Here is a 288,358-nt window from a genome sequence, read left to right as displayed (position 1 = left end):
GAGCCACACCAGGCAAACACTGGGAGAGTAGATGAGAGGTCTCATGTTAAAATACTGGCTGGTGACTCAGACTTGAGCCATCTCCTCTGTTTCATTGTAAACTTTTTGGGTGTGATCTGGGCAAATTTAATCAATATTTCTCTATGTTTTTACTGGGGGGTGGGGTTAACAACAATGGCTTATGAAGCTGACCGTAGCACAGTAAGAATAAATTCACAGATAGTTGTGAGGCATTTAGACACTGCAGTGAAAGAGGTCCTGGAAGTGCCTGGCCAAAACTGTCAGTTATTTGTTTTATGTTAATATATTAACCTTTCCTCAGCAGGATAGAGGCCTAAAGGGCATCCTTTATTCTCAAATTCCTTCTCTCCTCTCAAAATAGCCTAGATGTAGCTGAAGCAACTGAGGAACAAAAGGCTAAAGACTGCTGGAAAGATGAGAGCTGCTTAAGCTAAAAAGGAAATGGTTATGAAGGATTAGAAGAAACGTAGTAGCTCTCCTGGGCTTTCAGCTTAGCAGAGCAAACCATGACCAGCTCTTGTGGTGACCCTGAAAGAGAGGTTAGGAGGAGAGCAAGAGCTCTAGGATTTTCCTTCTTACATCCAGCAAGATAAAGAACATTACATTAACTCATGGCAATGTGGGAAAACAGAAGAACAAATATGGATTGACTGCTTTTTTAAAGTGAGATATGAAATGAAACACGTATCACCAGAACAATCTCTGATCAGAGATAAGATGAGGTTCCCCAGCTATACAGTATCCATGGGAGTTAACTATCTGTGGATAATCCACATTACTCTTTTCACAGAGCTATGATCTGATATTTAATTTTTCCACCACATTGTGTTTTTGGCAGTATTTTTTTATTATGTTGCATAAGAACCAAATTGGTTTGTAGCTTTAGGATGACAAACTCAAACCCTTCTTCAGGGTAATACTAAAAAATGAAGACATAGAAAGAGACTTCAGTGATGCACAGCCCTTATGTGTTGTTTTGTTACAAGACATGTATCATCATCTTCCCACGCATTTTTTATGCAAGAGATCTACGGGATGCTCAGCTTGGCACTCCACAGTATGCCACCACCATCAAACAAATGACAGGAAATTGGCAGCATGCTGTGGATTTGCTTTCTGCAGCTGAATGGAAAACACTGTTCGGTATGGACCGCCTGCCCTTCCCTCTCCACCCACTCCTGCCATGACTTCAGGTTTCCGAAGCAGCTCTCAAATTGAATAAAACCTCAGTCCTTTATAGGTCCAGTATAAAGTTTGCCAATGTACAACAAGAACTAACCACTCCTGAGGTGTCACCTGGGAGTCGTACAGCTCCTCCTTCTCTGCCCAACAACACTCCACAGAATATATTTTTTTATATAAAAGGGAAAGCTGGAAGAGAAAATACTTCATTAGAAATTTCAAGAAGATTTAGGGTGGGTGGGATGTGATCACTCCATCTGTGTTTTTGTTACAATTTCAACTGGAAACTAAGCAGTCAATTGCACATGCCACTATTAATGACAGTCTGTGCCCCAGGATGTTCACCCCATAGAAAATTAATAATTACAGTTAACAGTGCCAGTGCTCTCAAGCGGCCAACTCTGAGGCACACCTAATACTTCTTCTCTAGGCAAAACAGTCCCAGCTCTCTCAGCCTTGCCTCATATGTGAGATGCTCCAGTTCTTTAACCATCTTCACATCCCTTTGTTGGACTCTCTCCAGCATGTCCATGTCTCTCTTGTACTTAGGAGCCCACCACTGGACACAGTACTCCAGGTGTGGCCTCACTGGCTCTGAGCAGAGGGGAAGGATCACTTTCCTCAGCCTGCTGGCAACACTCCTCCTAATGCAGCCCAGGATACCATTTGCCTTCTACGCCACAAGAGCACATTGCTGGCTCGTGTTCAACTTGGTGTCTATGAGGACCCCCAGGTCCTTTTCTACAAAGCTGCTTTCCAGACAGTCAGCCCCCAGCATATGTCAGTGCATGGAGTTGTTCCTCCCCAGGAGGTACAGGACTTTGCACTTCCCCCTGTTCCACTTCATAAGGTTCCTGTCAGCCCATTTCTCCAACCTGTTGAGGTCCCTCTGGATCAGAGCATGACCTTCTGGTGTATTAGCCAATCCTCACAGTTTTGTGTCATCAGCAGACTTGCTGAAGGTACACACTGTCACAACATCCAGATCATTAATGAAGATGTTAAACAGGGTTGGACCCAGTACTGACCCTTGGGGTACACAGATAGTTACTGGCTTCCATCTAGACTTCATGTCACTGATCACCACACTCTCTGGGCCTGGCTGTTCAGCCAGCTTTCAGTCCTTACTGTCTATTCACCTAGCCCACACTCCATCAATTATCTTCTTTATAAGGATGTTATTGGAGACAGTGTCAAAAGCTTTACTAATATCAAGGTAGACAGAATCACTGCTCTCCCCTCATCTACCAAGTCACTCATTTCATCACAGAAGGTTACCAGGTTGGTCAAGAATGACTTCCGCTTTGCCCACGCTGGCTACTCCTGATGACTTTCCTGTCCTTCATGAGCCAGCAAATGGTTTCCAGGATTAGCTGCTCCATCACCTTCCCAGGGATCAAGGTGAAGCTGACCAGTCTGTAGTTCCTTGAGTCCCCCTTCTTGCTGTTTTTGAAGACAGGAGTGGTGTTTGCTTTCTTCCAGTCCTCAGGCACCTCTCGCAGTCTCCATGATTATTCAGAGATTCATCTTCTTCAGCAGTCAGTGCATCTCATCAGGGCCCATGGACTTAAGTATGGCCAGTTTGCTTAAGTATTCTCTAACCTGATCCCCTTCCACCAAGGGTAAGTCTTCCTCTCTCCAGATTTTCCCCCTGGTCTCCAAATTCTTAGATTTCTGAAGGCTGCTCTTCCTAGTAAAGACTGAGGTGAAGAAAGCATTCAGTACCTCATCCTGTTTCCCAGTCCTGGGTCATAAGGGCCCCTGACTCATTCAGCAGCAGAACCACAGTTTCCTCAGTCTTCCTTTTGCCACTTATGTATTTATATATATTCTTCTTTTTGCCTTTGACATCCTTCAGCAGATTCAACTCCAGTACCCAGGATGTACTGGGGATCCCATACTTAGGATGTCCAATACTCGGAGTGCCAAAGCTGGAAATAAAAGGCAGCATAGACTACACAGAGCCCTGTTGAGGGGTACAGCCTGGGTATGGGCTTTGCAGATTCTCCTCGAAATGCATTGCAGAAGCATAGATAAGTGTATACTTCACACACATTGGACTTCAATTTGGATAAAAGCTCCCTAAACAAAATGAGGTGTTTTTCAAATAAAGTCTTGTAGGAGAAATGCCATTTCAAATCTGAGCCCAATTCAGCAATGTCTTCCTGGGGCTTATCCAATCTGGGACCAAATTTAGACCCAAGCATTTGCGTACGTGCATTGCTTTCCCTCACAAGAAGTTCTTGGCGGGAAGGCATGTAATTTCCAGCAGAGCTAACTGGGAAAGGAAGTACAATTAAGCCTGCAAAAGCCAGGCAAAATCTAACCCTTATAGCAAAGAGCTGCTCAAAACAATCATAGTTATTACAGTGGATAAAACTCACCAACATGTGCAAGGAGAAGCTTGAGGAAGGACAGATGCGAGGCCTGGATTTTAAGGCAAGTGCAGGGGGGCAAATTTTATCCCTACCAGATGGCCCTATGATTACACAACAGTTCAGCACAGTGCTGGAGTTCAAGATTTTCTGTCTATGGCCTTGCAAGAAGTAGCTTCAGATGAGTTTCAACAGAGTAAATATGCACCATTGACTTTTATTCAGTTTTATTTAATAAACTCTTGCAATACGCTTTTAAAAATGCACTTCTACATTATGACTGCTACTTCTCATACTCTCCCCCTTAATCTCTTTCCTCCTAGATCTTTAATTGTGTAGAAGAACCACTGTGATGTATTTAACTTTCATATAATTTCCCTGTTTGGCAATAATACCCCCAATTAACTACTGTTCTCATTAACTAATTTACTCATTTATAATCAAGGGCAATGGCTGCAACAGTTCTAATAATACGCCTTGTTAATAATGTCTTAATGAGGATTATCCTTATACTGCTCTCAGAAGGTTCTCTTTTTCCCTAAAATGAGAAAAAGCATATTAATGCAAAATAACCTTCTACCTCCTGGCTAAGTGTTTTGTTGGAATGAAAAGAAAATATGGAAAAGTACTGTAGATTTTTAACCTCCATAGACTACCATTTAGAAATTCAGTGACTTACAGTAGGCGGAGTACATGATGCACTAGTCCATAAATCAGATCTAGCTCCAGCGCTCTTTCTTCCTTGCTATAATTAGACGCCAGGAGGCTCCTTTATATCCTCAGTTGCATTGGGGTGCAGGCATGCTCATCAGTCTCACTGGGTGTAGTAAAAATAATACTGTTAATTAACTTAGGAAAATAAGTAAAAGCAAAATTAAAATATCTAGTCAAGCTTTTACCAAATTAAACTAAAAGACCAATTCTAAGAGAATCTTCTCCTCTAAAATTATCTAAGGAAACACAATAAAACTGGAATGACTGAACATATGTTCTGCTAGCAGTAGCACTGAAAATTTAACATCTAGAATAGGCAGCTAATGAGACAGGTTTACTAATGATCAACAAAAGGATCTGGCATGGTCATGTTAAAAATAGAAGCTCACACATATACAGGTAAAATAGAGAAGCTGCAAAAGAAAGCTTGCATTTAAAATAAAAGGGAACAGAAGCACGAATCAATGCATGGTCAGGCAACCTCCAGAAGTTTAAATGTTAGAGGAAGAAGCACTTGGTGAAAGATAGCTCTATAATGCATCTGAACTGATAGAGAACTGAATGCATCTCTCATTGTACAGTTTTGCCAAAACAGAGATCACCCACAGACTGGTCTGACAGTCTCTGGGGAATAGAAACCTATTCACTGTCACCTGTCCAATGCACATTTTGCTGCGCTGCGTTCTGTACACATAAAGACCCACTGACCTCTGATGATCACTATATTTTAAAACAAAATTATAAACCCTTTAAGCCTTCCATCTTCCAGCATGTTATTCAGATGTCCCTGCATTCCCTGTTTCAGCACTGTTAAGGTTTGAATCTTGCCTTCAGTGATCAATTAAGATTTTAAGGTATACTTAGGTGAGGAAAATAGTTGAATCGCATTAGTTCTGAACATATGATAAGCACCTGTGATGAGATGGGGAAAAATTTATCTTCAGAAGTCAATATTATTTACCATCTGGAAATGTTGGTTTGCCATAATCAGTTCTTTTCTGTCCTATATTTTCTTTTTAATGAGTGAAAATTAGGAAGATAAAAAGAACAATGTCCAAGCAATGTTTCTGTTTCCGATAATCCATTGCAGCTACAGCTACAAAGTGTCCAAATACATTCAGTTCGGCATTTAGTATACTGTAAAAATGGTCAATGTCACACTGTTTTTCAATATTTTGCAGAGATGTCAGATCAAGGCCCGTTCAACCTACACATCTGACCACACCCCTAATGTATGTTTTTGGTCAAGCACAAAAGTTCGAAGTAGCCTTAGCATTAATTTGTATAAGAGAATTCACTAACACAAAAATAAATTTCATTAGTTTTTATTATTCCCTGGAAGGTTCCCTTGATATCAACAAATACACATGCATGAAAACTTGGCTGTACTAAATTGATCAGGCATTTTCCTATTGACTTCATTGGAGGCACTATTTAACCTGGTGTCTTATGAGGAGTAGATTTTCCTCTCCCTTGAGGAGTCACTGTCTTTATTGTGGGGCAGATGGCATACTTTATATAGCAATTCTGAGGCAGCTCATGCAAGTGATAAGAACTTTCTGAACAAATTTTGATGGACTCTGAGGCCATATGAGAAGGTAGTTAAATAAATTCATAGAATAGAGTTTCCAAAAAAAAAAAAAAAAAGAGATGCTTTTGCTCTCTTCCTTGGGCTTTGAAACAATGTAAATCATCTTATTTGGTACTGAATTTAACAATGAGGGCCTTGCCCCTTGACTGGGTACAAACTACTTCTAAATCACTGGTGTGCCAGTTCAATTCCATCACTTATTTATTTTTTTTTGGCTGGAAGAATTTAAAGTCAAACTTAATTAAGCTACTGACATTGTCAGAGAGTATACAGGAAACTCTTTAAAATATGAGTCTTGTGTGACTTGGCTCTTGATATCAACCCTGTTTTGAATTCCTAAGTTATCATTGTTTAAAAACTTGTTGTAAAGGCTGTAGTTTTTCCTGTGGCTGGTGTTTGTCATATTTTGCACAGGTCTATGCCTTCCTTTACACTGAAACATGTGCATTTTTCTATAGAATATGCTATATGTACTCAGCTAGCTCTTAATTACAATTTGTTTCTCCCCAGTTGAAAGTACTTGGAATGTATATCCTTCAGAGACAGGCAACTTCACTTTTTCTTCCTATTGTGAAAAGCAAGCTGAAGATAGAGGGGAAGAATTGAGGATGGAGCTGAGCAGCACCTGGTCTGACATTTTTTAGTGCTTACCTCACTGTTAATGGACATTGATATTTTTCTTCCTGTGTTTGCAGGACTGGCTTGACTAGGACATAAATAGAGATAAGAGAGGCTATAGAGAAAGACAAATGGAAAGAAGCACAGCTGCAGGATGGGGATTAATATATCAGGCTCATGAAATGTTGGTAAAAATGTGCACAAAACATGACAGTCATAAAACAGGACACTGGCCAAGTAAAAACCATGACCTTCTCAGTCCAAAATCTTCCTATAAACCAATACACAGCTTTAGGTCACCAGTAGACTTTGCCAGCTTTGGAAAATGGAACTGGTAGTACATTTTTTCATATCTTCTAGCCAAAATCTTGGTCCTGTTAGACTTCAGGGAGTTACACATCACTGGGATTTCAGTGCTAATGAACTCTTTCCACTCCAATAATTTCACTTCTTTGAAAGCCTATGATTCAGCCAAAACCGGAATTGGTTTTCTCATTGATATAGTGATACCAGCTCATTCACTTAGAGGTGCAGAGTAGATTTGCCATTTGATTATCTCCTGGACACTAGAACACCTTGAACTAATAAATAAAAATGAATACAACTGGCAGAGGAGGCCAAAAGTTTCAAAACCAGTCATACTGCCACATTAAATCCTTAGTTGGAAAATTAAAAATAACCATGTTCTGTTCAAAGCATATGAACAGCATATGAATGAGGAAAATGTTCATTTACACAATTCAGACTGGTTCAATTCAAGAAACAGCCAACCAGCTGGCCAACTTGCAAGATGGATTACTTCTTCACACATCACAATCGAAGTATAGACAGATTGCCATTTCATTGTACGTGATTATTTCAGACTTCAGTTTATAATCATTAGCTTTTTAGACATAGTTACTATAACCCATTTAGCAACAGCCTGGACCTACTACCTGAATACCTTCATCTACTTGTTCTGAAGGACAATGGCAGAGACAGAAACTTATTCCACCTCTCTTCATTGCTATTAAAGACTCCTTAGCCCAGGTCTGTGCTAAACATTGACACTCAGACTTGAGATCCATCTCCATCTGTTGAGGTAGTATCTCTGTTCTGGTCTCCTGGGCCAGTTATTACTTTTTCCAGCTTGTGATGGAAAACTGGTAAACAACAGCAGAAGCTAAAAGGCCACTATTCAGAGTCCTCTAGAAAAAAGGAAAAAACCTGAGGAACAGATCTAGGAAATGCTACACAAATTAAAGATTAAAGGAAAGGGCTGGCCTGGTGACATGCCATGGATGCTCAATATCTGTTAGGATCTGGCTCTGTGCTTTTGCTTACGAAAGATAAGCCCAGGACCCCCCTTCCTTGAGTCAGCAATAATGTAAAAGTAATTGAACATCCTGCAAGGAGAGGTCTGTCATGTTTTTGTATTTCACTGTTTCAATAACCTGACGTTATTAAAATTTCTTCCAACCTTCTTGCTATTAGGCAGTGCCTTATCTGATCAGTTATGATAGATGGAGTGGGCTGTTAGCTTATAGAGTTTCCTTCTGATACAGAATTACATGGTAGGCTGATTCTACCTGCATGGGAAAGTAAAAATAAGATTTTCTTTGGCTCCTTTCTCATTTTTCTATTTTGATTTCCTCATATTCTTTACCTAAGAATGTCAGAGACTAGTAACATCCCATGACTCCATTTCACACTTACTTAGCAATGGCATTTATGACTTACCTCTGGTAGCAATCTGCCTATGTGAAGGTATGCAATACATCATGGGCTCAAGCAAAACCTCCTTTTCTTCCTTCTACAGGATATCCTTGTACAGTTTTGGCTAACTGCGTTACCAATTTTTTCCACTACTCTTCTTCTGTAGCTTTTTCCACCTTCAATTCTAGAGATAGGAAACAAATATCAAGATGAATGTCTGCTTTTACAATTAATTCCTTGGGAAAAAAAAGCATAAGAATTTGCTTTGACATGCACATATTTATAATTGTCTTGAGTATTCTCAAGACACATCAGTGTATTATCTTTGCTAATTTCCTTTTAATTCTCCACAACAATAACCTCCCTCTTTACACAGGCCTCTAAAGAGCTGGTGCTGAATGTCTCCCTAGTATCCCCGGATGTTAGGATGCTCAACGCATATTCCCCAGCAGAAACAAAATCATGCCCATACTCAGCCCTAGAATGTAGCATTTTTAGACCAATACGTGGACACATTTGAATGATAAGAATCTCATATGTCTGTTTTTAATGATGGTTGTGATGTCTCCCCGAGCTGATGGCATGGAAATGTGCTGGCACTACAAGAAGAAAAAGAAAGCCCACCACCCTGTTACAATCTAGATTTACAACACACCAGACATTTTCATTACATTTTATACTATGCCATAAACATAGAACTATGTGTTTCTTTCTTTTCTCCATAAAATCCTGTGAGAACCCAGTGTGGGGCAGAGAACGATCTCAATGAACAAGTTTCCATAGCAAAAACCAGCCAACTCATTTGCAGAAAAAGAGGCTTCAGGTGGCATAGCTATGTGACAGAGATGACATGCCTTATTGCTCTTCGCCATATTTTCCTTAGCTTTCTTAAGTGGAGTCCCTTTTTACCTGTCTTTGGCCCTGTTGATGCAGAATTTTCTTACTATGGCAAACAAATCAATTCTGATAACAACCAGAATCAAGCAACCAATTTAGAGGCTTATTTACCAGGAAGATTTCGCCCTCTCAGTAAAAACAATTAGAGCTGTTGCCATAAATCCATTGCTGGCAGGTAGTACTGCTTTGATGACATCCATCAGCCATTTCAGTCCCATTCATTCTTTGCTGGACAAGGTCCTCAGCACACACTCTGTCACACATGAACGAACTCTCTTTCTGCTGTGCCAGAAAGCAGGATTGATTGGCAGTGCAAGAGCTTGGATGCACTAGCTGCATCGTGAGCCTGCCATTGGGTCTGGTACATCCTCCTTCCTGGTGCTTGCTCAGTGCTTCACACTCTATTTCACATCTTTGGTGGATAGCATTCATCTTGTCTAAAGTAAATGTAGCTGCCTAAAATTTAGATTTAGGCTAAACTAATCAACTATGTTGACTCTGTAGGCTGTGGAGAGAAATAGGTCTCTACCAAACACTGATGCTCTCCACCTGTCTCAGGTTGGAAAGACTGCTTTCTTCACAGGCTTCACTCTCTCTTCAGTTGAACAGAGAAGTGTCGTGAATGGACGGGGCAAGAATTTTAAAATACTGATGTAGCCTGTGACAGGCCATATTATACCACTATATTTATGGCTTTTTAGTTTTCTATGTAAGCAAACAGGAATTAGAAATACCATATGTGTAACAGTGATGTCCAGTATATATTAGAATATAGTGCTATATCATTACGTGACATGGTGACAGAGTGTTATAGCTACTATACAGAAGCTAATATGTACGGCTGAGGTACCATGAATATACATCCACGACCATCCATATGACATGGCCATAGCTGATTTTGCTTATCTTATGATCTAGCTGATTATCTAGAGACAACTCTGATGGCCTTTACCAGGCACTTCCTTCCCCTGTTCCAAATATGGGTGCTTAAACTGTGATTAGAAAATTGTCAAAGGCTCCCTGTACCAGAGAATACATTGAAATTATGAGCCTCGGAACTACTTTTTCCTGTTCTTTATGTTCTTGCACTAATTTATCCTTTTACCAGATCTCTTCTGCACTGGTTTTCCAAGTCTTTATGTTCTTTCCTTCCCCTTATTCCCTTTAGATTACCTGTTAATGTAAAATTGTAACAGCACAGTAGCCATTTCTCACGCTTTTAATGACTGCTCATAATTGCTGGTAAGAAAGGGAAGTAAATCATGTGAAAATGTGTATGCATAAAATTGTATTAGTGTTGTACACAATGCTGAGATCAGTAATGAGGAGCTTGGGCCTCAGTTAAGATATCCAGACAGCAAATATATACCAGGAAGAAGAGGCAGAATAGAAAGATGAAATAAAGTAGTCTGTAGAAACCTAAACGAATATAATAAAGAAAGCTATGTTAGGATCAGATGGATAAACCCTCTTCCCTTTGGGTGACATAGATAACACTGAAATAACTTTGGGAACTACTCGCAATAAATGACATCTGTGGCACCTAACTGGTGCCATTCCACTATCGCTCTGCAGGAGAAGTGGGGACTCCCAGAAAGACACTGCCTTCCTCACTGTAATCACTGCCTCCTGAAAACAGCAAACGCTGGGCTGCTTCTATGAAAACAGCCACAAAACCCCTTCATAAACTAGGTTCCTGGGACCAGGCTTTGGATGTCAGGGATCACACAAGCTCATGAACTTGTTCTTCACCAATGATAATTCCTTAATTTATTTTTGCACTTCTGTTTCTCAGCCCATGCTATTTAACTGAGGTAATAGGCCAAACATTTCAGAGGCCTCTCCTTACCTGGTGGAGGAAAAGATGCCAAATTCTGCCAAGGATCCTGGGGAATGCAGCAAGAGAGGGCTTTCAGGAGAGAGAGAGTTTGAGTTGTTTCATGGTTTGTTTATTTCTGGAGCAATGTCTACAGCTCCTGCCTCCATGGGTATCTTCTAGCAACACAGCAGTGTTCACTCTTCAGACAGTAACATCATGAAATCAGAGGTGTAATACAGTTCAATACTGGCTTTGTGAATGAATAGGTGGAATTACAGTCCATCTCAGCTATAAAACATGGCTTCAAAAAAGGCAAGCTTCGCTAAGGACTTGGCAGTCAATTCAGTAACACAGTACTCTTCCTTGTCCACCTCTCCCAGTAAGGGGCTTTTAGATTGAAGAAGGAAAAAGCTGAAGCAATGAAGTTGAAAAGAATGCACATTTTTATATTCCTGTGAGAAAAAAACTTGGTTGCACTAATAGTATATTTCAGTTTAAGCTGTAACTTGTCAAACTCATAAAAGGCCCAGTGTGCAATACTGAGTATCCAGTACTTACCTCAAATCATCTGCTGTTGAAAACCTGGTCATGTCTCCTGAGGTTTGCAGCTAAGTGGTTCCAATAATTGGAGCTGCACTTGACCAGCTGCTGTTTAAGTCTGGCTCCCCCAATTACAGAGACCTGCCTGGTTTCCCCAAGGCAATTGTCTCATTAGGACATCCATGTTCATTTCTGCAGACCACATCAGGATTTGCACATTCAAGGTTACCTAGCGCATGTGCTCCTCAGAAACGCCAAGTGCTTCCTATGTCAACACAGATATTAGTTAGAATGTATTAACTTTGATTAGGATAACCCGGGAGGGTAGGCAAGAGTGGATGACAAGAAACTGATAATCTTCTTGTGATCTATTCTACAAACATCAAAGAAGGTGAGGTTTCGGGGCTTTTTGTGTTAGATCTCTCCTTTTTTTCCTCTTTAAGGAAGGGTGAGCATTGTGAGAAGGGAGAGAGGTGAACTGCCCAGGTGCATTTTGGAGTTCAGAGGAGACAAGGAGGTGCCAGATCTGAAATCTAATGCACCTCTTGCTGTCATGCAAATCTACTTCAGTGGCCTGTTTGTGGGCATGTGCAGGACAGATCCCAGATTTCCATAGTACCTTTCAGTCTATCTTTTAAAACAGCTTGCAAACAGCAGCGAGGCTTCATACACAAACGACCTCCTTTCGCAGGCAGATGTGTGTCCTGGCTGATTTGCTTTTATAGTAGTTCTGTAATGTGAAACATATAAAATAGCAATCTTAAACACAATTTGCATTTCCCTTCTTTCTGACCTGATTCTGATCTCAGTAAATCAAGTTAGTGGCTGATGAGTCCTGGGCTTCACTTCTGGAACACAAACCAGTTCTTACCATGCAATATTTCCCTTATTATATTATCCTTTGAGGTACGGGGGTAGAAGAAAGCCATTTTCTTTCTGGGATCTGAATGAGATGGCCACAGCTGTAAGGTTGCATTAATGTACAGATAGGTTGATGGGACAGCTGAGTCAAGAACATCTTTGTTGCATAAGCTAAGGAATAAGAGTTCCCTGTTCTGGGAATGGAAGCTAATAGTAAGTGTACAGGATGAGGAAATGACTGAGTTTCATAACTCCCTCTGCAGAATTGTGTATCTCACCAGCTTCCCATTACAGAATGCTGTGGCTGGTGCCTCAGGTACTTAGATGACTTTTGAACATGCATTTCTTTGCTCCAGTGTTTTCCATACTTAATGCCTATTCTCAGAAATATCCCATTAACATTCTCTTTGCTGTAAGTGCCCCTAGTGACTTGACATTTGGGAATAAGCAGCTTATGTGCCCTAAGATGTCAGTTAATTTTAGCAGTGGCAAGGCTAGTGATGGCAGCCCTCCCCACACAAAAATATGGGTAGCATGCTCATAAATCCAAATGTTAGTGGTTTGAAAAGGCTGACAGCTTCTCCCCCTGTTTCACGGAAAGGAAAAAGAGGTAATTTCAATATGAAAAAAGGCATCTGCATACATTTGCTATGTGAGGTCACTAGCGCGTATCCCTGCCAACACTGCCAGCTTTATTAGTATCTTGGTCAAATACTCAAATCTGGCATATTTCACTGCTTCATGCCCTTTGTCTTCAAATACTGTTGCTATGTCTGCAGTGCACTGCCAGGGTAAAAATAATATATTGCAGATTTCGGAGCACTGCCTTCAGTGTAGCCTGGATTGTGTCAAGCAGAATTTCACCTGGGGGAGAAAAGGAGGAAAAAAATAACCCCTTGTATTCCTGAGTTTCTAGCTCACTGCCGCTGGATTGATCTTGGGACAAACTACTTATGGGCATCATCCCCACACAGAGCTGGGGGTCCAGAGGAAGTACCCACAGTGAGCCTCTGCTGTTAGGAAGAGCCATCACAGAATCAAACAGGTTGGAAGAGACCTCTGGGATCATCAAGTCCAACCTTTGGGCTAACACCACTGTGTCAACTAGACCATGGCACTAAATGCCACACCCAGTCTTTTCTTAAACACCTCCAGGAATGGTGACTCCACCACCTCCCTGGGTAGCCCATTCCAATGCCTAATAACCCTTTCTGTGAAGAAATTTTTCCTAATGTCTGACCTGAACCTCCCTTGACATAGCTTGAGGCTATGTCCTCTAGTCCTGTCACTAGTTGCCTGGGAGAAGAGGCCGACCCCCACCCGACTACAACCTCTTTTCATGTAGTTGTAGAGAGCAATAAGGTCTCCCCTCAGCCTCCTTTTCTCCAGGCTAAACAACCCCAGCTCCCTCCACCACTCCTCATAGGACATGCCGTCTAGATCCTTCACCAGCTTTGTTGCCCTCCTCTGGACTCGCTTCAGCATCTCAATGTCTTTCTTGAAGTGAGGGGCCCAGAACTGAACACAGTACTCGAGGTGTGGCCTCACCAGTGATGAGTACAGGGGGACAATTACTTCCGTAGTCCTGCTGGCCACACTATTCCTGATACAAGCCAGGATACTGTTGGCCTTCTTGGCCACCTGGGCACACTGCTGGCTCATGTTCAGCCAGCTGTCCACCAATATCCCAGGTCCTTTTCCACCAGGCCACTTTCCAACCACTCTTCCCCCAGCCCGTAGCGCTGTATGGGGTTGTTATGGCCAAAGTGTAGGACTCGGCAATTGGCCTTGTTGAACTTCATACCATTGGTCTTGACCCATCTATTTAACCTGTCCAGATCACTCTGCAGAGCCTTCCTACCCTCAGGCAGATCAACACTCCCACCCAACTTAGTGTCGTCTGTGAATTTACTGAGGGTGCACTCATACCTACATACACCTCTCACACCAGAATCAGAACTGTAGAGAGTAAATCGTAAGTAGTCATGATTATGGTCTTTGGGGCCTGCAGCATGCACAGCTTCCCTCCCACCCCCATGACAGGATAGGCACGATACACCTTGCTGGAGGGTGCTACTGCAAAGAAGAAAGAGAAGAGAAAACCCTTTACCTCCCTTGAGTTACCCTGTGCTTGAATATCTGCAGAAAAGATATAGTTTACTGAATCCTGGGACTGAAGAAGCCTGCTTTATGCAGGTTGATGTCTTGAGGCTGGCTGATATTGCTTTAAGAAAGGTGCAAGTTTTGGCTGAAATTCTGCCTGGAGCTGGGACAAGTTCAAGGCCAGGAGGCTCTGCTCTGTGGGGTTCCCACTACACTCACTATCAGGGTATTTGCAACAAGGTTCCTGGTCTTCCTCCCTTATTGACTTCCAGACCCTTGTCTCTCTCTCTCAAGTTTGGATGATATCACACACCTGGTTCAAAAATTACTGTGGGGAGAGACAAGTGCATATGCCCATAAGCACAATTTTTATAGGACACTATGTGCCTGCATCAGCTGGATAACTATTCCAATAAAAAAATCTGTAAACTTCAGATAGAGAAGTCTCAACAAAATAAAAAAATTCCTGCCTGGAAGTGACATTTTGTTACTCCGAGTCTCTGTGGCAAATACGGCAGCAGGTCACAGTTGCATCATTGCTCAGTGCAGCCCTGTCCTCCTTGTACCTGCACCAGACAAGTATTCCCAGAGCTGGTTGAACTATTCAGTCCTCCTTAGCAGACTCCAAATTGTGAGCAGTACTTGTTTCCACTCTTATTAACATGCTCTTATTAACATAAAACTTGTTTCAGCTCTCCAAGTGCCACACAGTAGAGGTCAGGCCTGGAAAGAAAAATCATCTAGACCCACCTTGCTGCTGTTGTTATTTATGATGCTTTGAGTTCAAAGACCGTTTGAGGGGATGCTGAAGACACTTCAGAGTGTTTTACTTTATCCCGTGACAGAGTGTGCAAAGCTAGGCATGTGGGGAGAAGATAGGATAAACTTATCTTTGCAAAGTCTGTCACAGCTGATTTGCTAGTCTATTACTGCATTCTCAGAGTGGGATGCTCCCACTGACTTCACTGGTGCATTGGCTGAAACAGGTTAGCTTTTGGCAATGTTTCAGGGTTCAGTGGAAAACAGTGATTCTCAGTGAGCCTAGGTATTTCAGAGCTAGAAAAAAAGAAAGGCTGACAGTATGTTTTACTCTGTTGGAGGAAGAGAGAAGGAGCGAGACACTGGTTTCATAAGTAGTTCAGAAGATAGGAAGTGCCAATATTAAAATATAAATTTTTGTTGGTCTGCTTTAAGATCACCCATTGTTGAGCAAAGCTCTCAATAAAGCAAGGCACAAAAGTGCAAGCTCTGGATGGAGTGATAGCTTTAAAAGTGGATTTTGCAGCTTTTGTTAAATTTCATTCCATTCTTAAGCTGTCTGTACTGCTGATAACCAGGGCCTGCTTTGCACTGGGGTTGGGACGGGGGTAGCTAAGGTGTACTTTTTTGTATACTTCTCTATATTTCAAACATTGGTCGACAAAGGCTTGTTTTCCTGAAGAATTTCAATCTCAGAGAAGTATAGGAGATTTTTATCCCCCACCCCAATGACTCTCTCTTTTTTGAGATCCCAGAGGTTATTTCTGGTGACTGGAAGAACCTAGGATACTGCCAGTTCTGAGATACTGCCAATCAAGATTTGACACATTACAGCCATGTCTTCCAAGTACTGGGGCACAGACTGAAAGGATCAGGATTTGGAGGAAAAGCAGTCCTATAATCCTAGGTACTGGGTGCCCACGTTTGGCTCTGCTTTACAGTTCTGTTGTAAAATCATAAACCTCAAAGTATTCAGGAGACAGGAAAATAGATCTCTTAGAGCACTAAGGATCAGTGATGCAACGAAATACCTTAATAAATTCATGTGACCTCTCCCTTATTTACCATTGTGCCTTCCAGGGCTCTGTCAAGTTGAGGTGCAGGCCATGCCAAAACATCTGATGCATAATGAAATGAAGACCAAAAAGATTAGGCAGGGGCCTCACTCTCCATTGGGAGAGACTGGCCAAAGGGAATCTTACAGATTCGTTTCTTCGGGTTTTGCTGCATCTTAGGTGGGTTTTGCTGTGTGTCCCTTGCATCCTGCTGCTAGTTCTGACTTCCTTCTCCCTCTTCTAGTGAGGACTGGTTTGTTCTGATGGAATCCTTAAATTTCTTTTCCCCCATAAAATCACAGGGACTTCTTTAAAATCAATTTTCCCAGTTACTATTAACTTACTAATCTATCTGGTCTCCAATATGTTTCCTAGAATAATTCCTTCTAATTGTAGACAATATCATGATCATAGTTGAAAACACATAAGCCTTGACTTGAAGGGAATTTTGGGGAACCACAACTGACCTCCCCCCCTTTTCACTTATATAGCCAGAGTTCTGATAGTTACTCCGAAACTCCCAAATATTAAATCACATTTGGAAGTGATGAGCCAAAAATATGGAGATCAGCTCTCCTTATGGTTTCTGGGTTTAGCTTAATCTCAAGGTGATAGAATAGAGTTGCAGATGACACAGTTTCCCTTTATTCCAGGTATGGCCCAGCCTGTACACCAGACTTCCCTGTGCACACTGAATAAAGGGGAAGTCACATGATTATTTGACCACTGAGACTTGATATAAAGTTACCAGAGCAGGATACCAGGTTTCGGAGGGATTGCCATTATGGTACGCTACTGCCAACTGCAGTAGAATGGAGGCACATGGACAGACTCGAAAGCCTGGCAGGCTTTACTGGTAGATTTTAGTTTGAAAATTTCTCAAAGTCTCTCCTTATAAATAAGAGACATACTGTATGATTTGAAATAAAATGTCTCAGTCAGGAAAACAACCCAATGACATCCATCCCAAGTACTCTTCTCTTACCTGTTCACCCTACTAGACTAGTAGCCTCTTCTTGTGGAACTAGGAATCATTTCACTGACACTGCTGTTGTTCCTGGGCACGACTCCTACAGTGACATCTGTGAATTTGCAAAACCAAGGGATGGAACAACTAATCCAACAAGAGTCATGAATAGCTGAACATAAGCTACTTCTCATATGCTACATTTGAATGTTCTTTCAGTTCCACTGCAATGTGAAAATAATAATGAAAAAAATCTTCATTTCGTAAATGATTTGCCTACCCAATTCCACTGGTTTACTTACACCTTTAACTGTGTACTTGAAAATTCATTGGCATGTTGCTTTCTTTTTCTAAGATTTATACAGGCAAGACAATTCATATTGCACAGGGAAAGAAACACCCATCACAATCAGCTTTAAATTGTTGCTGCTCAGTGCTGAATTTGGGTTCCTTCTCATTATAACCTATTGGAAGGAAAAGGGAAGCAAGAGAATAAATATCAAGGGCCAGTTTTTCCAACGGAACTCGCAAAAAGTCACAAATAGTATGTGCTAGTGTGTACATTTACATGACAGTAGGCATAAATTTACATATACAAAATATGTTGTTAGCTACACAGTCCTCTGTGAACATGAAGTGTCCTATTGCCTGCACAAACACAAACACTCGCAGATACCCTGAAAATATTTTTGCAGAATGATTCACAGTTGCCTTGAAAAGGTAAATGGAATTGGCAAGATTGTGCTGATATTTCTAACCAATGAAACTTTTCCAAAGACAGAACAATCACCTGTGCTCCTTTGGTATGAAACCCAGCAAGTCTGAAGCTGTAATTGTTAGTCATTTCTTAATGATCAAAGAACCACATTTTGTAACAAAGTAGTTTCTTTTCTCTTCCTTTTTTTAAAAAAATGTATTTCTCTCACCACCACCACCACAGAACATTGTAATACTTTTAAAAAACAAATTACTTCTGGGAGGAGAACAAGCATAAGTAATTTCAGCCCAAAGGGTAACTTTGCTGGAAAGTTTTATGCAGCTGAAGGTTTTAGCATGAGACTGTTTTTCAGTCATAACTATAATGTCATCTTATAATGAATGTTAGAAGTCAATTCTTCATTACCTAGCAAACCAGTAGGTGATTTGGATTTAAGAGACAGTGACAATAAATTTCCATCAGTCCAATTTAGTTTTCTTTCACTATCAGGTCATTACCTTCCGAATGCAAATCTGGAGAGTGTCTCCACAGCCACTCTTCGGAAATATTTGGAAGTGCATTAGCAGACATCTAGCTGTTTCTGCCTGTTATAGTAAGGACCATTAATCACTAATCCTTATATGAAAGTATCTGATGATGGTGTACTTAGTCTTCTTCCTAAGAGACAAAAGGAGGAAAATGACTGTTGTGTTCTTAGGAATATGCAGAGAGCCACAAAGGTCTTTTTATAATTCATAACTACATAATGGAAGGTAGCAAATAAAGAAAAACAAAGTATTTTATTTATCATGTAGAAAGAGCATTACTTTCCAGAAAAGCATTTTAATTTTCTTCATTACCACAGAGAAGTTTGTGTTCCTCTGCTTTTTATTTCCTGTAGGCTAGTCTGTGCTGTTTAGTCCATTTTTGTGGACCACTTTATATACACAAAGGACACAACCAAATACTGCTTTTCAGACTTGATCTCACGAGGAGAAACACTCTCCTTTAGAAGTGATGTGGGAAGGGGAATAAGGTAGCCATTACATCCTCATTAACATCGTCCCATGTCACACATACTGCCAGGGCAATGGCCAGGGCAATGAGAAGCCCCTCATTGCCATCACAATTACACTGAGCTCTGGGCTCCCACTGGCCTCCTGGGAATGGAAAGCGTCCAGAAACCACAGGAGAACTGCCCTGGCAGGTCTCAGGTCCAAAGACTGTCCTTACAAAAGACTGCCTGGGTGCTTGCTAATTGCTATTCCCTTATACACCTCAAGATCTAAGCCTGGAACAAATCACCAAATTTCAACACCATTGAGAAAGACTCGTTTTGTGATACAGAGATTGAAAATAGAGATAAACTATAAAATACTCAAAGACAATACATTCTTTCCAAAATGCCTAACTAATTTTGTAATATAGCCATGTTTAAATAACAGCATGCTTGTGAGAAATTAATACATATACTGTTAAACTCTGCTTTTCATGACAAAGATGATCAGGGTAACGATCAGGGCAGATCAGTTTTTCAAGCAGAAGTGCAGGCTTCTTTTGCTAAAATATACAAACAACTGTATGTCTTTAAGGACTGACTTAGTAAAAGAGATGAGCAAATCTGAAAGACAAACAGGAATTTTTACACAATAGTGTGTGTAATATTAGCTAAGCAATCGGATGTGACTGTAAGCATATATCTCTCTAGCCTGAATAGTTAAAACTATTCTCTGATCTGCTGAGTGAGACTTTTCAGTTACTAAATAACCTTTTTTTCAAAACCATTTTCCAACTGAGTCACTTTAGAAATTCAGATCAATGTTCTGTAGTAAAGAGTGGGCTCTGGGTTGAAATAAGGCAATTCTTAAGAGTTTGAAGTGCACTTGATAGTAATCCAAAACATGATCCAATACTAAAACTGCATTTAATGGACAGTGTTGAAATATGACAAAGACACTTAAGGTAAAACCAGTTTTTGATTAAATGTTTACAGATTGTCCTCTAAATTGACCTTTACTTAGCTAAACTGTAGCTTGAAACACAGACTTTAACAGCTTTTAAGTATAATTTACAAGCACAGACAAGTCAGCTACCTTTCAACAGAGACTGGCCAACATACAGTTTATAGCAAAAACTGTTCTTCAGTCCATGGTCTCACATGTTTTCAATGGGTTTACAACACAGCATTCAGGTTTACAACACAGCATTCAGAGTAAGCCTTGAAGTGAGGTGGTGCCAACCTATGGTGGGACCTAAGCACTATTTGTATCTGATCTGGGTGTTCACCAAATCATCTCAAAATTAGCTATTTGGAAAGGTGGGATGGGAACCAATAAAGTCTGAAATCCACTGACTTTGGAGCCAAAACCCAATATTTTTCTGTGAATTCAACCACAAAGTTTTGCATACCTCCAGTTGACAATCTCAGTTTTCTGTTACTGAAATAACTGCTGGGAGATTATGCTAATGAAAGATTCTCCAGAAACTGTTGTTGTGAGGAATAAAAGGAAATATGAGTAAATGGGGCAAAAATATGGCTGTAAGCGAAAAAAAATCACCTTCACCACTTTTATTGCATCTACAAATGTTCTTTTTCCTATTCTGCAGTTTCCCTGCACCATTTTCTTCAAACACCTGTTGCTTTGGCCCTTTTTCTCCTGTACAAGCTTAGGAGGTGTTTTAGCTAAGAGGCAATGGGAAGGGATCTCAGAATTTTTAGGCACAGAAGGTGAGGAAAGGATAAGAAAAGGAGAGGGGGAGAGACCTCTATTTCTACCTCTTTTCACTGCAGGCCCATGACAGACTCCACATCTGGCCTTTGGGCATCAGGGAGGTTTTGCTGTTTAAAAAAAGGGGGCTGAACTTGGAGCATGTTGAGTACCAAATTTAGTCTAGTGAGGGAGCAAGGAAGGACTTAAAAACTGCTGGTCCATCTGTGAGCAGCAGTTGGGAATAGGAAGATCTGGGAAGTACTTACTATAGATCATTACATCCACTCCCAGCACACTCTCCTAAGACAAGTCAGAGTGTGTGCTAAACTGATGCTGTTATAGTTTGGCAAGAGATCAAGACAAAGAAAAGAGCAAAATAAAGAAATCTTTGATATCCAAATCAAAGGAGATGTATTATGGGATTGCAAATTACACTGCAAGATTACTTTATTTAGTTGGTTTAATTAATGTGGTAATCAGATCTTTAAAAATCAAAACAACATAGAAAATGACTGAACGCTTTTCTAAGGCATTTCTACATTTTCTACGGCATTTTCCAAACTTTAATTCATTAATCCTTGCAACACACCTACAACTCATGTGTCATTGTGTTTTATATAACAGAGAAAAGTAGGACTCTGAAAGGAAAGCAAACGAGACAGTTTTCAGAGTCACAAAAGCATCCAACTCACCAGGTGGAATTCAGGTAGCTGCATGCACAATTGCTGACTTTTTAGCAAGTGTCCCCCCAGCCATCCCAAGACATCAAACCTGGAATCAGAGTAAGATCCAAAGTCAACAACAGAGCTTTGCAAAATCTTCACAGAGAATAACTTTAAGGACTTGCCCTAATTACAAGAGGAAAAATGCACCTTCAAATCAGTGACATGTCCCACACATACTGCCACATCTGGAATGGCATAGCTGCTGCTTTGAAAACTGAACCCTAAAGCCTTGCTCAAGACTAGACTAGGTCTGGAGTTCATCTCTTGTAACTTTAGCTACCCAAGCTAGTGGCCTAGCCTTCCATCACCATCCACATGGAACATAAACACCTCTAAAAGAGCAGTTCGTTCCATCTTGAGATGGGAGTTGAAGACGCATTTTTCTGATGGACCAGAGTGCCAGAGCATTTTAGACTGCACATCTACCTCTCAGGTGGCTGAAAGCAGGGAGATGGGTCTAACCCTTAGACAAACTTACTGTCATCTCTCATTGTGATTTTCCCAATTCTCTAGACACACTTCATCTCTCTCTCTGCCTTTTAGCCTTTAAGTCTAGCATGAATCTTCTTGCTATTTTTCACCACTCCTTCCGCTATTAACTACTTAGAGCAGGAGAGGGGTTCTTTTTTTTTAGAAGATACAGCTACATCCAAAACAGATTTTTATTTTAAATTCTGTGGGGTTGACGCAGCACAGACAGACTTCTGTACAGTCCAGACCACAGCCCACTGTTAAGCAATTCTCATTAAGACATGAAACTAGCTGTGCGTTGATAGGACTCATGGACCATCATGAGATCAGTTCAGTGTAATGTGCTGTTAAGGAAAAAACCCACCTGTTATTTAGCCTTATCTTAACTGTTATGTTTTAGCTCGATGATGAAAACTCGCTTAAGCAAGTTGTCTACCAGTAGCCACTCTTATTGCTTGACCAGAAAAGTCTTAGGTCATACATCTCTGATCTTGGTTGGAGAGAGAAGATGCTGTCTCAGGGCTCAACTTGATAAATTATAGAATTACTGTCATGCAAATGGCCTAAGAGATGTCTGCACGTATATTCCAGGGATTTGTTTTCATGCTTTTAGTGCCTTCCGCCTATGCAACTCACATAGTCAGAAGCAGTGCAGAGCTGAAAGCTGACAGAAGAAGATCTATAATCTTTTCACTGTAGAGACAGTAAAATAAAGAAGCTTGAAGGAACAGTATCAACTGATCCAAGTGTTCTCATTTATTAAAAGCAAAGAGGAGGAAAATCCTTTGTGAGGCCTGGTAGTCATGAAGATTGTCTCTGCTGACCCAGGGAGAAATTTGCTGGCAAGCGGAGCCACTTTGCAGACTTTCCCTCAGGTCAATGCCAACCTCCAGAGAAGTGCAGCTGGCCCTCACTGCTCCCCGAATCCTCACACTCCACAGCCTTTCCCTGTCACCTCCCCAGGCCTGAGGCAAAAGAAGCTGTGGGGGCTCCCGCAGACATGGAGCCAAACTGATGCCAGCACACAAATTCAACTCCCTGTGTAGCCCAAATACAACACCTCCTGCTTCAATGCAAGGACTCAGCCTAAGTTGACACCAGCATAAGGCAAGATAATGTCATCCCTACCTTAAAAGATTGTTGGTTTCCACATACTTCTAAGTGTAAGAAAAGCCATTTATAATTGCTTTTATGAAGAACCATATATAACGCACTGCCATTGGGGCCAGCCCTGTTCCTGTGCGCTCTGCTTTTAGCTGTGAGCTCTCCAGAGGCTGTAGTTAGGCTATGACAATGAAAGGTTTTGCCCAAGCTGCACTCCTTGGGCCCCACCACCACCCAGCATGTAGCTCCTGCTTCATAACCTGGTTCTTGCAATGCTCACTAACATCAATACTTCCAGAGAATAACTGCAGTTTTGTGGCAAGACACCAGATGCTTGTAGGGGGAATGGGGTGAGCTACATTGGTGCTGGTACTCCTGACTTTACGGCACTTTGTCCCTCGAACAATGGAGCCAGAGTTCAAAGCACAGCCACCCCTGACAACTAAAGATAACAAATGACCATCTCTGTACTACACCATTACTTTCCATCATACAGTACCTTTACACATTCAATTACTGATAGCAGAGGCGATATAACCAAACCATAGCCCTGCCCAAAACAAATGTCATCAGCAAGATCTGTGCTTTCAGAAAAGCATTAGTCACTCACCTGCTTTAAGCCCTAGCCTAGTCAGGAGTAAAGAGAAATTCTTGGGTTAGTTCAGGTTATAAAAGATACGGAAGTGACTATAGAAGGAGTTTGGGAACAAGTGATATAAAGAACAGTAACGCATTGCCAAGACCAGATGGTAATCACTCAAGAGTTTTGAAGCAATTCAAGGATGAAATAGCTGAATTGCTGAGAGACTTGTGTAACCTTTCATTTAAAACAGTCCGATTACTTGGACTAGAGGATAACATATGTGATACAGAGGTCCCAGGGGAGAATTACACAAACATCAGACTGATGTCCGCATTGGATAAACTAATAGAAAGTATAAAGAGTTAGCAGGCAACTGAATAAGCATTGTGCCATAAATAATCCATACGGATAGAGTCAGAGGAGCTTTATATAAAAGGCCATAATCTTGCTTTTTTTGTGAAGGTGTCAACAAGCTTGTGAGGCAGGATTATCTGCCCAATACATTCTATTTGTAATTCCAGAAGACTTTGACAAAGGCCCTCACCAAAAGCAGCTCTTAGAGGGAAGGTCCGGCATGATTATAAGATAAGAAACAGAACAAACGATCAGTTCTTTCAATGGAGGGAGGAATCAAGAGAAATTTTTCAGGGGTCTGCTCTGGGACCTCTACTGTTCAATATATTAATAAGAACACCTGGAAATGGTTGAACAGTGGAATGAGAAAGCTTGTTGGCAACACCATATTTATCAGTCTAGGAAGAGCGCAGGCTGACTGTATGAAGTCTTAGAGCAAGACTGAGAAACAGAATAAAATAAGTAATAAAATGAGAGATGATGTTTGGTACAGCTAAATGCAAACTGGTGGGCATGGGAAAAAAATAATCCTAACTTCACACACAAAATGATGGGCTTTAAAATTGATCTTCACCACTCAGGAGGTCCTGGGTCTCTTGTAGGTGGCTCCACTGAAACAACAGTTCAATATCTAGTATCAGTCAACAGAGCAACTCAAATGTTTGGCATTATTAGAAAATGAATACAGAACAAAATGGAACATTATTCTGCAACTGAATAAATCCACAGTTTGTCTACCATTTGAATTCAATGTTTATTTCTGGTCCCCTCACCTCAGAAGATACTTCAGACTTTGAGAAGGTTGAGAGAAAGCCAACAAGGATAATAAAGGGCATGAAAGGCTTGACATACTAAGGATAACTGAACAGGCTAAGCACTGCAGTCTGGAAAAGGGATGACTGTGTGTGCTGTGGATGGATAGGGATTGATTGTTCGGTGCCTTTTAGTACAAGAACTGGAGCGCATCAACTAAAGATAACATGATCCAGGTCCAATACAAACAAAACATTTTGGTTATTCATACAGTAGACTGTGGAACTTATTGCTAAATTACTTCAGGGTGCTAAAAATCGACATAGGTTCAAAGTGATACTACACAAGCGCATGTAACAGAAATACAGTGAGAATTGCTACATACACTGAAAAACCAGATGCAAGTCAGAAAGTCCCCGAACTGGAAAGAATTGGGGCCTGAGAGATAGATTTAGGAGAACACGTCACATACGTTTGATATTTCTTATTCTTCCTTAGATGTCTGTTCATAGATGCCTTTGGTAGCAGGGTACTTGGGTTAGATGGACAGTTGTTCTGACCCAACACAGTCATTCAACTGGTCTTAATATATTCACATCCCCTTCTGACCCATAGAATCAGCAGATGTGTTCTAAGCTTTCAGTGAATGAAGCCCCTTTGAAATGCACTGTCCCAAATGGGCACTTGCTGTTCAGTTTGGCTCTTCGAAGAATAAGTCACCCATCACATCAATAGCTTTCCTTTAATCTAAGTACAGTTGAGAGATATTTGAAACTTATTTGAACATGAACCTTCAGTGCTGGAGTATCAGGCTTTCTTGTGGAAATCAATTGTATTTCTCTGCATGTTGTGTCAGGCTATAGGTATCTTATTCGCTTCTGCCTCAATAAAATTCATTTCTGGTAGCCACAATAGAGATCTGGGCACCTCAAATACAGAATTATAGTAAACGGCTCAGCTAGAGATGAGGGTTTTTTTGAGATATTCCAGACTGATTCAGCTCTCCCTGAATGTCTTGAGACTAGATAAACAGAGTATCTTCAGCATCTCATCATTGCCTTGGAAAGGAAAAGGAGGGGGGACAAGGAGGCAAAGACAGAGAATGTTAAATTTGCAGGGTAGAGCAGCAGGAGAAACATGGAGAACAACAGAGAGATGCAGCACAGTGGCTAGCAGAAAATGATCAGTGATAACACAGAAGAGGATTGTGGAAGCCTAATCCATTTTCAAGGGCTTTCAATCAAGATTCTCACCTTGGTACACACCCAGATTCCAATACTCTTACTCATGTTTAATAGTATCTGTTCTGTCAGACGCTGTTTGGAAGATATCTCCCTGAAATCACTGAAACCACCTGAGCTATCATTAGCATGAGTTGGAGATACGGCTCTCACTGAATGAACACAGGCCAGAAACAATCTCTGTGTTGAAGACAGTCTCTAAGAGAACCAAAAACTATTTATAGGCACTCATTCTTCTGAAATAAAATTGGGCTTTCAAGTAAACTCCTTGTTTAAATGTCTCATTTCTTCAGAGATCTTACAGTCTTCCAAATTCAGAATAAGGAAGATCTTTAATTTTCAAGGGTAATTTCAATTAAGGGCAATGGGGTGTGTGTGCACCTGTGTGTGCATGTGCATTAGGATGATAGGTCAGAGAAAATGAATCTGATGAAAGGAATCCTGCTCCTATTCTATAGTCAGTATATAGTCACCTTGTTATGTCAGTGTTTCGAGCATACCAGCAGTGGTGTGCTGAGGCTTCTGAGCACAGATCTCTCAGCTACTGAACTTTGATCTCTTTCTCCTACAGACATCTGGAATGTTTTTCTTAGGAAAATGTTCTAATAACATTATGGCAAATTCAATGGTGATGGGACTGAGATGCAATGCATTTCCAAGATCTCTGATACACATACAGTAGTACATTAAAATTCAGTATCTAAAAGTGTTCCTACTTTCAGTTTTCTGCCCTTGCCCTCCAATGGAGGTTGCCAACTTTACAATAGCAGCCTTGTCCATGAAAAAGCTCCTGAACCGCCATAGTTTTCAGCCCATCTAACATAAAACTGGGGGAATTTTACCTACTATCTCCCTTTTCCAGTCATTCATATTTTCTTCAACTGTTAGCTTCCTTTGCACTGAAAGAGTCCTCTGTTAATCACTTCTGGTGAATTTACATCTGTTCTGCGCTGAAAGAAATCAGAATTCTAAATACAATACCTTCTGTCTGCAAGATTACACTATCTTGAAGTCTGCCAAAGAGTTGCACTAACTTACATGCCTAAAAGACCTGGTCTACCACATCAAACATACCTCAGGACATACAACTGTCTAGAGTTACAACTGTAATTGCATACCATAACCATGCCTTGAAGCAATTTTACGTAGACCCATGTTCTTGGATTTGCTCTGTGAATCTGGGATGTTGAAGTATCCAGGAAAGGAAGAAAGGAGCTTAATAGTAACTTCATAAACTACATTACCTCTGTGAATCCCAAGTGAATCTGATGCAGTTCTTCCAATTAACCTATAAACTTCAGTGTCTAGTATCCTTTAATATACTGAAGCGACTGTTGTATAATCACTGGCATTTCTATTTTTTATTAGCAGGTCCAGTGATAGGGCACAAAACGTGCTCAGCATATCCTGTTTGCAGAGTCAACCTAAGTACATTTCCTCTTTAGCACTAAATATAATTGAAGATGCAGTGGGCCACTGAGGCATCCAGACTCTGCTTGGGCTTAAGCCATCTGTGCAAGAACAATACTAATTTTTAATGATAAAGACAACCACAAAAAGAAAAGCCTGCCCGTATGCTGTTTAATATGGATGTATCACACATGGTAATCTCTGCCCCAGGTGTATCTGAGCTGTTAGAGCAAATAGTGTGTTTCTGATTAACAGCTCATTTTTCTCTCTTAATTACAACCATGTACTTTATGGAAAAAAATCACTTCAGAGACCATTTTAGGAAAGACAGGCAAGACTGAGAAAGTCAACGCTGGTTTCTCATTCACATAGTGTTTCTTCTATGTCCCCGCTTTTGGAGATGTGGATATTTGAGGTGTTGTTTGCAAAAATAATGCTACAGCAACATAGCTGACTTGTTTGGATAAAGCTCTGAAAGTACATACACTTGTGCTACCTGCAGAAGGCAGCACTTCTAGGCAGGAAATATGCTGCACCAGCTTCTGAAAAGGAAGAAGGGCTGAGCCTCTTTGATAATCTATCACAATTTTCTTCTTAGCCAAAATATAGACAAAAAAAGGCAGTCAGCATGGACAGAAGGACAGTCAGAAAGTTCAGTCAATTAATCCACAAGAGAGTCTTTAAAACCTCCCCAGAGATCACTGGCTCTTTCTGTTACAATCCCATGTCTTTATCAGGCGCTTTGTGCTCAGCCTGTGCTGGGATGAGGGAGCGTGGGCTGTGCACGCCCTTCATACACTCAGTAAGAGCTTCTGAAGAAGGCATGCACAAGCCCTCCTTAGGAGAGGGCGAGAAGATGCCAATCACCAGCACGCAACTATAACAGAGGGTCTGATCCTGTCACATCTTAGCATAAAAGGACCCTCCCTCACTTCAGACAAGGAAATACTCCAGGAAATCTGGAAGAAGAGAGAAGTTTCCCATGAGAAAAAGCTTTGACATTCAAACAGAATTAATGCTAACACCTCTCTCTTCGCAAAGAGTTTGCAGAAAATGTGAGTTATGATATTTTAGAGAAAGGGAGGAAAGATCTCAAGGATTTCTTTTAAAGGAATATCCATACTTACATGTACACATCTGTGTGTGCATTATACAGTCAGACACTAATGTTAATCTCTCTACACCCTCCTACACACAAAGCCTGTGGTATCCTTATCACCATATCATTGCTTGAACTTACCATTTCACACATGTTGTTACAAGTAAAAGTGAGATGACCAACGGGGAATTACACAGTTAAACATAACAGAGCCTATCTCAGGCCAAACACACACAGGATGTCTTTTCTCTCAATTTTTGGGTTGGATAGTCTTCTGAATAATGACAGAGGGAAAGAAGGACAAAGGCAAGAAGAAGAAAGATATCATGGTAGCTCCTACGTGCTTGCTGGGTTTTCTTTATAGCTGTACATAAATTAGAAATATCTCCAAGATGGACGGTTACTGGGGCTCATGCAGGGTTTAAAGAGAGAACTACATAGATGGTGCATAGACCCTAGAGAGAGTTTCTTTCCCCAGGACCTGTAAAGGCTGACATTGCCAACAAGAAGGAGGTGTGAAGCCTTGTCAGCACAGCCCTTTCAGTGTAAGGCAGGCAGCGCTGCACCCCACTCACACACCTAGCACTAAGCCACTAAGACTGGGCTAGGATGAGCAGCTGAGTCACCCAGCCAAGCCAAATGACAGAAGGAGAAACAGCATAGAGGCAAGGGCAGACCAGGGGCTACATACCAGCAGCACAAGAGCATCAGCAGGTTATCAGCCTCACAGAAGCTGCAGGGAAATCCACCCAGGTGACTCCTCTCACCTCTATCTGTGAGGACTGTGACAGAAAAGTAAGAGCATTATAGGCTTCATAACCCTGAACAAACTGAGCTGAAGACTACGGCCAAGAATATCTTCCTGGTGGTAATTCAGCTTCTTCATCATATATTATTGATAGTCTCTGTATTTGTCATGATCTATATTCAGTTCTCTTCTCCTTTCTTTCATATGGTCTTATTGCACACACAGATTTAGTGCTTCCAAGGTTTCTGGGCCTGTGGTGGCATTTGTGAGGGGAACACTTCTGCCTGTACAACAGAAGCAGTCCACGTTAAGAAATGCACATGGGGAGAAATGTTTTGTGAACCACTCCTTCAACAACTCACACAGATATTCTAACATCCTGTCCAAATATCTGTGTCTCTGGCCATCCCTTAGCTTATCTCCATGGCTTCATTTGAGATCTGTCACCTCCTGTGAGAGCTTTTCCTCCCCCTTATTGCCTGTTATCACCTCTGAGGCTGCCAAAGGGGCAGTTGTGCTAGTGTAGCTTTTTTTTTTTTTTCCTAGAGATACTGATCCTCCTTTCTACAACTGAGTGAACCCGGACAGAGTTTCACCCTAATCCCATCTCTCTTATAAATGAATGGCTGAAATTTAAGACAAGTTTGGCAGCCTGCCACCCCATCAACTGGTTTTGGGTAAAGTGGAGGGGAACCATTGTTGGGACACCGTTTAATCCCCTGAAGGGATCGCATCCTGCCTGAGCCATAGGGATGCTATTGTGTGAGGCATGGGCTTTCAGTAGAAAGCATGGACAAAGTGTCCATTTCTTGTGCTGGTGCTGAGTAATTTGCTTTTAGAGATTCTGTGTGCCCAGCACAGGAGAGCATTAGACTGCAAGGTCAAGAGTTAGGCCATACATAAAGTTGTATATATGCAGCATAACTGTTTGTGTTTATGAGTATTTTGGGTGCTCTTTGATTTCTTTGAAATGGTTTTCACAACCTTCCTCTTTAATACCTCAAAGGATAAAAGCCAATACAATGCATATGAAGAAGAAATGCAATAAAACGCACATAGTGTTTTCACCTTTCGTCTGTTTCTCCTCCCTTGCAAGAAGAAAAACACATTTTAAAACAAAATGGTACATGTCCGTTTTTATAGTAATTACATCTTGTTGCGTACTTGCAAGAAACCTATCACGCTTTAAAACCACTCCACAAACAACTCCCCTTCCCTTCCTTATAGAAAGGGAATGCTGGTGCCAGCACTAATGTGCTGGTCTGCAGTAAAAGGGAATGCATGTTCAGACCAGTCCAGGAGTGTAAAATTACATTGGGTTTTGGCTCAAGCTCCACGAGGTAGCTCCAACAGAGCTGGAAAAGATCAACATTTTCCCTAGAAGCTTTGGCATTCCCTTACAGTATTTCTTTAAGCCTGCCCTGATATTTCTCAGAACCAGGAGCACATACGAGAGTACAGATGCATTCAGCAAAATCTTGCCTCAGACCAGCCCAAGGCTTTCTCTTCTCTAGATAAGTGGTCACTCTCTCAGATCAAAAAAGATGAAAAAATTGACTTATAAAGTCATACAGATGGAATAATCCTTCAAAATATTCACCTAATTCTGCTTCCCTGGCTCTGACCTCTCCAGAATTGAAGAACTGACTTGAGCTCTGTTGCCCTGAGATGAAGCACTTCAAATCAAGACAAAGATTTTTATCAATTTCTCCAGACTTAAAAACCTACTTCCCCACTTTTATGCAATACTTTGGCTAAACAGCACCAGGGTGACAAGCAGAACACTTGTTTAAGTCCCAGAGGCCCCAGAGATATTAAATGCCACAGATATTTTGGATGCATTGTCTGGTATAACAGAACTAAAGGTGAGAAGTACAGTGTGCCACAGCTTACCATTGTCCTGGAGTCATGAAAAGGTGTATGTAGTACGCCCTAGAAGCATCTTTATCCCCAAGTAATTTTGTGTTTTCCATTGTAATTTCTTCACAGAGATGTAGATGTTAAAGGCTGCTATATACTCCAGAACCCACAGACTTCTCACTGCTACTTTGTGCATCCTCCTTACCTGTTGGCAGCATCCTTCAGCATTCTCTGGGCCTACATGCAAACCACAAGCTCGTTGAGGCAGAAGCCATCTTATAAAGCATCTTTTTTATGAAACAGACGAAAAGGTTGGTTTTGGTCTAGATCCAAGTCACATCTATGCAAAAGGCTAAAGTCTGAACACCTGTAAGATACAAATGAGGCCTTATAGGAAAGAACTCAAAGTTGTCATTTCAGCAAAATGAGGTCTGACAGTGTGACCTAAAAATAGAGAATAAATGCAATTGTTGTACTGCATGCCCCAGAAGGATACTTTGAATGCCAGCTGCACTGTGGACATACACAAGCAGTTCCTGTAATTCCATGTTTGCATTTAAAGAGGCAGTTAGACATACAGTAGGGCCTTGGTACTATAGCAGATTCAGTACTCATAATAGATTCAATTTTCGTAGTTTATCATCAGATCACTTAGGCTCACTGACTTCGCATTAAGTGATTGCAGGCATGGTTAAGGAAAAAAAACATTTTAGTCATAAAGAATGAGCAGTTAACCTTGTAAAATGATATTTAAAGCAGCTGACTCAGCTTTAGCTGTTGCAACATTACAAACAAAACATCATCCTGTCTTTTATTGTGAATGCTAAGACATCAAAGGCACATAAACTTGTAAAGTGGAAGCAAATGTAAACCACAGTAATTGATCCTAGATTTAAAGACATAGAAATAACCACAGACCTGGACAGGTCTGACTTAAACAGAAGCCAATGCTCAGGAGCAAATTGGATCAGCAAATTCTAACACATCTGGTAGTTTAGTTACACAGGTCTCTGCTGTGTTCGATTGGCTGTGTCGATTCTTTGCCATTTCTTTTCTCACTAGGATTTTCAGAGCCTTCAGATCCCCACTTTCTGCATATCACTTATTTTTTTTTCAAAGCATTCCTGCTCTTTTTCATGTTCCATTTTAAATCAAGTCCCACCTACAGCACATTTTGATATTTCTGAGCTGTCATTTCTACCTATGATTCATTTTTGCATGTTTTGTCATTCCTAATTTTGCAGTTTCTAGAAGTGGCTGAGGAAGATGGCAGGTGATAGATCTACAGGAGAGAAGGAAGAAAACATCTTGTATTTCTCAGTTAGCTAAATTACAGGCTGTGACATTTTCAACAGTCCATATGGAGGTGATCAAACTGCCTCCAAAGGACAGCAAACGCTTCCCCACAGAGACTGCAATATGCATGTATAAGACACTTCAATCACTTATCTTCTGTCACCTGGCATTTCTCCTTAGGTTGTGTTTCCTATGACTTGGGGATTTTTCAGTCCTTTAAGGCAGAGCAGGGATGTTGAATCACTGGGCTCTCGGAGGTGGTATATTCTCCATGCTGAAATGGCCAGTTACTATGAAACACTGAATAATATTTTTTATTGTTGTAAAGCTTTAAAGAAAGATCAGTTCATAGAAACAGATAGATCTTTTGGATTAATGTCTCCTTAGCTAGAACAATTAACCAAGTAATTTCCAAAAATAATTCCTGAGCTGAAATCAGATAAGAAAACTCAAACCTCTAAGATTCACAGAACTAGAACATGAAAACATGATACTTCAGACACTGTGAATCATCTTGCAATAGCTCTGCCTTACTGGGATAGCACTGAGGAGATGTATACATTTGGGTCCATCTTCTTTTGTTTTGTTTTGTTGTTTTTTTTTTTAAACTGAGTAGTCTCTAATCAGTATCTCACCTGTTTGCATTGCCATACTGAAATGTAAACTATTTCGCTTCTTTCATCTCCAGAATGAGAGGGCACTGTGAGGATCCAGTCAAGCCAGATAATAGTTCAAATTCACGAGTCTCAACTCATTAGCTAGTCTTACAGTAATCTCATTTTGCTTTTTAGATGCAAGCTCTAATGACAACTGCTTAAGTTTCACATTGCTTTCTTCACTGTCAGATACTATATACCTCCTCTTTTTGACACATCTTGGAACTGTTTCAATATGAAGTGTAGACAGGGTTGTCATTAGCAATTTGACGTATATACACATGCTACTTTTATCACTTTCTGGTCTGTACTATCCTAGCATAATTAATCAAACTTGGCATATCTCTGCAGTAAGGAACATATAGGGACTGCTAGCATCTAGAAGGCACTAGTCAACACCAGCTTCTTTTCAGGACTATTCCCACTGAAGTTAATGGGAAGAATTTGTTGTCAGTATTTCTGAAAGTCAATCTGCTCATATCCTTTCTTTTTAACATGAAGCCTTAGAAGCAGAAGCAGCTAGGAGATACAAACCAGTGAACACTGTGACAGACATCTGCACGTAGGTTCCCACTTACCTCACAACACCAGAGAAGAAGCCCTACCTCCAGTGTTGTGACACATGGGGCAGTTCCACCCATCTGAACAAAATGCTGCGTGGAGATCCTTGAGAGAGATCCACCTCCAGGATTAGAAAAGGAAGCAGAAGATCAAAGCTGTGCTGCTCCTATACGGCAGAGACCTGCTGAGAGATGTGGTTTATTAGCCCAAGTGTTGTGACGTACTGACATGACTATATACAGTTTCCAACACCTGACCTGGATTTTCTGCACAGTGCTCTTCTGTGTGAATGTGGTATTTCCAGGGTCTTGCATGCACTTACACATATGTTTGTGTGTGTGTGTTTTGTCAGAAACTTCCCCTGGAAAGCAGTTCTTCACAGACAGATGTAGAAGCAGAAGATAATAACTAAATTAGTAATGCTGCCAAGCTATTCACGAGTTAGAAACCAGACTCCCTGCTATGGTCAAATGTTAGTGTGTTTCATGCAGACGAGGCTGCTACTCAGAACTGGAATGAATAAAACAGAAATAAATAAATGTCTCACACAGTCATGAAATGTTTGAAAGTTGAGTCTTTGAAAACCAATCTGAGTGCTATTTTTGAGGTGAATTATTCATCTTGAGACCTGCTACAAAACCCGAAGCAGGTGAACTATTTTTTCTGCATGTCAGCACACTGTAATATAACAAACTTTTTATTTCCCAAGTATTACACAAAAGAATTCCAAACCCATTAAGGTAAAGGTCTACCTCCTACAATGGCAGACAGCTGTCAAACACATTTGTGTCCCAAGCACTGAAATGGATTGAGGTGAATAAGCTTTTCAAATGCAGAGAATATGTCTAGGAAAGTCGTGCAAGACAAGAATTTTAGAAAAAGTTCAGACCGTTTCTAGAGAAATAACACAGTCATTAAAGGATCATAGCTTTCTCTATAGAAATAAGGACCTTGAAACTTTCAGAAAGTTGAGTTGAATCAAAGCCCTTTGCTGCTTGCATACAAAAGCTGTATCCATACAGTAATCCAAGGATGCCGATTTTAGCTGTAAGGTTAAAGGCAAAAGACTTCTTTATTTTAGTGAATGCCACAGTGCCTACTTATTACATTAAAGGTTGCTTCATTTTCAAGCTACAGCAACTTCATAATGGGATCTTTTAACCATAATGTTCTTTTTTTTTTCCTCTGGAAATGCCACTCAGCAAGTAAAACTAGATCAACCATGTCCACTTCTGTCCTTGTGATTGGTTTTCATGGCTGGGCTTTTGTATTATGCTTAATGCCTTGGCCAGGAATAATCAAACCTGCCTAACCCATCAAATTTAGTGCTTACACCAAAAAGCCCAGTAATGCAACACATAGGGAATGAAGATGGGCTATGGGTTCAGGACCAAATATGCATTGGCTTGGTTCAGAAACCTGTCCTTTATCAGCACAACTCTCATGAGATTCAGAAACCCACCCTTTGTCAGCAGAACTCTCATGAGATTAGTGACACAGTTCTAATGGAGAACTAGAGCAACGGAAGGACAATACAGAGCAGAACAGGCACTCTTTTTCCACTGTTTATATACATCGTATAAGCTCAGTTCATTTTGTTGCAGAATGCCAGTTACTGCGGATAATTCTCCTTTCCAAGATAATATGCAGATTACTTTACAGGAAAACCTCATTCACTGCTTTTGAAGGACTGCAGAAATTATTTCTGGGGAAAAAAAATCCTGGTTCATCTCATCTTGCAGAGACCGTATCAACAGACATGCACATGATTCAGAAACACTGTTTGAAAAGAAACAAAGCAAAATCCAACCCCATTTTCCCAAGAATTTGATGTGGAGGTATGCTGACAACAGGATACCTAGAATCTCAAATACCTTTCTGCCTTTTCTGTGTCAGTGAAATGCTAACTTCGGGCATGAAGCACCTGCCAGAAACCTCTGGAGAGTTACCTATGTAAAGATGATATTTGAAACAGTTTCTCTAGCAGTCAGTCTATCTTTGTCAGAAACACAGCCTTTTCTGTTTATTTCCACTTTTTAATGCATCTGCCAGCCTCACAGGTGCCTTTGCATTTCCACTCCTTTCTTCCCATGTGCCCCACACTGGCAGCTCTTTAAATAACCACGGCTGTTATTTGGTGACTTTTAGCAGAGAGAGATGAGCATAACTGGCAATATATTTCCCAGTAAATTCATTAGGCAAGAGGAATACATTTTTTTCTATTACATCAGCCCTCACACACAGGACCATCATTTCATTTTCTATTTTAAATTTAAATCTACTTCAAAACTTTCCATATCATATTACATTAGACCTGCCGTTCTGTGCTACTTACAAATGGCAGAAGGAAATTGTGAGTAACAAGCTAATGGCCTAATTTGTAGATATGGCAGAGCAGCTGGAAATCAGGTTTCTGCCATGATCATCATCTGAGAGTATTTTCTATTATTAGATCAAATCCTGAGGCAACTTTCTGGAACTTCAGCTACAGAAGGACTCTTCCAGCCACTGCAGTGGCAAAGACTACCAACTCCTCTAAAACTCACTTCCTGGGATGCTGTTTTTACCACTTTGTAAAGTTCTCTTCTAGCACTTGGAAATACTCTTGGTTTCTTCTCAGCGCCCTCTCAGCAAGTCCTCAATCTTATTTCTTACTCAGTCATCTACCCATAATATTCCCACTAAGACATCTGCCCCCACCTTCAAGACACTGGGGACCAGAAAAACTGCAAACTGCTATTATGTGCCAGCAATAATGGCTTCCTCTTAAAATGGCTCAGTGCACAAAAGCGAGAAACAATCTAATTCTCTTCATACTTTATCAGACACTGAAGTCATTAAGGCAGCAAGGGAAGGCATTAGGGAAGGCAGAACTAAGCGCTCTTGCCTGTTCTAGGAGGCTGAAATTGACTGCTCTGACTCATCTCAGCTGCTAGCTCTGCTCTGTTATATAGCATTACCTCCACTTTCACTCACATTGACTAGAGAGAAGTTTCCTGGCATTGCTCTGCACTGGCACACCACTGCTAGAGCAGTGGGATGGGTGCCTGTGATGTGGCAATACAACACACTTTCACATTACTCAGAGAAGTGACCTGAGTCTCAGGGACTCAGATGCATGCTCTGCTGACTTGCTGCACGCTGGGGAGCCTTCTTAACTATAAGACCATCCTGGATGACACTTCTCCCAGCCCTGACGTTTTCAATGCCAGCCTTTCGACAGTCTCACACAATTCTGTGTTGATCTACCCTAGTTGCTAGCAGGTACCTGACCCTGGCATGATGTTTAAGGGAGCTGGGTGTTTCTTCAGGCATCCCAGAACTTTGCCTTTAAGATTCACCACATTTGTGGATAAGAAACATCTTGTGTTAATCAGCTGTCTTAAAAATCACCTTCAGATCAAAGCAAGTTAAAGTGAAATGCATGGAGAAGTATTTATTTCCAATCTACAAAATAAACAACCTAGTTTCAAATGCCTACAAAAGACACAGGTGAAGAAATGAAAGAAAAGCCTGTACAAAGCCTCTACTATTCAGATCACATCTGTAAGGTCTGTCTTCCCCTACTCAGTTGACTGTTTGCACTCCCGACTCATTTGAAATCGTCTTCCTGTTGAAGCATTCTAACCTTAACAATTTTTTCAGCCAAACTCTCTTTTGAAGTTCTCCAGCTCCATCAACATCTCACCCTCCTTCTGCTTGCCCATCAAATTTATTTACTTCTGTCTCACTCAACAGATAAGAGGAGGATTAAAACTAAGGAAGGAAAAGGAAATGTTACTTTAAGGGACTAGTCACTATTTTCTGTGCTTGACTGGCCTATTAGCAACTTCTTGACTGAATGAGAGGTAACACTCATCTCTGTCCTCACAATCTCATGTCACTTTATGCATATATTTTAGTGTGACACATCTTCATTCATTGAACACTGTCCCATTTTGGAAATTAATGAACACAGTTGCTACAAACATCCACACGCATGTTGCTCTTACTCAGGCCAGGCACTGAAGTAGTCAACCATTCTGGGGAAATAGTAAATGTGGGCTGACTGAATCCCGTATCTGGCTTTGAAGGGAAACACAAAATCAATTGACAGTGTAGGTCTTCCATGTTCCACACTTCCAAATGCTCCATTTCTTACCATGCTTATGGATACTCTGCGTGCACAGCCCAAACTCCCAGTGTCATTTTCCTCTGCCCAAAGACCTTCGATGTCTCATAGTGTTTTGTTTACTGACAACTGCTCTCCTTTCCACATTACTATTTATTAAGGGTCAGGCCAACCTATATCTTCAGTAGCACTGTTGGCTGAACAGCCCTTCCCCACTGTGGCTGCCCTGTTGCATCCCTGCACTGCTGACACCACTGTTGGCAAGGCCTGTGAGAGAACTAGGTTAGGAAAAGGATGCAGCCTACAACTGTTTTTCAGCCAGCTACGCAGTCAGTTGTGCTGACGCAACAAGGGGAGCAGCACAAGATTGTAAGTAAACGTCAGCGAGCAAGGCTCTTTAAGCAGCCCCGCTACCAGATTCCTATGTGGTAGTCGAGTTGTCACCACATCAGTCAGCAAGTACTGTGCCAGGGAGGGCCTCTCCACCAGAAAGCAGCAATGTCACCTATTTACCACAGGAATCCAGAGATGACTGGGTCAGGGAAGCTTTGAGTTCCTGCCCTGCCGAAGGAATGACAAAGGGCAGTAACTGTGGAGCAAGATGGGTCCAAAGAGTTGGAGCAGAACCCAAAAGTTTTGAGGTATATAGAATACTTTTGCCTTTAGTTTTAAGAAAAGCATTTTTTAAATTGTGAAGAGCAAGGTGAGGGCAAGGCTATCCACTTCAGAAAGGTGGAGATGGTCTTCACGTCCATTTCGGTGTCATCCCTGCTCTGGCTAATGGGTATCCCTCGTCCTACACAAACACAACATCGAGACTGGCCGACACAGAGCAGCAAAGGAAGCTGTCCCTGGGACTGATCATGAACCAGTACTCAAGAAGTACAGCACATTTTGGGAAATCAATATTTAAAAATCTATCTACTCTTCACACAAAGGGAATAGAACCACTTTGCTTAATTTCCAATGAGGAAAATACCTGCAACAGCTTGCTGAAGAACAGCAAAGACTAAGGCTGAGTTATTTGGAGATAAACAGGAGCCTGTGTGATCTTCAAAAACTCACCTTACTCAGAAATTCCTTTTCACCTCTGTCTGCCATAACCTGAGGCTCTTTCCCAGTTTTTACTGCAAGCCGCCTGTCCTCTCTGATCATGCAATAACCCCCTGCTCTTTGCTTTTTACGGCTCTTCCAACATCCTCTAAGCACAACAAAGTTTGTGTTGAATCTTTCTGCTGAATCTCCTTCTTCTTCCTTCCTGATCTACAGCCTCTCTCCGCCTTGGAAAATGAAACCCAGCAGCACAGGCAATTTTTCTTCCTGCTTCCATCTGCTGCTAATACATGTGCTGCAAGTTAAGGAGCTATGAATGACAGAGTGCATGTAATTTTAACTTAACGACAGCTGGTTAAAGAGTGATGGGTTAGAAAGGAGAGCACAAAGGCTTTTGGGTGGAGTATGTAAATGAAGTCAGAGTTTGTATGTGAAGGACTATGTATTAGGAGAGAAAGAACTTGAGGAACTAGTGGAGGTTTTAAAGGGTGGAAGTAGGATCAAGAGACTTTTGGAGGTCTATAAGGAGGCAAAATAATTTCTCTGGTGAATCAAAGCAAACAGAGACTCTTAACCCCACTGAGCTGTATATCCTAAAGTTTATGGTGAGACCCCTAAGAGCACAACAGCCATGAGCAGGTTCATTGCTTCTCTAACTGGGATGCTGTCTCAGATCATGGCTATATCATGCTCTGACATGAGACAGTTTCCTCAGAAAATACTAAAAGCACGTTTTTCTGATTAGATACTCATCACTATTTGGATTCAGAATACTGTATGTGAATTCATTAAGTTGTCTGTTCCAGTGGAAAAGATCACTAAGAATGCCATTACTAGTCATGACCCATAAACACCTTTGTTCACAGAGTAGACAAATTACCTTCAGACAGATTGGCATACCTCCAGTTATGATCTTTCTTCTTGATTTATTCGTGGCTCCCAACTTAGAAATCTTAATCAGAAACCAATGAAATGGACTCTAAAAGATGCAGAAAAAAATCAACAAAACCAATACAGTTCGACTTTCTGACTACTCATTATTTATAGTGAAATGGAGACTAGCAAGTATCTTGGAGTTTTTTCCACATTATTTCCTATAATCAGTGGGTTTTCAATGTCTAATCATACAATGACATCATCACCACAAGAAAAGATGAGAGACACTGTTCAAGACAAATAATGCTGCAGGCAAAAATACAGAAAGCATGCCTAATGTTTTTGTTATAATGAAGGACTCCAAACTTTACCTTCACAGTTTCTTACAATAACTATAACATAAACGCATCAGTATTTGGCACGTGACACTAATAATTGAGATGTCAGTATTTAGGGACGCCAGGAATGACAGCGGGAGAAAGATGTCACACATCACCACTATCACAACCTGTTTCCTGCTGCTGGCACTTTCTTTAGCTCCCATGTCCTGGCAATGGATTTTACAACCTTAATACAATTCTAATCACATTAAGAGGTTTTAAAATATCCCCTCATGAACAAGTGCTGATTCTGTGTTTGAATTCAATGGAAATTTGTGCTCATTACTTGCCAAAAATGCATAATTAAGAACAAGATTTAGCTATCTTCTGGGAAATACAGCCCATAAGAGGACAGGTCTGCTATACCATCCTGCCTGAGGACACAAAGACAGCCTAACAAGGTAAGTCAAAGGATAATCCAGCCCAGCACCCTCCTTCAACCAATAGACTGGACTGCTTAGAGGTGAACTTTCCATGGAGCACCTCCTAACATCTGTGCTGGAGAGCTTCTCTACCACAGGTATCATCCAGACAATCAAGACTGAAAGCCAGCTGTTCTTCCTGCCCTGTGTCTCAGCTCTGTTAGAGCCTGCTTACTTCTCACCACTGTTACATTCCCTGTGGCAATAACAGCCACAACTTCACTAGAGGAATAAATACATACCCCCTGCTTTCTTCCTTTCTTGGGAGGTGAGGGGGAGGTAGGAATTCAGCATATGTCCTTAGCGCTTCCCTGTATGAGCAGCGTAAGTAATTGCTTCCATTCCACCACGTCCACACACAGAAATTATTTTATTAACCTTTACATTCCCCTTTCCACCATTACTTTTCCAGGCTAGCGAGTCCTAGCCCATTCAGTCCCACTTTGCAGGAGAGCTATTCAGCAGTCAGACAATTGCTCTCAACTAAATTTTAACCTTTTTTGTCCAACAGTGGCTGGAAACATGTGGGACCAGTACAGACACTGATATATATCTCTCTGCTCAGCTACTGGAAGAAGAGAAGGGGGAAGATGTTGCTGTGTCAGCTCACTATGCTTAGAAGGCTTTTGGTTGTCTTCTTGACAATGACCTGCAGTAGAAATACAGGGAGCTAAAAAGAAATAGAGGAAGGTGTTAGTGTCCCCTTTTTTCCTTTTCAAGTTCTCCAACTCCAGTTCTATGTGCTACCACCCTTTCTGAACAGACTCATCAGACACAATGTATTTAGTGCAGTTGATATGGCCATCTAGGGAAGCTTCTATGCTATTCTATATACTCTTCATAGGAACCCAGGACCATGAAATTGAGATTTTCAGACAACTGTCAACAACTGACACCAAGATCCATTTCTAACAGAGTAATAGCCCATTTATAGCCCCATTTTGCATGGGTACAGTGAGGGCTATTTTTTTCTTTAGGTATATTCACCAGGGTCTGAAGATACTAGGAATTCAGGCATTTAGTGGGGCTCCCAGTTGAAAGTTATCATGTGTACAGACATTCTCAGCAGCTAAGGAATCAGTATCCAGCCTAAACAGTTGGTAAGGCTGTGTCTTTATTTATCCTTGAAAAGAAGAAGAAACCATTTCTGAATTTCCAGGCTTCATCATTAAAAAACACATCTATACTTAGTTTTTAGTGACAACCCCAAAGGTTAAAAAAAATGAGGCACTCTCACACAAAAATATCACTGATGTTGAAATATCAAGATGCTTTTATAGGGATTATCAAGATTTTTTTTTTTGACAATTAGCACAGCTGACTCCACCTATTGACTGGTAGGATCACAAAATGGTTGAGTTTGAAAGGGACCACCTGCAGATATCATCTAATCCAATCCTGTGCTCAAAACACAGTCAACTAGAACAGGTTGCACAGGATGTTGTCTGGCTGTGTTTTGAATATCTCCAAGGATGGAGACTACATAGCCTCTCTGGGCAACCTGTTCCAGTCTTCAGTTAACTGTAAAGTTATTTTTTTCCCTTAGGTTTAAGTGAAATTTCCTGCATTTTAATTTGTGCCCATTGTCTCTTGTGTCTTTTTCCTGCCACCACAGAGAAAAGTCTGGGCTTATCTTTCTTACTCCCCTGCTCTTCCCCCTCCCACCATCCTGCCCATTTTTTCTGCACATGGAAAAAATCCTCTGAGCCTTCTCTTCTCCAGGCTGAACAGTCCCAGCTCTCTCAGCCTTTCGTTATAATAGAGATGCTCCGGTCACTTAATCATCTTTGTAGCCCTTTGCTGGACTTGCCCCAGTATGTCCATGTCTTTCTTGTACTGGGGAGCACAGAACTGGACCCATTACTGCAGATGCATCTCACTAGTGTTGAGTATAGGGGAAGAATCACCTTCCTCAACATGCTGGTAAAACTCTTCCTAATGCAGCTCAGGCTACTGTTGACCTTCTTTGCTGTAAGGGCACATTGCTGGCTCATGTTCATCTTGGTGTCCACGAGGACCCCCAGGTCCTTTTTTGCAAAGCTGCTTTTCAGCTGGTTGGCCCCCAACATTACTGGTGTATGGGCTATCCATCCCCAGATGCAGGTCTTTGCTTTTTCCTTTTGTTGAACTTCATGAGGTTCCTGTCAGTCCATTTCTCCAGCCTGTTGAAATTCTTCTGAATGGCAACACATCCATCTGGTCTATCATCTGCAAGTTTACTGAGGGTGTACTTTGTCATATCCTTCAGGTCATTAATGAAGTTTTAAACAGTACTGGACCCAGTATTGACCCCTAGGATACTCCACTAGTGACCAGCCTCCAGATGGACTTTGTGCTGCAAACCACAACCCTCTGAGCCCGTTTGTTCAGCCAGTTTAAAATCCACCTCACTGTCCATTTATATAGTCCATACTTCATCAGTTTGTCCTAGGGACGTTATGGGAGACAGTGTCAAAAGCCTTGCTAAATCAAGATAAACAACATCAATGCTACCCTCTCATCCACCAAGCCAGGCATCTCATCGACTATCAGGCAGGTCAGGCACAATTCCTCCTTCATAAATCCACGCTTACTTCTCCCAAAACACCTTCTTGTCTTTCACATGTCTGGAAATGGTTTCCAGGTTTACTCATTCCATCACATTCCCAGGGATCAAGGTGACGCTGACCAGCCTGTAGTTCTCCAGATTTTGTTTCTTGAAGATAGGAGTTATATTTGCTTACTTCCAGCCTTCTTTAGAGAGCCTTATTCCCATTCAAAACAATTTACAGGCAAAAAGAGCCTGCACACCAATTTTATTCCTCCCTTTCACATTTTCAGTTCCTGCCTTGTGTTCCTTACTCTGTTCCTGGTGGAGCTGTGGCTTCCTCCCTTTCAAGACTTAGCATTGTAAAAAGGGACAGAACAGCCATCCTGTTGCAGAATGACATGAGGCAGGAGAGGCATAAGAGTAGAGCTGCTGGGATTTTTCTGCACTTTCTTGCCTTTCCTTCTAGGGAAGAGAGTAAGGACTTTGCTCACTTTGCCTGCCTGCTCTTCTCCAGGAGGTGGACAAGCAGAGCAGAAAATCTGAACAAAACATCAAAGATGGGGCTGATAAGTCACTGGAGACTGAAGTTTCTCAGCTCCCTGGAAGCATACAGTAAACTGTGAAATCAGGCAATTCTATATACATTCTACATCAGTGGGTGACTTATTTGGGACAGTGACTAAACTCTGGCCTTGGTAGCTGAGCCTATCAGGCTGCTGGGGATCAGATCATACAAAATCCATTCTCTCATACTTTCTAAAGAGCCCAAAAGAGAGGTGAGATAAATACCCATTTCTTAGCTTTAGAGTCTATGTGCAGAAGAGAACAAACATTGGGAAACTACCCAACATCTTTTCAAAGGTGCTAGCTGTGCAAATTCGCCCACATGCCTGTACCTGCAGTATGTTTTTGCTGGCAGAGGAAAGAAAATAAATGTTGTTTCATGTCTTAAATAGAATTCTGATTTATTTGAAAGAAGATTTTAGGAAAGAAGAAATAAAAGCAGAGTTTGGATTGTGCCCTTCTGATCCATGCCTGGCAGTCTTCTACAACTGGAGTTTGCAACAGGAGAATTGGAGATAGCTGGGTTTGGGATTCCTGTTACACTGGTCACTCTTTCATTTTCTGTTTTGCTGTATGAAATTCAACATACAGAAGACTACATACAGATAGAGAAGACTAGTAGGTCTTCTAGGGAACTGCAGGATTTCAGAGATTCTCCCCATCACAAGACAAGCAGTTGACACATTCCTCTTTCCAGCTTGCCATTTCCCACCCCTTGCAGACTTTTTTTCCTAGTTTTGCCTTCTGTTGTGCAACAGACACACAAACATACACATACTGAAAACCCAAAGAATGAGTCATTCTTTGTTTTTCCATTCATATCCTAAACAGACATCCATGAAGGAAGTTACGTATCCATGTACATAACTACTTCCACTTCTTTAGGAAGAAAATATTAAATTATCCTCAAAAAAAAATGTGTTGATAAGAACAATTAGCTTTAAGAAATGTCAAAACCATGGGTACTGGCTAGTGTTTTCCTCTCTTGGAAGCTGCGCTAAAGGATTAACAAGCTACACTGCCATACTTAGAGAACACCTCTTTTCACTGGTTTAGGTACAAGATTAATGCAAAGCTGTATTCCTTCCATAGTCTTCAATTCACATCTCAGAAGCAAAGCATAATTTTTCCATCTTTCCTTCAACAAATATCCAGCCTGTAGCCTCAGTCAGGATACGGGCCATGCAGATAATTAGACATTTGCTCCTGAGCTTTGTTCCATATATGAATTTTTCCATTGCATTTGATTACTACCTTAAACTGCATCTCCTTCCCAAAGCCTGAGGAAACTCTTCATCATTGCCTCCAAAAAGATATGATATAAAAAATATATAAAAATATATTAACCTATAATATATATTGCTACAGAGATATATAGTATTTTATATCTATACATATATATAAAAAATTATATAAAAGCAAAACAAAAAAAAATTAGTTACGCTTTTTACACAAACTGCATTTCCATTTTTTCCTTCCAGAAATATATACTCAGTTCTCAGAATGAAGAGTATGAAAGAAGGAAAAAGCCTCTCCTAACTGAGACTATTCACACATATTAACATATTGCTGGAAGTTATTTAGATACTGTGGTGACAGCTGAAGTAACAATACCTGTAGAATTCAAAATATTAAAAAGAACATATTTGCTGACAAGAACCTTATTTTTCACTACTTTTTCTATCTTTGTACATACTATTCTTGGTTATTTCTCAAACTGATGGAATGTCTACAGAAGCTGTTAAGCTGGTACCCAAGGGAACATCCTTTCACCCACAGAAGAAGTGCAAAAATTACTGAGAAGTTTCCCATCTCCCCAGGGCTCTACAAACTTAGATCAGCAATGAAGATGGACATGTCTTTGCAACCATTCTAGACCTCTTGAGACTACCCTCTGGGCAGCTAATTCAGAGGTGGCATGTCTACAACCACATGCTAACCTATGGATCCTGCAAGTGCTTCTAAGTTCTGAGGTTCAGCATTCCAGTTTGTACCATACACAGCTGGGTGCACCATCCCATCTTATGTCCCGATTTCCATGCAAGGTTTTCATGCCAGTCTCTGAATATGAATAATGAAGACTTTGTGGAGTGAACTGCAAAATGTACCCACTCCAGATATTGCAGAGACACTGCAATGATATTGCCAGATTCAATTCACAGAAACCACCTCATCGGTCTGTAAGCAACACTTGACTTTCAGATGGAGGCTCGAGGATTCTGTATCCTGTGTAACAATGACTCAATCCCTGCTCTTGCTTATTAAATCACATCAAATTGAAAATGGCTATGCCCGTGATTAATTTCACTAGTAGTTCTTCAGATTTTCTAAAATGAAAAAAAAAAATGGAAGTTGCCTATAAAAGCTTCCTTGTGGGTCTTGGCAGGTTGATGCCATGTGCACACATGAAACATTAAGCGTATTAATGATATTGCTTTATGATAATAGCAATAATGAAAGAGCAGAGAAAGAAACAAAACTCAAGTGTATTGAGTCCTAAGGCAGTACAAAGAGTGCTTCTTACTTTCAGGGTTTTGCTTGTGCAGGAGAAAAAATTCTTTACATACTGCAGAGCTCCTCAACCTGCCAGCCAGACCACAGAGCCACAGCCATTACACTGCATGGTTGTCACAGCTCATTCAAGCACTCTGATGACTCATGGCCTGCTAGGCTCAACGTTTCCCTAATGCACAGGTGACAGACATCTGTCTATGTCACCAGTTTCACAAGAACAGATCTCTTGGCAGTGGCAGGAGAAGTTCAATAACCAGTTCACAGCAAAACATTCAGAAGCAAACCATCAGAGGCATTGACAAAGATCAGCGACGTTCTGACAGCAGTCAACAATGTCACACATGCAAGTGAAGTTTTGTTGTGAGCAACTGCAAAAGCCTGTTATGGTCAGGGGGTCTCAAAAGAAAAGCCAGGCAGATGAACCATTGACCCTTATTTGTCCTGAAGAAACATAAATCTTTTCAACTCATGTGAGGGTCAATGCATGTAAAATAGAGATAGGTTCAAGCTTCCAGATTGAGATGCAGATCTGGATTACAATTTAGAATAATCCCTTTTCCTGATGAAAAAAATGCCTTTCAGGCTTGTCAGGAGTGTGGAGCAGGGCTTATCTCTATTGCACAGGCCTCTCAATGCAAGAAAATGCTTGTCTGAAGCACACTGGAAAAACCACAAACAATGTGTCAGAGAGATCTGACCATGCATTGATTGCCTCCTGGCAAAAAAACTTGCAGGTTCAGAGGTTATGTTTTCAGGGGAGCAATCCTAAACTGATTATGAGTGTTTTACTGTACAGAGGCCTTCTGAGGCAGCACCGCAAGTAAAATTCAATACAAGCAACAAGGCACTGACATCCTGAATGCTTTTCCTGGGTGTGCAAAGTATGAGAGACTTCTCGCTTCTTCTCATACATACAGGTGAAAACATGCACTCCTTCCTCAAGCACTGACTCAGTTGTTGCATAAGGATTATTTGTACCAATGCATTTAAATCTCTTCAACACAGACTTACTTTGGGCTGTTGCAAGGCTTTAATGGAAGCTTAACTAAAGCAGCCATTAAAAAAAAAATCATTTAATTTGTACTAAGATGTACCCTGAACCTGAGCTTGCCTGCCTGGCTTGACTCTCTGTACCGCCAGCTGACTCTTGGGTGTCAGACCTTGTTACAATCTTCTAGTGCTTTCCCACACTCACCCAAAGATTTTCTGATCTATCTATTCACTTTCTGTTTCCATCTTCCTAGTGAACTACATTCACCTGGTTGACCTAGAAAAGAACAAACATGTAATCAAGGAATTATTATGGGAGCAATAAATGCCATGAAGTCAGGGGATGATATCTCCATTGTTGGCTCCCATCCCCAGTTGGGCAGCCAGCAAAATATCCCTGCTACATGAAAGGGATATGCCCTACTACAAGCTTGTCTCCGCTTGTATATTATGCTAAGAGTATACAGGCACAGGCTGAAAGTAAGTAAGCCAATGTGGGAAATTTTGATGCAACAGGAACTCAGGTCAGGGGAGAGGACAATAAAATTCTAATTCCTTGGGCCGGGGGAAGGAACCATAGTGCAGTGAGAAGGAAGGGGATGGGAAAAAGTTGCTCAAGACAGAAATAGAGCTACTAAGAGGCAGCTCAAGACTTAGATCTCTGTGATAGCATTTTTCTGAAGTGCTTCTTGTGCCTTGACTAGGACCAGACAAAGAGGAGAGGTCGTGCTGAGTTAGTTCAAGGCATAAGTTCAGAAAACAGTAATGGACAGAGTCATTTTAATTTATTATGACTTGGGAAAGCTTGGGATAGATGGAGACTATAAAGAAAGAAATGTCTCTGTATAAAACAAGAGAAATCATCTATTCACATTTGAAATTAAAAACAATACAGAAGAGTTTTTAAAGTTAAGACTTAAAAAAGCAAACAGGTGTGAAGGAGAACAACATGATGTACAATATTTGAGGGATCAAGTCATTAACTAGAGATTATATTTTCAAATAAAGTTTAACATAAAATTGATAAAATTCTAACAGGAAATAGTGAATTACCAGTGTCAACAATAACATTTCTGTTATGGTAGGTCTACAAAAATAGGGGATCAGCTCAAGATCACCATTTCAAATTACTTGCAAGAACCTAAAAACAAGGTGGTGACTGAAATGCTTGGCTGTATGTGATGATATTTCAAAAATTCAGTGAAAAGTATAATCTGTGGTGCACGATAACACTGAAGGTGAACTAATTACATAGGAATGACATAGTAGTGACATCTGTGAAGGTGTATTTACATGTTAAAGAAAGCTGAGATTCAAATAGGACACAAATATTAACACCACCAATAAGAAGCACTGAATCCGTACAGACTGAATTTTCCATGCTCAAATTGAAAAGGAATATTATTATTACCTTCTTAACCATCCAGAGGAGTGGCTGAGAAAAAGACTGCAAGTGCAGAAGTCTAATAATGGGGGAGTTTTATCTCCATACATACTGGGTAAATGACACAGTGGAGCATAAGAAACAATTTTACAGCACTTAAACCATATTTTCTTGGAACAACTAATGTCCAGAAGAGAAGAAGAAAAGCTTGACTGTTTCCTGAGTACACTATTGGATTTGGATCAAAATGATACTGACATAGTGACTATGATTATTTAAATTCAACATATTTTTAGGAGACAAGTCAAAACCAGTCACTGAAAGAATACATAACCCAAAAAGGGACAACTATATAATAATAATGAAACTTATTAGAAGATTGAAAGATGAAGACATTTTCAGAGAGTGCAAACAGAGCAGAAGTACAAGTTCAGACTAAATATAAAACACTGTAAAAAAAAATTTAGAACAACAACTAAAACTGACACCATTAAACAGTAAATTACAAATGTTAGAAGTAAAAAAAAAGACAACCTCAAAAAGATCAAGTCACATCCATGCCAAAACCCAGCATTTAGTCTTGGCATGTTAGAAGTATAGATCATGATAGAACAGCAGCAACCTGCTAATGGCTAACAACAACATCCTTCTCAAATGCATGAGAAGCAGGAGGCTTCTGGGTCATGGGCTCTGTGGGGCTGATGGATGATGGGGGTGTAACAGCACACTTGTAGGGATGCCGATTAATGAACTTTTTGCACTGGCGTTCACTATGGAGGAGCTTAGTTATGTTTCTTCACCCACATGGTGCTTTGCAGGGACAATTTGGAGGAGTTGTTTCAGACTGAAGAGCCAGGAGTAACGGTTTAGGACAGATCAGTAGAAGTAGCAGGAAAAAATGGTCAAAAAACAGATATCCCTGAAGAGTTCTAAAGGAATTCAAATACAGAGTTGCTGAGCTTTTAACTGGGAGATGTAAACCTTCACTTAATCACATGTATTACCTGAGGAATGGAGGATAGGAAATGTGATGAAGATTTCTTGAAAGATTTCCAGGAATAAGACCTATAAATCTAACTTCCTTCCAGGGAATCAGCAAAAACCATAACAGGAACAGAACTGCCTTCAAACCACATGTAATCTAGTCCTCTGAGGCTTGGGTTGTGACACCTTTGAGGATCTACAGGGACAAGACCCACACTATTTCGTATTCAAGAGTATACATAGCATATTCTAACATAAGTGAACAATTTTCTGATCAAAAATAAAATTTTAAAATTTAATTGCGTAGTCAGTGTGGTCTAGATCACCAAAAAAAACCCAACCAAAAAAAACACCAAAAAAAACAACCTTCTTAAAGACTTTCTTGATGAAGTACAGTAAATAAGTAAAACCAACTGATAATCTATGTACTTAAATTGATTATGTAGTGCCAAGAAACATACATTGATTGTATATGATCAGCTTCCACAGTTCACAATCCCATGCCATGTTTCATGTCGTCACTTCTTGCTACATTCCCATTTACTCTGCCTTAGCTTGTTCTTCTCCTTCCTCTGATTGATTTTTCTATTTCTCACCTATCATTTATTTCAAGCTACTGTGCTGATAACCTGTTCTCTGCCCTATGCCATTCCCTGTAATATCTAATGATTTTCCCATTCTGGCTGCTCAGTTAGTTTTCAGTATGTTTTCTCAACTAAATACAAAGGTCTTAATATATTTTTGGTATACCTTTGTTCAGCTTCTTGTCTCATTAGTGTTTAAATCTGTAGAGCACTCCCTGTATTAACCACAGCTCTAGTTTAACCTTGTGACAGCAAGATATTTTCCCATAACTACTCAAAACTGATTTTGTCTGATGAATTCTAGCTCTGATCTTAGTATTTCATCAATAATCATTTGGCATAAGAGTTCTCAAATATTTAACATGACAGGTTGCATTTCATCTTGCTTTTCATATGCCTTTAGTTTTGTGAGCTTTGATCATCATTCAAATTCCTGGGTTGTGGAGAGCACTGATCATATGTTGAAGCTCTTTTTCTCTGAAATGACCATGACATAATCAATTTAAAGATGATTTGTATCCAATAGTCCAGCAGTTAAATAGGTTCTATAGTTGCATGAGCTGCCTGAGAACTATGTGCCAATTTACTACAAAACCAAAAGAAAACGGCATTGAACACTTTTTGACGTTAAACACTATCCTGCTGTTAGAATGCATGTACAAAACTGTTAAACAATTCTTACCTTAATGAAACATTGAACCTTGTTTATAAGATTCCAGGATCATTCTTATAGTTTGTGAGCAATCCAACCATGCCAGAATAAGAAGTGCAAGGCCAATTAACGTACTGCTGCAGCTACTATAATTGGAACACAGCAGCATTATCTAAAGTCATGGATCCATACTTATCGGCAAATGTATTGAAATGATGCTTGTGAAACTAAACAATAACTATGTGTTAGACTATCTAGAAAGAGACAACCTGCAAAGGACAAGAGACAAGTGCACCAGTTAGGTACAACACAATGTGTATGGCTGACCCATCACATCATTGCAGCAGATGATTACAATTCTGAAAGCAAGATTTAGCCTGTAAGATGAATGAAACAGGCTAAGATTATTTCAGAAACTGAAGATTATGGCCAGTAACTTTCTCTTGATTTTTAATTACATATCAGTTACTTAAGTCTGTACCTCATACACGACAATCTCTATATGGACTGTTTAATGTTAAAATCAATTTCAAGGGCTCATTAATACCCAAAATACAACAATTTGGCAGTGAGGTTCCATACTTTTTTCCAGAGAAACCAATGGCAAAACTCCTATTGAAAGGAAAACTTTAAATGCATGAATATTCTCAGACAGTGAATTCTAATTAAAAATTGAGTTAAAATTCTCAGCCTAAAGATGACCAAGAGGAACACAGAAATAGGTTTCAAAAATACAAAAAGTTTTTTGCAAAGAGAAAAATAACAATGTTCATCAAGAAAAGGATAATAAATAAGGATTTAAACTGGACTTTAAAGTGAGAAATCTCTGCTTAGACAACCAGAAAAACTTCCAAATGTTAACAATTGTGAAATAGTGGGCTAGGGCACCTGGAGAGATTGTAAAGTCTTAAAACACGAGCATTTCTCAGGCACATGACCTTCTCAGGGGTTTTGACAGAGTCCAGAATAATTGTAAATATTATACAGCAACAGTCAGCAGCAGCTCAGTAACCCCAGATGGCAGCAGCCTGAGTCTTCCTAACTTCTGAGTGAGAACTGAGCATAACTGCTAGCTGTCAAGCTTCTGCACTAGTCAGTGAATTACCAATATCAGTTCAACTATAGCAAGAGAGTGAATAACAAATTACTACAGGTAGTAGGTCTATCTAGTTATCATTTATCTATCCCAGAACAACTGAGCTTTTGCTCATTCAGAGACTGATAAAAGACTCACCTTTGAAACTTGCAAAAAGATCCAAAATATAATTGGTTACACACAATCACCTGTGAGAAGTTAAACAGCTCTAACTGATCCTACTTTGAGGCAAAAGAATCAATCCCGAAATCCTTTCCAGACTTATTTTCTATTATTCTAAAGATCCTATTAGCCTAGAGAAAGAAAGAAGGGAAAATATGTCTTGGACCAGTTGCACTAGCAAATGCACTACAGGATATAATTATATTTCATTGCTTTTATGCACATGGATATTGCTAAAGCTATTCCTTTCCAGATACTTTAAACTAAAAGAGATCAGGGACTCCTATTCTGCATTAAGGAGTGTCCACATGTACAAGTAATCCAGCAGTGTTCTTCCAAAATAACTATATGCACATAGAAGTCCTTACTTAAGAAGATCAGTATGAATGTCCAAAAATAACTTAAACACTGATTAAACATTACATGAAAAAGTTTGAAATGGCTTCATGGGTTAAATGACACGAAACAGACTACAGGATGCTTCTATTTTACCATTCTTGTTGAAGATTTTCTCTCCTCTCCATCTTACTCTGCTTTTTTAAGTGACAAGCATTCACTAATCAAATCTGACGACATCAAGCTACATTCAGACATCCAATAACTGAAGCAAAAACAATTTAGAGGCATGTTAGAGAGATAGGTCCATCTCAATCCTACGCTTTGTTATGAAGAGGATGTCTACCACTTCCTATAGGAATAACCAGGAAGGAAAAGAGAAGGATTCAGAGCAGATCTGCATTGAGACAGGAAAAACTGCTGTGGAACCTGTTAGATGACAGTGAGAACAAAAAGTTCACATGGTAAGTCAAAAAAACATTGTCATTATCAATAGTAGTCTTCTTGAGGTTTCTTCTGTTCTTTGCACATACAAACAAGATTACCAAAACTAGGATAGCATCTGAACTGGCTAACCTTTCATACCATTTTATATTAACTAAGAACATCACTCCTCTAAAATTTTGGGAGAACACCAACTGCTGAGATAAAGAATGGATCCTTCAGAACTTTATGTCTAAAATCCTTTATTTTGTTACAGGTTTTTAAGAGTTTGCTTTTTTGCTACCATATTCAAAAACTTATCTGGATAATAGTCATGGCCATTTGACATCGCTGCTCTCAGAAAATTCTCTTAATTTTAGGCATCTCTTTATTGGACTCCAACACTCTCAGTCAGATTGCTTCAATAATACCCAGTTCTCCTGCATTCCCTGACCTGATGCTTTCTTAATGTGAGACAAGTATTACTAACATCTCCTTCCTGCACTTTATGACCTATGTGCTTAAAGATTGTCAGGCAGCTCTTCCATTAGGATTTTCTCTTGAGTTTGCTGTCTCCCTGTAAACCCCCCCTAGCATTTTTACAATGTATATAGAGTTTAAAAGTAGGCGGTCATGCAAATGTCTATTCCAGTAACTGCCTATAGGCCTTAAGGCTGGACTGAATTCCATTCATAAAGCAAGGTGTAAGTCCCTTAAATCATTAACATTAGAGCATGACTGCCAAATCTGTGTCATTTCTGAAAATAGAAACAAATGAAACTCCAAATTAGCTTTCCAGCTATGCTCAGCAGCAGTTTGAAGATTTTGAGCCATTTAAAACACTTCCTTTAAGAATGTTTCCTCAGTGTCTGATTTTTTTTTTTCCTCTCAGATCACTCTAATCAACAGTCGCCTAATTTACTGCATGATTTAGCTTCACATACAAATATTAACATAGGGGAATCTGAAAGGGCTACAAAGCCTTAAAGTGACTCACAGCACTTTTTTTTTTCTGTAGGGATACTGGTCCTTCCAGCATACAAGGAACGACTACTGGGTGACAACTGAAGCCCAAGAGTGAAGTCCAACTGTGACTGGAGACAGAAGAGGCCTCAGAAAAAGACCTCATTCAGGTCTGCTGTTCTGGCCTCTGATTCTCCCAGGTAGCTCCTGCTGTGGTAGGTAAAAGTAAATACGATGCTCTTTGTCACACCACCTCGAGGACAGGAATTCTTTCTTTTATCTTGGTGTCTGAACAACAGAAAATCCTTCTTTTGTCACTTCCAAATCAAACATTCAACTTGAATGCACCACTGGCGCTTCTGCTCTCGTCATGGCGTGTGTACAGCATAATGCTGCTTTCTCTGTAAATCAGACAGAGCTGTAGCGTAGCTGGAGTGACAGGTTCACACTCTGATAAGTTGCCATGATTTCTATATAAGTTTTAAATTAGGGTTGATGAATAGGTTGAATAGCATGAAACTAGGGTGGAGCCTGAAACAAAACCCAAAAGTAAAACATAGCAGAATACCCAGAGAAAACACCCTGACACTGAAATAACACTATGACAATTCCTCTCCTGTCCCCTTCTATCAGTGTTCAAGACTACTGCCAGGCAAGTGGTAGTATAATTTGCAGTTGGTCATCTAATTACCCTCATATTGTCAATAAAGCAAAATGTGGAGGTATGCACACTTTGGGCCAAAAGACCCTGCCTGGTTCCTTAGTGTAATGTAAACGTATAAAACTCGTTTTAAAAGTATCATTGTCAAACAAGGGGAAAGGAAATTCTGAAGTCCATCAATACATCACAACTTGGAAACAGCCCTGCTCTTTATTCCTCAAGGTGGGAAAGAGCAGGTTTGTGAGAAGGCTCTACAGAGCACGTGGCTTTCACTCTGTTGTGGAGCCCTTATAAGACACTTGAGCAGCCAGTCCACTTTTGGTGAAAATGTTTATGAGCTCACCGCAACAGATAGTTTAGAGAGCAACAGAAACAAAACATAAAATGCACAGGGGAAACAGAGGAGAAGGCGGCTAAGAGCCACTGCAGAAAGGAAGAAAAGATGTTACATGATCACAGGCAGGATTCAAACACATAAACAGTAAATTATTAGTGTTTGAATCGCCTAGAGAGTAAACTGAAGAATTTTAGCTGTATGACAAGAAAACCAAAGCCTAAAGTCACTTGTGACTTGCAGAACTAGACATGAAACAGCTGTTAAGCCTGTGATGATTATCTAGTTAGAAGACTTGTCCAGAGCTTTTTAATCGGCCTTTCTATTCTCAGTCACTGCTTTGAGAATAGATTTTATAAGTAAAATAACTGTCTTCTACCATCTATGATCTGTCAATGATCTGATATGTCCAGCTTCCATGAAGCAATTTCTTTTGAGTTCAAAGAAATTGTTCCCCACTGATAGATACCATAGATCAAAATCTACCACCAGAACTGATGCAAAGCAGCCCCTTCTTGGTAGTTGTATCAGATAAATCAAGGACTGAATGTATATATAATTCTATTTGTGCAAAAGACTAAATGTCCACTGCATCTGCCTGTTCTTGGTCACCTTTTAGGCATATTGTCCAATGCAGACAGATAACCTTGCATTCCAAGTTTCACCCCTTCTTACCAGAATCATTTTTCAAAATTCTTTATCAGCATGGAATTAGGTCCTGTGTTTGGGATTTTTCTGAAGTGTTTGGGGATGTTAACAGGGTTGGGAAGACAACAGCATTTCATACAGGGGTCAAAGAAAGACTTGGGAAGATTAGATTCCTTCACTTAACAGAAATCTCAAAACAAACTATCAGAAACTCTGGGAAATTATAAACTGCAAATGATTCTCCCTTCTGATTTTCAGCCACACTCAAGCTCCAGCTAGGAAGATAGCTTTCTTCTTGAAGCAACACTGAAATCTGTTCTTATCTAGATGATTGACTCAAGCCAATGAAGTTTCAGGTAGAGATTGAAAACAGAGTAGCAAAGCAACTAGCTAATTCTCTTGCTCCTCTGTGAGGCCCCACATGGGACAGTTACCCCTCCACCAGCTCATGTAGATAGAGAGTTCTATATCCAAGGCTGTTGGCAGACCACATTTTACAAACATCACCTCCACTTAAGCTGTACTTGTATCTGGTATTCCTGTAGTAATTATCCTTCTGGCTGTACTTTAAAATACTTAATTCAATTAGACAGATGAAGACATTAGGGGTTGTATAAATGCATGCTGCAAAAGAAGTGTGCTAGAGGACCTCTACGTCTTTGAATATGGTTTTGGCAGATGTCCTGATTGCAAACACAATCTCTTTAATGTTCAAATTATGTTCTCTTAATGGTGTTTGCCCTCAGTACATTGGCTGTAATTTACAAGCTGTAAAGCTACAAATCCAGTTTGTGCCTGCTACTGTAGGTATTATTGCTCTATTAATACCTATTAAGTCTCTGAAACATATGAAAGTTCAGGCCCAACACATTTTTCATGGAATGTTTCAGGCTAATGCATATTAAATAAAAAGTCTAACAGTCAGGAAGCAAATGACACTGTCTGGAACCAAAAAGGAAAACCAAAAATCTGAACGTGTCTAAAAAACATTATTACATTTGCACCTGAGGGACAGGCTAACAAGCTACCAGGAATTTGTAGAACATTTAAAAAGACATTGGTGTCAGTATTAGCAAGTAAAATAAAAGCCAAAACAATTGGAGGGTTAGCATTTGTATACCTAACTTACATTTCTAGAAGGCAGAAATAAAATTTCATGCCTCATTTAGTGCTAAGAAAACTTAGTTATGTCCCTAAATTCTGTGAATAAAAACCCCTGACATTTTAGTGAGTATGACTGTCAGCAGGATTTTCAGTCCATTTGATGGCACTTTGGAACACCTGCAGCTTTCCAACTAACAGAGAACAAAACAAGCATCTTTTGAATCAGCAACATATCTACTGTAAGTAAGAAGTAAACAAATAAACAACATCCCAAACATTTAGAAAGAAGAACTACACAGAAAGATTTTTACTACACAGATCTGAAATTAATGATAATATAAAGAGCTCTAGTGGACAAAGTACAGCCAAATGAGGAGGGAAAGGTGTGTGTGAGGAAGGCACTGTACTGCAGTAGTTGTGATTTTCCAAGATAAGAGATTGAAACTCTACACAGAGATCAGATTTAACTTGCCTGTTTCAAGCATCATGTAAAATATATGGTTTCACTGAATAATAAGAATGAAAGAATACCTGACATGAATTTTCTAACTTCTGTTCCCAAGTATACATGGAAACTGATCAAATAACATGCAATTCATCAAGAAAAAAAGAGTCAGGGAGTGCTGTGTACCAATGGATGACACTTTCCAAGCAGCACAGCTGGAAGACAGCAAGCCTGCAGCCTGTGTACGTTCCAACACTCACTGCAGAGAGCACATTTCTACAGGATCACTAGAGCTGAATGTTTCCAAATGCCCCTAATGCCATCTCTGAGATTCTGAGAAACACACAAAAAAAAGAAGAAAAACAATGAAGTCATGGAAGCAATACAAAAGGAAGCAGTATAAATACAAAAGCTGTTATTAATACTTTGAAAATATTGTCTTCAGTACAGAGACACAGCTTGCTTTGCCATACTTCCCCTATCTAATAAAGTTGAGTAGGAGAAAAGCATTCATATTGTGGTCATTACTTTAGCAGGTTTTGGGCAATCTTTCTCAGTCCTCTGAAATGCTACCAATTCCATGCCCCTTTATTTGTGGGTTATTTTCTGTTTCACAAAAATATATTATCAGCAATAAAAGACCAAACTGTGCCAGGATTCGTGATTTTACCTTTTGTAGATTTTTTCCTCACAATCTTAACATCCTTTGCAGAAAGTTTTTTAGGATATAACAAGCTAAGGAAAAACCACAGATTTAATGGCTATTGCAACAAAGTCCTATTTAAATAGCACATTTCATGTTTCATATAAATTTTATCTATTTGTTTCAACAGTGCATTGTACCATTTCCCCTTTACCTCTGAAAAACTAGAAAAGAAAGTCATTCCATGTCTAGTCAGTACAATCTAGAAAGACTATCACATAGGAGCAGTTAGAATTTTCACCATCAAAAAATTGTTGTAATGTCAGCCTGCAGGGTTGGCTTATATTTCTTCATGGCTGTTGTATATAGAACACTCTGTGATTATAACTGGAAATGCTGACATCCACAGCAGTGGTTAAAAACTGAGTTTTGCACACCAGTTATAATCTTCTGGGATTTGCAGATCAGCTATATACTCATAAAGGAAATTCACAGAATCACAGAATAGTTGAGGTTGGAAGTGACCTCTGATGGCCATCTGGTCCAACCCCTCTGCTCAAGCAGGGCCACCTAGAGCTGGTTGATCAAGACATGTCCAGACAGCTTTTGAACAGCTCATAAGATGAAGACTCCACAACCTCTCTGGACAACCTGTGCCAGTGTGCCATCACCCTGACAGTAAAAGTATTTCCTGATACTCAGACAGAACCTCCTGTGTTTCAGTTTGTGCCCATTGCCTCTCGTCCTGTCACTGGGCACCACTGAAAAGAGCCTGGCTCCGTCTTCTTTGCACCATCGCTTCAGGTATTTATACACATTGGTAAGATTCCCCCGAGCCTTCTCTTCTCCAGGCTCAACAGTCCCAGCTCTCTCAGCCTTTCCTCATAGCAGAGATGTTCCAGTCCATTCACCATCTTTGTGGCCCTTTGCTGGACTGTCCCCAGAATGTCCATGTGTCTCTTGTGCAGGGGAGACCAGAATTGGACATAGTACTCCAGGTGTGGCCTCACTAGTGCTGAGCAGAGGGGAAGGATTACTTCTCTCAATTTTCTGGAAAAACTCATAATGCAGCCCAGGATACTATCCACCTTCTGTGCTGTAAGGGCACATTGCTGGCTCGTGTTCAACTTCTTGTCCACCAGGACCCCCAGGTCCTTTCTGCAAAGCTGTACCTGCACCCCCCCATCCACCATTCCAGTTTTTGCCCTCTTTTTTTTTAGTTTGCTAGTGGCAGTACTAGGACATGCATGCAATCAGCTGCATCAACAACGATTAGGAATCATGGCAAAACACAGCTTTATATCACTACATTTCTGCTTCTGGATTTTATTTTTTAAATAAATTATTAACTGTGGTGTGAGTAACAGGACTGGAAATTGAGTGAAGCTCATAGAAACTAAATTTAATCTCCTCTTCAGGAACACATAGAAAAGCTTCTTTTTTCAAACAAGTAAATAGTTATAAGAGTATTCTTAGATTTAAGATCTCAATTTTGAGAGAAGATGATGAAACTGCTAAAATACAAGTCAAAGAATCAAGATATTTTGATCCCACAGCTTGGAATGAAATAGATCCACAACAAATTCTCAAGAACTTGCTATTCTCATCCATGATATGAGATGTTTCACTCAACAAAAACTTCCATGAGAGTTCTGGTCCATGGGTAAAAGAGCTAAGCTATTGCTAGCTCCTCTGCCTCTTTGTATAGCTTTTGCATCTGTAAGATGAGGATCTTAATCTTTACCTTGTTTGTGTGCTAAGATATTTAATTCATTAATGTCTATAAAGCACTTTTCAGAGTCTGAGATGGAAAGTTGTACAGGAATGCAAATTACTATTAAGTTCTCCCATATGTTACAAAAATACAGTTGTCTCATCTAAACAGAACTGGTATTGTTAGGCTCTTAAATGTAATAATGCCTTTTTAAAATATTTACCATGATTTGTAGTCTTCTTCCCTCCTCCTCCATCTACTTCCTCCCAGTGACACACAGTAATAATCTTCACCTCCTTCTAAAACTGAATGAAAAAAAAAATTGCAAAAAAATTCCTCAAATATGAAAGAATAATATTAAAACACCCAACACATCTGAAGGCTTTGTATAAACACACAAATGAGTCAAAGCTACAGGATGTTAGTCCCTACCATTAAGGATATTTAAGCCTTAATATTTTACTTGGTAATGAAGCAAACATGTAGAATAATTACTGTCAAGCAATTAACACATTTTAGTGAAGAGGAAATATATCATTTGCTTTAGGGGAAAAAAAAAAAAGCATTATGTGCTACAGGGATGATTACAGAAATTCTGTCCAAAATTCACTGTTTTCTTGTACAGATTATGGTGAAACATGTCTTAGGATATCCTTCAATATTTTTTTGAAGTTATTTGAACGCAATGCATTGGGCTTTTCTCTTTGAAGCAGTAAACAGTGAACATTTGCAATGTGCAGTCTTGATAAATAGAAATGAGACCAGACAGGGCAAACAAGCACACAGTCAAAAAAGATGGGTAACCCCTCTTCATTAAACAAAAGATTCAGCGTGTTGGCAAGGATGTTTGGCTGAAGAACTAAGAATATCCTCTAGATCTTTCTGAGGGGTACAAAAGAACAGTGCAGCTACAGAGAAACACACAAAAATCAAAGAACAAATCTTGGAAAATAGCTCGAAGAAATGCATCTCTCCCCTACATATAAGTATGCTGTCTTCTCTTCATAGGCTGACAAAACAAGGCAGGAATACATGAAGCAATTGAAACAGAAGGTGAGAAAAAGTTTGGTTAAGAATAAATTTAAAATTAGAATTAAAGCTTGGATACCACAATATTTGAGTATAGCTTGGGTTGATAAGGAGATTATCTTTTTCCACTACTAATAACTCTAAGAAAACTCCTTTTGATCGGAAGCTATACATAGTTTCCAGGCATCCTGCAAAAGGGCACAGTCAACTTCTGAAATGCCTTTATAGTGGCAGCTTCAACAAAGTAAGTGTCCCCTGAGTACTCACTAGGATAGTCTGTGTGCTGGGTGTTTGCTCACTGCTCTAGCTCCATATTGCAGCCATATTGCACGTTTTTCTATGTTACACTGGTAAGAAAAAGCTGCAAGAATTCCTCCTGCCCAGCAATTCCTTAATCCCTAGATTCTAGCACAATGTATCCTGATCTTTGGTGTGTGACCTCAGTGCTAGATGCACCAATGCAAAGGTCACAGGGTTCAGAAAATGCATGAAGCAGACTAATGGAGTCTCATTCTTGGAAAGAATAAGGTTGCCCGCCTTATAGTATTTAGTGAGTATGGGAAGTCTTGTGTCTCAACAAATGAAATTGTAGAGGTAGCCTGATCAGATATTCAAAATGCTCCACAATATACAGTGATTTCAGCAGAAGAGTGCTGAATTATTATTGTTCTGCTTTGCATTTACTGGACCCTTTTAATAGTTGTCCCACAATTCTGCTCTGTCAAGTAGATATAGTTTCACCTAGTGAAATCTGAATATGAAGTGAGTTTCCTATTGGTAAAAAAGGTTTGTAGCCACCGATTTCCACCAGCATGTCTCTCGGCAGTCACTTCTTTCTGAGAACAGGGCTACAAGAGATAAGTTTGTTGTTGATTAACCTGTTCAGGAACAGAGTATTTTTCATCGTCCATTACTCATTCATATCAGGAATATCTATTTCCATCCATTCCATAATTATTTTTCAATTTAAAAAAAAATCACTATTAGTGCACCATCATTTAATAATGAACTGTCAAGAAAAACTCTTTCTGAAAGACAGTGGGCAGGTCACTCAAGGCAAAGCTCTAATCAACCGCCAGGCTTCCTTATTCAGAGATGTTATTCAAACTGTATGTAAAGGAATACAGGGAAATGTCTGTCTCAAAGAAGGAAAAATGACAAATAGGTCAACATTAATTTAAGCCTCACTGAAGATATCTTTAAAAATAGCTGTCTACAGTTACAGAGTGCTACACCTCCCTCATTTATTTAATGTCTACTTTCTGCAATAGAAACCTAATTGCAGAAATGATCCATTCAGCACAACATAATTTAAGACTAACAGATTTGCACTGTAGAGCTTTACAAAAGCCTCTGGCATTTACTGTGCTGCTGCTGGCTTCTATAGGTCTTCAGAAGAGGACCATTCATACCAACACTGCTAACAGGCGAAAAATTGGTCAGCCCTGCTTCTGCTTGGCACACTGTTTGTTGTCTCCAGTTTATTTTCATTGGCTGTATTTGGACTACAAATGAATCACAACAATACTAGATACATAACCCTTCAGGCATATGCTGTGTCATCAGCTGTGGGACAGAGCATCAGACCCACTACATCAAACTGACATGTTCTGCCATCATCATCTTGTATAATTCCATTGTATCATGACCTGTCTGAGAAAAGGCAAAGAATTAATCATCATGATCAAACTAAAGAAATGCAAACCTTTGATTCCAGATATTGTTAATTAAAACAAATTTTTAAAAACTCTTGTAAATGAAGTCAATAAACATTGTTTCAATTACTGTATTGATTGTTTCAGTTATTATATTTATGTATTTGTAGAACACATACATATTACACTGTGAAGAAACTCAGGAAGGTAGTCTACAGGACAACCCCATCCCTATGTTGCCTGAGGACCAGGTAGAAAAGATAAGAAAACTGTTAAGTAGGCTCACAGAGTAAATTATCTGACCTACCAGCCTTCAGTAATATGTCCTCATAGTCAACACAATCTTTTCAGTAGCTAGAAGCAGTAATAGTCAAACTATTCCTCATGGTGCCCTGCTATCAAGGATCCAAGGTACCCACAGGCTGCTGGAACACCACAGTTTACGGGCATGTTCTGCTCTGTTCACAAAGCCAGTGCTCTCTTCCCACCCATCAGCACTGCAGCATAGGATGCACCAGATGAACAGGCAGTGAGTGATCAGTATTCAGACCACATCTTTGGCAAAAAGACTAATTTTCTGTCTTATACGGTGGATCTGCTGGATTTATCTTTTCCTTTTTATCCTACCGTTGCACTGTGTGCTGCTCTGAAAGACAGCTATCTGACCACTTTGTTCAGCCATGTGGTCACACACTCAGCAACTACAATTCACCATTTTGGAAAGCTCTGAAATATTATCTCTCTTAAATGACTATTGCTGATGACACATCAGCTAGACCATACTGACCACACTTCAGCAACAGTCTTCTTTTCAGACACATGGGAACGTTGCCACTGTGTTAATGACTTACATCTTTTGAGTGCATTAAGAGCAGCACACAGGCTACAGGAGCAAGAGTCAGTGCTTTTTGAAAAATTCTGAAAGCTGTAATCACATAGCTCTGCGATACACCAGTACCATTGCTAACAACAGGCCATAAGCTTCGTACTGAATTTGCAAGGCTTCAGGCCTGAGGCTTGTCAGTCTTGCTCTGTCTGAATATGTCTTGACTTGCCTGCAGCTTTGTTTTACTTGCTGTAGCTGTGTTTGCAGTTTCTCTAACTGACCAGTTGTGTACCTCTAATTTGTTTTACTTTTGTTTATCTTTGTATAGTACAACCATAGTTTTATATAGACAGCAGTAAAAAGCAGTTACTCAATGCAGAATGAGATACTTACGACTCTAACATAATCATAGAATCATAGAATGGTTTGGGTTGGAAGGGACCTTAAAGATCATCTCTTCATAGGAGAGGTGCTCCAGCCCCCTGATCATCTTCGAGGCCCTCTTCTGGACTCGCTCCAACAGCTCCACATCCTTCTTATGTTGGGGGCCCCAGAGCTGAATGCAATACTCCAGGTGGGGTCTCACGAGAGCGGAGTAAAGGGGCAGTATCACCTCCCTCGACCTGCTGGCCACGCTTCTTTTGATGCAGCCCAGGATGCGGTTGGCCTTCTGGGCTGCAAGCACGCACTGCCGGCTCACGTTGAGCTTCTCATCAACCATCATCCCCAAGTCCTTCTCCTCAGGGCTGCCCTCAATCCATTCTCCACCCAACCTGTATTTGTTCTTGGGATTGCCCCAACCCACATGGAGGACCTTGGTACTTGGCCTTGTTAAACTTCATGCGGTTTGCACAGGCCCAGCTCTCAAGCCTGTCAAGGTCCCTCTGGATGGCATCCCTTCCCTCCAGCGTGTCGACCACACCACACAGCTTGATGTCATCAGCAAACTCACCAAGGGTGCACTCGATCCCACTGTCCATGTCGCCGACAAAGATGTTAAACAGGACCGGTCCCAATACCAACCCCTGAGGAACGCCACTCATCGCTGGTGTCCACTTAGATATTGAGCCGTTGACCTTGAGTGCGACCATCCAGCCAATTCTTTATCCACCGAGTGGTCCATCCATCAAGTCTATGTCTCTCCAATTTAGAGACAAGGATGCCATGCGGGACAGTGTCAAATGCTTTGCACAAGTCCAGGTAGATGACATCAATTACTCTTCCCCTGTCCACCAGTGCTGTAACCCCATTGTAGAAGGCCACCAAATTTGTCAGGCATGATTTGCCCTTGGTGAAGCCATGTTGGCTGTCACCAATCACCTCCTTGAGTTCCGTGTGCCTCAGTATAGTTTCCAAGAGGATCTGCTCCATGATCTTGCCAGGCACAGAGGTGAGACTGACTGGCCTGTAGTTCCCCTGGTCTTCCTTTTTCCCATTCTTGAAGATGGGGGTTATATTTCCCCTTTTCCAGTCAGTGGGAACTTCACCAGACTGCCACGACTTCTCAAAAATGATGGATAGCGGCTTAGCAACTTCATCTGCCAATTCCCTCAGGACCCGCAGATGCACCTCATCAGGTCCCATGGACTTGTGCACCTTCAGGTTCCTTAGATGGTGTTGAACCTGATCTTCTCCTACAGTGGGTGGTTCTTCATCCTTCTAGTCCCTGCCCCTGCCTTCTGCGACTTGGATGGTGAGGCTAGAGCTCTGGCCGGTGAAGACTGAGGCAAAAAAGTCGTTGAATACCTCAGCTTTCTCCATATCTTGGTTAACCAGGTCTCCCGTTTCCTTCCGGAGAGGGCCCACATTTTCCCTAGTCTTTCTTTTATCACTGACTTACCTATAGAAGCATTTCTTGTTGTCTTTGACATCCCTAGCCAGATTTAATTCTATCAGGGGTTTAGCTTTCCTAACTTGGTCCCTAGCTTCTCGGACAATTTCCCTGTATTCCTCCCCTCCTTGGTCTTGGTTTTGTATATATTTGATTATTCCAATATTATTATTATACTCTTTTTCGTTATTATAATTTATTAAAACTGTTTTAACTTTCCAACCCGTAAGTCTCTCTCCCTTTTCCCTTTCCTTTTTTTTTTTGGGGGGGGGGGTGGGGGGTTAACAGAGAGCATCTGCCACAGGTTTAATAGCCGGCCCAGCTTTAAACCATGACACTACCTGCCCTTGCTTCCACCCTCTGTAGGCTTCCTTCTTATGCCTGAGTTCATCCAGAAGCTCCTTGTTCATCCATGCAGCCTCCTGGCATTTTTGCCTGCCTTCCTCTTTGTCGGGATGCATCGCTCCTGAGCCTGGAGGAGGTGGTCCTTGAATACTAACCAGCTTTCTTGGGCCCCTCTTCCCTCCAGGGCTTTATCCCAAAGGACTTCGCCAAGCAGGTCCCTGAAGAGGTCAAAGTCTGCTCTCCTGAAATCCAGGGTGGTGAGCTGGCTGCGCACCCTCCTTGCTGCCCTGTGGATCTTGAACTCCACCATTTCATGGTCGCTGCAGCCAAGGCTACCCTTGAGCTTCACGTCCCCCCCTAGCCCCTCCTTGTTGGTGAGAACAAGGTCCAGCATGGCACCTCTCCTCGTCAGCTCCTCTATCACTTGGAGAAGGAAGTTGTCATCCACGCATTCCAGGAACCTCCTGGATTGCTTGTGGCCAGCTGTGTTGTCCTTCCAACAGATGTCAGGGTGGTTGAAGTCCCCCATGAGGACCAAGGCCTGTGAACGTGAGGCTACATCTATCTGTCTGTGGAGGGCCTCATCCGCTTGGCCATCCTGGTCAGGTGAACTGTAGCAGACACTCACTATAATGTCTCCAGTCCCTGCCCGCCCTTTAATCCTGACCCATAAGCTTTCTGTCAGCTCCTCCTCCATCCCCAGAGCTCCATGCACTCAAACTGATCATTGACATAGAGCGCAACACCCCCTCCTCGTCTCCCCTGCCTGTCCTTCCTAAAAACCCTGTATCCCTCCATTCCAACACTCCAGTCAGAGTCATCCCACCATGTCTCTGTGATGCCAATAAGGTCGTAGCCATGCAGGCATGCGTACGTCTCTAGTTCCTCTTGTTTGTTCCACATGCTCCGTGCATTTACATAGAGGCATTTCAGTTGGGCTCCGGATGAAGCTGCCTTGTGGCCTGAAATTCCCATCAGTGGCTCTTCTTGCACTCTCCTGCCAGCCTGCCATCCTTCTCCAGTCTCTGGGCACCTATTACTGCCCCTGACATCGGACTGGCTGAATTGGGACGGACTGAGGATCCCCTCCCCCGGCAAATCTAGTTTAAAGCCCTCTTTATACTAGAGGGCTCCCAGGGCTCTGTAGTCCTCCTTGATACATCTCAGACTGCTCTTAGCTGTATCACTGGTGCCCATGTGAAACAGCAGCAGTGGGTAGTAGTCTGAGGGCTGTACCAGGCTCGGTAGTCTCTCCATGACATCTCTGATGTGAGCCCCTGGTAAGCAGCACACGTCTCTAGAGAGCGCATCAGGTCAGCAGATGGGCGCCTCTGTACCCCTCAGTAGAGGGTCACCTACCACTATCACCCGTCTCTTTTTCTTGGTAGTACTGGTCTTTAGACAGGGGACACACTGGGCTACCCTATTGGGCTCCACTGTCTCTCCCGATGCGGCAGGTCTTTCCTCCTCAGACGGCAGAGGACTGAAGCGGTTCTGCAAGGGCACCTCAGGCTTCAGGGGAAGTCTCTTCCTCCTGCTAGTCCTTGCTTTTGCATCCTTCCATTCCTCTGCAGTTATATCCCCCTTGCCTTCTGTGTGTGCCACTGTGGGGTTCTGCAGGGACGCCTCAGGCCTTGGAGGAAGTCGCTTCCTCCTGCTGGTTTTTGTCTTTACGACCTTCCATTCTCCTGCAGTTTTATCCCCCCTTCCTTCTGAGTGTGCTGCTGGCGGGGGGGGGTGGCTGTTTGGCCATGGACTGTGGGGCCACTGCAGACTGCACTTGAACCCCATTTTCCAACTCCTTCTCAGCCTCCTTGATATTACACAGCCTCCTCACTGCCTCCTGCAGCTCACTCGTAGCATGAAGAGATATAGACCTGATCCAATAGCAGAGGCCTTGAGAAGTGGAGACACAGGGTACAATATGGGGTGATAAGAGATGAGGCACAGACTTGGCACTGGTGACTATAAACAACTCAACCATGATCAGTAACAAAACGCAGACCTGGACAAAACTGGGTTTAGGGGTACCTAAGCAAACAAAGCAGCGGTATCCAGTACATGTAAAATGCACCACACACTATAAATCCAGATGCATCACGGAGCTGCAGACCAAAGCAGAAATGGCAAAGGTGTAAAAGTCTGTTAGCAAATGTATAAAAATGACCCCAAGTGGTGGATCCTAGAGTGAGGAAGAAGGAAGCATCAATATGAACATGCTATTCGTCCTGACACAGGACTCTAGATTCTCACAACTCATGGTAACACCCCCACCAGAACAAAACCACTGACCTTGGGACATAACCCTCCAAAAATGGGGAGAAACTAAGAAGTGTTTGCAAAGCAATTTTAACTGCATTATTATTCTTTCTTTTTCTGCAACAGATCTAGACTAATAATAATTCTTGAATTAGGCTGCTAAGATTTCAACTATACTAATGAAAAAAATCATGGATTTTTTTATATATATATATAAACAGACACACATACATATATATAAAAATGTGTCCTTCCTCTTTGGCTCTAAACAAGATTTTGAGTGTAGCAGACTACCAATTCCACTGCTGAGGCTAAGTCCCAACACTATCTGTATTTGCTTACATTGCACCAATGGAGGTGTAGGCAGACGAAAGACAGTACTGAAGCTACGGTAAGTCTAAATTTTGAGCAAAACTAAGTCCAGTTATAGCTTAAGTCAGGGAACATGTCCTTATTGGTGAAATTACAAATACAGTGGTGCTGGGAAGGGAGGAGGTTAGGTCAAAATATGACAGGGGACAATTAGTTCAATTATAGAAGCAAAACCTTACTAGATGTAAGCTTTAGTTTGCCAGGAAATTTGAGGACTCGAATGTCAAATATTTTAAAATTACTAAGTTTTCTCATTATGATTCTCACCATCTCCTGTTGAGAACAGTTGAACAGAGAGTATTCACATGATTTAGCTTCCTGCAAGTCACGAAACAAAACTAGAAGACCTTTCTTTCCAATTGTTGTTGTCTACCTAGACAAATCAAACAATGAAACTTTCAGTTGAGAAGTTTTAAAATTCAAATGCGTGGTAAATTCATACAGTTAAAACCAAACATTCTCAAGTGGTTTCCTTTTTTCCCATCTCCTGAAATGCAGTCGTTCAGAATTGCCAGTTCTTCCTAAAGCAGGACAGAACTCATACATGCTAAAATTGTGTATGTTATTCAGTTTGGGGAAGTCAATGCTAGAAGCTTTCTTGGTTTTAGCAAGGAATGTTGTTGGCCTTTCTTCTTTAATTAACATAATTCCATTAGTTCAATAACTAGTTGTGAAATTTCTTGATATGAAATACCAATAATCAGGCAGTAATTCTATAAGTTACAATAGCTGTAAGAAATACAGTCTTTAAATACACTATTCTGTGCCTGTAAACAGGAATTCTCTCATGGAATAAAAGTAATGATTCAATTCAATGCCAACATTTGATTATTCAGGGATATGACAGGCGACTGGAAAATTATTCAGATAGAGCAAAACGTATGTAAATCAGGCTAAAGAATACACACACAGTGCATTCTCCTGAGAAAGTACTTGTAATCAGATGACCTTAGAAAATAGGTGCAAGTATGAATAATAGAAGGCAGAATACTACATAATCTCAGGTACTTCACTGCAGTCAAGCAAACTAAAGGAAAGGCCTACATAAGTCACAGTTTAGATTAACTCAGAAATAATCAAAAGTTAGCTGTAGTTTAGTACAGTGTTTCAACATTGCTAGTACCAAACTTTGCAGAATCTTTTTCAATTAGCTAAATAATAAGTATAGCTATGCCTGTTTCTCTGATTTTTGCAGAGGTTACATTAAAGATTACAAGAAAAAAGATACGCACCTTGAAGGATACCAATTATGCACTGGACTGGAACTCAGGAGGTGTAGGTCCCATTCTCAAATTTGCTGATGATTTGCTAAATGATATTGGGCAACTTATTTTTAATTTCTGTGTTTCCCTAAATATGCTTTTTCTATATAGTCTATACAGAATTTAACCTTACAGAAATTACTCATGGCAGAACTAGCTCTTGTTACTTTTTGTACAATAGGAAACACAATGGACCCTGATCTCAGTAGAGAGCACCTATGTATTCATGCCATAAATTACTTAACAGCATAGATAATGAACCTTCTGTAGCACTTAATTGCCCACATGTAAAATGCAACAGCCGTTTCCTGCAACAGCCAGCAGGTCAGTTCAGTTGCAGCCAGGGAGAAAAAAAAATATCCCAGTAAACACTAGGAAAGAAACAGAAAAGACCACTGATTCCCTGCTTTGATTTGCCTTGGTGGTTGCAGCGGTACCTGCCATCAAACCACCACTCATCTGGTAGTTACTGGAGAGAAGTCTGCTCTCCTCTGCTGGCCACAAGCTAGTATTCCACTTTTCACAGTCACAAAAATGAGCACAATATTTGCTTCAAAGTTAACAGCACTAAAAATACATTAAGAGAAACACAATACGAGTAAGTAATCATACTCTATTTCTCAACAAAAATGTCATCAAGTATGAATGAACACTACACTATCACACAAATACAGACAAAATATAAACAATTATACTTCAAAACACGCTTGAAATAAGGTCCAAATTATTTCTAAGGCATTCAATGCACTCTGACAATTTAAATTTATAAGACATTTCCGAAAAAATATATTAAAATAGGTTACTTTAAGAGTGGATTGTTTTTACACTATTTTAATGGAAAATTATTACGAGAATTCATATGCAATTTGAATAGGACCAGTATATCAAGGTTTAATTTAATTGAAGTCTTTTTGGATAAAATATCAGCATAATCTATTGACTGCCATATACAGTGTGGATTTACTTTATAATCCATCAGATTTAACCATACTGTGTTCCCTTTCTCCATTCTAGCAAAGCAAAACTAACCCTGAACTAGAACAGGAATTGATTTTTAGTAGTAACATTGAAGGAAATGCATCATCTATGGTGATTCATGGTGGAAACACTAACTACCTGCTGGTGGTACCTTAAGAATCATATGCCTTGACCCTTAACAGACCTTTGCTATCACTACAGGACCACTGTACAGACGCAAAGACAGCGTCTGATGACCTTCTACATTACATATCTGTGAAAAGAGGACAGGTTTGGTTTTTTTTTTTACACTGCCCATTGGACCCTTTTTCACTGCTTCACAAATGTTGAAGTCACACATTATAGGTGAAATAATACACTTGAATTGTTACGAAATGAATGCCAGTTAGCTATTTATAGTTACAAACAAACCACTGGGAAAAACAAACAAACCAACCTTTGCCAGCCTATGAAGAGTAGACAATACATCTGTATCAAATTACTTATGAGCAACCATGTGATGACCAAAATGTTAATAATTTTCAAAATAGTATATATATATTTCTTTTTTCAAAAGAATAATTTTCAAGTGTATTCTAGTTATTTTCAAGTTATGATTGCCACAGTATCAACTGTAGGGAAAATCCTTTGTACTTAATAAGCATTCCTTAACTAAACTGTAGGCAAAAAATAGCTTCTCTGCTACTGCAGTGAGACATTTTCATTGCCATTTAATATAGAGTGAATAAATATTGAAATTCTGAAAGTGCTTTTAAGTACTACAGTTTTGATTAGCAGCAAAGCATGCATGTAATTTACTTAGTCTGTTAAACAGTAAATGAATGTGTATATAAAATGTATATAAATGTATATGATACATTTTATATACACAGATCTATACAATGTGTGCCTAAAGATAGACATATAATATACAGACATTTTGAAATAGCAGTAAAAACAGCTGTTTTTAAAATAACAATCTTTTCAGAAGCTATGTCAGTTGCAAATACTATTAACATGTCATACCAGCATTAGAATTTGGTACCATCCTAATGTAAGTAGAGAAATCCCTTCTAAATATTAAAATCATACTGATAGTGTTTAATCTGTTTCTAATTCTGGTACAGTGAACCTACATATATTTTCTGTCTGGTCATATCACAAAGTTCTTTTTCTTCCCAGAGAAGACATACATGGATATAAATAAGGTTACAGGCTTTGACCTATCGTTCCACAAAACCTGATTATGCAGCAATTCTTTTAAAAAAATTATAAAAACAGAAGATATGTACTGTTGGGAATTGTGTTTTTCTCATAATGTATAAACCTGTAAGCATCTTTCCCAATGTTCCTTGTAAAGTGCTTATGCTGTAAACAAAGCTAAAGTTAACAGTATCATCCTGAAATATCATGTGAGGTCTCTTGAAGCTGTCCCACATTGGAATTCCATCTGGATGCTATTTAATGAGCAAAGCTGGCCCCTTTGGTAATCAAACAGCCTCAGCTGAAGTACAGGCAGGTTGACCTTATTAGGAACAATTCTGAACCCTTTGTTTAGAATTACATGTTGTCTTCTTTTGCTGGACAGTTCTTTGTTCCCCTTGGATAGTAGAGATACCTGGGGGGTGGAAATCAGTAGTTAGTATGTATTGGAAGTAAGAATTCCCCACTATTCACAGTCGCCACGTATGGGATCAATCTTCATGCTATCAGCAGAAATCTGAGGTACAAGCATGATGTTGAAGTCAAGGAACCTCAGAAGTCTATAAAAGAAACGTTTTGGTTCAGAGTTTACAGCAGAGTTTGATGCAGAAATCTCTGGGTGAAATGCTATCATTTATGCTACACACAGGGAATTAGTTTGTCTAATGATCCTCTGACTCAAAATTTATGGACTAGTCTGCACTGCACAGAAATAGAATTAGAGCAGCATGGTGCAAAGGTTTCCCACAGCTAATCAATGAGGCCTGAATGCAACACAATGTGTTTGCGGGCCAGCTTTAACTTGTGTTGCTGATGTAACATCTCCAGAGACTTCAGCACTATGGAAAACTAGTTGAAAGTCAGTCTTTAACATCACTTCTTTCTCCTTTTCTAATTCTTCTTTAGCCTGCTACACAGAAAATTAGCACAGAAAGTGATGGAGCTGCTTCTGTCAGCTTTATATAGGCAAAAATTGCCTCATAATCAAGTAGTATTATCTTGTTATAATTATTCTACGAAAATATGATGTAAAGACTTCTTCCCATAATCAGTGCAGTGAGAAATTAAAACAGGTGTTTCTTTTTTGTCTCAAAACTCCACCACTCTCCTTTCCAAAAGCAAGACCTCTTCTGAAAATTTCCCTGGCTACTTGTATACAATATGTATAACCCAGACATCCAAAGCCCTTTCAAACATTCCTGTATACACATGGTCCCTCAGGGAGCACAGTGCTATGTTGATCACTGAAGTACTGAAATATATGGAAGTATTCCAGTAATAAGGAAAGGAAAAATCTGAAAAATAATTTATAGTTTTGCACACACACTTTTTATCTACACATGTAGATAGAAATCCCTAAGCTGAAAGATTGTTATTAAAGTTGTAAAGCCAAGTACACATAAGAAAAAAAAACAACCCAGGTAGTCTGAAGGCTGACAGCAAGCTTTCATTCGGCCAGCTATGTGGATAATATAACCCTTAATGGGGCACTGTACCTGTGCAAAAAATAGAATCATAGAATGGTTTGTGTTGGAAAGGACCTTTAAAGATCATCTAGTCCAACCCCCCGGCCATGGGCAGGGATATCTTTCACTAGATTGAGTTGCTCAACATCCCATCCAACCTGACCTTGAACACTTGCAATAGTGGGGCATCCACAACTTCACTGGGCAAACTGTTCCAGTGTCTCACCACCCTCACTGTAAAAAAATTCTTCCTTATGTCCAATCTAAATCTACCCTCTTTCAGTTTAAAACCGTAGCTATCCTTCTGTGAGGACCAGCACCAGCTGATAATGACATACACACTTTTCTCACAATATAAAAAAGAATAGTGTGCACTCAAGTGCTCCAGCTGTCGGAGGATTCCCTTCTATCTGAGCTTTTGAGCTTGATTCCTGTTCTGTGTGCCTACCCTTTCTACCATCTGCCCTTATTGCAAACCATTCTTCTCACCCCGGTCAGTCCCAGCTACAGGTGGTCCTTCCTTCTCCCCACACCAGTCCCCTTTCCAGGACTCCTACAACCTGTCACTTACAGTTCTTGGCTCTGTATTAGATGTATGTATATACTGCTCACTTCCTAGCCTTTACCTCATCAGTTGCTACTCATCAGCTCTTTGCCCAGGCATTACCTTAAGATGATCAGACAGACTCACTTTCTGTTCTGATGTCTAGCCTTGATCTGACAGTAATCCAGTGCTCTATTAAGGCTACTGTTAAGCATATACCTACTGTGATTTTTCAAAATTATAACTTGGTTACATTGGCACAAATTTCTAAGAGAAGGGTGAAAGTCATATCTGTGACAAAAAAGGCACTTTCCTGGCCAAATTTTAAATCCTTGCTCTAACACAGAAGTTAATAAAGAAAACATCACTAGAATTTTTTTAATATGGGCAAGCAATATAGGGCAAAGCTTCATATTTTCAATGCCTTCATCCAGTTCTGTAAATGCTAAAATCTTTCAGCTCCTTCCATGGCACAGATTTCTAGAGCTACAGGAAACCACGGAAACATGGAAAATTCAGGAGATCAAGGTGTTTTACAGATACAAAATCCCAGTAAGACAAACAGTTACTCCTTCTTTTTACATAATTTTCAGATAATTGGTCTTAAGTAAAAGGTTTCAAATTAACTTTCAAAACTGGGGCTGATACTTTGATGAGGCCTAAGAGTTATTATCTTTATGTAGTACTGTGTTAGAAACATGAAGATCTGATTTTCCCTTATCGGTAAATGAAGTTCTGCTAGCAAAAAGGCAATCTTCAAGGACAAAGGACACAACTACAGTATTTAGAAGAATGCCATGCCTGTTAGTACTATACTGACATCCTAGAACAGCTTTTGTTGTGTCTTACACACTGCTATATCAACACAGCTACAGTGTAACAATGTGCAATTCCTCCCCTAGCTGCAGTCATGAAGGGTATCTTGAGACATTTAAAAAGAATGTATCTCTCTATGGCTCTGATTTCTGAACACTGAGGCCAATCTTGTCTTCCATTTCTTCAAAAAATTTCAGATTGTCTTTCACTTAGCCTAAGAATTCTCAAAATGCCTTTCAACATCATCTTGCTGTGACATGGAAAGATATTACATTCTTCTCAGCTAAACTGCCCTGGCTGGACCAAACCATTAAAGCCTCAAACAAAAAAGAAAAAATTCCTCTTTACTTCAACTCAAAGTGTTCATTTCACAGCAGCTGTGTAAGATACAGGTCTGCTAGCATAAGAATGATTCCAGACTACCGTGAGCTTTCTGAATCACCTTGAGTAGGAAGGTGCCTTCTTATTGAATGTTACTTGACAGACTTTATCTGTGTTCTATACAAGAACTCTGCCAAGCAGACATCTCAGACACACATAAGTCAGTCTCAAAGTAAATCTTTTCCTCAAACTGGTAGGAAGACCTGCTTCAGAACTGCAAGAGCAAACCCATCTTATCTCAGCCAAACAAGTCTGTGACAACAGATGCTTCTAACTCAAAGATAGGAAGCTCATATAAGAACGTCTGAGAGCTCAGCGCACGTGATCTCTGCAAGGGATCAGAGCCATCTGCCTGGTGTTGAAAACAATCATTCCCACAGTCCAAGCGCTGACAGACAGCTTCATAAATATGCACTTTTTCTACAGACAGTGTGGACTTCAGGCATTTCCACTGTCAGAAAACCACTTAATTTTGTGTATTCATCACTGAACTGTATCAATGACTCGGTACCTACCAGTCAGCCAAAATTCAGGCCAGATGCTCCTTCATTTTTTCCAACAAGAGATGAAATGCACCTTTCGACATATCTCATTGCTAAAGAGAATCTTCAGCTGAGTGAGGTGAGAGGTTCTGCGTCAATGACAGTCCTACCACATGATCAGATTATTTCAGTACTTTCACCAGATGGATCCCTGGACCACTTCTCTGTTCTGCACAATGCAATCTCGTGAATTACAGCCAGGTTCTACATCTAAGTACTTTTATACCTAGCAGGCCTGATACTAGTCAAATCTAGCAGTCTTGATGCTGACTGCTAGAGCAATAAACAGTTTCAGCTACAGTTCCTATTATTCTGATTCTCACAGGAAAAAAAGCCTAAAATAAAAGACTCACTTATAAACCAAAGTGGGAAAAGTGGGTTTTTATGGTATTGCAATATCAGAAAATGCAAATACTTTTTCTGTGTCATTAGATTACTGGCCAACCCTGAAATGACCAGAACATTCCTGCAATTCTCTAAAAATCTAGTTAGCAGTAAGTTTTTCCACACTTGACCATCTGATTTTGACATCCACAGCCGCTAACACCCTAGGATCTAAGGCATACATTTTCCCTAGTTTATAAGTCATTATTTCTCTAGAGCTCCACTGTACCATTAACAGGAAGTCTTGGCACATGTATTTTCTGAGTACAGCCAATATCGGTGTGGCTGTAACAACTCAGTAAAAATCATCTTTAGCAAGCATGAAAAGGTGCAGTGTGGCTATTACCATGTTCATTGGTAAACTCTATCCAGCAAGCATCTTTTAATCCATCTCTTGGCCATACATTTCATTTTCATTGGAACACCCTATATTCATCAATGTGACAAGGATTAGTCACTGCCTTACCCTAGGAGCTGTATGAAATTGAAGCTAGGATCAATTGCTACCCCATGTTTTCATGTTGCTTCTCCTTTTTCTAATTTCTGTAGAATCTGTGATTTGGGAAAGGGAGGCCAATACTGCCTCTTAGTGCGAGGACAGCTAACTCAAAAGACATAGTGAATGTTGGTCTGCGGGAATAGGGCTGTGTACTTACAGTGCCACATAGACCCTCAGCTGATAGCCACCAGAACTGCAAGTGCATAGATCAAAGACTCTTGCAGCCATGGATGTTTAGAAGGAAAAAAAAAAAGTGTTGTTGAGCTTTGGCAGACTTTTTTACCTCCCTGGGGAGAAGTACAAATTAACAGATTGCTGGCATGACTAACAAACATTGCTGGCCAAAACAATCTTCTTTTGTATGTATGAGACATAAGAATTAAGAATCAACATGGACAACCATTTGGAAGAGGAAAATAATTAACAGAAAATGCCAGGCAACATTAGCAGGAAGTGATGCCAGAACAGAATAAAAAGTAGCAGAGAGTCTTAAGTCACCTAGATATCACTAAGTCAAAAAATCCACTTCAGATTCCAGGAGCACTGGAGCTGTGTACTTTCATCTACTGTCTAGTTTGCTATGTTCTAGAACATTAAAAAACATTAACTAAGCTAAATACAAATCTGAATCCATCAGTCATGTAACACAATTAAAGAGATGCATTAATGTTGAAGAATAGATAGCATGGTAAGAATTTGCAGCTAGAAAAACCTCCATTAATGCATTTCTATTTTCAAACGATGTACCCATGTACCATAGACTAAATACAAATGAGAGCTGCCTCCAACAGGCAAAATTCAGAATTTGCTGTCATTCCTGAGCTATATTATCCTTCTGTGAATAATACCTTGAGCTATTCTTTGAGTAGTTAAAAATGTATAGCTATCATTAGAGCCAGACTTGACAGTTTTCCTCTTCATGAAACAGATCTAACTACACAAATGGTTGCTTCTCTAATTCTAAAACTTCAATAACAATGGAAATATTGAATTGAACAAAGTTATGAAAATTATAAGTGACAACATATCAGTATATACACTTGGTTATGAAGACTCTTTCCTTCTATTCTTACTTGCATTGCAACCATTTTTTTTCCTACAAAATTAATGTTGAAACAACATTTCTCTCATAAACAGATCTCTGGTCATTTGAGCTTGTACAGGTTTTGGCTGGGACAGAGTTAAATTTCTTCATAGTAGTTTGTATGGTGCTACATTTTGGATTTGTGACCAAAACAATGTTGATAACACACCAGTGTTTTAGTTATTGCTGAACAATGCTTATACAGCACCAAGGCCTTTCTGCTTCTCACACCACCCCACCAGTGAGGAGGCTGGGGGTGCACAAGAAGCTGGGAGGGGACACAGCTGGGAGGGGACACAGCTGGGACAGCTGACCCCAACTGACCAAAGGGACATTCCACACCATATGGCGCCATGCTCAGCAATAAAAGCTGGGGGAAGGAGGAGGAAGGGGTGGGGATGTTCAGAGTGATGGCATTTGTTTTCCCAAGTAACCGTTAGGCGTTATGAAACTCTGTGCTGCTGGAAATGGCCAAACACCTGCCTGCTGATGGGAAGTAGTGAATGAATTCCTTGTTTTGCTTCTCTTGCATGCACAGCTTTTGCTTTACCTATTAAACTGTCTTTATCTCAAGTCACGAGCTTTCTCACTTTTACCCTTCCAATTCTCTCCCCTATCCCACTGCGGGGCAGTGAGCAAGTAGCTGTGTGGTGCTGAGCTGACTACTGGGGTTAAACCATGACAGAGCTACAGCACTCAGCTGAACACAACTCCTGTCTCTGACCATTGCTATTTTGTTTATTTATAACAAGTCCTTTTTCATATAACTGAGTTTCTGCTTGGATTAAGTCTCTTAATGCAATTTATTAAAAATAGATTTCTGCATCAATTTGGGTATTACATGTCTACTTCAATATAAAAAAACATGATGGAAGTTTGAAACCAGTATTCATTGTTCTATTCATAAATAGGCTCACAAAGAACACAGAGCTTGCCTCTTGTGCAGTATAATATTAAATCAGAAGGAGAAAAAAAGAAAGAGTGGCACAACGGATGTGAACAGAATAATTTCGAAACATTACAGGGTTTTTTTAATGCATGTTTACCCAATTTCTGTATAAATCAGTAATACAATTGGAGTGCTGAGTAATTTCAGGAGATTAGTGATAAATGGGCACAAATTGATTATTCAAGATAAAGCTGAGGGTCATTATCCTCAGCTGGTCATTAATCCCCATGAAATAACTGGTATTGAGATAGTAATTACTATTATAATGAAAATGGGGAAAAAAAAAAAAGGCATGACATTTTTCTTATGAACCTGTCTCAGTTTGTGAAGAATTCATGTTTCTCTCATCACCCAATCAAGTTGCCTGAATAATTTTTAACCCTTTATACAGTTCACTCATCCTATTATAATTTTCACGTCATCGCCTCACTTAAGGTTTGGTTTCCCATCATATCTCCCTGGAATTTTGGGGGCATAGCAAGAGGCAACAGCAACAGGAAAGACAACGCACGCAAAACCTCCAAAACCAGAGAATAAAGAAAAAATATTTTCAGAATGTTTTCTCTATAAAGTGTCCTCCATGATGAGGTAGGAGATTGCATTATTGCACTATACGCTATCTATCTGTTTATTCTGCATTTAATAGTGCTTTTAGCAATAGCACACATGTCCCATGTCATTGCATAGCAGTTGTGGAATTCTTTGTTCCAAAACAGAATTCACCTTGTAGCCTTACAACACATGGAACTGATACTGGCAATTTAACATGGTCAGAAATCAGGAAGAAATTTGGCCCTAAAATGAAGAAACATCTTTAAAAAAATTTGCAACTTCACAAGTCAAGTTTGTGGTGTTCTGATGTGCCTTCTGAGGGCTTTTGAGCCTTTGAAGTTCTTCTTTTTCACATTTCTATTAGAAGAGCTAGAAACTTATTATGGGCAGAAGGGAAGGCAATTTGTTTCCTGCTAGAAACACTACCATTCTGCTTCCATTGTGAAAGGCCCACACATGCTGCTTCATTATAACTTCCCATCCTAGAAACTGAAAAACCTCAATCTAAGCTATAAGCTTTTAAAATAAGCTAATAAAGTTAAAAAACAGGTGTATTGCCCTATACATTGCTAAAGCAAACAAGATAGAGATATTCTTTACTGCTAGTACTTTTTTCAGAAGCTTTCCTGAACATATTTTTAAGAAGGGGATCCCAGGAAAGCTACAGGATGTATTGAGTTCTTGCTGGAAAGTTTGCAGTTACTTCTGAAATGTTTCACTGTATATAAAAGAGAGAAAGTAGAGCAATGCTCAAAACAGTTTCAGGCAAGAATGGCTGATAGACAGTTGCTCTGAGGGCTGCAAACCAAATTCTGCGTGGTGGAATAAAACCAGATAATGGTGGACACTGATAAGCAACTTGCAGTGCAGCCTGGGAGAGTGATTTGTCCTTCTAGCTTGCTTAAGCTGTTTGGAGAGTTTGAGGCAAAACCTAATGCTAGCCAAATGAATCATTCAATACTGGACAGCTATCGAAACTGGACTGTTTGGCTATTTGCAGAGAGTGAGAGAAGCAAAAAAAAAAAAAAAAAAAAAAAGCCTAAGTTCTTAAAGCTCTCAATGGCATTGAGCAGAGCATATTTTAGAAAACATGGCAAGTCCTCTGGAAATAGAGACATGTTTTTGACAGCCAAGGCCAAAGCATGGTCTGTCGATTTTCTGAACAAGAAGGAAAAATAGTAAGTTATTTGGGAGTAGAACCTTGTTTGGAAAAGAAGTAATGGAATAGTGACAGGGGAACCAAAACTAATTACCCATCACAGCGGGTAATAGGATTCAAAAGCATAGTGAAAAATCAAGGGTATGTATTGTTCCTGGTGACAGATCAACAACTGGGCTGCAGTATGGCTGTTTTGTATCTGCCACCTAAAGCCAGGACATGCTAGAGTGACACACATGCAGTGGAGTGGGTCAAAGCCTACAACAATAGCAGTTACATGCACACATTAACAATTCTAAGCAAGAGGGGAAAAAAAAAAACAAATCTAGACAACATACTTCTCAACTTCTAAGGAGATTCATACCTATGAGATTTCCCTCCATACCTTTGACCTACTCCAAAATCAATTTTGTCTTTGCTACAAGTCCCACGAACAAAGTACAAAACAGCACTGACTGTGAACAACATATGATCAGCGCTGCTGAAGAAGTTGCATGACTCAGGGGAAACACAATGTAACTTCCAATTTTCCTGAGCTCCTGGGAAAATCAAATGCATAGCACATCCACCAATGTGAAGAAGGATGCTGAGCATTCATTGGCCTCCTCCAGATTTCATGTATGTGTGGAAATATACTGCTTGCTCTTTTCCCCCCATTTCCTTCTCCAGGATAAACACAGCATAGAGAACACCTCATACTGTTATCCCATGTGGCTATGAAGAATATTCTCTTATGTCTCCTCTAAAATAAAATTTCCAAAAATGTAGAAAAATAATTTAAGATTCTACAGAACAACTACTCTCTAGGGAATTCCAGCACAGCAGAAAAATAAGTAGTCCTGAATAAATCAGGAAAAACAGAATGTTAGTTATTTTACTGCTGTTAGTCTCGTGCATTTCTGTGGCATTCCTATGTTATATGTTGAAAGTCCTAGCATATTTGCCTGCAATCTTTAAGCATCCTTTACATTTTAGTGATTACATTTACATCAATAGGACACAAGGAAATGGAATGAAGCTGCGCCAGGGGAAGTTCAGATTGTACATTAGGAAGAAGTTCTTCACTGAGAGGGTGGTTGGTCACTGGAAAAGGCACCCAGCCTGTCAGACTTCAAGGAGCGTCAGGACGATGCTCTTAGTCATGTGGTTTAGCTTTAGGTAGTCCTGTGAGGAGCAAGAAGTTGGACTCAATGATCCTTATGGGTCCCTTCAACTTAAGATATTCTATGATTCTACAATTTCCATTAATAGATATTTTATAGTAGTTTGTGTAAAAAACTCAAGTCCATATTCAGCACACACCTGCTTCATTACAGTTAATTGCAGTAAGACACTGTTTGTGAGATAAATGCCTATAAAACTACAACACATTTATACATTTATAATAAGATTTGATAGACCTTGATGTTAAAAATAAGAGCCTTTTTTTTCCTTTTTTATTTTTTTAATAAGTTATACGATATTTTTTCTACAACTCCAAATCTTGGGAGCTTGTGATTAGGACAAAAATTTGAAATACTTGAAAACACTTATAAACAAATTTGTTAGACCTCATGGCTGCAAAAGTGATTTGTAAACATGATTCAAGTATACCCTGAAGGTTTAAAGAGTGAATTATTACTTTATTTTGGGAGTGCTGAATCATGATTTCTCAATATTTACAGCTGGCAGCTGCAAGACACTTGTAAGCTGGAATTCCAATTTAATGACTAGCCTATAAAAATATTCAGACTAACATCTGAAACTTTTCAATCTGGAGCCAATGCATACAGAAAAGTTTGCAGAGATAACAGATAACTGAAAAATATCACTGAAGCACCAGGAACTATAAATTCTTAAAACCTCTTAGTATCCATATTGGGTAGGGAGGGGGTATATGCTTATTTGTTTTAGAAAACCTAACTGCAGTCTCCCAGGCTTTAAAATGTTAATTACTGCAAAGACAAGGAACAGACTTACTTGATGGAAGTAGTGAACGTTTTTGCACTAAAGAATATCTGAGATGATAAATAACAGACTAACAGGTAAAAAGAATGAGAAAGCTTATGTCGTGGGCTATAAGGACATTTTTCATGTATTTTCTTTCTTGTATTCCTCCAAGTTTCTTGCAGGAAAGATATACCATCTCTAGGACAAGGCATTTGCCTAGTTTCAAAGACCATTAAATTTTTTTTCGTCCCCTGCACTTTTGTGCTCGCAACCACTTATTCTGTTTGTTATGCTATACCCAAACATTTTACTAAATATGTCAGCTTCATCCTTTCAACCCTGTAATGGTAGAGTATTATAATAAAATACACTTCTATTTAAATGAAACTTTTGTTAAGCTGTGATTTTATATGGAAAAAATGTGAGGAAATTGCTGCTAAGCTTGTACCACTCTTTCATCTCAGTAAAGAAAACCGACGTGGCCAAAAAAACTTGCTTAGATTAGCTAAGATGTCCCACGTACATTTTTTCCAGTCCATGTATTGCACTAAGTTTAAAGTGAAATTGCAGTCATGTAAACAGTCAGATGATACATTTGGGTTTACTGCATCATAATTAACTTTTTCTTCTTAAATTGAACAGACTCACCTGTTAGAAGAGGAATTGTAATAACCACTTTCCTCTAGTACCTCTTCAATTAGAGTCTACAAGATAAAAGAAATTCATTTCAGTAAATTATCTTTATTTATTAAAAGCAATAAATTAATACATATATATATATTTATAGCTTACCTGCAATTGTTCGTATGTCATCCCTTCTGCTATGTCAGAAGTGCCAACAGTACCTTCAAGTAAAAGGCAAGTAATGTTATACTACTGAATGTGAGGTTTATGCTCCCTCTTCACTTTCTTAGCAGTTCCCGTACAAATACAACGACAAGAGAGATGCTTGATTATCAGCAGCTCATTCCACTGACCACAATGACCCCCTGCAAAGGTGGGAGACATCTTATGGCATGATGTGAACATTTGAGGCATGCAATGTTATCACATTATGAAAGAGTTCTAACTGATGGAAAATATTTTAAATACTTAATGTAACAAAACACAGCAATGCAACTCTCTTATTCTTCCCCACTTACAATTTATAGTGGAAAGGGCACACAGCCAGCAGCAATTTCTGAGGACAAAAGTATTCTTTGCAGGTTAAGAGATTAAAAAGTCACAGATGCTGAGCATCTGATCAAATTGCATTGCTGTCTCCAGGAACAAAATAAAGCTTACATTTAAAGTGATTGTTAGGGACTCATTTCCTACTCAAGTAACACCCTTGACACCTAGTATTATTTTTGCTTTTTGCAATAAGCTGGGGAACTGATAAGCCAGTTTCAACACAAAGGCCAGCAAAACCGAAGTTTCTCACTCTTCTTTCTGGCACAACAATTCTTAATGTTACTATGTCCATGGATTGTGACACAGCTTTTTCTGTGTTTAGGAGATGGAAATGGCACAAAGACCAAAATACAGGCTGCACATTTCCCTTGTGTTCATTGCACAGAGGCATATGATAAAACAAGTCTCTGAACTAGGAATTGTGGTTCCCCTCCCCAGATGATGCCAGTGATGGTAGGTTTGATTAAAGATGGAGTTCATCATTTGTCACTGAGTATCACTAGTCCAAAGTATATTTGACACTATTCATTTTCTAAAGTATATATATACACTTTAGACTATACAGATGTGGTATAGCATGTAGTATTTCCCTCTTCAAATTTGTAAGGCTTGATCTAGCTAGGTAATTAACTCATCCCAGTATAACTGTTTCAAACATGACAGAAGAACAACATACGATTTAAACAGAGTTTGTTTAAAAATCACATGCAAGGACAGGTAAATCCTAGAGTAGGATATTTTCAGTTACAAGCATTTCTATTGATTTTCATGGATGAACCATGTGTTATTTGCATCTTTGATATTTCTCTGCAATTCCAAAGTACACTCTCTTAAATTAGTAGAATGTTCCATCAGTGGTAAACTGCATATCTTACCAGGAATTACAGAAAACAAAAACCAACCAAACAAAAAAACACTCTGATAATGAAAATCAGTATAGTGAACAAAACTTCACTGTCTTTAAAGACAGATCTTAGAGCAGCAATTCCTTCTGCTTTGATATCATACACTTTATTAGAAATATCTATGCCACTACAGAGGTTTTGTTGTTTTCTTTACCTTTTCTATCATCTGGAAGCAATATATTTCCACCTGAAGAGAGAAGTACCACATGCCAATCTGCTGTGAAGAAGTTGGGCTCAATTAATTCAGGAGAACCTTGCAGTAGCTGTGGAAAAAAAAAAAAAAAAAAAAAAGAGAAAAAAGCCAAGGACACCTGAAATCTCCACCCTTCCCATTTGCCAAAACTTCAGACTTCTATGAGGCAGTTTACCCTTTCCTATGTTTCCCAGTGCAATCAGAAGACAAAGGGGATTTCAGTACTTTTTAGGTTAATGAAAAAGTGGTGAACACAATTACGAATGACCTACCTTCTTCTCTCCAGAAACACTGATTGAGCATTGCAAGCTGCCAATCTGCACTTAGTATGAAGCACTGAGTCCTTTAGACAATCTGAATAAAATGTCATAAACTATACATTTGTGTGAAGATAAACAGGGAAGTGTATTCCCTCAAACATAGGAAAGAAAAGCTGATAACTCTGGTTTTCAAAACTGGGGCTTCAAGTGAAGTTGTTAGACTATATTCAAGTGGTATAATTCCCATTAGAGGGATCACAGAACTTCTGAAACCTGAAAGTCAGTTTAGCTACTTGATTATGTGAAAAAGGATACTGACAATAAACATCTTAAAAACATCTAGTTTTGAAAATATCCACTCGTAACAAGTCTGACATGAAAAAAATCTTTGTGGGCAGGAGAGAAATTCCAGTTATGCATTTCTGCAGCATGTTAACACTTTTACAGTTACAGAAACAGAAGAATATCTGTTGTTGGAAGACCTTTACCCCACCTCTGATCAGTGGAGGAATCTTTTTGTCTGTTATTCTAATTAGCTTTTCTAATTCAGCAGTTAGAAACCCATAATTTTAAAATTTTATTTGCAGAAATTGCACAACCTCATAACAACACTTGCTGGAAGAGTTCAATCTAATTATTTTCTCTATTTAGGTTCTTCCGATTACCTCCAAATGTTATCCATGTTACCCAACTTATTTATGGTGGTGATTTTGGTAAAATATGTACCATTTATTCACTGATGCTTATCAACTCTCCATCCTACTAACTGCGGTTTTTATTATTGCTTTCTATTAATAGCTTCTGTAACTATTTCCTTCAAGGTAGAAGTGCTCAGAATTGCACTCAGCATTTCAAACACCTTCAATTTACTATCATTTACTTTTTAAATAGTGTATTTCTTCCCTTTTCTTCAGGTTTAAATCCAATACTTTTGAAGCTGACATAATTTCGCAGTTGATAACATTTATAAATTTCCTTTACTTCTGGGCATTTGAAAATTAAGTTATTTTATAATAAACACTTCCTTTTTCTTACCATATTTTTGGGCATCCTTTCCTGAAAACATCAACTCAATACATGATTAGCAAATATTTCCTTAGATTTAATGTTATGGCTGAAATACAGGAACTGTTTAATGTAAATCCCAGCTTGATTTACAGGACAGCAAACTGGCATGAAACCAACGTCTCAGAGAAAGGCATCTTTAACTATCTTTCAAATGTACTACCAATGTAAACCCATATAAACACTAAGTAGCCACCTCCATGGAGCTTAAGCATCTCAGATTAATTATTAGAAAAGTACAGGAAGGATTTAGCATTTTGGGTCAGTCCATTCCATAGCAAACAATGACTTAGTTGCACTGAATTGTGGAATCTTCTAGGTGACAATCAAATTAGATCACACAGGGGAATTATGTGAGTGATAAGAAGTTATCTTTGTCATCAAATTTTAGACACAGTAACATACCTAATAACTGCTTTATCATCAATTAAAAAATGAAATATCTTGGCTTCACAGTCTCCCACAGTACCTAGATGCCGAGGATGTCATTTTCAGATCCTCTGCTGACTACAGGCTTCTCAGGAGATTTTGAAGGAACATTTAACAAATCTGGTATTAGTCATTAGCTCTTTTACTGTTGGACAGCACCCAGCATGTCACTGGAAAACACGCAGGCATGGTTCTTTAGTCATGCCATTCTTACAAATCTGCGGTATTTTTAAACCAATGACACCAAACTGTTTCTGACACACTGCAACAATGGGACAAGGTATGCTATATTCAAGACACTCTGGGACAGTGCTTTCTTAAAATTCATAGTTTTAGTAGGAATACATTCCAAAACATGAATAATACTGGGAAACTAATAGTAAATTAAGAAGAGCTTACATAATCTTTATCAGGCTTTGCCACAAAAAGTTACATTTTCCTTCCTCTTCTCTTTCTGAGGTCTGATGAGACGAAGTCTGGTTTTGCATATTAGCAGATAGCAGGTCCTTTCCATTTACAAAAAATGTTCTAGTGATCAGACACAAACTTGAAACCAATCTGTAGCAACTGCTTACTTAAGAAGCCTCCACATTTTCCAAAGAAAGGAGAGCTAGAGAACATTTTAATTATTTCCTTTTAAAAATGGAATATTACACTTATATTTTTGTGATACTAATATCAATAGCTTAATTCAAATAGAAGAGACAAAGTCAACCACAGGTAGTAATTGGTGTACTACACCTTTTTCATTTCTGATTTCAGATTACAAGGATTGCTCTGCTGACTGAAGAGGGACTTCTTGAACCTCTCAATGATTCTCCTTTTCAAGTTGCATTGCAAAGCTGGAGGAAGCTACACAAAACAAAGAAACAGATGTTTTCATTGCTCAGGTACACCTCCCATAAAGATGACCTAATCAGCAGTACCATTATTGAAAAAAGTAGCTACACTGCAAAAAGAAACATTGATATTTAATAGCGTAGTGATAAACAACCGTTCCAGACTTGATCTAATGACATATTTTAATAATGCTCCTTAGCTTGTCCTTTCTGTTAGACTTGGCATATCATACAACTCAGTCCCTCTAGCCTTGAAGGTAAAGATCATTATAATAAGCAGGTAATACTAGATTTGCCTCCCTGATCAAAGTGCTAGTATTTGGAATGTTTTTCTACAGATGAAGCCCACAGAACATTGGACTAGATTTCATGTTGGCTATAATGAGTCACTCCAGCTAAAATTAATGGAACTTCAAGAAGTTAGACCTTCATTCAATGTGAGTAGAAATTAATGTGAATCTTCCTCATGGCTTCAACAGGCTCTTTTAAGTCCTTATGTACATCTTAACACAATTCAGCATGTCTCCTTTGCTAGTAGCTTCCTGTGGGAGGTAATTTACATTTCATTTGTCTATAATGCAAAACTGATTTTGTATACTTTTTCTCCTGTATTTTTCAGTTGAAAAAGTACACCTCTTTCAACTACATTTACAAAAGAAAAACACGAATCATACTTTATTGTGTTTTAAAGTCTTCAGTAGATGGTTCAAAGGAGGTCTTGTCCTTTGCTCTCTGAGATTTTAAAATCATATTTATACTCCAATAGTAAATGTAAATCTTCAGTTGCTGGTCACTGCAGCATCACCAACCCAGTCTGATGACAATTCTACGGTATGTCCTACCCTTTTGGAAGGATCTCCTATGCTGTTTCTTTATAGTTGCTTATACCTGCAGACAGTATTTATAAAACTATGGGTTTCTACCATTTAGTATAGAGTTTATAAACACATCACTGATGTAAATTCACAAAGTGCCACTCCATTGAATTCAGGAAGCTTTTTGACTACTCAAGGAAGGTTTGACCACTAATGATTCATGTTCAAACACTGTCACAGTACACATTATAAAGATTTTTTTTCCAGTTGGAACAAATTACTGCTCTTAGATGGCTATTAAATCTGGAACAGCTATATTGGCCTCACAGGAGTCCTGATTTGCTCTGGCAAATCAGGGACCAAGGTTACATACTAAGCATAAAAGACTTTTATCAGACAGCTGGTTGCATACAGGTTTTTTTTACAGATAGATACTACTCTCTTTTCATGCAGATAAGGCCTTACACATATGCTTTAAGTCAAATGTTGAATGTTCCTTAGCCTATAAGTGAGTAAAAAGAACGATGCCTTAGGAAAGGCCTGCAAGACACTCTATAGACTACATGCCACTGCAATGAACTGTGTGCAGTTCATGTACCATGGGCACACTGGGTATTCTGAAGCAAAGGTGGCAAAGGATAAGTCCACTGCATGAGAAACTCAGAGTTGCCTCAGGCACTAATGTTCAATTTTAGCTTTTATTTTAATGAAATCAGATGTCAAATCAGTTAAAAAAAAAAAAGCCAAGGATTTACATAATGATTTTTTAAAAGCTTTCTCTTACATTGTTTTCCAGAGATCACTCTGACTCTTGTTCCCATGGAAACTGGATTGGGAAGGCTGCTGGCAGCCAAGAACTAACAGGCAAGAACTCTCCCTTATAAACTTCAGTTTAGAATTGTCAGCTGAAATATGTAATAGAGTTTTAAAAAATAGCTGTGTAATACAAAAAATATTCTACCTTAGATTTGTCAGAACATAAGCAAGTACAAGAGAAGCATATAGTATACTGTGAACAAGCACAGATATAGATCCTGGTTTCTCTGCCTTCCCATTCAGAAACTGACTGACACCAAAAGCATCAGCGTTGTTACTACTGCTTCAGTGGTCGATTCTGAGGAAGTCTTTGAGTTGCTGTTAGTTCTCAGTTATCGGGCATTCATGTTATGATAACTTGCATTAACAGTTACGTCACTTGAGAAAACCTTCTTCAACAGAGAGTGTAGGTTCATTAATGAGCATATTGGACATAATGCTAATATAGCATATAAAGACTGAACTGCCTCATTTCTGTTAGCAGGTAGAGGAGATCATTCTTGCAATAAATTCAATCAGTTCCAATTATTTTAAATAACAATTTTTTTCTTTGTCCCTGATAATTTATTTCCTGTTTTACCTATTTCAATAAGCTCGACAGTTAAAAAAAAAAAAAAAAAAAAAGGACAGGACATGTAAAATACACCCAAGTTCAGCTATGCTATTCAGTTTTAAACAAAAACATACAAACTTGGCTCAGCAATCTGAAGTCCCGTGACTTCCCAAATATAAACTCTTCATTTTGGAAAATAAAAAGATGTTTATTTAATAATAGCAAATTTTGAAAGTAACTGAATGACAGCCATCTTTCTGGAGAATAAAAAGTTTTCAGTCACATTTTCAGTTGAGAGTTCAGTGCAGATTTACATCAGCTCCATTTTTGCTTTGGAATCAGCATGAAATAACTTTAACTCTCTTTTCACTATGAAATGTTTGAACTTAATTTTAAAATAAGTCTTAAGTTTGAAAAAGATCTGTACTGACATTTCAAAATATTTAACATATTCAGGATTTGAACTATTGCACTAGAAATCCCAAGAAATTATGACTATATATTGGTAATAAAAATTATTACTTACAAGTTATTTATATATTATTACTATATAGTAAAGCATTTTATGTACTCTCCATGTCAGTATATGATATTAAGTCACTTAAAATATCCATACTGTTGGCATGACAGAGTGTTGTAAAAATAATTTACTGTACAATCCATTTTTCTAAGGGGAGCCAATGAATTTTTTTCATGTGACTCAATTACTCCCCCATCCTCCACATACTAATATTCAAGGTTAGTCTTTATTTAAATGATATATTTTTAAAACATCCTGCCATCTGCACAAATGTCAAGTTCTGTTGTTTTTAAAGAACAGTGATTAAATTAGCACTTTGCAGTACCACCATTTTGACAACAGCAAATAACTAAAAAAGTATAGAATGTCAGAAGCAACAGTAATGCATACTTGAGTAATGAAGATAATTTTGTGCAGCTGAATAAGAATCTGCTGAACAGGGTCACTGATCTGACGCACCTTCCTTTGTGATACAGCAATTCCTGCCGATGCTGTAGATGACAACAGTAAAATCAGGAGGACAGCTCATTTTGTTGCCTTAATATATTAATAACATGCACTGTTTAAAACCTGTAGATGTAAATATTAAGTTTTAATGCATAACTTGTTTTTCCAGTCGTGTTGGGAACAAGAAAAGGATAATCTAAAAATGTAAAAGATTGGCTAATGTAATTGATAATGAGTTTCAAAAGAAAATCCCTTTCTCTGATTCACTTATACTAAGTTACTCTAAAAGAAAAAAAGCATTAGTGTACCTCACTAATCATAGAAGTTTTCCCACATTTATTCAAAAGGAAATTTAAAGATATGATAAACAGAATTTTCTTACTTTAACTTTTTTTTACATAGACTAACACACATGATATTTGTTTTTTATATATTTTGATGTTATGAAATTTTCATTTTACCCTGAGAATTACAATATGTCTGATGTGGACAATCTGGAGAACAATTTTATTAAAATATATTTTCATGTTGCCTTATAGGGATGTGTGCTGCTTTATCACAGCTACTTTTTGTTTTCAACATCTAGCAAGGGCATGTTTTGAGAGAAACCTCAAGAAGATGTGCAAGAAGCTATGAATCTCTTGGGTCTTCTTTACTTTGCATCAGAAAATTAGTGGTTTCTGTTCTTTGTCATCAAAGGAAAGAATACCGACAATTATCACAGCAAGGAGCAAGAAAACTGAATTTTCTTGCCTTATGAAAATAGTGAGTACGTATAAACCTGTTCCTCTTCCTCTAAAGCTAGACTACCATCCTCTGTCAAGCAAATCCATGTACGTAGTGTATACTTTTAATAAACAAAAGCAGTCATGCATGAATAGAAACATAGGATCATAGAATCATTTAGGTTGGAAAAGACCCTTAACATCATCGAGTCCAACAGTAAGCCTAACACTGCCAAGTCCACCACTAAACCATGTCCCTAAGCACCACATCTACTCATCTTTTAAATACCTCCAGGGATGGTGACTCCGCCACTTCCCTGGGCAGCCTCTTCCAATGCTTGATAACCCTTTCTGTGAAGAAATTTTCCTGATATCCAATCTAAACATCCCCTGGCGCATCTTGAGGCCATTTCCTCTTGCCTATCACTTGTTACCTGGGAGAAGAGACCAACACCCACCCTGCTACAACCTCCTTTCAGGTAGTTGTAGAGAGCGATAAGGTTTCCCATGAGTCTCCTTTTCTCCAGACTAAACAACTCCAGTTCCCTCAGCTGCTCACCATGAGACTTGCTCTCTAGACCTTTCACCAGCTTCATTGTTCTTCTTTGGACATGCTTTTCTTTCAGCAAAATAAATTCAATACCACAACAATTTTAACCTGTTCATTTACTACTGTGTGTTAAAATCAGTTAAAAAAAATATATATCAGCTGTGTGAAAATATTTAGGTTTTGGGATCAAGAATTGAAAACGAGCTGAAAGTGAAAGCTTCTTTCCCCCACTGAACTACTTTTGGGGACTTATCACGAACAGCCATTAAATCAGATATGGTCTTGGTCATCCAGAATTGGATATAGAGATACTTGTGTACTGTAGGTACATTTTTTCTTGTACAAGTAGCTGGATGATTAAAAGACTGATCTCTCTCTGAAGCAAAACTGCCCTAATTCACCAGTAAGTAATATCCATGTGATTTGTTTCCAGCCATATACAACGAGATATTTGGAAAATACTAACCATAGGCAGCTTGATAAAAAGCAAAGCCAAATTCACTTGACAACCTAAATGAGTGAGCGTTACTTAAAATATACAAAGCACAGTAAACTCAGTACTGATTTATGGATATTATACCTAAAATGTTGACTATATTTTGTTAAGAGCATTATGAACTTACCTATTGAACCAAAAAAAGACATCATAATTTATTTGTGTTCCATGAAATACCTTTAATTCCAGCCATAAGAACCAATAGAGGAATACTGCTGATCAAGCTTTAGATAATTTAATAGAATTAGGACGTAAAAGTAAATATTATGTATACTACAAACTGTGCAGATTTATAAAATATCACTCAGATTTTAAATATAACAATTAAAACAAACAAAACAGCTTGATTCTTATTTACCTAGTGCTCCTCTATCATGCTTTGCCTGCTGAGAAACAGTATAGAGCCAAAACTAAATCAGATTAGTAAATCAATCATTATTTATGACTTTTAATCTTGTGTATTTAAGTCATACACACTGTCAGACCCAGAGATTAAATAAAAGTTTATCAGCAGATTGCCACTATAAAACACTTAATGTATCACTAATGAGCATTAGTTAACAAAATTATCTTTCCAAGTTGAGTATTAGACCTTAAAGCTAAGCAAAGACCTTGGTCCTAAGTACTGAATTTCAGCGAGCAGCCTTGTACCTCTCTTAAAGACAGTTATCTCTAAACTATACTTCAGAGGCTTATTTAGATCCTTATTTTTAAATTTCCTCATACAGAAACACCCTCATGATTATAAAGTGTTATGTACAGATTTACACCCACCTAAACTTTTTTTTTTTTGGTAAAGTGATCTGGTATCAAGAGTGAAAATTCCACTGAGAGGGAGAGGAAATTCAAATACCAAAATTAATTAGCCCACAACTGAACTATTATCATTTTTCCTGTTGAATTTCTGTGCTGGCTACTTTAACAAGAAGTAGAAGAGAGACATTCCCAAACTGAAGTGTCTAGGGACCAATTAGATCTGAGCTGTGCTCTCACAGAAAATAAAGAGATATCGAAAATGTCATTATCAGAGACACGCACATTTCTAGTAGGATAAGGAAGATAACAATTGCTATTGTCAGATTTTTTGTGGCAATGCCTTTTGGCAGATGGGTTGAGAGAGGCAAGTGAAATTCAGTTTGACATTTTTTCCCTAAGTCTCCTCCTAATAATCAATAAGAGGAAGAGAAATCTTTCACTTTCTCTGAGACATTTATGGAAGAATTTAGGTTGGTCTTTCTGCTCAGGGTGACAGCAGAAGCCATGCTATAATAATCTAAAATATTATATGCCACAAGAAGGATTATGTTGATTTAGCTCTTTTTGCCTCATTTTCACCTTTCTACCAACTGTTTCAACACTGCTACATTCAATCCCAAATAAATAGTGTGGTCTTGCCATTATAACCTAAGAATTTTCACTTTTTGTTAGTGAAGGCACTCTCAAGAGCAGATCAGTAGGCAGTAAAACTGAAGAAACAAAAGAGGAGACATTCTATATGCAACAGGAGAGTAAGGTTTAAAAACTTGGAAATTGTTACGTTTAATTTAAGTTAAAATTTGATTTTATTGCAAGCACAAAATTACCTGGTCGCAGTCTTGATCCCAGGCCTTCAATATAATCTCTATTATTATTTAAAAAAAAAAAAAAAAGTAGTTGTTTTCATTGTCTTTGGCATCAATGACTGTAGAGTAAATATCAGTATTCCCTGACTCCTTCTCATGTTTCCTCTAAAGGAATTCTGTCCAAATTCACTCATTTTTAACTTTGCCTTTTTAAGTCACATAAAGGCTGGCTTACTCTACATGTCCAAAATAGCATGACTCCTACTTAATAAAAGTTAGATTCCACTCCTTTCCCTGCTCAATTTTTAGCCCGGAAAGTAAAAAAACAATATATAGAATTTTAATATTTAAAACTCAATAATCCACTACATTACACATTCTTTTCCATCTGTACATGTTTAACTTATCCATTTTATGGATGAAAAACATAAAGAACAAAGTAATTATTGCTTATGGATAAAAACAGGAGTAATAATGTATACGGTACTAGTAAAGTGGGGAAAAAAAATAATATTACATCACCAGCACAGCAATACCTCAATGTCAGAAATATAGGTCCATATGTTTGAATGCTAGCTTGTGCTCTATACTCATCACAAACACTGTCCCACCCTGCTGATTTTACTAGCCAAGATAAGCAAAAACAAATGGAAACAGACAGATGGGGAACTGAAAGAACCAATGTGATGTCCTAGTGGATGGCAGCCTCAACAGCCCTAGCATGGCACAAATTTGTATATATTTTTTAGGGAAAATAACAGTCGCAAGGAGTAGTTATGAAGAAAGATAAGGAGATAGTTTTGCTAATGTTTATGTGGGGGCCAGAGATGGAGAAAAAACAAATGTGCTTGCTTCAACATTGAAGCATCAGGAGGCTGCCATTATTGACCGCAGCAGGACTAAAGCTGGAAAGTTAGTGAGTGATAAGTGACAGACTGGATGAATATGCTAAGAACAACTCTGAAAGCAAAAATAAAGTATTGCATTTGAAGTGACAGGAAAAGCACAACCAGTAAAAGGATACACACAGAAGACGGCAAGGTTGAAGGTAGGACTGTAGAAACATCCTTGTAGCAGTGTTCTGAATGGGCATGTGAATGACTGGAATGCACGGATAAAACCAGGGAAGATGTTGCTTGCATGATAGCCTTACGATCCCAAGCAAGAGTTTTAGCAGCGTATATTGATAGGAAAGGTTATATCTTAGAGGTGCCAGGCAGAACCGTGAGACATATTCTGAATGCACGAACTTTTGAGAAATGCGCGAGTTTAAGTGGATGATCAGATGTGAAAGTATGGATGGATGTTATTTTTGAAAATTATCAAAACCCGAGCTAATGGGTGGGACTTCAGGTACAGGCAATTATGACATTTATTTTAGTTATGTAGTACACAACCGTATGGAACTTGGAAGACGTCATGAAACAGCTTAATAAGGGTTGCTACAGTAATATTGCTTAAGTAAAAGCTGGATCAAACAGGGTCTGTAGAGAAACATGGCAGAGGAATCAATGCCGTTATCATAAAAACTTACCTAGTCAAGTTAAAGGTAAGAGGAAAAAATTGTTCAGGAGGCAGATGGAGCTAAGAGTGATTTGGGGTTTTTTTCAGATGTGAAAGAAAAGCAGAAATGAAGAAACAAAGAACAGAGTCTATGAATAAGAGCTGTGCCAAGGAGATCGGAAAAAATAATGGTTTTTGAAGAATGTGTTTGATGTATTTTCGAACAAAGAACAGAAGACAAAGGAAAGACCTTTAGAAGGAGAATAGGGATGGCCATGCCATATTCTGGTTTGGTTTGTTTACTTTTTCAAAGAAATGACAAAGGACTCCAGAATTCCAAAAATAGATATTTGTGTTTATATAGAAGGTCTAGAGGAGTTCAAAGAGTCACTATATTACCCTACACTATCAAATGCACAAACACATTTTTCTATGGAAAAATGACACTTAAAAATGCAAAACCAGAATTTGGCTAACCAATGGTTTAAGCTGATGTAGCAAGGTCCACACTTAAAACCATTTATCAGTTTAACGCCAGTCCTAAAACTACTCATATAAAGCTTCTGTGCGCAAACACCCTCAAACAATATCCTCAAGCAGACTGAGTGTCATGGGCTGAGACAAAATTAAGTTGTAACAATAAGTAAGGAAATGTTTCATGAAGGCAATTGTGCAACTGTTCCATGTGAAACGACCGATTGGAACTGATCATGACAATGATCAATGATATAATCTATATTAAAATCATAAATCATACCTACCTAATCTGAGGTTGTCTTTCAGAACCACTAAAACTTCGTTTAAGTATACCTGAAACAAATGCATAAAATTACTTCTGCATTAAAAAAAATATATATATACACGTACATATTTTCTATTTCCCAGACATGGTGTAAAAATAACTTTTAAAAAGCAGTGTTAAACAAAACCCCCATTTGACTATGGAGTTGCTCTTTGCTGTATCAAAGATGTGCTTGCATCATAACCAAAATCTCAGCCCCACTCGGTATTTTAATAAATGCTTTCAGAATTTCACAGAAACTAATAACACAATGACTAGATGTCCACAGAAGATGTATCTGGATTTGCATTATATAACTACCTCAGTTACTGCTACCACTGTAGTCACAACATTGTCTCTAGTCTGGATAAAGCTACCCACTTTCTCAGAGGACCTTCGATGGGTTGCCTAAGCCTTGTTCTACCAGAGTTTTATTGCCACCATTCTGTTAGCTGACTCTTCAAACTACTACATATGCAATACCTTACTTCTTAAATAATCCCCCTGATTTTAAGACCTTGAAGACAGGGGTATGACCAGTTATTGGTCAAGCATCTAATGAGCAATAAAACTGACCCCAAACATTTACGTCATTTATTGCAAAGTGCCAAAAAATGTGAAGAGGGAGGGGTAATGTTTGACGATATTTATTATTTATATGATTGGAAAGCATTGTCCTAAAGCAAGTATTTGTCTTAAGCATTTATGTTTAAAAAAATCCTGTAAAACCATTCCTTTGATGGTAATTTTGTCATATGAGACCACTCTCTCCTACCAATGGTATCTCACATTGAAAAAAAAAAGAACAAAAAAAAAAGACTATATGCCAAACTTACACTAGTTTTCCCATTGTTGGTCTCATTACAGCAGTTATATTAGTTCTAGTGCAACAGTAGAGGACTTCCAGAGAGCAAACAGATTTCTGGGAGTCTTAAATCTTTTCTTTGTGTTCAAATATACTTTCTTTGTGCTCTGAAATAGTGTCTCTATTTTTCCTACTTTTCTGAGATCCTCTGAATTTAAAAAAAAAAAAAAATCTTGAAGGAGGCTGGCATCTGCCACAAAGAATTCACTTTAAAACCAAAAGAAATTATACATCTTTAGGCCAGATCTGTCTCCCTAAAAAGAAGATGTACAAACAGAGAGAGAACAAAAGAAAAAAAGAAACAGTATTTTATTCCTTGATAATGCTTTGCTTAGCAAATCAGATATTAAAACTCTGTAGTAGTTAGCCCAAAAGAAGATTTGATAAGAGCAGCTGATGCACATAACAGCAAATAAACCAGGCCCTTATAGAGTCAAAGATACTTCAATTAACTTTATAACTGAGACAGAAGAATAGATAGGAAAATACGGTGTCCACTGTCTAGAAAGTAAAGAAGGTCTTTGGAACTGAAAAAATATGATAGTGCCTATTCAAGGAACAGATATTTTACCAGCTTAGGATGCAGGTACAATAATACAAATACAAAAGTAGAAGCTCTGACTGAACCTGAAGCATGTTGCTTGGGATAAGGATTTTGAGTTACAACCTCAGACACTCTGTTATAACAAAGACTATAATATATTATGGGAGTATATGCAAGAAAATCTGTAACAGAATCCACTCAGCTAGAAAACTAAGTTTGACACAGATGTTTCCTAAAATTTTAAAAACAGCTCCCCTTTCCAAGTGTTCATATATAAAATTGGATTTGAAATACTATACCCTTTGGCTGTTTCAAATAGATGGTCTCTCTATCAGTAAAGGGCTCGTATCCAAATATTTTTATCAGTTTGATGACTCACCACATTTGACTTGCTAATCCGCTAACTTATAAGCATATTTACAAGTGCTTGATATTTCACACTAAAGAGTCTGTCTCACCACTCACTGTATACAGTAGAGATGAAATATTTTCCGATTCATATGCTAAAATTAGAAAAATACTTATTAATGCTAAAAAAAAAAAACCAAACCAGAAATCATGATGCAGAACATCACTAAACAATAGCCAACACCCTTCAGCTCCATTTTTAATGCTTATTATCATGTTAGAAACTCACTGAGCAGCTACAACTGAAAGAGGAGTCTCTTTATGTTAGAGACTATGAAAAAACATTGGAATAATTTCTTCAGTAAGCACAAGGAGAGTCAGACTTCTAAAAAGTATTGTAACAAACACATGAATGTATGTATACACACTCCCATTGAACATTAATGACTTCAGTTATAATCCTTAGTCTTTTGTGTGAACGAGTTATGCTAATCATACAAAGCCAGACAGGGAGTAAGAAACAACACAGATGCATAGGAAAGTTAACGTAGGTCATGGAGCACATAGTGCATCCTGATGTTCCTATTTCTTTCACCATGGTTACTCCTCTGACATGGATGGGAACAGCAAGGCAACATATGTTTTGTGCAAATGCCTTGCAAGAATTTCTCAGTTCAAGATGATCTCAAGGAAAATGAAATATAAATCATCCATCTCTTTCCTGTTTTGTGCCCACCCTTGTTGGAAAGTGAAAGACACACAAAAGCCAAAGCTTTTGATTCTCATCAGCCTCCCTATTCTGAATAGCTCTATGGATATTCCTTGAGGACATCAAAAAATTAAGTACATACATATATATATATTGAATGGGGCATCAAGAATTTTTCTGACTGCTACTTCGGTCTTTAACAGATGATGTAATTAAAGCAACTTCTAAGGCTTTAACTCCATAACATGCACTGACATCAGTGCAAATCATATAAATACATTCTAATATGCAGTTTAGTGTTTTTCTCTTGCAGGCACCTAACCACATAATTTCAATAAAAGAGTTTATAACATGATAGGAGTTCAGAAAAAACTGAGAAAATAGTAACTTTTGCTTTGCCCTTTCACTTTCACTTCACTGGTATCTAAAAAAAACCTCTGAAAACCCTTTCAACTTTGATCAGATTGACAGGAAAATTGAATCAAGATTTCACATTAGCAGAAAACTTCAATCCATCTCCTTGAATGAAATGGAAGTGGTTTTTTTTGAATGACAGCTTAATGATCTTTTCAGAAGAAAGGTCAAATTACCTTTATTTATACAAAATACTCTTAGTAAGCTGCCCTTTAAATCACCGTACACTGGAATGGACAGTCCCAACAATGTTAATTAAGCTGTTTTGCAGAGCAAACAGAATTAAGTGTTTTGCTCATTAGCAGTGACTACATGTACAGCAACAGAAGTTGCCATAAACATACTTTAAGCTTGACTCAAGCATCATACAGGAAAACCAGGCCTTGGCAGATCTTATTCTAGCTGATATCTTCAACAAAGTCCCATTAAACCGAGATCTAAAGAGAAATCTGAATCTTAGACAAAGTCAAATGGGAAAAAACAAGCCTACAAAACACTGTAAGATCACCAAAATTCTTCACAGAGCCTATTGTGCAAATCATGGGTTTCTTGATGCAATAATAATTTTCAACAAATTTCCTAAGCTTTCCCCTTACAATCTAAAGAACCATATATAGCAGATGTGAGAAGATCTTACCCCTAAGCCTTAACACACTATCTAAATGTCTTATGTAAAGAAGAAATATCTTCTCAAATCATCAAATCCACCAAAGAATACAATTGGTCTGAATTAAAAAAAAATACACAACAACAACACTAAAAACCTCTGTGATCACAGAACTTGCAAGATATAAGGTAGCTGCCTGCAATTAAGCCCAAATTTTGAACGAAACTACTAGCTCCCCCTCAAAAATAAATTTGGAGCTAACTGATGACCTAAACTCAGAGCCCAATCATTTGCTACATACAACATGCAGAGTTCCTGTTTTGAGAGTATCCCAGTTCTAGAAATCTCCAGTTATTCAACCGGATACTTTTGACTGCTTTGAGCATTACCTGCACAAAACTCAAGTCCTGGCACTGTGTAAACAAGTGTTTTTCTAAAAGCTCAGAGAATTATATAGGAGACCCTTCTAGATGTCCATGACTAGGATATTCTTCTATCAGATCTGTGGTGTCTTCATTACACGGTAACTCTGAATACTATTGTATTGCAGAAATTTTGGCAAGAAAAGGAGTCCTGAATCTCAACATCTTTCCAAATACTGGAAACGTATATTAAATTATGAGCTAACGGAAAAAATCCTAAGCAAGATATAGCACAACAGGACTGTGCATTGAGACTTCTTAGCCTCATGAAAAGCTAGTAGCTGAGCAATTCAGAAAGGGACCTATTGTATTCTTACCTTTTTATTGTGAGGAAGGTCAGGGGGCAAGTACATAAAAGCCTAGGGACCAGGGTTTTCTAATAGCATATTTTACACAAAACTAGTCTTTCAATGTATTTAGGACATTGTCCTGTTTGCACTGTAAATGAGTGTGATTCAAGGAAACAAAAAATGTTTTCCAAAAAGTATTCCCAGACATAGAGTATACTTTTAAAATATCTCTCACCCAACTGACGTACTAGCTCTGCTGGACTACAATGCACTAAGAGGTACCACATATTGCTATGTGGTTTACCAGCAGAAATGCAGGTACAGTTACACTGTAAATCAAAACCAGGTAAAACTCCCTAAAAGATGACTAAATTAAAGTGAAGTTGGGAACCTTCTTCATTTTTACAACTAATAAGCTGTAATCATCCCATCACTCTCTGTTGCTTTTTGACTCAATATGTTCCTATCCTCTGTCAATCTTTATCATCTCAAATTATAAGGACTTCGGGAAAAAAAAAAATCGTATCTCCCACTACTGCCTCCATGCTTCTGAAATGCTCAGAATCTTGCTCCTGTAGGATTAATCATTTCAAGTAGCATGAACATCTATTCCAGAATCTACATACCCTGCATTTGGCAATCTTAGGAGTTGTTAAAGGAGCTGATCTTGTAGAACTACATTGTTTAGACTAAGAACAATAATCTTTTTTTAAACCATAGTTGAAAAGCACAGGGTATGTAAAATTATTTAAAATATTATGACAATTAGTGGACTATAAAAAAAGCTAACCAGTATTATACTGTCACTCACATGCATACCAGCTTCTGTGCCACTGAATCAGTATCACAAGTTTTTGCAAAATACCACCCCAGTTTTAAATTAAAGCAATATTTTTCTACATTTGCAGATCATGTTTTCCTCGGAAAGTGATGTGATGGCAGCATGATTAGACAAACCCTTTCAAGACCCTGATCAATACACCCATAATTGAAACTCAGATTTTCATGTTAGCAGTTTCCAAGTTAATCAGATGAAAGTTGGTCACATTTTCCCCATCTAATGTTGACATGCTTGACTAAACCACGGCTGACAATTCATACACTGTTAGCCATTCATTAGCAACAAATGGAGTATAATCCAAGCAAAAGCCAAGTATCTAGAATTTATAATACTTTTTTAAAAGCTATCTTTTCTTTTTCCTTGAAAAGAAGAAAAATTTACCAGCATTAATTACAACTGATCTACAACACTAACTTCAACATTAAGTAGAAACTGCAGGTGATCTAAGAATCTATAACTGCAGAATTATTTTTCTGAAAAAGCAATTCTAAAGTATCTATCTACCAATTAAACTCTATGCTGGGAGGAAAATGTGTAGTGACTTCTAGAAATGCTGATTAAAGTTACTGGGATTAATAGGAATTGATTGGATCTTTCCAGTTAAAATATTTCATTAAATCAATGGAAATCTGGCACAAAAATATTTAAATATTAGAAAAAGTTGATGTTTTGTTAACGTCCTGTCCTGGTTTGGCCCAAACCAGGCCAATTAGTCTTAGAGGAACCAAGGTCACTGCTAAATTCCTCACTGCTTACGAGTGAGGAGCAGATGGGGCAGGTGGCTCAGAATTGACCAACGAGGTATTCCATCCCATACACGTCATTCTCACTTTCCTATTTATCACTAACCCACTGCCTCCTGGAGGTGGGGCCCAGGAGGGAGAGGCCCTCCTGTCTCCCACTGATTGGTACCAGCTTTGCCAATTCTCCAGTTAAAAGCCTGCAGGTGTAATGGCAGGGAGAGCTACTGCATTTTCCCCTCTGCCCATGCTGGGGGAGCAGCTCTGCCTGAAGAGGATTTCCAAGCTCTTGATCTTGGTTTTGTATATATTTGTATATATTTGATTATTTCTATTATTATTATACTCTTTTTCATTACTATAGTTTATTAAAACTGTTTTAACTTTCCAACCCATAAGTCTCTCTCCCTTTTCCCTTTCCCTTTGGGTGGTGGGGGGGGAGGGTTAACAGAGAGCATCTGCCACAGGTTTAATAGCTGGCCCAGCTTTAAACCATGACAGATTTATTGGTGCCCAAAGTGGGGCTCGAGAGAAGCTCCAACAGGTTGCTCTGATAAGTTGAATCCTGGCTCTGGTGGGAGGAGACCCAGAGAGCTCAGCTGAGAGAGTATCAGATTTCTTCCTTTGAGATTTACAAGGGGTTGGAAATTAAAACAGATAGTGAAAATGGTGATGTCATTTTTGAATGCTGTGTTATCTCATCTTTTTATAGAGTTTCTTTCACAGTTGAGTATTGCAATGATGCCTTACCTGCCGTGGGCACTGTGTTATTGCTTGCTTCTTATGAATGTTTACGTGCAGTTTAGCAGTGGGTGCTGGTTGAAATGTATTGTTTTGGTATGGGGTTTGATACTGATTTATGCTGTGATAAACTGGGCAGTTAATATTCCGATCTCTTATCTCTATGACACAATGATGGGCAGCTTTAATCGTGAATCAGTAGCAGCGACTTCATCTGCACGCTCCAGGCGCCCTTTAGCTGATTCTGTTAATGATTACACTTCCAGTTTTACTTTGGGAAATAGTACCTTCTCCTTTTCTGCCAAGCTGATTCCACTAGATTTTGCGAAATTAGGATGGTGCTGTCTAGGTGGCATGTTTTTATTTTCGGTTGTCCTCAATGTGTTTCTGATATGGGATAAGATTAAATATCGGTGCAGGGACAGTTGTAGGTGTTATGCAGCCACCTCAGATCCTACTGTGTGTACTGCCACTACAGCCACTAAACCCACTGAAGCCTCAGCAGCCTGCACCACAGCTGCTACACCCCCCAAGATGGCCACTGCAGCTACTCAGACTCTAACGAGTCTCAGCACTCCCACGACAGCCACTGCATCTACTCAGACCCCAGCATCTATTGAATCTGTACCAATTGCTCCTGTAACCAGGAAGAAATACTGAAAGAAATCAGCTCATGAAGAGAAGGATGATGACTCAGAGCCTTCTAAGGCAGAGCCATCATATGACCCAGGTGAGGGCCCTTCTCAGGCAGAGTTAGGGCCTGACACAGATGGGGGTTTCCTCGATCGTCCTTTTAAAGCAGACCCATCACAGAAGAAAGAAAGGTCCTTCTAAAGCAGAACTATCACAAGAGGAGGACTCGGACGCAGAGATAACCTACCACTCCTTATCCCTGAAGGACCTGAGAAATATAAGGAAAGACTTCAGCCGTTATGACGGTGAACCTATTATTACCTGGTTGCTCCGATGCTGGGATAATGGGGCAGATAGCATGCAATTAGATGGCAGAGAAGCCAGACAGTTGGGAACCCTGTCCAGAGATGGTGGTATTGATAAGACGCTCGCAAGAAAGTCAAACACTATCAGTCTCTGGAGGCGACTCTTGTCAGCTGTAAAGAGCAGGTATCCCTATAAAGATGATGTTATGAGCCACCTAAGCAAATGGACCACTATAGAAAAAGGTATTAACTACCTTAGAGAACTAGCTGTGCAAGAGATCATTTATAGACACCCACGGGACATTGTAGATCCTGTAGATCCTGATGAAGCGGAATGCAACCGATCCATGTTCCGGAAGGTCATAAAGAATGCTCCACCGACATATACCCATACATTGTCAATATTAGTCTGGGGAGAAGATGATATGGCACGTTCTACTGTGGGCGAAATGGCTAACTGTATGCGACAGTATGAAGATAGTATTTCTTCCCCACTGCAGGCACGCATCTCGGCTGTGGAAAAACTGACTAAGGAAAACAAGGACTCATTTAAACAACTGTCAGACGAACTGTCCAAGATCGAGAATAAACTTGACTCTCTACCTACACAGGCCCGCGTTGCAGCTGTTAGGAGAAAACGCTTTCCTACAGGACCAGCTCACAGGAGAGGGAACACATCACGAGGTATCCTGTGGTTTGCCCTGCGTGGTTATGGGGAGGACATGAGCAGATGGCATGGACAACCTACCAGTACCCTACAGGCACGAGTACGTGAGTTGCAAGCTAAAAGAAATACCAGAGAGAATTTTTCTAGGAGGATGGCTGCTCCTGTTACCAGTGAGCAGGACCCCAGTCAGGGTAGATGGGCCTCAAATCTCTTTTTCCCAAGTGTGAATAGGAGAAATGAAGGTCCAGTCCCTGTGAGCAGCACGAATCCATTTCTTAATTAGGGGGGCCCTGCCTCCAGCCAGGTGGAGGAGAGGGACAACCGAGTTTATTGGACTGTGTGGATTCGATGGCCTGGCACATCAAAACCACAAAGGTATCGAGCCTTGGTAGACACTGGTGCACAGTGCACCCTAATGCCATTGGATCATAAAGGGGCAGAACCTATCAGTATTTCAGGAGTAACAGGAGGATCTCAAGTGTTATCTGTATTGGAGGCCGAAGTGAGGCTAACTAAAAATGAATGGAAAAAGCACCCCATTGTGACTGGCCCAGATGCTCTGTGCATCCTTGGCATAGACTACCTCAAGAGAGGGTATTTTAAGGACCCAAAAGGGTATAGATGGGCCTTTGGTATAGCAGCTGTAGAGACTGAGGACATTAAACAGCTGTTTACCTTGCCTGGCCTCTCAGAAGATCCTTCTGTTGTGGGGTTGCTGAAGGTTGAAGAACAACAGGTGCCAATTGCTACTACCACAGTGCACTGACGACAATATCGCACCAACTGAGACTCCCTGATCCCCATTCATAAACTGATTAGACAATTAGAAAATCAAGGAGTGATTGGCAAGACTCGCTCACCCTTTAATAGTCCTATATGGCCAGTGCGAAAGTCTGATGGAGAATGGAGATTAACTGTGGACTATCGTGGCCTAAATGAAGTTACGCCACCTCTGAGTGCTGCTGTGCCAGACATGCTAGAACTTCAATACGAACTGGAGTCAAAGGCAGCCAAGTGGTATGCCACCACAGACATTGCTAATGCATTTTTCTCTATTCCTTTGGCACCAAAGTGCAGGCCACAGTTTGCTTTTACCTGGAGAGGTATCCAGTATACCTGGAATCAACTGCCCCAGAGGTGGAAACACAGTCCTACTATTTGCCACGGACTGATCCAGACTGCACTAGAAAAGGGTGGAGCTCCAAAACATTTGCAATACATTGATGACATCATTGTGTGGGGAGATGCAGCAGCAGAAGTTTTTGACAAAGGGGAGAAAATAATCCAAATTCTTTTGAAAGCTGGTTTTGCCATAAAAAGAGGCAAGGTCAAGGGACCTGCCCGGGAGATCCAGTTTTTAGGGATTAAATGGCAAGATGGGCGTCGCCAGATCCCGATAGAGGTGATCAACAAAATAACAGCTATGTCCCCACCAACTAACAAAAAGGAAACACAAGCCTTCTTAGGCGTTGTGGGTTTCTGGAGAATGCATATTCCAGATTACAGCCAGATTGTACGCCCTCTTTATCAGGTGACCAGAAAGAAGAATGATTTTCAGTGGGGCCCTGAACAACAACATGCTTTTGAACAGATTAAACAAGAGACTGTGCATGCAGTAGCCCTTGGACCAGTCCGTACGGGACAAGATGTTAAAAATGTGCTCTACACCGCAGCTGGGGACAATGGTCCTACCTGGAGCCTCTGGCAGAAAGTGCCAGGGGAGACTCGAGGTCGACCCCTAGGATTTTGGAGTCGAGGATACAAGGGTTCCGAGGCCAATTACACCCCAACTGAAAAAGAGATGCTGGCAGCATATGAAGGAGTTAGAGCTGCCTCAGAGGTAATTGGTACTGAAGCACAACTTCTCCTGGCACCCCGATTACCAGTACTAGGCTGGATGTTCAAGGGTAAGGTTCCTACTACTCATCATGCAACTGATGCTACATGGAGTAAATGGATTGCATTAATTACACAGAGGGCTCGAATAGGAAACCCTAATCGCCCAGGAATCTTAGAAGTGATCACGGACTGGCCAGAAGGCAAAGACTTCGGAATGCCACCAGAAAAGGAGGTGACACGTGCTGAAGAAGCCCCACCATATAATGAACTACCAGAGGATGAGAAGCAGTATGCCCTGTTCACCGATGGATCCTGCCGTCTTGTAGGAAAGCATCGGAAGTGGAAAGCTGCTGTATGGAGTCCTACACGACGAGTCACAGAAGCCACAGAAGGACAAGGTGAATCAAGTCAATTTGCAGAGGTAAAAGTCATCCAGCTGGCTCTAGACATTGCTGAACGAGAAAAGTGGCCAAGGCTGTATCTTTATACTGACTCATGGATGGTGGCAAATGCCTTGTGGGGGTGGTTAAAGCAGTGGAAGCGAAGCAACTGGCAGCGCAAAGGGAAACCTATTTGGGCTGCTGAATTGTGGCAAGATATTGCTGCTCGGCTAGAGAAACTAGTCGTGAAGGTACGTCATGTAGATGCTCACGTACCTAAAAGTCGGGCAACTAAGGAACATCAAAAACAACCAACAAGCGGATCAAGCTGCTAAAGTGTTCCAAATAGATTTGGACTGGGAACATAAAGGTGAACTATTTTTAGCTCGGTGGGCTCATGACACTTCAGGTCATCAAGGGAGAGATGCAACATACAGATGGGCTCGTGACCGAGGGGTGGACTTAACCATGGACTCTATTGCACAGGTTATCCATGATTGTGAAACATGCGCCGCAATTAAGCAAGCCAAACGGTTAAAACCTTTGTGGTATGGGGGGCGGTGGTTGAAATATAAATATGGGGAGGCCTGGCAAATTGACTATATCACACTCCCTCAAACCCGCCAGGGTAAACACTATGTGCTTACCATGGTGGAGGCGACCACCGGATGGTTGGAAACATACGCTGTGCCCCATGCCACTGCCCGGAACACTACTCTGGGCCTTGAAAAGCAAATCTTGTGGCGCCACGGCACGCCAGAGAGAATTGAGTCGGACAATGGGACTCACTTCAAAAACAGTCTCATAGACAACTGGGCCAAAGAGCATGGCATCGAATGGGTATATCACATCCCCTATCATGCACCAGCATCTGGGAAAATTGAACGGTATAATGGGCTGTTAAAAACTACCCTGAAAGCAATGGGGGGTGGAACCTTTAAAAACTGGGATAAACATCTGGCACAAGCTACCTGGTTAGTTAACACCAGGGGATCTATCAATCGAGCTGGCCCTGCTCAGTCAGACCTTCTACATACAGTAGAAGGAGATAAAGTCCCTGTGGTGCATGAAAGGAATCTATTGGGAAAAACTGTCTGGGTTCTTCCTGCAACGGGCAAAGGTAAACCCATTCGTGGGATTGCTTTTGCTCAGGGACCTGGATGTACTTGGTGGGTGATGTTGCAAGATGGTGAAGTCCGATGTGTCCCTGAAGGTGATCTGATTCTGGGTGAGACTACTTAATTCTGAACTGTATGTTGTTGCTGTATAAGTGTCTTTCAGGTTAAGACAGTGGTGATGAGACCGGAGCTAGCTTCATCAAGTGGCGTCCAATAACCTCCTCGAGTCTGACATCTTGAACCTGCAACCCGTGGGCATGAACCGTGACAAAACTCATACCATCTCTCCTGCCCTGAGAGACTGCTAGCCAGATGGAAACCCACAAACCTGAACTAAATGAACTTGATGAACTTTTTGCATAAAGATGAATCATAAACTAGTGATATGTGTATATATATATTTGAAAATGAAAAGGTAGTGGTGATCTGAGTATGATGTGAATGGTATGGAATAAGGGGTGGAATGTCCTGGTTTGGCCCAAACCAGGCCAGTTAGTCTTAGAGGAACCAAGGTCACTGCTAAATTCCTCACTGCTTACAAGTGAGGAGCAGATGGGGCAGGTGGCCCAAGATTGACCAACGAGGTATTCCATCCCATACACGTCATTCTCACTTTCCTATTTATCACTAACCCACTGCCTCCTGGAGGTGGGGCCCAGGAGGGAGGGGCCCTCCTGTCTCCCACTGATTGGTACCAGCTTTGCCAATTCTCCAGTTAAAAGCCTGCAGGTGTGATGGCAGGGGGAGCTACTGCATTTTCCCCTCTGCCTGTGCTGGGGGAGCAACTCTGCCTAAGCTCTTGATCTTGGTTTTGTATATATTTGTATATATTTGATTATTTCTATTATTATTATACTCTTTTTCATTATTATAGTTTATTAAAACTGTTTTAACTTTCCAACCCATAACTCTCTCTCCCTTTTCCCTTTCCCTTTGGGTGGGGGGGGGAGGGTTAACAGAGAGCGTCTGCCACAGGTTTAATAGCTGGCCCAGCTTTAAACTGTGACACGTCCAAATCTTAACAAAGAAAAATTAACAACAAGGAAATCGTTAGCAACAACACTTCGAGTGTGGCAAGTTACAAACTACACAGATTTCAAACGTCTGTGTACAATGCTGAACTAGCCCACAAAGAATTTAATTTCTGGGAGATGCACAATGTGCTATTCTTCAGTATAAACACCAAAATAGAACATTGTCTCTGCAGGCTGCTTTTCCTCAAGACTTTCCATCTATGCAGCCCGCTCCCACAGTCAGACCAGGCTTCCCTGTACCCTGTAACCTTCTCTTCTTGTCTTGTTACTCTCTTAGCACAAGAAAGTAACAAAGAAAAAGCTTTTTTTCTGTTTTGTTTTGTGGTGGGTTTTGTTTTGGTTTTTTTTCAAGAAAACGTTGATAATAAACTCAGGGCTAGTTAGCCACAGGTCCTCCAGCCTTTAGAATAGCAGGCTATCCACTTACAATTAGCAAATCCTATTAATGGATTTTATGTAGAATTATCAAATAATTTATTTACCCTGCACTAATGGCTAGACATTTCAATTAAAAGCAGTCATATTTATTCAGTACCTGGGCCAAAATCTGAAGAACACCCAGCTAGCAAATAGCACTACAAACAGATAAAGTAATGTTATTCTGTGTTTTTTTAAGCCTAAAACAACACAATTTATTAGTCTTCAGACAACTACATTCCCTTCACCTTTTAAAAGGACAGTTTAAATCATCCACAGATTTTCTGTCAGAACTTCATGGGATGAATGGAAATCTCAAATTTTACTCAGCTCTAATATCAATCTTTTTCTTCTCGTACAAAATGCTCTTTGGTTTTCCTCTAATGAGGATCCCATCCCATTTAATAGGTACATCATGGTCACTCAGAATTTAGCAGGTAGCTCACAGCGGTTAAAAATGTTTCACATCTCTTTTTTTTTTAATTTTCATATTTAGAATACAATCCAAAAAACTATTACTTAAGATAACACCCAACACAGCTGGTGCTTTCCTATCGGATTATCATAAATAACTACAGGCAGAATTAATGCTCTGTTTTGTCACATAATCTCTTCCTAATTTGAATCTAATCATTAAGCATTCCTTCAATTCCATTTAGTCAATTCTTCTAGACAGCTAAAGCTTGCCTCTTTCAACTTTCTTTTTTACACCTTCTAACAGGGCACTCCATTTAGTCATTTGCATAGCATTACTGTTACTGAGACAGAAGTTTTCACACTGTCTTCCTTCTGTTTCTTATCAACACTAGTTATCTTGTGCTTCAAATCTAAAAATATCATCTTTGTCAAGTTTCGCAATAATACTCCAGCTTTCATAGGCATTACTTCAAAATATAGGGACAAGCTATACAAAAAAAATGTGATGCAGAATGTATTATACTGGAAACGGCTGCCACAGCAGCACAGTTATTTTAGTTTTCTTTTGCTTTGGACCCACAACAGACAGTGAACTTGCAACAAATCATGAAATACCCTAATATTTTAGAATAAACAACTACTTTGCTGTTAGAAAGTAGTGTACACTTCATTCTTAAGGAACCTTACCAAAAGCAGACTTTTTCGAATGACTTGAACTGGAGCTGCTCGAGTTGTCCAATATGTCCAGCTCATCATCTAATTCAGAGAACATGTCTGCACATAAAAATGAAAGCAAAGAAGCTTTTAACCCACCTCTGACCAGCATAATAGTACTCCTGATGCTTCTTTTGCTAATGACTACCTTTCACAGAATTCGATAAAGTGCTGTGATCCTCTACCAGGATTTCTTCATATGTTCTTTCCTCATCTTTTCCACATGCAGATTGACAGCTTTCAGCTGGGAGGTCAGTATTTTCTGCAAATTCACTTTTGCAACTGGCTGTTCCACTGCTGCAGCTATGAAGACTCAACTTCTCATAATGTTTCTGACAACAAAGAAAAAAAAGGAAATGTTACATATTGTTCTTATCCAGCACTCATTAGAAAACCTGCAAATGAAAGTGTCACTTGCATATACAGACACACACATACAGGTGCACTTTTTGTTCCCACTTAGCTGTTAGTCCAAGACTACACGGTACCAGGTTCAGCCACCGATTCTAAATTTAGAGCAAAACTTTCAAACTCTTAACCTAAGCAAATTATTTCTAGCCTTTACATAAAAGGCATCTCTGCTGTTGAAGAAGGTCTTTTAATTACAAGCACTGAAAGTGAAAAAAATGAAACAAATGTCAGACCAGAAAGAAATACTGAATGACACAAAAAATAAAAGACTGGACAAAGGTAACAGGTTCCCAGATACAAGCAATAGATTTACTCTCTTCCAGCTTACATAATAAACAGCAGACCAGTTCTGGATAATGCAGAACCTCCACAACAGTCAATATGGTAGTAAAATATAAAGTGGACTTGATATGCTGTAACGCCAGAGAAACTCCCCAGGGCTAAACTGACCAAATGCTGACTGGCATTACTAAAGCAGAGCTAATCAAAACATGCAATATAAATTATTTGCCTGCAACATTTAAGTGCTGAATCTTGTCTGTAGCACAGACTTCTTTAATTATAAAATTCTGCCTCTGCTGCTGTCAATGTTTATAGCTTTTCTGGAAAGAATAGAGATCCCTGATCCCTGTTACTGCTTCTATTTTAATACAACATATTTTGAAGGCAGACTGTTTTTATGATTTCTTTATGTATTGTTCCAAGTCTTCTCATATCATTTCTGTTGCATGTAAATTCATGCTTCTTTTTACTCTATGTTGTCAGAGCAAAGTGCAATAAAAGAGAACAGGAGATAAATTATATATCAGATATATCTTTAATATTAATCTCGGGAGATAATACATTCCTAAATACTTATATCCTTACCAACTGTGTCAAAGACAATTTGGCCTGTGTCTAAGACAATGTGCTTCCAAAGTTTTTCCCACGAAGTATTTTGACCTTATTGGGACACAGCAAATGGGCACACTAGAAACCCTTCCTCCTTCAGAAACCTAACTGCACCCCTGAGCACTGACTATACCACTGGCTGCATAACGGTCTGCTTCAATTACATCCCCATCTTTTGTTCTATTCCCAAAACTATAACTTCACTTGTTAAAGATGGCTTGTCAAGATTTTCTCTTCAAATTTAAGTGGGAAAAGATCATTTTATACTTAAGTACTGGACTGAGCTTATGTCCAAGATGCCACAATAGCAGTGACTGCAGTGTAGCACAGCATGGCAATCACTAAGGATGACTCTCAAGCTCACTTAAAGAGAATAGTCTAGTCATGACATATGAGCACGCATATTGTGAACTGAACAGTCAGTGCACAATTACCAAAGAGAACCAATTCACCTTTTCTACATCAATGAAAACAAAACAAAGGGAGAGAAGGGTCAAACGGCATGGACATTTCAAACTCCTTTCAACATTGCCAGTTCTGAACCTCACACTCAAATGACTAATTGTTAAGAATATCTTGTAAATCAAGTGGAGTTAAGGGGAAAAAAAAAAAAAAACAACATCAAAAAGACTGTTGTTATCAATTGGTGTCAGATCTAACTGTCACATCAAGAAAAGAAACCTGTTTGAAATGTGTGAACTGAATTCTGTAGACCTTATGATAAAAATAATCATCAGACCTGCTACAGAAACTGTTCTGAGATCAGTGAAATATATCCTAAAGCCTTAAAGCAGTTATAGAAACTGTAAAACTATAACCTGTCTATACATAAAATCTGGTCCATTTACATAATATCTGAACACAGGGAAATATAGTATTTCATTACTAATCTGAGAGTAATATATAAATTTACTCTGATATATTTTGCCTTACCTAGACAATAGCTAATAATTTTCAAAAGTGATATTTTATACTGTTGTTTCTCTTTTGAGTAGGATGCCTGACTGATTTAGAAGGACAAAAGTACACTGACTGGAGGAGGCTGGGATGCAAGTTCATTGCCACTTCTACTCAGCATTGGAGTGGGACCATAAGGAACTACATAAGAATATAAGGGTATAAGGAACGTAATTTTGTGAGAAGAGCACGGAGAAAGTATTCTCCAACATATTCTCGGAGAGACTTCTTTCAGATGAGCAGAAGGACAGATACTTATCCTTTGAAGAAATCTATTAAACAGTAGGATATTCAAAAGATCAGAAACATTGAAACATGAGTTAGATTGACATATATTCATTTGAACTGTGCTCATACCTACACTTTATTCTGGAGTCCAATATTTTACAAATCTTTCTAGACGCTTCATCAGTTGATCCAGTTTATTTTCATATTTTCATAATAAACTAGTACCTCAGTTTCCCCATGGGTCTGATTGTTTGTGACTTTTGTTTCAACAAACTCTGCCTTCTAGTATAAGCAAACACAGCTCAAAAGGAAATCTAAGGGGAAAAAGAGACCCTGTGCAAAAATGTTCAAATTATAAACCTTTTTTTTTTTTTTCCCAGAATTCATCTTCATGACTGAGCAAAAGCGTCTCTGGAAATACTTGAAATTTGTGACCCATCCATGAATAAAAACCTCTGTCTACAAGCTGAGACTCTTCACCCATATCCTGTACACTTGCAGTGTCTCTCTCTTCACTGGTCAGCATTACCACTGTAGAATCAGATATTCTTTATTTTTGGAGAAGTGAAACCTAAATTGGTCTTTTCAACTTCCAACAAGAATCTAATCTTTTACAAATTGAAATTAACACTACCAAAAAAAAAAAAAAACCCTATGTTTAACTAAAATAAAGATATTGATCTTTTGTTTAGCTCTGTTTTGCCATATTGCTGTCCGAAGAATAAACTTTCTGTCTTCAAGAAATATAGAGCTCTCTAGTGGCATTTGCAATAAGTGTGTAATTAATCTTCTTTATTGGAGACAAGTAATACTAGTCAATTGAATTTCTATGTCATTGGAAAAAAAAATAGAACTACTTCCACTATTAAACTATTTGTAAAACCTAGAAGACAGCAATAAAATGAGTAACAGCTAACACGAAATTGTCAGGAAAAAAAACCATATTAAACCAACATTATTTCTTTCTGTAACAGGGTAACAGTTCTTGTGCACTGGGAACAAGAAGTAGATGTTATTTATAATGGGATTAGTAAGGCTTTTGACAATGTTTCTCACGACATCTTACAAGAAAGCTAGAGAAGTGCAACCTAGACAAAAATCACAATCAGTTGGCTGTACAATTGACCATGAAAATTATACTCAACTTGGTAACTACTCTGAGTGATTGTTAAACTGAAAATGGGTAGTGAGTACAATGTTTCAGGTTCCCTTCTGACCTTGTTCCAAAACCATTCAGTGTTGTCACTGAACTACAGTGATAATCTGCATAATGGGATAGATAGGCTGCCTATTAAGCGTGCATAGACTGTGATACATTCACATCATGTACCATATTACAGCATAGACACCTGTTGCGTCAAAGCAAGTGAGAATAGGTTTCGAAGGAAGTTCTGACAAACTGGAGAAAATAAAAGAACGGATGAAGTTTAAACAGGGAGAACGCAAAGTTTATGAGCAGGGAGAAACAACCGTACAAATGCACAGACTGGGGAGACAGCACCTCTGCAGGAAAAGATAAGGGGTTTTTGATGGATCAGAAACAGCATGATTCAACGATACCATGCTGTTATAAAAAGGAAAACATCATACTGGGATGTATAGAGATTCATCTCCAAGAACTGTGTAATCTTTCTACTTGGTACCAATAAGGTTCTCAGTTGGAGTAACTGAGTCCAGTTTTGAACACTACACTTTAAAAAACGTGGAGAGACAGCACAGAAGAGAAATAAGAATAATCAGAGGCAATTCTGGGGACATTCTGGACTTAGCGCTCTCAGAGCAATTATATGACACTTAAGAGTGGGTCTGAAAATTTCAAGTGTCATATACATCCCATATGTGCACATGTAAATGTCCATCTAACATCTCCTGGAAACAAGACATACAAAACGCATCTACTCTGTCAAGCATACAAAGCAAGACCAACATTTTCTGAAAGGATCAGACTAACTGCAGATAGAGTATACAACACAGTGTATATGTGCTATGGGTATGCCCAGAATTTCCAATTATCTTCTGACAGTGCTTCAGGCCTCCTCATGGTTTTCCAGGCTTTATCTTTGGGGGGGGGGCGGGGGCAGGAAACAAACCACAGAAAACTGATTCAGACATGTGATTGCTGACTGTAAAGACAATTTTTGCATTTCTACTGGTTCCAAACTGCTCCCTAATTTGGCATAGTTTGCCTTGGGAGAGACTTCTATCACTTGACATTTTTATGACTGACTAGTCAAATATCTGTCAGTAGTGACAGAGGCTTGGAGATGGACAAGATCATCTCCAACAACTCTTCCTGCTTTATAATCTGTGATTCTATTGAAGTACTTTGATGCACTAACAAATTGAAGGTGAATTAAACATTATGGGTTTGTCCTCGATAGTTTGATCTTACATTTTCACAGGTAGTAACTATGTGATGACTATTTTCTACATCCAGCAACTCTTGAAAAAATTATATTTTCAAAACAGTTCTTGCATAATTATTTTACATTCTAAACATAAATAGTATAAATCTAAAAAGGTTACTTTCTTCTTATCACACTGTAATTTCTAACATTTAAACTTTAATTCCAGTACCTGCTACCTATATGTCAAAACAGGAGGCGTCAAAACAAAATCAATCAAGTGAAAGGTGGAAGAAGAAAACAATTTGTGGAACACTAAGCTTTCATGACACTCCTGAGTCCTCACTCATTTCCAGAGAAACCGGAATTGTACGCAGCAGTGCACACACAGGCACTATCACCCAATTTTTTAAATAAAATTTTAATAACTTTTTAATAATCAATTTTTAATAAAAATAGGAATTGAATATTCTAATGTAAAGATTGGACTATATTCCTGCAATATTAATAACCTGTTGCATTCTAAGTGTTTTAAAACCAAACATACTCTTTGCTTCAACCAATACAAAAACAGTTGCTGCATTCATACACAGTTGCTTTAAGAAAAAAATATCTTTCACGCATTGATTGGCTGAATTGAGCAAAATGTATATCTAAACACAAAGAAAAAAGGAAATTAAAATGAACACTAATCCAATCTTTATGTATTTTTCTGAGTCAACAACAGAAAAAATAGATTAATTCAAATTGAATTGCTAATTAAGCACTACTTTGTAATGCATGTGGTGATGCTTAGAAACTAACCTGATTGTTAGCACAACACTTGCCAACAATGCAGAACTGAATTTGGGTAAGGGGGGAAATGACTTGGTGAAAATGCAGTTAAATCATTTTGTGTTCCTTTGCCTTTCAGATAGCTGTGATCCTGTCCTCATTTCTTCTAAAAACTTGAGGAAATTGATGGCTGCTTTTAATTACTAGAGTTGCCAGTAGCCTGCAGGGTAGTTACAAAAGTATGGATTCTTAAACCACGAGCTTTAACCCTTTCCCCTTTGGCCACACATCCCTGTGGATGAAGAAAAAGACTGGGATAAAGAAAATCCATTCCTGTGGATAAAGAAGAGTGGGAGCAGTAGCATGCTCTGTATTTACAGGTATTCCTACAAAACACGTCACAATTATTTACATTAGAGTCTTTGTGATAGAATGGACGTACAAAGAAATCCCAGTGTTTCTCAGGACTTTAGATACATCATTCATATTTCTAAACCAATCTAGAAAAGACATAATACAATGTACTCTTAATTATCTACAGGTGGATTATGAAGGTTTATGCCACAGATGGAAGACAGAAAACTGCATCAGCCATTTCAGGTCTGGCCAGGCTCTTTAGTTTAGATGTAGTTCTGTCTGAAAACTGCTATACTGCTTCTTTCCCTATTTCCAGCCAATAAATAGTTGAACTGCTTCTGCAAGACAGCAAGCCAGGCAGGCTTCTCAGCATAGGCTGTAACCAAGCTGGCTGCAAGCAGGATAATCAGAGTACATCTCCTAGCAGTAGCACCCTAGCCCACCAGAAGTGCAATACCTTCATCCCTGCAGATCCAGGTCTGGGAAGGCCAGCATTGACCTGCAGTTAAAAATCCTATCTAGATGGAAGACAACTTGTCTTGTGTCTATATGCCATGCTCTTCAGCATGCTGGGTTAGGGGAAGCGTGAAAACAGAAAAATGCAGAGAGCAACCTTGCTAATAAGCATTCTTCTGTGTTTGAACATTAGGACAAAGCACTGAGTTAATGGTGACCTAAATAGACCAGCTCAGACCAAGCACTGTTAATGACTTCTGGCACTCTATTAGCCCTGACAAACACTGGATGTGGAGTCACTCCATAGATTGCACTACACTCAGAAACAGTTGTTGTACCTACTTTTCCTTTAGCTAAGCACCTTAGTCTCCCATTATTCTGCATAACTGGGAACTTCATTTTAATACATGGATTTGCATATACGGATTTAAAAATAAAATGTGTATTCTAGTGCCATTATTAATACAGAAATTAAAATAAGCTTAAATTGCCAAAGAACACAGAATTACAAAAACCTGGTATAGATAAAGAATGTAACAGAACATGTGTGCCATATGCACAGAGCAGAACTTCAGAAACTGAGAAAAGGAAGTTACTCTGATCAGTCAGTCTACCATGTCTGCCCATTTTTAATATATTCTCTGAGAATAGCAGGAGGGACAAATCGCTCATATTTTGTTACATATTTTCACCTGGCAGACTACGATTATAAATCTTAGAGTTTTCTCTCCCATATTCAAAATATAGGACAGATCTCACTATTCATCATTCTATATTGTTTTAGGTATATTGATATTTTACATTAAAATATCTGGCAATGAGAAAAAAGTTATTCTATTTATATGTCAAACTGTACGTGAACACACTGGCTTATCAAGGGCTTCTAAGTATTATTTCTAAGTCAAAAACACTTCAGGATATATGCAGTAAATGAAACAATAATGGATGATGCCTGTGTAATCAAATACATATTTCCAAAGTAATAAAAGTGACTTATTTTCAGCTTTTTTCAAACAGCCAAAATAACATCTAAATTATTCAAATCTATATACCTCAAAAAAGCAAACAAATCATTATTTGGCCACCCTCTTATCTCTTTAAAGGAAAATGTTAGGAAGATACTTTTATTATTAGTTAAATCAGCTAGTGTTCTGAGACTCAGATTTGGCTTGGAACACAGAAAACTCAGCTTTGCCACTGGTCTGTTCGGTGACCTTACACAAACTACCTTTCTCCTCTCCACCTTTTCCTACCCAGACCATGAAAATATAAACCTGACCACCTTGAAATGAAAGGTACTATATGAGAGATAATTACAACTTTTATTACTACTTGTTTGGGTCCTCTGTACCCTGAGTTATGTCCGCAACCTTAACCTTTCAGAACTGAACACACAAACTCTATTAAAGATCTTTCATCCCTACATCGCTTCTGTTCTTACATAAACACCAATTTCTATGGAAAACAAGGAAAGATAAGAATTTATGTGGGGAGCTGTTAATGATTCTTTTTATTAGAATTATTTTCAAGCATGGATTTTATGCTATACTTGCCAGGCATGGTAACTACATTTCTCCATCATCATCTACTGACCAGCCTTTCCATTGCCTACTTATCAGCTTCCATACTGGTCTTAAACTACTTATAAACCAGATTCCACTCTGGCTCCAAAAGATCTCTGTTGCTTAGTTCCATAAACCAGGACAGAGAGTACACTCTTTATTTCAGAAAAATTCACAATATGACACAGCTGGAATGAAAAAGGAGGCCATAGGTACATTTTAGTAGAGGGAAAACAAAGTATAAGATAGCTGGCTTCAACAAAACATTAAACTACATGGCAGAAACACTGAATTCTCTGACACCGTGGAAAAATGACAAATTACCTGGCTGCAGAATCACTGGGGCCTTGACTAAGATGAATTAGGTTGTCCATACCTCACAGAGTTTTTATTTCAGGAATAGCTGGTTGAAATTCTTCCTAGTACTTTTAGTCAGAATATTGTCTTTTTTTTCAGAAGTCAAACTTTTCAGGAATAATTATTCTCTTTATTAGAAACCCTCTGACTTCATAAATTTTCCTACAATCCCAGGAGCAAAGAAACAACTTGGCTCCTTCTGTTTCTAAGCCCTGTAGCACTCCCCTGAAATTTGAAAGATCCTAGCCTGATTTATTCTGTCTTATTTACAGCAAGGACACACAATTAGGTCTCCCACTTCTCATCACTGAGCCATACTCCCCTCAGCTTCTGGAGTGTTCTGGATCTTTGTCAGATCCTACCGTTGTAGTTGTTTCTTTAATATACATAATAAAATACCCACTGGAGTGAAACCAGAATTATAGTATTCCTTCCTTGAGAAGACTGGCCATTAACCCCCAAAATAGAGGCATTTTCCTTCTTGTTATGTAAATAGGTGTTTTTTTCAAGTATTTATACAAAACAGAAGTACTCTAACTTCAATGTAAAGCTACTAGTTCTATCATATCTTACAAGTGTCTGGATAGGGCATTGTTCTCGCAAAGATAGGATAATTGCATTGAAATCCCAAATCAAGCAGCTTTCACAGAATCACAGAATCACAGAATGTTAGGGATTGGAAGGGACCTCGAAAGATCATCTAGTCCAATCCCCCTGCCAGAGCAGGATTACCTAGACCATATCACACAGGAACGCGTCCAGGCAGGTTTTGAATGTCTCAAGAGAAGGAGACTCCACAACCTCTCTGGGCAGCCTGTTCCAGTGTTCGGTCACCCTCACCGTAAAGAAGTTTTTCCTCATATTTATGCGGAACCTCTTGTGTTCCAGCTTGCACCCATTGCCCCTTGTCCTGTCAAGGGATGTCACTGAGAAGAGCCTGGCTCCATCTTCATGACACTTGCCCTTTACATATTTCTAAACATTAATGAGGTCACCCCTCAGTCTCCTCTTCTCTAAGCTAAAGAGACCCAGCTCCCTCAGCCTCTCCTCATAAGGGAGATGTTCCACTCCCTTAATCATCTTCGTGGCTCTGCGCTGGACTCTCTCTAGCAGTTCCCTGTCCTTCTTGAACTGAGGGGCCCAGAACTGGACACAATATTCCAGATGCGGCCTCACCAGGGCAGAGTAGAGGGGGAGGAGAACCTCTCTTGACCTGCTAACCACACCCCTTCTAATCCACCCCAGGATGCCATTGGCCTTCTTGGCCACAAGGGCACACTGCTGGCTCATGGTCATCCTGCTGTCCACTAGGACCCCCAGGTCCCTTTCCCCTACACTGGTCTCCAACAGGTCTGCCCCCAACTTGTACTCATACATGGGGCTGTTCTTGCCCAGATGCAGGACTCTACACTTGCCCTTGTTATATTTCATTAAATTTCTCCCCGCCCAACTCTCCAGCCTGTCCAGGTCTCTCTGAATGGCTGCGCAGCCTTCCGGTATGTCAACCACTCCTCCCAGTTTGGTGTCATCAGTAAACTTGCTGACAGTGCACTCTATTCCCTCATCCAAGTCATTAATGAATATATTGAATAGTGCTGGTCCCAGTACCGACTCCGCTAGACACAGGCCTCCAACTGGACTCTGTCCCATTGACCACCACTCTCTGGCTTCTTTCCTTCAGCCAGTTCACAATCCACCTCACTACCCGATCATCCAGACCACACTTCCTCAGTTTAGCTGCGAGGATGCTGTGGGAGACCGTGTCAAACGCTTTACTGAAATCGAGATAGACCACATCCACAGCTTTACCATCATCTATCCACCGGGTTATGTCCTTGTAAAAGGCTATCAAGTTGGTTAAGCATGACTTCCCCTTGGTGAAGCCATGTTGACTGCCCCTAATGATCCCCCTATCCTTGATGTGCCTAGAGACAGCACCAAGGACAAGTTGTTCCATCACCTTTCCGGGGATGGAGGTGAGGCTGACCGGTCTATAGTTACCCGGGTCCTCCTTCTTGCCCTTTTTGAAGGCTGGAGTGACATTCGCTTTCCTCCAGTCCTCAGGCACCTCTCCCGTTGCCCACGACTTAGCAAAGATGATGGAGAGTGGCCTAGCAATGACTTCCGCCAGCTCCCTCAGCACCCGCGGGTGCATCCCATCAGGGCCCATGGATTTATGGACGTCCAGGTTGCTTAATTGGTCCCTGACCCAGCCCTCATCAACCAAGACAGATTCCTCCTCTATCCTGACTTCTTCTGGGGCCTCAGGGGTCCGGGGCTCCTCAGGACAGCCTCCAGCAGTACAGACAAAGGCAAAGAAGGCATTCAGTAACTCCGCCTTCTTTTTATCCTCTGTCTCCAGGGCCCCCACCTCATTCATCTGTGGGCCTACATTGCCTCTAGTGTTGGCTTTACCTGCAATGTGTTTGAAGAAGCCCTTTCTGTTGTCCTTGACCTCTCTTGCAAGGTTTAATTCCAAGGAGGCCTTAGCTTTCCTAGTTGCCTCCCTACATCCTCTGACAACAGACTTATATTCCTCCCAAGTGGCCAGCCCCTCCTTCCATGATCTGTACACTCTCTTCTTCCACTTGAGTTTGCCCAGCAGTTCTCTGTTTAACCAGCTTTCCATCCATAGTACTATTTTTGCAAATTTCATCACAGTTATGCAAGAGAATGACCATATCAAAATATCATAAAATGACATACAACAAGCTTCCAAATGTGTAGGGTAAGAAAACTCAAAAAACATGGAAAATAATTGCTCATACTGTTTAAAGTTATAAATCCTAGTCTGTATCTTTCTTTCATCTCAGTACCTCTTACATTTCAAATGACAGTGGTTTGTTGAGGTTTTTCTGGAAGTTGTCGGCATCCTTTTATTGGAAAAAAAAGGTGTAATACAAATAATGATCTGGGACTGATACGTCAAAAAACTACTAAAAAAACAAAATTATTAACAATTTTTACAAGTCTTATGTTTTGCCAGGAGGGTGAAGACAAAGAATATATTAATAAAAAAAAAATCCATGAGTTTGGGACCAGGTGTTCCCAAAACCCTTTTTCCTACACAGAGGTTCTTCAGTGCAGACTACTGAGCCCTGATAAAAGGAATTTAGGAGAGATAAAATAGCTGAACAGACAAGAGTAGCTGTGTAAATTATAAATTTGCTTCATAATTACCATAACAATAATTTTCACAGTGAGCTTTTACTACACAAAAACATTGTCCTTGTATTTTTTAAGTAAATTGTCCAAGATCATATAAGAGTTTCATTCATTATGTAAAATACTGATGTCCTTCATGAAGAGTGCTTAAAACACAGCCTGAAGCAAATGGAAGAATTTTAAGAAGTATTTCTGCAGAACTGTATCAGACAGTAAGAAAGCATTAGCGGATACCTTATCAGCATCACTGTTCTTTATTTAGCAATCTGTAATTAAAAATTATATTTGTGTAGGTTCCATTTTCTAGGTGTCATTGTGAATCATACACAAGATTATCCATTTGTTCTGCTCTAGCCAACCGTATATTCTCCTACTCACAAACCATTCACAAGTGTGCAGTAATAATTAAACTCAGACTCTATCAAAACTGCATGCACCTCCATAACAATGCCATTTTCCAACATAGAATGATATCGGTTTTTAAGATACTGTTATTTTTCCTGCATAAGCACATCCACAAAAAATGAATTAATACCTCGTTAAAAATAAATTAAAGAGTCTGCATGGAAAAATGTTCTAAAAGGATGGGTCTTTTCATTTTGATTTATTTTCTGTTTTGTTGTAGCTTATTTTCTCTGATATGGCAAAGAATGATAAGAAAAAATAAAGCCTAACATAGGCACTTACTTGTGATAAAATGGGAAGCTGACGGTGATAGGTTACTGCATTTCGATTAGCCTCCATGAAGTACCTCTGGGTTCGTCTCCTCTCCCGATCCAGTTTCTTCTCCAACATGAGATGAGAGGTGGATAAAACATCCAGGTATTTCATCATCACATTAGACAGCAGTGAGCTGACCTCCACTATGTCTGGACGTGCCTCTGCATCAGGAGTCAAGCATCTACAGAAAGAACATTCTCTAATGAAAGCTAATTACCTCTTTCTAAAAAACCTGTTTAGTACCACAGCATTCCTCCATTGTTTTTTATCAAGTCATGCTGGCCAGCACTCTGCTCAAGCCTGCATGGGACAGTTTGACACTGTGCAGCCTTGGTATTGACACACCACAGAGCACAGTCTCTGGCATCAGCTGGAACAATTATCTTTGCCACCAACCGAGACAGAACTGCTATGGGAGACTGCTGCTGTGTACTCCCAGACACACTAGTGAGTGCCTGGTGCCTCTTCTTGGGGCTGGGGGAGACATTGGCCTCCCCGGTGGGGACTGTGCTCTGGTCAAGGCGCTGCACTGCTGGACAAAGCAGCTGTGAAGGAAATAAATGTGCTGTCAGAAGGATTTACAGGAAAATTACAAGATCTTCACAGAGATTTTGCAGAGATGAGACCCCCAAACAATGCAAAGAAGGAGGAAAATCTAGATATTACCCTCAATGGAGCTTTGGATAGAAACTCCCAAGAGGAGGTAGGCTGGAGACTCATGACTTCTGCCAACAGGAGGAAGGCTTTTCCTCTGGCTACAGATATATAATTACAGAACAGGCATAGTGACCTGGGAACCGGTGAGGAAGAACAAGACCTAACAGAGGACACATCAGAGCCAGGTGAGTCTGAATCAAGAGTTCACATCACAAATAAGAAGCAGCAGCTCACAGTCATTTGAGATTGAGGGAACAGAGGCATCCATCTACTCGATCTGATTTGATGATTGTGAAGCCTGTTGCTTGCAAGGTGCTTGGATTCAGGACATTGTGGAGATACTACCAAGACTCATGTGGACATTGGGCTATTATGCCTTGCTGCTCATTCATATGGGCGTGAATGATACTACCTGAAGATACCAAAAGTGACTACAGAGCAGTCAAGTGTGGAAGACAGGGGGCTGAGGTGGTGTTCTCCTCAATCCTTCCAGTGAGGGGGAAAAGGCTCAACTCAGGGTGGACACAACCTGCAGTCCAACACCTGGCTGCATATAGTCAAGAGCTTACGGGTAAGGATCAGAGGAACAGACCAACATGGGTGACATTGTGGTAGACGCCTTCTATAAACCAGCCAAAAATGAAGTCAATTAAGCCTTTGTTGGAGAGATGGAGGAAGCTTCATGATTGCAGGCACTCATAGTCATTGGAGCCTATTAACCACCCTGATATCTGCAGATGGGGTAATATGGCTGAGTGCAGCAATCCAGGAGATTTCTCGTATCTGTTGAAGACAATTTCTTGGTGTGACTCAGAAGCTAACTAGCAAAGGCACTCTGCCAGACCTGTTGCTCATAAACAAGGAAGAACCAGACAGGGATGTGAAGATTGAGGGAAGCCTTGGGCTACAGCAACTATCAAACTGTGGAGTTCAACATCCTGAGAGAACTGAGAAAGATAGATTGTATGGTTACAGCACAGGACTTCAGGAGAGCAGAATTCAGCCTGTTCAGGGATCTTCCTGACAGAATCTCATGGAAGACTGCCCTGGAAGGTAAAGGGAAAGCTTGGGAGAGCTAGCTAATCTTCAGGGACACCTCAAAGCACAACAGCCACTCCTGTGTGTAGGAAGCAGGGGTGGGCTACACAGGAAGAAATACATAGATATTGCCCAAAGGGTGAAGTTAGGAAAGCCAAAGCTCAGCTGGAGCTGAAACTAGCAAAGGATGTGGAAGGCAGAAGAAAGGCCTCCTATAAGTACATTGACAATAAAAGAAAGGCTAAGGAAAACATGGACCCACTATGCAACCTAGTGACAAAGGACATGGAAAAGGCTGGGGCACTTAATCCCTTTTTTGCTTCCATTTCCATTTGGAAACTTTGGCCTTAACTGTTCCAGATCTCTGAGCCTACATGTAGAATCCATGAGCATGAAGCATTACCACACAGCAGAAAATATAGTGAGAAAGCATTTAAGACAATTGGACATCCACAAGCCTATGTGACCAGATGAAATGAGCCTGAGGGTGCTGATGCAACTGGTCAATATCACTGTCCATCATGTCTGAAAGGACCAGAGGGAGGTTCCACGAGACTGGAAAGAGTTGAATATCACACATATATCCAAGAAGAACAAGAGGGAGGGATCCAGGAAGCTACTAGCCAGTCAGCTTCACCTCAGTTCCTGGGAAAATAATAGAGCAAATCCCTCTGGAAGTAATTTCCAAGCACACAAAGGACAAGAAGGCAACTGGGAACAGCCAGGATGGATTTACCAAACAGCAGTCATACCTGACTAGCCTGATTACTCTCTATGATGAGATTACTGGCTCCATGGACAAGGGGAGAGCAGTATATGCTGGGTGCTTTATTTTAGCAAGGCCTTTGACACAATATCGCATGGTATCCACAGGACTATAAGGTATGTAGATAATTAGCTGAACTTCCTGGCTCAAAGAGATGTCATCAGCAGTACAAAGTCCAGCTGGTGGCTGGAAGTAGCATCCTCCAGGGATTGATATTGGACCAGTACTGTTTAACATCTTTATTAATGACCTAGATGATGGGATGGAGTGCATTCTCAAAAAGTTCGTGAACATCAAATTGCAGGGATCAGTTGATACATGGGGCAGGGCTGCTGTCAGAGGGACCTGGGCCACCTATATAGAGATCTGATTGCTGTCTACATAATGAGAAGGTATAGAAAAGACAGAGACAGATCCTTCTCAGAGGTGCACAGTGATAGTGCAAGAGGCAACAGACGCAAGTTAGAACACAGGAAAGTCTGATTAGATATAAGGATTATTATTATTACTACTACTACCACTTTTAATCACAACAGCAGACAAGCACTGAAGAGGGCCCAGGGAAGTTGTGGGATCTCCATCCTTCAAGATACTCAGAACTCAGGTAGACAAGACACTAATCAATGAGCAACCAGATCTAATTGTATCTGCTTTGAGCAGATGGACTAGATGGGGGGGGTCCCTTCCAACCTAAATTACTCTACAGTTCTGTGGTTCTTGCTTCAGGCACTCCAGGCAGCTGTTTAGTAATGGTAATGATATACTATCATGTCTACTTTTAAATCCCCAGAATATTTTGTAGGTAGTACAGGACATTAAAGCTGACAGGGACAGTTCTGCATGTACTATTAATTGTCTTAAATCTGTTAACTCCAGTGAACCTGATAATTTACTACGATTTCCCTGCAGAGTACTACTGCTTAGCTAGCACGCAGATAAGCTTAACCGAACACCCTTCTTTAAAGAAAGTGTCACAGAATGATTTTATCTCAAAAACAGTACTTTCTAAATAAACATAACTGCCATGTAAAGTAGCAGTTTTGAAAATGTTTTACAGTACTTGAACTTCTTGATTTTTATCTTTTTTGTTTAAATTTGCTCAAATCTGTTGATTCGCCTCATTAATTTTCAAACTTTGTTAATCTGTTTTACTTAAAATTTTATATTTCCTTTAAACAGATGCAAGTTTTTCAGCCTTAAGAAGTGTTCCATTTGATTTTTTATTTTTATCCATGGAAATTGGTCAAAATTTCCAAGAATTATGTGAGCTACGAAAGATTTCTGGTAAGTCCTAAATCCATTTCTCGTGCATCTAAAAAAGAAATTATTTATTTATGACTAAACACTGGGTAGACTGATGTTCAGCTCGGTAAGACTTTGATGATTAGAATTCCAGAACTTTCTTTAGTAGCTTATTTAATGAAACTGTATTTTAATAATAACAATACTAACTAATAATAATGATAACACAATGTAAATTTACAGTTGCAACATGAACCTTTCAATGTTTTTTCCAATCATTATCAATAAATTATTTTTTCTATTTATGACATTCATCTTTGAATATGTGTTGTGCTTCAGTCACTCAGAAAGAACTTTTTCATTTCTGTTAATGTTTCCTCATCTATACTATAAGTAAAATCTCATTATTGCTGCTTTTCTTTAATGTTCTTTATTCTTTCTAAATATCTCACAAAGCATAAGCGAAAACCTAAACATAATACTTCATTTAAGGATTAAACCATAGTAAGAGAATCAACGTTTTTTTAAAAAACATTTTATGCTTCCCACTGCTATTAAAATAAGCAGAAAAATTCTTATATGATAGGAAAACTTAATTTTAACATTTTCATGCAAATACCTATTTAATTATCTGTTTAAACCAGTTAGCCTCCACAGCAGCAGTCTCATGATGATATGGGACTTTCAGTGAATCTGTTTAATACAGCCACAATATCTACAATCATAAATAACTCAATAGCTGGCCTTAGAAAAACCCTCAAAAAATTCCTATTACAGAGTTTCTCATCATTATCAGGAATGAAAAGAAGGAAAAGACAGAGGGCCAGATACTCACATAACTTTATCTAAGTCACTGATAAAGATTTGTTTAAAATTTGTAAGGCAATGCAATACATATCAATACTGATATGATGTGACTGGAGGATATTTTCTGGATGTATTTGGGATTACTATATTATTCATAAATAGCGAGCAATGAATTAATAAAGCCAGTTATTCTAACTACAAATATCTGTAAATATTTAAAATATTAAAATTCATTTCAGGACCTCTTAAACTTAAATGTGAGTTCTATTAGCTCCTTTCCTCTCCATTGTTATCCTTCATCCTCAAGGACTGTAAATAACAGAAACCTTTTTGTGCAATAAAACAGTATAAAAACGTTATAGTCTTTGTACAGTAAAGTGATTTTTAGAGATAGAATTCAACATATGAGAAAGAAAAAGCATTTTTGTGCTAAGTGGAGTTTTTCTAAAATGGAAGAATCAAGGGAGCTAAATCTCATAGAAGTGCACCAATTCACTCTCTATACTGTGTCTTACACATTACATTATCACCAGGAAGATGTAACCATAGCTAAGAGAAACACGTGATGAGTGAGTGGAACAAATACAGGCTCATCTTTTCCTCTATTACTGCGTTATCTCAGCTTTGGTATCTCTGCTCTTCTGCTACTAGGATTAGAAGGTAGTGGGAAACATTTTTCTATCCGTCAAATAAACACACAAAACTGTGAATGTGATCATACAGCGATCTATAAATAACATATTGCAACAGGGTTACTTTCTTGACCATAAACTGCACTTGAAAATGACTCAAAATGCTATATTTTCATGGTGGGGGCAGGGGGAAATGATGTGTAGGGAATTAACTACAGCACTGGTATTGTTAAACTTCAGCACTGAGTATAAAGTCTATATTGGCTGGATAAATGTGCTGGCTATACTGGCATGAGTTTTCCAGTTGCATGTATGCAACTATATTGCATGTGTTATTAGCAGGGTAAGGAGATACCTTAATTTTTCTTTAAATCAGAAGATATTTCATATTCAAAGACAAATACTGGCGGTTGCTAAATTCAGCAAACTGTCACATTACCACTGCTGGAAACATACAAAACAAAACATCTTTTCATCAGGATGGCGAAAAAAAACTAGATGAGTAATTACCTCTTAATGGTAAATGACACTTTTTCAGAGTACAGTCCTTCTGGCACAGGTTCATACACAGCCCCTACTATCTGCAAAATAAATAATCATACACAGCCCCTACTATCTGCAAAATAAATAATCTACAGTTAATTGAAGAAAAATATTCCATTATTTATTTGAAGATCCCATATGATAAGTATTGCTCCTTGAAACAACCTGATGTGCATTACAACATCAGCTCTAACTTGCAAAACAACTCAGAACACATCTTCTAATGAAGAATGTCATTTCTAATCAGGTGTCCACATTAATGTATATAATCACTATAGATCAAAGGGCTACAATATCTGAATAAGGGAAACATAAAAAAATCCAATGATTTATTTTTATTGTGATCACATCCTAAGGTGCAATACACAATTCTATAGAAAATCCAATATTACATACATCAAGAAATTTTATATATATAAAGCTCCTATCACCAAATGCAATGATAAAAATATGCTAGTTTGAGAGGTAACGATATACTAACATTTACAAGCAATTTTTGCCATTAGAATGGCAAGATAGCAACTCATACAATGATAAACACTTGTGCTCATTCACACCCCAGACCAGAGAGCAGTTTGTGTTTCTATAACCTTAAACATAAATTCTCACAGATCTAGTGAACACATGCAGAAATAATTGGTAGGTTGTTCTAGCAATTCCAAATACCTTAGTTGCCAAGGAGAGCATATTGGTGCTATAAAATGGTGGGTTCAAGGTTGCCATTTGATAAAGGATGCATCCTGCAGCCCAGACATCAGCCTTCTCTCCATACGGCTCACTCTTTACAACTTCAGGGCTAAGTAAAAAGCAATGCAACCCACAAGTATTTAATTAATTCACCTAAAGTAGGCTTTTTTTTTTAAAAAAAAAAAAAAACCCACTAAATAGTTAGTCACTACAACATATTTTCAGAGCACATATGATTACATTCAAAAGGTTGCATTTATTTCATTTACCAGTCAAATTCTTTAAGTGGAAGTACAATTAATCGCTTTTCCACTTCTACTGCAGTTCTTCTCACAACACTAGTGGTTTATATTTTGTTCACTTGTTCCATGTTATAATGTCTTTGGACTTAATGGATACAAATGAACTACAGCATTCAGAACTTGTTTATAATGATGGCATTTCAATAAAATGGACTAGAGAACAGATAAATATATCACATGCTCTTGGAATTCAGATATCAGAAAGATTTGAATAAGAGTCCTATATTTAGAATGCTAATGGGTATGATTTTACTATTAATGTGAGTAAACAAACTTTACTTCTTATATCATTTTCATTCTTTTAAAACTACTGTAATGCATTCCCTGTGAGGATGCCACATGGAAACTCAACAGCCAGCTAACTGACAACAAAAAAAAAATCCACTGTAAAGATCCATTTAAAGCAAATGGAAGAAGGCAGTAATTTCACTTTTGACTCAGTACAATGCAGATTCCACTTCCTTCTCTTAAGTTCTTCAGCACTTTTCATAAACCTGGATGATAATAATTTACATTAATAGGGATATTTTGATGGTGGAGTTCAAGTCTCAGCAGCAAGTAAAGGTCATATTACATAATGGTTTTTTTTCACTTAACATTTTCTCTCTGTAATTATTCAGAGATATAAAAAATACTTGACTCCTTTCATCTGTAAAATCAACTTGAAAACCTACTTGTTTTCCTTTTCCTTTCAACTTAGAATTTGGAACCAGTATATCAACTTCATGATTATACTACTGATATCTTTGGTAAAATGCCTTACTTTGGAGCTGAGAGGTACTGTGTATATTCAATTAATGATGCAGTCTGGATAAAGTCTATTGCTAGAAAGTGTGCTGCTATATGTACAAAGTGCAGAAAACAGATTTTTAAAATAAATGGGATGAGGTCCCTTAGATAAACTCTTATGCTGAAGAGAAATTAAATGATCTTAACAGAACAGAAAGTCAGAACAGAGGTCATAGTGTGGGGAACTGAGAGAGACTGACAGGTCACACATTTCTGATAAAATTGATCAACAAGATATAGATCCCTGGGTGAAACCTAATCAGCAATTTTCGTTGAATTTTGCTGCTGCTATTACATAACCATAGAGGGCAATACAGGATGTTGAACATGGTGTCAAAACATAATACCATTTCTGTGATCAGACTGTCTTTAGTCCTCATTGTGACACTAATTCATTAGAGGACTTTGTGGAAATTTCATTTTTATGTATTAAATGTATCTATTAGAGCAAACAGCAGTATTGCAACTAATCATATAGATGGTCAGCTCAGTAAGGCCAAGCCCCTGTGTTAGTAAAGTTCTAAGCGTGCTCCTATTCAGAAAAATGAATCTGACTCGAATTTTAAAATCTTTCATTCTAGTGATAATTTTCATGCATAAAGATACAAAGTTATAAACTATTATTTTTAAATTACTAAATAACATTAAAATCCCAAACTGAGATTATTCAAATCTATGTACCTATGCAAAAAGTCGCATAGCAGTCACAGAAAGAATAAGTTGAATAAAATCGAGAGAGAAACAGAAGCAACCACAGCCTGGCCTGCAGAATCTTGTAATCGTGAACAGCAGAGAAGAACCTAGCTTGATGTCCAGAGCAAACAGCAGTCCATTGGGCTAGTGACTAGGAAAAATGTGTTTGTTACTACTATGATTTAGAAACCACAGGAAGAATACAATGCTGACAGGGTTGTAGTTTTAGCATGGTTTCACACAAATGCATAATAGCTTGAAGTTAATGAAGTCATTTGTTCTGCTTATTCATGCTGAAAGACTTCTTGTTCTAAATGTATACCTAATCCCTTTCTTTTTTTAATCAAAAGAAGGACTTGTAGCAGAGTACTACTTGATTTTTTCTTCCAGAACAAATGTCTTTAGTCAGAAGTTTCTGCTATTTAAAGCATTAGGATGACCAATACCTTAAATACTGTCTCATGATTAAGAAGTACTTTAAATTACTGAAGTAACATTTATCTAAAGTGACCATGAAAGCTTTAGAGAATAGAAAATGCTATACTTACATTATGCTATGCTTTGATGGCTAAATAAATTTGTAATTTATATTTTTAAATAGAATTTTCAAATATTATTTATTTACTTTTAAGAGATGTAGTGAAATCCCTCACCATGTTCTACAGGCTTGCCTCACCATCTGCTAGTTAGAAATGTGGGTGGGGTACAGTACTTGTTGACTAGCAAAACAGTTCTGCAGTCAAGTTGCATCTTTTGGTTCCACACTGTTGAGGGATGCCAAGCAGAGAAAGCACCCAGTTCTGTTCCTGTACGCTGCCACCCACAAACAGGAGGGTGGTGGGAGTACATACGGTTTGTCTAATTCAGTTGACAACTGTGTATAAACTGTCACTGTCTGGTCAAGACCAGAAAGAATGAGTAGAACCAGATCCTGAATTTTATTCCATAAAAATCCTCCAAAATCAGTCTTAGCTACAAAGACTGAAAATGAAATTAAGGGTGTAGCATCGGTATGACCAGTTTTTAGTTTATTTGTAAAGGCAGGATTCTTCCATTAATTCTTAGATTAAGAGATCTCAATTGGCTGAAATAGGACAGTGGCACTAACTAAATTTTTAGCAAACAGATGTCCACGTCATAAATGCATTCAGTGTCAAAATAAAATACATAAAGGGAGAAACTCTAAGAGCTGATAAAGAATTTAATTTCCATTGCTCCAAGGGCTGATCATTCTGCCATGAAGCAGCAGTACTGATGCTATACTCTATGATATTCACAGTCTTGGATATAAAAGAGGCAGCAGATACTTACATAATTAGTCATTTAGTTCTTGCAGCTAACATATTCAAGATAATCACTACAGTTTTCCTCTAGGTTTACAAATCACTGTTCATTTCCAAATTACGTATTCAAGCTGAAAAAGCTTACTTCAGCAGTATTATGTTAACTATAGGAGAGTCCTCCACTGAACAAATGTCCATAGCAAAAGCAAGACTAAATTATTCTAAATGAAAGACACAGAAATATACCCACAGAATAATTCCCCAAATCCTCAGCAGCCTTGAACAGACGGTTTTACAACTGTTTCTCAGAAAGTTCACTCTTGCTCAACATATCAGCATTGCTTTTATATTTAATTACAAAGTCTTCTATGCCAACAGCCTTAAAATGAGTCTTGAATTTGATTAAGCCATTGCTTAATCCAAAATTATGTTTTTTCTTCTGAACTACTTTTGCGAAATTAAGCAGCTATTTTAAATACAGAAGATAGCTTTCCATACTACCCCACATTTTTAATGAGGATTTAAAAAAAAAATCTTGACAATATTTGTGCTACTTGTAAAAGTACCATTTCACCAAATCATCTCTACATGGCCTTGGAGACATTTTGGCAATCAAGCTTTCAGTTATAATTTTGCTCACTGATATTATTTTGTCATGGTTTTTACTTAAGAACACTTTTAACAGACATTTACAATCAGACTGTCCCAACCTGAATCTGCTACATTAGTACTATCACATACCTATATGAAAGATGGCTATCCTCACTGGATTAGCTCATGTTCACATTAGTTAGTACTGGATAGAAGTTTGAAAATGAAGGAAGCAGTCCTGAATTTGGAGGGGGAGTAAAGGAGAAGCTGAGGGAATGATGTTTTCAGAACAGCATTAATTTTCCAGAGCTTCTAAAGCTTCTAAGAAATGTTGTCAATACTATAAGGCTGACTTGTCAGGGGACACAATCAGTGAAGATTTCCCAAGCCACTCGTGACTTGTCTTGGTACAGTGTTCACTGGTTAATCCAAGTGCTTCTGACCAGTGTAAGAACCAGCTGGTATGTGTCATCCTACAGTATGAGGAGTATTTTCAAATGAGACATGATTTCAACTAGAGAGTTATGGATTAACTAAAATAAGAGTGATTCTTCAAGACGAACTCCCAGAAGAGATGATGGCCATGATGAAAGAGTAAATAAATAAGAAGCACGCACCACTGTAGAAGATTTTAACAATGACAGAGTTAGTGTTTTTAGTCTTTATCATTCTTCCAATTAATTATTTACAGTTTGATGGAGATTCCTGCTGTTAATGGTGGTTTGACAAACACTCATGCCTAGAAACCATATCTAGTTCAGGAAGCAATCCAAGCTGAAAATAGTTGGAGGCTACCAAAGTATCAAATACGCTTATCCCATTCTTCCTTCCCTATGGATATTGCCTTATTGCCACTGTTGGTGACAGGACAGTAGGAGAGATGGTAGACAAGTTTGCCATATACTGATAAAGCTTTTATTTTTTTTTTTTGGTCCCAAATACTAAAAGATCCTCTGCAGTTTCTATTAGCTTCAGATATCCAGATATCTTTGTTAAGACATCTATAAAATTATACTTGCTTGCAATGGATAGCCTTTTTAGTTGCTGGCAGAACTCACCAAAGCAAAGCAAAGGCAGGGATTTACACAATCTTTGCACTTATAACTGCCACAATTCACTATAAAAATGAGACTACTATACTCTGGCCCAGGCTAACCAGGGATTTATCCAGTAGTGTCTTGAAAACCTTCAGAGGTAAAGACTACACAAACTCACTGAGCAGCCTGTTCTACATTTGACTAGTAAAAAAAAATTTGCCTTATATCAAGTTAGAGTCTCTCCTGTTTCAGTGAATGTCAATTTTCTCAGAAAAGTGCCAAGACCACCAATTTCAGTCCAAAGAATGAGAAAATCAAGAGTATGCCTGTGTTTCGGCACCATTTTTAGGTTTCTATGAACCAAGTGTCTCGTTTTCATTTTACTAAACTACTGCAGGATAATTTGTGTTTGGAGACCAGTGTGAAAAAACACAGATCCACTCTATAAACTCTCCTCTGAATCACAGAAAGGGGGGAAAAAAATAAACGAAGAAAAAAAAAAACAGCTGCTCACCACCAGCATCATCTCAAAGGAGAAAAAAAGAAAAATAGAAAAGCAGTTGCTGCTTGTCACAATTCTTCTCGGGATCGTTTGCTGTAAGCTGCAGGTACACATTCAGTATTATAGCTTCATAATTACCACTAAAAGCAACGGAAGAAGAAACAGGAGCCACAAAAACTGACAGTTTGAACAAAGAGCTTCTGTGAACGTTGCTGAAAGCTATTTGCATTTCTCACCTACAAGAAGAATTCAACACAAGCCTTTGGGGATATTCTGTCTATCCCTCGAGTGATGAAGCTGGAACAGGATTTTCAGTCACCAGTTAAAAACTTTGCCTTCACAGTTTTCTATTCTGAAATGTCTTGCCAAGTAATTCTATAATAATTTATTACATTGTCTTCTAACTTGTATACATTTTTCTCATTACAAATTATGTTAAATATTTTTGTAAAATATTATATACATAGAAACTGTCTTCTTTACAAAAGACACTTTTTCAGGCATCCTAAACCTCTACTGATGCCTATAGCAAAATTCATAATTTCCATCATTTTTTAAAATGTATGAGAGCAGGGAAGAAATTAACTACCTTCAGTTTGCAATTTTATGGTGTAATAAATCCTCTTGCCTCCAGGTGAGGAATGTAATTTTAAAATGGGTCAAGTCAGCTAAGAGAAGTAACTTTCATGTGTATAATTGCTCTCTCATCAGTGTAATCTCAACAGTTTCACATTTTCTACTCCAAGCATTGACTGTCTCTGCCCAGTAAGTTTCTCTACATTCATATAATTTAGTCTATAGAGAGGCAAAACCAATCTGAGGTCATTGACAGGCCACTAGTAACTGTAGGATACAGCAGATTACATGATAATACCTCCCTTATGTTTTTCTAAAATCTTAAAAAAAAAAAAGAAAAAAAAGACCTAGTTTGATGTGGAAGGACACTTTTCACTGCAAATGGTAGTAAAGTTGTGTAGTTTGTCTCAATCTGAAATGTTAATAAGCACTGAGGCTGTAAAAACAAGATCCCAGTAATAAACCACTGTAGCTCTCAGCCATAGTGTTGTTGATCAGCAGTTTAGAGAAATTACTTACTGCTTTCTTTCAGCACATATTCACTGTCTCTCTGTCTAAAATAGAAGTAGATGTTTTATATTCCACCTTTTGGGTTTTTTATTTTACAGTTTTGATAATACAGACATCCCATTAACATTCAACTGATTTGTATCTATTTGAATTTACAAACCTTTAAGCTTTCATGCATGCTAATATAATACATTATTGCTTAGAGATGCCAAATATATTAACTTTGAAAAATAATTTATGGCCTCTAGCAGTGTAATAAGACAGTGTTCTAGAACACATGAAAAACCGCCAGCAATTCACTTCTACTTCACCCATGTCACATATTAATACAAATAAAATGACATTTTTTAAAAAGCTTACTCTATTGTTCTTTACTCCTATTGCTTTGTCAAACAACAACAAACAAAAATCTTCTTCATACCGGAATCATTAAATATTCAAGGCAGAAGCATGTTCAGAGAACAAACGTCCTCTTCCTAATCCCTAAGTGCAGAGTCACTCATACCTACTTTTTCCCCCAGCAAAATTAGAGCACATAGGAAACTGTGAAGGTCAAAACAGCCGTCACATGTGGTAAGTTGCTTAGGCTGTATGTTTGAAAAATATTGTAAGCCAAGATGTTGTTTTGCTCCTGCTGCTCCCAGTCACTCTTTACCACCGCTATCTGCTCTGCTGTGCCAGCACAGGTACCTCTACAGCTGCATTATGCGTCAGACCAAAGACCTGATGCACCTGAAAAACAACCTAAATTATTTTTCAGCCAGGTCAGTTCTCTAATCTAGTTCATCACCATAAGTTTACACAAATGCTTGTGTTGGCCCAGGTGTGGTATGGCTGTTCGGGCAGGGAGGGCAGTTCAGGGTTGGGGTTTTTTCCTTGAAACATTTCATTGACAGTTTATATCACAGTCCTAAAAACAACTGTTACTGGCAGAAATTTGGGAGGCTTTTTCTAGGGAAGAGAGATATTAAACACAACTGCCAAGAGGCCAGCTTAATAAACATAAAAGGAGTTTCCACTGAAATACCACTTTCAGTTTTACTCTTAGTTCATAATGCTCAACTGAAACATCTGTTTTTTACTTTTGCTAAGTAAGGAAATTTAGTCAATCAAAATGTAACTAAACCAAGAAAATATATAAAAAGCTTCAGAATATCTCTTCTCAGTTCCTCTTTCTGAGCATAAAGCCTATATAAACAGCTGCTGAAAAGAACAGAAGAATTTTATTGTCATGACTTCTGTGTTCATACTCAGAAGACCAGCGAGCTACAGTCAACTACTATGTGTTCTCCCATTTTTGAACTCTGTATTTTTTCTGCAAGCGTGTAGATCTCTAGCAGTGAGAAAAGATTCATATATTTATCTGACAGACCTTTTTATATTTTCACTGGTTTTACACATATGAACCTTTAGCACTAGTGAAAACAAGTTCTTTCTGAGTCTCATGGAGCAGTAGCAAAAAAGCACTTAATTGCATAAGTGTCTTTTTTAAAAGTATCTTTAAAACTGAAGGATACATTTCACTGATGTTCACCAAGTATGCTGCACAAGAGACATCCATACCTAAATGTTCTCATGTTTGAACACATGGAAAACAACGTGCTCCAAAAACTCCCAGATATGGCAACTGTGTACTTGCTGGGACACCACTGGGTAATTTCAAAGTCTTCTGCTTAAGTATCAAAGGCAGCAAGCAGAACAAAATAGCTGCCAAGAATTCTCATAACATATAGGATCATATGTTCTTGAAAGCACTGAAGACTTCAACATGACAACTTTGTTCGAATACAATTATGCCAGAAACAGTGTTGCTAGCTGGATAAATCAACCTATGCGTAATTTCACAATGTGGAACAAAGAATTAAACTAAAAAAAGCATGACAGTTATCTGCCTCATGCTATCTAAACTGAACTAACTTCTCTACAATTGTGAACAATCTCACTGTTTTTATATGTATGTGGGTGCATGTCTATGTGTGTCCATATATATATGTGCATATATATATACACACACAGTACTACTCAAATATATATTTTGGGCCTCTAGAATTTTCCAGCCAGAACGGTATTTTGTGAATATTTCATTTCAGAAATACAGCAATTGGGGAGCACGTACAGTATAAAAAATTTACAGTACTATTGACTTACACTGACAACAAAAATTGGGAGAACTCTCAACATAATGCAAGGGCCAAAGTTACGAATATTTAAGTATCCTTTATAAGCAGACCACAAGTGTTGGAGTTTCATGGGCTTTTATGTGCATTTAACCCCAACTGAAGGTTTTCTATAAACTCTTTTTTTAAAAAAAGTTAAGTATCTATTTGCAATGTTTTTTCCCCCTCATCAGGATACAGTCACTAATATAGTATGTAGACACACTAGGAAAATATCCCATAAAGATACAATTCAGTTTGAATTTGGCCTTCTTGTCTATAAACTGTATCTGTTGATCTGGAAAAAAACCACTGCACATTTCTAGGCCTTTAGTTTTTTAAAAACTTGTTTCAAGGACAATTTAAAGAGCCTCGCAGGCTCTATCAGAAAAGGTGATATTTATAGCAAGCTGCTTCTACCTTCAGTTGTCTTATTACTGAAGAACATCAAGAAATATCACCTTTTACACTGTAATGAAAATACAACTATCTAATTAAGCTCAAAATGTGCATAGCTGTTTCAATTGGTTTTATACTTTTGAATTTTCAAGATTATCATATACATCTTTGAGTAAATTATAAGGACAAATTAAAGTATCATTAACATGTAGTTTAGTGTTCCAGTATTACATCCAGGGCCTCTAGGAGGCCTAAAACAGAAAAACACATTAAAGTTCTAATTTACACCTATTATTCCTTCAGACACATCATAGAACGAAGCCTAAAACAACAGGAAGTATAAGCCAGATTCTGAAACTTACAAAATAAAATTTCCCTTCAATGTGATTTTTTATTTGTATTATTAAAGGCAAGCATCACTGCATGGTCCGCACATTTGGTGTTCTTATTCATGCGAAAATACCTAGCAGATTGCCAAACTGTCAGTTTTAACAGAAGTGCTGTAGATAAATTATATCTGTAAGTTGTGGCAAAGTGCTACCCATGTACCTAAAAACTGAAACACTCATATTCTAAAAGGTACTCATAACATGCATCTGACTACTTCTAAGTATTCATCTGACTACTTCTAAGAATTGATTCATTCCAACCAGAGAGGTTTTCCAGTGAATTATAACTGCAACTTCTTGTAAAATGCTTTGAGGAATTGTCTTAAGCCTGTAACCACACAAACAGCTCAAGAAAATAAATTTTTTTTTCCTTTTATTTATGGAACAGAAATCTGAACACTTAAACAATGGTAACGGATTTTGCTTATTGAGCTACACACCTTTCAGAATTGGCCTTTGTCCAAATAACCAAGCTTATCAAGAAATCTCATGAATATTTAAAATTGAAAGGAAGACATGGAAAAACAAGTATCTGCAGGAAGATGACCACAAGCAGTAGTAAATCCAATTCTACAACAACTCTAAAATAAACCTAAATCTTGAATAACTGATTTCATATAAGGTGTTGATTTCACCTAACTTTAACCTTCTATAAGCTAGATTTATGCTAAACTAGTGCTCCAGCTCCCTCTGTAGTAAACGGAGACAGGCAGCTCAAGCAGTTGATTCATCTCATCCTAAAATAGCTGTTTAAGATAGATGGGATGAAATTCATTATTGAAGTGCCTATTTTTTTCCATTACTTTCAACATTCATTTAGCTGCTTGACTTGACTAAAATGCCTAGTTTTTGAATGACTAGATATAAGCAAGATGAATCCCAGTCACACAGAGACTTCTTGCTGACAGTAAGGTATGAATTAGATGACCTTGCAAGTATTTGGATTTGCTGAAATTTAATATACAAGATAATTAACTAATAACTACTTTTCTGTCTAGAAACCACATTTGGTATGGATTAAATGTAAAAAAAAAAAAAAAAAAGCAAGCAGACAGCTCAAGATTTTACCTGAATAAGATGTTAACCTTCATAGTCTTTTTTACATAGAATTTAACATTCCAAATCTAAATAAAGCCTGTTGATCTAGATGCCTGCAAAAACCCTCAGGAATGTCATGAGCACAGGGTCATAACATAATAATATAGGCATAACTTGTTATATATTTTAATGTTAAATTATTTATTGCTTGATGCCTCACTTATAAACATCAGCTGAAAAAGTAAGGCTACATGGGAAATTGGGCAAAGACTAAAGAGAAGGAAGGAGGAGGTTTGAGATATCACCTCATTCTATTCAGCTCACTCCCTAACCACTGTAATGGCTACCCTTGAGAAACAGGCCAGAAGTAAAATGGGACAAGCAACCTGAACTGAACTGTCACATGAACCTGTCATCAGAAAAACATTTAATTCCACAGTCTTCTTCTCTAAATGTGGAATTAGTTCAGGAATGAACTAAAGCCTTTATCAACTCTTCTTGAGATAGGAAGTAGAAAGAAAATACTATACATGCTAATTTGTAAATAGTAAACAACAAAACCTACCAACAAATTACATTTACAACATACTTCTGCATCTCCCAATTTAATAACTGGGCACCTTGATCTCTATAAAAATACACAGATTACTTGTCTGCAGTTGGGATCATATAGCCAATTCACTGCTACATCCCTGGATAACACTGTGCTACCTCTTTAGTCATAAAATCATTGACCCTTGCTTGTGCAGCTTAAATTGTGAAGAGCCTAGACATTGAGTAGTTACCCAGGAAAAGAGCTTTCTTCAGCATAATAGATAGCAAATGTGTATATATATATATATATATACACGTCTGTCTGAAATCATGGGGTATTTAAGTTCAACCTCCTTATGACATTCCTGTAAGCAATGACCAGTCATAACCAAGAAGTTTGAGGACTCTAGGTGTGGAAAATGTCAGTTGCCAATGTGAGTAACATAATTAAAGGCAGTTTTTAACTCTAAATGATTAAACCCACAAAATCTATTCAAGTATCAGCAAATAATTTATTTTTCTCTCTCCCCTCTTTCATTCAAAACAGACTTTTCCATAATGTCCATTTTAAATATGACCCTGATAAGACTAGGGAAGCATCTTAAGCAGAAAATATGTTCATTAATGGTAAGAGGAAACAGAAGGAAAGACCACCGGCTGCTCTGCTTGGAGATGACTCAAACATGAACCTCTTGTTCATTTAGAAGCCATCAATACCCCTTTATAGCTTTTCTTAACCAGATGTCTATCCTATTTCTGATTCTAATTATTTTCTTTATTTCAATTATGCTAGGAGAGTATTACAAACATTCAGCTTCCCAGTTGTTAGTCAATTCTTGACGTGGCTGTTCTTTCAGTCAGATGCCTAGCATACCTCATGCTGCCTCCATTAGTTCATAAGCCACAGCTGGCCTGCCACCCCTTGAAACAGACAGAGAATCTACTACTGCACAAAATAGGAAAGGGTAAAAAGAGGAGAGCAGATCCTTAAAAATCCAGTATTAACATTTCTCTAAAGAGACATGGCCACTTATCGCTCTGATGCTTACTATAATAATGTCTCCATAGAGTTCAAGAACTCTGTTCTGTTTCAGTTTCAGTAGCATGTGCTTTCACTTATTCTACCATTAAAGTTATCATAACAACAAAATCATTGTTCTGTGCAAAAACTCAGCTGTGGGGGAAAAAAAAAAAAAAGCACACAAGAAATAGTATAAAAGAGATGGAAAAAACCAAGGAAAGACTAAAGCAGTTTGAACAATCCTTGACATAGCTTTGAAATCTGGCTACTATGAAAAAGAAAGCAACTGAACAAAACCACACGAGAAACTGAAGTCCAAGACCCAAGTGAAAACAGGAAATAGCTTTAACTGACAACCAAAGACATGGTAAAACAGCAAACACTATTAAGGAAACATCAAAGACAGCAAGATGACATATAATGGCACTGGAAATTAGGCAGCAAAGTAAAGCAGAACAAGAAATAGTAAAGATTTAGAAACAGTAAGGATCTGCCAAGATACCAATACAGCTGACAGGTAAGATAGAAGAGAATGGGAAAAAACAGAAAAAAAACACCAGAAGTATTCCAAGTTCCTGCAGTTCAGATGTCAAAGTAACACAGTTCATCTAAATGTATCTCATTTGACATTACTTAAAATAAAAATTAAAAAAATAATAATTCTAGCAAACAAATACCAGTAACATTGGACTAAAAGACATTTACAAGCTCATAAACTAGTTTGACGAAATGACTAATCTTATTCTAATAAAAAGTGTTCATTCATTATTATTATCTGTTCCTAAGGGATTATAAATTAAAAGTCTTAAGCCACTGAAGGAAAAAACATCATAATTAATATATATTAAAATAACTGTTATACAAGTACTACAGAAAGAATTATTTCCAAGAAGTACATTGTTGGTTTATAATCTGTTATGTTGGTAGAATAGTACCTTTTTTTTTTTCAGACAGCAGTTTAAATTCATCATGGAGTCTATAAAATTATTATATACTATACTTCTATTTTTTTTCAAGCATTAAAGTAACTCTTTAGAAGCTAGATCAGCACCACTCACTTGTTACAAAACAAGTATAGAAACTAACCTGTATGTTTTCACACTACCTTTCATCAAGAAAACCTATGCTATGACTTTAAGTTACTTCTAAGCCTTTGTGAGTAAAACAAGTAGTATGAACTAGTCCACGTCACTTCCAAAGTGGCCTGCTTTCTTTTAGTCCAAGATTTTTTTGCATTCTCTCCTGTCTAGTATTAATTTATGTCTTATGGTGGGGATTGCTATCATTTTCATTGAAATATTTTTCCAGAGATATATACAGATATCTTCATGCTTGCTTTCTTTGTTTCACATCATATCCAGTTTCACTCCCATGTATAATGCTATGTCATACTGGACATAGTACTAAGTACATTTCAAATGTGAGGTGACAGCTGTTATTTGGCCAAACTTGTTACTTAATAAAAATTATATAAAGTTAAATCATTTGGTCTTCTTTTTATAAGTCAACCTCTGTCAACTACTTACAACGTTCTTCCTTGAAGTTCATCCAGCTTATCTTTTTAGTAATGGTATGTCCATAATGAAACAATGTTCTGTGCAGAGTTGCACTGTGGCATACAGACAGAGACAGTATTATCTGCATGTCCTCAGCTATACTGTCCCTGTGGATTACACTTCCTATTGCACTGGACTTTTTGCTGACACGTGTTATTATAAATCTATGCTAAACTACCACCACCACTACCACAATTACAATTTCTTGCTATGTTTCTTTCTCAGAGTCAATACTTGTATTAATCAACCTTCAGAAGATCCTCTGGTAAAAATGATGTATTAATATGCTGAAAGGTTTATTTAACTTCTGTTAGCTTTCTAATCAAATCAGCAAATCCTCTCCGGGAGCCAGCTGTTCCATGAATGGCAAAGCTAGAGCCCAAGACTAGTTTTTCACTGGTTTTCTACTCTCCCTCACCCCACACAGTACCTTCAGTTTTCCTATTCTCTTGGTTAATCTAAACACATCAAACTACTTGACAGCATGAATTGCAGCTTATTTGGAAGGTAACCTTTCAGTTGATCTTAAACACTTTTCTGACTAAAAAGATTAAACTGTGCCTCTACTATTCATCACCAAATTTTCACAAACATTGAAAGAACCTAAACTCTCAAATTTGGCTGAAATTGGTAAAATGGTTGAGAGGCTATTTTTGGAGGAAGAAAAAACTGCTGGAAAAACTGGTAATCAGTTTGATCACATAGCGCCATAAAGAAGGCTAAAAATTAAGTACGTATGAAAGTACAACATACTGCCTCACATTAAATTACCCTTCCCAACACAAAAATGCTTTAAATAGGTGAAAATATTATCATGTCACCAGAATAAGCAATGAGAAAAAACAGCTACTGCAGATCTCTGCATGAAATCATATCACAATATGGATTTATGCAGCACTCTCACAAGATATGCCTATAAAAAAAGGCGGTGACCAGTAGTAGAAAAGAAATTTGGGTAGCATAACACAGTATGCAGACTGACTGTGTAATCCATAAACAGAAAATAAGATCAAGGAATATTTTCTCCTCCACAGCAGAGAAGATGAGTGACACAAGTAAAATACTACCTCTAATTACCACAAAAATGAGAGTTTCTTCAAAACACCACAAAAAGAAAGCACAACAGCTTTAGCACAAAAAGCCAAACCTTACATACCCATTGTTTTTGTCTATCAGTTTTCCAACATTTTAGAACAATTATGTTTCAGAAAGATCAAGTTAGTTCACCAACTAAAGCGACATTCTCACCTACTTCTTGATACCTGAAGGGGTCTGCTCTTCTTCACAGTTTCACAACAGCTTTTCAAGATCAGTCCAAGTTCTCAAGGAATTATGATGGGATTCTCTATTCCATCTCAATCTCAAAATTTACTTCATTTCTGAGAGTTTTTCTAAAATTTCTGGATACATACACAATTACAAAAGCAGTTATCATAACCATGACTCAGCTAACTTTTACTTATATCTCTCGATCTGTCGTCGATATGTCCCCTTCATAAGTTACAAACTTTTTTGTGAAACAAAGAAATGGCAGGTATATGTGAAAGGAAACATCTTTCTCTATAACCATGTACAATTTGCTGTGTATTTTCTGGGAAGGCCTTCGAGACAGCAGGATAATAAAGACTGTCACCACTAACTTGAAGCAGATTGTTTCTGATGACTTACGAGCTGGAAAAGGACTTCAGAATTCATTATCAATTCCCTAAAGCAGTCTTTTCCTCAATTTTTAATGTATTAAGTGTAAACACATCCATTTAACACATTTGGTATTCTAAACATACACATTGCTGGATTTTTTAATTCAAGGACATAACCAATTAAAAGGAATTTAATTAGTATGATAGTAGAACAAAACCTAGTATGAATTAGAATTAGAAACCATCACAATTACAAAACATAATTGTATAAACCCCTCTCTAAACATAAACAGTGTCTGGTATTTTATGCCACAGCTTTTAAAAAATTGCATTAGCGAATTGATTCATTCACCCCCAAAACCAAACATATTTGGTACATATAGTGATATGTTTTTATCTGAACCACTCTGCATAATGCTGCATAGCCAAATTTAAACAATAAGCATCAGACAGTACTTTTGACATTTATTATTTTGTTTCAGTACTATATTGTCTGCTCCAAGAAGGGTGGGTTGCATCTCAAACGACCCAGAACTATTATCCCGTCAATTCAGAAGAAAGCAATTTCTGCCACTCTAAAACGACAATGCTGTCTCACAGCTCTTTCTCTTCCTCCTTTTTTTTTTTTTTTTTTTTGTGCAGGAACTAATATTGCTGCTCTTGGTAGATACGCATTCCCAGTATCTTGACTATTTGATAGGTTTTCACATGTACTTAAATCATACCAAAAGAGACAAACACAAAAAAAAATCTAGTCCACACAATGATTAAGTCTACAGGCTCTGACTTTCGCTTCACAACTTGTGTTAAAACACTCAGTTCACTGCATTCCTCACAAACAGGTTTCCATATCAAAAAGCCCACTGTCACACACAGTACTAGCCAAATACCTTGAAGGTGGCATCCAGTGCATTCAGCTGTTTGCAAAACCTTTTTAGCATTCTTAAATTATTATGACATTGGAAAGACTTTAATGCTTTAGCCTGTCGCTTTAAATATTACTCAAGGATACATTTTAAATACAAAAGACATCAGTTACTGTATCCTTGTTCTCTTTCTGACTGCAGACAGGCAAGGATCACTGCTTCCATGATTTGCCTGTGGAGCAGAAATGAACAAACAATGTCCCCAAAAGACCACTTACTGAGAGACTGCAACATGTTAAGTGACCACTTTATCCTCATGCCTTACATCTAAATAAACTGGACAAAAGAGGTAGAAAAAGAACGCCAAAGTCTTAGCTCTGATGTGAACTTCCATGTACAAGGACAGGGTATGAGAATAATAAAAATGTGGCAGAAGCAAACATTTAAAAAAAAAAAAAAAAAAGAGTATATTTAAATCTACAGAACACTATTCTCAAATAAAAGTTTCCTTTAAAAATATGAATAGACCCAGAGACGGTCAACAACAGAAATCTAACGGGGGGCCGGGGGCGGGGGTGGTGGGGAGGCAGAAAAAAAGAAGTGAATGGACGATAGGATAAGAAAAATTAGAACTTAGTGATCCGGATGCCGTGGGGCCTGGTTTGGAACCTGACTGACACTTCTAAAGACCAATCTAACCTGCAGATGCTTTACCGGTAACTGTTGTTTAAAAGAGCACAGCAAATTCCCAAAAACAGTTTCTCTGCCCAGTATAACTGAACAAAACAAATCAATTATTTCAGAGGAGCTGAAAAGATGGCAAATAACTAGTTACACCAAAATTCTTACTACACTTAAATACCCAAACTATCACTCGCAGATTGTTGCATCACTCACAGATTGTGCTATGCTTCAGGAGTATTCGGAGAACCAATTAAGTCAGCCTTGCAATTACCTACTTTTGCTCACTAAGAAGCCAGCATATGTATTAGTCTTCAAGGTATTGGACTTGAATATTTAACACATACAAGGAACTCACTTTTGAAGCTATTTTAGGATTTAGCGATTTCTAGGATTAACTGTCAATCATTATCATTCTGGCACTAGGAAATCACAAGTAACAATTTAAAAAGTAGCAACATGGATTATATTCAACTGCCAAATGCCTGAGTTCTTGACACTCTCTCTTAATTCAGAAGAGCCACCAGTAGCTCCCTCGATAGCTTTGACCCTTTAGTTGCTTATTACAAGCACGCACGCCGAGCATTCTGGCAGGTATATGGCCATCACATGTGGTGACCCCTGCAGAAAAGAAGATTGAAGAAGACGGGCATCAAAAAGGCCTGTAAACTTCTGCAAAAGATATTGTCAGTGCCCCAGCCAGTGCAGTTGTCTTAGAAGAGATTTAGGATGAAACCACTTCTAGTTTTACTTAGGATAGAATGTTCTGTCTGGTTTTTTCTCCTTATTCGCAAGTATTATGTAAATTAAAAGTTCTGATGAAAACAGAAAACTATATTGGGGTATAGACTATATGCTATGCAACATTCTTGTTTGTTTATATGTCATCATTGTATTTTTTTTTCTATTCCCTATGCCAAACAAACTTCATTTTATTTACAGGAGCTAGGATTGGCAATTTATAGTAGTGGGAACAAGAGCACCAGAAAGTCCCTAAAAGAAGAAAACCAACTTCTGACCTTAGAAAGCTGGATTCTCCGTAGAAGCAACAGTGAATCTGATGAGGGGAACAGCAGCTGTTTGTAAAAGGTGTTGCAAAGAAGATGGAACAAGCACATGCAGGAATGAGGAATATTTGGATCTGCAAGGCTTCAGCTGAACATATTGTAAACATATTTCCTTAATAAAGCAGTAGTTAGGGTAGGCAAAGCTTAACCAATAGTTTTGCAAATGAAGAGAGGGATCCAAAACTGTGGCACAGAATAGCAATTCCTTAATTGATTTCTGATGTTAGCATTCCAATCAACAGAAATTCTCAGCTTAAATGGAAGGCCCAGAACACATCAACTGTTATTAGATGAATACTGAGCTTGTGCTTTCCACAATTTAGATTTTTACCCAATTACATTTGCTCGCTTTTTTTTTGCAATACAGTAACCTCAATTAACACACATGTTTCTTATTTATGCATCATGCAACACAAAAATCAATACTCTATCCTGCCCACAATTACTTTTGTTTGAAAGAATCTGACATGCATATAATACCCTCAATTACATGCACTGTTTACATATTGAGGGGAACCTCGTGGATAGGAAATGCTTTCTATTCCATGCTCCTGAGAAAACAAAACACAAGGCCAGCAGTAATCTAGGGACTTAGGTAGCTATATTGGTACTGCGATTTAATGGCAATATGGTTCCTCACTCTGGCTTGCCCACAAATGGAGTGCCAAAGGAAACTGCAGCTCATTCAGCAGACTGAATAGCCTATTGTCTAAGGCAGAATTTTAGAGCAGTCATTTATGCGTTTACTAAGCTTAAATTGCAAACAATCTGTGTCGTGTTTTTCTACCTTTGAAAATTCCACACTTCAGACAATTTTTTTCAGTTTAATTATTAAAACCAACTGCCTACTGATCCAAAACAAATCTACTACCATTATTTTCAAATATTTTTCAGAAGGTAAGTTGTCTACACATACAATGTAACTGAACACTGAAGGCACAATTACATTAAAAGCCATTAAAATTAATTATATTTTTTACATATATATTTTTATAGCTTGAAAACACCTTTCTTTATCTATAAGGATATAAGTAGATGAATAAGTTACTACACAACCGCAGTTACATCATTTTTGCACCAACTTAGCCCACAGTAACCACCACATGCAAGAACAGGCAACAGCAAAATAGGCAGGAAACCGACTATTGCAGAGTAGCTGTGGGTGGGTAACTTGCACCTCGTTCCTTACTCCATTGTAACACGCCTGTCGGCTTCAAAAAAGTAACTGTGAAGATGGAAATCACTGGACTGAACGTTGTATGCAATACTTACCACGAGTATAGAATGGTTCCCACTACTGATGTAAGTTTGCTGTTTTCTTGCTTTTGCTTTGCAAGCCCAAAGTCAGCTACAATAAAGGAAAAAAGATTCACATGTCAATAATCACCCTCTTTGCATGACAATCAGTGCTGGTTCACAACAGCTGAAAAGTTCAGGGAGGGTGGAAGGGAGGTTTAGGAGTTTTTTTATCTTTTATATTTCGCAGTATTGGATCATACTATCTTCCTATCTCCACATTAATCAATAACTTATGTTTGAATCAGGCCTACTAGCTTTAAAAATATTATAAACACACCTTTGACGCTTTCAATCCAAACTACATGACCAGTTTCAGGTTTCTATTAATATATTCCAATCAACTGCATGACAATGGTAAGTATCTAATAAGCAGTGATCTAATGCCCAAATTAATGGAAAAATTAATGTAATGAAGTTAGTAATTATTTCACTTTCATTCAAATTATGATAGCTGGGAATGGCAGACTTTCTCAGAAATTTAATTTCACAGAAATATGGGGGGGGTCTAATATCTGAATAGTTCATGTTCAGATTTCATTTGGTAAGAAATAATGGTGAATCTTAGCCTTGTGACAAAAGCTGTAGATTTAGATGATCACGCAATTATGTTAATAAGTGCCTTTTGTGTAATTATCAGGTAGTCTTTCATAAAATTGTCACACACAGTCTTTAAGGATGATATTTTTAATCCCAGTTCCATGCAAACAGTTCATTTTTTTCAATTCACTACTCTGCTGCTGCCTCAACGCAACAATGCAGCTAAGGTACATTGCTCTTTATTACACCCAAGCACAGAGAGCAAAAGAAAATCATTGTACTTGTTAGTCTGTTAATAAATTTGGTATTATAATAGTACTTCAGAATTGGGAAGATTTGTGTGGTAAATAATATTCTGTAAAATATTTTAAGGCTCCTTTTCTACTTGGAGAGAGCCCATACCACTCCTATTCCAACTGTTTTTGCAGTGAGTTAGTTCATAAACATTTTAGTCCAAAATGTTTCTACTCACCAAAAAAAGCTCCAGATCAGAAGAAACACAAGTAAGAAAAATTAGATTCTGTTGGCTCTTGCTCAGTGTGAGCCTTAAGAGACTGAAAAGGAGTAGATCATAGAATCATAGGGATGGTTTGGGTTAGAAGGGACCTTAAAGATCATCTAGCTCCAACCCCCCTGCCATGGGCAGGGACACCTTTCCACTAGACCAGGTTGTCCAAAGCCTCATCCAACATGGCCTTAAACACTGCCAGGGAGGGGGCATCCCATTAGATCTCTTATTCAGAAAGGGCCTTTGATAAGAAAGCCAAATCTAGCTACCCAGGCCACAGATCATTTTTCTTTGAACAAAATGTTCAAAAAAGGACTAGCTCTGCAGTACTTGGAAAATATAAGTAGAAAGAATGCTAAATTAACAGGATCACTGAGAGGCCTCCCTTTTGCTCTTGAGTTAAGACAGACCTCAGGCAGTTCACTCCAGGGGATATTAATCCAGAGGTTTTTGCAATGTTGATACTTCCCTGAATTAATTGGGGTGAGTAATGCTAAATTTCCTCCTTCACATAATATTCTATGAAGAAAGAGTATTAAGACATATCTATCAATAAATTCAGTTCCTGGTGCTTGAAAGATTTAGGAAAGGAAAGAGGAGAGCTGGGCATCTCTGTTCTGGAAGAAGTAGTCTATTTTAATACAACATAAGTGATTATCTGGAAAAAAAAAAGCAAAGGAAAAATCAGCCAGATGGAGTAAATATATTCTCTTCCTTTTAGGCTCAGGTCCTCAGAAACTGAGAGAAAAAAATCCATTTCACAGGCAAAAATCCATTTCACATTTTCCAAATTCTGCTAAACCGTCCTGACACCAGCAAGAAGCTCCTAAATACTACTGGTGCTGCCAAAGCTAAGGAACGTGAAGCACAGGAACAATCAGCTTTACATTAAACATAAATGCTTTTTTCAAGCCCATAATACAGAATTGAATGAAAAGGAACTGGCAAACATTGAACTGCTTCGAACTAGTGAAATTGCTTCTTTTAATTTATTTAGGCATCTGTCTGCAGCTTATAAATTGGTCTGCAATGTTTAATACTCCAGGAATCTTTATTTGGTATTTTATGCCAAAATTTGCTACAATAACTAACAAACGAAATCATTTCTGAGAACTGCAAGAGGCCTGCCTCCCATACCATTATATGAAGATATGACCAAATACAAAGATGACTCCTGTTAACTGGTATTTATTGTTTCAGCTGTGAACTGAGGCTTGATTAATGAGGACCCACTTGCGACAATTCATATCTGGCAATTTCCTGAAAGAGCTTCACACTATAGCAGTGTGTCTTTTAGAAGCTGGAAGAGAATTGTGAGAGCAAGATTACTCAATAGTTGCTCAGCTTCTTATGAACTTTACCCAAGTGTCAGCATTTAGCACAGAGACCTACATAAATCTTTGATCTGATCTAGTGATTCTTATATTATGATCTTACTGGTCATTCCTGAAATTCAAAATCCTACTTATTGAAGTAGGCTTCCTGAACCATCTTGATTTACTACAGTTAATTTGTCCAGTGGTACACCAAGCATTAAGACATAGCTCATAAGTACAGGAATGGGCCTATCCTCAGAAGCTAGACCTAACCAATTCACACATATCTGTGTGAATGCAGATGCGTCTGATCACAAATCCCACCAATTTCAGAATGAAATACAAACCTTACAGCTTCCAAATATTTTCCTACAGCTTCCATTCTCACACAAGAAAGCAACCTACCAATTAACAGAAGTGTTGTTGAGTACTTGCTGGAAGGAACTATATCAACGTTGACAATATCACAATAAATATCCGTAGAATAAAGGTGGCCAGAGAAAAATGGAAAAGCCAAGCCATTAGAGAATCATACTGAGAAGGCTAATGAAGGCTTTGTAAGCCAGTACATTAGATGCACAAAAACAAACGCTGGTAAGAGCAAAGGCAAAGAGATAGCACAAAACAGAAGGAAAAGAGAGGGCAGGCAGGCCACCCAGCCACCACCACCATCAGGATGCAGAACTGCATGCTGCATCAGTCCATCCAAAGGGGAAATTATAAAACCATCTTAGTGATTCAGAGCAAGATTCTATGAGAAAGATGAGCTAATAACCCTCTGCCATAAAAAAAAGACCAATCCTGCCCCTCTTTTGCACTATCTCTGGAAAGCAGCTCATGCACTTGTGTCTTGGTGAGTTTAGCTCACCCTTTTTCTAGGCTAGTTTTGTGGTGCTTTGCTCTAGTCCCAGAGCCGATATTGCAGTCCTAAAATCATTGAATTGTCTACCACCTCAGAGGATTTTTGTTGCCCTCTGTAGTCTTGCAATGCAGGAATAAAATGATATTAAAGAGGCCACTCCCTCATCCCCAAAAATAACAAACCCCCTCATTTGACTGTTAGATTGTCCCATGTGAATAGATTCCCACGTGAATTACAATTCATATCACCACTACAAATTAATTGTGCATCCTAATACATGAGCGCTTGTAAACTGATGGGGAATGGTAGGTGCACCAAACCTAGCAAACAAGTTTTTCTAAAATAAAATTCCATGGCAATAGCTGTTGGTGCTTTGTCTATTGTGCAACCTCAACTGACGTATTTCTTTACAGCTAATTTCCCTAACGGCTGGAAGCTTGACATCTTTCATTGAAGATGAAGTTTATTTTTAAGTCTGTTCAAAGACAATAAAAAATGAACAAACTTCCACCATTAGATGGATCTTTATAAACTATGACTAGACATGCAATTTCACCAGCAATTCACTCCCAATAGTCATATCTCTCCCACGAGTATATTATATTTGACTAGATTTTGTACTGTGATAGTACAACATTAAGCCTTTAGGGTTTTTCCCTCTGTATACCCAGGAATCTAGAAAGCTGACTATTTCTTAACAAAAAAAAAAAAAAAACACAACAACAACAGCTAAAGAACCATGCAAGACCGTCCTTAAATAGGAAAGAAAAATTAACATAAAATGATGCAGTCATAATCCTTTAGATTCTGAAACACCCCTCTTCACTCATTTTCACTTGTTCACATTGTGTTTAGGGTAGCAGGGTAAGTGGTAATGAAGCAAGATTGTTTTCAGAAAACATTACATGCCAGGGGAAGAGGGCATGAAGGAAGAGAGAACTATGAAAAAATGAGTAGGTTGACTTGACTACCTATCTGTAACCTCCTACAGAATGATTCTCTTCAACTTTCATAATATACTGAATTAGAAAGTTTTTTGTAAATCTTAGCAATCTCTTTAAATGAGCATTTTCGGTACCTGGAATGTTTTTCCTCTTTTTGTTGACAGGATATGGGTTTTCATTTCATTTTATCTCCCAAAGATTTTACCTAATAGATTGATCTTCTACAGTAAAAACAAGAGGAAAATTTTCCAGATACATCTTAACAACACTGATCTCATATTTGCACATTTGCACATTTGTTGCCTTATTTATATTTGAACGCTCTTTGAAAATGCCATTATTTTTTTCCTAAAATCAAATATGCACACAAAGACCAAAAGCAAAGCAAAAAAGGAGGATCAATGGAGTATCAAATTCACCACATATGTGAACTTCAGACCTACTCAGGTCAGATTTGCACTGTGTCCCCGTTGAACAGTTTCTTCTTCTACCCTGAAAGGCTCAGGATGAGACAAAATCACTTTGCTTCTCTTCAGCAAGTTTGCAACTGTAATCAAGAAAGTTTGTTGGCAACTTACTGAGTTACAGTGTTCTGGAAGATAAAACTAGAACTTTATTTTATTTTCCATGAAATCATATCCTAAAATCAAGATAATCCGCAATTTAATCAACAGTCGTACATACTTACTCTACTCTTTTCCATCAACAGAATGGGAACAGAATTAATTTCTCATCATTCCCAAACACTCCTTTCTAGCCTATTTTATCATAAACCTTTGTGTGCGCTAATATCAATGCTTTGTAAACTCAGTCTACTAATCTGTCAGTTTTGTGAAGCTTGTAACTTCTGTGCTAAAGAACATTAGCATTGATACATGTCTAGAACTGAGATTTTGTAGAGAGAGATGCGATTGTGCTATTAATCCACCAACAGTGCCAGAATGTTTGAATTTACAAGCGGTGAATGTAATAAGTGTAAAATTCTACTCAGCCTATTACGGAAGCTTTGAAAATGGAGTACTACAAGCATTTTCCTTGAATCTTAGTATGAAGGCTAGGAATTCTGATAGTGAAGACTGGTTAAATGAGCTGTGTAATGTGCAAAAAAACCTACCAGTGATCCAAGTGACTCTGAAAAGTAGTGACTAACACACAACAGACACTAGTATATCCACTTTAACCTCCATGGCCACAGCTTCTCTGGGCATGGCACAGAATCAAGAGCCAATAGGTCTTTTAACAAATGCACTCAACAAGCAAGTATTCTGAATTACAAAAATAACAGATTTCTTCCAGCATCCAGCAACTATTTGACCTTTTCAAGTCTCATTCACTTCACCATTCTGACACTTCATGGCTGCCTGCTATGATTAGAAGTATATGAGGCAGGCAAGTTGTCTCAAAACTAGTATTCTGCTGCTATATAATCCTAGGTTTCAGTTCCATACAGATCCTTTCTGCTGCTATTGTATCACGTGTACTAAACATTAAACCGAGCATGCCACTCAAAAGAGCGTATGGAACCCTTCACAATTCTCCTTAACATCAGACCTGAAAGGTATCAAAGTGATTCTACACAGCCCTCTTTGACCATCAAGATTCTAAACCTTGCTACAACTAGATGACACTGAGGAAAAGTGATGATATACAAAGTCTTCTGTTTTGTCCTACAAACAGATGTGCCTATGGAGCTCTAGAGAGAAATATGCTGTGCTAGAAACAAAACACAGCCACAGTAAAATATAGCTGCAATAAAAGCAGATACACATTTTAAATTCAGAAAACTGTAACTTCTCAATGTCTTATATAAAAAGGCTGGGCAGATTAAACTGAGAGCCACAGATAATACTCGTTCAATGAATCTCTAAAACCCTAAAATTCTACTCTTTTTTTTGTGTGTGTCAGAAATTATAAATCAGACATTCATCCTGACTAGAGATGTACAATTTCAGTAACACTCTCCTACCGATTTAGAATGAGATGTTTTCTGAAATTGCACATTAGCATGATTTAATATTTATATTATCGCAGCATTTGTAGCTCAACCAATTACAATTAAATGCTGTACCAACATAGAAGAGATGGTAGTTATGGCCCCCTTCCTATCAAATTTATGTCAGAGATGAAACAAAACAAATAAGTAGGGTGGGCAGTTCCAGAGACTACATAACATCAGGATGCTTAAAATTCTCTACAGTCAGAAACAGAGATCGTATATCACCACTAGCCTGGCTAGGATCGGATTGTAAATGTCTGTTTCCATTTGCAACAACACATGACTTGAAAGAGCCTGAAAAAGATTGGGATGATTCAGATTTAATTGACATGTGTAAAAGACGTCATGGGAAATGCAAAGAAAGTTATATAATCTTCACACTAGAATGAAGTACCTCCTGGACTTAGGACTTTCATTTGTATCTTGCATAAGTTTAAAAACAAAACAATAAACAAAAGACCTGGATAAAGATCATGTCTAATTACACTCAATATTTAAGAAAAAGAACATACAGTGTGAATATATGGATTAAAAAATCTTCCAGCTATTACCTCAGGTGTTCTTTTTTCAGTAACACCTATAGAGATGATATTCAGAGACCATCTCTAGAAAAGTCCCCTCATAGCTTAATCTTACATAGTGCCAGGCTGGTTGCAGAGTTCTCTGCCTGTACAAATTTCAGTTTTCAGCCACCTTTCACCATAGGTTCCTGCCTACCAAGTTCTGCTGGAATTGTTCTACAAGAGCCACCTTGTAGAACAACTCATTTCTCCATGAATTCAGGACAAGCAAGCATAATTCTTCAGCAGGTTTATTTTTTTCCTGTCCTGACAGCAAGGTGGGAACATCTCCCACACTATAAACTCCTTTCCTTTTCAACCAAGGTAAACTCAGAAACTGTACGAGAGATCGTCATGGGATTTGGAATGCAAGTGGCTCAGTTCTCACATACATGGTGAGAAACGCCTACCTGTGGGTCCCAGAACTTTCTTAAAGTATTTCATTGTTGGGGCTGTTGCATAGCCATGCACAGTACAGAATGAAAGTCTTGGTGTATAGAAGGACTTTGCACCAATGTATTACTTTATTCTTTTTTTCTTTTAAATCAAAATCTACCATGAGAGTCTGAGACTAAGGCACCTATTTGAAGAACATTAGTTACAGAGGAATAAGCTGCCTTTGTTATATGGTCAGCTTGCAGATTCTCATAGCAAAAGATAAACAAGAGTTACTATTTCCAGGACTGATTGACAAAAAGAAAAAAGAGCAGGATAAGATACACAAGCTTCTTTTACGAAACAAAATAATTTGGACCATCAGAGACCATATCTTGATTATATACTTGCACAACACTGCTTCACAGGTAGTCCACAGGAATATTACTCCAGTTAGATTGAGACAAGTTTTGGACAGTTTTGAGACTTGAAAGACTCAGAAAATTAAACTCTCTCTCTTTGCGATGACTGCGCAGCTTGTAAACACAGAACTACAGTTCTGAGTAGATCTTAGAGCAGATCCTCTCCTTTTATAAAAGCTGACAGGTCAAACTCACTGCAGAGGCAGATTTAAGATTTCTCAATATTTGAGCATACGCTTCCACCTTCATCTGACATTTTGTTATAACTTTCATCTAGAACCACTTGAAATTCTCAAATGGATAGTACACTTATCCACAAATACTGTGAGACATAGTTATTAAGATCACAAATGCTCCACTCTTAGGTACACATAAACTGTATGAGTTAGGCGTAATACCACAACATGCACCAATACAGTACATATACACTATCATCGAAAAGTAAATTATTCTTAATTTCGTTAAGGTTGTAAAACAACAAGGCTCAATAAAATTCAGAAGTAATAGATAAAAGAGCTTCAGCTCCCTCAGCAAATTCAATGTACATCGGAACTAATTAAAGCACTAAAGTGTTTGTTTAAATATTGCAATAGTTTAGAACCAATCACTGTATAAATGGTCAAAATAAGTTTCAGTTCTTCCAGTTTTCCTCAGCTCCTGTAAATCTTTGACAGAAATATAAAATGGTTTCAAGGACAGTTTTAAAGCTTACATTGAAAGTACATTTACACTTCAGACTGGACCAGGGGTAAGGCAAAGGTGTTAAATGCAAGACAAGAGTGCCCCTTAGTGGCAGTATGTTGATATAAAATACAACTACCTGATACTTCATTTTAAAATAATATTCTGAATATTTATTTTCATCTCTCAGGGACAAATGCTCCACTAAATCACTTTCTTTCAAAACTATATGTCCTGGTTTGGACTAGGGCAGAACCAATTCTCCTTTCAGCCTTAAACAGTGACATTATATCGTTACCAAGAGTCAGAGTTTTTTAATACACACTTAAACTCATTCCTTATTAAATTGTATATACACCATCAGGTATAAATATTTACTATAAAACAACAGTCGTTAAATATATTTGCCTATTATAGCTGAGTGTTTTGTGGTTTGTGTGTGCATATGTCTACACTTCCCCGTTATTTTTTAAAGAGAGACTGATTTTTATTTCAAGACTACTCACAACAATTCTGCAGTATTCACGTTGTTTAATTAGTTCCGTGTCATGAGCAGTAAGAAAGCAGACAGTAGTTCTTTGAGAATTTTAAAAACTACAGTATCTGAATTCCCTATAAGGCTTGCTGGTGTACCAGATTGTGTTAATTCACTCAGAGAGTAGAACTTTGTCATACTTTGGAGTACTGCTTTCAAAGCCTATCCTGAAACCTTCCTAGGCTCCTTCCTCTACACTGTGGAGATTATAGAAGCGTACGTCAAGAACATTCACTACTACAGGCTTAGACAAAGGGCACCTCACTGCAGCTGATCACTGGGAACAACTGATGAGTACTAAAAAATTGCATGGTAGAATTGGAATAGAACAGATTGCTGTTGTACTTCGTATGTTCATTAGCACTTGTTATCTAATCTGGTTATCTCAATATTCTTGCTTACTTCAACAAAAACAGGCCTTGAAGCATAACTACAGTTCAATTTTTTTAGGGCTAAATCATCTCCTCCGTCATATTTGACACACATAGCTGCAAAAAATAGTCATGGCTGATGACACCTGGTGGTAATGATCACAAAATCTGCATTAGCAATTATTTTACACAACAGTATAATAATGCAATAATTTACTAGCTTCCACGTATGGTGACCAGTGCCTGGGAATCTGAAAACTTCTGAGAGTTTCAGTAAAGAAATTCTACTCACATACATCATGGGAAATTCTCTTCAAGTAGTTCTACTCACTAATTGTAACTTTGTCTTTATCCCCCAGCATGACGTTGTTCGGAGTGAGATCTCTATGAACAATCCTTTTATCTTTATGCAAATAACGAAGAGCAAGACAAAGCTTAAAAACAAACAGAAAGAGCCTTACAAAGATTCTTAAAAACAACCTAAATAAAGGCACATAAAATTAAATTCATATCTGATATTAGTGCCTGATATAATAAGCATTACTTTCTCATTTATTAGCCTAACAAACATAAGTGGTGATACTAATTACATGCAGGAAAGTCCTGGTAAGAAAAAAAAAAAAGATTGCCCCTACTTGGATAAATATATGCCATATTCTTTCTTCTGTAAACTGTTGTTGCTTTTCCTTCAAAGAGTGAAAGTGTTCTCCCAATGGCACTCCCTCTATGAGCTCCATGACTATGTACAATCTGTCATCTACATAAAAGAAAATTAATTAATAGAATATTACATTTATACAGAAGGCATTTGAAAATAGAGTATTTGAGGTTAAAATATATTTTTAAAACTGCTACTTTTCACTTTTTAAAAATATATTTGTACAGACAAATACATTTTAATCATAGTTCTACTCCTTGGTATTCCATTTTTTCATCAATTTATCACAGCAACTATAAGGAATTCACTGCCTGATAATCACTCAGTGGGCACGTATATGTAGCTCACTCATTATTAAAAAAAAAAAAAACAAAAAAAAAACCCACCATTTTTCAATTTTAAAGGAATATAAGCCTGTCTGAACTGTAGCAGTTCTTGAAGAAAACTTTATCATTTATTGTTCTAATTTGACACACTCTTTCCAAGCTGTAAGTGCTATTATTACATATATAGTGCAATGTGGTAATTCTCTGCATTTATACTTACTTTCCAAGAAGGTTCTATAATACCTTACAACATTTGGATGATAAAGCTACAATGAGGAAAGAAATTTAGATGTTTAGAAGAGTTAAACTGGTGGCACAGTATTTATAATATTTAGCTACACATTGGAAGGAAGTATTCCACAAGGTTTCCACAAACTTCCTTATGAACTGCAGTGCAGTAGACCTTCACTGCTACCCAAACACAAGAAGTGTTGTTGCACATTACTAGAGCAACCAGGAGGAAAATACAGCATTATTCCTATCCACTCTTCCCTTAATAACTGAAAGAGAGTAAATGTAGTCTGAAGACAGGCAATTACGCCTGCATCAAAGTATTGGCTTTCTTAGCCTAAGAACACTGATGATCAGTCTGTTTTTTTCATTTTCAATTACAAAAAAGACTATCTTCTCACTGTATTTTAGACCCAAGAATTCATTAAATAGAACAAAGACTCATCAGTTTTCTATCACAATCTTAATTTACAGAATCCTGAAAAAAGTTCAAATACTGCCAACACAGAAAGTAAGAATCTTTAGCAACAAGCATTTGCACTGCCGCTAACACTACAGTAAGAAGGTTTTCAATATTGACATCATTCAGGTAAAAGGGGCCAGCATTGTACTGATCAGACAAAAATAGGACCAGCAGCTGGAAGCCCTGCTACATGAGAACTCACAGTTAATAATGCTAACAGCAGAATGCCCATACATGAGACTAGAGTCCATGAGACATACCTGCTCTTTAATGATAGTTAATTCAGAGACAATGTTCTTTACACTGCTGTCTCTGTCTTTTTTGTCCTTTCCAAATGCTGGATTGTGTAAATTGACTTCTTTCATTGCCAGGAGATTTTGTCCGTTATGTTTTCTAACCTATAAAAAAGATAAAGCCCTTGTAAAATTAATACAGGATGGGGACAGAAAGGATATTATTATGGCTACCAGATTAGTTATCAGAGTCATAGCTTTTTCTGTGTATGATGTGATTAGTCAAAGGAACTGGAGCCCCACAATGCATGTAAGCATTACACTGCTGAACTTGCCACAGTGTTTGAAGTAACATTATCTGTGCCCAGTGTTGCTCTTCAGATAAAACATGCTTGAATTTCTGTGGTTTTACATGGATTTGTTAGCCTTTGCAATAGACAGAAATGCTGTTTGTGGAAAGGAATTAAACGAAAATAAAAGCAGAAACCTGAGAGACACACTGGTCAATCTTATAAATACAACAGGGGACAAACAAAATCACAGTAAACACTAACAAGCCCAGATCCATAAAGGCCTTTTCACACCTGCATTCCCCTACTGAAATTCAAAGGATGGTAGTGCCTAAAATAGATATTAGACCCTCTTCATGAAACCTCCCCCCAAACCTATAAATTAATATCAAAAGTGAAGTTTACCTTATATACACTTCCAAAAGCTCCACTGCCAAGGTGCTCTAAAATTGCATAACTGCCTATATGTTTTGTAGGTGCCTTATTCTGATTCTTGCTCTCAATACTTTCAGCAATTTGCTTCAATTCATCCTCCTGGTTATAAATTAAATGACAAATAAATACAAAATATTTCATGGCTTTCTTGTGCTAAGAATGTGCAAAGAATCCAGCTTCCTAAAGCTATGAAGGTTTTTACTCACCTTTAATAAATTTAGCTTTAATACCAACTCTTCATAAGCACTGATATCACGCACATAATGTCCAATATCAATGAAGATTTCAAACAAGTCAGCAGGGAAAAGTCTACAAAAGTATAAATTTTGATATTTATTTTAGAAGCAGTGTACACTAGCTATTAATCTACAGCAGAGACTTTTCAATGTTTATTATTACAACTTACTTTAGAACCTTCTAAAACACTTATTTTTTACTAATCTGTTCAGATATTAACCCTCTAACACTATACATAGGAGTTAAAGGCCCTTTCAAAAGTCAGACTTCAGCCTCCATGGGTTGGGTATTAACATAAATGCCAGTTCTCCAAAGAAGTATAAGCCTCTTTAAAGTCAATACACCTCCTGAGATTCCAGTCATTTTGCTATTTTTTTCTGATAGTACTTTATATTATGCTTGTTGTCACTTTATCTGAGTTCCTTCTTGTAATGCATTAAGTGACAGGATTAACATTTCCCTGCATTTAAAGAATCATGACAACCATCTTAGAATTTTTGTCTAAGAAGTCTAGTCTAAAAGACAAAAAAGACAAAAAAGACTGAGAAAAACAAAAGCTAACAGATAGTAGGCAATATTTGATTAGTGACATGCTTAACTGAAGGTTTGTTTCTTTTTAAAGTCCTGGCAGAAGCAGAAATACAGAAAATTAAGGTATTTGGAAAAATATGAAAGACAGCAAAGCAGCTGTCAGATTTATCACTTTCAAAACTTGACACCAATCATGAACATTCATTATGAACTGGGTCCCTTTTAGTACAAAATCCACTTCTTGAAAGTAAAATTAACACAAAAGTTATTTTTAAAATTCTAGTAATTTATGATACAGAATAAAATCATACAGAAACACTACTGACAGGAAGACCTCCTAGACAGTATGATTACTATCCTAATCCCACAAATCGTTAGGTTTTACACAGCCTTTGTAGCCAGCCTGGTGAAACTGTCATCTTACTAGTAAAAACGGGTAATTGATGAAAGACATTTTCTACTTATTGATCCAAACCTTTCAGCAACACTCCTAAGTAAACCAGCTTGATGCAAAGTCATCCCCACGTGCAGGAGGGGAGGGAGAAAAAATTTACTGCTCCCAGTTACTTGCTACTATCCAGGGCTGTAACTCTCATTTGCTAATCTTCAGGATAAAGTATGGTTAATCTGCAACAGTATTAAATCTGTCCTCAACATATTATGAAACTTGATTCGTGGGGGAGGAAGGAGCCCCTACAGAGCTAGGTTCTCTGGCATGCATACAATAGAAGTCCCCATACTGAAATACTAAATCTAATAGGCTGGCACTGATGCAATGCAGGAAGGGTTGTCTGTAGCTGTGGACAGGACAGAAATTGCCTGTTTCTATTTCTCTTTGTTGAAAATAAATGACATTTTAAAAATATGTCTTTCTGATTGGAATGATGACTTTGAAAGTTATCCTAAAGGAGTTTTGTTAACATACCTTTTAAAGATATGTCGATTTCTTTCCATACTGAAGAGAAATCTCAGGGCTCTGAAAGCATAACACTACAGCAAGAAAAATACTTAAATTAATGACAAATTTATACACAAATGGAAAAGCCACAGATAAACATTGAGGAATCCCCTTGACTTTACACACCAGTAAACTTTGTATGTAAATGACTAGATAGATTACGTTATTAACCTGATAATGAAGAGAATAAAAATATATTAAGTTCCTCCAGTATTTTAAAAGTAGGCAGGGCCATTTGGGGGAGGGGAGGGTGGGGAAGGAAAAAAAGCTATAGTACACACTGAGGAGCATATAAGTCTTAATCATCTCTTTTTATTGGCAGATAGCTCAAGACTTGAGACCTGCTCTCCTCGCCATTGCTGAAAAAGGTAAGTGTAATCAGTGGTTTTATAACAATTGTCATCAGCAAGTTCGCTGATGACACAAAACTGGGAGGAGTGGCTGACGCGCCGGAAGGCTGCGCAGCCATTCAGAGAGACCTGGACAGGCTGGAGAGTTGGGCGGGGAGAAATTTAATGAAATATAACAAGGGCAAGTGTAGAGTCCTGCATCTGGGCAAGAACAACCCCATGTACCAGTACAAGTTGGGGGCAGACCTGTTGGAGAGCAGCTTAGGGGAAAGGGACCTGGGGGTCCTAGTGGACAGCAGGATGACCATGAGCCAGCAGTGTGCCCTTGTGGCCAAGAAGGCCAATGGCATCCTGGGGTGGATTAGAAGGGGTGTGGTTAGCAGGTCAAGAGAGGTTCTCCTCCCCCTCTACTCTGCCCTGCTGAGGCCGCATCTGGAATATTGTGTCCAGTTCTGGGCCCCTCAGTTCAAGAAGGACAGGGAACTGCTAGAGAGAGTCCAGCGCAGAGCCACGAAGATGATTAAGGGGGTGGAACATCTCCCTTATGAGGAGAGGCTGAGGGAGCTGGGTCTCTTTAGCTTAGAGAAGAGGAGACTGAGGGGTGACCTCATTAATGTTTAGAAATATGTAAAGGGCAAGTGTCATGAGGATGGAGCCAGGCTCTTCTCAGTGACATCCTTTGACAGGACAAGGGGCAATGGGTGCAAGCTGGAACACAGGAGGTTCCACATAAATATGAGGAAAAACTTCTTTACGGTGAGGGTGACTGAACACTGGAACAGGCTGCCCAGAGAGGTTGTGGAGTCTCCTTCTCTGGAGACATTCAAAACCCGCCTGGACGCGTTCCTGTGTGATATGGTCTAGGCAATCCTGCTCCGGCAGGGGGATTGGACTAGATGATCTTTCGAGGTCCCTTCCAATCCCTAACATTCTGTGATTCTGTGATTTAGTAGAAACAGCATTTGGTTTTTTTCCTGAAATATGCAGTGTAGAAAACTAAGTCCTAACAGGGAACAAAAAAGAAAAAAGAAAAGTAAGAAAGAGAGAATGGTCAACTTTTTTTTTTTTAATACTAAGTTCATCATATTTACAGAGATCTTTATGTACATCATTATGTACCTTAGTTTCTATATGACCTTTACTGAAGAAAGTTTATTTTTAAAACAGCCACTGGCAGGTAGTTAATATGTATGCTTTTATGTAACTCCTCTTTAATTCTGTCTAGCAAGAGTCAATAATATGGCACACGTATGGCTCACCAAAGATGACCGTATTAAGTAAGTCAAAGGGAAATAAGGTATTAATATCTGAAACAGTGCAAATAGTAAATGTCTTTAATAAAATTTAGAATTATTTTATTGCATCAGTGGCTAAAACACTACTACAGTCCAGTGTGACAATTTGTATTTACACAATGGTAACTGTGTCTTAGTGATAACTACAGAATTAATCCCAATGTTTAAAACACATCTTTCAATATATAGAAAATGCATTAAATGAAGAAAATAAAGGCCAAATGCTACTTTTGAAGGAAGCAGGATACTTGAAATTTTACAGAAAAGGAACCGATGTTAATGCTGCTCAGAAGTTGTCTCTTTTACAGTGTTTCCTTTTAGTCCAAAGTAAACTCATCACAGGAGAAGGATGGTGTGTTACAATGTCTAACATTCCACCCAGAATCACAGTCACAACTTAGCCGTACAAAATAACCCAGCCTGGCTGGACCACAGTTGCTACTGTGAAAGTTTTTTATTTTGGAGACTTTACATAGGTCTTACTGTAGAAAGCCCATCAGTGAAGGGACATGATAATAGACAAATATTATTGCCATTTAAAATATCTACTTAGCTCATTATTAATCTTTCTCACATTAATATTGTGAAATTAAATATTAAAACTTGTGATATGCTTCAGTTAAGACATGATGATTTTTATATATGGTACATATGCAGAATAAATGGCTGATATCACTGCCACACTTGAAGTAATGGAGTAAGATCACTATGGCAGTATGGTAGGAAGAAGCTGAAAATTTAATCATTGAAAACACAGACAACAGAGCAGCAAAGAAACTGGACCAGCATTGTGAGAATTCTAAAGGAAAATGCCTATGAAATTCAAAAACAGTATTGCAATAGCTGCAACTGTATTGCATAGCCGTAACAATGATAACAGCAATATAGATAGCAGTGTGAGAATCTGAACAAGGTTTAATAAAAAAATTCTTATTGTTTGCCTGGAACCTATTTGGTTTTCATATGTGATTATTAAATTCATTATTAATTCACATGGCTTCATGTTTAAACCAACTAGTTGCTCAGTATCTCTTGTGAATCTCACATTCTGCTGGAATCTAAAAATCTTGGTGAGCATAAATTAAGCTCCTTACAGTTGTATGAGGCAACTGTAGGAGCATATGCTCCAGTTTATTAGACTCCATGTTAGTTTCATATACCACTTAAGCTGATTTAACTGAAGTGCACTATAAAACCTTCTTGCAGAAGAAAGGTACCTACTACACTGAATCTGCACTCCAACTCTAATCCAGAAGGACTGCGATGAGGAAGATGACACTACAATGAATTTTTTTCTGTGGAAACGCCTTCCCTCACTATCTAGGCATGTTTACCTGATTAGGTAGCTGAGTAGCTATGTAGCCATGTTAGTGTAGGGCTATGCCAGAACAAAGACCAGGTGAGAGGCATGATCCTGACTACATTGACCTGTGCTAAGGACCTCCTCACACTTTCCCACAGAAGGGCAACTGGAGCAGCAGCAGTTGGGCTGTTTGAACACCAGACCACTACTTTCCTATAGCTTAGAGAGACACCAACACCGTTTCACAGAGGCTGGAGAAGAGCTACCAGATAATGAATTACTACCAATAACTTTTAACCTAAGGTGACTCAAACCTGTGTATCTTTATGGTGGTATTGGCATGCAAAACCAAGAGCCATTCTACGCTTATTAGCTCTATATTTATCCTACATCTAAATTTCCTCTACTTCATGTGATGTTTTCCTGTGTTTTATTTAACAGCCACAGTAAGATGCTCCAGAAAGAAACTGATATTAGTACAGTGTCAAATCTACAGTGAGTTTCAATGAAGATCAAGGCACTAAAAAGAAGACCTGATGCTGGACAGCGTGAAAAAGTGGAGAAGAGATTATCATAAGAAAATTACTCACTTTCCTTTACACTATATGAGGTGCCAGAAACAAAGTAGATCAGAACAGAACACCAGAAAATTGAGTCACTATTTATCTCATAGCTCCTGGGCCATTTGTTGTTCCTGGTTTTGTTTTGGTGGGGTTTTTTTCCCCTTTCAGTAAGATTTTTTTACTGCACTTCAAAATAAACTTTAAAATAATTAAAAATTCTCAGAAACTGTTTGGGGCCTTCAATATGCAATGATAATAAAGGGAGTTACCTGTAATAAATTAGCTTTTTCAGCATTCCTTTCTTTTTTTGGTAAAATCAACTTTGCTATTGTGTATATTCCATTTGCCTGGAAACAGAGAAAGGTCAATATTAACAGCACTCCTTTACATAGAAACCACAAATAAAAACCAGTGTTACTTCAGATAAATCAGAAGCTAATACCAATTGACAAGTTCTCAACATTCTACTGCACACCTAAATAATAAGCTCAAGTAACTTAAATGTGCATAAGAATGAAATCATCATTACATTTAAACTGAAACTGCAAAGTGTCTCCATTTACCCTGCACCCAGGGCTAAACAATAACTAGTTGTTCTATCACACAAGACCCCTCCCCACCTGAGAAAGGGAATTGGGAAAAGGAGGGAGACTCACAGGTTGAAATTTAAACAGATTTAATAAAATAAGAAAACCAATATCAATACTAATACAAAAGACAGAAAGCTATACTCAGCCCACAGAGTGGTGGCAAATCCCTCCAGAGACAGTAACTATAAGAGAGAAAGCTGCACCACACCCCACCCCATCTTCTACAAGATTTCTCATTTATAGCCAACTTGACATTAACGTTACAGAATACACCTGTGGGCCAGCCTGTGTCAGCTGCCCTGGCTTTCACTGCCAATGGCCTTGATCACCATACCATGGCTGGCCACAAACTAAACAAAAATGTAACAGAGAAGTGATTCTATAATTTTATCCCTGCCAAACCAGGACAAAAAGAGAGCTTGCAATCAGATAAAAAAGCAATGCTTCTGTCTCTAGAGGTGAAAGAAATTGCAGCAACAGATCTCCTGTCACCATGTGGATATTTTGAACTGTCAGGAACCAAAAATCCAGTCACAATAAATATAAACAGGAGAAACACCAGAAAGGGTAGCCCTGAGGAGTATGTCTGTGCCTGGTTTTGTGAAAACCATACTGTATTTCAGCTTCCATATTGATGTAACTATACTTGTGTCCTCCATTAATGTATCCATCGCATTGGTTTGATAAAAGGGCACTGGTAGATTTAGTTACAGTACTGCTTCCGGTTACTTGAGAAGCTCCCTGTTGGAGACTACTCCCCTCTCTAGCAGAGTTTAAGGGAATATGTGTCAGGTCTGCAGAGGCTCTGCTGCAGTTCCTGACATGTTTCCTTAAACTGTTCATGAAGGTAGAGATAAGCTAAGGTTTTAGGCTGTGCATTAGAGCCATTGAATCATAAACACATTCTGGCCTGCTACCAGACCTGCTGCAGACTGCTATCAAGGCTGTAAGTTGAGACAAGGACACAGGACGGACAGGTAAGGGGCAGCTACAGCAGAAGCAAATGGTTCTCAACTGCCTGAACCAAGAGTTTTTTGCCACTGAAGGAGATAAACCTTTAGAAGTCACCTAGCTTGACTTTCTCAGCCCATAACTGGAAGAGCTGCAGATCTTTTTCCTCTACCTGTTTTTAACTTACGTGAGTTCCTTCATCTTGTTCACCATGCAACTCTCGAAGTTATATTAGCACAGAGAAAGAAGCAGGATTTAAAATGAAAGAGGCTGTTGTAGGGTGGAACTCCAGTTGAAATGAACATGCTTGAAGCTATATCCTGATCTGAAAGGGGGACGTTGGCTGGTGTTTTGACAAAGGGAGAGGTCATTGCCTTTTAACAGGATGAGTGGGGCAAGTAGTTAAGCTTGAAATACCTTTTCCCAGACTGCATATCATCCCATCAATTTTTAAGCAATTTACTGACACCACAGTTATCATGCACGGCAAGAGCAATGCAGAAAAACTGTTTTAAAATCAGCCTTTTCTTTCCCAAGTCCGCCAGGAGTTACACTGTTTTCAAAATATACCCTATTTAAATAAGTGATCTTTTATTTTGATGAAACCAGACTCAGCCTAAAACGTATGCAGTTATACTGTTCAGATAAAATGTTGTCTAAATCAGTATGGTTTATTGATTATTTTAGTGCTTAAGATACATAGAAAATTTTTTTTTCTAGAGTTACTTCCATTCCTTTTCTCTTAACCAATAGTTCTGAAATATACACGAACTTCTCTCCGAGTCATACTTAAGGCTCGCTCTTTGTTCTCTCAGTTCCTCTAGGAATACCTCTAGTTGGGTTTTAAGCTAACTTGAAGGCTTTGATCACTGACTTAACATTTAGAGTATAAGAGCTGGCTACAGCTTTTAGCTGGTATTAATGTCCTAAATATTTGTGTCTCTGACTATGTCTGGAATACATACCAGGGATTTTAAGAATGGTTTTCAGAACCATAGATTCTAGCTGACTTAAACACTACATTTTAAAACACAGTTCAGAAACACAACCCTGGGGATGGAATGCCAGGAAGTTATCTCAGAAATACCAAACTCTGAGGAAAAGAGAAATTGTTTGTGAAACAACAATGCACCAATATTAAGCTGCACAGAGTTTGTTTTAATGAACTTCATGAAATTCAGAGTTTGTATTTCTCAGTTAATTCCGTGATTACTCTTATTTACTATCCTATTTTGAATATGGCAAAAGCATGACAAGAGATGCCAACCAAAATGAACCCTGTCTAAATAAAGCTGTTTATTCTCCCAGACAACTAGATACATATGTTAACTTTGTCTATATGTCTCTGTGTGTAAACATATAAGGAAACAGATACTAAAGTTATATACAGGCATATTTTCCAATCCCTTTCAAATGCATTTTGCTTGTTAAAATGATGGTGACAAATAAGAACAATTAAGGCAAATTATAAACTATAATGCTTTACTTAACTGAATAAAGTCTTCCTACCTGTACTACCTGGTAAGCGTTGGTCTCATTGAGCACCAGTTCAGTAATTGCAGCACAACAAGCTAGAATAAAAATTCAGATGTAACATTTAGGACCTGATTCGTAAAGATATTCAGATAGCATGGTGGGTTAACCCTGCCAACTTTAGTTGGCAGCTAAGGGCCAAATGCCGATCCAGCTGCTCATTCACTCCCCTTACTTAAAAGCGCAGAGGGAGAAAATAGGACGGAAAAGCTCATGGTCAAGATAAAGACAGGGAGATTGCTTATCAGTTACCATCACAGGCAAAACAGACTTGACAGGGAAAATTAGTTTAATTTATTGCCAATTAAAATAGATTTTGATAGCAAAAAACAAAGACAAAAAAATTAAAACACCACCTTTCCACTCCCCCGGCCCTGTCATTTTTTTTCCCCCAGATTCATCTTCACTCCTTCACTCCTCTACCCTCTGCACCAGCAGCACTGAGGGGTGGTGGGTGAGGGTTACACTCAGTACGTAACAGTTCCACTCTGCTGCTCTTTCTCCTCACACTCTTCCCCTGCTCCAGCATGGGTCCTCTCCACATGCTGCAGCGTGAATACCTGCTCCACAGAGGTCTCTCCCATGGGCAGGTGAATCTCTGCTCTGGTGCCTAGAGCACCTCCTTTCCCTCCTTCTCCTCTGACCTTGGTGTTTGCATTGCTGTTTCTCACCCCTTTATTTCTTTTTCCTCTCCTCCTCTGCTCACCCAGTGGTTTTGCGCTTTCTTAACTCTATTTTCACAGATGCACCACCAGCTTCGCTGATGGGCTTAGCTTTGGCCAACAGTGGGTCTGTTGTGAAGCCAGCTGGAACCAGCTGTGTCCAGCACGGGGCAATCCCTTACCTCTTCCCACAGAGGCCACCCCTGCAGCCCCCCTGCTAACAAAACCTTGCCACCTACACCCAATACAGAAGGCTAAAAATATAAACAAGTACTCAGAACTGAAAAAGACCTCTGTAAGTTCAGTGCATACACTTTCTTAGGAGTCCTTAAGGAAAGCAGAAGTAACCCAGAAATATGCTCCACACCGGCAATAACTTTTGGTACTGCAATTTATTTCACATTACCAGCTCTTCAGAGGTAACATTCATGATACAGTATTCAAAAACATTTACGTATTATGTTACAGCTTTCAGGAAGACACGGCAAACTTTCATGTAATCCTAATAAGGATATTTTGCGTTGTCCTTCTATAGTCACTGGAAAAAGACATGATCCTCCAGAAGGCATTTGAGAATGGACACTTGACATGCTAAAGAGAAATCTCCTCTGAAAGGGATTCTCTCCATAACTACTGAGGAATCCTTGCCTGACTGGTAGTCTTTAAAATACCACTTTGAAAGAGTTCTATCATCATAATCAATTCATGATAGATCTACCATAGTAAGTTTGAATAGAGGGGAAAGTATGATGAAATAAAAATAATCTCAGGCTAAAACCAAATTAAATAATTTTTGAGATTATTATTTGAGATGTTTTTACAGGTGGAAGAAATATATATGATTCCTACATACTTAATACTTCATCCTTTGCTTCTTTCTAAAAAAAGTGTGCTTTTTGAAAATATGTGCTGGTATTGCACATTTAGAAATAAACACAGCTGACTTGGTGCTCCCACTCCCTACAGCAGGTATAAATGTTTACAATTTCAATTTTGAAATATTTTGAAACCCTTTGTGCAAATGCAAGTAAACACTTACCAGAGGATTAGGCCTTATAAACCTACCTGCCTGAAGTGAGAAAGTATTGTCTTGCATCTCATCAGGACTCAAATCATCCGACAAATGAATATGTTGGATTCTCCCTGCTGCGTTTGCACTAGATAAACTTCCAACTGAAGAGCGATCAGAAACCAGATTTCTTTCCCTGAAGAAAAGAAAAATCAAATTGCAGTATGAAAAAATGGCTTAACATATCTTTGCTAGCCATTTCTGAAGTTCTGAAAATTTGTATGTTTTTCACTAAGTTAGCTAATACAATTTGTAAAAGCAAACAAGCCCTTAAACAGAAAATTCCTTTACCACGTTCATCAATAATATTCACAGTTCTAGCTCACTAACTAGGTGTCTAATTAATAGGGAAACTAGGTAGACAGTAATGACGTATTTATAATCTATTCATTATTTAGTTTATACATTGAAAATATGAAAAACACTTTAAGATAACAATGAAATATGCATAGCTGAAAAAAAATACTGCTTATTCATTATGTTCTAAATATCCTTTTAATTTCTGCAGACATCACATAAAGCTGAACAAACCAAAGATGCTATTTGATAAAACAGGGCTTGGTCAAATATATCTTAAAATATGAAACAGCCTCATATAATGGCCACAAAGTTGAGGTCTGAAAACCTACCCTTGTAATATATGAAGGAGCTGCTTGATTCCACCCCAAATCCGGATTTCCACACTAGTCTCAGGGTCTTCACAAACCTGTACCAGAATCCAAACTATACTCCATAGAAGTTTGATATGATCAGAATGGAGTAAACTGAGCAAAACTGGAACTCCTTCATACAATTTTATTTGCTCTTTGACTTGTGACTCTGCACAGAGGAGACGTAGCAACTCTGCTGTGAGCCTAAAAAAATCAGCAAGAAATTTTGACAATGACTCCATCATTGCTTTGTATCATCAGTTAGCAAAAGGCAAAAAAACACAGTTTAAGAAAGAACAGAGACCTCCTATAAAAAAAGAAGTTAAAGAAAACTGCTTAAAGTCACTGTAAACTGGTTAAAGTCACTGTTTAAAAAAAAAAAGAAAAATAAGAATGTCCAAATTTTCACAAGGGATGAAATTATATTTACATTAAGTTTGACTGTCAGCATAGGCAGCCAAGCATACACAGCCAGGATGGAGGTGGCCAGGTGGACTGCAGTCATCCATGGTACCATCTTCTTGCTAATGACATTAGTACTACAAGTAGCACTGACTGCACAAACTTGTAAAGTCCATCTGTGGAATTAGAATAACTCCACAAATAATTATGATTCTTCTCCAGTATGGTTTCAATATTATGCTTACAAAAGGGATTGGATATATAATTTAAAAGGTTTATACAAGATTTTAATTAACTTCACTCCAATTAAGGTGGACTTTCCATAGAAAATATGGTTAGGTATTGCCTTTTCCACTGGAAGCAAAAAAGTTGCATATGTGTTTGATGAAACATATGAATTCAGATTTATATCTGAACCTAAAGTTATTCTTAACTAGCATTGAACTTCACTGGCTTCCTGTCTACATTCAAATTCCAGTTTTTATAACAAACTTTTGGTTTCATATAATCTAAATAATTTCAAACCCAGAAAAAAATTAAAATCTTTTGGCATGTTCAATTTCTTTATCTTTAGTCATATGTAAAATAATCTACATGTGTGAAATGATTAAGCATGAAATTTTAAAAATATCTCTTCAGAATTTTAAATGTGATAGGATAAGTGGCATATCATCAAATTTGAGAATCTTCTGGTTTCTTACTGAAATGCAGATATACTATGCTCAGCTAGCAGGCTTAGCTGAGATAAAAGGACATTTAAAGAACTGAAAGAACCTTTACGATTTTCTGAGTGGAGGGATGTGGGATCTGACCCAGCCTCTGGCATAAACTACAACAGCTATATGTCTTACAATTTTTTACTAGTTTATATTGGGCATCCCAGGAACTGTCAGAGTTTATCGTGCTTTCCATCTAACCACTCAGGTCTGCCAGGAGCAAAGAGGAGATGCACCAAGAAAAGCGATTTCTATCACTTTATGGTAATATTGCAATTTATTTGCACTGCACTGTAGGCCATCAATGGAGAGAGGAGACAATTTATAAGAAAACTACTAGAAAAGATGTTGCTATATCAATATCTGACTGAAAATACATAGGTGTCAGAACTTTACCTTGAGCATATTAAAGTCACACATTATCTATTTCCTCTAAATAAACATGCCCCTAAATGAAAAAGTCAAAATATATTTTAACACAATTAATCTACAAGCAAAGTCTCACCTTTTAGAAAGCAAATCGTATTCATGTAATATCACCAGCAAGTTCTCAACAATGGTGAGCTCACTTATCTTCTCCCTACATTCTGGACTACAAATTGATTATTCCTGGCATTTATATCAAATTAAATTACATGAAAAAAACACATTGCTCTTTAGCCTCCCTCCTTATATATTTGACAATTATTTTTTTCTCAATTCTTAAGCAATAATATCAAATTGTGCACACAAATATTTAAAGCCACAAAAATATGCTGGGTCAAGAGTGACATTGCAAAAATTTCCAATTTTCCCAGTACAAAAAAAGTAAACGTGAATGCATAAAAATAAAGATACAAGTGTATTTCATTTGTTTCATACTAGACATTAAGCATATGAGGTACACTTTTAGAATGAAATAAAATTTCCATGAATATTTGTAACATACTCCAAACACTTTCTTGCCCAGTCCAAATGTAACACATTTAATTCCGTGAAGAAAGTTAAATGGAAGTTGAAAATATATATGTATATATAAAAATAAAACATCATTTAAATTAATCCTGATATTTAAAAAATTAAACTTAAATAGAATGAAAGAAATTTGGGAAAAGAGAAAATCCAGAGAAATCTTAGTAAATAAAATTCTACGGATCTCAAGGAATTGTATGTATTCTCTTAAGTTTTGTAATTTTCCTTATAATTTTTCATTTAAAAGATAAAATTGTTATACAAGTCTGGAAGTCAGCAGAACAATAATGTAGAAGCAGCAGCTTTTCTTCTATAAAACTATTAAGGATGAAAGATGCTGTATCTTCCTTTTTCTTTTCTTCCCTCCACATGAGGAAAAAATAGTCTTATCCTTATTTAAAACAGTCATTAGTGAAGAGAGGATGCATATACATGGATTTGAGTGTATGCATTCATTATTTACTACACTGAACGATATTCTTGCTCGTTATTGTGAGGCACTGCTATGTTAAGCTCAGCACAAAATATTTTTATATGCAGGAAGTCAGTAAGAATTCCAGAATCCTGCACAGGGATTGCAAAGAGAGTTTCCATGACTCCAGTCTTGCAAAGTCCTCCACACGAGCAAGAAGTCTGCTGCAAGCACAAAAGTTTCTACATACTTTCTACTGCTTCAGTATAAAATTAAGCACACCTCATAGACCTCCACAGAACAAGGCCTCATTTTGAAAAAAAAAAGAATTCTTCCTTATAAACAGCAGTTTTAATATTGTGTCAAGAGGTAACATTAAAATGCTTACTGTGAACTACAGCACATTAAGCTGAACCTACCTTTCTGCTAGGCTAGTCAGAGCAAGGAGGGCACCCAAAAGCACATTGCTGTCTCTGGCGGATAACAAATTTACTAAGGTCTGGAAAATTAAACACGAAACAAGATAAATATAAATTATATTCTTTTCTTTTATGACTCAAACACATATAGAGTTATTTATTGAAAAGTCAAAATTAAGATACCAAATCCTTACATAATACACCAAAAGTCTTCGGTACATTTAAAGTACACTTTAAGTACACTTAAATATACACTTAAAGTCTTAGAATACACCCAGTCTTATGACAAGCAAGGATGTTTCTCCTCAAACTGCAATTAGCATCTCTCGACTGCTAAAGCACCTGTCCAACTTAATAAACGATTGCAAAAATCTGTTCCAGTGTAAAACACTTCAGAACTCTAAATCAAGGCCTCCTGAAGCAAAAAGTTAATTTTCAGCTTATATTTAAACAATGTAGAATGTAATTTACAGCTCTGCATATATTCTATTAATGATTTATATAAAAATAAACTTCATATTTGTCTAGATTCTCTAAAAAATACGTTGTCCAATACTATCTGATCACAATTGCCAGCGTTTTACTGCAGCATAATAGAATCATGAAGCACTAGTTATACTGATCTTGATCTCTACTGTTTCTTAGTTTGGCCACAAATCAGCAATGGTTAAGTATAAATCCTTCGACTGACACTAATGTATAACAAGGGATGTCTAGGTTGTCACTGTCTAGGTTGTCACTGTTCCATTTAGACACAGAAAATTTTGTAAGTGAAAAATCATAGCAGAAATTTATATTAAAAATATAAATAAAAATATATCTATATTAAAAAATTATATGAAACAATTTATATCATAGTAACATGTAGCTCACGACAGTGTAAACATGACTACTAATTTTCACATGAACGAGTTTAGTCCAAACATTTAAGACCTATTTATCTCAAACAACCCATAACCATGCATAAGGCCAATTAACTTACACACCAGAAACAATTTCTATGGTACTGCTAATGCACCTGTAAAACACAGACCTGAGATTATCTTACCTTACAAGCTTGACAAGGTAAGGAATTTACTCCCACCTAGATCAAATCTGAAAAGCATAAGTCATTCAGTTAAGTAGCCATTTGGTTATATTTAGCAATTTCATAAAGCACTTACTTTATGTGCTCCACTTGCTATAACCCATTCTCTTTGATCTTTAACAGCAGCAAGCTTTTGGAAAATGTCTATGAAACAAAGAAAGTCACATAAATTGAAGCCTTACTACCTAATACTTTTCATTTTACTAATCAGATAATAAAGCAAAACACTGGATAAGTTCTTTGAACCATGACTAACTAATTTTTCTCTGTTATTTCCGTGCATAAAGGGGTATTAATTTCTTAAAGAAATATCACTTATGTACAAAAATAAGATCTGCTTTTTACTTGTGTGACAATGCCTACAATGAGGCTATTAATATCTCACTTAACGACCATCTCAAGTATTTTAAACATTTTAAGCCTCACACAAAAAGTTGTAATTGCCCTTATAATTTATTTTATCAGCTATAACACTTACATGTCATGTTGACCAACTTGTCTACATTATGCTGCTCTTCTCCGTAACCAAGATAGCCATTTGCTACTGTTTCCATATACTACAAGTAGGGGGAAAAAAATAAAAGACACCATTAAAAATAAAGTTTTAAGAATTCATAAGCCTAGAGTGTTATGCACAGAAACAGCCTGTAGGCGGTGCATCTGTATCACGAAAAAGGTAAGTCTGCGACACACCACATACTTTTGTCAGGGAAAAACAAAAAAAACTTGTCAGGGAACAGAAGAGATCCTAGAACTGTAAGAATTCAAAAAGCAAGTGTAAAATTTCACGAGGACAGTCCACTGAAGACTATATCAAATACAAGGACCCTACTTCTAGGGCCAAAATTCCCTTCTTTGCAAGCTGCTAGAGGTTCATAAGAGTTTTCTGGAAGATCACTTCATGTTTCTGCTCTCAAACTTTTCCCTCAGCATCTACTACCAGCCACTGTTTGGAACAGCCAGATGGATCTTCAGTCCACACAGTCTGACAGGCTCAGACTCTACAAAATCTACACAACTGCAGAGGGGGATTTTGTTTCTTTTGGTTTTGGACATAGCCAGCTGGTGGGAAATTGTGGTCAATCTTTTTTAATGACTCTAGTAACTACCTGGTCAGACATATTTTTCCAGGAAATGAGAATTATCACAAGGATGTTATGTTTCTCAGTATACACAACCATTATATGATTCACAGCATCACTTATATATTGGTCTTACATATGGAGACATTTTGAAATTTCCAGAACACTCTACAGGGAAACTACAGCAGTTTCCAGCAGATGGGTACAGAGAGGCTAGAACTACAGTAGTAGCACGTAATTTAGAAAGAAAACTCACATGAGGAGGACACTACTATGCAAAGTAACATTGGTAATGATAACTTTATTAGTGTTTTCTACTAAAACACCCCAAAACACTTCAAAATGAGAACAGGTTTTTTATCTGAAACTGCCCAAAAAAAAAGAGTTTTTAGTGCTGTATAAAATAGTCGAATGGAGGACTTTAGATTTGTGATTTGGCAAGAAGATTTGGACGCACAATTCACCTTGAAATTACTGCCACCCTGCGAATTTCTGAGGGATTTTTGAAAGTCTCAGCTATAACTTTTTTCAAACTGCATTTCAGAGTGCTGGAAACACATTTAACAATTTTATCTTGCTGCAAAGGACACAAAAGGTTAAGTTTCCTAGAAGTTCAGAAATCATAAAAATTGCATCTTATGAGTTTTTAAATTCTCTATGCCAGCAACACATGCATAGTAAAAATTATTATCAATTATACAATTTGGATTCCTGCCACAGAGGACTATACTTGCAGATGTTGCCAACGTCTCAGCAGGCCACTGCACTTTGCACTGTGCAAGCTCCTCAAAAAGTAGGGCTAAGTATTAATGACGTGTGACATTGGAAAATGCCAAGCAGTTCCTGTGGGAACCATATCCATTAGAAACTCATCTTTGATAACTCCTGCAATGTTTCAAGCAGGTGATTGTCTGAGCAAACAGCTCATAGCACACTATTAGTTCTTGGAAAGATAGGTGGTTCCATAAATATTAATGAATAACTGCACTCTAGAAAGACACATCTGTTATAAAAATTTTTTTTTTTCTAGAAAGAAAACTCGCAACAATTTCAAAGATATTCAAGATACGTCATATCTCACTGCTAAATTGACACTGATGAACTAGTATTAAAAACCCAGGAGTAAAGCATTATTAACACAGAGCAATAACAATACAGCAGTCAATTATCAATAATGTTTTGTAATGCAAAAGTACTGTAGTCCCCAAATTTAAACCTGTTCAACATTCCGTCACTATGCTTTTACCTTTGAAAAGTCATTTGCTAGAGTTCAAGGTGACTTCATTCATCTTCCTTCAAAAGTCTACAGTTTCTTTTGACTTAACCAATTGTGCTGACTTTTCTAATCCTTCTCTCACTTCAGGAGGCATTTGTTAAGCCTCCTAACTAAAAGTCCTGGGTTAAATGCTGCTAGATTAAAAAATGAGCTGCTTTGTGCACTAGCAAAAAACCCCACACCAACTGCTTATGTGCAAACAGAGGAATAGACTCACTTCTTTCCATAAAATAAGAATATACATACACTGCTTTTTACAGTGTATTTCATTCTAATCGTAATAAACTGACATTCAACATAATGGATAAAGGTACTATGAGGAATTCTACCTGAGCTAGATTTTCAATCCCACCCAAGCTGTGAAGCATTTCCTAAAAGAAAATAAAAAATTAAGAAAAATTGAGTCAAAATACAGAAAACACTAGAATGAGAAAACACTAGAATATAAATGCTCTGCTTGTTATGAATGTTGAGAAACCTTAACTCCAGTTAAATGCTTAGCACCTTCAGAGTTCAGACTTACTTATAATAAGTAGATAAATAAAAACACAGAAGTGAAATTTTAAAGGTTCCAAAACTGAAAAAACAGTATAAGCTTTGGAATACATAGAAAAGAAATACACAAAAACAAATATCTTAACAGATGTCTGAGGCTTAGTCCTATGAATAACTACAATAGCCAGAATAAAATTAAAAGCTAGTTATTTGTTGTTCAGAGCATTGGGCTGCTAGGAGGAATAGGCAGCTTTCCGTTTTCTTCATTTACTACATTATGGGAATTTTACATATCTATATGGTAAAGTCAAGTACGGCGTCTAGGGCTCAGAGCGATGACCAAGTCATCCATTACAGAGATTTACAAGTTCTTTGTTAGGTCTAGCAACAACAGATGCTGCATAAGAAGTATCAGAAATTGAGCAAGTTATGCAGTAACAGTGTAAATTCACTCTTGGAATGTTTGTTTGCAAATCACATCTTAACGTATAGAAATATAGGTACATACATACAATAAGTATGAATCCATAAGAATGCACTTTTTTATACACATGCACCAACACAACTCATATGCATGATGTTCATATGCATTCTCCTATCCAAGCAAGAAACAATATTTTGACATGCTGACCTGATAGCATGGATCCCTTATTAACAATCTCAGGCAGATTAACACTCTAAGAAAATGGATGGATGGAGCTTGATTAACCCACTCGCTGCAAAAGAAATATTCAAAACAATAACCAAATACAATTAAAAAAAGTGTTAAAACACTTAAATACACTTTGATTCAGGAATCAATTGAGCAGAAGATTAGTGACCTACAACAGCTGTACAACATACAATACCATAGAACTTTTAATACCATTTATATTCAAACATAGTAACAGCTTTAAAAAAATTTATTTCATTATATGAACATTGCCAGCTATCACTTATTATCACTGAACTGATGCAGAAAAGCACATGCTTATCTCTAAACACAAACTGATCATGCTTTGATATAAACTTATTTTTAAGTGTTTGGATCAAGGCCCAAAAGGGCAAAATCACTGAGAAACCACATATCAAACTTCAGTGAATAAAATACACTTACACAAAATATGGGTGCTACAGAAGTAAAAACAGCTAGATTTGAAATAATTTTTTGAAGTATCATAATCTATCCTGAGTTTTAAAACTCTGATACTATTAGTCCTTGCAATAATTTGTTATTTAGTTTAAATGTTCTTGATATAGGATTCTACTTCCAAATATAACTTCCTCTTTTATATTTCTCCATACAATTCTCCAGCAGAAGACTTGGCAGAAAACACAACTCATATTTGCACAAAGCATCCAGGGGCAGTAATCCCGCATAAAATATCAATAATGGAATCACTATTTCCATTGTCTGTTGAAGGTATATATCCCCATTTTTCTATTTAAAATAAACCTAAAATTGGACATATTTGTGGTGGGGTTTTTTGTTGTTGTTTTAACTGAGAGGACAGAATCTGTAGTATCTGGGCAAGTTTCCAAGGAACGGAAGAAGTCTATGGGACGTGGCAGTTCTCTTCCCTTTTTATCATTTGCAGTTGGGAGCGACGCCAATGGTTAAAAATACTTTAACAAAAACAAGTGTTTTACAAAAAGATACTAACAAAATCTCAGCCCTTCTATGCCAATATTCTGCCTGAAGTAATACTGGTTTTCATCATGCTTCCATAATTGGCCACTTCAGAATGGCATGAACCTTTCATGAAGAGAAAACAGCAACCATATACCGGTAGGCTAAATTTCTAGGTCAGATTTTAAAGTGGTCTGAAGTCCATTACCACGGTGGTTCTACAAAGTTATTCTTTCAAAAAGCTTTGACTCTTGACAGAAGTTAGTTTCTTTAATGAAGCAACACATCTGTCACATTTCCAAGCAGGGACAGTTATTCTCCAAGCCTCGTTAATATTTCAGAGCCTCTTCTACTACAGTTACATTTACAATACACATTACTAGATACCCTAGTGTATAATCCAGCATATGCCAGCAGGACTTTTTCTGCCTGCTTAGTTATACTACTTATCCAAATTACTTAAGCTAAGCTGATCACAGCTGTCTTGTCCACAGAACTACCTCTAATCAGGACTTCTGCTGACACAGCGATGCCAGTAAGTGGGTGTGATTTTTTCTTGCACCCCAACCAACATAGTTATGTCAGCATATGTAGTGCAGATCAGGGTGACAGTCTCTAAAGCTCTGACACAATGCAATGGCAGTAGTTCCAAAGAGAGGACACCATCACGGCCATAGTAAAATATTTGTAAAGGGCAATTAAAACACCTTTGTAACTGCACTTACCTTATGCTTTTTACCTACCTACTTATATATGTTTGTCTCATTAACCTTACCTGAGTGCTTTCATTTATAACATGAGGCTGGTTTTGCTATATCATCATCATCAACAAGTACCAAAGAAAACAAAAAAAAACAAAATATGAGCTAGGTATGGCACAATGTATAAAAAGAACTTGGGAAGACACAACATAAGTTATTCTTAGATTTTTGGCAAACAAAGCTGAGCCACTGACATCCCACTGGTGGGTACTTAGATGATAAAGTTCATTTGCAAAAAAAAAGAGGAACCAGATTTACAAATCACTTACATGATCTGTCTTAAACTCACTGCTATTTAGATAATCAAAGATGAAATCCCTAGTTATCTAGTTAGTTCTGAAAAGGGGTCTAAGCAAACTATGTGATTTTTTTGGTGGTTTTTAAGTACTTCTGCAGATTCTAGCAGTTACACATTAATACCTTTAAATGCTCTAGAATTCTTCCTTTAAGCTTCCGTGCCACTTAAGATTTTTCAGAAAATGTACTTGGGCTTCAAAAAGGAAAAATACAACACACTGCAGTGGTGTATAGTAATAGAAATCCTGAAAAACACATTCTTTTTTTCAGAAAATATCTTTTTCTATTTTTTTAAGGTCTTGCACTTCTTCCTCGCTCAAATGAGAGCAGCATAAGAAAGAGTTTTCCCTTTCTAATCCTGTTATACACATGAATACAAATAAATATGAATAGCAGCATAAATATCTGAATTTTATGAAAGCCACTCACCTTTCTATATATAGGCAGCAGTCCATAAAATACAAGTAAAATAAAAATGAAATTAGAAAAGCAAACCATAGATTACAGATACCAGATGTGGACAAATAATCAAGGAAACATAGCAGATGTGAGAATTTTGGTCATCCAAATTTTGTCACATACACAGGCCTTCCTTTTTCCATCCCACTAACCTAAGCATTTGGTCTTCAAAGCCAATACGGAAGTGATTGTTTAAAACGTGAGGCTGGCAGTCTATTGTTGAAAGGTCTATTGTTGAAACATATATGCCATATATATTGTTGAAACAGTATGAAACATTATCCATGCATCTTGGTTCTTCACTTAATGCAAGAAAGAGTGACACTCTTCGGCTATGAATGTGTTCAATATACTGACCTGGAGGTAAGTCTGTTCTTAACTAAAGCTGTAAAGATGTCTTGAAACAGATTATGTTTGGGATGTTTGCTAAAATTTCTCTCATTCTTGTAGGTAACACTAATAAGGAAAAAAAAGAAAAATGCTGAATTGCTTATTATCTTGCCACAACATAATTTTATATTGCCAAAATTTAACACTAGCAAGAAAAATTAAGAAATGTCTTATCAGCAGTTACAGTGGGTAACACAGCTTCAGATTTCCAGACATTAACAGCATGGAAGAACAGTCTGTCTCATGCATCATTTGAGACTATTATAATGGTATAATATAAGCTTTCCAAATAAAAAAAAAAAAAAAATTATTTAAATTGACTATATTAACTCTCAGCAGTACACTCTGCTGAGTGGGAGCACACGTCTGGAACTTACAAAGGCAGGAACATTCACAGTTAAGTTTAGAAAGTTAGAAATACATAATTCATGTCTAGGATAGTGGGATAACATGAAAGTAAAAGTAACAGACATAAGTACAAATATAAATGCCTTCAACATTTCAAGAAGCTTAAGATACATAAAGATGTTTAGAGATACAACACAGTGTCATCATATTAGTTTGGGTTTTTTTTACCTAAAGTTTTCAAGCTCAATAGCTTCTGTTGATTCTTGACATTGACCACTGGGTTTTTGTTCATTGCTTTTGACATCTTGCCGAGCTCTTGTCACACTGGTTTGACCACTTTCAAAATGTATAGCTGGGCGCTAAGAAGTAAAGGGATAGCACTCATAAGTCAAACACTGCATTTTAAGTTTTATAAAAACGTTAACAAGCAGAACTACCTTTTCTCGAGATGTGACTTGAACTTGGACCTATAATCTGCCAGTATAAAATATACACACACCCCAGCAAAACAAAACTGATGTGGTAGAAAACTGATGTAAAGCAAGGCTAGAAAACAAGTACATGGAGATATGTAAAATGTGAAGAACAGTGTCTTTTAAGATTTGTAATAGTAAAGCTCAATAGAACCTGCAGCACACGCTCATTGTCTATGCTCCTTACCTGTCCCTATTCTACAGCTGCACAGCCTTCATATTATTTTTAGGCTGTAGAACTCAGAAGTTTCAGCTTTCTGCTCAGAAGCAATTCCATGGCTCTATCCAGGAAGGGAGTGCATAAGTCCTGTCTCGCATGGATGATTCCCTAAGTCATTTTGTCATATCTTCTTACAGAATAGAAAGATAGAAATTGTTCTGGCATTCCAAGGACTCATGCCCATCATTATGCGTTGGTTTTCTTTGCTTCAAATGGCAAACACAAGCTTCACTAAGTGATTTGAGGTGAAGGAGATTTTACTGTGTCCTGTAAGTTTCATGCATTGATATTTATGCCCTGAAGAGTTTTAGCTGAAGTGTTATTCCCCAAAGACAAATTGTTCGTGGTTACAATGCTGATTTTTTTAATTTTATGTTCTTTACCATTCTTCATCGTGTTGTAAGTAATACATCTCTAAGCCTACCTTTTCATGACATTGTGGAAAGGTATGGAAGAAAATGAATCTGTTAGGCTACTTAAGTATACGCAACAATAAAAAATGAAAAAATTAATAAATAAATTTTAAAAAGCGACACCACGTCCACTACACAAGATTTTGCTAACATGTTTAATCATAATGGAACACAATATCCTAAGTATCTGCCACAACTCAATCACCGTTACTTACAATTATACAATTCTACAGCATGTTCAATAGTTAATGAAAAATACTAGTTATTGAAAAATACCTGTTGGTTGCTTGACTGAACATTTAAGAGAGACTGAAGTCTTTTAAGATCAGAATAATCCCTAGGATAAAACACAATAGCATAAAATATATGTGTTAATAGTTACATAACAGTACTTTTGTAAGAGTAAAGAAGGTCAACAAGCAACAATGCTACTGACAGAAAATAAAGTTTTCTAGTGTTGCCTAGTGTCCCCATTTCGTATAGAGAAGAATTTATAGCTTCTCCAGAATGCCGTAAATCAACAAAGGTGTAAATAAACTTTGTGACCAGAGTAACAGTTGTCATGTTTATACTGCATTTCAAATTAAAGCATTCTGCTTTGGCAGCAGTGCAAATTCCACATGGGTCCTGCTGAAGTTCAAAGTAAGACGTCAGATACTATACCTCATAGAGATCCCATGAGGTTTTTTGTCTGTTGCTTTTTCTGGGCTCTTCAACTTTTTGTCCTGATCAGGCATTGTGTATCACTATTATCAGACACCTAAAAACTCATTTCCTTAAAAATAAAGTAGATAGATAGAATTGTGTCATTGTAGCAAAAGCAACAAATATTTACTTACAGAGCCAACAGATAAAACTTTAAGAAAAAAAACAGCTCTACCAATTTCTCAACATGAACCCTTAGGCATTATAGGAGAATATCCTTTAGAATTCCAGGTATTAACAAGAAAGTAATTAACCTAACATACAGAAACTTGATTTTCACAATACATGGGTAGATAATATTGACTGTCTTGCTATTACACTTCATTTTTATTGGGATTTTTCCTCTTCTTGCATATTATTACCATTATTTTTCACAATGGATTATCTATTTATGTTACAACAGTGCTAACAGGCTGACATCAAGGTTGTACCATACAAGCTGTTGTCCAGACAACAGAGAATATAACGGTTTTATCATCTAAATAAACAAGACAGATGAAGGGTAGAAAAAGGAGGTATCTGACAAATAAATGAGATGCATACATCATGCAGTCTACCAAAGAACCACAGAAATTTTCAGTAGTTTGGAATCTGGGTCTTCTGAATTTCAGCTGAATGCTTTATCCCAATAGTGCCCAGCTTTTCTTGCAGTGGGACACACAACTTATTTCCATATATGAGCAGAGCTGTATGGCCTGGCCTCATCAGGGCCATGACCACATATTAGATCCACTGCAGACAAATGTTCAGTCTGTAGGTCTGACTTCCCACAAAAGCTCACAGCTTGTTGCTTGCATAGCATACAACATTTGTTCACTGAAAATCTTATAAAGCCCTAGAAAGAGACAGAAGGTCCTAAAAAGAGGACAGTCAAGAGGAATCTCTTGCTGCCACGACAGCTATTAAATTGATGCAGATCCTGCTCTGAGTGAAAAAAGGCTGGTCAGGAGCAGGCTGGGGCTGAACAATTATCCCAGGGAACTGGATACAGCTGCAGCATATTGGTAGAGCACCCGATTTAAAAAAAATGACGATGTAATACCACTGTCTGATCCTTTCTACCCATTTTACTATTCACTAAATGTGGACCGTTTGGATGTTCCCTTTGGTGTCTCTTTAATAGGGTTTTCCATACGAAATATGATAGCCTCCTTTTCTCTTTGTGCAGTGTAGAATTCCTCTGCTATTGATTTTTATTCCTCTTCCTCTAAAGGCAAAGAAGAAGAAAACCTGGCAGGAAATAAGAGAGTCATAAACTAACAGAAGCTGCTGCTTCCTGACTGAAAGTCAGCGTTATTTTCCCAATTATATGTTCTTGCATCAGACATAGAACTACCCAAAATACAACTGTTGACAGTATGAACTCGTGCACTATATTAACTCACCCTAGTAAGTGGCCTGTAAGCCCAGCTCATCTATTTCTATTCTTTTGAACAAACCTTTATCCTACCACCAGTTCCCCACAGAGAATGATTGATCTGGATTCCCAAGAAATTGCTCCTCTCTCCCCCACATGTTCACTCAACAGGGTTATTAAAAAACACCTCAGAACACTTCTGTTGTACTAGTTATCACCAGGGAATGAATATAAACAGGATCTGGCCTATGAGCCAGCAGACAAAATTCCTGAATTCAGATTAAACCAAATGAAGTTCGTTCAACTCATTTATTTATTTTGCTTCAAAAGCAGTAAAAGAGAAGCCAAGTACCTTGCTACGCATGTTTAAGAATCCTTATGAGTAAGATTTTAACATGTATTGTTTTAGCGATATTCGTATTTTATATCCTCCCCCCATACCCCAGTCCATTTGGCATATTACTGAGGCATGACACGATGCAATCATCACCTCGCATTTGCACACCAAGAAATGCTGTGAAACTTAAAAATTATCAACTTGCTCATGAGTACGTGTGTACAATGAACAGATTTCAACCAGTTAAAGAATCGTCAAACAAAACCACAAAGAAAACAACTTGTCCATGAGCAAATACAGTTAAATCTTAAAATTTTCAGCATCCCATTTAAAAAAGTAATTCTTGGGTTAAACCTCTAAACCATAATCAGCAGGATTCCCAGTATGGCTAGGATTTCATCCAAAATTGTTAGGTCTTTGTGATTATTTACAAAATCTTACAACTCCAGACCAGCCTTGCCTTAGGGCTGCCAGTCCAGTGCTTTTGCTGTTTGAGGTACCTTAGTGAAGATGAAACAGAGTAACAGCTGACTAATATTTTAGAGGTTCATTGCCATTACAGATCCAAATGTCCCTGTACAAAACTGAACCCAACAAACATCAAGCCAAATTCCCTTCACTGCTGTCTGCGAATGAAGGGATGCAGCTCACCCAAGGATGCAGCCCTCACCCAGCCCTGGCCACAAACTGACCCTGCACAACCGCTTTGGTCTGCCAGCACAGCATCACTATAGGTGCAGAGCTCACTAGATTGGGAAACCTGATTCAGGTTACAAATAACCTCTTCTACTTTAACTCTGATTACCTTATAGCTTGTCCCTAAGTACTTCTGCTGTACAAGGACAGGTACAATATGCAGAAAGGAGCATTTATCCATGCAGCTTAAAGTGTTGTGCCCTTCAGCTTTCCTACAGAGATAAACCAATTAATTAATAGCCAGCTGCTGGTGAAACTGGTGGATCCTTTCCCTTCCCAACCTCAGCCACTCACTTCCACTTCTTCAGCTGATCTGACCCAAACCTGAGCCAGTTTAGAGAGCTAAACAGGCAGAAAACAATATGCCTCCCTTTGTATAGTGTGTTTTCTACCAATTCAGTGCATTAGCACCACACCCTGAGTGAGGAGTAAACAAAAGGAAACAACCCCCTGTTCTCCTTGTATCAGCCATAAACCTGAGAGAAAACACACATGAAATATTTCCTTACCTATTCTCACAGTTATTTGACTTTCTTGAAATCACTGAATAATTTCTCACCCCTGTGTTTCTTCTTTACTCGTGCCAGCAGAAATTTCCATGGAGCCCAGCTATTAACTAGCCTCATAACTATCCCCCAGCTATTAAGCCATCCCCATGAGTAATGTATAAGAAACAAACCAAACAACACTCACATTCCACTTAGGTTGTGCCAGAAAAAGATTGAGATCAGACAACTCTTTTTAAAAGAACAGAAACATATGGAAAGGAAAATGTCTTTACGGCACAGTCTTATTCAATTCCATTTAAAACACTGAAATTAGAGCAATATTAACTAATTCATTTTAACTGAGGATAATTACATTTAATCAGTTATGTTAATTCAATTACATAGGAAGAGAGATGCATTTTGATAGTGCTGGCATTCAGGATAGGACAAGAGATGCTCCAAGAACCCTGTCAGAAATTAAAGAATTCACATGATGAGAAATGGGAGACAAAGGAATTACCACCCCAGACGTGATCTGTGGCCCAGTCTAGTATCTGTCTCAGATGACACAAACACATAAAGCTTCAGAAGGTGAAAAAAAAAACCCTCAAATAAACAAAAACACAAAGACATGTTGGAGGATAAATCTACCACCACAAACTACAGTGTAACGGTTAGAAACTCTCTTACACAAAAAGATGTCTTACATTCGTTATAATCTTTATTAGCAATAACTACCGGATATGGATAGTTTGTAAGCCAATTAGTTGCTTGATTTACCCTTGAACTCCTTTCTTAATCACTCCAGTGGCTGAGTTCCACTATCTAATTATACACAGAAGGTTAACTGGCTTAAGCTGGATAAAGAAGCAGTAGATATATCTTGGCTTTAATAAGACTTTTGATGCGGTTACTAGATGGGAATGTGTCTAATACCGTAAGCTGGATATGAGGTCAGATGAAAATTCACTCCTTGAAAGAGCAATTATCAATATGTTATTGTTAAAATAGAAATGGCAAAGGAAGCATAAAAGATGACGAAAAGTTCCCAAAAGGTATTTCTTCTCCAGTCTGATGAAAACAAAGGAAACTCCGGACCGCTTCCCCTCTTGCTTTCAGAAAGCACAGCGGCCAGAAGGATGGGTCACCACCAGTCACAGCCCGTGTCTAGGAAATTTTACACTGATGAATCCATAAAGACAATGTTTGAAGAATATTTCTTACACATTTTATTGACTGAATCAATATGGAAATCTGCATGTTTGCTACACATGAAAACTTCCACATGTATATATTTACATCAAATTTTATTTTGTTTAATAACTTCTTTGAAAGTTCTCTGAAGATTAACTAGGATCCAATAAGAGGTTCCTGTTTTTCCAACAAATCGAACTATTCAAACCACTGCTGGTTTGGGCTTTTTTTGTTGGTTTTTTCCCTCTGCACCAGCCCAGTTCCATAAATGGCCAGGCCTATTCTCAGATTCCTGGACTCATGTAATGCAAGTCTCTGGGTTATTTCACAAATCATAACTTTTATCTGTAGATTCTGCCTAAATCTACCCTGTTAATCTGCAGTTCACAGATGTGAAAAAAAAAAAGAGGCTGAGGTCTGGCGAGCAGCTCTGTACCAACACAAGGGTAATACGCAGCTCTGTGAAATTCATCCTCTCTGCCCTCACTACCAGGCAGACCTTTTTAGGGAACTGCACTGCTGCGACTTGGAGCCTCTGGGAATCATGAGAGGTTGTTTGAAGTCTTCTGAAGGCTCACAGCTGGGGAAGACGTCATTGGAAGGAATGGGGGAGGGATGGGGGCTGAGCAATCCTTCTTTAAGAGGCATTACTCCTAGTTTGTGAGGCGAGATGCAGGGCTGAGATGCACTCTTGAGCTGGCAGGCGGCACACTGCACAAACTGGGCTTCATTTAGAAGCACAGAGATTCCCTGGCATTTTCACATCTTATTCATGACTAAAGAGGCCTGGCTCAGCACTTCATTTTTTTTTTTAAGTGTTTTATACCAAGCTGCATGTTTACATGCATTGCCAAATGTTAACATTACGTTTTGACTTTTTTAACATTAAGTTTGAAACCTTTACGTCTCCATGGCTTCATTATACCATGGCTGCAGTATGTGATCACCCGGTAACTCCGTGACAAAACCGTGACACGCTGGGAATAGAGAAGCCTAATTTTGTTGGCTTCTTCGTCCCCTCCCCACGCCAGCCCTGGCCCCCCGAGTCCGCGAGGGCCGATCTGCCACGGGGGGCAGGGAGGCGCTGCGCTGCCTTCAGCGAGGCCGGTTGCGGAGAGCGGGCAACAGCCGGCCCCGCCGCTGAGGCCGACGGTGCTCCCCTCGCGCCCGGCCCGCCGCCCTCTGAGGGAGCCGCGCGGGTTCCCTTGGGGCGGCTCGTGTCGCGCGTGCCCCCCCGCGCCCGCCCTGTCCCACTCACGTCGCGGCGCGCGCTCGCCCTCGCCCCGCGTCTGGCTGCGGCGGCGCTCCGTCCGCCGGGAACAGACACCCCCCGCGGCCAATCGCGTCCCACCTTCTTCGAAAAGAGCCGGGCTGGCCAGCCAATCGCAAGCCGCCGTTCTCTGCGGCGCCCAGGCTCCCTAGCGACGGCCGATGCCGGTGGCCGTCGCCATGAGCACGGGGACGCCAGCCCCGGGCGAGGGCAGCCCGAGCCGCCGCCCGCGGCCCCCGCCGTGCCGAACCGCCACGGGGAGCGCCCCTGGCCGCCGCTCCGCCCCACGGCCGCCGCCGCTCCGCCCCACGGCCTCTTCGCGCGTGGCCCCGCGCAAGCTGCGGGGTCCGACCGCAGCACCCAGCGGCCCCTGCCCGCAGACACTAAAAACAGAAGAAGCCTTAATACAGTTCAGTAGACTTTTATTGCTTTTACCAACTTTCTGAAACGTTACAAAAGATAATTTTATTCTACCAGTAATTAAAACAACAAAGGCTGGATCCCTCACAGTGAAGACAAGTCTGAGAGTTGTGTTTTCTGTATAAACTGAATATTGACTCTACGTTTGGAATAATGTTTTCACTTGCTTTGGGTTTTGTTATAAAGTAAGAAAACACCATCGTAATTAGAAAAGCAGCCATAAAAAACTCGAACCGTACGGTATGCAATCACATTTCAAATAATCAGTTTAAAAATCTAAACTGTAGTTCAGCTACAGATGCTGAACCCTGGAAGACACCTTTGCACAGGAGTATCAGCAACAATAGAAAGAAAAATACTATAAATGATCTGTCTTGCCAATAAAATCATTTAGAAAAGTATTGATTTTCAAACTCACTCATTATTCCAAATAAATGTCAACAGGTACTAAAACCAATATGAAAGTGTCTTCAACTTCAATGCCAACTACGAAGTCCTATTAAGTGTTCACTAAAAAAGTTACAAAATAAAATTGACTTAAAATTACTAAGCAATTTGCTTTATTTATAGCACTACTTTTACACTGACTCAAAGCTGTGTACCTCTAGTCTTAAAATTTGCCATAAAATAAATTACTGTTGGTATAAACAAAGTATTTCACACGTTTGTACTGTACTTGATAATTAATTTGACCTAGATGAGTAATTAAAACATTACTAATCATATAAAGTAAAAAAAAACCCCTAAAATAATTGTGGCACTCATCTAACAGACTACATTTGTGAACTGAAAATCATGAACCATTTATCTTAAAGATTTACAGAACATATGTAACAAGGCAACCCTTTAAAATGGTGCAGGCTCCGCGACATTACACCAATTTCTAACGTGTATTTTATAGCCTGTCGAACCTGCCTTTGCAAAGGGCACAAATTAGGAAGCTACCATATAACGAGAGAGATGCAGGTGAAGCAAACGGTTAAGTCATGGGAGAACTTACATTAAACGTATAAAAAATGGCCAAGACATTTGGTTGAAAAATTCCCACTTAGGGCACCAAATTCTACCCTAACAGGTTTTATGACAAACTTGGCAATTTGGAACCTTTCACTGAATAATCATGTAAGATATTACGTGATAGCTGCAAAATTATTCTAGGAAGAAAGTATAATTAACTTGGGCATATGTAAACAGAATGAAAAGCGTGCCATTGTAATACATATGAAAATACTAAGAATGAGTTTTGTAGAATATAATTTAAACACGAGACTGCATTTTAAGTGAAATATTTTAGATGATAATTTCAATGGAGTGGTCAAAATTAAGACCTACACTTTATGTAAACATTCATATTTATAAATAAATTACGAAAAGAAAAAGAAGAAAACAAAACAAAAGGCGGGGGGGGGCAAGGGGGGGGGAAGAGGGACTTCCTGAGGTGGCTCTGCAGCCAGATACACAGTAGCACTAAGCTCCATTCCAGGAAACCAAGGCATCTAAAAAAAAAGTGCAGGGCTGTTTATTTTCCTCTAACTGTTGGAATGGACATAACATTGGCGTAGTTTTTACAGGGCTTAACCCCTATGAAAAAAATCAGTGCACAGCCATTATCACTGCTCTTTTGCATCCATTAAGGCAAAACGTGTATCTACATACAGGAAACTAATCCTTAGCCATTTTACTTTAATACTATGTGTGATTTTAAAGCAGAGAAGGTGTGAGCAGCGAATCACATAACCATAGATTATCAGTGGGGTTTTATGCACTTAATACCAGATCTTTTTCTATTCATATGGGGGAAAAGTGCAAGCGTAACATGCTACTGGCCAAGAACACTGCAACTAAAGGTCACTGTAAACTGCTTTGCAAGTCATGGCATTTCTGGCACTGATTAAAATACCTACACAATTAAAATTAAATGAATACTGTGATTAGACTTGTGGGGCTTTGGTTTTGTTTCCTTTCAACTTTTCTAGAAAATACTCACTTCCTGTACTATTGACCAAAACGTAACCCTTCTGAAGTAGAAGCCAGATACAGGGTGCGCAGCACCAGGGAACCCTGATTTCTGACATTAGAGTTAAAAATCTAAGAGGCTTATAGTAATTTTTTTGGTCTTTGGAAATTGTTGCAGGACTGTGAACATGAAGTGTAAAATATTACTGGGAGGACTAGTACAGAAGTAATGTACTCTGGATAATGCTATGTAAACTGCCCAAAGTATCTTCCCTCTGATTCAGCAAGAGCTACTTGGCAGTCAACAACTGTTGTGCAGATGTGGTTTTTTTGTTTTTTTGTTTTTTTTTTAATAATGCAGAAAGTTTTGGGAAACCATCTGCTACAGTTTTACTGTAACTCAGTTTGACTAGAGGGAAAACACAGGTGTTTTCTGAAAGAGCACATACTCAAGCTAAGGCACAAGCTACACCATTATCTAAGAATAAAGGAACATGCATACAGGTCATTATACAGTACTAGTCAAATTGGTAATGCAGACCCCACTCGCTTTGCCACTGACCTGAGCCTTTGTTATGACAGTTTGGATAGCATTATTTGTATTGCTGTACACTATGATTTACTTTCTTTAAACTGTCTTCTCGGAATTCAGCCAAATGAAAAAAGAAAAGGAAAAAAAAAAACAACAACATTATTTAATTACATTTAAAGGGAACAGTAACGGTCCACGTAACTTAAATGCTATTTTTAAATGTTTCTATTTATTCCCACTGATTGCTTTATTTTTGTAATATACAATTACCTTCTCTCCAAGTGACACTTGGCTGAAGAGCACCAAAATCCCACCTCAAGTGGTATTTTCAGATGAACTCTGCCCTCCTCCAGAATCAGCTCCTTTTGCAGTTGTTGAGAATTTTACCATGTGGTCCATGGTAAAACTCCCAACTCTGCCAAAATCAGAATTAAGCAAATGGTATCTTCCAATTTTAAGTGAGCACAGGTTCCAACTAAAGCCACTGTAATACATCCAGAAAGGGCTGGTGGCAATTCAGAATGTAAAGAGATCATTTCAGAAATTAAAGCCAAAAAACTAAGGCATAAGGCAAAAAATATTAATAATGGAAACTGCGTCGGTAAGTGATCAAGATTTTCATTTATACATAAAATTCTTATTATTTCAAATATTATAATGCTAAACACTAGAACTTGAAAATGTAAGTACAATAAATGCACTGACTGCGTCTTTATCAGCGAGCCCCCAAAAATCCCATTTACTTTAATAAATGAATATTTACTTTTTTCATTAATCTTACATGATAAAAAATTGTACTAATTAAAATAAATAAAACGTTTAAAAATAAGCTGGTGTGCTATCATATATGCCCTTTACAATGGAGAGGATCAGAATTGCACACACAAATACCACAAGCAATTTGCAATCCATAAAATAATACTGATCATAAACCTATTACAGAATTAAACTACAGCTAATTTAATCAAATACACAGTAAATTAAAAAATTAATTAAGCAAGAAATATATCTGATGAGGACATGAAATAGTCTAAAGTTTCAGTCTGAGAGCTGAGTAAGTTAGACTCTGGAACTCAATGGAAAAATGTAAGTAAAACCAGGAACAACAGAACTCAAAAGTACTAGCGTGGTAAGTATGTGTAACTTCCTATAGACCAAATTGCTGTCTGTAAATCCAATTTATATTGTGTAAACATGGAGTGTCCAGAACGTCAAATACTGACTTGGAGCCGTAACACAATTACTGCGCTCATATTGCTACTGGACAACGATGAAAAATCAAGAGTGAATTTAAAAAAAAAAAAAAAGTAGCAGAACAAGGTATTTATATGTATTTTAAGGATTAACTAACCACCTGATGGAGGGTTCTAGGCCACTTCTGTAAAATAGGAGAGAAAGAATCCAGAAAACACTAGCATGTAGTAGAGACATAAAACACAGTAGTTCTTGCCAACAGCACATTATTTGTTCTGTGAAATCACAAAAAAAGTATACCCTGCAAAAACAAGCAGTAATTCCCTGTATGGAAAACAAACTTCTGTAGCGCACATCATAAACAGAGGTATTGCAAAATTTTAAGCAATGTGGACCAGTAATCATCAGCAAAAGCTGATTTAACTTTTATGCACATACTGATTATTGAAAATAATATGCATTTATTACAATATTCCTATTTAAAAATGAAAATAAAATTTCCAATAAAATAAATAGCCGAAGTGTGATTACCACTCATTGTATTTGTAGGAAAATCTTCTCATTATGTGTATCTACAGTGCCCTAAACAATGTCAGAATTAAATACATGTCGCTCCTTAAATTGGAAATCACACTTCAATGGTATAATATCCTACAGTGATATATATACACACACAAATACACGCAATTCCCCTTGGTTCAGTTCTATAAAGATGTTTCAGCATCCAAGTATTTCATAACAGGTGAACCTTCCACATTTATTTTCACACTTTCTGGTTTTTCAGGGCTGTTTGAAAGCAAAGAGGGAAATGTAAGGTTTGGTTCACTTTAGTACAGGTTAATTTTCAAACATTTTATACTTAACAAATAATGAATGTCGAAAGTATTTATGTACGGATACTTTTATGATGATGCATTTCTACTATATTCTAGTAATTGTTAACTACTATTCATAGGAACAATACAAGCTTAAAGAGAGAAATCATCAAGATCTCATCTATAAATATCATTTCCACTCCCACTGCTTTTACTGATTCTACTGATTTGTAATTGTTTTGCAAAATGTCTTTTGGGAAAAAAAAAAACAATCCAAGAACCACAAAACTGTCTAGTTAAAAATACTCAAAAATACGTAACAAGCAATATTATTAGTACTGCTTAATTATGGGGCAGGAAAACAATTTTGTTCATAATACAAGACTGGGAAAACATTTCAGCCTTTTCAAAATGGAGAACCACACTTCTAAAAACACTAGAGGATAATTAGAAATCTGCATAAGTGTCCATTCAAGTGTAAGATCCTGAAGACAACCGGCTGGCTGGCACCTGAGTAACTGACACTCTTAGGGACACAGCCACTGCACAGTGGCTTATCCAAGGACAGAAAGGAACATCCTGAAGTTACAGGACAGTAGAAGAGAAATTGGAACAGCATAAGAGGGAGGATTCTCTAGGCATGAATTTTAGAACAGATGACACATCTGTGGAGTTGCTCTTTAAGGAAAAAAATGTATTAGAAATTCAAGCAAAGAGAAAAATTCTGGGATTCCTTAGAAAATATAAGTGTGCCTGGACTCCGGAGATAGTGGAAGGACAAAGAAAAAGTCATCTGGATCAGTTCATAGAAGACCAAAAAAATTTAAAAAATATTTTTTTTATAAATATAACTTTTCTAAGAAATAATGCCAACCCACACAACATGTCATCTGGAATTCCAAAAGACATTGCTAGCTTCAAACTGCATTCTATTTGAAACCTATAAATCTGACAATAGCAGCGCCTATGGAACCATTTTAACCACAGCACTAAACATCTGTCCATACTATCAGATGAAGACTTACACAGAAAAACCTTAACAGAACTGAGATGAAAAATTTACTGGGAACTACTTTTGACTGAGCAGTGACGACATCTCTAAATCTCTCCAGCACCCATTATACAAGAAAGGGTAGCAAATACCTCAAAACAGCAAACAACTGCATTAAGGCTCAAGGAAGTCTTGCCTTCTAACATTTTCCAGATTCATGCAGTATCAGATTGCCTCTTCCAAGAGCTGGTTTCTGGCACCAGTGTTTTTTATTTTCAATTTGTAGTTTTAGCAAGTTCCCTTCCAAGATGCAGTTTTTACCATACTAATCTCAAGCAGGGCATGTTATGGAAACAAAAGGAAATGTCCTATAGCAAAATGTAAAAAACAGATGAACACTGAATATGACCTAAGTAGATCAAAAAAACATTGCAAACTGGTCAGAAGCCTAATTTGCTAGTGCTGCATGTAATTTTATACTAACTTAACCTACTCAGGAAACAGGAAAGCACAAGATGGAGTTGTTCTAACTTCCTGAAAGTCATATCTAAAGATTTTAATTCTTCTGGAAAGAGAAATACAGGTCTGTATCTCTTCAAGCCATATATACTCAATGTCTATCAGATAACATACTAGAAGCATCCACAAACTCTGTAACAGGTTTCTGAGAACTTAGTATGAAAGAAAAAAAACAGTTAAAATATAAGTGTATACTGACACACATACTCTGTCATCTGTCTTCCTGACAGTCTAGCTCGTGTGGTACTCAAGCTTTAAAAAAATGGTTTTAAAATGTTTATTTAAAGCATTTATTTAAACATTTTAAAATGTTTAAACAATATAGGCTGAAGATTCACTGATAATGGTGCCTGCACTAACAAGTCTCTTGAGCTTTTCCTATTACAATACCTCCAAGTTCTCTCCTTGTCTCCTTCTTCACCCTTGGTTGACCTACTGACTGGGCAAAACAAAGCATACTTACATGCCTAGTGTGGAGCAATGCACATGATGAATGAATAGATGGTATTACAAAGGCTAAATGGCCAGTCACTACTGCTGTTTCCATGATGCAAGCTAAACAGTACCCGATAGCTTGGATGATTATGTACGAACACTCCCTCACCACCAACTCTTCCACCAAGATGTAATTTTACACAAAACGTGACAATTTTGTATCTCTGAAACCTGTCTTTGACAGATTTAGCTGAAAAGGATCAACCAAAAGAAGATGCATGTACAGACAGCAGCATTGCATAAGCTTAGTTTTCTGAGTCAACCAGGCCCCTTCTCCCCTCTTTCCTACATAAAAACTACTAAGCAATAGTTGCACTGTGATGGAACAGTCCACAGATACCAGTCCCTATAAACTACAAGCCTTTCAGGAAGTTTGGGCTATTCCATATTAATATACAGGACTTGATTTGTTTCCCTTGACAGATTCAGCCAGACAGGGAAGAAACCAGGATAGAATAGCAGAATGATTCATTGCACAGACTTTCTTGTTTGATGGGGAGCTCACTGAGAAAGAGGCTCCTGGCCATCACAGAAGATGCACGTCAGCTTACAGGAAATGTTCATAACACCAAGGACTCCTAATCTGTCCGGTACTTCATTCAAGTATATTTCATATCCAGTGAAGATAATATTTGAGCCAGGTTTAATTTTTAGAGATTAAAAATGAGCTGGGGAAAAACAAACAAGCCAACCAGTGCACAAAAACAGGTGGCAGATCCTAGGGTAGCCGAAAACAACAACAAAAGTGCTAGACTTACCTTTTATTCCCACTGGCATTTGTAATGTCCAGGATCAAACAATTCCCATGCTCATATACACCCTAGTAAAGCTTTTAGAAACCCTACACCCATCAGAGTAGCATACAATTGTATTAAGCAAATAAAGATAAGTTTAAAATTGTAATAATACATTTAATAAAATACTTCGGATTCCTTATAGAAATTGTTTAACTTCAGAGTAAAGAGCAAAAATTAAGTTCAAATTCAAGTTCCTCAAAGTAAAACGTCAATGCAGATTTACAAACCACATACGCTCATTTTTTTGAGATCCATTTCAAGAAATACAAGTACAGTTACTAGCTGCTAAGCACAAGGTCACAGTTAGAAAATGTGTGAGTAATTATAGCTACCTCAGATTAGCTCTGGTTACTTTGGCATTCTCAGTACTCATGGCAAGAGCCTTCCACTGTGCAGTTTTGGCCATTTCATCTGATATGTTTACAATTGAGGGATCAATGCTAAAGAACAAACATACTTTCTGGTTAGTACTCAATACCTTGCAACAGTATTATACTTATTGTCACTCATCATTTACATCAGTTGTGCCTTCTTTCAATATTTACGCAGCCACAAGTTGAGGTCATCTCTTACAAACATATTTCAACAAAAATTTGAAAATTTAACGCGCTAGCGCTGCCTTAATCACATAGCACCTTAAAACAGTTTTTCACATAGATACCACTGAGACACTGAGAATATTTCAGAGAGATCTCATCTCTAAATTACCTGTAACTTCAGGAAATTATTTTGCATGCTCAGAAATAATGAAATGAACCACACTGTTCTGCTAAGGCTTTCATAAATCAGAGTTATCTTTAAGTTGCTTCCAGGAAATAATCAAGGGCAAAAGAACAGATGTTAACGAAATTCTGAAGCTGGTAACTCAGTTTAGTTTTAAAACTAGTAAAAATCTAGAAGTCCCAATATCTAGACAGATTTTAAGTTAATTTTTTTTCTGCAGAGCCTTACTAGTCATTTTTCAAGATTTTTTTGCCACCATCCCCCCACGTCCTGCAGAAGATAAGTTCACCCTCATATACGGTAAACGTTCAAAACCTATTTCCCCCTTTGCCCTCTACACATTTATATGTACAGCAGACTTGGGTGTCATCTGTAGATATGTTTTCTGTTCTATTCCATACTTAAGCTTCAGAATCTACCCCAGGGTATCTGTAAGAGTTCTTCAAATTGCACAGAAATCTTTCCAAGTCATTTTTCCTCAAGAATCCCCACAAGATACAAGACAGTGATATATATATTGTAAACACACATGCACACAGTCGATGAAATCATAGCTCTACTGTGAGAGCAATTAGCCACTCAGATGTTTTTTAGAAAAGCTTTAGCATTTAGCATTTTCATTTGAGTTGCTGAAGTCTGATTAGGCCTGCTCTTAAGAGTAGACAATAGTACTCAGCAGGAATATCTGTCTAATCCAAAAATCTGCCTGTTGCCAACTCAGATCAGGGTAGACCTGACACTACCCTAGACCAACAGGAAAGCCAATTTTTAACCTAGGAACTCTTACTATTATAGAGAGGCAAAAAAAGCTACCAAGCTCTTTATGTGTCACATCTTCCAGTGTGTTGAACAGTTGCAGAATACCTGACAACTAAACTGAATAAATCCCCACTAAGGGAGATACATACTGAGACAAAACAAGTTTCAGTGATGAAGCAACTTTCCATCAGTGAAATTCCAGCACTTCCTTTTCTGGAAGAGAACCAGTAACCCTGTCCTCACATTTACTTTCAGAAAATGACGTGTTAAAGTAAAAATGGCTGCCTGTAAGAATTTTTGTTATATCACAGAAATTATAGACTTTAGCCCTGACTTAAATACACCATCAAAGAACTGCACTGCACTTGCACTGCAAGACTTTTTCTGAAAAATCCAAGTGGCTGATAAACACATGGCTCAACTGATGCTATTAGTTGCTTAATACTCAGTATTTCATGCACAGGAACACACAAGTATTCCACGAAAACTGACCAAGGAAGCTTCTTCACCTTGAGTACAGCTGGTTGAAACTGAGTCATCTGATCTGTTCAAGATGGTCATGTAAATTTGTAATTAAGACACAGCTTTAAAGAAGAATGCAACATAAAAATGCTACTATAGCACCATGAGATATACCGTCATACTTCCTAACCATGGCTGAGTTACAAGCTTGGGAAAAACATTTAATTCAACTCATACACAACAGACTTAATATAGAAAATTACAGCACATGATACAAAAACTCTTGAAAGACCAACATTTTATTATACCTGTATTTTAGAGTTTTTACAGGAAAACCCAAATTTGCTTCTCCATATGCAAGGTGTACACTTTCACTGTCCCCTGTCTGAAGCATTCTCTCTGCTTCCTGTAAATTCCAAGGAAAAAGTTTATAAAATTTCTCATGCAGCAGAAATCAAAAAGTATCTCATGCTGACAGTTAACTTCCACCAGGGTAAGGGGCATTTCCCTGTAGGTACTGGAGTTTAATGTAGGAGATATAGTTTAAGACCTTTTTTCTTAGAACTGTTTTACCCAGGTAGGGGGGATGGGGGAGTGGGGAAGCAAGATGTTACAAGTTTTGTAAGGAATTCAGCTAGCTGGTGTACAGTTAGGTAAGACTTAGAGAAGTTATACAAGCTATATTACTGTATTATTGGTAACTAGCAGTTGGTTTTAACTACAGCTCTGCAAACACACACAAGCAAAATGTCCCTGATACAATGAACAGTTTTGTGATTAATTTAAGTGGGGTAAAGATCCCTGCTCCATTGCTTTTCTCTCCCTCTCCCTTTTCTCTCTTTCTAACCTGATGAAAGATAAAGAAAACAAAATTTTGTGCTAAAAACTGCTTCTTTCCAATTTGCTTGCTAATTTTAATCACAAATAAAGAGTCATAGTTCATAATAGCATCATTGAAACAGTGACTTTTCCTTAACTTAATTGCCAGTAATAGTTCCTCTAGCACTAAATCTCATTAGTAAAGAATTTCAAAATGTATTGGTATATCAGGTCATATGCTCAGGCCACTCAAAATTCTTTTAAGTCTCATTGAGTATTTTCTAGTAATTTACAACATGTTTAACTTGACTGTTTTCACACTTACTGCTTTCTCTTTTTTCTTTTTGTCATCTTCTTTCTTCTTTTTACTTTCTGGCATAAGATCATCAAGCCAGCTAAGCTCTCTTTTGGTGAAACATAAATCCATGAGCTTGCGAATGAACACTAACGCTAGAACCTTAAGGGAACCATAAATGGAATCATTTATATTAAACTAGTTAAATGAACAAAAATGCACACACACATTCAGTACAAGTACATTCAGAATCTTCAGCTGAAACCCTTTTTTGTAGTACTAGGTTTATCTTACCACAAAGTTAAATAATTTCCACTTCGAATAGCTATTTACAACTGAATTGCTTATTTTCAGGAAATGACAAGTCCTTGTGTTTCAAAAGTGAACAACTTGTGCTACAGGTTCATTCATTTCTTTCCCACTCCCTTTTTTCTTAAGGCACCAAATACGTTCTGAAGAGATCCTGGACGATGCACATACTCTTGGAAAATTACTAACTTGTAAAACAGAAAACTTACCATCATAGGGAAAACAACAGCAGCTGCAGAGGCTTTAATCACCCACAACAGAACTAGACAAGTGAGCTGAACAACTGTAAAGATATGGACCTTCCAGAGTGGCACATAACGTAGATAAATCAGGTCAGGTTGATGTTTGGCAGGCATTCCAAACAGTTTTATACGGTCAAAAAACTGCATTGAAAAATAAAATCATCTTTCAGTTAATTATTTTCTTCCCCTCCAGAAGGAAATGAACATTTTTAGGGGACTCCAGAAACATAAGATAATTCCAAATAATACACTAATGAAGGACACTGAACTTTCAAGGGGGCGGGGCTGGGGGTTGTTTGGTTGGGGTTTTTTCCCCTTCTCTCATTACTACTACAAAATTTCAGAGTATGTCAGAAAATTTGCTGCTCAGCTATGCTATTGAAAGAATAAATGCAAAAGAACTGAGAAGTGAAGGCACAACATGGTAAGAACAAATATCTGACCATGACACTCAGGAAATTATCCTACATACTATTCAGACAGTATGGGCTAACTTTATTGTTGCTCACACAAAGTAATATGTTACAGTTTCCTTTTCATTTAGTGTTAAACAAAAGAAAAATTGCTCATTAAAATCAGACTTTACCTGAATGCCTTTTAATGAAGATACTCCCATGTAAAGGAAGACACCATATAAAACTGGCATTGGAATAAACTGGGGAGGAAAAAACACCCACATAGTTACTTGTGGAATCAACATGGCATAACACAGCAGTCCATATTAGTGAAAGACACGGACCAAGTTATTTTTCACTTCATATTTTATTTAAGTGAAATTTGTAAAAGTTGAGGCTCTTTATTTATAGAGAAAATATATGCATCATTGAGCAGCAAAAAAATCTAGAGCTAACAAGGCTATCACCAGGATTAAAAAAGCAGTTCAGTCTTGACAGCCCATTCATGCAATTTTCTAGGTTGCAACCAAGATTTCTATCAATGCTAAGTGTGCTGCTTTATGTTGCTATCTGATAGGAACTGTACTGATACTATCAACTTCATGAAATTGCCATATGAAGTTTTACTTTTGATCACTAATCTTGCAGTTCTAGAGCAGAGGAAACAAAAAGCCCACCATACTTAGTGAGCTATGAAAATCTGCTAATTATTCAGGGCTAAATTTTGCTCCAATAAGAAGATCAATTTAAAGCTTACTAAGATAATGAATCTGTCCACTGATTTCACTGGCACTTGCAACAAACCTCTGCAGCCTACACAAAGCAAGCGAAGCTTTCTTTGCTCCTGAACTCATGAAACTTCCGAGTAAAGAACAGTCAAGATACAATTCTAAACCTTAATAAAAACTGCTGCTATCAAGCCTGAACAAAAGCCTGTACTGAAACTTAAACAGCATGGAATAAAACTATGCCTTAGGGATTCATTACTGCCTGCATGCGTGTGTGTAAAAGCTAGTGCCTTCACTGTATGCTCTGTAATTTGACAAGCTAGTGCTTCATTTATGTTAACTTCTGCTGCATTATATCAGTATAAATCCATACACAGAACAAAAGCACAGCAACCTACAGATGCAAGGCTTTGTTTTGCTTCCTTCTTTTGAACAATAATAGCTATTCACATTGAAAAAGAAAAACATATCATAAAGAGCAAATAGTAATCATTCCATTCCTATTACCCTTACTTCCATAAAAAAGAAAAGTATTAGTTTCTAATAATCAGCTGTTAAAACATGGGGTAACCATCTAGCTTCAGCAAACAGCACCTTTATCTTTTGCTTTTGAGCAACAACAAAATCACTTCAATATTTCTGATTCTGATCATTTGCATTATACAGCTGAGCTCTTGGTGGCTTTTAAACCAGAGATTCTCAAATCTGAATACTAATTTTTAATAACTGCTACTGCCTTATTGTTTTCAGACCTTTACATTCTTTAACACATACAAATGGTCAACTATTAAGTATTTATAATATGTAGCTCTAATTACTAAACTATAGCTGTGTGTTCATAGGTTTATTTCTTCCCACTATCTAAACTTAAATGGCCATTAGAAGCTACCTTTTTGTGACATAACTTATTATCTGTCTTTAAACAGACTTTTACAAAATTCTTTAAAGGCATAAGCATTTATGCAATTTATGCCATATCTGCTATTTTGGCAACAAAAAGACAGTTTTTTCATTTCTCCTTTTAACTATTGGATTTGAAACAACAAAGCAGAAGTTGAACAGATTTTACTCAAATGTGAGCAAAAAGCCAACTGAACTGATTGGTTTTCTTCCAATAAAGTCTTTGGAGGGGCACTATGGGTATAAATTAAGAGACAAAGTGTAAACTGAGGCCACAACACGACCTGCAAAATCTCTATCACACCATGATGATGCATGTGATAATCTTGACACTTCAAACATCAAAGGAAGTTTAATAAGCTGAAGATAAGAATGAGAAGTGAAACAACATCACTTCTGATGATCACTTTTTAAACCAGATGTTTCTGTTTCTTCTGCTATATTATATTACTTCTGCTCAAGTAACTTTATATCTTTATCACCCTCCTTTTCTCTCTTCACTTATGCACTCACTTAAAAACTACAGAAGAACTATTTTAGGTAACATGGACTTGAGAAACTGAAAAATAGCTGGCAAGAAAATTAGGAAACATGGATAAAGGTTGCTTTCTTCATGACTCACTACATTTCTAGCTTGCTCACATTTCATTTTCTTACATCTCTCCCCATCATTTCTATTCAACTAACACCTGTCGTTAAAAAAGACAATTTGAGAAATAGTCCAGGCATACTTTACTTAACATAATAAAACTTCCTAACATTATGAAATGCTAAATCACAGTATCAAAACCAAAAGTACAAAGAAAATACAAACATTTTGGAAAAACTGTCTTTTACCTTTAACACAGATGTCATGAACACTGACAGCCCCATCAGGACAAAAATCATCAATCCTGTCACTCGCTGCTCCCGGATTCCCAAAAACTTTGGCTGCTCTCCTGGTGCTGAGCATTCAGATTCAACTTTCAGGCTATTAACATGACTTATGGACAGGACAGTTGCAGCAACAAACCATGGTAAGCCCATGATAGAACATATCCCCAACATAACACCAACCATGAGCAAATCAAGATGATAACCACAGCCTTTCTGTAAAATGAAGTGAACAAATCATTTGCTAAACTTTCTATTTATATGATACCATGTTTATGACTTAGCTGATAAATAACAGATAACTAGAAGTTAGATACTTTGAGAGTGTCCACAAAATTATATTTGTTCTTTATTAGTCAATATATACATTTATTTAGTAGCTGTTGGTAATGTTTCACAGACTTGCAGAATGAATCTGAAAATAAACTTGACTTACACAACATTAGTGTTTGGTGAAAACTACTTTTACCTTCAGCTTATGCTCTTTCCTGTTTATAATAACAGCTGTTATTTGTTGATCCATGAAAATGAGAATGGTACAGAGTAAAGCAGGAACAGCAGCTATCAAGAGTGTCCACCAAGGATTGCTTCCAAGAGGATCTATGAACCACCCTCGGTCTTTTCGGGTGGGCTGAAAAACACAAACATCAACAATAAGAACTAAATGACTAAGATAAAATGCAGATTTTATTCCTACAAACAGCTGCAATGAACAGATCAACAGTCTCTTAAATATGTGTTTAGATTTTTTTTCCAGTGGCTTTGGCCAAATGACTGGTTTAGCTGTTACATGTGAATGTGACATTATATGGAAAAAATCCATGCCAATCCTTCATTTCTGCACATTTGCACAAAAGAATGCCTCCTTTTCAGTGATATTGTAATATAAAGCATAGTCTCTTCTGTCAGATGACACACATCCAAAACAGAAAAGGGAGATTACTTCATCAATTATATTGTAAGTAAAAAAGATAAATTTCTGTTTCTATACAATTCCATTGTTCTACTGTCTATAAAACTGCAAGCATTTAAAAAAAAAAGTTTTTTTAAAAGGTTTTATTTCTTACTTCAAATTTCTCTGGAACATGAAGCTTAGGAGAAGGTACTCCTACAAGATAGTCAATCAAAACCATGATTACTATGGTCAGAAATACTGCAAAGTCACTGATGGTAGAACGCACCTATAAAGAAAAGACTTGTGGTAACTCTTGGTGTTTCATAATTCTAATTTGCGTGTATAGAAAGACAATTTTCTCCTCTAAGAGTAGTGAAGTCTATATTATACTACACCACTGAATATTGTACATATTTTCTCTTTTTATTTTAAAATTTAAGCTGCCTCCCAGCGTAGCATGAAGTTGCAGAAGTAAGTATTCTGTACAACTGTTCATCTGATTATCTTATTTAAAACGATCTACTGCAAGCAGCAAATGACTTAAAATAACTCCTCCTCATCTTCCTGTCCTCTCAACCCTACCAGGAGGCTGGGCCATGACAGCTGGTCTCTTGTAGCTTAATTCAATAGCATCACTGAATTGTTCCGAAATCAATACTCATATAATTTGGTATTTTAATAGATAGGAGAGGGATAATTTGCAACAGATTCAGGTTATCAAAGCTGACTTTAATAAACATTAGGAACCCATTGCAGGGATGAGCTGAGGTTTAGAGAAGATCTAATCACTTCATTTTGACTAGCAGAAGTTGTGTAAATCAGTCCAAGGATAAAGAAATAGCAATCCCCTGAGGAACCACTCAGAACCCTTCATACATCAGCAGTTTGGGGAAAGCAATGAATTGTTCTGTACAGCTAGGTGAGGAAAACAGCAGCAATATTATACCTCCAAACAATACCTGACAATACCCATTAATGTGGGGAGACAGACTGCTTAAGTCTTCTAATGCTTAGAACACCTTGTTGTAACTATAGGAAAGTAGAGAGTAAACACTGAATTTTCAGCAGCCAATTTATTTACTCCAATATCTTAATTTTCAGAATTATTAGCTAATTTTCTGGTTTTAATTTCTTTTTTCTGTCTTAAAAGAAATCTCTCGATAAAAAGCTCTGAAGCAAAATTTAAAAATTCAACTGTTAATTTATATTAATGTATTTATCACAAGATAAAAACAGCTTCTAATCAGAATTACCTTAGTTGGGAAATAGCGTTTGGTCTTGAATTGCTTAAGGAAAGAGGAGAGGAAAAATGTTGTAAAGAATAATATGACAGACCAGAAGAGAACATCTGGAATATATGGTCCGTGACGGCCACAAGCTGATCCACGAAACACACCATGAAATTCTAAACATTCCTGCAAAGATAAAAACTCCTTAAATTTCTATGTTTTATCCATTTAGTACATTCAACCTAACTTGTAGCTTTTCAATATAAAACACACCTGAGAACTTTCACAGTCCCCAAAAGGGAGTTCTTTCCTTCATCACTACCTCATCCTGAAATGCCAAAAATGTGTGCTGAGGAGCCACTGTATCCATCATTGTTTATTTCAGGATGCCAAAATGCTGGGATGTGCCCAAGAAGAAACAACTTCTTTACGTTCACCTCATTTCTATTCTATTTCTCAAAACATCAAAAGATTGAACGCATAAATAAAGACTGAGGACTAAGCCCAAGAAAAACAGACTACCCAACATCAACTTTCAAGCTCACAAACATAAAAAGAGATCTCAGTTTCTCCCATCTCTTTATTCTCGACTTTGTTTTGTCCTGATACAATTAAGGAAAAAACACTTACAAAAAACTCTTACAAAATGAGATTAACCCAAATGTAAGAAAAAAAAATTATAGAAAAGTAGAAAAGCATCGTAAATAATGAATTTGAATAAAAAAGAAACCGAAGTCAGACGATCCCTATCCAAAAGGCACACTGAAATGCAAAGCAAAGAATTAAAGTAGACACACGGAGTACAAGGAAAGAACAATCCAATAAAGCAAATAGTTGGAAGTAGCAGTGCCACAACCTAGTCTTTCAACAGGTTAATTTATCAAAAATTTAACTTATGACAAAAATTCTTCCCATTAACAATCTACTTTGATTATAAGCACCACCAAATCCTGGATCAGTTCTGTCTCTCTGAGAAGACCAAAGATGCCTAAGAGAATGAAAAGGTATATAAAATAAATAATAAATATAACATAAAAATTACGTTCAAGAGAAATTGCCACCCTAGGTGATTATGGTGGACTAGGAACCATTGGTGGTACACAGAAACCACTACAGCTAAAACTCTAGTAAAGCACTGAGGTTTTTCATAGTTATTTTTGCTGTGCAAAACACCTTCTACTATCAGTGTGAACATCTAGGCTCACACATAAGAAGAGCCTATACACGGATATCTACTGCCATTTTAGATAGCCTAAGATGGCCAAAGTAGGCACACACAGCTAGCAAATGCAACACAAAACCTATAGCAGATCCAAATCATTCAAGATGTAGGGGGAAACCAGATGCCAGGGCATGCAAAGCGGTTGTAGACAATTGCATTTAGGCAACTGAATCCCACCCAAGGAACTACTAATCAGCAAAAATGTTTCCTCCTAAAAGCCTTCAGTATCACTTCCACAAGGTAATTTTCCTCCTCTTCACCTACCCATAAAATTAGATATTGTTACGAAATATCCAGTTCAGAAGGTAATGCTTTCAAGCCTATTCCTTCAAATATCTCTTCTCCTTTTCTTTTAACCTTCCATTTTCCAAATAATTATTTTCTTCCAATCAATATTTAGGTAGTTTCTTTGATTCTGTTGCAGTTTTATACCAATGTCTAACAAACTAGTGAAACATGTTTGCTACCACATTTTAAATGCAGATTCCATCTTCAAATCTTGTTAAAAATATTTGTTCATTCTTTCCAGGAGATTGAATGAAGCAATCTCCTGTCTATTCACCTCATCATGTTCATCTGCAATTCAGAAAGGAAACTGTTCTGCCTACCAGACTGAAGTGGCTACCTGAAGCAGACATTTATGAGATTAGCATTTACTGCCATGGACTCACTCATCCAAACCACCACCAATGACGGTTTTAAGCATTTAAAGAAAACAGTCCAGGTTCAAATCAGGAAAGAAACCAATGAAAAATATTAATCAAGACTGGTACTGTGTGGGTTTTTATTTTTTATACGTACATACATATACACACATACATATATACACACACATAGCTTTTAGATACTCACAGAAACTGTAAGGTTACTCCATGTTATATTTTCCGCAGACTTATTCATACTCCTCCACACCTGCAAAGTTTCATTGCTGGGTTTCTCAGGCTCAGAACACACACATCTGAAAGGAAGAAAAAAAATAATTTACATGCTTTTAAGCCACATGTGCCAAAATGCAGCAATTTGCAAGAATTTCAAAAATTCTGAAGAGTTTAAACCAGTGCTTAGCCCAACCTTCTAAGAAAGAAGCAGAGTACAAAACACCTCCTTACATGACATGACCTCGGATTATTGGGGGGGTGGGGGTAGGGGGAAATGAAGAATCAAAGAAGTGACTGCTCAGGCGGTTTAACCAATTGGACCAGAAAAAAACCCAAACTTATGTATTTTAAAGAACCAGAAGCAGGCAAGATGCTGACTCAACTACATGACACATCTCCCAGTTTTTAAATAGAAGGACATCTGAAAAATAAAATAAAATAGGTAATATATGCGGACTTCTAAAAGATTAAGATAAAATCCAAACGAGACCACCTTCCAACAACCCTATACTAACATATACTGTGTTATTTATAAAGATTTCTACATAACTGAACTAACTTGGCGCAAATAGTTTTCTATGACTGTAGAAACTAACGTTTTCAGATTTCTGTACAGCATAACATCCCACAATGATTCAAACTTCAATTAGTACTGCAAACCAACATAAGAGAAAACAGAGACTGAAACTATTTCATTTTAAAAAACTGGTGTAGATGACACAGTTTCAGTAACTCTTTTTCAAACCAGGCATGTCACTAGCCTCTAGACATTTCTGAGACTTTTCTAAAATTTTGGTAGTTAGTCATTTATCTTGCATTTGGCATGCCTTCTGATTAACATGCCCAAAACTGGTCACCCTGAATTAAGACACCATTTTCGAGTACACAGTGGGCTAACTGAAGATACAAATGCATAAACTGCTCAGGTTTAAAGCAACTGCATACATGCATTTTTAATAACCTTTTGAACAAGTAAAAGTGCCCTTCTCTACTGCACTGGTTTGCAAACTTAGACTGCAGAATCCTTTCTGTCAGAAAGGTTGACAGAAGTTCACATCTGTAAAAAAAACCCCACAACACAATGAATACTGATTTAACGAGATGTTTTCAAATAAAGCTATTAAAGTACACCAAACTAAGTTTTACATGTAAACATTTATGTAGAAGAAGAGAAACAGATAATAACCAAGAAATAAGTCTTTTTCTATGAGATTCATCAAGATACTGAAAAACAAAGAACCATGGAAGGGCAAACTTGCATCCTGATAGTGTGAAGGTAAAGAAAGAAAAAGCACTAACTGTGCACGGGCAAAAAGAATCTAGATTTGCAAAGCAGAATGTTTAGGGAACTCAAAAAAATAAGAAGTAAATATACTTTCTTTTGATAACTGAATACTAGCAGCAACTGAATAACAGCAGATAACTGAATAACAGCAAAAGGAAATAGGAGAAGATTGGAAAGCAGTAATTCCTATAAGGTAGTTGCAAACAGAGTAACTTAAGAATCATCAGAAACAAAGAAACTCAAACAAGTACAACAAGACCAAAAGAAAGCACCTTTAGTTGTTGGTCAAGACAGTAACATGAACAAGCATGCCGAAGGAAGGCTGACAGACAAATTTCTCAACAAATACAATGAAGATAAAGGATGCCACCAAGTAGATAAGCAGGAATCCAGGAAGAAAAAACAAACACTAAAAAAAATAGGACAAACCAAAGCTGAAGTCTGTGGCACATCCTGAGACATGTGTGACACCTCACAGAGATAAACCAAGGAAATGTCATACCTTCATCTCTCCACCCTCATGGCCTGCCTGTGCTAGCATAGCCAAACACCATCAGGTGCAAGGGTCAGAAGACCTACAGACCTACAGTACAGTTTCTGCCAGATTAGTGAATTTAACATGCTCACAAAGGAGTCCAGTGAGGTCCCAGAGCCACTGAAACAGAAGGATGAGCAGCCAGGAGGAAGGGGGAAATTAGGAAGTGAGCGTACTCCCATACCCCACTCCTGGCAACATGGCCTGAACAGCTATTAAGACAGGAAAGTGAGTGTAAATGCCACGTGTGAACAGAATGCAAGCAGCAGTCTGAGAGGGTGCTTGCCTGATGTTGTTCGATATTTGTTGATCACATTGAAGAGGAAGAGGACGACCATCAGCTCGATTAAATAGCAACAAAGGAACTACAAAAAGACTCGGAATTTAAAAAAAAAGGAATCATCCTGAAAGGAAGTAGTGAAGCAGCATGAATGTTTGTAGAAGTGAGGAGAGATCTTGGGAGTGGAAACACTACAGTCGAAACCTGGTTGACACTGCCAGAAGTCACCCTGCACCTATCATGATCTCTGCCTCAGCCAGGAGTAGTCTGCCCTCCAACTAGGGACTGACTGCAGGGTGCAACAAGTAGGGACTCCCACCTCAGGTGTATGGACATGACCTCGCAGGGGGCTCCTTCACCAGCATGTGACTTAGCAGACTATGGAGAACCATACAGGAACAAATAAAGCTGGAGGACACGTAACTCCAACAGGAGGCGAGCACTAGCAGAGAAACCTGTGCTCCTCACAGATGGTGTGTGACTGACACCCACGTGTCTGGGGCTGGAGGGTAAATATTGGTGTGTGTGCAATTAGAACTTCTGGGGATTAGTAAGAGAAGAAAATTTTAATTTGTGTAGGTTCTTACTAGTATTTCTTAAGTGTCTCGTGTTATGGTTTATCTGCTCTATTGCTGATACTGATCCTGAATGTACAGATCATTGATTGACAGTTAATTGTGTGTTGTTCATGAATCAAAGAACAGCTTTACTTTTGATTTGGTTTAAACTATGTGAAATGAGCAGTTTCTCTCAGTAACAGTTAGCAGGATCTCCTCCCTCTGGCAGGTGTGAGCTGCTAACCCAATTCAACATATTTCATGAAACTATACCATAAGCTTGGGAACTCCATACTGAGCTGCAAAACATAAAGCAGCATATAAGCATATCATCAAAAACTAAAAAATACAGTGTGTCAAGATACAGGGTATGAAAAGAACTCAATGCTATTTTCACCGTATAAGCAAACTCTTTTAATGCAGAAGTGGTACAGCTGTGCACTAAAAGGTAGCGTATTGGGTTTGCATGGCAAGGTTTTGGTAGTGGGGGGTGCTACAGAGCTGGCTTCTGTGAGAAGATGCCAGAAGCTTCCCCCATGTCTGATAGAGCCAATGCCAGCTGGCTCCAAGACGGACCCACGGCTGGCCAAGGCTGAGCCCATCAGCTATAGTGGTAGCACCTCTGTGATGACATATTTAACAAGTGGAAAAAACTGCTGCACAACAGCAGCCAGAGAGAGGAGTGAGAATATGTGAGAGAAACAACACTGCGGACACCAAGGTCAGTGAAGAAGAAGGGGGAGGAGGTGTTCCAGGTGCTGGAGCAGAGATTCCCCTGCAGCCTGTGGTGAAGACCATGGTGAGGCAGACTCTCCCCCTGTAGCCCATGGAGGTTAATGGTGGAGCAGATATCCACATGCAGCCCACGCTGGAGCAGGCTCCTGGCAAGACCTGTGGACTCATGAAGAGAGAAGCCCACACTGGAGCAGGTTTGCTGGCAGGACTTGTGACCCCATGGGGGACCCACACTGGAGCAGTTTGTGAAGAACTGCAGCCCACGGGAAGGACTCACACTGGAGAAGTTCGTGGAGAACTGTCTCCCATGGGAGGGACCTCACACTGGAGCATGGGAAGAGTGTGAGTGATTGCTGAGTGTGAATAATTGCTGAGTGATCTCCCTGTACTTATCTCGACCCACAAGCCTTTCATCATCTTTTTCACTCCCTGTCCAGCTGAAGAGGGGAGTGAGAGCGGCTTGGTGGGCACACCTGGCATCCAGCCAAGGTCAACCCACCACAGGTAGATAATAGGCAACTGCCACAGAAATAAATCAAATGTAAAAAAAAATATGCCTAAATAGCTTGCTTCTTGCATTCCTTAAAATGAAAAAAAAGTTATTTTTGTACTGGTGGTTTTACTGCTATTTACTGTGATGAATAGAACTAATAGTTCTACTTAGGAAAGAAAAAAATATGGCTGTATTGTATTTTCTATTATTTTCTCTCTCAAAAAGTATTTTTTTGAAACAGTTACAGTAGAAAGCAACACTGTTTAAAGATGTTAACTTCCTATTCATAGCACGTGAAAGCTGCAGAACCTCTCCATGCCTCAGCTACCTGGAAATAATCCTCATCCAGGTGGGGTAAGCTATCATGACTTCTAGAAGTGGCAAGGCAGAACTCCTGTTCTGACCTTTAATCTCCAGGCTGACCTTTAATAAAACTGCAATTAAAGCAAGCATTGTCACAGCCCCTCATCCCTTCCAACCACCCATAATTAACAGAAAATTCAATTCCACAGCATCCTGAATAGAATTTTTCTGAGGTTTCTCATGTCTGTTCCATCCCCAGCATTCCTCCTACCCTTCCAAGGAGAGGCACACATTGCAGTTTAATAAATGGTATGTCTCTATACTATAAACTTTTTCCTTATGTATTTTACTAACAGATAGAAACTTGATACTTACGAATATAAAGTCAGTTTATCCAAATCGTTGTGCATATTGAAGGCATACACTTCTCCCAAATGAAAAAGCTTTTCCAATGCCTCATAAATAAATATGATGCATATAAGCGCTGCAAAAGCTTCCTCAGTAAATCGAGTGATGTAACACACAAGGCTGCTGGCATCTGTGGCTACAAGCACTATGCATAAAAATGCAGTCCAGAGACCAATGCTAGTTCGCAGGGAGAGGTAGGAAAGATCATAATCCCTGTGTGAAGAAAGAAACAAAAGTATTAACTGAGCCAAAAGTCACCTATACTATATTCTGTTTGAAAACAGATACTGAGGCCAAGCTCTATACGTATTCACCACTTCTCTCATCATCAATGGTAATTCTGAAGGAAGCAGAAACTTCTGTGCCTCATCTTCCATCAAAGCAAAGCAACACTGCAAGATGTTTCTAGGATTGAAGGTGCAACTACCTTCCTTGGGAAGCATCATGGGGATGATCTTTCCAGAACTACCTAGATGCTTTCTCCTAGAGGGCAGATCAATCCCTGTTTACCCCTGCAGAATCAAAGCCAACATCTCCACACAGTCAGAACATAACTTTTATTTAAGTCCTAGCCACTTCTTATCACTTATTTTCTCATTAAGGCTCACCAGTGCCTCACAGCTTTGCCAAACCACATCCATCTCTCAGTTTCTTGCCACTGCATTTACATCTTCACGGACATCCACTTCTAACACACAACTTCTTTCAATTATAGCTATTCTAACAGACAGGAAAGTTAGAAAGTGCATCAAGCTAATAGAAACATCACTTACCTGCAAAATTTAAATAATATTTTTTCAAATACTAGAACTGGTCCAGTGCTCCCCAAAATAGTAAGAGGTTGCCCAGCAAAGAGAGAATAGGCAATCCCAGTCAATGAGGCTCCAAAGAGAGACTCTATTGCACTCTGTTTGGGGGAAAAGAAACTGCTGTAACTATGCTGCCTTTCAGGTTAGTGTTTAGCATCACATCTGCATAAATACAGTTTTAAGATGCATTAATTTAGAAACAAGACAAGATGTAAAAACATGACAATTAATATTGATGTTCGAGACAAGAATAACTGAACAGTTTTGCAGTAACAATACCATGGACAAAAGATTTTGAAAACTTCACTCTTGAGAAACATAAAGCCATCCATCCAAAACCATAAGAACAAGTTACTAGACCTGCTAGCTATGGGGGAAAAACATACCAACAATTACTACAAATTTTTTTTTTAAAAAAAAAAAAGTTACTCAACATGTAGTTTACGGAAAGAATTATCTGTCTCTGTAAAGAAAATAGATACATGTATTGCAACATACCTGTACCAAAACATGATACAGTGTGCCGTATCAAACCTGCATCAGTCAACCAAGCATTACAAAAGAAAAAAACTGACAGGCGGAGGTGCAGGGGAAATTACTAAACAATACTGGTTTATGTATACATGACACCAAAAATAGATGAGCAGTAAATCAATGACCCACTTGGTAATGCATTTCTTTTCATTGAAGTAAGATATCTACTTCAGTTCTTGAATTACACGTTTTACTATAACATTTTCTGCTAAAAAAAGCTACAATGCACCTCAAAAAAGAGGGACAAGACTTTTTAGATGCTAAAATGATATTAAAGTTACTTTAAAATAGTTAACTACACCATTTACATCTGTGAGAAGTCATGTATTACAGATTACAGGGTTCCTGGTAGAATTTTTAAGTGATTGCTATTTTGCAATTATGTAAGCCTAAGAAAACGGTATTCGTGCAAACGTAAGCTCCAATTCAGGAGAGCATCTAAAATTAACAAAATGGTTTGCTGAACTGAGGCTATTGAAAATGAAAACATGAGTGCTTTGCTTGTTGTATTAGAAAAAAAAATACATATAATCCCAGTCTCTTGGTCCATTACCTTTGAATTAGTGGGTTTGGTTAGTCAATGCATTAACCTTGGGGCTCTTAATCGGGGTGGCAGGGACAGGAGTACTGTGGAGGTGATGACCTCTGGGAATGTGAGGGAAGGTTTCAAACACAAACTGTGTACCTTACAATGTCAGCTACTGTGCTTGAACATGTGTGTGCAGTGACTAAAGTTTATATTCAATGAGATGCACACCAAATATCTGAAGGCAGGAACAAACCCGCAAACAATTCCAGATAGCTAAAAGAAAGAAGGTGTTTAAGAATCAAGCTTTAAAAGGAGAGTATTTTCATAATTACACATAACGTAAATTCAAAAGTTACATCGACATTTTGATAACCATTCCTACATTTAGAGTGGCAAAAACAGCGCACAGGAAAGATATCATTTATTTCTGCATTTGCTATCAGCTTGAAGTGCTACATCAGTGAACAAAAATCTGAGTCAACAGTATTACTTGAAAGAGATAAAATAGTTAACTAAATTTTAATATAGTAAACGCTTAAAAACTTGATCTAAGTATCAAGAAGAATTTTACAGCATCATAAGCTTTACCAGAATCTTAAACTTTGTAAAGGACATGTCTGAATACATCCTTCCCTCCCCCAAAAGGACAGAGCCTTGATTCTTTGTGATAGATTTAAAAACAGAAAATGCACTTCAAACTAGTTTGCTCACAAGCCAATTGACACAAACACTAAGTTATCAACAGTGCTGATGTTAAGTATTCTTTCCCTACTCCAAAAACCAAAGTGCAATCATATCTTGGTTAAAAAGGTGCTCATTTTTACTGCCCAACATAACACTATCAAAATTTTGTACGTGTATGGTTTATATTCAAGTCATTTACAATGAAGAGTATTTTCTGCTTATAAACCTTAGCCACTTTTATTGTTACAACATACCATTAGTGAAAGCATATACATATCCTGTCCATTACTTAAATACGCAATTGACTGCTACCCATACACTGCAGGCATTATCATCCTTGTAGGCCTACTACTCAAGGCCAGTACATGTTCTTGGCTATCCACCTTGAGCCTCTGACTTTGCCTAAAGTAGGCCTAGTGGGATGGTGCACCTTTACTGCTATTCATTATTTTTAAGTAGCCGAAAAGAAGGCAATGCAAGCCCCTTCTCAATTCATGAAGCCATTCATCCAATAAGGCAGGATAAACATTTTTTACCTCCACTGTGCATCTTCTCCTGTTCACATGGGTTCCCCACATTTTCCACAGCAATTACCTTTTGGGGAAGATCTGCTTTGGGGCAGGCTAATCAAGTGCTGTGGGTAAATTCTTCAAATACAAGTATAAATAAATGAGACAAATGCACACAGTGACTTGCCTCTGAAGGTCTAAAAGCCTGGCCACTACCATTCTTTGTACTCACTATTCTGCCTTGTGTAGCTTCTCCCAGGAGCCCTCCAAAAGTGATTACAGGAGACATACAGGCACAGTATAGGAAAAGAATCGAGGCCAGGCACTGCAGGCTTAATGCATCCTTGAAGTCACTCAAGAAAAAAGGTGCTTTCCTTTGGATGTCAAGTATCAAACCACCAAAAAGCCTAAATAGGTGAGATGAAACTCGTCAAACTGTACACTAAAGGATTCTAGCTAGTTCAAAACTATGGGCTACACATGACTGCCAGTGCCTATTGCCAGCACAAATTAGCTATTTCATAATCCAGATTAAAGCATAACAGTTTAAAATGTAAATGAGAATCTTATCTATTCCAATTCAGTAGTATTCCAAATATAATCAAGCAGGTCATCCACATTTTTAAAAGCTGGCTAGGTATTTTTGTATATGGGCTAGATACTGAAAAAATACCTTTGCAAACAATTTTACCTAAATAATGTTTTAAGTCAAATCTGTCTTATGATATTCAGAACAAGGAACAGAAGAAATATGCTAAACCTCAGCCAAGACCACTGCATTGATACATTTCAATATTACTACACCAATAAGTAGTTGTAGCTTTTTGATTTGGATTCTCTACATACATATGGTTAGGTCCATAAATAAATTTAGGTCTATCATTTTTAACTTCATCTGGAGTATAGAAATATTCTACAAACAGAAATACAAAACGAAACATATGTAAGTCAGCTCAACTGGGTAAGTTATCAGCAAGAAATAAAAAAGGTTTTGGCAGTTTACAAAAAATTTTCTTTCAAGACTCCAAAATACTAGGTATAATTTGCACCTACAAAAAATTGATTTTATTTTGAATTATTAAAAAAAAAAAAAAAATTCCATTCCGAAGAAAAACAATAGTCTCATCTAGAGATAATTCTGTGGGCATAAATTAACTTCTCAGCTCAACACACTGTCCGCAAAAAGGCAAAAAGTAAGTATAACAAAGCCAAAATGGTAAAAAAAATCAACACAAATGTTGTAAAGTCCTTCTTGTAAAGGTATGAGAAAGATGCATTTCATTTGGAAGTTCACCATTTTGGGGATATCAACATTGTACATCTTTTCCAGAATTTCGCAGCTGATTTAATCTCTACTCTCTCATATGACATATTAAGGTTTAGTCTTAACCAGATTATTTCCAATGTTGGGGACATTTTTGGCAAATATTTCAGAATTAACAGAGAACAACAATGCAACTCAACTGAAAGAAATTCCCTCCATTTTATTTCAGATCTAAAAGAAACCTAACCAAAACCTAACCAATACCAAAGTATTTTTTGCCACTTTATATCCCTTGTTGTTCCATTTCGTACATGTTTAATAAAACAGATTTGCATTAATGGAAATTTTTAGTACCTAGCCCAATACTGAAAATTGTATATTCCTGCTATAATTATGATCATTGCATGCTCTTGACAATTAAAAATTAAAACCCAACTCATAAAAGTCAGCTAGTTAAATCAGGCAGCATCTTATATGAAATCCTTCGCAAATGTGTTGAGAAACATTGCCACAGGCTTGAAAATGCTTTAAGCAGATTGGCATTTATAGGCAAGAATCCAACACTTGAACAGGACAAAGGATGCGCTCTGACACTTATATCATGATTTATGTTCAAATATCATTAAAAACTGTGAAGATTTAATCACTTTATTTCTTTATGGTAGCTAGTTATTCAGGGAAGTGAACACACCTTCCAGTTCTCTGAAGTTCAGGTCCAGCATGATGGCCTTCTTCTTTGAGAGTCTCTCCTGTAAGAGTAGATCCATTTGGAAATTTAGGTACCTTCCTTTTCTCCTACAGGGGGGGGAAAAAAAGAAAAAAAAAAAAAAAAGAAAAAATCATACTTTGAGACTGCTTTTACACCAAAAAGTGTAATTCAAAGAGTGTGCAGACACTCTATGCCTTCCAAACCTTTTTCATATTCCCAGCTTATCAGCAGTCCTCCATTTGCCAAATTCATGTTTTTTCAAGTACAGATGACTAGAACTGTACAACAATCCCAAAAGGTCTATTAGTACTTTGCACAACAGTATTAATCTTCCCTCTTTCTACAATATGTCCCTGCAACATGATGAAACAAAGCCTACCTTTTCAATACAGTAGAGGCTCAACCATGAGGCCTACAAATTTTTTTTCTCAATCATTTCCAGAGCAGAAGCCTCTAGCTTCTAACAGAAATTGACCTCACTTTATGACACACAGTATTTAGTTGAAGTATAAAGGCAAAGTCATTCCAGTATAAATGAGAAGTCATTCCCCTACTGAGCAAGCTGCTCACCAGCTCCTCATAAATTTCTCTGGAAACAAGTTAAGTGGTAGCCTCGGGCTATTCATGAATAAGCTGCACTGCTGTCACCCCTTCCGTTCCACCCACTCCCCCAAACCGCCACTGGATTCGATACCAACGACAACCTTCTGAATCAAAAGCACTGGTCTCTCCCTCAGCTTTTGATCCTGACAGCAGGAATTCCCCTCAGTTGTAAAGAGAGAGAAAGGGAAGAAATCAGAGTCCCTCTAAGGTCCAGCTTCCCCCTGGTTCTCACTGGAAGCTTGTATCACAACTGAGCGATGTGATTCATTTTTATTTATTTCATAAACATTCTGTGAACATTATATGCTAGCCAATATACATTAAAACATTTCAATCAATGTTGTATGCAAATAAGAGTTTTTATAAGAATATTCTTGCTGATCACTGTTAGATTAATAATGAAATTTATAGTATGAACTCAGGTACAATTTCAGACCAATTCTTCCAGGTCTTACATGCACTCATTTCAGTATTACAAAAGGAAAGAGAGTAAATACAATTTACTTAAAAGTATAGCAGGAAACTGAACCAACAAACTTAAATGGCCAATCTACTTTTTCTTCCAAATAGATGTGGGGGCTTTCCTGATGCTTTACTAAAGTTTATACTCGGTACACAATTTACTTGCATTGGGAAATGGCATTTTCAAAGTAAAAATCATGGGAGCTCTCTACAGGACTTTTTCCACTTTTTTTTTTTTTTTTTACCTGGGAAGGAACACTTTTTGGTGGCTCAATTCGTATAGATGGATCCCATTCTCCTGGAGGCAGGACTGTCACTTGATCTAAAAATTCATCAATTCCTGACAACAAATCATTTCGGTCTTTTGCTTTATAGGCAACATCATGGAAAACCTACAAGAACAAAGTGCCCAGCATTTTTTTTTCCAAAAGAGAAACCAATTACAAGGAACACTTCTTTATTTTTAAAAAAGGCATGGGAAATTTTTTAAAGGTCCTCAAAAGTTAGGCTTTTACTTTACTTGCATACTTTTGCATTAAGAACTACCTGGTATGCACACCCCTATGGAACATAAAATAAGGAAGCTATATCTCCAAACTCAAAAGGAATATTGAGGTCATTTCTAAAATTAATTAAAAAGTGATTCTTCAATATTCAGTAAATCAAGTTCATGTACTATTGCCTGAATAATTCTGCCCTACAGCCACTGTGCCATTATGCTGTGCTAAATCAGGACAAAAATACTTTAAATAACCTTCAAACTAAACTACAAATTTTTGTTAAGAATAACAACTTCATTTGTATACCTCTAGCTTAATTAATTTTAAAAGACTTCTTTAAAAGCACATGAAAGCAATCCTCCTACTACTCAAAAAAAAACCCCAAAACTATACAGTTTTACAGACTACTACAACACAAACTCTGAATTGACAAACGGGTAGTATTTAAACAAAACAATCCCCAAACTCCAAGCTGAATTTTATAGAGAGGAAAAAAATGCTCATTTTGCTGTAAAAAACTGTTAGCAGAAGATGATCATAAATTGCTTCTGTACATTTAAAACCTGAACTGTTTGTCTCCACAGACCTGACCATTAAGTCTTCTAATTGTAAATTAGACCTTTAAAGCCTATTTAAGGCTTTTTAGACCACTAAATAATTTGATTTTTTCTATTTCAGTGATCTACAGTACTCCTAAAAATCAGCCTACCTAAAAAATTAGAAGCTGTAACTAAAGCTTCTAATACTCAGTTCTCACACTGAACAAATATTATATTCACAAACTAGTTGCCCAATTGTAAAATGATCAATTTCTGGTTTACATTTCCAAACTTCAAATTGTTCTCAAGTAAAGAAATATTAAGGTTTCTGCTAGATAACCATAATAATTACCAGCAATTCAGTAGGTGGCGCTCAATGCGAAGTCAGAATCAAAATAACCTGATTTTGCTCAGTAAGATGACAATTAAAAAGTCTGGATTCCCCTGTGCTCTTTAAAATCGTCCACCGGGGCTCTAAGCAGATGACTTCAATGCCTAGTAAAGTTCTAATTTAAGTATTTGACCTCGCTTTGATAAAAAAATAACTTTGATGACTCAATCGCATGCATTCTTAAACTTTGTCCTGAACACTACAGTTTGCTGTCTCCTTTTTGACGTACAGTGATTCGTATCAGACACAGTTCTATTTAATAGTTCTACTTCCTAATTTAATACAAAAATGAAATCTATACACCAAAGCCAAAATATCTTTTCAGAAATACATTTAGAATTTCTTTAGGAAAGATGAAGGGAAAAGTTAATTTACCATTATCTAGGTCACTAACATAAGAAATAAGTAAGTTTACAGTTCTTCATTTAACCAGTTTGGTTTTTTTCTTCTTTAACCTGTCACCCCAGAATACATTTATTGAAAACAGTATATACATTATTCTAGACTTATTTAACTACAAGTGTCTAAAACACATCACTCACATCATCTGTCATAAGTGTTGCTATTGATCTTCCAATTTCATGGTACTGGGGAGCTTTTCCTGCTGGTCCCAGCAACAAAAACAAAAACCTGTGGAGAAAGCAATCAAGATGAATACGGCTGACTCATTCGAATATACTCAGGGGCTTCTTTCAAATGAATGTTTAAAGAAAACTTAGTGGTGAAGTAAAAATACCTTCTTCACCATTTCAGATCTTAAAGACTGCTGCAAGACTAAGAAAAGACTCGCCTCAAAGTCATTACTGGAACGAACTCAAATCCTGAACCAAAATTACTCCGCAATCTTCTTAATTAAGCCTGATTTTTCAGCTTCTTGTAATGCCATAAATGTAGTAGAAATCCACAGGCTAGAGCTCAATGAATATTTCCTCTGGATTATAAGCCTTTCTGACATTCCCACCCACAAAGACCCATTTAGTGAGGGCCTAGGAGCTCTATGACCTGTTCTAGCCTCCCACGATGATCACTTCTTCAGAGGAGGTAAACCCCTCTCCCTTGCAGTGACTGGGTACATCACAAGGCAGATGCACAGATGTACTTCAAGCACCACACTGGACATACTCATATAGGCATATCCCCATCCTTTGTCAGTGGAAAGGAAGGGAACCTGCATTTTGAACACCTAAGAAGGTAAAAGTGACATTTTGGGAAGGGAATCCAATCTGGGGGTGGGTCACAGCATATGTTAACAGACAGTCTCCATTTCCAAACACAATAATAGTTATCACGCTTTAAAAAAAAAAAACAAAAAACAAAACAAAAAAAAACAAAAAAAAAAAAAAAAAACTTGAACAGGACTAGTATCCTATAAATTCAAAAGGATACAAACCAAAGAGTGAGCCCCAGTAATTCTTCACAACCTTCTTCCTATACTCCATGAAAATGAAGCTCCCAAGTACAAGACTTTTGAAAAAAGTAGTGCCTTCTTTCACCTCACAGTACAAAAAGCTCAATGTTGTTCTTCTTTTCTAAGTTGACTACCCTAACTGAAACTGAGACTGCATCTTCAGAATCATGCATGCTATTCCAAATCTGCAAGTCTATACCACTCTGAAAAATTTAGAATAGGATAACTTTAGCTACATTAATACAATAATCTGTATGCAGAAATTTTGAAATTTCCCATGAAACATTACAAGCACTAACATCAACTACTCTCTGAAAATCCTCACATCTATTTATAAGAACACTGCCAAGATTATTTTTGCCTTTCATTATATTATATAAGCTGAAAATTATAAACAAGCACTTTGATAATTTCAAAACATTAAAAAAAAAAAACACCAAAAACAAATATACAAATTTACGCCAAACACCACAGAACAGCCCAATACATCAATGTGCACAGAAAACGAAGTGTCCTCCATGATGACTGATGAAATAGCCTGCTATCTGCACCATGGGACCTGGATTTTGACATTTTGATCATTTGTGGTGAATATACCCACAGTATAGTGGCGAGACCCATGATTTTAGGGGATTGGGGGTGGGTGCACCCGGATGGATGGCATATTGCAGACTGAAAACCAGTTCAAGGTATTAGCTGCAGATTGGTTACCCTACTGTCAATCATGTAAATTTGGGCACATAATAAAAAAAGTTTAGTTCTTCCACCACCTAGGTTATTCTTAAACAGAGTATTTGTATGCAAAGAGCAGAGCTTCAGGTTAGACAGACTTTCAGACTTAGTGGACTCTTCCCCACTGTCACACTGTGTCGCACCTAAGGGAACTATAACAATCTTCATGCTCATCTTTTCAAATGGCAACACAAGCTTGGAAGACTCATTGCTTTTACTCCAGGTCAGCTATCAGTTTCAACTTCTGCACTTGCTTAAGACAGCATCATTACATATATTTAAAGCATTCAGAGAATTTTATGGTGGGTCTCATTCCTTCAAGGTTTGCAGCAAATGACTGGCATCATGTTAAACAAAAGTCTACATTTCTTGAGCTTAACAGAGTATGTATAAAAATTTACAACTATTTGAGATCTTAAATATTATTATATTATTGTAAAAGCCAGACTTTCCAAGCATTTATTTACCGTGTAGGAACCGGAACCTCTGTGAGACCTGAGAGAAGCACAGCAGGGGAGAGCCTCACAAAAGCAATAATAGGTCTTTCTAAAAAATCTACTTCTCCCACTAACACATTTGATGCTTCTGCTCCTGAAGGAATTTTCCTCATGAAGTTCATATCAACCTATTCATACAAAGATGAAACAAGTGTTTATTCCCTTATATTTGTTAGCAGAAATTCTATAACATAATTAAAATAATCAGTATTTTCTAGACATTTATGCTACAAAGAAAAATAAAAAAGCAAATTAAATAACCCACAGTACAGAAAAGACAAACATTTGTAGAAAACATCAGCCAGCCAGCCGACTAATAATAAACTATTTTCTAAAAGTCAGAATTACTATCACCTACTATATTCCAGAAGACTCCAAACTGCTTAACCACCTTTCTAATATTACTTATCATGACAAACATTCCGTGATAGGACATAACAAAATCTATGCACAATGAACTAAGGAGAGTTCATGTAATTACACAGGGTTTGTAGAATGCAATTAATTATTTCACAGCTGCATATTTCAAATATGCCATAATTTTGAAAAGTAATTAGTATGTTTATGTCTTCATCTATAAAGAATATGATGGCTGAAAACCTTAACTTTCATTTCTGTATATAATTACAGAAGAGTATTAGAAAATGGTACAGCACATGAACTCCGTGTTCACATACATACACACACACAAGCACCAGTTACACTGCTATCTAGAGAACTTACAGATGGCCTCCTGAGTCCCACACCAAGTGTGCCACAACTACAGTGCCACGAGGCTGACTCCTGCGCAACAGGAGACAAGGCAGGAGTACAGAAGGACAGGCCAAGCAAAAACATAAAAACTGTGACAGAGGAGCAGGAATAAATGGCACCTGCCATGATTAGGTAAGAACTACAGTGTAAGTTAGCTTTCATAAACAGAATTATTGAACTTGGCAAACCAATTTTTTTACAGTGCTTCACAATACAGATGACACTACAGACTGAGTTTTACACTAAAAGCCATAATGGAATTTGCCCAGCAAATTTAAGCTATGAAAGAAATACAAAGGATTTACAGTATTACACAAGATTTCCTTCAGAAAGTGATAGTATATGCTCCTAATGATTAAGATGTACAATAATTTTTATCCAGCAAACTCATAAAACATATAAAGCAAATTTGCCCTCCTTGCAAAAAAACCCCAAAAAGTCAGTCCTAGAAAAAAATGTTACAGCACCATGTACAAAATTGTTTTCATAAAGAGTCTTTACAGCAGATCTGAAAATATCTCCCTCTGCATGAGAAAGTACAGCAGCTGCACTTTAAGTTACCAAATAACTGAAAAGATCAAATGAAAAAGAAAGTTCAGTCCCACTAGGAAGAGCTTCAAAACATTTTACACATTTAGCTATGCCATATTCTGACACTCGTACATACAAGTTACGTCTTAGTACATATATCTTGTGTACATTCATAGACATGTGTACATATATGTGTCTTAGCTGTAACTAATAGGGCAGTTACAACCACCACATTTTTTGTTACATAGTTAATTTTGTGCTAAACATTAAGGTATTTAATGTTATTTACCTTACTAAAATCAACCGTGCTGTTTTCTCTGCTTCCTCCTGTCCCAGTACCTTTAACGTCTCCACTTTTCCCAGTATCTAAATTTCCAGGTGCTGACTGTGGAGATGCTAATAGCCCTAAATTAAAACAAAGGAGATAAGTTCAAAATGGTGTATGAAATGAACTGAGTATGCGACACTACCAAAACTCAATGTGGCAGCTTGCTTAAAGCAAATGTGCAAGTTATTCAGTAAGAGTGCCCTACATTAGTATCATAAATGCAACATTAACAAGTCACTGTGTTGTCAAAATAATGACATAATTAAAAAAAATTAAAATTAAATACTGCCCAAATGATGGCCATTTGCAGAACAGTCACCAGAAAAGAAAAGAAAGAGCTACTTTAATTGTAGAAAATATAACCAGTATACATTTTAATTGTAATGCTCTAGTAGTTGGTAGATAGCACCTTCACTGTATTTAGAAGTCCTCAAACACCAAAAGCAAACGCCTCTGCTATCTAGTCTATGGTGTAGCAGTTATTGCAATTGTAAAAAGCCTCAGCAAGCCTCAGGCTACAACTACAAGGAATGATACCCTAGTAGTTAATTAAACCTGTACAAGTAAATAGCATACTACACGAAGGATAGACAGCTTGCAAACCATGACTTCATTAAACAAACCAAAGTTCCAACTACTGAACTAACCAGATGTTACTATATGAAATGGTCTCTCTAACGTGTTAGCTAAAGAGGCATGTACAATAAAGTTATTCAAGTTAAATGTACAGCTTCCCTCTAACAGCTGTGCTAAAACCATTTTATGTAGCTTGCTATGCTACTAGCAACACTGAACTGCAGGTTCAGTGAAGGGTGCAAAAGTCAAGTAACACAGGTGTTCATACACACTAAATTCCGTGTTGCGCCATGGTTATCTCTACCCAACTATCATTTAAGAGCTAGTCTAGGCACGCATAACCAAGCCCAAATCCCATCTTTTGGATTACGGAGCTTTTACTTGTTCAGTGTAACGTGCACTAGAAGTGCATTTGGCCTTGCTTGTCTACACTAGACCTTTCAGATGTGGTGACAAACACGCTTAAACATGCTCTCAAAACCACATCTAGACAAAGACTAATATCTGAACATTGTATTACATGCAGAAAGTTTGTATTTAGGTCAAGCGTCACTCTAGTCAAGGTAAAACTGAAGTCCTCACTGGCTACCTCTTGGCTACTGTTCTATCATAACTACTGCTGCATAACTACTTGCATCCCTCTGTGTTTGTAATTTAGCAATGTGACATTTTTTAGCATTTCAAATAACAACTGAATTTGCTTTATTTGATCCCCACATTTATTTCCAAAAAACTCTTTCGAAGAGCCATCATATCAATAGAAAACATGCAGGTCCAAGTCTTTACCATTAATTTTCATTCTTACAGTTCATAGGGATGTAAGTGGTATGGGTAGTTTTTCCTGAAGCAAAAACCGAACCAAGTTAATAACCTGCAATTTCCTTTGTGAATCCTAATGTGCACAAGTAATTAGCTAACACTATAAATACTACGTTCAGTTAGCTAGACCAAAAAAAACCCAAATCACATTCTACCCTTCTGCTCTAAGATGTATGCATTATTCACAAGAATAACTAACAGCAATCAACCACCTGTGAAACCAGCTTTTCAAAGTATTTAACTGCTTAAGAGTTGATGTTAAGATGTGTTGGTAAGACTAGAAATGGAATGAAACATTAAACAGTTGTTGCAGAAGATGACCATAATATAAGTTCATAAGCTTTTTTCACTTCCCTCCCCCCCCCGCCCTCCATGTAACAATAAAGGTAACTGAAGATGCATATGACTGATATGAGCAGTAATGCATCATTTTGCACTTCTCGCCATGTGAGCAAGAGCAAGCTGACTAGAACAAAAAGTGGAGAGACAATCGAGGAGGAGGATAGAGAATAAAGATTCTATATATTAGCATAAACTAATTTATTATTTCAGTACTGAAGTGATACTGATTCTCCTAAAAGGTTTGACTTCAAAATTTCTCCAACCAGTCACAGTTAAGGTCTGCAAGTTTTGGCACTGACACAGGAACATTTGTCTCATCCTAAACCATGTATAAATAGTTTTCGTTTCTGTTGGTCTTGCGGTTGGACAGACTGCTGCGCTCACGTGAGAATACTGCTTACAGGTTTTCAGACCTGAGCAAGGATTTCCATATGATACTGCATTTCATTGTGCATATCAACCAATCTGATATTTGCAGGGAAACTCTGAATAAAATATTATCACCTCTAATACCAGAACACTTTTACTCAAATCTCCCACTAATAAAAGAACTTATTTCCTTCTCTTCTCCAGTTCAGTAAATACAAACTCAGAGGCTACTGCTAAAAGGAAGACTATCTAGTTTTTCCAAACTGTGACACAGAGAAATTCATCTAGTCTTAACCAAGCTACTGAAGGGATCATTAAAAATAGACAGTACTCTTATGGATGTTGTTACACAGATATACTACCTGCCTCCTTCGAAAGACAACAGCGGACTGAGTCTTGAGTAAGTTTCGTAAAATCATGTAAGATCACTCAAGTTAAACTACTCATAACTACACCTTCACTAAAGATGATGTGCACTTTCTAGCCAATTACACTTAGTTTAATACTGTGACCACAAAAATCTAATGGACATTATCTAATGGAAAAAGAAAGCAAGAAGAACACAGACATTTGCCTCACACCTCCACTTCAGTTAAAAAAAATAAGTTGGAGGAAATAAGATGAGTTCAACACCTAAGTATGACTGTTCCAATATAATTATGTTTATACAGGCAAAATTTATGAAATATGAAACTTCTAAATACAAAGTCACACCATATTTGTGTTTGAGGAAATAAAAATCGATTTTTAAAAAATAAATTCCAATGTAGTCTTAATGTGAAAAAAATATTAGAAGGCAAATCCTAGAATGCAAATATGTAAACCTTTCTGAATTATTATTTTCAGTAAGTAATTGTTTTAAGAGCTAAGCTGTTCTAAATATTATTTTACTCAGTTTTAAAGTACATTTATCAGTGAACTAAAAGACCCCTTAAAACAGGCTGCTTTGCTGTTTTTCACAGACATTAACAAAGCTTAATGATGCTGGTGAACTAACAGTGTTCATCTTTAGCTGTGACACAGCTCTCTTCCTAGCTCTACCTATGGAATTCATTATTCAACAGTTTCGAAGACAGGAAAACAAAAGCTGTTCTTGAACTGATGACAAAAAGAAAAAAAAATGTTAAAGAGAACCCTCTGCCTGGTTGACTTACTAGGAACTGATGACCGGCTGATAAAAATCAAGTGGTAGACTGAAAGTGTGCCCCTCTTCCCTCCTTTTACAGTAATTTGCATTAAGTTCAGTAACCTTCCAGCTATTTATAAAGACTAAAAAATAAAATCTGAATAGCAGAAGGCCAAGGATAGATGAAGGCTAAAGAGAAGAAAGTAATCTATTAGAAAATTGAAACAGTTCCTAATTCTCACAGGAGGCAAACCCAACTCAATCATACAGATGTGGAAAAAGTATTTGTGCTGCAATATTCTGAATTACTAGAGAGATAATTCAGACCATAATCTACAGTGGAATAGATGAAGATTTTTTTTTTTTTAAATTAATATAAGGAATGACTTCCTCTTCACGGTTCCCTTCTGAGTCTGTCTCCTGACTAGTCCAGTTGCAGCCCGCAAGTCATAGTCTGAGAATGTCTTCAAAGGCATCTCTGAGGAAAATGTGTCTTTCTGTGGTCAGATGATTCTTGAATTAAAAAGGGGGAAAAAAACCCAGAAAATAAAAATGTCTTCCATCATTATTGGTGTTCATCTTTCTCTGGAAAGACTTTTATTTACGGATTAAGTGGGAAATCATCCCTTTCAGATTTTTCCTTTATGAGAAACATCCCCTTGAGGCACAAAAGCAATTTGAACACGACTTGGAGATTCTGGTGGAAAGCTTTATTAGTGATAATAATAGCATCAAGTACTTGATCTTCACTTGTTTGCTTTCTCTTGGGTTCTAAAGACCTTGGGTCTGGCATGCTGTCATTCCTGTCAGATGAGTAGAAAAATGAGAACTGGAAAACCAGTTACAGCTGTTATCTTACTTCTGGTTTTTAATTACCTTTGAAAGATCACCCATGAGAGAATGATCTTCATGTGAATTCTCTTAATTTCCCATAGGGAAGTCAGAGAGAGAGTTTTTTGTTGCTTTTTTGAATTTAAATAAGGATGGGGCCCCTACTCCAACTCAAGGTGACAGCCTACAACAGTTTGCTCTTTCCTTTTCAGCAACTTGGCTGCAATATGTGAAAAGGCAGATAACGACAGCCTTTTCTCTGTCAGCATATTTTCACTGCTGTATCTAAAAGTGTCCTCTTACTTATTAAAGAAGTGAGGAAGGAAACCAAGAAAAGCCTCACTGATGATAGAATTGAGTGAAATCAGGTTGTTTTTTTTCGTCCCACCTCCCTCCCACCCCTATACATAGGCATAAAGCAGACAAACCTACAAGCTAGATTTTGGCAAGACACATTTCTGGGGGGCAGAGGGAGGGGAAGCAGGAGGAACCTGAAGGCTAAAAATAAAGATGATCCCCTTAAAAACATGATCTACCTAGAAGAATCCTAAAGTCCCTAAATAGGTGATAATTTTGCAAAAGTAAAGCAAGCATAACAGCATGTAAGCAGAATGCACGAGTTATGAAACATTCACTAAGAACTATTAAAAAAAAACTGTCAGAACTTTCCATCCTTTCTTTCAACTTATCTATACTTCTACATATCTTTTTACGTGTAAAGAACAAAAGCTTTGCAAGTCAACAAATTAATAAATTGCTGAGCTCTGACCTACAATTATAAACTCCTAACTACCTTATCCTATTTTGCATATCAAACACAACAAAACAGTAATCAAGTTCTGATTCTGAAGCAGTGCACTAATGGACAGCTATCTGGAAACAGCTGTAGGTGAGCTGAACTCGCCAGTTCCATCATAAACTACTACTGTTTTTAATGGCCTTGGTTTTTAAAAGCACAAAAGCAAAAATAAAACTGCTTAAAGACTTCATGATACAACTAAACTACAAACACCACTGATTATTGCATCCTTCCTAATTCTTTTCATACTCATCTCTAACACTTCACTATGTCTTCACCTGTACCTATCTCAGGATATCAAACACTGGTTTAAAATATTACTTCACCGACTGATGAAAACAACAAAGCAAAATCTGACATGGACTGTAGGTGAGTGAAAGGAAAAGGCCACCATTTTTGACATTTTGCTTATATAATATATTTTAAAACCATATCCCTTTTTAATTACACGAATGAAGGTTAATCAAAGATATTTTTGCTGGCTTTAGTTAAAAGCTAAAAAGTTAAAAATGACAAACAAGAAAACAGTCACAACTGAGAAGAAATAAAACATGCAGGCAGAGGTAACAGTTATCATATTCCTTTGTGCCCAAGTTATGTGCCAAAAACATCACAATGCAAGTGATTCAGATGCAGAGAGCATCACACATGGACAGCTTAAATTTCAATAGTTGCCTGGTGTTTTGTCATTATTTTCCTCTGTCGTCTTTTCCTGGCTTTCCTGCACCTCTAAGTCCTCCTCAGGTGGGTGGATTATTACAGAAGGAATATCATCACTGGCAGGTGACACCAGCAATTCCTTGCCCTGAAGTGGACTTGGCTGGGCACTTGTGGTTGGCGAGTGGCTGCAGGTAGGACTGGACGGTGGTGTGTTTTGAGGGGTAGTTACAGGGGTTGTACACCTTGAGGTTGCCGGGGATCCAGCTCTTGAAGAAGGAAGAAGGTAATTGAGAAGAACTGACAAACGGTTTTCTCCTCTCAGGGAAATATTTGAGGCAGAGAGACCTGTTCGCAAAGAGTGGCGGGAGGCTGAAAGGCCTTCCCCTGAGATAAAACAAATGAAACACCATGAGGCTTACAACAGGGATATACTAAAAAAACACAGACACAAATATGCATTAACAATTTACATAGTAAATTGCAAGCTTTATGGGCCAAAAGTGTCATACTCATGCAAGTAAAACAAGAGGTAAGAGCAAATCTGATTTCAGACATTAGAAGTTAGAAATTACTGATGAGTACTAATTAGAATGCCAAAGATATGCTGGAGAAGATATTGTCTTAAAGGCAGTAAGATTTGTTAACATAACAAAAAAAAAAAAAAAAATTTGTATCTCTTGAAACCGACTCTTAAATTTTCCTAGATGAATTTCTTATTCCAAATTGCACAGCAGTTACCTTTAACGCCATCCAAAAATATATTGAAAAAATCATTACCAGCCAAAACATTACAAGACTTTAACTGCATCCATTTCATACAAAGTATTGTTAATTTTTAAAATTAAAATATTTTCAAAATTAACATGATCAAACACATATAATCATGTTAAATGCCACTGTCTTCAAATAAGTCTTGTTTTAATAAGAAGTTTCCTAGCCAGCTGTAATCTCAATACATAGCTTTGAAGAAGGCACGAGGATGAGATATAGTCCCTTCTCCATTTCTTCGTTCTGTGACTTACCAAATATCCCCATTTGTTTAAAATCAATCACGTTTCTCCAAAATCCATTGTTACTTTTCTTGCCCTATCCACTCTCAATATCCCACCATTTTCATGTAAAGAGAACATGAAAATGTAATTGTCTTGTAATTGTTCCCTCAGATTTAAGTTTGTAATGGATCTCAGTTCTTCCTTAAGCAGGAAGAGAGACTGCATATCCTCATATCAGTACTTCCATTAGAAGGTTTAGCAAAACCATTCCTCCTGTTTACCACAAACACTATTCCTGGGATGGCAGTCTCCTTGAGAAGAGTACTGATTACTTCTCCTAAAATCCCTGAAGCCAAAAACATGCTGTTTTCACATACCATACCATCAAGCAAACTAGACACATTTAGTCTCACATTTATACTAGGCACTACAGAGACCAATACGTTGAACAACCCTAGAATAATTTATAAGAAGGCGGCACAGACAGAATGCCTGGGTAAAGGTCACATACATTTTTTCCCCCCTCGAACAATGTAAGAGTGGATCCTACAGATACAAACTTGATTTAAATTAACAACAATAGTCTCCAAAGATCAACTATGAGAACTGCAGTGCAGTAAAGAAAGAGGACCCAATAAAGCAAACTGGATGATTTTGTCTATATTAATCACTACAGTAATAGTGATTAGACTTCTGTCAGTATATCTGTGATGAATCATGAACATGAGATGTCCTAACACACACAGGTGTAAAAAGGAGCCTAAAAAGTATTATGCTCATACACGTTTGTTTTACTGGTTTATTAGAGGGTAACCATGAAGAAAAAGTAAATCAGTATATGCTGGCAAAGAGTTCATCAGGTTATATTGGTTTCTTATTTCAGCATATATCCCATATTCTGTTGTAGGAATAGTATTAAGAATAAAATGCACTGGAAATTGGAAGCGATACATGAAAAGTAACTGAGAAGCAAGAGACCTCGAATACAAAATTCTCAGAATTACAACTGTGGATACAGGTGTTCAAGGTTGGGTAAAACCAAACTTATACATGAAATTTTCACATTTGCTAAACAAAAGAGGAAAGTCAGAAGTTATAGAAGAAATTATACTCTTAGATAAATTAGTTGTATTTTCATTCTAGAAAAAATAATTCTGAAACTATCATGCAAATATTTAAGCATGCATCATATATTCACTAGCTGACAAAAAGTATCAGCAAGCTTAAACATTTGCTGGAGCATACTCCAAGTACATATCAAACTGAGAGATCCCAATGAACACTCAACTAAGTGAAACACGTTCTAAGCAATGAGGCATCTTCCAGGACAGGAAAGGAACTTCACTTAAAGAAGTGACTCATTAAATCAGTACTAAGTTTTCACTAGACTAAAAAATATCAGTTGAAATTATTTGTGTCTTAGTTAACGCAATGCAAAAAAAAAAACAAAGAACGGAGACGGAAATAGTGGCCATAATAAGTACAAGCATAAAAGTATGCTGCTCTCCAGTATATATCGCTATTTGGACTTTGGAACTGGATTGCTTGAGTAAATGTATTGATATTCCAGAATATTTTCAGGAATTGGTTCAATAAAAGATGCGGTACAGCCTATAAAAATATTGCAAATACTTTTCTTGGGTTTGGGGTTTTTTTTCTCCCCTATTAGATCCTTCTCTACAAAAACAAGGTAAAAATAAAGTATCCTAGCTAAAAGTAATTTCTTCACCATTAGCATAGTGAACTTTTTCTAGTGATATTAATGTAACACTGGATTAAAACACAATAATTGTCAGCATCACTGAACTCATGACATGACCACAAAGTAAATCTCTAGTATAAAGACTGAATAAGCAAGCAGGATCCATCTGTCAAACATATAAAGCTATGCCACGATGCTGAAATTCCTCAAACATTACACATTTTATTCAAGCATATCCTAAAAAACATTAGGGCCGATGTAGGTCTATTTCTATCCTTCAAAACAATAATGCACGCTACGTATACAGGCAGGAGTAAAATGTTTGAGTAAATTCAAAAAAATATACAGAAATATCATCCACAGCTACACATAGCACACACTGTTTTCATTAGTTCTTTTGCTTATCAAGGAGGAAACACTTATCTGCTATTATCAGCTGAATTTTCCTTTGTCTCTCAGTAAGAACATTATTTAACAGGTTAGAACAAACTGGATGCTACAACTTATCTCACCATTTCGTTCAAGCAAGTGAGGGTCAGAATGTTTCTTGCCTATATCTGCAAAAGACCGAACCAAGGGAATCCGATTGCTGAATTTTTTCTCATTCTGATGATGGTGCCTTTTTAGAAGAGCCGCTCTCACATTCTCTCTTATGGATTCGTCCAGCTGGCCAGAGGCAATCATGTTATCCAAAACCATATCTACATAACAAACAATAACAAAAAAGAAAATTACATATACAGCTATCAAATCACTCCTTCACCACGATCAAACACTGTAGTTGCACCAAATAATAAGAAAAAAAAATTAAATTATTTTTAAAAAAGTCTTTTCTTTAGCAAAGTCATCTTCAAGAATCCACAGGAAATTTTCAAAGATGTCACTAAACAAGCAAATGTGAGAATAAGGAAAGCACAACATGCGGATCCAAAAATCACAGAATCACAGAATGTTAGGGATTGGAAGGGACCTCGAAAGATCATCTAGTCCAATCCCCCTGCCGGAGCAGGATTACCTAGATCATGTCACACAGGAATTTATTAGTCGCATCATTTTAATAAGTTACTTAATATTTTATAATTTAATGTAATTTACTTCAACTTTCAACGGCAACTCGCTTTCAAAGAAAAGCACCTATTTCAACAACCCTCCACTAGAAGTGAACACACAGTGGAGACAGAAACACAATGGAGAACAGACTTGTTAGGACAGCCTTAACCTGGTGTTCCCCATTTTGAAAGTATACTACATAAAAGTGAAAGTTATTATAGAATGAGATGAACTCCCTGACTCCTCTGTCACCTTCAGATGCCTCTCTACAGAACTTGATGCCATTCACACTTTTTAGAAGAGGAAGTATAAAGCAAAAGCTAGTTACATCATCTAAAACTAACTAATTGGCTGTCAAACAACATCAAGTTTCAAAAGGGCATCTCATCAGTACGCTCACGCCAGGAAAGAAAGCCTGCATGTCTGGGAAAATATCTGCTGTGATTTCTTGAGCTGCCTGCACAAACCAACATGAACCTATGTGACAACTTTTAAAATATATTCTGCCAGTCTTAACTGATGTATTGAGAACTTAACTGTATTGGTAAACTGCAATTACATAGAACTTTTCACAATGAAAAAGGTTATGGCTCAGAATACCTTATGAACAAAATTACACGCAGCAAAGTCTCTGTCAGTACAGTGCAGCTTCCTTCTGGGATTACTGACAATACACAGCCTTTTATTGTAGCTTCTCAAAAGGAAACCTGCCACCTTCTCCCTCCTGTTTTGAGTGAGAACCAAGAATACCTGCTAGGTATTCCTGGCTCACAGAAACAAGACAATACATTTGTATGCCAAAGATTGTTATCCTACATGCTTCGTAATGGCACCTAAGACTAACTTCAAACAAATTCATGCAATCTCTTAAGACATTCTGGTTCCAATTAAAATACCTACTATTAAAAGAGTGCTGTTTACACAGAATTAAGCAATAACTATTTTTCTTATGTACTAAGATTATTGCTAAATTCAATTATTAACAATAAATTAAAAACCAAAACACTACTTTTACAAACCATGTATTGAACACTCTTGCTCAGTAAGTCAGGAAAATAGGAAAGGAATACCAGCTTCCTCAATGAATTTCAAAAATTTCAAAACAAAACAAGAAAACATTTCAAGCACTGCCGAAGTTTTTAATGCCAGAACACCTTGTCCTTCACACACATGCTGGCCGGCCCTAAGCCTAGCATGATTCCTGAGAAGGCATTCCACTGTGTGGTACCTGTAGCAAGAGATACCAGGAAAATTATGTAAAACTAGTTCAAAGGCATTCAGGCTAAGCAGGTATGTATGTGTATATATATGAAAAACTCTTCAAAGCTTATTTTATAGTATCCAAAATGACCATGTGATGAGTGAGGACACTCAACATAGTAGGTCAAACAACATGTACAAAATTTATTTCTGCTCACCTCTTACAAAGGTGAAAAAAATACCAGATGTACAACAATCAACTGCACTAATAGCATCAAGTTAACATCAGCCAAGTTATGATTAATAATTATGGTACTAAAGTGCACAAATAAGTCCTAAAGTGTTCTGGCAGATATTTACATTTCATCTGTAGAAACAAAGACAAAGAACACATTCAGGGATTAGAAGATAAAGGCAAATTCTGGGCCTCATCCTAAAACATGTACTAAAGGAGGTCCTACTCATCCAGTGTAGCTCCTTGTAAATGAAGTTTGTGGGATCAGCTCCTTACAATCAGATAAAGAAAACTGCAGTAAGCATGCACATACCTATTTCTTCAATATAGTACTTTCAAGAACACCATCAAAAACATCTCAAGTTATAGATTAAAATTCGGGAATAAAATATTTTAAAAAAAAATTTTGCTGCAACCTGCTATCTCATCTAGTGTGTTTGCTCTCATGTCCAACATGACCGTCCCATTAAGAATACAGCTTCGCAGTTCAAAGAGACTGTGCAGAGACAGAGTTGCTACATAAGGCTTGCTCCATCGATCACCACCATCTTCAACATCCTCTTCAAATTTTAGCCACCTGAAATGCATACACATACTTATATTTCTCCTGGAAGACAGACAATTTGGCAAGGAATCACATTATTCCATGTGGCTTGCGTATGACATGGAACAGGAAATCCCATCAGCTCATACTGACTTTCTTTCTCTAGGGCAACTAAACTGACTGACAGTCACAACATTTTTGTCAGGCCTTTTAACCACACTCAACTGTTCCTAGTTTTGCCCATTTTGCTTCTTTTGGTTTGAACAACACCCGTCTATTCACAAGTTCTTGTGAACAGTGTGGGACTGTGCATCGTTACTTGATTTGCGTATCTCGGTTTCATCAGTATTTTAGGATTAGAAAGCTGTCTGAAACACCATACACCATGTTCAAGTCTTCTAGGGTGTTAAGTCAAGACATTTAAGAGCTAGGTAATACTAATATGTGTAACTATAAATTGATCTTGATTCTGACTCACAGGCATTAAGTAAATTGAACTTCTGCAAAAGCTAGCATCCAATTAGGTAATTAGAAGTATTGAATGCAAAATAGTTTATTACAAGACATATGCAGAAGGAAGCAACTTAACCAATATGGGCCAAAAATAATCGTGGCATCCTGTAATGTTCACGCATACAATTTGCAAAAAATTAATCAAATACTACCTAAGAATATCTAAATACCCAATTTTCTTTATGTTTGAGTGAAAGAAAAATTACACTAATATATCAGTAATAATAAAGAGATTTCCGAGATTGTAAATACTGTGCTCCGTGGCTGAACACCTGTATTTATAACTGAACACAGCTGTACCTTTCACAATACTTGGCATGGTAAGTTTTAGGAAAGTCAACACAGCACCAGTAAGACTGAGGGTCTCTTGAGAAACTATATTGATTCTTCCAGAGTTGGACAAAAAGAACAAAAGTTTTGATTTGCCGAGTGTGAACTGAGTGAACAACTTTTATAGTTCATGAAAATGGTAACCTAGGCCTGGTTTGCAGTTCTTTGAAATAAAATCACTAAAAAAATATCTTCTTTTAGATATCTAAAGAATCTTTAGATTCTTTAGATATCTAAACAATCTACTTTTAGCATACCTAGCTGTTTCTTTCCATTCATATTCTTCTCCATCCCTGAAGCAAAGTTCATCCATTTCAGTGAAGAGATCATGGGGAATGTGTTCATCATCATCTTCAGTACCCAAGATAAATTGCACTCGTTGGGATGGCGTGTCTTGAAGAAAAGGAGAAACTGAACAACTAAAAGAATTCATACCTCTATTATGCAAGAATCACCACATAACAGTTAAATCTCCTCTTAATATGCAATCAAGTATTTTTAGCTCTTCTATAGATTAACAATATGAAAATAAACATCAATGGCAAAATTGGTGAGAAAGTAAAAATCAATATACCAAAGGGCTAGAAACCTTGTTTTCACTTTGAGAACAAAAGAAATGATACTATCATGATACAGACACTAATTAAAGGAGGGCAAAGAAAGGAGGGAAAAAAAAAAGAAAAAAGAGATTGACAGAAACAAATAGCCTGACTTATATGACTAGTAATAGTTCAAGATGCTGAATCGCTGCTTTTTTTTTTTTTTTTTTTTTTTTTTTTTTGACTCTACATAGGGCGTACCCAGGCATTCATATTGTTAAAGCACCAGATTTTTCAATGGCCTGTTGCTACTTACATAGCATGGAAAAAACTATTAACTTTCTCATTGCATGGTTGGAGCACAGTACATAAATTAGCATAGGAAAGTAGAAACTACACAGCTAAAATGTTGAGGAAATATTTAACTTCTCATAGTACAATGCCTAGTGGAACACGCTCAGCTATAAGTTGTAACAAAATTTAACTATCTTTATTGATCAAATATAAGTAGTGGACTTCACTGCTATGAGCAAAACTTCAAAAAACAACAATAGAAACAAATGGTTTTAGCAATATTTTTAAGACCTATACACAGATCTTGTTTCAACTCAAGGGAGAGCTTTCAGATGACAAGGGTTCAATAATGTAGTAATTGCAATGTTATCTCAAATAAGGTCAGAGAGAGAAAAATCCAGGTAAATCTCAATTTTACTTTGTTCACTGAAATGTGACTCTCACAGCTGCAAGATCTGAACACACAACTGTATGCTTCCCCTGCAGAAGGAAGATCGCCTTTCAGATTTAGACATAAGATCTGAATTACTAATAAACTTCATTCAGAATTGAATTTTGCTTTTGTATTACTTTTCTGGCATACATCATCATCCAGTAACATAATTCTAAAATGAACTCTTGAATACAAACAAGATTCATGATCAGTGAAGACCTAGAGCAGATTGTTTCTGTCCCAAAACCAATATATCCTGCCACATCCTGTGTATCCAGGATAGAGAAGTGACCAGAAGAGAGAGGGGGATTTCTGTCTATTTAGTAATACTTGCTGCTTCAGAACCTGTGCAGCAAGACTAACATAACTAACATAAGATCAAATGATAATAACTTGTATTTGGGAGGGAAAGTTTTGAAGATGGATGAAACTAAGAACTGTAGGAGAATGCCAAAGCATTCCCATTTGAAAACTCCTTTGTTTCAGGGAACTGGCCCCATGTAGAACATGGTTCTCGTCATATAAAGGTGATAGTGAACAGCATGGTGTCCACACTTGAAGCGGAACATTGCACTGTAACTTTCCCATTCATTACAGTGTAGGAATAGAAGCGGGTTTGAGGTCTTGAAGAAAAACTGCTAAGAGTACTGCCAAATAATTTTATTTCAGAGAATGATATGACAAAGCCATCACCTCTTCAGGATAAGGGACAGGCCATGGGGGCAGTGTCTGATCCAAAACTAAAACTTAGGAGGCAGTACAATTCCTTTACTACTACTAACAGACAGCAAGAAGGCTGAAGTAAATATTTTAATAGATCATTGATCAAATTACCGTGGCTAATGCCGCTTCACAGCTATATTCATACTTTCAAAAATCTTGAGTGACAGAGGAAGATTAATACAAGACTACACAATCTGAGAAAAGGCATCTAGTTTAAATAACACAGATTTTTATGCTACAGGCGAGTATTACAAAGCTCTAGTTTAACCTATTCGGTGCAGGCTGCTGAACCTTCACACAGACACCTGGATGAAGTCCAACAGCTTATGATTTAGATAAAACACGACCACAAAATCCTTGCCTGACTGTACACAGAAAGACATTAACTACAGTAAGAATAAAAGAAACAGCACAAAACAAACAACATTTAAGCACAGAGTAACTACTACAATTTTATCTTCAGGAGACACAAAGAACTCATACAAACAGATTTCTTACCGTATGATGGAGATTCTCGGCCATCCTCTCTGTCAGTTTCTTTTTCTTTTTTTCTTCTGTGATGCCTGTGCCCACGATGCCTATGCCGTCGACGGCCCTGCTTTCCAAATGGGACGTGAACTCCAATATACACAGCTCTGTGGCCTTTTAAAGAAAGTTTAAAAGGAAACAATTAAAAAAAAAAAAAACATCGACCTGCTGCCCAAATTTAGTGACTTAGTCAATAAGACAAGGAGTTTGACAAAAAGAAACCCAAAAGCACTTGGCAAAACTACCCTTAGTGAATTAATACTACCATTTCCTTTCTTTTCTTCCCCGGTGTCAAAGAAGTAGCGCTATACTCATTTCCCTGCTAAACTGAATAAGAATATGGCCCAATTTAAGAAATCAGTTGTTAAACAAGTAATATAAAAACACAAGCTTGACCTGTAACACTGAAAGCTACTTTATAAACACCAGGGCAAGGCAGACAAATTACATGATGCTCCTCTCGTTTGCAGGGATTCATATCACGACAGTCATTACAGTGGCAAGATGTAATCTCCTAGTTCAGTTTATGAACTTCATGAAGAAATTATCCATCGTTTAGAGTCTGCAAGGAGTCTTCTCTCCTTGAATGAATTGTCAATATTTCTTCAAGTAGCATGTGACACATCTAGGTGAACCTGATGTTCAACTATACCATTAATTTAGTATCAGTTTAGGAGCATAAAAGGAACTTGTATTTGGAAATGTATGCCAAAACTTCAAATAACTTACAGAGAAGGTTGGGATTTTCTATTTCAGAATTTTTTAAAAAAAAAATTTAGGTAGCACATCCTCAAATCAATACATACCGCTCTTTAAAACATGTACTTTCAACATCTTGTTTTTCCTTTGACCTTTCCCATTAAGGCAATACTAGCATCAACAACTTAGCAAAAGAAATCAATCAACAGACTGTTATGAACATATTAGTACCATGTCTCCTGTAATGGAGTTAGCATATACAATAACCTTTTCAATTCCTTTTTAAACAAACAATCTCAGGAAAAGACACATTAACTATAAGCCTGGAGGTTAACACTAAATACTTTGTTTCATTCTGTAGGAGAGTTATTACAGAAGACTGACATTAACAAAAGGAAAAGGAAGTGGTTTTCCAGCTCTTACAGAGATGCAAATTCAGCAAATTTATAGAAGACAAGCAAGCCCTAGGCATTGTGACTATGCACATACATAAATGTGCGTATAGCACACACACAAGATGAAGGATATTGAAAAATTCTAGCAATTACAGAGCTTTAAAGAAATAAAAGGTGGTAATATGTCAAACTCATTTTCCAAGAAAAGCATCTCTAAGCCCAAAAAGATACACAAAACTTTTATAAAGCAGTATTTTTACACTGCTACATGAGTAAAAAGACTAAGCAAAAATCAGTAATAATGCATGAGTTAACTTCAACGTTTCATCAATTTGGTCAAGATTCCTTTCCAAATTACAAGGCCCGAATCTTGACAGACTTCCAACGCTAGTTTTAATTAGAGTCGACTGATTGGTACTATGACCAAATCTGAAATTAAGCATATTAAAAGCTATTTGTTTCCACGTAAGAGTAGAAAATAGATTAATTTGTTGAAGCACTCCTCAGTCCTATTTATAGAGAGAGCCTTTTCTTTTGTGAGCTTCTTCCAACAAAAACACTCAGCCCCTGCCCGGCAGCCTGACCTCCAGCCTCCACGACTACTATGCACAATGCAATTCCCAGAGACATTAATGCAAATGTGACACCTAAACACAAATCAATGCACTTGATGTATAGTATGAGTAGACTTCACCATTAGCAACGGTCATGTTACTGATACCATCATGATACAATAGTCTTATGTATAGGGAAAACAAAACTACTAGGTTCAAAAATAGCTGCATTACTCACCACACTCCACTCAAGGCTGCCTGGTGCAACCGAGTGACCCACTCACTGCAAATGTTATCATCTCTGTTAGGATTTTTTGTTTTATTTTATATATTCATTTAGCAAGTATTAAACTACAGTTATATATAAACAGTTTTATTCGTCATCAAAGTGTTTGATTTTTTGCAGGAACTATTTTTCCTAAGAGAAACTCAAACATATTTCTAGTAATAGAGCATTTTATATTATTCGCTTGTTTCAATATTCTTAATGAGACTGTTTTAAGCATGTGTTTTGATCATGGCACAAAAAAACTTGCAGGTAATTACTTTCTAGAAAATTTCAGGAATCTGAAATTGTTCAAGATTTTACTTCCTGAAAAATCAGGAGGAATTCCACATTTTGGTCTCTTGCTGTTCCCATAAATTAGGACAAAAATCCCACATTGCTTTCTGTACTAAATAACAAACAAAAATCCCATATAATTTTTTCAAGAGCCTCCACCTTAAACAATTCAACCTGCTATTGCAAAGATTAGCATTTGTAATAGTGTGATCATTTCCATAGTCAAAGACCATGTTGCTGCATGGAGGAAAGGTGGAACAAGGAAACAAGAAGTCTGTCTCCTACTTCAAAACTGCAGTCTGACTGAAAATGTTTTTCAATAGAGAAGTCTGGAGGAGAGCAGATACCTTGAGAAGAGACAGGTAAAAACTAGGGAAAATCAAGCTGAAATAAGCAAGAATCTGAAGGTGGTTTTAAACAACCTGCAAGCACAGCAAATTGCTTTCCTACCCAAAATGCACTGACCTCTCAGCTATCGCTATGTCCAGGTGCCTCAGTTACTTCACTAGGCACACCGAATAGGCACTGCCAACTTAATCCTCAACCCAGGCAGCAGCCCACAACCTACACCGCTCAGTATTACTTTCTACTCCAGAATGAAACTTTAAAGAAAGTGCCTTCTCACTACCCCAGTAGGTTAGAGTATCACAAAGACAGGAGAACAAGCTAGCAATGGGTTACCCTACCCTTCAGCCCACGCTGCCCAGAAACGACAACTGAGGGAATGGCTATTCCCTCATGTAGACACTGTCTTGCAGACAAATGTAAAACAAGAATATTTGCCCCAAATCACTTCTGTATAAGCAAAGTGATCAGACTGCTACACCTGCAACTTCACTTTGGGACTAATGTGAAATACTGATGAGCAAGATGATTATTAAGTAAAATGCATCACAATCCAGCGTAATTCTATCAGAATAACTTCAAGAAAAAACTTCATGTTGGAAAAGAGCCTCTGAATTTTTTTCTTTTGTTTTTCGGAGCAAGCATGGCGGGGCAGCAATGCAATAGGCTAACCAAGAAAAGTTTGGCTACTGCAAACACCAGCTTATGAGTGCACCAGACTGTTCCTTAAAAAAAGGGACCTTTTTTTAGTATCACAGACATTCATAAACAAAGAACTCCACTACTACCTAGGAAATCCAAAACTACTGTTGTTGAGTATACTACCACGATTACCCAAAAACATGTTACAAGCATATTAAACTTCAAAAGGCAGGGCAAAACTGCATAATAAAAGTTGGACAAGCTTAACCTTAATTCTAACTCCACAAAGCACAGCACTGAGAAGCCCTCTAAAAATAAAGACAGCTGTATTGAAAAGGTCTCTGTTCCCTTAAGTTTCATTATTCAGACAGGAGTAATTAATGTTTGCAGATAGACAGATAAAGATTTACTTACAAACACAATTTACAAGGAAAACCAAAACAAAACCAAAAGACAGGGATTTTTTTTCCTTCATTCCCAATGAATTGGGCAAAACAACTTACAGTTCACCCTGGCCAAAAAAAAAAAAAAAAAAAAAAAGCCAGAAAAGCAATAATGGAGAAACAGCAATGGAGAAAAAGTTACCTCTAAAAAGGCTGGAATTCATATTACTAGTATCATTGTTATTTCTAAAAGGAACACAACCTTTTACTTGAATATTGTTTTTAAAAGCTTGAAAGGTACAATTACGCGACCTTCAAAGTGTTATTCATACAAACATAGTACCACTCTCAAGCAAAGCTTGTTACAGAATTACTTTAAACCAATAATCAACAGAATAAGCAGACTGTCTGATACTAAATTTAGTAATACAAAGCTCAAGAGATAATTGTTCATTTTAATCTAACATGACTTTATCCAAGCTTAGCTGTTCAAACCCAACAAGAGTATTTACTACTTAACCTCCTTATCAGTATGAAACAAATCTAAATGCTAAGAGTTTGCTACGTGTCTCCATCACATGGTTGGTCTTACTCCAAAAGTCAGTTTATCTCAAGTCCTATAAAATTCACAGAATAGAAAATGCTCTGTTTAAGTTCCCTGATTTCTCCCCAAAGCCCTAAGAAAATGGTAATGGAAGACTCCTAAAGTCCAATAGAGATCAAAAGCATGTATCCAAAAATGCTCTGATGTGGCAACCCTGTAAGTACAGTTCCACACAGAACTTTCTTTTTTCTAACCATCATTTTGTTAGCTAGACAGCTTTTAATCTTCATACAAAGAAGGACATTCTTCCCCATGTTAACAAGGGAAAGCAAAGAAAATCAAGTTAATATCTATATAATATTCTCAAATCCTGTTACTCAGAAATTTGAACTGCAGAGATCATATATTAATTACAGTTGTAAGGGACATCTGGAGGTGGGCTGTCTGGTCCCATCTTGCTTAAATTATAGCCAACTTCAAAGCTGAAGCCATCTTTTTTATCAGGTTGGTCAGCATGACAACCAGCCAAGCTTTATTTATCTGTAAGGACAGATACTCTACAGCCTTTCTGGGCAACCTATTCCAACGTGTAACAACATACTGCATGAAAAAAATTTCCTAATATCCAATCAGCACTTGCAATACTGCGTTTTGTGCGTGCTCTCCTTCACCTTTTCACTGTGCACCTCCAACATGAGTCTCACTCCACTCCATCTCCTCTGTAAGCTCCCAACAGTCAGCTGAAGACAAAATCTTCATGACAAGAATTACTCTTTTTCTAAAAATCTTCAAATCATAACCTGAAGATAGATCATTTATTTTACATGGAAGCCTTTACTTAATCAAATAATGTCATAATCTATCTTGTCTCAGCACGGAGCTTTCCAGCATGGAAAAAAATGGAGGATCTGCAGGAGAGATCCTGATCCTTTCCTTAAGACCATAAAACAGGAAAAAAAGCAGCTGTGGAAAGAAAAAAAGAAGCTATGTGCAGTTTGGTGTCTTCCAACTCATATCCCCAAATGCATTACCCCCGGAAGAAGCATTTGAAATCTATGATCTCATGTCTCGACAATAATTCCCCTTACGTCACAGAAAGTACTTGTATGCACAAAAATAAGCCCAATGCAATTTATTAGCACAACTTCTACCTTTTCTGTCACAGGTCTGCTCTGAAGGTAGAAACACACAAATGGGAAAAATAATCTTAGGTGAATGGAAGAAACAAAGAGTGAGAACAAGAAAGTCTCTTCATGCCCCAAAAAACTTCACAGCCCAAAGGTCTTCTCCAAATATTCTCTGCTCTGGTGAAACTTAAGGAACAAGTAGAATCCCTTGTTCACCCTCTCCCTTTTTGTTTGAAGTGCAGTGCTCCACTGCCAGCACCAATCTCCCTCGCCTGGGAAAGGAGAGGGGGCAAGCTGCCCTTGCATCGTACATCCAAGTCAGACCACGGTTGGGTCCCACGCTTTATCTGAGATGAAGGTTCTTGGTCCAGCCTGTCTGTACAGCAGAGCTCAGGCAAAAGGATACATACCCAAGATAATTTGGAAGAGTTGTTTCTTGTTGAAGGGGAGAAAACCTACAAACACACAGTTCAAGCAAAAGTTCCATTACGATTGAAGAATGGCCCTTTAATAAAGAAACTAACCTCCTCATCCCTTCACGGGTGCCATACCCTGTAAAGAAACGAGGCTTCCACATTCATTAACGCTGTCCTTGTAAAGTATTTCAAAAGAAACATTTGCAAAGAAGATTTTCCCACTTCATCAGTGAGTCACAAATACATGCTCATTACAAATTTCATCACAGACATCTCTTGTACAACTGCTGCACACATCTTCAAATGGATCAGCTTGCCCCCAAATGCATCTATTTCCTGATATTTTAAGGTATGAAAAATATTACAGCAGCAATCTTGCCTCACGTAAGGGCTACCCTTTCTGAGAAAAACTCAAACTTTCACACTTTCTTTATAAAATAAGAAGTGTTCAGAAATTTAAAAAACCCTCACTTTAAAAGCTTTAACTGCTGTGAAACATTAGCTTTCAGTGAACTGCAAACGGACAAGTGATCCATTCAGAAAGACTTCTGACATTCATCAGGTCCCAGGCTTAGCCAATTTTTGGAACAACTGATTTTAAAGGGATTAAAAATAGTAAGAGAAATGTTACAAAAAGTCATCAAGAAACAACAGGCTGTAGAATCAAGTACTGGCTCCTATTTCTTCTGCTTCACCTCAAAAACTTTAAATTTGAGCAATCTTGGGCCATCAAGTTCACTTAAAGTTTTAAGCTTCAATTGGTGCTGTCTGGTAAAACTTCAGTTTTATGGCCCTAGTACTTGAATAACAATTCTATTTCTGTTTCAGATTATAAAACTGCAGTTAGTTACCTTTTTTACAAAATTTCTGACGCAGTCAGAACAGAAACATTACATAACGTTCTCTCAGATAAAAGAAGTTTGAAAATAAATGTTAGGACAGTTTATGTCGTAAACTTTTAAAAAGCATTGCTTCCATCTTAGTCTATTTAACATTAAATATTTATTTTACATCTTTATGTAAGAGGCATTTGTTTTGAATGGCATCTGTTTTAAAAACAACTGTTTTAGGAAAAAAAAATGCTAAAATTAGCATGGACATTTCCCAAAATGGATTTTAAAGATTTAAGTATAAGCAAAGTTATTGTCTGCTGCAAATGTTCTCATGAATTCATTCAAGTTTGAACACTGATTCACTTTGAAAAACCATCACTAGAGGATAGACAATATGACTGAACAGTTTTGTCTGTTGTGGAGGGTGAATATTAGATAATCTAGCCTTACTTGTTAGAAATTGTAACAATTCAAGGGTATGCATATTCAATACTGCCTTCTACCTCTCCAGAAAAAGTAGCTGCATATTGAAAAACTTAATACTTTGCTGCACCACCTCCTTCGAAGATTATTTTCACTTAAGGTTCAGTATTTATATAAGGATCTTCTACTTTAAATTCCCTAATAAGGGAAGCATAGCTAAAATGAATTTTATGATTCTCTACACAGGTATTCCAGCTCCCATGCAGAAGTCTCTGAAATTACTGACACTACGCTTCCCATAAAGCAACACCTAAATCGTAATATTAAATAGATCTAAGTCATTACAAAAGCTGTCTTCTCTGAGAATGTTTTCCTTACTTTAAAGCAGAATAGAATACTATACACATTTATACATCATACATACACTGTACAATGTCTTTTAAACAAAAATAAAATCAAAATAGTAATACCATCGTTATTCTAATGAATGACACACAATATATGCAAAAATGTTGACATAGTTTCAGTGGGAATACTACTACTCAGTCCCAACTCAGTCAGAAAGATTGTAAAGTTTGATAACGTAGTCTTTAGCAAGAGAAAACATCCTGTCAACAGCCATTCATCAACTGGGGTATGCAGAAGGGTTCCTTAGCTGTTGAGACCATTCCACAAATAAGAAATTAACAAGTGTCTCAAGGACACTTGTTAAGAAGATCTGTTTGTAGAATAATGAGTAATTTCCCTCAAGGATGAGGGCCATGGTGGTATCAAAACTGCTAAAAAAATTTTTTTTAAGTTTATACAATTGTTACCTAGCTAAAGAATATGAATTTTGGGGTGCACTAGTCTATGCTTGTTTTCATACTCAGCTCTCGTTAGGCTACCACCAAGACGTCTCATAATGTAAAAAAGAAAAAAAGTCTCGTCTCAAGTAACTTCTATTAAGCTTCACTTGCCAGGAGCTTACAGTATGTCTTTCCAGTAACTTGCAAGTAATTTAACATACACATAAACATTTCAGAACTTATAGTAATTCCAAAGTACTGTGTTTGGCAGAATCAGAAGCAACTTCCATAAGAGTGTTCTAGAAATTAGAAATAACCCCTGCCTCCAAAACCAATGACACGTCAACACTGAAAATTGTGTCTAGTCACTTTGGGTGCCCTATTGAGTTTTATGTCTACACAATCAGGTTGCCAACTTTCCTTCTCAAAAGGCAGTCTGAAAGCAGTTTTAACAGTGTTTGTTAAGGATCTACCTTTGTGATGAACGCCACAAATAATAAAATAAGTTGAGGACAATTATTCTTTCTACACTAAAGTTTGAATGCATAAATGAACAGGATAAGAAGTCCTAAGGAACTTGCCTGTGGACTGTATAATGCAAGATTCCCATAGCAAAAGATACTATAACTAAATTTTCAAAGCACTTGTGATGAAGGCGTAGCGATGCAGCCTAATTCCAAAATTCACTTAACCAAGATTGCATTAAAAATAATATTAGGAAAACATCCTCAATTTTTGTGACTTACAGAGAAGCGCTGAGCACAGCTAACACTTATTTCTGAACGATAAGGACAAAAGAATTTATTCTGCACCAGTTACTAGCACAACTGGAGCAAGTGAACATGTTGTTGATGTTGCATATGACTCAGAGAACGTCTCATACACCTGACGACTAGCTGTACTGTATCTGAATGAAGACTTTGCTTGCTCTCAGTTCAACCCAAACTAAGAAGCAGGCAAGATCTTTCCAATTCAAGGATATCACTAGAGAGGATGGATGAAAGGTAGTCTGCAAGAATCATTAAAGACCATCCTAAATTATTTTTGTTTTCAGAAGCAGTTACACATTTTTCTACTTCTTGACCACATAAAAAGATACAACTGCCTATGAAATAGTATTCCGAAATTCTTTTTTCTATTAAACACAGTTCTTTTCTAGACCATTAAGGGGTCTCTTAAAGGTTTAAGCACTCATTCTGTAATTTGAGAACCATAAGAAACCTGTTCTGTACTGCCTAAATTAGTACAGCCTATTACAGAACATAAAAATGTAAGTACTAAGCACAATCTTAAAGTGCCAGCAGCTACAATGTCCTGTTGTATTACCTGTATTTACCTGCTCCTGTACAACTTGTTCTCTTGAAAGATTTTACAGGAACTATTCATGGGTTTTTGAACAGCTGCAATTTAGAGGCATCTAAAAGGTAGAATAATAGCAAACCTGCCACCTGAAAAAAAAAATCTTAGCAGTACGTTCTACTACAAGTTGCTGTATAAGTTCTCTTAGTTCCCCCAAAACCTTTCATAATACTGAAACAATTTCTACCTACTCATAACACATTAAACTGCAAAACACTTGTAGAGCAAGTCTTCCACTTAGATATAAAATATTCACTTCTAGAGGGAAAAAAATGCAGGATTATTTACCTGTCCTTATCAAGTAAGATTAACTGAAAAGCACAGCTGTTTTCTTAAAGAAAAATAAGGCTCTAAACCATCAAAGTATCAGAGAGAATAGGTCACTTGACATGTAAACACTACTTACACCTGCCACAGGAGAGTGTGAGAGTAGAGTAGCTATTAAATCATCTTCAATCTTGAAAGCAGCTTCTTGGATTTATGCCACAGAAAACTAGTCTATCGAGACACACACTCCTGACCTCAGATTGTTTCTGGAACAAGACTTCTGTTATGTGTAAACTCGTTATCTTTGCTATGCCTGTAACTGGCCTGCTAAGAATAACAAAATACGTCCCCTCTCCTTAAACTGTATCTAGTAAATGTATTCTCAAATCAAGGTGGAAAACTAGCCACACAAAAAGACAGGTCCTGATAATATCAAGCCAAACATATCAGCTCAGGTTTAAGAAAGCTTTCCTTTAAACATGGTTCTTAACAGAAAATGCCTTTTAAAAGATGGCACGAAATACCTCTGTCATTACTGTTCTTGCCTTACTTCCAACTCCTGCCTTACTTTTGTTATTTCTCTCATTCACTGCAGCTCAGAGTCTGCCATCAAGTTAAGAACATTAGGTACTCTTAAAAATGTTATTTTAAGATGTTATTCCCCTCTCTAGCTCTTCTGTAAACTGACATTGGTTATTTCAAAGTAAAGCCTTACAGTGTCAGTAAAGAGTAGTACTTTTATTTAGTATACACACAGACTGCCACAATTGCAGTTTACCATCTCTATCCATTTCTCTTTTATGGGAAGAGAGTTATGAAACAAGTATCCTGTGCCTAACCTTTCTAACCTAAACACTGTCACTCCGGATATGTACCACACTTTCCCAGCCACCATAAACAGAATGCAGAGCTTGGGACGCCCTAACTTTTCCCCTTTAGCATCCGTCCCTCTTTCCATTAGTATTTCGTCGCAAAATTTCCAGAAAATAGAAGCATCCAATACTGACAACACCAAGAAACCTTTGCTTTAGATTTTATATATATGCTGACTCTTTACATATGTGCTGGCTCTTAAAGCTTTGGTGCTTCACACCATACCTGAACTGAATTAACTGCTTGCTGCCTTTCCTTGAAAATGAATCAACACACACTTCTGGAAAGGTTCCAAATTCCTAGAACTCCTTTCCAAGTCACCAGAAAAACAAGTTGGAAGACTGGATTGAAGCAGTTTCAGGTCTTAACACACTTACAATACCTAACACTTGACTATAGGTCTTCCTAAGCCTACAAGAAAATGTTCACAAGTCAGTAATGAAAAACAATACTATCCAGAGTTTTTTTACTGCTTACAGCCAACAATTCCATTTCTCCCCTTGTAAGATTTTAATACCAGAATGAAAAACAAATCCCCCAAATGCCGCATACCTACTTTAATCATAATAGCTTATAAATAATAATCTCATAAACATACAGAGCTGTAGGTTCACATAAATTTATCCTCTAATGCACCCTGAATCTAAAGAACCTCTTTTGGTGAATCCCAGAGAAGATAACTATGTGAGTCATAAACAACTGTACTTACATACCTTTCTCTTCTGTACAGGAAAGCAAAAAAATCTTACTTTGGAAGAGTTTCCACTGATATAAGTCATAGTACATGCCGTCTCTTCCTTTCCCCATTCTATCACTAAAAAAAAAGTGGGGGGACCAATTCTCTTAAAAATATTTAAGATACTACAAAATATATGTAATAATAAAAAACAATTCCTACTTATGTGTGAAAATGTGTTGCCACTATGAAGCTTCAGGTATGTGATAATCCTACTGGAATACATTTTTCTTGTCAGATACCTCTTATTAGTTATTTGTTTAATCTCTGTATAGCCAGCCCTCTCTCCTGTTGAGACAACTTACACTGTGTCACTCCAAAGAGAGTGAGAGGTATTCAAAGGAAAGGTAAGGCTGTACGGCTAAGAGCAAGGTGAGGACAGTGAGATCTCCTCATCTCCTCCTTTCAACAGCTGTTATGTTGACTCAATTGCTTATGAAACAGAAGTCTTGGTTTCACCTTAATTTATTCTTTGGCCGTGAGTAAGACAGAGGTATTTTCCACAGTCAGCAACACAAGTGCTTAAATTGCCTCAAGGAGCATGAACCCCCTGCCTTTCCACCCAGTATCTTGTGTAACTGCAGTGTTGTACTAGCTGAAACACTCCTGCAAACGTGCTACGGAAGAGACTGGGAAAGTGATCTGCCTGCACGTTCCCATGTCATTCTTCATGGTTGAGGCATTACAGCTGTTCATGCTGCTGCACGGCAAACCACCCCAGCTGAATGCCTGCTTCCCCTTAACCTCTGCCTCCCTGCAAAACACACACATGCTTTTTCTGGGTCATCTCCCAGAGAAAAGCAAAAGAAGGAAATGAAGGAGGAGACAGCTTAAATCTGCACTGAAGATTTAACTGCAGAAACAGTCACGGCAGTGGTTTCACCACAACTCAACTCTTATCTAAACTGGCATTGTTGCAGCCTCCATCCACCGCTGCACCTCTAAGCCTTGTATTCACACTTCCTTTGTCCACTCAGCCCTGGCACACACCCATCTGTGTGGCAAATTGGTTTGGGGCGTTCAGCTGCTGAGATCGTTCAGCTGCTGAGATCTTCCGTATTATCTTCCTTTGTCAGGACTTGCATTCTATGCGAAAGGTGAATAAATAAGATGTTAACACTGGATCTCCCTTGCTTTTTCCTCTGGCTTCACTAAATAGCATCCATGAATCTTCACCCCACTCTACTTCCTTTTCAAGTCAGTAAGAAATTGTATCTTAGATGAAGTATCTAATTTTGCATTTTGCTATGTGAAACTAACTCAATGCCATTTTTATTGCTAAGTGCAGGATCCTGAGTCAAATAATGAAGACTAACAGGTTTCCATAATGCTTTAACTGACTGCAGGTTGCAGAATGTACATGGAACTAGAAGCACTGTTATCTGTTCAGACTCTCAGTATTTAAAGTGCATGACCACACTCACGACGACATTTAACTTTCAGAAAACAAAACAAACATCTCCTTCATGGCCTCTGTTCCCTGAGTTTTGATTCTGCACAACTTGAGATCATTCATGCTGGGAAATTACTTCCTTACCAACAGCAATCATTTTTTCAAACCTACAATCTCAGAAGCAAGCTATCCTTGGAAAGCTTAATAAATATTTTTTTTAAATATTTTTTTCTGTGCCAGAATTTGAACAACTGAGTATTTATTAGCATGTAGAGAGACAGAAAACAGCACAGGTCATCTGCCGTTCACTGGTTTTATTCCTAGAATTTTATGATGGCCATAAAATTCTGATTCCTTTTAGTGATACTGGTTGCACGTGAAGGAAAACAATCTTTTATCCTAAGCAAAAAATGCATGTTAAGCTAACAGAAAACCATGACAAACTTACTCTCTAGTTCTTCTTTCTCAAAGTTTGTATTGATAGTAGAGCTAATTTTGCCCATATCCACAACAGCTTCTTCATCATGACCCTGAAGAAACAAGACACAAGTTTAAGTTAAAACTAAATAGAACTATTTTTTTCTAAATTTCTAAATATAGTCTGCAGTTCTGAAAGTTTTCTAAAACAACACACTTTCAACTCTTAGAAACTGAGCAAGGAAGTGTCACTGAAAATCCACCCATCCAATTATGCAAGAAAACATTACCTTGTATTGAAGGAAAAACAGACTAAACCAACAGATATGCTAAATACCATGCAATTTCCTTTTGCAATGCTCTTTATTTCATCGTATCAAGGATCAGGACATACATTTCAGGAGCGTGGTATTCTTTTCGTTTTACACGCAGCAGCAATGAATCTACTTCAAAAAAACAACTAGCCAATTTATAAAAAGTTACGTAAGTTAACATTCAGAGATCTTGAACCCATTTGCTTAGGGGGCAACTCCTGTGTGAGATTTTCCAGCACAAGTAAGAAGCTTTTGTGAACCAAAGGTTATATAAAAGGGTGCCAAAAGAGTTAGACAACTTGGAGGTCTCTCCTAGACCGACAGTTTTGGAAAGATCAAAGTAACCGTTTCACTTGGGTTTCAACAACAGACAGCTTGTTAACCACAGCCCTATCTAATTCACATTTTTATGCACAAAGTTAGAAAACAGCAGTTGTAAGACAATCTGTTCAGATTCCGTTACTACTGAAACCATAGCACTCATAACACCAGTGCACGGTATTTGAAATAGATACAGGCCCAAGAATACGGTTTATCTATGAACATGTCCTCTAATCACATTCAGCACATGACTAAAGCAGACCTTTAAACACTGCCTTTTGCTCAATCTTAACAAAAATAAACCTTAAAATAACTGAGCAATAGAAAACTCATAATCTCACCTCAGACTTGACATCAAAACAACATTAAAGTTGCCTTTCTCCAAATGTTTGCATTCCGTAGAATACAGTCCACTTTTAACAGCTCGCAAATTACAGCCTCCTGGCAGAACTGGTTCTCCAAAAGAACTGCTGCCTACACTCAGGGTAATGCTTAACTTTACATCTAACTACGTATATAACGGCAGGCTAACTGCTGAAGAATGGTGTCCTTGCTCTTTCTGCTCCCTTGGGCATACACTTTTTTCCTTAAGTCAGATCTATCAATCATGAAGTCAGATACAAAGAGCTGAAGCAATGGATTCTTTATTTTTTTTTTAAACAACCTAATTATTTTTCCATTGGTCTGTTCATGAAACTTACTTTTCTTGTGGCCATATGACAGCTAGATCCACCATAAATAAATGTGATCACTGCTTCTGGCAGCAGCCCACTGGTACATTTACATCAATCAATGTGGGATCTGTGATAATGGTTCCATGAGGAAAAAACAAAAGCCTAAGTCAGGAATCTTATAGGGACTGGGAACCCTAACAGTTCTGACATTCACCTAAACTTTGATCTTAGAATTAGTCGATAGTGCCATGCTTTAAATATAGAATAGGTTTGTCATCTCACAGGGAAGTGACAAGGATTAAACACAACATACCTGTGTAACAGTTGTAAGTTAAAACATACCGTAGCAACCTCCACCAAACAGAAAAAAAAATTTGAACAGATAACTCCTTAGTCTTCCCAAAATAGATATTTTATAGTGTACTGTGCATACACACACAAAAAATCCAAATCCTTTGACTATTGAGGAACGTAGATTAAAGAATATGAACATGACAAATGGCACATACATGAAAAAAAAAATTTCAGATGAGGTTAAAAAAAAAGGTTAAAAGCAGTTAAACCACACAAAAAATAAAAGCAGTTGACACTATGTAGATAAGCAAGATACAAAAGAGTGACACAAGGCAGATTAAACCTCTGTGAAAACTAAATATAGGTCAATTCTGAGCTGTGTCCCTAAGAACAAGGTTTTTAAGAAAGGTGTTACACAGTAACATAAGTTTGTCACTGCTGCTTCATTGCAAAAGTAGAGTTTTGCATGTATGTTAGAAAAATCTAACCTCCTGATAGCTACAATTAAAAAATTCAGGTGATTAAACCAAAGTTGTGTCTGATGGGCAAATCTATGAAAATGTTACAGGGACGTATTAATAAAGAAGTGGCAGAAATTTAGAAAGTGTTATGGTAATAAAGGGCAGGGGGGCAGTAGTACATTCCTGTCTCCTACACACCAAAATAAAATCAAAGAGCCCTCTAGAAAATGCCTTCATAATGTAATTGGCCTCTCATCTCCTTGATAACCATTCCAGAGGTAGGGACAAAACACAGCTGCAAAGTGAGTCTTGGCTCTTATCTTTACTGAAGGATGTTATTTTCCAACACGGCTTAGGAAAAAATATTTTAACGTGTATAAACCCAATAGCAAAAAGAGGTCTCTAAGCAGCATTAAAAAGCTTAAGTTAACAATCTTTTGAGGTACCAAGTAAGTACAGCAAAACATTTAACTGCACCGGTAAGGCCGTAACACTACCAAGGAGGAGTCAAGCATACTTACTTTCCAATTTATCTCAGTGACACAGAAATAGAAAATTGTAGGACTGTAGTACACCCCAGTTTACAGAAACAGATATCCACACAAATCCTGCACATTACCAGAAAACTCAAAATAGAGATGGAAACAGATGAAGTACTACAAATCCTCCAAATTCTCCTAAGTGTCTTATAATATGAAAGAGAAAAAAACCCCTAATATTATGAAAACTGCTATCAAAACCTCTTCCACAACCAGCTTCATGGTTACAGCCATAAACTGCTGTAAAATACCCTGTACCTAACTCCCCTCCCTCCCAGCACCTCTCCCCCACCCGCCAATAGTCCTTTTAGGACACTAGGAAGCTTGCAAATCACAGTTTTTGAGCAATAAAGGAAGACACAAGTTTTCCTCCAGATTATACAGACTACTGCATACTGATAGAAAATTACATACACACTGTGGAAAATACACATGCAATGAAAGATTTTATATCCCAATAACATTTTGAAACTATACTTGCTGTATGCCTTATACCATGTTATTAATATTTATCACCCTTTGCTTTAGTAACAGAGGTACTTTGCCAACCTTATACATACAGAAGCAGCCTTCAAAACCACATCACGTGAAAGTAACATGCCTTTTGAGATTAGATTACAGAAAGGCATGCATGCCCTTGCAAACCGTTCTATCACTATCTCAAAGTACTCAACATATGCAAAGACTCTTCCAAGAATAAACCATTAGCAACCACAAATATCATACATGAAGAAAGCATATCACTTACAGCCTTTGTTTAGAAAAACACAAAGCATCATTTTAACATAAGAGTTTGTGATGCCAGTAGCAAATCCCGACATAAAATACTTTTGCCTTAGGCCAGGTAAAAAACCCCAAAATATTCAAATACGCTATAAAACTAATTCCAACCTACAACCTTTTCCTTGCTAAAAATAAAGTCTGTAGGGCAGAGGTTTCCAGTAACTACAGAAGATCTACCGTATCAGTTTAAGGCACAAAAGTGAAAGAAAACTGTTACAGTTGCTGAATCAAAACACATTCCCATTCTAGTTCTCTCTTCTACTTTCTGAACTTTTTACATACATAAACAAAGAAAAGTGGGACTGTTTAAATCTCATCAACTTCCCTTTTTTAGGCACAGAGAATTACTCCATCTTAAAGCAAGCAAGCATTCCTCTGCAGTTTCCCATCCATTTCATGTGAAACTTTATGTACAATAATCCCACAGATGCCCAAAAAAATGTTGATGAAGATGAGCCAAAGTAAAATTTAAGACTAACTTGAATGTATGTACTTCTCTTTTCAGTTAGAGAAGAAGGAAAAAAACCAACACAAGCAGCAACCAAAGTGCCCAGGCACAGATTAAGCCTTCACCTTTGGTTTCTTTTTTCACAAGGAGATGGTCATTTATAAAAACAGAACAAATCCAGAGTACTTCAAGGGGAAAAAAAAAAAAAAAACAAACAAAAAAATCCTAGTACATTGTATTAAAATATAAAAAGTATACTTTTTCCTAAAACCAAATTTGTGGATACTCACAAACGTGCTGTAGAAACAACCTTCCAGTAAAACCTTTGTATTCAGCCAGAGGTGCCTACATACACCACATGTTTTCTCAGCCTTCCAACTTTCCCCAGCATGAAAATGAAACCCCTTTTTAACTGTTGCAGACCAGACAAGACTTTCAAAAACTCTTTGCTCTAACAGAATCCCAGCAGGATTCCTCTTGCCACCTCTGATTTTCAAATGTCTTCTCTTAGTCCAGGAGAAAAGAGTAATTCCCTTTTCACTGCAGACAAACAAGTATCAAGAAATTGTTTATGCTTTACTTTTTTACCTTCTCAAACATCTGTCTTCATTTAGTATGGTACACTTTTCATATCTAAAATACTAATGCTACATGTTTTTAAAAAGTAGTATTTTTTAAAAGTCAATCCTAAATTGCACTAATCATTAAGGAAAGCACTCAAGTTTGCAAGAATTAAGTTCTCAAGCTCCAGCAGCATGTGTTAGTTACCATCTAGTGGACTGGCACAAATATGATGCACAGAATATTAAATCTAAAGGAAACTTTCCACTGTCATCTGTACAAGTTCTTCTCACCATGCAACTTGCCTAACCTTACGTAGTCACATACACGACAGACCTCAGATGGGCACGCTGCCAAAGTGCATTACTGAATAACCACTTCCAAGAGATAAAACTTGCTAGCAACACATTTTTAAGGTACTTGAAATGTAGTTCAACCAATTCCTTCTGCTGATGGTGATAATACAAATGGCTGATACAGTTAACTGTAAACCTTTGAAATGTAAGAGTAATACAGTAATTGTGTTGAGAATAATTTGAGCTCAACTTTTAAAACCATTACTTAGCTAAGTCAATGTTCACGTGCTCCATTTACATCCCCTCAGCCCAAAGTTCTTCCCCAGCAGAGTTGGGGAACTACTTGCAGCACCAGAAGAGATAGTACTAGTGTTCATGGGAATAAGTAGGACACAGGAGAGGATGCAAACAAAAAACCCACCCCACCAAAAAAAAAATTACATTACCACTGTCATGCTACAAAGAACGTTCGCTGCAGCATTTATTCAAGTAGATGTAAATGCTAAAAAAAAACAAACCAAAAAACAACCACAGGAAGGGGGTAGGGAAGGTGTTCATATCTATTTTTTTCCCCAATACATCTGTCCCTGGCCAAGAGTTTAAAACTTCTAATTTTGATTATATTCTACTACAACTGCCTACACCATCACAGTGAACATACATATTGCTCTATGACTGTAATTATATCCCATCCTCTCCAGCTTGAACAGAAGGCAAATACTTCCCCCGCTCCTTCCCACAAGAACCCATGCATACATCTCTGCCTTTGTAGAGACACCAGATCTGGCAGATGGGATTTAGCTCTCAGGCTGGAATGTGGCACCAACAAACCATTCTTTCAAAACACGAGCACACACTGCTTATAGACCCAACTGGTAAACCTATACATCATGCTACTGTACATCAACAGCATGTGAGAATTTTTTGCACAGTGCATTTTGCTCTTCATACTTTGCTCTTCATTCTTTCATCATCAGTACATAGGAGCAGTTAAGCTGGATCAAACCATCCATCCAACCCACCATGCTGTCTTCAAGAGGATACAACCGTAGAGGCCTACAGCAACTTCTCAATAAACTTACAAATCAGAGTAAACAGAATTCAAAATCATGGCTTGACCTAGACCTAAGAAGCATAGTCAAAGCAGTATTTTTGTCATATCATCAAGCCCTCACTTTGTTGGATCTGCATTCAGAACACAGGCATGATAGCCACCAAGGCTCCAGTAACAAAAAAAATAAAATTAAATTAACAAAAATTAAGAACATTGCTCTGCTTGAAAAATAAAAGCTTAGCTGGAAAAAGAAATTAAAACCTTCATTTTGACCACATATCTCAAAGATGACTAAAGAGGAACTACAAAACCTGATTTTGCAGCTGTTTTCCGCATATATGTATGTACATATATAAAATATTTTAAAACTCACCTTTTTATAGATAGATACACGTACAAACTCATTTGTCAAACAGCTACTGAAACATATTATTCAGAATAATTAAGAACCAGTAGGGTAATTCATGATTCATTTTCACAGCACCACTTCCTAAGTGGTTTGTTTCAGAAGCTTACATTTCTGTTGTAAGCACACATAGTACTCCATGTAGTGAGTCAGGAAATAAAACACATCTCTGATTTACAGGATGCACATACAGCCTCTTCTCTATCCATTCGATCTCCCAGAACTGCAAGCTAATTAGCACTAATACTTTGGGGGGGAGGGGGCAGTGTCAGAGAAGACCAGTGTTATCTCCTAATTTCATAGGCCTACAAATCCACCAGTGACAGCAACCCTGGAAGTGATAAGAAAAGAAATCAGAAAATTAGTATGTTTGTTAATGTCATCTGTGACTACTGTAAGCAGAGTTCAATTACAACCATTCTACCTCTGGCAATCATCAGCACTAGGTCTACGCTATAGCTCTCCCACTACTACCTATACAGAGCATCGAGTAGCCGTAGTTCTAAGAGAGAATAAATTAGGAAGGGCTTTTTGACGTGGTTCACCTACAGGAACAACTAACAGCAGCACTTGGTACGTTCTACATACATTGTTTTACTGCTCTGTCAGATTGATTCTGCTTTTAAACCAAAGGTAAGATGAGCCAATGGTGGGCAAGAGGGTGGGCATCTCTGGTTGCTGCCTCCTTGAAGGACAGCCAGGATACGAAAAATCAAAGTTCTTTCTAAATAGTAGTAAGTGAAGGTATTATTCAGTCTATTAAACAGTTTTTAGCTGAACTGCAAAGCAGTTCTATAAATGCATTTGAAGTAAGTTCTTTGGGCATAGTATTGGTCTACACAGCAATACTGTATCTTCAGAAGTTGCCAAAGTGATGAAACACTACCAGCTAAATCAAGCACATCAACCTAACAGCCAAGTGAAATGCACCAAATATAAATGGGCCCTGTCTCATTTTGTCAGCATAGAATTTTCAGCTGGCCTTGCCCTCCATACATATACGGATGAGAGTAAAATTAGTAATAACTCAAAAACAGAACACTTGCCAGGTTTAAAATAGGAAGCATACCATACTGATAGGTTCCCCCTTGCTTTTATTTGCTATGGTCTCATTTGCACAGGAACAGTTGCTTTCCAGATTCCCTCCACCCCCCCACTAGTGGGTATTCCTCAAGCACTACAGGAAAAACACCAGTACAGCTCAAGTGTTTTGGTGTTGCCCTTGCTCCTCCTCACCTCTTCTTGTGAATTTTATCTGCGGTTATACCATTACTATTTTATACGACTATACTCACATGTAAATGAAGATCCCTCCTAATGAAAGCAACACTCAGTGCGTCACAGGAAGGTTTGACGCTTAGATTTCAGTAAGACCATAGCTATAACGAAAGAGGTTAGGATTACTTAAAGAAGTTTTTCTAGCCTACTAATCCTCTCATTAACTGCTCAGCTTACCCTACTAAATACATCTGACCAATCTCCTTCTAGAAGACTTACAAAAAACACAGTATCTATACAAACCTTCGGTTTGGATGAGTATGTCCAACAGACATCAACAGACTTCAACAAGACTCTCCAGAAGTTGCACTTTACTTTTTACTTTTACTTTTCCAAAACTGTTACGTGGAGGACATTAAAGACAGACATGTATGTGTGCTACTTTACAAAAAAACAAACAAACAAACAAAAACAAACAACAAAAACAAACCACAACAACAAAAAACCCCAACCACACTTTCAGAAAAAAGCAGTTATAAATATGTTAATATTTTGCTTCCTGCACAGTTGAACATTCAGTGTTTACAAATAATTTCATTTCAGCGGTTCTAGCAGGCCTTACTCTGGCCACTATCACGCCGAGTGTCACAACCTGCAAGACAAGCCATGTCCCACACAAATCAGACATTAGTCTTTGGACAGTAAGTGCTTGTGTTAATCAGAACACAAAATTAAAGCCAGAAAGAAAACGAAGCATAAACGCTGACAAGAGACTGGTCACGTCAGTGACTGGCCGTCAACTACAGCACGCCGCAGCAACTTGTCAAAAAAAAAATTGGATCAGAATGAACACAAGAAAAAGGGATGGTTTGATTAATATTAAGGCATGACTAAAATGCAAGAGAATATTTGATTAAAATTAGAAGCCCATTTGAATCCAACCAGAGTGTTCTGCAAGCCAGAAAATTTACCACTACACATAGCAAATAATGTCACCAATCCAACACAAGATATCAAGTTGCATATCTGACATTATAGTAGTCATTTTACAAAGTTGCATTTTATTGCTGTCTCACAGCACTAAATTTCATTCAGAGAAAATCATAGCTCCGTTCACTTCAGTTTTTAAAGTTACAGTTAAAAAAAAAAAAAGGCAATTTCCCAATAGTCACACTGAAGTTTCTCTAAATTTTAAGGCCCTAACACTGTAATGAGTGAAGTATATAGTTTATACATTGCACTCCTTCATTCAAAATTGAACAGTCCTGTGACTATAGTATGCAAAGTAGTAGACGCTTTGCATCTAGGCACCTCAAATCTTTGCCTAGTCTTCTAGGCACATGCATGCCTGAGAAAGTTCTGTGTCCAGAGCTGAAGGTAGCACCACTATGAAAATAAAAAAATCAACCTCTGTACTACAGAGACCCTAACAAACAAGACCACTGCAATCAGATGCATTCTAATATGTCTAAATGAAACTCTTACTACTTATGCTCACAAAAGGAAACAGACAATTTAGTGGTCATCTTACAAATTTTATATAAAACAACTCAGGGGTCTTTAAAGCTTTACGGCTTAGGAAAATTCCACCCCATAGATTTTTGTTTCCAGGGAACTCTATAGTAATCCTGTTACACACTGCATTGCAGTTAAATGGCAGTGATAAAGACTACCCATACAAGAGCTAAGCAATTGCTTGTAACACTAATACTAGAGCTCACTGCTTCATTGTAGAAATCCCCACAAATGGAGTTTTTTAGCTATGCCACTGTAGTCTGAAGAAAACACTACCTCCATAAACATTTTACCTCAGTTACACAGATCATTAAGTTAACCTTTTTCTTTTTTTTTTTTTGGTCAAAAGGAACAATCAATAGGCTGTTTCAAGATTCTTTACCAGAAACTTCCCTGCTATACTTGCACAGAATTACTCAAAGTCACAGCTTATAACCTCCAAATTAAGACAAGCTGACTCAAAATAATGCAAAAAAAAAAAAAAAAAAAACCAACCAAACACACTCCACACTCAACCACTCTCAGAATCTGGTAGTATACTCTTGTGATTGTAAAAGCACATTTTCTTTCTGAATTAAGCCAGTTACTATGATTAAGCAACTCTAACTACACTGTATCACTTGCATCAAAGCACGTTCGAACCATTACAAGGTTATACAGCTGCTATTTACATACAGGTTGCATTTTCTTCCCTGGAGGAGTTTCTTCCATGCTGATGTGCAGAAGCGGAGAACGCCCTTGTACGAGACCCTGTAATGAACCTCCCAGGAGATCAGAGACTGCGCGTACATGACTGCTTTAGCTCGCTCTGCTTCACACAGATGTGCTTTGGGAAACCGCTCCCCAGCCCCGCAGCCAATCGCGAATCTCTCATCTCCCAGGCCACTGATTACAACTACCACAGGGTCGCACGAGAGCAGAATGGACAAGACGGCATGCCTTCAATTCCAGCTCAGAGAATACCAAAAAAGGAACTGAAACAGAGTTCGAGACTTAACATTTTCTGCATCAACAACAGCTAAGAACAGCTCCAAGGCTATATTTTTGCTCTGATCCAAGACTTCATTAGCACTACAAAATGAAAGCACACTTGTACCTCGGGTCCCAGAACAGAACAACCCAGAAGTCAAACATCTGTTACGTGTGTTTATAGCTTTTATTATTGACCTTTCACAGAATACTCATTCCAAAGCAGGGTTTTTTTGACATACGCCATATATTCTTCAGCAAAATTAACCAAGGCTTACTGAAAAATCCTCAGGTGTTTTTTTTTTCTTCCAGTTAAAGAAGTAAAAAGGCCATGCTGTTAATTTCAGGTTTTCTTGCAGAATAAGATGGCTCTCTGTTTCAGGTATGATAGAGTAGCTATACTTTTTCTTTGCTTAAGCCAACCTTAGAAAAAGACTACCTCCACTCTAGTAGATCAAATTCAGAGCTTCATTTCACTATTGCCCTCTTCATCACTGACATACCTTCATCTCTTTGTCCCATCATATAACACATGGGAAAAGTGGCTCTTTAAGGCATTATCGATAACTTAACCTTCATGACATGACACTGCCTTCCTTGTTCTTTTTTTTCTTTCATTCCTACTTCTTAGATGACGAGAACTCTAGTAACGAAGCTGGACTGGTGCCATCCCAACCAACGAACAAACGAACAACTTGGACAAAACAAAATAACGTACTGTTCATAAACTTGGGGCAAATACCACCAGCCAAAGAAACATACTGTGCAACTGTGAAGATGGTATTTATCACCTAGCAGTTCAGAAATCAGAAGACCACATTCAGTTTCCCTCACTGCCTTTCTCACTCCAGAAAATTCTCTAACCATAGACTAATAAAAGTATTCTCAGATAGTGCTGACAAGAGAATTTAACAGTAGTTTGTTTCCACTCTGTAAATAGATGTTCACTCTAACATGTGTGTGAATATTTTCATTTAAAAGCTACTGAAGGCCTCTCGGTTGCTACATGTAAATGACCGTAAACTAAGTGATTCATATAGGAAGAACAAAGTTAAACAAAAATATCAGATACTCCAGCTCTTAGTGATCTCTTCTCAGCTGAGGATCCTAAAACAAATCTATTCTTTTCCTAATGCAGAGCACAGATTGGTACAGTTCTTCAGCTACTCAGAGGACTACTGAAACAACTTTGCTGAACTGTGTTCTGGCAGCTCTCCCACACTTTAATGCAGTCTTCCTTAGCATAAATCCATACTAGAAGTACTTCAATTTCTGAAAGTACAAAGTTGGTTTGCTTAGGTTGGGGGAGCGGGGAGGAGAAGGCTGGCTGTTCCTTTGGGACAGAATAAGGCGGGGCGGGGGGTGCTTGGAATCACACCTTTGATTTTTTTTTTACAAGTTTTGGAAAGAATACTTACTTGGTTTGGAAACTTAAAAAAAAAAAACACAACCTCTCTGAAGCAGTTCATTGACATCTCTTTCTAGTCTGTAGTCAACTGATTCCTAGCTAATAGTCACTCAGTCGTAAAACAAAAAAAAAAAAAAAAGAGAAAGCAAAGAACATGCAGATGTAGAGCCAAGCTGAAAAATTCAACGTTCTAAAAAACAGACAAGTTTTTTTCAGACATATGGAAGTTTTTGTCTTTTGTCCCAAAATACTTTGTGGATAAACATCTGCTCTTACCTAAGAATAAATACCAGGGAAAAGCTTCGCATTAGATAGAGAACACCACAGCAACTTCGAACTGCAACTGCCTCAACACGCTTAACTACGGAAGTATTCTAAAACAAACTGTAGGTAAATATATACAAAATTATCACATACTTGAACATGTTCAGTTGCAACAGTGTGAGAACTCAGAGCAAAACTATTTGTACTGCAGCAATATTTCAATCATATGCTTGATGCTGAAAAAAAAAAAATCTTTATGAAGTGTATGAGGGTTTTATTTATTTTAAATAAAAAGAAACATAAGTAGCTATCATGAAACTTACACTTTTTCCATGAACCTTTCCTTCTTAATTTTCACTTTCATACCCCTTCAAGTTTCACTTATTTGATATTATCTCTGGCTATAAAAGCACTTTTTTGGAAAGACACATCCAAAAAATATGTATCTGTTCTCCAGACAGAAAAGGAAGATTTCGTCTGAGCTCTTAGCAAAACTTTTAATCTTTTCCAAAGCGATATATAGTCCATGATTTCCTTGTAAGCAGCACAGGCTTTGGACTAATTCCAAAACCTCTGTTAACCATGGGGTGGAATGCAGAAACGTTTACAACGGATTAGAAGAGTAATTCGCATGTCACTTGCTATGACTAGTTTCTGGATCAATCTGTAAAAATATCACCTATCACATCTTTAAGCAACACTAGCATTAACATACCAGCAAGCTGCTTATATTACTACAGCCACAAGCTCTTCTCTCCTGCCCTCCAAATTTTGCTCTTCACATGAGAGAGCAATTATGATCCCAGTCTTATCGTGAAGTGGCAGTAAACTGCCTCATTGCGGGGTCTGCAGTGTCTCTAGCAGGCAGAGCTGTGCTTAATCCGCCATTCTGAGGTAGCAGGACACAAGCACCTTTTTATTTGAAGTAGCTGCGGTGGGCAGGACTGTGCTCTCAGCAGGATTTACCACATGAGCTCAAGCCCAGCGCTATGAGACCTAGCCACATAGGAGCACAAGGAAACTGAGTGCTCATTTGCTTGTGAAGAGGCTATACTGTCATACCCACACATCTACCTCTGTAAATTGATATACCTGGTATGAGGTTTCCATTGATACATTAAAACCCTCTTTTGGGGGGTGGAGGGTGTTAAGAGTTGCATCCAGAATCCAACCTAACCCTTCCTTGTACGAACCAATTACAAAAAATGAACATTACAATCTTTTCTAACATTGCAGCCCAAAAAACCAACCGAGTCCACTTCAATCTTTCTTCATGTATCAGAAAGGATAGGCATCTATCAAACCCAAAGCATCTCTCTTTAGAAAAGAACATAAAAAAACAAGGAATACTTACCCATGAGACAGTAAGACAACACTTCTAAATGAGGCTTTATTTTGGATTGAGGGGGGTGGGTGGCCCAGGTCACAGAGGAGTCAGGAGGGGAGGCAAGGTGCCAGGAAATTAAGATGATGCAGGAGCAAGTTGTACACACACACACTGTCTAATGGTAGTACGTCAAATACCGCTACAGATGTTTTTGTTCAGCTTATTAAGTGGCAATCTACTAATTCATATTAAGAACAGCTTCCTACAGGTTTTCTAGTACACATAAATTAAATATAAGATATTCCTCTGAGGATATGTTATTCCCTAGCAAGGGAACACAGAAATGTTTGTAGACAGTGGCTCATCATTTAATGAATTAGAACTATCCATAATAATCAAGAGTTTGACTGCTGTCCTGGTTTGGCCTAAACCAGGCCAATTTTCCTTTCAGTGATTTTTACTTTCAGCTAAGTCTCTTCTAAGTAACTGCATCTTCTGAAACTAACTGCATGTTTTGCAGACAGCGTCTGCTTCCAGGACTGAAAACGCTCGAAGTTTGTAGTTATAACTGAGGCACCGGTAGGGATGTTATGCAGAAAGGCTCTTGCTGTACTTAGTCTTAGAGAAACCAAGGTCACTGCTAAATTCCTCACTGCTTACGAGTGAAGAGCCGAAGGGGGGTCGCACCTGCAGGGAGGAGCGGACAGGGCAGGTGACCCAAAATTGACCAACGAAGGTATTCCATCCCATACACGTCATTCTCGGTATAAAGTGGGGGGATCACGAGGGTCTCGCTCTCTTTCTGCTATGGCCGGCGTCCGAAGAGGACTCTGTCTGTTTTCCTGCTGCCCCCGATCCCGATCCGTGCATCCCTGAATCCAGCTCTCAACCGTCTCTAGGCCGAGCCTGGGCCTTCCCGGAGCCTGCCCTGCAGTGCCGGTGGTGACATGACCAACAGCGGGGGAGCTCAATCTTGGTTGTGTATACATTTGGTTATTTCTATTATTATACTCTTTTTCATTATTATAGTTTATTAAAACTGTTTTAACTTTCCAACCCATAAGTCTCTCTCCCTTTTCCCTTTCCCTTTCCCTTCGGGTGGGGGGGGAGGGTTAACAGAAAGCATCTACCACAGGTTTAATAGCCGGTCCAGCTCTAAACCGTGACAACTGCCTACAAGTATTTTTCAGAATACAATTTCCACATAACAGCTAGTTCCCAAGAGGTACATCTGCAGAGCATGCTTCAGCTTGCTTCAGTTTGTATCGGCACGTACACATGGAACTGAGTGTTTCCAAAAAGAGAAAGAGGGTAGGGGGGGAAAGAGGAAGAAAAAAAAAGATGTATTCTGTGCAGATATTCTCTGGTGTATTGCCCCAGCACTGGCCTCCTGGGTTTCTCAGCACATTGCAGGACAGCTGTCACAAGCCACCGGGATGCTGAGAACAAGCACGAGGCAGATCACTAGTTTGAGCCCCACTGACATTACACAATTACACATCATTCTGAGTGCTGCAAATTATTCTCTAGAGAGGATACCACTGAAATTTGTAATCTGGATCGTCATCAACAGATGAGATTAAGCAAGATTATCAAGCGAGATTACTATGTACTTTATTGTATAAACTATTTCATTAATCACCCTGCAGTCCTGATTTGGATACATTGATGAAGCAGAAAAACGGAAAAAGTATGTAGTTTTAGAGTACTTTATTTCTGTACTAAAAACCATCCCTCAGTAGAGAGAGATGGAAGAAATTCACCACGTTCAAACAGAACGCCACCAAGAATTTCACTTCAACATGTACGAGCATGTGGTCACCATGCAAATTGCATTGAGGTATTCTAGGGGGAGTTTGGGTGATTTTTTTTTTTCTTTTTTTTTGGGCAAAAGAATGAGGATGCTTTCTAAATTCAAAGCTGCTCACTTTACAACTACAACACATCCCTCATCGCTTGCTTTTACATAAATTCATCTCCAGGCATTTTGGCAGCTTTTTTGAGAGATACTCTAATTTTTCTTTATTCTAAGGAAGTCTTAAATCACTGTGCAAGTTCACAAGAACTATAAACCAGGCTTGTTTCAACACTATTAAGGCCATCTAGCCAAGGCCATATGTTTAAATGCTCTACAATCACTTGTACAAATATTAAACATTAATCTCCTTTACTAACAGATGGCACAGAAGCGAACAGCTGACGAGTCCAGCTATGAAGCAGCATACTATGGGGCAGATAATTTTATCTGTTTTCACAGAATCACAGAATCAATCAGGTTGGAAGAGACCTCTGGGATCATCGAGTCCAACCGCTGCCCCTACACCACCCTGTCAACTAGACCATGGCACTAAGTGCCATGTACAGTCTTTTCTTAAACACAGCCAGAGATGGTGACTCCACCACCTCCCTGGGCAGCCCATTCCAATGTCTAATAACCCTTTCTGTAAAGAAATTCTTCCTGATGTCCAACCTGAACCTCCCCTGGTGAAGCTTGAGGCTGTGCCCTCTTGTCCTATCGCTAGTTGCCCGGGAGAAGAGGCCAACTCCCACTTCACTACAACCTCCCTTCAGGTAGGTGTAGACTGTAATAAGGTCACCTCGGAGCCTCCTCCAGGCTAAACAACCCCAGCTCCCTCAGCCGTTCCTCGTAGGTCAGACCCTCCAGACCCTTCACCAGCTTGGTCGCCCTCCTCTGGACTCGCTCCAACACCTCAACATCTTTCTTGAAGTGCGGGGCCCAGAACTGAACACAGTACTCAAGATGCCGCCTCACCAGTGCCGAGTAGAGAGGGACGATCACTTCCCTAGACCGGCTGGCTACACTATTCCTAATAGAGGCCAGGATGCCATTGGCCTTCTTGGCCACCTGGGCACACTGCTGGCTCATGTTCAGCCAGCTGTCGATCAGCACCCCAACACTTTTGTACTGACATTATTTGAAGTACAGGCACACGAAAGCCTTTCCCTGACAGCAGATCCTCAGGAGGAAAAAAAAAGAAAAAAGAAAGCATCAAATTACCCATTTATCCAGTTAGGACAGACTCTCAAAATACAACTGAACCAAGCTACACCCACACAAAAAAGTTCCTTGACAAGAACATCAAACATCAGCAGCTAATAAATAATTTACTCTTTCAATGAACGCTGTAATTTTTGAATGACTATTCACGTACATGTCTTCACAGAAAAGTGGAAGATCATGGATCTCACCAATTTACCTGAATTCAAGGCCTAACTCTTTACCTTCAGCTTTCCCTGTCTCTTGAATTCTCCTCTATTCATATAATTGCATGCCAGTCAAATCAAGTATCTGTGTAATAATTTACTGACAACACGTTTACTCTTACCGTGAACAAAAATTACTACCTAAAAATCAAAGCTCAGCAAACTAAAATGGGAAGGTAAGGCAACGTTTGCAACATCAGTAGCAGGAGTGATACAGCAGAAGGAATCGGGACTCCGCTGGCCCACAACATTTCTTCTTAAAAACAAGGCAGGCAGAATGCAAGTAAAACTCCGGGCCTGCTCACGAGCACTGTAATTTGAACGAGGGCAGAATTTCATCATAAATTTTTAACTTTCAAAGCGGTGTAACATAAAGGATTCATGTGTTGTTGTCTGCAGATTACTTTAATACAAAATACATTCCACAAATCACGTCTCCCAAATTACACTGAATAACTTGAAGACATCCAAAATCTCCATTTATCATGAATACCAGTCAGACTATTACCACTGTTACATGCTGAATGTAAACTAGTTACCAGTGTATTAGCAAACCTCTACCATGACAAATTCACAACTACCAAAAAAGTAAGTTCTAGCAATCCACACGTATTTTATTAATAAGGCAGACAGTAACAGAAAGCTCCAGTTCCTGCTTTTGTGCTAGTGCTGGCAATCATCTGAACCAAAAACATAACAGATCAGGGAACCAAACCAGCAATAAAATTACACTGACGATATCTTGCCACTCACTTCAGTTCTGATGCCACTCATTACTGGTGAGGGGCAGGCAGTGCACAGCGCAGGTGAGACTGTTGAGCCCAGAGTAGGTAGAGCAGAACCATGGGGCAACTCTAGCCGAGATTGACTTGGACTGTAGGGGAACCACACTTCAATGCTGTAGCTTCACATCTCAGTTTGGGTAAAATTAACAGCTTGGAGAAAGTGAGAAATACCGCTCGCTCATTCCACTTTTCCTTCTTCTCACAATATTTTTACTAGACATTGTAACATCCTTGGCTTACACATTAGATCTGATGCTTTCCTGATCAGAGAGTAAACATACAACTCAGTTAACATTCGTTTCAGAAAACACTGTGACAAGTTTTGTTTTGGTTTGTTGGATGGGTTTTTGAGGGGTTTGTTTGTGGTTTTTGCCAGCTTCACAAATTGAATCAGATTATGGGAAAGGAGACAGGACAAAGGGGGAATGACACCTCCCCTTCAAAGACCAGGAACTAACTAGTCCAGCCCAGCCCCAGCATGACCTTAACACACGTATTTTCTTGCTGAAATTTCTTCCATTTTGCTCCTACAATTCTAAAGCACAACAGAGTATCGTGGAAGTCTGAAATAACCTTTACAAGAGAAGATGCTGCTAGACAAAAAGCTGTCAGAACTTTAAACTTCTAGGAACCAGCCTAAGATCCTTTGCAAAGATCACTGAAGGCAGAGACATTTAAAAGGGGATCCACTTCTATTTCTTATTTGCCTTGTCTAACATCATTTAAAGCTATTCAGTTGAGCTCCTTTTGTTTCTGTTTAAGAGAGCAGCTGATTTTCTGATGTACTAAGAAATGTAATGTTCTTGCTGTGTCTGACTAGGAGGTTCTGGGAGAAGTCAGTTTGAAAGTAAGGTGCCAATTCTGACACAACAGGTTTGTATGTGCCGTCATACATGACACGTATTTTACAGGAAAGTTCAGTTGACTAAATGCAAGGGGAAATGAGACAGAGATCTAAAAATCAGCCAAAAAAGAAAACTTGCCTCTTCTATAGCTACTGCATCCTTTGTCTCAAGAACAACCACTGAAAGATTTTTTTTTTAGTACTTTATTACAATTTTTCCTTTTGTGAATAACCACATAAAAGACAATCTACAACATAGAACTTCTAAGAAAGATGCATGCATTTCTCTTGTGGAGAGGAAAAACTAATGCTGTAGGACTCTTACTGGAAACTGACGACTTGAGGGCCTATTTAGTAAAAAAAGTTGCATGCATCCAACAACTGGCAGGCAAATTAGATACTCTTGATTTGTTTAACAAACACTTCAAATTCTCTACTTTAGAGAGCATTAACATTTGAGTTTGCATCAGAGTTCTAACCAGCCAACAGCTACTAAAAACAGTGCTCTCTGAAAAGGTTATCCAAGCAATACAGAGGCATTTTTAATCATTTTGGAATAAGCAACAGAAGTTATCTGTCTTCCTAATATAGGCACAGTTAGACCACAGTTCCATGCAGCTTAATCTGTGCACTGCCATCCAGTAGCACAAATACAAGCTCAAGGAAAAACTCATTCTAAGTGAAATTAGAGCATGCGCAACAAGGAATTTAGACAGGTTTTTGGCTTTCACATTGTTTTCTGGAAGACAGACAATTATCTAGCCTTGCATAAAGTCTATCCATAAAAATTCTACTGCCATGACTTTATTGTACGGAAATTTGAACTTGCAGAGTAAGCTTACAACCAGACCCATGCTCCCTGAGATGAAACCATGGCAATTTGACCAGCCCTAGGAACTCTAAAGCTGGCTTTAACATATCAAGTCATGCTCCAAGATACAAACTCTTCTCCTGCATTCTCTTCCTGAACTTGAAAAGAGATTCAATAGCTTTAAGATGTCATTACGAACATAACTGATCCCATTAAAAGACAGAAAACTAAAATACTAAGTCAAATACACAGTAAACCAAACATTAAGACAAATATATAAAATACACCATCCAGGCTGGAGACTTAAGCAAAAGACCTTCCAGCAACATGAATCGAATATGCTGGCTACAAGAACTTCATCTTAACATTGGTAATTCAGGATTTCACAGCTAGTAGGGGATTTTTAAATGCTGAAAAAAATGCAAGAGTTGATGTGGACAATGGCAACTGCATCGGGCAGCCAAATGCATTTTCTACAAACATCAGATAAGGGAAACAGGAAAAGCCAAAAAAAAAAAAAGAAAAAAAAAAAGTGTGATGTTTCTAACGATTTAGAAACCAAGTCTCCAGAATAAGTATGTCTTTCTGATACTATCAAATATGTAGAGAAGCCATCTACACATAAAGACTTGCTTTTACTGTGACATATAAAACAGGAACAACTACAGCTTACAGCCCTGGGGATGTGTTATGATATCAAACAAATTTCTGCAATCAGATATCTTAATCACATACACATTACTATAACTTAAAAATGTTTAACTGGATTTTTCTGAGGGGAAGAACATCTTCACTAGAATGTTTTTAGCAATTAAACCAAGCTTTCATCATTCTATGATTCCAAAAGACTGTTTTCCACCTCAAACTGATACAGGAGAGAATTTGAAAAATGAAATACAAGATACCTGAGAAACAACAGTTAAAAACAGTAATGTTGAAACCTTCCCACCTACAACCAAAAGGAACATGTGAAATATTCAAATGTGAAATATTCAAATAAGAAGAATTTGAATATACTTGTCCTCTAGGCAACTCCTCATGCTTCTAATGATTAAAGTTTTCATTTGCCCAGATCATATGCATATTATAATCATATCCATCCCTTTTTTCCAGTGTTACTTCGCTTAAGTCAGGGCAAGCACAAAGAAATTAACCTATCCACCAAATGATTTGCTATTATTCTCACATTTCTTCACAGGACTGACTCTACAGAAAAAATCAACTGCCCGTAAACCAGGCTGGAGAAATGTCACCAAACAGCATGCTGTAAAAATCTCCTATGTGCAGAACACAGAATCAAACTGGCTTATACTGCACGCTAACCTTAATCAAATGAGGTCACATCTTAATGATGATAAGACACTCAACTTTGGCAGAAAATGGTACCTTTTAATTGAAATTTGAATAAAATTTTGTACGGGGGGTCAGTATGGCATATAGCTTTTGGTGATCTTAAAATCAATTTCAGAGCTTTTGACTGAGATATAATTAATTATGTTTCATTTCCAATTAATTAATTGGATATGAAACAAAGCAGCGTAAAGAAAAGTTTATTCTATGTTTCCAGTCGTTTCCACTTTTGACTAATTCCATAATGTAACTGGATATTTGGTAACACTTAATGTTATTAGCAACTTACACACATTCATAAACACGCGTGCTCTCCTCAACAGCATGATCATGAACACATTCCACAATGAGGAATTGTACCACAATACCAGACTTTTGGAACTACCGTGTCAGCAAGCTTTCACTTCTACTCTTGGTCGTAATTTGAATTTACAAGATAAACCCACATTTCCAAAAGCTCTAAAAGAATTAAGTAGCATTAGAGACAAAGATAGGCATGCAGGTTTGAAAGATGTTGTTAGCAGCATTCACAGTCTAACACTTTATAAGAAGAAGGATGGAGGAAGAGTGTGGTGGAAGAGAGAGCTCGCTAATGGCTTCCTGAAACTCACCCCTTTTTCTTTAAATAATAATTTTCTTATTTTAATAGCTCTTTGTACTTACTGACACTTTATAAAGTAGTATTATATTCCATAGCTAAGCTTTCTCAAAAAAAAAAATCTTTCAGATAACTATTCATGTATTTTCTAGGTGTTGCAAACTAACTTGACTCAAGTCTTTTTTACTAATGTTATCAATGTAACTGTCAAATAACGCATGTTAATAGAAAGCACAAAAGCACAAACATTTATGGTTGGACTCAATGATCTAAAGGTCTTTTCCAACCTAAATGATTCTATGATTTCTATGATTCTAATGGAGATACATCAGTGCTTACAAAGCTGAAGTGGAATATCCTTAACATTTTACATTAATTCTGAAGCATCAACTCAAATACAATTTTTCAAAAACTATCCTCTTCACCAAGATTTTATGAACAAAAAGCAATAAAGACACAGCACAAAAAAATCCCTCTGCTTAAGTTGCTTTTATTGGAAATGTATGAAACTACAGAGGAAAAATCTATCTTAGATTAGGAAGCCACTGAAGGAACTACCATTCATAATAGGATAATACTAACACATGATCTAAGAAGCCATGAACATAATTCTCCCACGCTGTACCCTCTTGATAATCAGAGACCACTTCTTTACAAATACATCATGAGCAGGCCTTGTATTGCAGGCTCTCTATTACAGCAACAGAGAGAGAAAAAAAAAAAAAAAAAAGGTCACCAGTAAGTATTTAAAACCAGATACCTCACTCAGCCCTCAGCTGCAAGGGAAGACAAATTGCCCTATGCTCAATCCTAGACCTCTCTGTTCTGCTGTAGCTGTATGCTGGGTGGCACTTCCTATGATGAAGAGTCGCTTGTTCCTCAAGTGGGGTCTTAGAATACCGTGACAGGACCACATGCGATTATTCAGTTTAAAGCGAGTAATTCTGGCTCTGTTTCATTACATCTAGTCTCTGAACAGCTTTGATATAAACCATAATTCCCATTAATAAGACTTCTGTCAAACTACTTGCTTCCAGTAAGTTTAACACGTTAATCAGCAGAGGACACTTAACAAAGAGCAGCTTTCTTGACTACAAAGAGTTCCATATCAACTGCACCAAGAGCTTTGCTCCTTTAATACTACGTGAGCTCATTTAGGCTCTTTTTGTTTCACTTCCAACAAACAGTTTTCAGGTTTGGATTTTCTATGACTTGGATTGATACAGGATTATTGACCTATCAGATAGAATACAAAGCATGTTAACTTTTTAAAACTTTTGTCCACACTGGTGATGCAAAATTACGACATCACTGCTGATGACTGTCTCAAAGCATGATCACTATGTTTATCGAAGGGAAAACAAAATTATTTTTAGAAGTTCTTCAATTTCTGGTACTTCTAACAAGGCTGCTTTCTTGGGACCCAAGGGGTTTAGAAGCACTTTTTTCAGTAATACAAATAGCACAAGGCAGGGAGAACCAAACTTAAAAAAAAATAGCCACATGCAGGACATCATTTACAGTTCAGTTTTCATTACCATCTGCCTAGAATTAATACGCTAGAAAGTTGCTGTGGGTCTCCATCTAGTTATTGAAGAGAAGCCACGCTTTAAAATTACATTCATTAAAAAGAACAAAGACTGCACTTTGCTTAGAGCTTAAAAGTTCATGCCAAAGTTGAGAGATACTAGCACAGTAACATGAGGAAAGGTGACATTATCCTATGAGGAAAGGTGACATTATCCTACTTAGAAAGAACTCAGTGTTTAGTTATATACAAAGCAGTATATGAAACACAGAAGTATTATAGAGCTGCAAATGCTCTCTTTCTCACTTTAACAGAAGGGTACTTGTCCGCAGCCACCAAGAGAAATTTCTCTCCAATGCTGCAGCTCATGTCACTGTCAATCTCTGCAGGTATGAGGAGAAAACACACCAATTTTTCAGAGTCAAAACCACATTTTTTACAGAAGACATCCCATGGGAATCCTTCCACATCACTGCATGTAGACTCACTGCTCACATAGGGCACTCAGTGACAATCTAATTCCTTTGAGGCCACTCGTCAACAGATGAGGTTAAGGATAAAAGTCAGGCAAAGTTCCTTCTAACAAAGAAAAGCACTGTATACTTTATGACAAAGTTGGAAACCAAAATAAAAAGGGGAGAACAGCAGCCTTGTCAAGGCATACCTAAAACTCACCTCTGTTGCTTGCTGTTACACATGAATTTCCCATGGAATTCTTGAGAATTACCTTGGCCACAGAGCCTACAGAAGGACACCAGCAAGCTCCCCTTTGCCCCATATCACTCTTCACAACAAGCCACTTTCTTGATCATTATCTTATCTTAATGATTCCTATATCAGCAAGAGAATGTTGAAAGCAGTTCCCACATTATTCTCCTCTTTTTCCATCCTATACTTCCCTTTAGGAATACTACTGGACTTAAAATATGTTTATCAATGATCTGTTAGTGAAATATTAGACTTGCACAACACAAAATTATTTTGGTATCCAGTGCTACAGAAGACCAGTTCTCAAAATTAAGAACATGTCCATTCCTTACTTTTCTGTAACAATATATACCTTCTTCCATTCAAATTTAGTACATCTTAAAAATAAATACACACGAACAACCCATTCACCAATAAAGAGCCATTGTTCAGATCTCATTAAATTCTACAGTATATTGTATCCATTCATGACATTTAGATTTTTTTTTTAAGTAACCTTCAAGAAAGGAAGGGAAATTTTCTTCTGTCTTCACCCCAAGAGCCTGTTTTATATCACGAGACAACTGAAGTAAGAAACAGGTTCTCCATATCATAATGTGGCCATAATACATTAAACTATTTACAGTCTTGTGATATATCACCACAAACATAAAAGCAATCCTCTGAACTCGACGAGAAATAGCAGTAATGCAAGTCACAACACAGAAGCCAATATGCCATCTAAAGTAGAAACTCATGCATGTTGTACACTTATATTACATTTCCAGAAATACACAGAGATACCGTTTCTGTCACCTCCACAAGTACTCAGCTCCATTGCCTTGTCCAGCCACAATTCCCTTGGGCTCTTAACAGCTTCCACAGCACCATTCCCAGCCCTGACACCTGTACTGCCATTATCCAGGTCTCTCCCCCAGCTCTTGCCACCGCTGCAGCCTCTACAACTAACTTAAAGCTCCATTTGTAGATACTGTCACCATTCTCTAGAAGCTATTTCTGAAAACAGATTTTCCTGGTTCCCTGGTGCCTTCACTGCCACCAAGTTCACCTTTTGGCTCCAACCTCCACCAGTACCTGGAAGTGAACAGTTGTGACTTCACTCAAAATATGGACCAGTGGTAATTTCAACTCAAAGTACTCTGCAGCAACCTCTTGCAGCAACAGACAAGTCTACAGCCTTAGCTGCTTGAAACTTGATTATCTAATCAGTGGTCATCAAGCCCTATACACTTCTTCCAAGAATAGCCAAAGAAAATAAGCCTTTTGTCAAGAAGCTGAGGTTAATTATTTGTTAATGCATTAATCCACAATACAGTTTTTAAAGTGTAGACCTACTTCCCCTGCCCCTTCCCCAAGGAACACAGCTATAGAGTTGATATAAGTGGCCTAGCAGGTAAGTGCACACCCCTTGTACACATTGAAGCACACAGAATACGATCTGGAAAGTACACCTGGTTTGAGAACTACTCATGCAAATTCTCACCTTTACATTGCCTCCAGGATCCAGAAGTTTATAATCATCAGACACCCAGCCTGGGCTACCGTAAATGCAAATACAGTAAATATCCAGTCATACAACAAACCGCTGAATGTGACAGAGAGACATTAGTCACCTTATTTAACAAAGCAGTACATTCTAAGTTATTTGCTATATTAGTATTATCTAAAATCCCATATACTAAGCGAGTTACTGTAAGTCGGCCCCATCACCAATGAGAAAAGCATGCTGAACTTTCTTGTTTGCTTGTCTTTTCAAAAGGTTCTGTCCAGTCAAAGCACAGAATACAAGTAGTAGGTATATTCTTTGGCCTTAAGCATATCAAATTTCTTCAGTTCCCTATTTATATTTTGCCCTTCATTTGTGTCTTCTTCATAGCAAAGGCAATTTACTCATGCTCAAGTATTAAAAGCCTCAGACTAACACTATTTATCTTCACTCAACAGAATACAGCCATCTTCTTCCTTAACTATAAGCCAAAAGGCTACCTACCAAGCACATTTGCACTATGCAAAAGTTATAAACAATTCGAATTTATTTATGTCTATAAATGGACCGTAATTTAGGTACATTTAATCATGTCAAACAAAATGTTTTGTTTGACAAATAGCTTGTTTAATCATGTCAAACAAAATCATTTGGTGAACAGCTGTTCCATTATGTCCTGGCTTCATTGGGATTTTGTTTCAGTTTGTGGCCAGCCATAGTGATCAAGGCCCTTAGCAGTTAAATCCAGGGCAGCTGATCCAGGCTGGCCCACAGGTGTATTCTAAATCATTAACAATCAAGTTCACTATAAAAGGGAGGGCTTGCTATGTAGAGGGAAGGCTGGTTTTGCTCTCCTCCTTTGTGGCCTCCCTTTTTTCCTCATTGCTGACAATTGCTATTCCTGGACAACTTGCTGCAACCTGTAGCTAAGTATACTTCTATGTGTTTTGTGTTAGCATTTATATTGGTTTCTTTATTTTATTAAATCTGTTTAATTTTAACCCACGAGTCTCCCTCTTTTTCCCAATTTCCTTCCTCAGGTGGGAAAGGGATATTTGGTGAGAGAAAAACTGTTATTGTTTAGCCTCAGGTGTGGGCTAAACAAAGACACATTACAAAAAAATTAAGCTAGTATCCTATGTCTATTTAATTTGTTCTCTTTCTTGAGGATCAGATATTTAATCTTCTTTGGGTCCCCTATTCTGAAGGCTTGAATCTATAATTTTACTTAGTTTAAAAATAAATGTTCATTCTATTGACTTTAAGGAAAAATACTCTCAACTTCTCAGTAAACTGATCTTCCTCAGCTGAAGCACCACCTAGAGCACCTGAGTGTAACAGAAGACCCAAGAATATTTATCCCTGTGATACACAGAATCATATACAGTTACATATTTCAGTAAAAGAAAGCAAAGTCAAGTGTCACAAAGTACACTACAAAATACATTGAAAATAAACTGGTTATGTTTCTAAAAAAATATAAATAATTGCAAGCATTCTATACAGCATCAGCAGTTAAGGCAGGTAACAGGTGGCAACACTGATGCCAATAACAAAAAAAAACCCACCCTGGTTGATGTTCTTCCTGTTTCGATTGGCATACATGAGCAGTTTTCAAAACTCAATAATTTCCACAAAAGTCATCTAGAAAAGCTTTAATAAATTTGCTTCTATTTACCATCTAAAATTAAAACTGTCCAATAACTGGTTCTGTACACTTAATTTATAAGCTCAAACATGTCTCTCCATTCTGTCATTATCTATCTGCAATTCAACCAAATATTAATTACAAGAGTACCAGCCTCCTTAATTTCCTTTTTGATATCTCTCAACAGCAGGCAAGCACAGCAATGTTAATAAAAATTGAGATGAAAAAGGAAAGGATCTCTGCTGCTCTTGGGTTTTATCACTTCCTTAAATGAGTCATAACAATTCTCAGATGCTATCTGTTTGTTTTTACATAAATAGTTTTAAAATACATGGCTGGTAGAGTGTAGTCACTTGACAAACAAAATGAAGAATTTACCACCAACAGTACCACCAACTGTGGCTATTCACTAAGAAGTTTCTCATTTCCTTTTTCGTACACAAAGTCTGTCTGGAAATATGTTTGACATGTTAAAGAAATGCATGCACTTAATAATAGTATATCCTCACAATAGTGCTGTACAAGCCAAAGGAAAAAAATGCAGAAAATCACTAGCTCTAAAACAAGCAGCAGGTTAAATACAATCTTTCCAATGGCTTTTTTTTAAAATAGAAATGCAGAAGCAATAAATCTAGCAGCAGTCTAAATAATCCTACCTTACTGTTTAGAATGCTAATTAAAGAGCTTGCAATTACTCCTTTGACTTCACAAGTTAGTCAGAGAACCCACGGAAAAGTAAGTTATTCTTGATTTGGTCCAGAGCAGTGCTGAGAAGCTAGTTCATAACATTACTGTCTAACAACTTTTTTTATATCATGTATGTATTCATCATCTTTCCATTAACAAAAAAAAAAAAATCCTGATGCTCTTTTCAAGCTTATTTTTTGTAGACTTCCTCTTTTTTTTAAAATGAAGTTCCCTTTTATGAAATTACATCTTTGCGGGCAACTTGGAGACTAAGTAGACATCGCATTTGAGTCTCAAAGCAAACACACAGCACCCCTCTGAAAAGATTAAAGGCTGAAAGAGACATCAACACACCTACAAAACAGTGTATGACTGGTTATCAGGGAGAAGGAAACAGTTGTAGCCAAGGGAGGGTCAAACTATGATATTTTAAATGTAGCCATACAATAAGCAGGCAAAATACACATGAAAATTACATAGATAATAAAAAACTGGCAGTAGCTTTTCAACTATAACAGAAGCAAGACAGGCTGCTATAGAGTCTGTACAGAAAACAGATAATCAAAGTATAAAATGAATGTTCATAAAAGACTAGGCTATTGCCAAAAATTACAAGGTTTTGCATCCAAGTTCACAATAGAGAAACCCAATACCCTGAAATGCCATGATCTGTCAAACTACCCTAAGCTTCACATAGTACATGTCGCAATTGCACAAAAGTCAGGTATACAAAACAGCTCTCACCTGATTTTGCAACACCAAATACAACTGTACAAAGGATCTGAAAAGTTACAGTATTTTCTACTGCATACTTAAGTACGCCTCCATGAAGGAAATGTGCAAAATAAACCTCCAAACATTGTACGAGTATAAACTGTTTAATGCTGTACTCCTATACAAACAACTGAACCATCATGCCCAGGTATGAAATTCTCCAGTCCGCAGCAACATTAAGAACTAGAAACATCTCTTAGTTAGATTACAAGTATTTGGAGTTTTGAGGACTGAAATGATTCTGACCTGATTTCATTCCACTGGGATATCTACAAACAGGAACAACATAATCATCTAACAGATTGTACACACACATTGTTCAAAGAAGTCGAAGTGTCAAGTAAAACAGGCCATACTTACAAGTTAGGCAAGAAATTACGTGTAAAAAAAAAAAAAAAAAGGATTCCTTCTTTTAAGCGTTCTTTCTGGGGAGCAACTAGGAAACTAGGAAAGAGGGTACTCTAGTTTTATCTATAACTAGTAAGTACCAGTAAAAAAAACAGTTAAAATCCCTCTATAAGAGACAGAGGTCAAGAAAGTAATTCCTAGAACACAGAATGAAGCTGCAGTGTTTCCACCCACAATAAATTATGCTTACAGAGAAAAGGAGAAGAAAATTTAGGCTTTTCAACTGAAGCACTTCCGATATGGCAGAGTTGTCTCCTCTCTACATAACAGCATTTAATAAATACCTCATTAAGTATTTCAAGGTAAGGGAAAGAGATGTACGTTATTACAGGCACATGACCTGGCAAAACGTGAGCATGAAAATACGTTGTGCTTGGTCCCTCCCAGTTGAGAAGCCAAGAAGTTACGCAACATCATCAGCCAACACAACAGCATCAGTCAACTAAAAATATTAATGATTATTATTAATGAATAGCTGCCTTGCAGAAGTAACAGTCATTACAAGTAAGTTTACAATACTGGAGTTGTTAAAAAATGTTGACGTGAAGTGTCTATCAGAAACCAATGGCAAGTAAAACAAAACATTCACATAAACACATGTGTTTTGAATCTATATTGTGAACAGAACTAGATGGTAAAGTTTAATAGTTTAACAACATAAACATGGGCACAGCGCATCTCCCAGGGCTCAGCCAACAGAGGCAGCTAACAGATGTCACAGCAGTTCACACAACAAAGCTACAAAGGGCACTGAAACACCATTCAAGATTGCACAAGACGTTACAGGGTGAAGTCTCCAACACCAGCTGAAGCAACTGTCCCTCGCACATCAGAGATCCCAACTCCAAGAATTGCACAGGGAGAATGTCATCGTCCAGGTGTTGGGCTGCAGGGAGCACTCGCTGCTCCTCCCTGCTGCTGTTGATAGCAATGGCCTCATCTGAGGGTGCTGTGCTATCTTTGAGGTGCTCAGTGGCCAGGTGAGAGACCTGCAGGAGGGGATGAACACACTGCACAACAAGGAAGATAAACAGGAGGTCCTGGGAGGTCTGCTGCTTGCTGAATAATGCTTTGGAAAGACTAAGGCTCATCCAGTCCTCAAACTATTACACTTTCTTGCTGATCCATCTGGACACCAGCAATACTTCCAAAAAGCAATTACTGAGCAAATCAAGAGTACTGAGCACTGTGGGCAAGGGTGAAGAGGGCCAGGTGTTGTTTCTCAGTCTCTCCAGCAAAAATCAAAAGGCTCAGGGCAGAGTAGATACATCCAGAGGGTCAACATCTGGTTATTAGTAGAGCTTTTACTGCTATGACCATAGGAACCTCTTTCAGGAACTAGGATCCATCTGACAAAGTGTGGCAAGAGTATCTTTGTCACCATGCTCACTAAGCTTGTGAATAAGATTTTAAACTAGGCATGGTGGAAAAAGGTTTTCTCACTTGAGAGAAGTGAAGACATGGGGAACACATGACAGGGAAGGCTTTCACACTTCCCTTGTGAAAGAGGCTTCTCTGGGGGCCCATCTCACGTGTTCGCACACAAGCATACACAGCATGGAAAGTAACAGGAGGACTTAGTCCATGCACGGTTGCAGAGCTATAACCTCACAGGAATTACAGTGACAGCAGGACAGCTCACATGGCTGGAGGCTACAATGGATGGATACAAGCTCTTGAGAAAAGCCAGGCTGGGAAGTTAAAGAACATGGGTTTCAATCTATGCAAAGGGCTGGCTACAACACACACTGCTTTGCTTGGAACAAGTGACAAGACAGTCCATACCTTCTGGGTAAGGATCAGAGAACAGTTCAACATGTGTGATGCCGTGCTAGGTGCCTGCTACAGATCTCCTTATCAAGCAGGGGAAGCAGAAGAAGCCTTCATTTGAAAGCTGGAGGAAGCTTCACAACTGCAGGCCCTGGTACACACTGGGACCTAAAACCACTGGTATTTGCTGGTAGGGTGTGGCCAAGCACAAGCACTCCAGGAGACTTGTTAAGTGTGTTGAAAATTATTTCTTGGTGCAAGTGATCAATAAGCCAACTAGTGAAGATGCTCTACTGGGCCTGCTGCTCACAAACAAGGAAGAACCAGACAGAGATGTGGAAATCAAGAGCAGCCTTGGCTGCAGCAACCATGAAATTGTGGAGTTTAAAGTCTGAGAGAAGTGAGAAAGACAAGTAGTACAGTGTACAGTGCAAGACCCAGTACATACAGTTACAACACGGCACTTCAGGAGAGCAGATTTTAGGTTGTTCAGGGATCTTCTTGGTAGAATCTCATGGAAAACCACCATGGAGGGTGAAGGGAAAGCCTGTGAGAGCTGGCTGATCTTCAAGGATAGCCTCCTCAAAGCGTAAGAGGGACCACTCCTTCATGCAGGAATTCAAGCAGGCCTGACAATGGACCAGTGTGAAAGAAAATGGAATCTGTGACTGAGCTTAAATGCAAAACAGAGTACAAGGAAAGCAGAAGCAGGGGTGGGAGGAATATACAGACATTATCTAATCATGCGGTGGTAGAGTTAGATTAAGCCAAAGCTCTGCTGGAGTTTAAACTGATAATGGATGTGGAGGGCAGTCCTAAGGTGAGAAAACACATTTTAATTTTTTCCTCCAAACTGAAGTTATACAACAGAAACAGAAAACAGATCTTTGTACAACAAGGTGTGGTGCACATTAGCATCTGCTACACATCCTTTTCTTACAAATGTAAGAGAAAAATCTGAAGAATCAGGGCTTCTAAATGTGAACTTGGAAGTCTGCTCAGTTAGCAATACACATGATTAACTAGCTGTACTAGCTTACTCATAACCCCATCAAAAAGAAAGAAATCACATGTGCTTCCACTTAGCATGACTTTTGAGATCCAGAACACAGCAGCCTGAATCTCTTGACATGGCAACAGAATTTTTGCACTGAGAAACAATCACAGCCCAGAAATCAACACCAAACGAGATTCTATTACATCTCTAACACAGGTTTGCTTTAATCTCTTTCTGTTCTTTGATAACGAACATATACAAACAAGACAGCCTGATTAGAGATCCTCTAGTCTTCTGATTACACTCTGCTAGTGAAACAGGCACAGTGTTCAGAAGTGGAACTTTTTATTGAAACAAATTCTTAGCTTCCTCTAGCGAGGAATAATTGATATCATTATCCTTGCCATAGCCTAGGTATTTACAATCACTTAGCTATCTTTCTCTTCATCCCAAAATAGATCCCAGTCAAGACACAGCCAGCATATATTTAGTAGACATTAGTCATGGAAAATGCAGAGGAATCAGCCTGGTGCAACAATGAGCGGGGGGGGGGGGGAGGGGCAGAGAAAAAAACACCTTCATTTTCCACCTTAGTGAAGCATAGTTTTTCAAGACATGCTATCCACACAGACACTCTTAATGCACACATGCCCCCACAGTGAAAACATAATGATGGAAAAAAACAGTCAAGTTTCCAGGTGAGTCTTCAGTTCTCCATACCTAAAAGCAGATCTCAACTAACAGATCCTATTAGTACTGTAGAAGAAACAGTAGCAGAGAGCAGAGCAGAAGGTCCAAGAGCAGAATTCCAACACACATCAGATGGTCGAGGGACAGTGGATGCTACTCTAAGTAATTCCCCCTTCCTCTCCACAGCCTCTGCCCACATGCCTCATTCACAGGAAGCTCCAGTTTGTTTGCAGACTCCAGAAATTCTCTCAAACTGGGGCTACAGTTTGACAACAGGTGTCCAATCTGGAAACTTCTACTGAAGACTGTCTTTTAGTTAAAAAAACTTCCAAGTCTGTTTTTAAGTTTAAAAATATTTTGGGATTTCAGAATACTCTCTTAGCCATACTGCCAACAATACAAGTGTAGATGTCTTACAGCACAACTATGTCTTATGGAAAATATCACTACTTATTCTGTATAATTTGTAGAAAATTTAAATTTCCAATGAGATTGAATAAGAAGTAGACAAAAAAAAAATCCAACAAAAACTCAGTCACAGGGACTCTCAAAACCTCTCACAGCAGGAATCTAGGGAAGAAGATGACACACCCACACCTCACAAAATACCATATATTAAGAGAGTTCAAAATGAAGATTTCAATAAGGTCCTACTCTTCAAGCTGACATTGTGTTCACCAAAAACAATCTTCAGTCTGAAGACTTGAAAGAGTGGGGGGGAAAGGAAGGTCTGTCAGGTACATTACTAAGTACAAATGCAGGGGCAAAGAGTCAACCTCTAAGACAACCATAAATATACCTTTTAGAAAAGTGGATGCTGAAGGAGGATACAAGATGATACAGCAAGTACAGCATTGCGAATACTTCTGCTAAAATGGGACTTGCTATAATTAATAAGCCAGGGGTGTTTCAAGGTTATGAAGCACTCCAGCACTGCTGAAATAAGACAACTTGTGCCAGTATACCCAAATAGGACAACCATTCCATTACATAGCTTTGAGTCAATTTAGTTTAAAGCACTGGAGTAGGAAAAACAAAATCTCAGTTCGAGCTAAACAGCCTTTCCCAGGCAGAAGTCACAAGAACATCCAGACTGCCAGACAGAACACTACAGATCAATATTCCGAAACGTTACTACAGGCAACACAAGGTGGACAAAGGCTATAGTCACTCACGTGACACTGGACAATTTAGAGATAACTGTAATTCCCATAAAGCACAACCATTCACTCTTTTTTGAACATTTATGAAAATGGAATAGCCTTCCTGCTGTACAATCCTGACACTGCTACTGGAAGAATAAAATGTTTAGTCTTCTCTGTAGCTAAAGAAATGATAAAATAACTATGAGCCATACTCTAAATGACTGAAGACTTCAAGAAACAAAGTTTTCAAAAACTTACATAAATAGGCATGCTGATATGTAACTAAAATGGCTCCATCTACTGGTTGAAATACACATTGCCTTTGTCACGGCATCGTCTCTACTGCAGCAAATTTTAACTTCCCAGTGACAAGGAACTCAGAGGGTGCCAAGCACAAACTACCACAGGCTCTTACACAGATAACCATTCTAATAACTATTGAGATATGCTGGCAAGGTAGATTTGGGATGTTTGCACAATTGATGTTTATTCTCAGTAACACAAAAAGGAGCTTCTAAAATGTCAGGAGTGACTTTTTAAATGGAAATGTGCTGTTTTAAAAATAATGTTGAAATATTTTCACCTACTGCTGACTGTGCAAATGTAAATTTAGAAATGTGTATTTAAGAACATTGTAAAATCATCTATAGAAGAATCAAGAGTCTCATTTTTGCATTCAGACACTGATCTACAGGGTTAAGTAGTTTGTGGTGCTTTTCTCCATCTACTTATTTACAAAAACCTCACTGGAATCTCAATATTCGTATCACTATTTCAAAACACTAGCTAGACAGCTGTCTTAATTTTAGCAAAAAATTTGAAACATCCCTAAATTTTATCATTCCCAAATATACTATACCAAAAGTATGACAGTATTCTTTGGAGTCTTCCTCTAGCTAAGTTCAAGTATATTCAAGTTATACTCTGTATTTTATCAATCACTAGTTATAGAGAAGTTCTATTCCCTAAGTACTACTTCAGGGCCACTAAAGATCTCGTGTAACAGATATCCAGTACTCGAAAGTCAACAACAATCATGGCGACATGTCAAAAGTCACCTACAGAAGCAGATCAATCACATGGACATATGGCAGCAACTACTCAACTTAGTACACCCTACAGCTTATTTTGGACAGCAAATAAAATGACTTCAATGATGCCTAATGAAAGTTCTCATGTAACATATCAAGTTTTTGACAGCCATGGTAACTTTTTAAGAATTCAAAAAGACTGGCAGCACATCCAGTTAATAGCAGCTTACAGTATTTTAACCCAGAGGTGATCAGAAACACTGCCCATAGCCCACTGCATGGTGCAAGTTGTACGAGGTATGCACCCTACACAAACAGCACAATACAGAAAAGCAGCTTTTCTCCCAAAGTCTGATTCAAGCTAGTAAAATTCTCTCTCATCAGGGATATTTAGCTAGGGCACTGCCACACCAGTATAACTTTATTGCTTTAACTCGTGGAGAGCATGTGTTCAGCCAGATGCCACGAACTCGTGGGGGAGGAGAGTTTCCTGCAGAGTCCTCAGTTATGCAGTACAAACATACCCTCAGTTACCCTTGTCCAACCATAAAGGGAAAACACCAGTTTGAGCTTACTATGTTAATATGAAAAAAATAACATTCTTCAGAGACCTGTCATTTGACTTACCATCACAAAATCCACATGTCAAATAAGAAGGCAAATAATCACACAAAAAAACACTTTCCACTATTTAATTTCTAAAACAGTAAGTCATCCAAGATATGTGGAAAGATATGAAGTAGTCAGTTCTGTAAAACCTTAACTGCACTGATGCTACTTACCTTCTAACATATAAAGTACCACCAAGGTAAATCAAGACTTAGAACATATTTTAAAAGGAATTGTTTCAATAATCACCTAACAGAAGTATTACATAGCTAAACAAAGTTACCAAGCTATCTTAAACCCAGTAACTGGACCAAAGCTGAGTTGGGAAACCATGCCACCAAATACCTGGTTCTCCCTTGAAATCCATTCATGAAAATGAAGTTATATTTTAAGATTTTTCTAGAAAAGAAAAAGCACTTTGTATTTTTGATTATTAAACTGTTGCAGTTGTAACGACCAGATTCTGATAGCTAGGATACTTCTCATCAATTTGTGTACTTTTTTATTTGAAGTGGCTCTGATGTCTGTTACCCTATACTCCTACAACCCTTCACAGGATTTGTTATGGATTTGAGAAGCTGGACTACCAGACACTACCCTGTTGCATTAAAAAGATGCATCAGTATAAACGAATGGACAGACCCCGCTGAGGCAATGATGTCTGTTGGTGAAGTGGGCTGTACCTGAAATAGGCTTCAAATGAAGCCTGAAGTGAAAGCCCAAAGCTGTCATTGAAACACAACCACTGTTGAACAGGAAAGTCTAAAACCCACCTGATAATGTGCACGCACAGCTGTTACAAAATAAAGTGGGAGCCAACCACATACCCACTTCAGAATATGCACAGGGACACTAATGCCCTCTTCAGTGAGATATGGCAGACCACATTACTGTAATGCTTTGATTAGGAAAGCCAGAAGGAGAAGCCCGGAAACATGCCCTTCTCCAACAAGAGCCACTTGTTGGAGTGGCTCTTGTAGTATCATCTACAGTAGAATAGTGATAAAACCAGATTTGTTTCATTATAGGAAAAAGAAGACACAAAGAAACACAAACCCATTACTTAGCCATACTGCATGGTCTATGACCTTGTGAACATTTTATGATATACATGATGCAGTATCAACAACTAAAGAAAAAAGTTTCCATCTACTTTTTTTTTTAAGATAACAAAGGATTTTGAAAATCTTATCTGCAAAATGCCTAGAAATAGAAATGAAATACACATTCCTTTAAATGCTAGTTACAGCTGTTGCAAAGAAACCCACCAAGCTATCCAGTAATTAACACTGTAACAACAAAAGCTAGAACCAAGTGGTACGCAGTATAAAACGTTTTACTACCACCACTGTAACTGTCAAACTCACCACTGTATAGAAAGCAACATACTAACACACTCCACTCCTATTTAAACAAACCAAAAAAGAATGACCATAAGCAGCTGTTGAGGGAAGAAGAAAAACGAGACAAGCATACAACTTCTCACACTCTCACAACCTCCAGCTATTTTCAACATAGACTTCCTGAGGCTGTTGCTCATCCACTTACCAACCTCAACGTGTCTGTCTTCTAATGCTTGTCCAGCCTCCCCTTAAGTCCATAAAAACTTCTTGTGTATACATCATATAGCAAGTATACCTGTGAATTCCCTACACTGAGTGAAGAACCACCTGCTTTTGTTTGTTCTGAACCTAGCGCCTTCGCCTGATTTGACTGTGTGCCTCCTCTTTCATCTTCACCTGTTCTCTCCATAGGAGTTCTATAAAGCCTTACCATATCATTGTCCCATCATCTCTACCAGGCTGACAAACCCTAGTCTGTTCAATAATTTCTCATCCAAGAACTAATTCATACCGTGTTGCCCTCCAGTGAACCTTTTCCAGTAATAATGCATCTTCATAAGGTATGGAAGAACCATGGATTTATGAAGTTATATATCTTTATCCTATTGTATTCTCTACTCATCCCAGATGTTCTAATCATCAGTTGCTCTCTGGTTGTAATAACTCTATCAGGCATTTGTTTCACTTCCCCCTTCCCACCTTCACGTACACATTGCCACCAAGCAGTCTCCTCAAAATACGAATGTCCTAAACACTTGATGATTCTCTTCTTTAAGACTGGACCTAAAATACAAAACAATTAATGTTAAAGGGTATTTCATACTTTTGATGAAATAAATCCGGGGGTGGGGGGTTGACTGATAGAGGTGTTCCTCCATACAAGAAGCACCACATCTTACTTGTTACATATCTAATGCACAAACACTGAACCACCTAATTTACCAACACTGGAGGAAGGAAGAAAAGGAAGTGTTAGGGAGTTCTTTGTTTGATCATGCTTCTGTATTTTTAAGCTGCAGCACTGAAGTTCTCAGAGTTGATTCGCACTTTCTACAAAGTCCTTTCATCTTGCTGAGACGTTTATTTTTGAAAAAGCTGTGCACGTATAAGCAGTTTCAGTGAGCTCTGCTAGCAGGAAGGTGGTCTGTACTACCAGAGGCACAGGATTAGAAAGACTAAGTCAAGCTGTATTGTCAAAAATACTCGTATTTTGGATTAAGTAGCTTTCATGTATATAAAATGATACCTCTTGCACACAAAAACCACAACAAATCCAACACTGCTATACTGTGTAATTGTCCAAAGATCAGCATGTCCTGTCTTCTCTTTAAGCCATTTACTTCATGTGTTTTCCCTAGAAATTCCTTTTTTCTAGTTCCTACCAATCCTTCTGCTCTCTCACTTTTCTAACCATTTCAGTTTTGTCTCAGCTGCAGTCACCTCTTGAATACACTTTGGCACCAAGGTCAGGCTTCTGACTAGGCGTTGCTGTTGCGAGGAAACCAACTTAGACCAGTCCACTGAGCACCTCTGTTCAAATCACGTACATCAAAAATGACCATGCAGCAGTATAGCAGCTCATGCGTCTGTCCCCAAAGCCCCTAGTTAATTCCTGTTACAACAGAACCCAAATGACTCCTGCCAGGCCTGACAAAGATGGGCTCAGGGTACTCTGCCTTTCTTGAAGTCTGCAACCCTCTTTTCATTTGGATTCACATGAGGGTAACCATTAGCATCCTACACTTTAACCCCATACACTTGAAGCCCAAAGCTTTTGCAACTCGCTCCATACTGCCTAGCATCTCTTTACTAGATGGGAGTATTCCGCCAGCTAAGAAGAGGTACCTCCTGCAGAGAGTCAAAGTAGTTTTATCACAAATTAAACCTATCAAGCAGTCTGGTCTTACCAAGAATTTATCTTGAACAAGCTAACACGAATTGGGAATGTGCCTTTCTGGGGCAGAGACAAGAAGGTGGAGGAGCAGTCTAGAATAGATCTACAAAACCATTAGAGGTGAGCGCATATATTGATTTCTGAAACCAACATACAGATTGTTAAGAATCCAAGGAATTTCCAAAATTCATGGACCTTTGAACCACTAAGTTATCAACACTCCTGTTATAACACAGGAAAGACACACTAAACACGCTGATGTCACAGGAAGCTAGCACTTCATTAGATTGCCAATTTTATCAAACGTGACTCAAGTCTCCCCTTGAAGAGTAGCAGAAAGATGATGAAAACTCACACATTTTCAGTGTTATTTCCCTGTCGGTCACAGCATTCTTTGTATCAAACTACACATCCCTCCTCTTCAAGCACTGAAAAGAAGTCGCTATGCAACATCTTTTTGGAAAATGCCTTGAAGGAAAATATCAGATGCTCATTAACAAAATCCAGACCTTGAGTCATCTGAAGGGAGGGGAAATTACAACTGTGGAACCGCATGTATTTTTCAGTAGCACAGGAAGTAAGGCAACACATGTCTGCCTTACTTAGCCACCGGCCCGGGAAGGAAATGAACCCAAGCTCCACAATTTTATCCATCTCCCCCCACCAACACTCCCGCCCTCCTTCCCCCCACCCCGACTAGAAATCCGCCGAGGAACCGCATCCACCACCTGACCCGACTACGCGGCCGTGCAACATGAGGACAAGGGGAAGCTCGCTGCTTGCCATGTGTGCGCACTTCTCCCTCGCCCAGGAACTCGTCAGCGAGCGGGGCCGGGGGCAGGGAGAAAGGCGAGGCCGGGGGCGGCCGCACCGCCCACCGCCGCCGGCACAAGCCCCGCGGGGAATCTCACAAAGGAAGGGGGGGGACGGGGCAGACGCCGCCGCCGAGCGCACGCCGCTGCGGCGCCCGGAGCCAGCGGCGGAACAAAGGCTCCGGCCCCTCTGCCCCCCGGCGCGGGGCGGGGGGGGCACGGCCGCGCGCACGAGGCCGGCACGCGGGCACACCTGCGCCCTCCCGCCCCGCGGCGAGGGGTCGAGGAAGCCCCGGGCGCTCGGGTACCGGCGGCGCCGCGTCCTGCCGCCGCTGAGGGGTGAAGAGGGCCCCCTCCCCCGACAAAAGGGGAGTGGGACGGCTCCGCGCACGACGCGGGCGGCGCTGCCCCGCGGCGGCCCTTTGTGCGCCCCCCCCCCCCCCTCCGCACCCCACCCCCGCGTTACCGTGGTGAGCAACGGTCTCATCTGCTCGCCCGCCCGCTCCTCTTCCATCGCGGCCCCGCCGAGATCGCCCGGGAGAGGGACACGGAAAGGGAGAGCGGACGGCGAGCCGGGGCCGGGGCTGCGCGGCTGTCTGCCTGGCGGAGGCGGGCGCCGCTGGTGCCCTCAGGACGGGCCAGCCGCGACTGCTCCGCCGCGCCGGGGGCTGAGCCCAGACCGACTCGGCGCGACCGCTCCCCCCCGCCCCGCGCGCGCGACCGGCAGCGCCGCCAGCCAATGGGAGGGAGCGCAGCGCCTGACGCGTCAACGCCCCCTCCCGCCGCGGCCCCCCGGGGGCTGGCGCGGCGCTGCGGGGCGGGGCGGGGCGCGGGAGGGGGCGGCGGGCACCGTGGTCCCCGCGGTCCCACGCGGAGCCGCATGGCGGGCTGCCCCGGCCTCGCCTCAGCCGCCTTCTGCGCGGGCGGGCGGCGCTGCCCGTTGCCGGGGCAGGCGGGCTCCCCCTGACGGAAAGGCTCCTAGTCCCGTGTTGGCGGTGCCGGCGCGGCGGGAGCTGCGCGCCGGCAACGCCACGACCGCGCGCGGGAGAGCAGCGAGCTCCCGGCGCTGCCGGACGGGGAGCGGTAGCGCCGCCGGTGGCCAGGGCTGCTCGACGCTTGCCTCGCACCGCACCCCTCCTCGCTTGCGGGTAACTTCTGCCAAGCTTTTACCACGCAAGCTGAAATTTTCCATGCCAGGTGCCTGCCTCAGGCTGAACTTTTTTTGGAAAAAGTAGCCAAAATAATTCAAGTCATTTCCAAAAATAATATTATTTGCCCTTGTATAAATATTCCAACAATCCTTTACTCAAAAGGCTGGGTGCTGGGGCGGGAGGCAGTGTCAAGGTTGTGCTTTTGGCTGCCTCTACAAAGCTTCGCTCCGGTAAAAAGTTTTCAGGAAGAAACAGCAGTTTACACTTGCCTTAGCAGAGATAACTTTCGCCTTGTCTGCCTCTGTGAAGATCACGCCCTCCTTGGACATGTTCAGCTCTAAAACACCTTGTACTGATAGGACTGAACACGCACATACGCAGCAGATGAACCATCCCTTCATGCTTCTTACACTGCATAACATGCTTACAGCACCCTGGGGCTTCTCCTT

General features: G+C 38.2%; 2 protein-coding genes across 10 annotated transcripts; both read right to left on the bottom strand.

The window, feature by feature from the left end:
- Window positions 1–81,727: 81,727 nt before the first annotated feature.
- Window positions 81,728–181,266, bottom strand: NEK10 (NIMA related kinase 10). Of its 3 annotated transcripts, none has more exons than XM_068405036.1 (34): window positions 181,193–181,266; window positions 180,806–180,866; window positions 179,652–179,782; window positions 179,039–179,141; window positions 176,191–176,271; window positions 175,394–175,435; window positions 173,185–173,263; window positions 172,783–172,850; window positions 171,620–171,699; window positions 170,343–170,429; window positions 168,699–168,923; window positions 168,066–168,205; window positions 166,315–166,376; window positions 163,534–163,611; window positions 159,721–159,785; window positions 158,234–158,336; window positions 157,998–158,126; window positions 157,330–157,467; window positions 156,596–156,641; window positions 156,027–156,148; window positions 155,723–155,825; window positions 146,258–146,333; window positions 127,335–127,464; window positions 126,636–126,706; window positions 120,951–121,164; window positions 108,909–109,092; window positions 108,734–108,820; window positions 94,696–94,744; window positions 92,453–92,490; window positions 89,042–89,175; window positions 85,850–85,960; window positions 83,316–83,424; window positions 81,876–81,928; window positions 81,728–81,787 (listed from the first exon to the last, which is right to left on the bottom strand). In XM_068405036.1, exons 1-34 carry the CDS (start codon window positions 181,264–181,266, stop codon window positions 81,728–81,730), a joined length of 3,333 nt encoding a protein of 1,110 aa, XP_068261137.1. The 3 variants fall into 3 exon arrangements, with proteins under 3 accessions (XP_068261137.1, XP_068261138.1, XP_068261139.1); XM_068405037.1 differs by having other exon boundaries at window positions 89,042–89,142; XM_068405038.1 differs by lacking the exon at window positions 157,330–157,467 and having other exon boundaries at window positions 89,042–89,142; window positions 166,297–166,376.
- A 5,715-nt stretch (window positions 181,267–186,981) lies between these two features.
- On the bottom strand, window positions 186,982–287,390 carry SLC4A7 (solute carrier family 4 member 7). Of its 7 annotated transcripts, none has more exons than XM_068405023.1 (26): window positions 287,225–287,390; window positions 248,795–248,876; window positions 235,978–236,121; window positions 233,748–233,883; window positions 232,520–232,680; window positions 230,131–230,319; window positions 226,940–227,308; window positions 221,364–221,479; window positions 219,761–219,918; window positions 217,696–217,783; window positions 215,969–216,115; window positions 214,641–214,744; window positions 212,918–213,092; window positions 210,394–210,527; window positions 209,588–209,833; window positions 204,999–205,104; window positions 202,949–203,110; window positions 201,868–201,981; window positions 201,270–201,431; window positions 200,765–201,016; window positions 198,491–198,559; window positions 197,872–198,045; window positions 197,384–197,515; window positions 196,548–196,645; window positions 194,628–194,735; window positions 186,982–191,464 (listed from the first exon to the last, which is right to left on the bottom strand). In XM_068405023.1, exons 1-26 carry the CDS (start codon window positions 287,270–287,272, stop codon window positions 191,383–191,385), a joined length of 3,756 nt encoding a protein of 1,251 aa, XP_068261124.1. In that variant the 5' UTR covers window positions 287,273–287,390; the 3' UTR covers window positions 186,982–191,382. The 7 variants fall into 7 exon arrangements, with proteins under 7 accessions (XP_068261124.1, XP_068261125.1, XP_068261126.1 ...); XM_068405024.1 differs by lacking the exon at window positions 287,225–287,390 and adding an exon at window positions 258,323–258,428; XM_068405025.1 differs by lacking the exon at window positions 287,225–287,390 and adding an exon at window positions 250,100–250,164.
- Window positions 287,391–288,358: the final 968 nt, after the last annotated feature.

This window comes from Nyctibius grandis, chromosome 7 (assembly GCF_013368605.1).
Source record: "Nyctibius grandis isolate bNycGra1 chromosome 7, bNycGra1.pri, whole genome shotgun sequence".
In the NCBI taxonomy this organism is placed as follows: Eukaryota; Metazoa; Chordata; class Aves; order Nyctibiiformes; family Nyctibiidae; genus Nyctibius; species Nyctibius grandis.
Note: the sequence above shows the minus strand (reverse complement) of the source record. Positions and strands in the feature narration are given on the sequence as shown.

Excerpts from the sequence above, each read along its gene's own strand:
- SLC4A7 (XM_068405023.1), bottom strand. The coding sequence starts at position 287,272 with ATGGAAGAGGAGCGGGCGGGCGAGCAGATGAGACCGTTGCTCACCACG. Across the intron at positions 201,017-201,269 it reads GGAAAGAGCATAAGCTGAAG|AAAGGCTGTGGTTATCATCT; the intron begins GTAAAAGTAGTT and ends TTCATTTTACAG. Across the intron at positions 191,465-194,627 it reads GTAACCAGAGCTAATCTGAG|CCCTGAAAAACCAGAAAGTG; the intron begins GTAGCTATAATT and ends GCTTTCAAACAG.
- NEK10 (XM_068405036.1), bottom strand. The coding sequence starts at position 181,266 with ATGCCTGATCAGGACAAAAAGTTGAAGAGCCCAGAAAAAGCAACAGAC. Across the intron at positions 127,465-146,257 it reads GGAACCATTCTATACTCGTG|CCCTGAAGTTGTAAAGAGTG; the intron begins GTAAGTATTGCA and ends CTTTTTACTTAG. Across the intron at positions 126,707-127,334 it reads TGCTCTCCTTGGCAACTAAG|ATAGTAGGGGCTGTGTATGA; the intron begins GTATTTGGAATT and ends TTTATTTTGCAG.